This window comes from Neovison vison, chromosome 9, assembly GCF_020171115.1.
Source record: "Neovison vison isolate M4711 chromosome 9, ASM_NN_V1, whole genome shotgun sequence".
NCBI lineage: Eukaryota > Metazoa > Chordata > Mammalia > Carnivora > Mustelidae > Neogale > Neogale vison.
In genome coordinates, this window is record NC_058099.1 from 101,259,393 (window position 1) to 101,543,865 (window position 284,473).

The 284,473-nt window shown below is 56.8% G+C and overlaps 2 protein-coding genes and 1 non-coding gene across 4 annotated transcripts; 1 reads left to right on the plus strand and 2 right to left on the minus strand.

Moving 5' to 3' along the window:
- Positions 1 to 25,880: 25,880 nt before the first annotated feature.
- On the minus strand, positions 25,881 to 178,629 carry ROR2 (receptor tyrosine kinase like orphan receptor 2). 2 transcript variants are annotated; one of them, XM_044266106.1, is made up of 9 exons: positions 178,368 to 178,629; positions 62,818 to 62,895; positions 50,795 to 51,082; positions 49,992 to 50,022; positions 36,952 to 37,079; positions 33,514 to 33,828; positions 32,339 to 32,584; positions 29,491 to 29,693; positions 25,881 to 28,217 (listed from the first exon to the last, which is right to left on the minus strand). In XM_044266106.1, the coding sequence occupies exons 1-9, from the start codon at positions 178,453 to 178,455 to the stop codon at positions 26,730 to 26,732; spliced, it is 2,865 nt and encodes a 954-aa protein (XP_044122041.1). In that variant the 5' UTR covers positions 178,456 to 178,629; the 3' UTR covers positions 25,881 to 26,729. The 2 variants fall into 2 exon arrangements, with proteins under 2 accessions (XP_044122041.1, XP_044122043.1); XM_044266108.1 differs by lacking the exon at positions 25,881 to 28,217 and having other exon boundaries at positions 32,373 to 32,584; positions 178,368 to 178,470.
- Positions 178,630 to 211,934: 33,305 nt separating this feature from the next.
- Positions 211,935 to 212,038, plus strand: LOC122917899. Its single transcript, XR_006386516.1, has one exon. It is a non-coding gene; the product is annotated as a U6 spliceosomal RNA (small nuclear RNA).
- A 5,446-nt stretch (positions 212,039 to 217,484) lies between these two features.
- Positions 217,485 to 262,510, minus strand: SPTLC1 (serine palmitoyltransferase long chain base subunit 1). The gene is made up of 15 exons (XM_044266109.1): positions 262,420 to 262,510; positions 259,679 to 259,786; positions 257,932 to 258,026; positions 248,919 to 249,012; positions 248,314 to 248,386; positions 241,632 to 241,764; positions 237,891 to 238,020; positions 236,313 to 236,402; positions 230,889 to 230,996; positions 229,116 to 229,211; positions 228,661 to 228,757; positions 227,538 to 227,592; positions 222,940 to 223,057; positions 219,838 to 219,911; positions 217,485 to 218,829 (listed from the first exon to the last, which is right to left on the minus strand). Exons 1-15 carry the CDS (start codon positions 262,474 to 262,476, stop codon positions 218,736 to 218,738), a joined length of 1,422 nt encoding a protein of 473 aa, XP_044122044.1. The 5' UTR covers positions 262,477 to 262,510; the 3' UTR covers positions 217,485 to 218,735.
- Positions 262,511 to 284,473: the final 21,963 nt, after the last annotated feature.

The following is a 284,473-nucleotide window of genomic DNA, read 5'->3' on the forward strand; positions in this document are numbered from 1 at the left end:
CCACTCACTGGGACGGCGGGACGCGCACAGACGGGCTGTCCGAGCCCAGAGCCTAGAACTGAGAACTCGGGAGGCACCAGGGCCCGTGTCAGCTGCGCCAGGCCGTGCTGTTGGCATGAACGTGCCCGTCTCGATATCAGCTTCCCCTTCGCATCCCCATTTCCCCCTTCGAACATCAACGTCCACTTTCCCAAGATCGATTTTCTCGTCGTCCTTCCCTGTCCTGATTCTATGCAAGAGAAAAACTCTTCCCCATGTTCACGCTGTGCAGAGAGCAGGTCCCATCCTCAACGCACACCTGTGGTCCGGCAGACGGGGAAGCTGCGTCACTCTTCGCACGTGGGGTCACTCCAGCCCTGACCCAGTGAGCCCTTGTCAAGGTCCCCACTCAGATGCCCTCGTGATTTCCACGTCCCACCTAAAGCCACGGGCCTGAGAATGCCCCAAGGAGGCAGAATCCCAGGTACTTCTCAGCCTCCGTCACCAGACTGTCCCCCGAACGAGGTTTTCTCCCTCTCCTGGGACGCTCCAGGGTCCAGCTGGTCTTGCCTCGCGTGCGCTGTGTCGTCCCAGTGGGTGTGGGTGTCCTGGACAGGCCTGCTTCACAGCAGACCCACCCAAGTTCAAACCTTTGTCTCAGCACGCACTTTGCACCTTTGGGAGAACCTCTTACCCTCTGCTCCCAAAGGTCAGTCGGGCACGGCCTCCTCCCTGTGTTGCTTTGGGGACCAGATGGTTAGCGTAGAGCCCGGACTGCGGGAGCCCAGCTCCTCCTCCCAGGCTCGAACACAGACCCCTCGAGAGCTAACGAGCGCTCGCCCAGGAGGGCGGTTCATGCGGGAGGTCAGGGACGGGCGGTGTCTGTTTCCCCCCGTGGCTCACCAGGTTCAAGTTCACCTTCTGGAACCGCTCAGAAGACCGTGTGCTAGGGTAACCCTAGGCTGTCGAGACCGCAGCGCCCTTGCCAGTGGGCGGCAGGTTGTCGGTTAATAGCTAGGATGCGGGCATGAAGCAGGATGGTCTGGGTGAACCCGCAGAGTCCGCGCCGGCTTGCAGGAGCGGTCGGAACAAAGGCCGGCTGTGAACCCCAGCCTCCCTCCCATCTTGGGAAAGCTCCGCCGGGTTCCAGCGACCGGCGGCCAGAGCTAACTTCTCTGCACGCGAGAAGCTCCCATCTGCGCACCTGGGACTGTCGCACCTGCGGGAGAAGAGCCCTTTCCAGTCCTCCGAGTCAGTAAACAAACAGCCCCCACGGGGTGTGAAAACAAAGTGGCCAACGGGTCGGCCCCCTCAGGAGTCCACGTAGCTGCCGTCCTGGGCCACCTCCAGGCAGGGCCCCCCTTACATCACAGGGATGAGCATAATGAGCGTTGGGGAGTCATTAGCGGATGACACACCGCCCCCGAGGGAGGACGGGGCAACAGCAGAACAACAAAGCCCCGGAGGATTTCGAAACGTGGCTTTGTAAGCTTCACGGGGCGACAAGCCGAGCCAGAAGCGCTCCGAGGCGGGCGCCGGACCCGAGCCAGCTCTCTGATGCCGGGGCCAGCGGGCGCACGGCGTGGGGAGTGCACACAGCAGCTCTTCTCTCAGCGGGAGCCGCTGCTGCCCCTGGGGAGCAGAACTAATTAGAGCGGAGAGGAAAGTCCGCAGGGAATTCGAGAGTCCTCCTCCCCTGGCTGTCGCGGCACGACCCTCCCCCAGCGACGCAGCGCCCTCCCCGTCCACGCCAGGCTACCCGTGGCACTTCCTTCTGTGGCCTCAGATAGCCCCGCGGAGCCCCTGCTGCCTGTTTCCAGAGTGTGTCCTGTGGTATCCGTGCCCAGGGGGGCCGTGGGAGGAGCCGCTGTTCCCACAGACTCACAGGGAGCACCAGCAGGGACCACCGTCTAAGGGACACGGGGCAGAAGGGACACAGCTCTTCCTGCAGGGGCTTCTGCCAAGAACAGCGGAGGACCCAGAGCCGTCCCTCCGGGGAAAAGCCTTCTAGCACCCCCCGTGGTCATGGCGAATGGCCCAGGCCACCGGAGCCACCGCGGCCTGCCCCCACCCTGCGAATGAAGGCCGTAAAAGGAGCAGGGCTGTAGGGGTGGGGGGAGGCAGGGGAGGTAAGTAGGTGAGGGGGCCACAAGGAAACGCCGCCAAGGTCTCCAGCGTGGGCATCTCGCTGCCCCGCGTCCCAAGGGGACTCGCACATGGCCCATGGGGCCTCCCCAAGGCTCGCGGAAGCCGGCGGTCGGTCATGGCTTCGCAGAGGCCCGCCGAGACGCTCATTGTCTTATCCAGACAAAAGGCTCTCGCGGGAGCTGCACGCAGACAAGAGTGGCCGCCGTAGCCGCGACGTCCCTCGAGGTGTAAGGGACGCCTCGTGACCCGAAGCCGCGCGTTCCGCGACGGTCACACGGATCAGGTGAGACCTGGGCTCCCGCGGGACCACGCGCTGTCTCTCCGTCGGCAGACTGGGTGCGCACCTGCCCAGCCGGCGACGGTCGGGTCACGGGCGGAGGGCGTCTCGGCGCTGTCCCAGCCCACACCGCGGGAGGACACACCTGCCGCGGCCGTCAGAGGGCCCGCCCCAAACCCAAGGACCTGGCCTCTTGGGCCACCTGTGGGATGAGGCCCGCACGGTGTCAGCCTTACCCTGCTCTTGCGGCGGAGACGGCCACGGAGCAGAACACACAGAACAGGGTGAGTCCGAGAAACGCCCACAAAGGAAAGATCTGCCTCCGTCTGTTCAACACGTTTAGATCTTCATACCCGCCAGAATCCGCTTGTAAATGCTCTGGACCCCGGGGCTGTTTCCCCATCTGGGCCACGGGATTCAAGCCACTGACCTCGTGCCAATGTGTGCGTTCCGTGAAGGGCTCGGAGAAGCAATCACTCGGCCCCAATTTGAACCATTGTCCTTGATGCCAACCAGACTCCGAAGTCACTCCATGTGTTAACAATTTACTCAGAAAACAGAGAAACATCAACCGAAGTCGTGTTTGCTGATTGCTGGACCGATCACTAGTTCTGTAGGACGGGCTCTGTGCTCTCGAACCAGCCCCAGGAGACTATTTCTGGGTTTCCCCAACACGACACATACTTTAAGTTAGAGGGAGGCTTGAATTGTACAAACCATCAAGTACCTTATCCCCGACTTTGGACAAACGGAAGGACTGTCGGTGAATTGTGACCACACAGGCTGCCATGGGGAGCCCGTTAGGCTTCCAGACAGCCCATGGGGGATGGTCCGTATGAACGCGTCATGGTCTACGTTGCACGTGATACTCCACGTTACTGGACTGAGCAGACTTCGTCACGGGGGAAGCAGAGTCACCGTTCTAGGCTTGCGGACCGGTTTCACCGCTTCACCTCTGCCGTGGTAACAGAAGCAGCCACAGCAGTCTGCAAAGACGCCGACGTGGTCGGACCGGATAAAAACCGTGCTGCTTCACGAAAGAAGTGGCGAACCCAGGGCCGGAGTTTGCCCATCCCTGACGTATGTCGCGTCAGACCTCATACTCCCCGCACCCCGCACACCGCGTGCCAAGACGTTCCCTGTATGTGGGCCGAACGGCCAGAAACGGTACGTAGATTCACTCCCTGAACAGCAGGTGTTTCTAGGAGGCGTTTGAGACCGTGAGTAACACGGGAAAAATACACCAGTGGAATTCTCAAAACACCGCACTGAGTGTCAATAATTGAAAAGTGAATGTGGAGAGGCTCCTCGAACCTGCCGCGCTCTCCTGTCCCAGCCTGCAGGACTCTGTCCCGAGCCTCCAGCGAGCCCCGTTTCCTCCCGGGATCCTCTGTGGCTGGAGCCGCCGTCCCGGTCCCACGTCCTAAGCGTGCTGCAGGGGAATCTGGGCAGACCCCGCCTCGCTGCTTGGATTTCTCGGCAACTCAGAGCACAGATGCTCTGCTGAGTCTTGGGTACAGCTTTCCCGCCACTTTGTGGGAACATAACCGCTTCCACCCCGTACCCTGATGGACTATCTTGCAGCAGCCTCCTCGGTGTGGGGCTGCGTTTTCAGGTGATGGAGTCCCCCGTGCTTTCCCCTTCCTCAGAGGTATCTCGGGGGTCCGCATCTTGAAGGTCTGAGTCCGGGTGGGTGTCCGGTGAGCGCCACCGTCCTCTGTGGAAGCTCTATTTCCTGGTGATAGTTCAGGGCTAGTCGTCCGTGGTTCTCCCTCCACACCGACTCTTAAAGCCCCCAGTGAAGAGGCTGTGTGACCGTGTATGTGCCCGCAGAGAAGAGAAGTAAAATGTCCCCAGAGCCATGGTCATGACTGTGTGCGCAAGCAGGAAGAAATACGAAAAGATCTCAAAAATTAAAAATGACAGAGGACCGTCGGGCAGCTTTTAAAGTGGACCTAAGCTTCACGAGTGATCGGAAGCTCTAAAGAAATGTGAGCTCGGACGAGGACAGGATAATGCCTTCAGCTGCAGGGCAAGGAGGAGACATTGCCAAGAAGAGAGGAACTGGGGTCCCAGAAATCAAGAGCACAACACAACCTGATGTGTCAGCTGAGTGGGAGGCGGGCGTAGTTGATTGTAAATGTGAGCCCTTCAATGAAAGTACTGTGGCCGTGAATTACATTTTATATATGCTACATGTAATTATGTAATTGTATTAATAAGGTGACCATATGTAAAGACGGCCACAGTCCCTCCGTGTGTGTGGAGGGTTCCAGGAATCCAAGGAGACAGTGGGGATGCCCGTGCCGCCCTAGCGAGCCGAGGGGAGAGAAGCCAATCATAAGAGAGCAAGTGTGGGGCCCGGTGGTCCCCCAACCAGGGCACAAACGAACAGGGGAGCATTGGTGGTTGAACAAAACTCAAGGAGAACAGGGAGGTGCAGGTGGGGCGACTGTCCCCGCCCAGGGTAGCTGCTGTGCGCATCGTGTCTCTGTCTGCTGGGCTGGGGCTACCACGTCCCAGGACAAACACTCATTCAACTCCGAAGGTGCAGACCACTGCCGAGCACCGGAGCCGTTATCAGGAGGCCTTTCACAAAGGGTTCCCAGGGGCATGTCTCGGGCAAAGCAGCGTGACTGTGGGGGTCTAAAACCAGGTCATGGGGGCACCTGGGTGGCTCAGTGGGTTAAGTCTCTGCCTTCAGCAGGTCATGATCTCAGGGTCCGGGGATCGAGGCCCGCATCGGGCTCTCTGCTCAGCGAGGAACCTGCTTCCTCCTCTCTCTCTCTCTGCCTGCCTCTCTGCCTACTTGTGATCTCTGTCTGTCAAATAAATAAATAAAATCTTTAAAAAAAAGAACAAAGACGGGTCATGAGCGGCACGTGAAACCTGGGGGTGAAGCCTGGAAGGGACGAGTACAGACGGGGATGTGTGGGGCATGTGGGGACAGTCTTTAAATTTGTGACAAGCTGTCCTCTGGAACGGGGATTTAATCCCGTTTCGTGAGCCACCAGCAGGACTTCTACTTCAATAAAGAGCTGACAGTGGAGGAGACCTGAGTGAAGACAGTTCCCGCCGGAGGAGCTGACACAGCGTGTTACGCCGTGTGGAACCGAGCGCTCCCCTCTCCGGGGGTTTCGGTGGAGGAAGTCATTGGAGCTCCTGCCCTAGCCCTTCTCTAAACACCGTAAGACCTTGGGCAAGTCATTTATATCCTGCTGCTGTGATGTGTGTCCAGGTCATTGCAAATAATACATGGAAAGTGTTTCCCCAACGTAGAGACGCAACCGTGTAGGGCGTTTTGTGGAATTAAGAGTCGTTGCATCGATTTGCTCCAGTTAAAGGTCCCTTTCAATCTCCAGATTCTACGACTTCCACGGCAGGCGAAGCTCAGCCGCCGTCCCTCCCAGGTGGAATGGTCACATCTTCCAGGACATGGAGCCCAAGTAGCCCCCGTGTTTCTGCTTCCCATCTGCGAGTCACGCACAGACACGGAACCTCAGCAGTGTGGCCACCTCTGGCATGAAGAGGGACTTAGGACATTCAGTCATCCCTCGAAGATTCACTCCCAAAAAGATAGGTAAGGGGACTTCAGGAGTCCGCTGGCCTCCCCACTTACTCCACTCCGCATTCCTCAAAGGTTTCCAGAGGTCCCAGAGTCTTGAGAGCTCCACCTGCCTCGGACTCCAGAATTGGTATGTTCTGGAAAGCCCTGATGAGGTTGTACAACCAACCGATGCCTTGATTTCTTCTTCTCTAAGGGAAGGTGGCTACCTCTGCCCTTCCCACCTCCTTGCGCTGTTATGGGGGATCAAGTGATTCAATAATAAAAATATTCTTTAATTTAGTCATCACTGAAGAGCTTCCAAAATCCCCCATGCTCCTGTAATAAAGCACTTCCTGAACATTAACTTCTAATTCTCAAATATCTCTGTTATGTTTAATTTGATGTATTAACTTGACTGGAACACAGGGTGTCCAGCCATTTGGTCAAAGATTGCTGTTTGTGTTTGTGTGAGAGCATTGTGAACTGGTTTAGCATTTAAATCGGTAGACTGAGTAAAGTAGATCCCCCGCCCCAGTGTGGGTGGGCCTCGTCTGAGCAGTCGAAGGCGTGACTGAAACAAAAATGCTGACCCACTCCCAAGGAAGAAGGAGCGCCTCCTGCCTGCTGCCTTTAAACTGAAGCGTCAGCTCGTTCTTGCTTTCACACCTGAACTGAGACACCAGCTCTTCCCGAGTCTTAGGCCGGCACACTCTGCACTAGAACTAACCCTTCGGCTCTTCTGGGTCTCCCGCTACTAACTCATCCCGGAGTCTTGGGACCCATCAGCCTCCATCATTATGTGGTCCAATTCCTTCTAACCAACCCCGTTACGTGAGTGTGTTCACACACGTGCCCTCCTGAATATATTTATTTAACCAATTGAGTTAAAGTCATGACTCTGACCGAAGTCACGGTTCTGACTTCGGACAGTTCCACATACAGCGGCACGTCCCTCCCTTCGTGTATGTGGACATTTCCCACCTGAGTAATTCCAGGAGGTACATTTCTATAGCTTAAGCGGTCCTAATACTTCCATTTCGACACAAATAGGGACCCAGTCCACGATCGGTGTATGCAAGTGTCCACTTCCTCACGCCCTGCGGACGTAGGACACCATCGCTCACTCCCATCAATCAATCGTTTGATCTCATTATTAGTTACTGGGAAGCTGGGGCTTCTTTTCCGATACTGCTCGGCATCTTGGTTTTCTTCTCTGTTCATTTCCTTGGTCTATTTTGGAACTACCTGCGGCCTGTCTCATTCATTGGAGTATTTTATTTATTGTTCCAATATGTTCTCCAAACTCGTCAGAGGTCTGGCATTCGTCACAGAGTCGCTTACTAATTAACAGTGTATCGTTCACAAAATCCAGTCCCTGACCCTTGCCCTCACGCTTACAACTCTGCACCGTGCTCAGAAAGACTCTTTCCACAGGAGTACTATGAAAAGTATCTACACTTTCTGCTGCTCATCATTACATTTTAGTGCTTGAATCTTTCTGAAATTTATTTACAACTTGGCAGAGAGATCTAACTTGTTTCGTTTGGATTGCCAGTTTTCTCAAATGTCCGTATTTTCCACATTCAATTGAAATACGACTGTTATCATCCACCAGATTTCTACATTTACTTTTTTTTGAATTTTTGGAATCTATTCTATTGATCCTTTGGTCTCTACCCCACTGTCCTGATTAGTATTAACTTTGGATTTTGACATTTGGGGAACTTTAAAAACTCTAATTCTCTATCAAGGATAGTAAAGGAGGGACTGTGCACCCTTCCCATTTCTCCCAGGGTGACTCTTACATAATTACGGTGCAAGAGTGGAACGAGGAGGTCCTCATCGTCCAGCGTGTGTCCCTCCAAGCCGTGCTATCACAGATCACAAATCTGCGTGACGACAACCACAGTCAGGATACAACAATATCCCGTTATCAGAAAGGTCTTGCCTGTGTGACCCTTTGTAGTCACCCCACCCTTCCCCCAGCATCCCTAACCCTTGGCAACCGCTAATCTGTCTTCCACCTCTGTAATTTTGTTTTCCAAGAACGGTGTGTAAGTGGACCATACAGTCTGTGGCCTTTGGTGTTGGCTTTTCTGCTCCACGTCATGACCTTAAGACCCACCGAAGCTGCTGTGTGCACCCCAGTCCGCTCCACGTGCGGCGTGTCAGTGTCGACCGGACCATTCCTCCGTTCAGGGGCACTGGGGCTGTTCCGCTCTGGGGCTATTACGAACGGAGCTGCCAGGACAATTGTTTACAGGTTTTTCTGTGGATGTGAGTTTTCACTGATCTGAGATAAACCTTCAAGAGTACCGCTGCTGGGGTGTGTAGCGAGTGTATGATTTAGCTTTTTAAGAGACTGCGGTTCTTTGCCAGAGTAGCTGTACCATTTTACAACCCACCAGCAATGGAGCGAGCCAGTTTCTCTGCTTCCTCACCGATTTTGGGATTTTCACTATGTTTTCTTAATTTTACTTCTTCTAAAAAATGTTTAATGATACTGAATCGAGGTCTTAATTTGTATTTCCTTAATGCAAACTAAGCTTGTGATATTGAATTTTTTTTAAGTGGTTTTTGGCCATTTACATATTCTCTTCATGCTTTTTGCTCATTTTATAATCAGATTTTTTTTTTTTACTTTGATTTCTGAGAACTATTTTAGATAGGAGCCCTTTGTCAGATATGTGGTTTACAAAATTTTTCCCCCTTTCCTTTCCATGTTCTTAGCAAGGTATGTTGTAGAACAAAAGTTCTAATCGCTGATGAAGTCCCCTTCACGATTTTTTAAAAATATGGAACATGCTTTAGATATCATAACTAAAAACTGTTCACCAAGCCCTAGGTCCCGATTTTTTCCTCTATTTCTTTTCTAAAAACATTATGTTTTCTTTTTAAATCTGTGCTCAATTTTGCATGAGTTTTTGCATGATGTGTGAAATACAAGTGGGCGTTCTTTCTGGGTATTTTTGCCTGTGGCATCCAATTCAACACTCTCTGTTGAAAAAATGATCTTTCACTACTTGGTCAAAAATTAGTGGCCATCGTCACAGAGGTACTTAGGAGCTCACGGTTTTGTCCACTGATCTCCGTGCTACCCTTCTTCCTCCTCTGGCACAGCCTAACTTCCTGCGGCTACGTAGTCAGTCTTGAATTGGGTAGAACGGTGGCTCCCGCTTCTTTTTCACAGTTGCTTGATCTCTCCGTTTCCTTTGCCTTTCTGTACAGATTTTAGAACCTTGTTGTCTATGTCTACCGAAACCCTTCAGAGATTTTACAGGAACAGTGTTAAATCTGTCTGTCAGTCTGGGGAGAATGAAACCCTTCCTATGCTGTGTCTCCCGGTCTCTGAATGCAGACCGTCTCTCTGCTTACTGAGGTATTCAAGGAGAACTTCACCAACACTCGAGTCCCGTCCCTGTTTTCTTAGACCGACGCCCACCTGTTTCATTATTCATGGAGACGGCACATTGCATGGTTCTTAAAACTTCAGTTCCCTCAGGTCCGTTGCTAATAGACAGAAGTGAAGCTGATCTTTTGTACGCTGACCTTCGACCCTGCAACCTTGAGTTCTGAGAGTTTGGGGACTTCGGATTTTTTCTTGTTTACTGTGTTTTCCTTGGTACTTCTTACACAGACCGTCATGTCATCTGCCCGCAGGAGCAGTTGTAGACCCTTCTTTCTGGCCTAGATGACTGTTGTTTCCCTCCTCACATGGTAACATTGCCCTGAATTTCCAGTACGATGCTCAGGAACCGCGGGGAGACTGGACCTCTTTGCCTTGTTTCCAATCGTGGTGGGGAAATTCCTCTGTTATGGGTGATTTTAGCTGTGGGGTTTTGCACGTATTCTTTACCAAGGTAAGGAAGTTTCCCTGCACTCCTAGTTTTCTGAGAGCTTTCTCTGCATAAGGGAGTGCTGAGTTTTTCAAACGCTCTTTTTCTTCAGTTGCTATAATCGTGTGACCTTTCTTCTTTAGCATGGGACTCTAGTGGATTACCTTGAGGGGCTCTTATACACAAGCGTTCTAGTGTACTTTGGACACTGGTTCTTTCTGCATGATGGTGAATTCTATTTGTCAATATTAAGAATCTTTTATCTTTGTGAAGATAATGCTCCAGGTTTCCCTCCTTTTTTGTACTATGTTGGTCTTATCTTGCTACTCCAGTAATATGTGCTTTGCAGAATGAGGTGAAACTGTTTCCTTCTCTTTTATCTGCTAGAAGGTATTCTGTAGAATGTGTGATAATTCTTCTTTAAATACCTGGTAAAATTCTCCAGTGAAACCATCTGGGTCTGGAGATTTCTTTTTCAGGAGCTTTTTAAATTACAATTTAATTGTCTTAATTGTTAAATGGCTTCAAATGATCTATTTCATGTGAGGTGAACTGTGGTCGTTGATCTTCTAAGGAACTGGTCCGTCTCGTGCGAAGTATCCAATCTGTGGGTCGGCCAACGTTCATGTGCTCCCTTCTTTTCCATCCGGTGTTGTAGGGTCTGCCATGTTGTCTTCTGTTTCATCCCCGATATCAATAGTTTGTGTCACCCCTTTTTCCTTAGTCTGTGAGGCCAGACACTTGTCAATCTCATTGACCTCTGCAAGGCACCAGTGTCCTGTTTCTCTGATGTTCTGTATTGTTCTATTCACAATTTCATCGATTTCTGCTCTTCTCTGTATAATTTCCTTCTTTTTTCCAGCGTTCGGTTTGTTCTGCTCTGTATTTTCTGGTCTCTTACAACGGGAGCCTCTATCACCCATCGGAGAATTTATTCTTTCTTGCTGCAGACTTTTGGTGCCGTGATTTTCCCTCCTGCTCTGCTCCTGTCCTCCACGTGTTGGTAAGATTGTTTTCACTCTCATCTAGTTCCGTGTTTTTGTTTTTGTTTTTCTTGTTCCTCTGAGACTCCTGCTTTGACCCTCAGGTTACTCGGAAGAGGGTTGTTGAGGTTCCAGCAGTTTCTCTCAACACGCGGAGAAAACGATCTCCAGAGGATTGTTTTCCACTTATGTTTCTGTGAGTTCCTTCGTCTTACCGTGCTCAGAGGACACACACTGCAGAACCCCAGTTCTTTTAGATCTGCTGGGTGTACGTCATGGTCTAGGCTGCTGTCCACCTTGGTGCCTGCTCCGTGGGCTCTTGAAAAGAGACAGCTCCACCGCGGCTGGGGCTGTCCCCTGTGCGCTGGTGAGGTCCTGGCTGTGCGTGATGTTCCGAGTTCCGTACATTTCCTGTTTTCCTATCTCGTTGGTCTTCAGCTGGAGAGAACAGTGTACATACAAGTCCCCAGTGTGAACTGTCTTTCTCCTTCCCGTTTTATCCACGTCTGATGAACGTACTTGCTAGCCCTTTGGTTCATTCATCCTTGGAACAGCTGTTTCCTTGTGGATAGACTCTGTCACCATATGTAATGTTTCTTCCCGGCACTGGCAATAACCTTTGCTCCAAAGTTGACTTTATCTGATATTAATAGGGGCACTCTAGCTCTCTACTGATCGATATGTGTACGGTGTATCTTCTCCATCTTTTTGTTTTCCACTGATGAGTATCATTATAGCCGAGTGAGTTTTTGTCGGCAATACGTAGTTGAGTCATGTTTTTTTAAAATCCATTCTGTCGATCTATGCCTTTTGATTGGTACTTTTAGAACATTTATCTTAATTTAACCATTGATACATTAAGGCTTGTCTGCCATTTTATTTATTTTTATTTTTAAAGATTTTATTTATTTATTTGTCAGAGAGAGAGAACACAAGCAGGCAGAGAGGCAGGCAGAGGGAGAGGGAAGCAGGCTCCCTGCTGAGCAGAGAGCCCGACATGGGTCTCGATCCCAGGACCTCGAGATCGTGATCCAAACCGAAGGCAAATGCTTAACCCACTGAGCCACCCAGGCGTCCCTGCCATTTTATTTTTCAAGTTTGTCTTCCCTTTTTGAATTTCTGTTTCCTTTTTCCTGCCTTTGTTGGGTTTCCTCATCTTTCCTAGAATTCATCTCTAGTTACAGGAATTTTGGCTTTATCTCTTTAGGTTGCTTTTGTAGTGATTGCTCTAGACATGGTATTTTATATTCAAAATGTGTAAAGTCTATTGGTGTTGACATTTTACCTGTTCAAACAAGGTTAGGATAAACTGCCTCCCTTTATTCCCCCTTACCCTCCATGGTTAATAACATAGTTGATCAAAATATTTCCCCTAATACACTAGGAAACATATAATTTTGTTCTGGCCACCAAACAAAATTTAGAAAACCCAAGAACAGGAGGAAAGTCTACTCTATTTATCCATATTTTTGCTCTACTGTGTTTCCCCTTCCTTTCCTATGTTTGGAGATTCTTTCTCTTATTATTTTTTTCTAGTTAGAGTACTTCCTCCAGCTGATATGTTCAGGCAGGAATGTGGGCATCAATTTCTCTCAGTGTTCACATAAGACTGCCTTTATTTCATTGTGATCTGATCACTGAAGGGTATTCTTGCTGGATATAGATTTCTTGGGATTAGACATTTTTTTCGGCACATCAAACAACACGTCATTTCCTTCTGGTCTGTGTTTTCAGATGAGAAATCCACCATCGTTAAGATGTGCCTCCCCAGTAAGGGATGCATCGTTTCTCCCCGGCTGCCTTCAAGAGCTGTGGTTGTCTTTAATTTAGGGACATAAAACCATTACTGGGTCCGTGCGCGGGCTGCTTTGAGTTCTCAGGCTTGGGGTCCACCTAGCTTGGTTAACCTGGAGGTGTCTCCTGACGTCACTCTAAGGGGCAGAGGCAGGCAGCCCTTGTGGGGGGTGGAAGTCCAACTCCCCGTCTGATGCACTGATGACACAGGGCACAGGAGAAGGACTTGAGGCCGCGCAGCGTGAGGGAGCGTCCCGGCTGCTCACTCTGCTTCTCCAACACCATCCTGGTGCAAAGTTGGAGCAGGTGTTGGCACATCAGAAGGGGACGTCTAGGCTCCCCACATGGGTGTCTCTGCATTGCCAGCTTCCCCGGTATCCAGTCTGGGGCATATGAGGCCAGAGAGGGAACCCAGAGCACTCTGCACGCTGTCATTCGGGGGTTCCAAGGTCCCCAGCCAGTGTGCGGCTCCTCTCTGCCCATCAGAGCAGAACCTGTATTTGTTTTGTGGATAAGTTCTAAGGTTTTTAGTGGCATTTATTGGGAGGCACAGGGGCTGTCCATCGGCTCCATCTCCCCAGCAGTGGAAGTCGCTAGAGCCTTCTCTGCTCCTGGTGAAGAGTAGTGACCCCCACTCAGGTTTACTCTTCAGAACGGCTCCGGCCAGTATGATCTGCTCTTTTGAGACCATCTGGGATAAACTTGCTGAGTTCTCTCCTAAAGTTCCCACCGGGATTGAATTCAACATGACATGGTCCCGCGACCTGGCTCAGCAGGATGTGTTTAGGAACGTGGTGCGGACAACGCAGGGTCTCAGAGCAGAACAGCTGAACGTCACAGGTTCAGTCGACTCTGCAAAGACCCCAGGATCACAGCCCGCCGCTCTCTACGTACCGGGGTGACTATCAAGTTCCGCCTCAACAGGCCTTTCCTCATCACTGACTTTTCCCCCGGGACACCAGGCTGCTCGATCATAAAAATTCAGCTTCTCTCGATTTTCCACCCAAGCAGTCGGCTCTGAACTCCGGAGGGCGTGTGCCACTCCGGCCGGGGTATTACCCTCCCCAGCCTTTCTCTCTCGCAGCTTTGAAAGGAGAGGTCTTTCAGCCGGTCGTGGCACGGCGGCACAGTATGTCCCCGACCGTAAAGAATCTGTAAACTCTGGCATTAGCTGCGTCTCCTTCTTGAGAAAGCAGACCGAGATTCTTTAAAATAGAGCAAACAGGAGTTTCTGATTGTAGTACACGTCTGTGTTTGTTTTCTACTGGTTACATAAATAGAGCAAATCTCTCGACAGAGAATTACTTTGCATCTCCTGGGCTCCCAGGAGGGAGTGTTTTCTGTTCACTTGCCATTTCCGCAAGAATGTGACAGCAGGAAGGAGGAGGTGGTGGTATTAAAACAAGGAGTCATGACTGCAAGTTGCAGAAGGAACAGTTTTGGACAGATGTCGGAATGAAGAATTTCTGGTCTGGAGAGTAATTTTTATGTAAGAGCGTATGATGTAAATCACAGTGAAATTGGAAAAAGGAGAAGTACTTAAGACAAAGTGGGACTTTTAAATTCAATAACCAGCACTAAAGGCTTCTTGAGTAACAGCATCCTTCCCAGATATCATCACGGCTCCCCCTCCACACACACCCCTGCCGCCCCTTCTCCTGGCTCGACACACGCCCCGTGTCAGGGACAGTGGGGACACCGTGGAGAAGGTCTCCATTTCCCACGGACGCGTAACAAGGCTTGGCTGTACCATGCCTGACTCCATGTCCTTTTGTTGGAAGATGAGATGCCCAGAAGACCCTCTTCTTTCTCCCTCACTGGAACGGGATAAAAGGACGTTGGGGGGGGGGCAGGAGGAAGAGGAAGTCAGTCCTTTGTGACCGAATCACGAAGACGAGGTGACGGTGGGGTTTCGGCTAGAGGAGTACATTGCGCAGAGACACTGACTTACTGGCAGATGAGCTGGTCGAGCTCCCAGCGTCCCAAGAGAAAATGCTTCAACCGTCCTCGTGCAGGAACATCTGGGAAAAAGCGTTTCCTTGAGCGGCGTCGTGCGGGTTGAAGGGCCCCGGCCTCTCCAATTCCCGTGTTGCGGCCCTGACCCCTAGCGCCCTGGAACGGGACTGTGTCTGGAGACCGGATCCTTCCGGAGTGCGGTTAAGTTACGGCGAGGCCTGTGGGTGGATCTTTTACGAGGGGAGATGAGGACACGAGGAGACACGGAGGAGGGACCCGTGGGGACGAGGGAGACGCGGCCGGTCCGCGAGCCCAGGAGGAGTAACGGGTCCACACTGACCTCAGAGTCCGGGCTCCGTCGCGCCGGGATAGAAGGCCTGGGCGGCGGCCGCAGCCACGGTGCCCGCAGCCCCCGCAGACTCACACCTGGTGTCACACCCCTTGGCAAGGAAGCCGCCCAAACCCCTTTTTCTATGAATTTGAATCAGAGACAAGCAGCAAAATGGGAGGCGACTCCTTTGTCAGCCCTGGAGGAGGCGACCCGGAGCCCTCCCGGGGGCTGTCCTGGAGCCCGGATTCGTGGCCGACGTCCCAGCACCTCCGGACGGCAGGTGTCCGCGCCAGCCGCGCTACGACGTGGGACCCTCCCGGGGCTGTGAGGGACGCGCGGCTCCCGCCCCGGCCCTGCAGGCCTCCCGAGGCCCCGCGCCCCTCCTCCAGACCTACCCTCTGGCCGGGGTCTCTTCTGTCGGGTGACCCCCCCGTTGCCTTCCCCCCTCCGGCCTGGGAACCTGCCCGGGGCCCCCCACGCCACGCCGGCCTTGCCCACCCACCCGGGAAGTCCCCGTCCTCGGAGGCCGGTCCCGCGACCCCCAGCCTGCGCCCCCCTCACTGGCTTTCCTCCTGTCTGTGCTCCTGGGCCGACGGCCTGCCCTGGGGTCGGTAGCTTCCAGAAAACACGGTCTCTGGGTTTGGGGCTGCGTTCTCGCCTCCCGCACGGCTGCCCGCTCGGTACTGAATGTTCGCTCGCAGGCCACTGGCTAAGTAATGAAAACAAAGTGTCTGTCAGTCTCCGTCTACTTCCCAGAAAGCCACAGGATGAAGGGTTCACAGATTCTACCGGGTTCGGACGGTCCCCGCCCACGAGTTTCAGGGATCCTTGGTTCTCGTGCCCAGTAAGCGTCTAGGAGGAGGCCTGGAGGCCACGGAAGGAGACGGGTCTGTTCGCCCTTGGGCTGCACTGGCAGACCCACCCCGAGCTCTAACGCATGCACCCCAGTGAGGACTCTCGGATACGGACCACCGGACGCCGGCGCCACAGGCCTTCCCTTCCGTCCGCCCGGTAAAGGGGGGGCCTGTCACGTGTCACTGACACGGAGACTTCGGGAAAGGCTCTGTGAGCAGGGAGCGCCGGGCCCCCGTCGTGGGAAGCCAGCGCAGGGTTTGAGGTCACTCAGCAGGGCCACTTGGACCCTTCGGTCTCTCACAGGAGAAGGCTGGGACCCGCACTCGTCCGCCCGAGACGCGGGTGAAGGCTTCCCGGCCAGGCCTCGGCCCCAGGCTGGCGAGTCGCGCTCACGTCCCTGCTGCCTCCACGCGGACTCCTTCGTGCAAAGCGCAACCTGCGGCTTTACGACGGCCGAGGTGCGGGGACCCAGCTGTGTCCGTCTCGTCAGTACCGCACGGCCTGCGGCAATGCCAGCGAGCACGGGGGCTTCGGGGCAGGACTGCATCTCCCGGCAGGCGTGTCGGTGGGCGCCCGAGGTCGGGGGCTCTGGGATGCCCCAAGGGGGAGGGGCTGGTGTCGCCTTCTCAGCCGCCCCGACCTCCCGACGCGGGTGACTTAGGAAAGGCGCTCTCTCCGCCCGGAGCTTTGCGGGAGGGTCTGTCTCTGGCTTTCTCTGGTTTTCTCCCTACGAACCAGCCCCTCTCCCTCCGGAAGCCAGAGCTCAGGTCTCTGTCCGCCAGCCCCGCAGGAGGCAGAGCAACTGATGTTTCAGTCCCGCGGCTTAGCTCGTTTAGCTGGGGCCCACTCCCTCTGGGGTGCCCGAGGGCTGATTCCCTCAATGGCACAGAAGTTACCGGAACAGCAGGGACCTCCGTGACAGCCCAGACCTCCCTCTTTTCCCCAAGCCCACCTAATGCCTCTCGTGGCCCCCGAGTCACTGGCACCCGCCTCTGGGCTGCCCCGGGGCTCCCACCTTCCTCCCACAACAGGGGGAGATGGGACCACCGGGTGTGGACGTCAGTGCCATGGGGACCCCGGGTCACACTGTTGCTGAGATCGGCCTGTCCCAGAGGAGGCTCGAGCTCACCGCTGTGGCTGCGTGGCTCGCGGTTGTTGACAAGAAGCAGGAAACCTGCAGAAATCAGGGGGTTCTCCGGGGGGGCTCTTTGCCTCCGTCTAGCCTTCGAGAGCTGGATGTGGGGGTCGCAGGTCTGGGACCAAGCGCTACCCCGGCCCTTCCCTTCCTTGCGGGTAATTTCCGGCTCTGGATCTGCGGCTTTGTGAGCGGAATAATAATAGCACATCACATCCCTCCCCAGGCCCTGATGGGGTTAATGAGGCGAGGTACGTCCTGTGGAGTCCCCAGTAAACGCCGCAAATGCAAATTGCGCTTGCTCTGCGGGTACCTTGTTCCTGCGGAGGAAGAAGATGGGCCAGGAGCCTCTCAGCCTCGCCCCTTCCCTCCCCGCGCCTAACGCCGCCGCAATCACCATCAGAAATTAAGCCTGTGCAGGCGCTTCTCCTCACACTAGATAATTCACAGACGAAGAATCGGCCATAATGGGACCGCCCGTCTGCATTCATTGTGGGAAAATTAGCTCTCCGAGGGCCGAGAACGCCAGAAATGTCCTTGGACATTTCCAAGGGCCCCGCAGAGGCGGCCGTGGCAGGGCTGGAGCGTCACCTGCGTCACCACGGCGGCGGCCACGGGCCCGGACCACCTCTGCTCCCGTCAGGCCCCCCAACCCGGTTCCCTTTGCAGGGAGGGACGTGTTCGCAGAGATGAGAGAGAAGGTTCATCCTTTTAGTAAAACTTTGTACGCGAGCAGGTGTGTGTGTGCGCACGCGCGTGTAAATGTTTTCAGTCCAGGAAGCCTGGCCCGAGCTCGGCCCCTCCATCCCTGGGTCCCCGGGCGATGGCACCGCAGCTTGCCCACCACGTGCCTAAGGGGCCGCGGGGATGGGTCCGCAGGTGCCGCAGGGAGCGCGCTCACCCTGAGCCGGAGGCAGAGCACAGAGGGGACAGCCGGCTTCCGGCAACTCTTTCTGCAACAACCACCTACGGAGGCTGCTGGGTGCCGGGCCCTGCTACATGGGGGTTCCCGGGAGCTGGCGGCCGGCCCCCCTCCCCAAGCCGTGGCCCCAGCTCCGCAGCTCACAGAGCTCAGGGGCACATGGGACGGAGGCAGGGCAAGGAGGGACCACTGTGCGACTGGGAGCCCGGTTTGCGCGGGGACAGTCGTAACATCAACATTCTCCCGCCGCTCATCTGATGCGTCCGAGCCCCGTGCACCCGCTGGCACATCCCTCCCACACGCACGCACTGGCCGGAGAGCGACTTCCACAAATTATCCGTGCGTTACTCTGTGAGCGCCTAGGGCTACACACCAGCCCGCACACGTGACGGGACGTACAGAACACGGGCTGGCATCTCGCACTTCCTCCGGCCCGGAGTGCAGGCGCTCTGAGCCGGGTCACGCCTGCGGTCGCATGGGCTCTGGCGAGGACGCTGACCCTGCTTGGGCCCCTGTCGGAGGCTTGACGGGAGGGGCCCTGGGTGGCTGTTAGTTGGCTGGCGGCCGGAAGAGTCACGGCAGCTTCTTCAAAGCCGGCAGTGGAGAGAGAGGGCAAGGCCACCGCCGCAGGATCCCACTCAGCCGTGCCCCCGAGCCCAGATCAACATGCCGCTGCCGTGCCCCCGAGCCCAGAGCAACATGCCGCTGCCTTGGCCGCCCGCCTGGGTGTAAGGAAGCGGCAGGTCCTGTCCACGCCCAGAAAGAGGGGAAGGTGTGAGTGCAGCGGGTGCCCCAAGGGTCTGTCCACATCTCATTCCCAAAAAGTACGAAACAGGAAAAGGAGAAACAGCCGTTTTCCTCAAGGACACCTTATCTCAGGAAATAAAACGGACCGAGATGCGTCGTCCACCTCACCGTGGTGAGTCCAACGTGCATTCTGAAGAGGGGCCACGGCTCGACCGTCCAAAACCTCACAGGCTTCCTTTTCAGGACTCAGGAACCGCTAGGGAGTCCGGAAAGGAAAATAAATGGATAAGCGACAGGTCAGCGGACAGAACTCCGTAACACCCGCATCGCCGTGCCTTACGTTTTGAGGAAAAAAATCTCATTTTTGCAGATAAAAGTAAACTGCTTATCAATCAGGTATTTGCTGACGGGTTCCCTAGGAGGGCGGCCCCAGGCATCGGAACGCCTTCTGAGATCACGGTCAGCCGAGGGCAAATAGCGGGGTTGTGGGGTCCACAGGCCCCTCTACCGCTCACGAGGCTGCCCCCGCCCTGGGGAAGACACTGGCCCACGAGGGCTGACTGCCGTGCAGGAATGTCACTTCCCGCACCTGCCGTGTGTTCGCACACAGGCTCCACAGAACATGCAAAACGGAAGCTTAAGAACAGAGTGTGGCGGGCTTCCAAGAAGCATTTGTTCTGAAAACGCGACCTCACCAATCTGCAGGGGACAAACCATCCGGAATCAGACTCCGTGTGTCGTCCGGAAGTGGTGTTGCAGGAGCGGAGGACAGTCAGCTCCGTAACGGGCTGTCCCGCAGGAACAGGGCACCGTCCTCATCCAGCCTCACAGCACACGCACACTATGGATGGGAGACCTAAATGTGAAAACCAAACGGAAAGTTTTGGAAGGAATTATGGGACTCTTGGGTCCGGAGAGTGCTTAGCTCCTCCTGCCACGAGGTAGGGAGGCCTTGCCCCCCTCCCAGCTCACCAGAGGGGCACGTGGGGGGCATCTGGGGACGACTGTCGGGCACGCGGAGCAGGAAACCAGACCAGCTTAGGTGTGGTTTGGCGTGAAACTGGCTGGGCTGTTTGCCCTCGTCCTGGGGCGATGGGGGTTCACGAGGAGCCTTGAGCAGGAAAGGGACCCGACCCACTGCACACTCTGGGAAGTGGGGTGCGGCCACTAGAACGAGTGAGAAAACCCTGCCGGGGTGGGGCTGGGGGCCAGGGCTGCGGGGCTGAGCCTCACGAGGGGCGAGGAGAAGGCAGGAGCCTAGAGGACAGGCCCGAGCAGACAGACGTTACGGCGAGAAAGAAGCGCGGAGAAGCTCAGCCAACGGAGAACTCGCGGGTCTAAGTAAGGAACCGGCAAACCGGCCGATCAGTGTCTCTTGAGAGACGCACGCTTGGTGGTACCGATCGCGTGTGTCCTGCCCGGGTTCACGGGTTACAGACTCAGCTCCCACAGCCCCAGGATGCGGCCTTGCTCGGAAACGGGGCTGGGCGGAACGCAACAGAAGACGAGGCCATCGCAGAACGGGGAGGAGACACGGACGGTTGTAAGTCACACACGAGAGCCCGCGCGGCGTGGACCCTGCGTGCCAGGTCAGGGCACGTCCCCGTCCCCGGGGTCGCCCTCGCAGGCTGCTCCTCCCTCTGCTCCCGTCGGCTCTCGCCTCCCGGCTCCAGAGTGTCCTGTGCAGACGCGGCGGGACGGCCGCCGACCTCGGCCGCAAGCGATCAGCACCGTTGCCCCGTGGCCTCCGCCGGCCGCCCTGGACGCCCGGGAGGCTCCCCCTGCACCGCCCCAGCCCCTCCCCCCCACCCCCCGGTTCCAGACAAGCCCAGGGAGGCTGCCGGTCCCGACAGACGGCGATTTCCTGTCCCAGGACGTCGCACAGAGCCCGACCGTACGCACCGTTTCCGTGTGGTCTCCTCTGCTCTGCGTGTTCTGGAGGCCCGTGCGCGCGTGTGTGAGCGTGTGAGATTTCCCTGCGGGCACAATTCCCTGCATGGGGGCTGCCGCTGGTTTACCTTCCTGCTGGCAGCACTGGGAGGTCCCCCTGTTGGGACGCGAGAGCGATCCTGGCTCGTCTCTCGGGCAGACGCCGCGGGCAGGACTTCGGGGCCGTGCAGCGGGTGTTAAACTTGATACAGAACCATCGGGCGCCTGGGGGACTCCGTCGGTGAAGCGTCTGCCTTCGCTCACATCGTGACCCCACGGTCCCAGGACCGGGTCCCGTGTCTGGCTCCGTGCGCGGCGGGGACCCTCCTTCTCCCTCTCCCTCTGCTGCTCCCCCTGCTTGGGCTCCCTCTCTGTCACATAAATACATAAAGTCTTCAATAAAAAAGCTGCCAAATAGTTTTCCACAGCGATTGGGTCACAAGAGAGTGGGACGGTCTGCCCAGAACCCGCCAGGGGACCTCACGGCCCAGGCTCTGTCTCCGTTCTCTCTGGTGGACGGAGGTGGTGCCGGCTCGCCGAGCCCAGGGGCAGGAGCGCGTCCGGCCCCCAGCCGGGTCCAGCTGCGGAGAGCCCTCAGGGAGCCGCCCGCCCTCCCGTGCTTCCTCCCGCGGGGCGCTGGACGCCCGACAGGCAGCCCCAGGGCCCCTCGCCCCCCCTCCTCGCTGGAAATGGAACCGACAGATACTGAGAGGCTCTTCGACCAGGCTCCTGCCAGTTTCAAAATTGGGGAAGTTAAACTCTGAAAACTGGATTTAAACAGGAGTATTTAAAAAAAAAATTTAATGGGGAGAAGATAGGTATCAACGTACCTAGGTTTTGGTTTTTTGTTTTTTTTTTTTTATCTGGGAGCGTTTTATCTGAGATTTCCAGCAAGCTTCTAGTGGGCCGTTGAGGTCTTTCTCATGGGTTTCCCCCGCGCCACACTGGGCTTTGCTAGCTCTGTCTTCAGGGATCAACCTCCTAGAAGCCCAGTCTCTGCCACTGCGGGACGCTCCGCTCTACTGCGTGGAGCGGAAGAGTGTAAAATCACAAAGAACGGTCATAAAACCAGTCGCGTGCGATACACATCACGCTAACACCGTAAGCTCTCGGCTTCACGTTTAAAAAGTAGAAAATACGCTTCTGCACTTTGTGACAAAATGACAAAATTCCATCTTGGGCGGCGTACGGGTTTTGAGCTCAACTAACATTAAGGAATTGAGGGAGAGAAAATAAATGGACCAGATTCTCCATGGCCGGGGACCTCGGGAAGGCTCCTTCTCTGGGAACCGCCCTGTGCAGACCCCGCCTCTCGGGTCACAGTGATCTGTCCCTGAGCCCCCAGGAGGTCCCTTCAGCCCTGAGCCCCCTCCGACCCGTGCGTGGACCCGTCCTGTGGGAGCCACCGTCCCGCACCGTGTACAGTGGCCCTGGGGCAGATCGGATCGGGGCTAGTCATCCCCCGGGACCCACCAGGGACCTCCCCAGGAGGACAGACCACACCCCCCGTCTCCACGCCCCGCTTCCAGAAGGAGTGACCCCTCAAGTCCTCAGGATCTACCCAGGAGGAGTTCCCCAGCTGCACACACCATGCATGGGGCTTCGAGGCCCTGTCCCGGCCTCCCCACGGCCACCATCCCGGGCCACGGCTGCACCTCCTGGCGGGAAGGGCCCATGGCCGGTGCAGGCACTGGAGTTTTCCCAGGTGGGAACCCTGGCCTGGCCGCGGAGTCCTCCTGCTCCCGTCGCCACGCACAGACCATCCCCTGGGCCTCCGTGTCCCCTGCTGCGAGCTGGGGATCCGCTGAGAATGCAGTTAGAGAAGGTGACCGCGGCAGCCTCTCTGCGGGGCTCAAGCCGTGTTGCCGTCTGTCCGCGTCCCACCCCGTGCCGCTGGCCTCCTAGTAAACACGGCGAGGAACGGAATCTTTGGGCCGACTCGAGCCGAGCGGGGAAAGGAAAGAGAAGAAACCACGGATCGTCAGAAAGGAAGGTCTGGCTTCACCCAGCCGCGACGAAGCTCCTCCAGGACAGTGCAGTGCAGGACACGGTGCCCCTGCGCGGTTTCGTCCAAGTGGCTCTGCGCCGGGCGCCTCATAAAGTGTCCAACACGAAAACGATGCCAGGAAATCTGTTACCGAGAGGGAGAGAGGGAGGGCGAGGACACTTCTTGACGGCGGGGTGAGAGGAACCGGTCTCCTTGATCCACGCCTGACCCCCGAGTCACCCCTCCTTGGGATCTCGGTGTTTGTGCAAGGGAACAGGCAGCTCCCAGGCCCCCCATGTCCTTGGACTCGGACCCGTCGCCAGGTGGGTCACCCTTCCACCGATTTCCGGGTCTTTCCCGCGGGAAGGTGGAGAGGAGCTTCCCTTCCTCTCAAGCGTCCCCGGAACATGGGCTGTGTCACAGGGAAGCAAGAGGACAGCAGTGCCACCACTGCTGTGTCCAGTAACAGGGTCTCGGGGCACCTGGGTGGCTCAGTGGGTTAAGCCTCTGCCTTCGGCTCAGGTCATGATCTCAGGGTCCTGGGATCGAGCCCCGCATCGGGCTCTCTGCTCGGCGGGGAGCCTGCTTCTCCTCTCTCTCTGCCTCTCTGCCGGCCTGTGATCTCTGTCTGCCAAGTAAATGAATAAAATCTTTAAAAAAAAAAAGTTCCCTGGGGCCCACAGTTACAAACTTCTTTGGACGTGAGGGAGAAAGGAGCCCCGAGCTCCCTGGGCATACGGGGGTTTCGAAACTTCATTCCTTCTTCGCTGGGGACACGGTGGAACCGGTGGGGGAGGCCTCTCGTGGCCTCCGTGCTCTCCGTGCGCAGCGGGACGGATCTCCCGGGGGCGAGAAGCGAAGGCAGCCACTTCTCCGTCATCCCCACCCACAGGACGAGGGCCGTCCTCTGTCTCCCGGATTACGGTCAGAGGCGAGGGCCGGTGACGTCTCTACCTCCGGCTTTTATTCCGGTTGACTTTGTTGTCGAGGACATGACCGATGACGCGGAAATGTCCCTGAGAGACGTGCCCACGGGGAGCGGAATTCTCGTGCCCTGGCTCAGCCCGGGGACCGCGCTCCTCGACCGCTCCCGCGTTGCTCACGTCTCCGACGTCTCCGACTCGCTCTCTCGGGTTCCAGAAGATGCCGGCACAGCCCGCTAAGGGAGCTGCTGCTGGTGCATTTACCTGCCCTGCCTGGTGTGTGAACAGCGGTGGCCTCTCTGGCTTCTCCGGGAGCCCCGCATCATCTCCGAGTACTGCTGACTTTAGGTCCCACCATGTTTAGTACCCACAGCAACCTCTTCTGTTTTTCTATGTTTTTAACCCATGTTTTTGACCAGAGGCAACTCGCTTCACCTTCCCCGGGGAGGGCTGGGTGTGCGGAGGACAGACCCTTCTGGCCGTGTCCGGGCAGGGGGGACCCCAGTCCTTCGGCGACACGAGTCACTGCAGGTCAGCGTCTGACGGAAGCCCGGCACACGCCGTGAGCCCTTCATCCCGCACAATACTGGCGTCTACTTCTGCATCAGGACGGGGCTCGGACGGACACGCTTCTTTGGCCTGGAGAGGCCGTCTTGAAAATCTCAATACTTTCATTTCATGGCATTTATCCCGGGCTGATTTTCAAACAGGCTCGTGCACCGGAATTCAGACAGACCTGACCAAGATGTGTGGCCACGGAGCCTTGTGTGATGGCGGCTTCCGAGCCGGGTCAAGGACAGAGGGAGGAGTTTCCGGTGAGATGGGTAACTCTGCCCCCCCGCGTCCATGTGGGCACAGACACTTCGAGGAGACAACTGATGGGTAGAAGGACGCACGAGGGCATCAGGACAGACAGGTCTGTCGTGTCAAAAAAAGAACACGAGGGAGGGGGGAGGGGCGTGGGGGGGGCACGGGCAGCCCCGTCTCTGCTCCAGGCATGGCGAAGGTCATGTTTCGGGCACAGGATGTTCACGGTAACGCACTTGCGATAACTTAGTACTGAAAGAAGAGAAAAAAATCTAGAAGCGGGAATTTCACTTATCAGAACTTTGCCGTGAGGGTTGTTAGGAAGCGAAGCAGTGAATGAGCAAAAAACTCCTTAGTGTGTGTGAGAGAGACAGAGAGTGAGCCAGCGAGCTCTGTTTTGGGGTGGGGGGCGTGGGGGGAGCAGCAGCTACTTTGAGTTCGAGAACCGGGGACAGGGGTTCTAGGAAGATTCTTGATATTTTCCTGAACCTGCGCGGTCCTTTCTGCTGACTCGCTCGGTTTGCTGGAACAGCGCCTTACGTGACTTCCGAGCAAAGGGGCGGTGTGACATCCATTCCGGTCCTCGCCGCCGTCTGTCCTGACGCGACTGAAGAGGTCGTCAAATCCGTTAGGGAGGGTCACGGTGCGCGTCTCAGGGGAAACGGCCCCCCTTCGCTCTGCTGTCTGCAGCGTGCCCCGGTGGCTCCAGAAGTAAGAGGCTGCCCAGCAGAGCCCAGGAAGTCGCCGCGACCCTGGGGTGGCCGCCGGGAGAGGGAGAAAACCCCCGCCCCGGGGACCCCCCCTCTCATAACCCATCCCTGCAGGACAGAGCCGGTCCGGGCTTGGAGAAGCGCCTCCACTGACTGGTATTTCTGCGTATGGCCCCCACACCTAAATGGGCGCACGGTGCCCTGCCCTTTGACCCTGGGAGCAAACTACAATTATTTGCAGGCAGATGAAGAGACAAGATCCGGGAATAATTAGCTTGTTTTTTAGTGGCCTCTAGTGGCCTTCGTCAGAATTGCAGCCTGGTCCGTGGCTTGGAGACCCCAGGACCCTGGAGAGAGGCCGGACACATGCCCAGCTCCACTGCCCTCCCCCGAAGGACCCCGCGCCCCTGCACAGCTAACCTTGGGTGAGACTATCTTCTGGCTCCCATCAGAATCAAAGCTGCGCACCTGTCTTCCTGCTGCCCCCGTGAGGCTGAGACCCCAAACGTGTGAGAGGAAATTCACGGTTTGCAGGGAGGGAGGCACGTGGTCAGTCCAGCAAATGCCTCAGTTTTCTGTGTCCCCAGTTACTGCGTCCTGCGCGAGCAGGTGAGCTGGCCCCACGCCTGCCTGGTTGTTTCCAGCGAACGTGAGGGGAAAACCATCACCGCCCACAGGGAAAGGAACGTTGAAGACAAACCTTTTGCGGTTATTTTGGAGAAGCACATCTGGGGAGTGAAGACCAGACATGGGGCAGCCCTGAGCGTGAGGTTCTGCACGACCTGAGGTCCTCCAAGGTGAGGATTGTCCGTTCTGGGCTCGGGGGGCTCGCCCAGGACTGTGGACACGGCACCCTGCATCCCCCACCTGCCCGGGAGCAGAGCGGACGGGGTCCCGCTGCCCACGCACCCGATGCCAATTCCCGGCGAGCTCACCCCAGGGCCAGCCCTCAGCCCTCGCCGTCCCCCGCCATCTCGAGGAACTCCGGTGCCGGACGCCCTCAGCCCCGCAGAGTCGGCTGCTCGTGCTTCACTTTATTGGACACACCAAGTGTGGGGGTTACAAGAGGGGCGTACGGTGTGTGGCCTGGGAGCCTTCTCTCCCGCCTGAAGCGCACGGACCTCGCCTGCCTCGGGGACGAACACAGGCAGACAAAATGCAGTCGGGAGGCGTCCCAGAGTGGGTCAGGTCGGCACGTAGATCACTGAGCTCACAGTACGTCAGCGAAAACGGCGGACGCAGCCATATAAATCACACTTCAGGTCTGTACACGAGTCTGCAGAACAGAATCCCCGTGGACAACGGTGCCCCTAACACTCCAAACCCAAGCATGCCTCCCCCCGACTCCAGAGAAGGGGCCAGATACACATGCAGGATAATCACAATCGTTTCCCCAAAATACAAAACTGCACTGGCTTTTTTCTTTTTAAGGCACATTTTCATAGAGGCACAGAGAGCCCCCGCCCCGGAACCCCGTACTCTTGGGACCCTGGCGGGCGGCAGCTGCCCATTCCCACCAGTCCTGGGCGGCGACGGTGGTGGGAGACAGTCCCCGGCGGGGGCGGCAGGAGGAACAGGCCAGCCGCCCGGAAGCCCACAGGGGCACCACCTCCAGTGCACACGCACGGGGGAGGGACGACGGCGGCTACTTCCCGCATGCTGGCCTCAGGGGCTGCCGGCCGCGAACGTGTCACCGTGTGTCCCGCCGGGCCACCACCCCGCTCCGTCAGGCGTGCCCAGCTCAAAGACCCTCTGGCCGCCGGGGGCGGGAGCAGCCGCTCTGCGCACAGGAGGACACGGGCGGGGGAGCAGAGGTCGCGCCGGGAGATGGCAAACCGGCGCCCCCGACCCCGCGCCTGGGCCTCAAGCCTCCCCCGGGGTGCCCGGTGGCCCCGTGCCCCTCAGGCTGCCCGGGGGGACCTCGGCCTCGTCCACCTGCAGAGTGTCATTGTCCCCCAGCAGCTCGGTCTCGGGGACGGAGGGGTCCTCCTCCTCCTCCTCCGCTTCCTGCCCGGGGGTCTGGGCCGCATCTCCGGGGACATTCGGCGTGTCCTCCGCGGCCTCCGTGAGCAGGGCCGCCCTGTCCGCCATGGAGGTGTTGGAGGGCGCCGTGGTCACGTAGCCCGTGCTGGTGGAGCCGCTGCCGCTGTGGTGGGAGCCGGGCTTCGGGGCCACCGGGGCGGGCACATGCGGCGGCGCCATGGGCACGGGGATCTGGACGGGGTAGAAGTTGGGCAGGTAGGCCCCGTAGGCCGGCACCGGCTGGTACCCGTTGACGGGGATGTAGAGCTGGGGAGGGGGCACCATGGGCCTGATCTGGCCTTTCATGGGCATGAAGGGCGGCTGCGGGAAGGCCTGGGCCTTCTGCTTGGGGCCCCCGTAGCGGGCGTTGCTGACGTTGCTGACGGGGCTGGTGCTCAGGGAGCTGGTCTGCGTGGCGTTGCTGGCCCCCGAGGTCTGTGCCGAGCTGCTGTAGGCGGACAGGCTGCCCCAGGCGCGGAGCCTGCTGTGGATGTCCTTGAAGCGGGGCCGCCGGCCGGGCGTCTCGTCCCAGCACTCGACCATCAGGGCGTACACCCAGGCCGGGCAGTCGTCGGGGCGGGGCAGCACCTGCCGGCCGCGCACCATGTCCACCACGTCCTGGTTGGAGCGGCCGCAGTAGGGCTGCAGGCCGTAGCTGAAGACCTCCCACAGCAGCACGCCGTAGGACCAGATGTCCGAGTCCACGGAGAACTTGCCGTGCGCGAGGGCCTCGGGGGACATCCAGCGCACGGGCAGCAGCGCGCCCCCGGCCAGCCGGCAGTAGTCGGCCGAGTACACCTCGCGGAACAGCCCCAGGTCCGAGACCTTCACGCTCAGCTTGTCGTACACGAGGACGTTGCGGGTGGCCAGGTCCTTGTGCACCACGTGGTGGCTGGACAGGTACTCCATGCCCGAGGCCACCTGCGCCACGACGTGCACGAAGTCGGGGGGCTCCAGGGCGGACCTCACCGTGCGGTCGTCGTCCGTGCTGCCCAGGTCCGAGTGCGGCGAGCGCATGACCAGGAACTCGTGCAGGTCCCCGTGCGGGCAGTAGCTGAACACCATGCTGAGGGGCTGGTCCTTGGTCACCACCCCCAGCAGGCAGACGATGTTGGCGTGCTGGAGCCGCGCCCGCAGCAGGGTCTCGTGCCGGAACTCCGCCCGCAGCGGGCCGTCCGCCTTGTCCTTCAGCGTCTTGATGGCCACGGCCTGGCTCTGCTCCCCCGGGGCCGGGCCGAACAGGTGGCCCTTGTAGACCTTCCCGAACCGGTCCTCCCCGAGCTCCTCCATGAACCTCACCGACGACAAGCTGATCTCCTTGAGCTTGGCCTGCCAACAAGAAAAGCCCCCGTGAACCACTTCTGATCCCACAACCGGAAGCACAGGCCGGGCAGCTGGGGCAGGGGGAGCCCCGCAGAGGACCCCGGTCCCGCCCGCCCCAGGCCCCGCCTGACCACACCCACTCTGCTCTTCAGCGCGCGGCTCCGGGAGGAAACACGTCAACGGGCCCCAGCCAGGACGCGAAGTCTGCCCTCCCCAACGTCCAGAGACGCCCGTGCGGGGCGTGTGCACACCTGTCACACCTGTCACAGCGCACGCACATGCACACGCACGCACACTGACACAGCCAAGTGGGCGCCACCGTCCCAGAGGCACCAAGGGACTCTCCCAGCTGCGTCCCCCCCGGCCCCCCCCCGGCTCCCTGATCTGTGGCCGCCGCGGCCCAGGCCCCACTGCTCGTCACGCGACCCCCGGCCTGTCTCCCCGGGACCCTGCTGTGCACGTCCCACGATTTCTGTCACTCTTGGAGTCCAGGCTGTTTCCAGCCGTCCCTCCGTGGGCCCCTCTCCCTGCTTCTTCTTGGTTAGATTCATTCATATGACAGAAGCCCCACAGGCAGGGTGGGGGGTGCTGACCTGCTCCGCCCCCCACCCCTCCAGCCCCAGCACACACACGGCGACTGCTGGCTTCTGAGCTGAGTGCACGCTCCCCCGACCGCCTTGACGATCCCCTTCAGAGACCGGACGGGAGTGACGTCCCCCAAATCGTACAAAGAACGTGGAGGCCCAGGCAGGCCGGGTCAGACTCCCCTGTGCTGTATCTCGGGGGGGGTCTCGCTGTCCGAAGGGCTCTCAGGGCGGGGGAATGGGGGTGTCCTACCTCCACTCCAAAGGTGCACTTTGATCCTTCCCCGGAAATCAAAGCAAAACAAAACCGACCCAACTCCAAACGGACCAGAAAACAGGCCCCCGTCCCTTGTCAGAGCCAGCCGGACCCCCATGCGGTGGACCGGTCAGAGCCCTTTCCCCTTGGTTCTCCAGTGGGGACAGCGGCATCCCTGCAGATAGGTGCTGGACGGTGCCTTCTGGCTACTGCACCCGTCTGAGCGGAGGGAGAAGCCTAGACTCCGGGGTGGCAGGATTCCAACACGCCCACCACTTCCTTCCTAAGGACACAAATGTCCTGACACGTCTTAGAGGACATGTGGGGAAATACAGGGCAATTCAGGATGGTGGTAGGTTGTGTATCGAGTAAGCCAAGAACCCGAACGTGGGGGGCAAGCCATCTCCAGGCAGAGGCTGGGCCAGGAGGCGGAGGAGACCTGCTTGTGCTGGGTGATGAGAGGCATCTCCACGTCCTGGCTGGGCGAGGCCATCAGCTGCCGCCGCTGCGGTGTAGACGCAGAAGCCTTCTGCTTATTCCGGCACACGCAGACCAGGAAGAAGAGGCACGCGATGACCAAGGGAATGGCGATGCTCGGGACCAGGATGTACAGAATCCCCATCCTGCTGCCGTCCTGGGGACCTGCGGACAGCCGGGGCCACGGGTTCTTAGAAACCATCCCCCACCCAGCTCCGAGTTCCCGCCAGCCCACTCCCGCCCCCCGCTGCAAGACTCAAGCACAAGGGGACGGTGCCATGAGCTGCACGGAGGGGAAGGGGCGTGCCGAGCCCTAGAGTGGGTAACGCACCCCTGCACGCTCGGGCGACGCTATCCAAAGCTGCCCCAAGGACTCAAGCGGGAGTACACGGCTCAGAAGAGCCGCGAATGCCAGGGCTCTTGCAGTAGTAACTGTGCAAGGTCCTGGGATGAGAAATGAGCCCGCCTGCAGCACTTTAGGGTTTTCCACATTTTGTGTCTAATGAACACATATCGTTGAAGATACTAACTAAAGTGCATTTGATCTGAAAGAGCACCGCTGGCCAGTGGGCCTGACCCAAGGCAGGACGCCGCAGGGCCCCAAGCGTTCTGGGAAACGCGGAGGTCAAAAGTCCAGCGAGGCTTCCGGTTAGCTCCATGGTTTTCAGAGCCAGACACGACGCTCTGCCTCCCTCTACGGGATTCCAGACAGGCACAGGGGGCGCGCTGGGCTGCAGCACCGTCCCCAACCCGGAGTCTGTCTGTCCGTCCCATCAGCCCCACGCCACCCCCCACCCCGCACGCTGCTGCAGCGAGAACCAAATGAAACCCAAGAACTCCCCCGGCCCCACCCTCGGGGCAGATGTTCCAGAAACCCCCGGTGGAGGCTCTGGGTCGTCTGTCTGGGGAGATTCCATGACCCGCCACCCCCGTGCCAGGTCAGAGACGGGAGCATCGTCCAGCATCTGTGCGACCATTTACTTTATCCTTATCTTTTCAAAATCAGCAACAGGCACCACGCTTGTTAACCACAGTACCACAGGACAGGCTGCGTCCTCACAGCCCACCGGTCGAAGACTGTGCCCACGTTAACAGGGCGTTTGCCCGATTTCCTGCGTCCCGTTGAAGGGAGCAGGAGCACACGGCGTTCGGCTGTTCCGACACACAGAAGCAGCACCGTTCCAGAGTTAAGATAGAATTTTAAGTCGAGTTCTTTTTAAAGGCAGCCGTATCCTCCCTACTCGCCGGCCGCTGGTTTTGTGGCAGAAACTGCATCTGAGACACGATTCCATGAGGACCAGACAGCTCCAGGCATCGGCCGGGGCCGCACAGCATTCCCCGTACCGGGGCTCCTCGGGCATCACCCGAACCCCGCTGGGAGGCAATTAGCCTGCTTCTCACTTAGCTGCTGAAAGCCATCCTACAGTACCTGTGCTTCGCATTTCTGCCCTCGGAATGCAAGTTTTTTGCAATATCCAATGTACCTAGATCGGCCAGATCGAACAACATACATATCTTTAATGTTTTGATTAAATTTAATTACAAAAGTAAGACCGGCTCATTGTGAAAACGTATTCTGTTTTAACACTTCTTCAGACCATGGGGAATCTCTGCGAAAAGTTTGGCGTGTATCGCTCCGGAACTTCACGCGTAACAAGGGGGTGCCCGTGTGTGCTGACACACACAGACACACACGTGCACACGCGCACGTTCCTTCACAGAGAGAGACAGAAGGGGGTCGGGGGAGAAAAAGCAAGCGGGAGAAACTAGCTATCATCCTACAGCTTCTTTCTTTCCCCAGGAGGTCATCATGGACACCCTTCCTTGCAGGACATTTTTTTTAGAAACCGTAGCAATGCACGAAAGAGCTTTATGATATCGTCAACATTCTCATTCTTAAAAGTTAGTCCTGCAGTGGACGCAGGTTCTCGAAGATCCGTGGCAGGATCTGTGCTGAGTTAAGAGCAGTGGCAAATTTGGAGCTGGCCCATTCTACTCCCAGGAGGGAAGCGATGCCACGGCCAGCATCTGTAGGGGGAGGCGCGCCGGGCCGGGGTGCCAGGAGGAGGCTGGCGAGGGGACGGCGAGCCCCGCTTTGCCTCACGCTTCCTCTCTCCTCATCCGTCACTTCTCGGCCCCGTCGCAGCAACCCACTGCCTCCCGGAACCAGAATGTACGACTCAGAGGCGGCCAACCTTCTCTGGGGGACCCAGGCCGGTGGGAGCCGGCGAAGCGTAAATGGCCTCGAGACAGAAATGGGGAGGCCTGTGAAGTGTGCGACCCTCCACGGCTCTCTTGTCCCCTTCGTACTTTAACGAGGACGTGGCAGGGGGACCGGTCACGAGACCGAAGTTCTGCTGTTCCTCGCTCTGCCTGCTCCGCCGGTGGGAGCCGGGGCAGCGGGAGGTGCCGTGTCCCCAGGGCCAGGTGCCAGGCCGAGGGCTGTGGCCGCAGCAGGACACCCGTCCACCAACACTGGGACACAGCATGTGACGACATCAGTGGAGAAACCCGGCACCAAACTGACCGTCCCAGGGCCACCCGCAAGGAGAAGGCTGGCGAGGGGCCCCCAGACCTCATCGGCCGTCTCCCCAGCGTGGTGGAATCTGGGCTGAGGGGCACACAGCTCCAGAACTTTCTCTAATTTAAAATGTCCCATAACGACCAGGTACTACGTCCAGAACCGGCAACGGCTTTATTTAAAGCCGGTCATCAGGGGCGCGTGGGGGAGGCGCCCGGGACCCCAAGCCATTCCCAGGTGCCCTCCACAGTTAACGCTTTAAAAAAAAAGAGAGAGAGAGAATACATACTACAAGAGGGAACGTCACACAGTTCCATGCGTACGTTTTTATTCTGCGTGAAGCACCAGGGGCCCTCCATCTGCCCTCCGGGGTTGCGGCAGTAGGCGTGCCCCCCTCCGAGCTCGGGGAAGTCTGCGCTGCTCAGCTCGTGGCTGTGGGGGAGCTGCAGGGCCCAGGGCTGGCACCGGTGGCCCGACTTGGTGGTGCTGGCCGTGCCTCTGTAGTCCGTGCCCGAGCCGTTGTAGCACTGATGGTCTGCGGGAGAGAGACGTGGGAGGACACCGGCTGGCGAGCGGCAGCTGCCTCCCCAGCCCTTCCGGAAAGGACCACCGCCCCCAGTTTGCCTGCACGTACCCGAACTGGAACTTCCGGAAGACCGAACGATCCGACTTCCAAAAACAGCAGCATTAAAGCCGCAGGCCCACCAGGTAAGTCGGGGGATGGGGGTGTCCGGGGACACGAGTGGAGAAGGAAGCCCATCCGAAGTCACCCCATGAGTGTGGAAGCCCCCGGGGGCCCACCAGGCAGCCCCAATGCAGGAGGACGTCAACCCCAGCCTCACGCACAATTTGCCACCCGGGGAGGACACCCGGCACCCCCGTGTCCAGGGCGGAGACCCAGAGCCCTCGAGGAGCCATTCCGCTGCCTCCGTTGGGTCGCGGTTCCTGCCCCTCCTGAAGACGGACGCACTAACCTAGGCTCCACCTTCTGCGGCTACGATCACGCGCAGAGTAAGGAGCGAGCCCTGAGCCTGGATCCGGACGCCCCCGGGGCCCAGAGATCGGGCTCTGACTGCCCCCAAGGAACTCTGTGGGGCTCTGAAAACCCCCAGCCTCACCGAAGAAGTGGCCAGAGTCCAGGGCCTGGGACGAGGGTGGGCTCATCCCCGCTCTGTCCCCTGCAAGGGGCAGCAACCCTGACCCAGTCGGAGAGGAGAGCCGCTCTAGGGTTGCCGGGCGCTCTGGGGCCGGCCATGCCTCTGCTCAGGCTGCTAACGGGCGCGGAGATGACGCCCCCAACCCCCAGAAGCGGAGTCTGAAGCCCAGTGACGTAGTGACTCTCGCCAGTGCCGAGACGGCAGGGGGACCCCAGAGCCCTCGCGGGAAGCCCCACGGCATGCGGGGGGGGTGGTCCCGGGGCTGGAGCGGCCGCGGCCGCGGCCAGGGCGGACGCACGGGACTCACAGCGGCCCAGCCTCTCCGCGGGGATGCCGATGCGCATGCAGTTCTCGGCGTCCGGGCTGTCGGGCAGGGGCAGCGCCTCGCACTTGGGCAGCTGCAGCCGCATGAGGATGAGCGGGTTGGAGCGCGCGATGCGGAACTCCTGGCGGCACAGGTCGCTCTCCAGCACCTCGCACTCGTCCCGGCACAGCTGGCGCGGCTTGGGCGCCCCGGAGCGCGCGTCGCACAGCGGGAACACGAAGTGGCAGAAGGACGGGATGGCGAACTGCGAGCACCGGTCGGACAGCTGCGTGGACGTGCCGATCATGGTGAAGGCCGCTGCGGGCGCGGGACAGCCGTTAGCCTGGGCGGCCCCTGCTCCCGGCCCCGAACGCCGCCGAGCCTCCCCGCCCTCACGCCCCCACCACACCGGCTGCGCCCGGCCCCCTCTCCCTCTCGTGTCCCCCTTCCCCTCCCAGAAGGGCCCCCAACCCTCTGCCCTGTCCTCTGCACACCCAGAAAGGCTGTCACCAAGGCAGCCCCCGAGAGCAGGAGCCGCCCGGCTGTGCTGGGAAGTCCCAGGCCCAGGCCTTCGCTTACAAACGCAGAGCAGGAGAAGGGGAAACCGGGCCCAGGACCTCACCCGGCCGGATGCTTCTTCCAGCACAGGAAGATTCGGGGGTCAGACCCACAGCCACGTCCCAAGGCCCTGCTAGGAACTGGGCTCTGCTAGAGCAATGGGCCTGGGTGACGTCTAGAAGCAGAGACCGGACAGGGCACAGGGACGGAGCCCGGCGTCCTGCGGGACTGTGGCCGACCTGGCGGCCTGGGGAGGCTGTGGCGGGCAGGGGTGGAAGGGCGCCCCTGAGCAGGGCGGACACGCGGGGGACCAGAGCTGCAACCAGGCAGCAGCAGGAGAGGCCGGGGAGAGAGGGAGGCCCCCAGACGGCCGGAGGGTGCTGGGAGCGGCAGAGGGAGGTGCTTTGGGATAAAGGGAGCAGAGAAGCACGTGTAGGCAGGGTCTGAGCCGCGGCCGGCTGGCGGTCCTCCTGGCCGTCCCCCGAGGCAGGACACGGGATGGAGCAGAGAGGAACAAACGTGGCGTGGGACCCGGAGAGAGCACGCAGTGGCGCTGCGGGCCGAGCGGGGACACGTGCGGGGGCAGGAGGGCAGGAGGCAGGAGCCCCGTCAGGGCTCAGAGGGAGGCCGTGGCCGGCGTCCTTGCTGCCTAGAGGCCCAGCCACCGTGGCCGGCGAAGGCTCTGCTCCTGAGATGTGACCCGGCGGCTGAAGAGAGGCCCCTGCCCCACACCCTGCTCCGCGGGCGAGAAAACAGGCGGCCGGGCTCATCCCCGGGACACAGGCCACTGACCCGTGCTGCGGCACCCCGTGTGGCCAGCAGGCGGCGCTCCGGGCAGCCTCTCTCCGCCGACCGGCCAGGCCCAGGGCAGATGAGCCGGCAGGAGCCCAGCTCCGGCACCGCCCGTTACCCACCACGGACGGCGGGTCTCTCGTCCCGTCTGGTCCTGTGCGGTGACCTGTCGAGGCCACACCTGGGGGACGGAAGCCCACACACAGCGTCTGAGGGAGCTCGGGAGAGGAACACACGGTCCCTGCTCCTTCCGGTCCCTTCCGGCCAACACTGACGCTGAGGGAGCGGCGGGAGGTCCCTGGGCAGGGTCTCTCGGAGACGGCTCGGGAGCCCGGAGCTGGGGGCCATCAGGAGGGCATGCTGCGGGGACCCCAGGCACGGAAGGACGGCCGAAGCCAGACAGACCTGGTGCTGCTCTCCGGGCAGTCACCAGCAGAACGTGCCCCTGTGAGGGTCTCTGCTCCGCCCTTGCCCCCTCAGACGAGTCCCGCAAGGGCTCACTTCTCAACGTCTGGCTCTAGAAGGTCCAGCAGCTCATGTCCCCGCCTCCGTCCACTCCCCACGGCACCTTGAAGGTGTCTCCCCGGAAGCTCCCAGAGTCCTGGGACGAGTTCTGACAAGCCCCAGACGGGACACCGCAGAGCCAACGGCCTCGGAACCACAAGCCCGTCAGCTCAGGTCAACTTCGGCTTCCTCTCACGTCCTCACACCTAGAGATGCTCGTCTAGACTTTTGTCTAAACGCTGCCGTGCGGTCCGCCTGTTCGGACAACAGACGTGCTCAGCGTTTCCAGCCGTCCCGGAGACGTGACTCGGGGACAGTCTCGTGCCTGGGAGCCGGGTTCGTCAGTGAGTGGGACGCCCGGTCTGAGGTCCGCAGCTAGCGCTTCCCAGGTCGGTTAGGATGGAGGATGTCTGAGTGCGTGGCTCCTACTAAGGCCATGATGGACTCCTCCCTTAATGAAAGAGAAGCGACGAGAAAAATCCAAGAGCCCTGCTTCTGTCGAGGGTGATTTCTGTTCCCTGGAGCCTGTGTCACGTCTCTGAGGCACGGGTATGGCCACACAAAACTCTAACATAAACCACTGAATGTCGTGGCCCAAAAGGTTTGAGCAGTTCTGCTCTAGAGAGCATGAAAAGCTTTTCCAAAAATAGCCAAGTTCTCAAACGGGCTCCTCTTGGACGACCACTGTCCTCCTACTTCTCTGTGGACACCTGGCCCTGTCCTCAGGGGGCTCGGGAACCACGGGCCAGGCGGACCCTTGCTCGGCCATCGCCCTAGACCCTCCAGCTGAGGTGAAAGCGAAGGGAGGGGTGACCCGGATTTGGAAGGACAAGTCGATGCCATCTGGAGGCTGGAGAAGATACGTGTGTGTTTGTGGGGAGAGTGGAGAGGGGCTTGGGTTGGATTCATTTTCTTACTTCTCAAAGCATTTCTCCCAAGATAACCTTCACATCACCACGGAAAAGCCAGTGCGTGCAGGACGACCGGCCGACCAGAAACGGGAACCTTGCAGAGACAGAGAGCAGGCCACTGCCTGCCGAGGGGGCCGCCCCCTTCCCCTCGCTGTGAAGCAGGTCCCTGAACACTGACTGTCCACGGGACCTGAATGCTGGCCGCCGGCGGCCCGGCAGCATCCCCGGACGCCGCTGCAGACTGCAAACCTCTCTCCCCAAAGCCAAAGTCAGACCCGTGAAGCTCTTCACCGAGCTCAGATCTATGGGGGGCAGGACTCAGGGAACACAGAACAAAGAAGTGCGGTGATTAAGGGCGGTGGGCGCCGGCCTCCCTGCGGTGTGGCCAGCCCGGAGGCAGGAGGCCCTGGCGACGCAGTGAGCACGGGATGTGTCAGGACTCTGGAGCCACGCGGTGGGCCTGAGTAAGTGTGCTTGCTCGTGGGAACGCACACACGGGAACGTTGGAGGGCAAACCCTGGGGCCAGTCCCCGCTACTTCTAACAGGGCTGTCTGACCCTGTCACACAACACGCGGAACAGGGACTCCGTGTCCGAGATCGGAAATAAATGCACGAGAGGGGAGGAGACGGGCAGCGGGCGCTCGCGGTCCGAAAACAGCGGCGCGGGGCTCCTACCTGTGATGCGGTTTTCAATCTCCCCCTGCATCTGGAGGGAGTCCACGTAGATGGTCCGGTTCCCGATGAAGCGTGCGCACGCAATGCCCCGGTATGGCTGGCAGAAGCCGTCCTCGTGGTAGTCGTCTCTGGGGAAGACACAGCCGTGAGCCCTGGCTTGTTTGGGTTTCTCTTCAAATCCAGCACCTTATTTATTTATTTATTTAAGATCTTTAAATTTCACTGGGTTGAGTTTTTGTTACACATCAAGTGATGCATCCAACTAGATCTTTTTTAAAAAATGATCATTGTTTTTCATCATGCGACGTCAGTCACCACACGGAACATCCTTATGATCTCGCCATCTCGCTCCTTGGTATCGACGCAAATGAGCCGGAAACTTCGGACCACCCGAAAACCTGCCCAACGTGGAAGCAACCAAGCTGTCCTCCAGCAGGTGAGGGATAAAGACACTGTGGCCCGTCCGGATGGAAGAGCTTTTAGCACCAAACACAAAGGAGCCATGAAAAGACACGGAGAAAGCTCACACGCGCGGGACTAAGTGAAACACCGATCCGGAGAGGCCGCGTGCTGTAGGAGTCCAGCAGCCGGACCTTCCGGAAAAGCCTGAACTAGGGAGACGGGGGAAGGTCAGTGGTGGCCAGGGGCTGGGGGAGGGGGTGGTGCACGGGGCCACCAGGCAAAGCACGGGGACTTCGGGGCCGGGAACGACTCTGTACGATACTGTGATGGCGGGTGCTTGTCTTCCCAGATCTGACACTGAGCAGCACAGGGCGGAACCTCGTGAGTCCTCTGACAGGCAACGTGTTTTCAGTGAACACCACAGAGCACGGTACATGTACTCTGTGTCCCTTATGGTTTTCTTAAGAGCATTTTCTTTTCTGTAGCTGACTTTATTGCAAGAATTCAGTCCATAACGCATACAACACACAAAATGCACGTTAATTGACTAAGTGATCAGTAAAGTGCTAGGGGGTAAGTTCTGGGGGAGCCAAATGTTGCACACAGATTTCCAGCCACACGGGGGGTTGGCGTCCCACTCCCCCTGTTGGCTAAGAGTCGGCTGCCCAAAGTCCCAGCAGGGACGGCAGCTCGTCCTAAGTGCTGGCACTGGCTCGTCTGTTCTAACCAACGCGCCACACTCGGGGAAACCGCAGGTGTGGATGCTGGGGGGTAGTCGGGGAGACTCTCCAGACCTCCTGTTCAATTTTTCTAGAAATCCCAAATGGCTCTAAAATGTAAAATCTATTAACGTAAAAAAATCCAGCATCATTAAGGGGCGTGGCGCCACGGAGCGCGACGGACGATCGTACCCGTGAAGCGTACGCACGGGTGGGCACACGTCCATGTCTGTGAGCAAGAGCATGCAGAACGCTGGCCACAGACGTCTCATCCACCCGTGAGCCACACAGAAGCGCCACGCACGTCGGTTGTCTGCCAGACTCGCGACAGTGATGTCAGTCCGGAAACCGCGTTCCTGTGTCACACGAGAGAAGCCTTTGACGTGGAGGGAAATAACGGGGATCCCCGAACGTCTGGCCTTCAAATAAGTTGTACAAGGAGATGAAGATGGCAGAGGCCACACTTCAAGACACAGGGGCTGGGTGGGGAGCCTCACCAAAGCAAGGCCCTCCCACCGGACCCCCCAGTTCAACCCCCTCCCCAGGGCCTTAGCACGGCACGCACAGGGCCTGCTGGAGTCTGTGCCACACGCTACTGTGTGAACCTGTTAGTCGTGCCTTCAGCTGACGAGATCAGGCGTTCTGAGCACCAGATGCTTTTCAGAGCCCTCAGGACGCTCCAAGGAGACAGGGTCGGGGCCGCGGCAGATTTATGAGAGCCGGCAGGGCCGGAGGTACGGAGAGGAGCTTGGGGCCCCTGGGGCAGGTTACTGACAAGTGCACTAGGACTGTAATTAAGTCACTTGTTTTCTAGCAAATCTGTAACCAGCCCCTAAGCCTGACGGCACCCGTCAGCCCGCGCTCCAGGGGTCGGCACCGGCCCCCAGGAACACCTGTGTCGCGTCCAGCTCCACCAAACGGACGTGATAACCTGGTTTTCAGCTCCCTCACAAACATAAGATCCGGACGCTCGTCACGGCAGAGACAAAGGATCTGGCAGATCACCCCTCCAGCCGCTCGGCTCTCTCCCTCCTGGCCCCTGCAGGAGCTCTCTCTCTCTCAAAGAAAGGAACCTGGAGCCATAAGTAACCGAAGCAAAGAGATGTGGCGTCAACAAGAGCTGGACGCCCTTTCTCGCAAGCTCGCTTCGCCATGATTTCCTTGGGTCAAGGATTCCGTAAACGTAGTTTAACTAGACAAGCACACGCCAACAGTACAGTCCGATGCCCTGCCCTCTCACTCTCTGTGAGCTGGAGTCAGCTGCTGAGTCCACGAAAACCAGTGCCTACCAACCCACCAAAAGCACACGTTGGCTCTGCCCCAGGCGTGGGCCACACGCCACCGTCTGCGGGCGGCTCAGGGCGCTTGCCCAGGGCGCCTGGAAAATCAGAGACACCCACACTCTGTGCACCGTCCCCAGCGCACGGGAGAGGAGCTGTGATGCAGTCAGCCCTGTAGGGTGAAGAGAATAGTTGGGAAAATAATGTCAAATTAAGCCTGAAATAACTAGAAAATAATAATGATGAGAACAGAAATCAATACAAAAGAAACAGAAAAATCAATAAAGCCAAAAGTTAGTTCTTCAAAAAAAAAAAAAAGAACAAAATTGCTTATACCTAGAAAACCTGAAAAAGAAAAAGAGAAGAGAGAAAGAGAAAACACACATCAGCAACATCACGAATGCAAAGGGGACCTCGCCAAAAACTCTACGGATGTTCAAAAATATCTGAACACAGATCCAATAACTTAGAAAAATAGGGCAAATTCCTTGAAAAACACAATACACTAAAATTAGTGGAAACAGAAATAAAAACTCAGAATAGCCTTAAATGTCTTAAGAAATTTGAAGTTGTAATAAAAAACCTTCCCATGATTAAAACCCCAGCCCCAGATAATAGAAACTGGTGAATTCTGTCAAACATTTAAGGAAGAAACCGTCATTTTACATACATATAAAGGAATGAGAGATACCACCGGATCATCCAGTCACGCGCGTGAATCACGAGCACGTCCAAGGACACCGCGGACAAACGCGCCGGACCGAACGGGCACCGCGCTTCACAAACACGAGCACACCGACTGGCCCCAACAAAACAGAAAGAGAAATGGGCAGCGAGCCCCCCGGACGGACCGAGAGCACAAGGTGCTTCAACATTTATAAACCGGTCACTGAAAGCAGAGACGAGGAGGGAAACCGTGCAATCATCTCAGTTGAGAAGGAAAAAGGATCGACACACGTCAACAGTCATTCATGACCCAACTCTCCACAAACAGAAAATCTCTCCTCCTCTACTAAAAGGGCATCGGTCAGACGCCTACAGTGAACACGTTACTTGACGGTGGAACAAGGGAGACTTCGCACAGACATTCGGGAAGATGAGCCCCTGCTCTTACGTTCCAGCCGACCTTGGGGCTCAGCCCGTACGATCAGGAGACGGCGTGATCCACGGGTCGCGACCCGCAGATGGACGGCACGGACGGGACCGGGAAGGAAGGAAGACCCGATGCTATAATTTACATAGAAAATCCCAAGGAATGTATTTTTAACCTGCTAAAAGTACTGCAGCTCCAGTACGGCCCCAGGAGAAGGTCAATCCAACCGACTGTATTTCTGTACGTAACTATCAAAAATATCATTTCCAGGGATGCTCCAGTGATGCTGGTGGTTGAACATCTGGCTCCTGTTTCTGGTCGCCGCGGCGTCACGGGATCCAGCCCCATGCGGGGCTCCAAGCGTCTGGGAGTCGGCTGGAGACTCCCTCCCTCTCCGCCCTTCGCACTCTCTCTAATCAATAAATGCATTTTAAAAGAAAGTCATTCACAGTAACGTTGAAAGCAGCAAACTCATAGAGACAAAGTAGAATCATGGTTGCTGAGGGTCGGGGTGGAGGGGAAATGGGCAGCCACAGTCTAACAGACACGGGGCTTCAGGCTGGAAACACGGGAAGTTCTGGACGGCATGTGGTGATGACTGCACGGCAAGGGGAAGGTACTTCATACCCCTGAGTTTCTCAATTAAAAATGGCTGAAATACTTTGGACAAAACCTAGTAAAAATGTACAAGACCTCCCCACTTAGAACTTCCAAACATGTAGAAAGAAAGAAAAGGGAAGCTACGGCAGCAGAAATACGTAGCCTATTCATCGGACGGATCATTCGGTGGATTTAAGGAGTCGATCCTCCCAAAGCACAACATCACTTGTCAAACCCGAGCACGATTTCCGCACAAATTACTTTAAATCATGGGGGGGGGGGGACAAAACCAAGCCAAAGAACAAAAAAACTATATAATGAGAAAATGACTAAGTGAGCAAAATCTACGGCAGCGGCAAGGGGCAGACCGACATCACGTGCCTCCAGACGTACAACCCGGAGGAGGACACTTCGCTATGACACCGTCAAGTATAAAGTTCACAGGCTCTCACCGTGAGCATCGTAACCATCAGCCAAACTCCACGTCAGAGACACGCCGAACCACAACTGCCTACGGCGACCGTTCCCGCGCCACGAGGGGCTGAGGGCCTGCTCTGGGTTCAAGACGCTAAAGCAACGGAGAGGATCCGTCCCCGGAGAGGGGCCCACACAGCGCTCCGGGGACAAGTGGAGAGACTGGAAAGTGACTGACACGTGTCCCAGGGCCCCCCGAATTTGAAGCTGGGGTTCGGCGAGGAACCAGGTTGACCTTGTGGACTAACACGAAGTATGAAGGGAGAAGGGTGTAGGGAACACAGCCAGTTCTCGGTGTCTCAGGAAGGGGGAAAATTACAAGTACGTACGGGAAAGTGGCCCATCAAATAGGGCACGATCACAGCTGGCAAGCTGCGCAGAGAGAGAAGACAACACTCCTCACTGCCCTTCCCGTCCCTTTTCTGTACATTCGGAGTTATTTCAGAACGGAAAGTGAAAAACGCCCCAGTACGTGCTTGGGTAGAAACTGACGAACTCACTCTAGAATTTACACATAAACGCAAGCCCGAGCCGCCGGGACCGTCGTGAGCGAGGAGGAACGAGGGCGAACGGGCACCGCCCGATCCCGAGACTTACCACGTTTCGCCCAAGAAATGGTGGAGAAGCTTAAAACCAACCCTAACCCACGGGCGAGTAGACACCGGCATCTGAGCGACGATAGTTTCAAAAACGGTGCTGGAAGGACTGGATATTCGGAGGCTTTTTGGCTTTGTTTTGTTTTGTTTTAGGATTTTATTTACTGACTTGAGAGAGTGCGCACAGAGGGAGAAGCAGACCCCCCAATGAGCAGGGAGCCCGATGAGGGGCTCGATCCCAGGACCCCGAGACCATGACCCAAGCCGAAGACAGACACTTAACTGACTGAGCCCCCCAGGTGCCCTGGAACTGGATATTCATACAGAAAAAATAAACTCAAACCCATGTGTCCTACCGTACACAAAAACCGATTTAGAGATGGACCACAGACCTAACCATAAAAGCTAAAATTATGGCACTTCGGAAAGAAAACACTGGAAAATGTTCTTATTCTTCTGAGATAAGCAAAGGCAAAGATTTCTCAAACACAGTGCATAAGACAAAACAAAAGATAAACTAACTTACTAAATTAAATCTTCCTGGGGCGTCTGAGGGGCGCAAAGTTTAAGCAGCTCTTGGTCTCAGCGCGGGTCCGATCTCAGGGTCCTGGGATCGAGCCCCATGTCGGGCTCTGTGCTTGTCGGGGAGTCGACTTCCCCTCCCTCTGCCCCTCCTGCTCCGGTTCCCTCCTTCTCTCTCAAATAAATAAATGGATCTTTAAATAAATTTAAATTCTGCTGCTCACCAAAAGACAGCGTTACAAAACTAAAAAGGCAAACCACAGTCACCTTTTCTTTGGCAAATACCTAAGAAGTCCTATGACCCCGCAGGAAGACACACCCCGCAGGAAAACTGGGCGAAGGCCTGAGACACTTCCCCAAAGTGCAGCCTGAAAAGACGGTCCCCGTCTCGGTGAGGAAAGCTATAAATCAAGCCGCCACAGATCATCCCAGCACAAGCGCAGGAAGGCCGGTCGGACGACCCCGCACGCTTGGGCGGACGTGGGGCGGCCGGACTCTCACACCGCGGGCGGCAGCAGCAAACGGAAACACCGTGCCGGGGAGGAGCTGGGCATTTCTGCGGCGTGGGCACGCACCGACCGCCGGACCCCCTAGCCCCGCGGCCCGGCGCGGCCCAGAGCCATGAAAATCCGCTCACAGAAATACTCGGACACAGACGGCCCATCTGTAACCGCCCAAACTGGAAGCCCGAGCCGGTCAGCCCGCGAAGGCGCACGCAGTCGCAGCCTCCTGAAACAGCGGTCGCTGAGCGGGGAAGCGCCGGGAAGAATCTTCAGGCATTACATCGCGTGAAAGAATCCACGAGGACGTAGCACCCACGCGGGACCCCCGTTTCTGTCTCGTGCCCTGTGGCCCACAGCCGACCCTCAACACACATCTGTTAAGTGAGCGAACGCTTTCTTCAACCATGAGACACGCTTCACGTTCCTAATTCAAGATAAAATGCTCCCAGCATCCGGTGACCGGACGTCCCGTGGGACGTGACAAAAAGTGCCAACCGGGTCCGCGGGAGCACGCCCGACGCCAGCATTCACGACCCCAAAACCCAAGTCAGCAGAACCTCTCAGAAGCCGTCTCCGAGGCCAGGATCGCACGCGGCGGCCGGAGGCAGAGAAAGGATGGTTCGGGTTCACAGTTCACCGGAGGGAAGCGTGGCTCTCCTCTGGGGCGCAGGGGGCTCGTCCCTCCCGGGCAAACCTTGGAAGGTGCGTATTTCTTTGGGTGACTTTGGCGGTCGGGGTGTGGAAAGCTCTCATCCCTAAATGCTAGGGCGTGACGGCGGGTGCGTGGGCTCAGGCGAACACAAAAGGACCAAGCGGAGGCATCGGATGCGTCAGCACACGTCCCGCGCGGACACCGTCACCCCTGCTAACGCGCAGACACGTCCGCTGTCGCTGTGCAGTGAGCGGGAGGCTGTGGGTGTCCCCGCGCTCCCCAGAGGGTCTCTGCCACCTCCTGCCTGCGTCACGTAATCTTAAAACGAACAGTTCCTCTCTCTTATTCAAGTTCAGCACTACGGGATTTCAGGAGTTACGTTTTCCAAGAAAGAGAACCTACCACAGCGAGAAGTCACAGAGGGAGAACCCCCGGGCTGGCTCCTCCCTCTCTCCAGCTCAGCGAGACCAGGGCGGGCGTCCGTGGCTTAAACCTCAAATGCTCCGTGCCAGCCTCTGCCCGGGACATTCCCTCTCCTACGGCGAGGCAGCCGGTTTCTCCTGAAGTCATTTTTAATCACTGGCTTGTTGGCAGTTTGAGTGTGTTTTTTTTAATAGTGCTGTTTTCCTGTAATTAGGATAAAGCTTGAACTCGGTTATGACCGTCCCTCAAAAACAGCAGTGGGAGGAGCTGGAGGGAGCAGATTGCCGAGCCCTGTTTGGACTCGCCGGCTGTGGGGCGCCTCTGAGTCACCCGCCCGGGGGTGCCCTGAGGCCGCGGAGTCCCAGCCTGGAGACGGGGAGAGAGTCAGACCGGGAAACGGGGCTTCCAGGGCTGGGAGCGCCCGGCGGGTGAGCGGCCAGAGCCCTGGAGTCACTCGCACCTTGTGACGTCAGAAAAGGGCTGGGGACGCGGCCCCGTTTGTCGATTTCCCGGAAGCCCATCACGAGCCTAATTCACAACCGCCCCCAAGAGCCACGCACGTCCCTGCAAGCAGCCCCTGCGGAAGCACCGGGGTGCTCACACGGGGGGACCGCGGCGCTGACCCAGCACAGCCGTGCAGGAACCAGGGTGGGTTCCGGGGGCCACCCCGCCTGCCCTGCCCTGCCGCATGCCCAAGCCACCCGGCTACGCCACTGTGGACGCACGGGTCTGTCACCGTGAAGTCGAACCACGTTTTAAAGGGCAGATGAAAATGGAGCCCATACACCAAACACGGGACGCGCAGCCTCCTGTTAACCCCTCGCGTTACCCAAGCGGCGCCCGAGTAAGAGGCACGGCTGCTCTTGGAGCCCCTGTTCCCCTCGTACACCCTCCTCACCCTCCCTTCAAAAGCATGAAAGGAAAAGCCGTGTTTTAACGCAGTAAATCCCTTCACCTCGCTCACGCCCACGTCCTGGCGTCCAACGCTCTGCCCGTGGGCGCAGGTGTGGCCGTGTGAGGGCAGCCGCAGCGGTTCCCGCTCACAGCGCGGACCCGTGACCTTGTTCCGTGTGTGTTTCTGTTTGAAGACACCTTCTGTAACGTGTGTCGATGATTCACTAACGTCCAGCGGAGGGCAACAGCACCGTAACTCCCGCCCGAAGGAAGCTTATCTAGCACACGTGTTTTCTCCGTGGGGCCCGTCAGCCATCTGGAGCTCGGGAACTCTCGGGAGCACCTCAGCGCGGAGCTCAGAGCCGCCCTGCACAGCGAATCACCCACAAGCAGCCCCAAATGAGAACAGACTGAGAACACCGTGTTCACCGAGGGGCGGCTGAAGGAAGACCGCAGACCTCGGGTGGGACGTGCGCCCAGGCAACACACATTTCCCTGCCCTGCCCACGTCCGTGACTGACAACGAAACCGCCTGAGTACTGGCTTCGGAGTTACGATGGGATTTTAGCGAGTAAGAAAATGTGCAGCCAGGGAATCTGCAAGTAAAGAGGACAGACTGCACCGAGGGGCAATTCAGCGGTCACTAAACAAACTAAATATGTTCAACTCACTCTGTCTCTGGCCTCCCCCTTCTCGTGCCTTCTCTCTCTACCAAATAAATAGTAAGTAAAATCTTTAACTAAATGAATGAATAAATGAATGAATAAAATAAAAAGGAGGTAGGAGCAGCCATATTATTGTCGGGCAGCACTGAATTCAAAGCAAAAAGCACTAAAAGGGACTAAAAACAAAATAAAAGCTGTACAGCCTCAAACCTATAGGCATTTAGGAAAAGAAAGGACGGAAGGAAATTGACAGAAACTGACAAACCCAGAACAGGTACCGATGACTTTCACCTATTTCCGGAGATCTATAAACTGTGCAGACGAAAACACAAAGACACCTTCAGTTACACACTCAACCCGTGTGACCGAGTAGATGAAGCAACCTACGTGTGACCACCGCCGGAACATGCGGCAGGAAAGACTCACAAGAACCGACTGCATCGAACTGGCCCCAGAAAAAATCACAGCAAATCACTGAAGTAAAATACGTCCCCAGACCACTGATGACAACGCAACAAGAATCAGAAAATCACAAGAAAAGCCTGTGTGCCTGGCGGGAAGGGGAGAAATGCAGCCAAAGCATTATTCAGAGGACATGTTATAGTCTTAAATGCATTTGTTTGAACAGTTAAAGTGCTTAACGAAAATGGCTTTTTCAAGAAATTAAATGGACGTAAAGATCGGTGGAACTACTACACACACACCAGAATGGCTCAACTTAATTAAAAACACCAGCCAGACCAAACGCTAGTGGATTCACGCAGCGGCCGGATCTCTCCTCGCCGCCGGTGGCGCAGCCACCTTAGGGAAGTCTGGCATTTGCTGGCGTTTTTGACAAAACTCGACACGCACCCTGTGAGCCAACGATACCACTCCTAGTATTTGCTGAACAGAAATGAAAATATATGCCCGCCAAAATGTGTTTGAGAATATCCACAGCACCTTATTCCTAAGAGCCAAAGGGGCGAATCACCTGGGCGTCCATCATCAACAGGATGGACCCACGGGTGTAGACGTACAGTGGGGCAACCTCCAGCGACAAGGCAGTGACCTAACACAGGCGCCTCAGACACTTCACATGAAGTGAGAAAAGCCAGTCTTGCGTGGCTACGTGTGTCGAATTTCATTTCCAGAAAGTTCTAAAATACATAAAAGGAGTCCACGGCAGAAAGAAATGAGAACCGTGGCTGCCCGAGGAGGAGGAGCCGCCTGAGAAGCTGCACGGTGGAACTTTCTAGGAGGACAGGGATGTTCTGTGCCTGGGCAGGGTTGCACGGCAGAGGCTGTTGCACTTGCTGGACCTTATTAAGGTGATACGGCAGATCGTGCTCTTCGCCGTGCGGTGTTTAACTCCAAAGCAGCAGCAAGCCTAGTACACAGACACCGAACTCCTGTCCACGCCGCAGCATTAAGTTCAGGGGCACAAATACTTGTAACTTGTTGTGGAAAACACCACAGATGGACTGAGGGCTGGAGAGAAGCCATAAGGCCAGCAGCGGGAACCGGAGTGGCAGGGGCATCCGGATTGGATATTCGCTGTCATTCTCTCTACTTTTCCACATGCTTGTAATTTTTCATGATACAATGTTACGAGGGGCGCCTGGGTGGCTCAGTTGGTGAAGCATCTGCCTTTGGCTCCAGTCATGATCTTGGGGTCCTGGGATCGAAACCCGCATCGGGCTCCCTGCTCAGAGGGACCCTGCTTCTCCCTCTCCCCTCTCTCTTGCTCACAGGTATGTTGTCTCTCTCTCAAATAAATAAATTGAAAAATACTATATATATTTTTATATATCTATATCCAATATATATTTTGGAGGAAAAAGGCGTACCTTCAAGTTTGAAGAAAGTGGTCTTTGATAGGACAATTCAATTTAGATGTTAATTTTCACCAACCTTACCTTAGAATTCATTATCATTCCGGTCGAAATACCACCAGAATTCCTCAAGGAAATGAGGGTGTTCTTTAATAAGACACAGCAACGAACACCATAAAATTATCAGTGACTACTGATAAGCGACCGAAAAATTTTAACTTCTGTATAATCAAGACAGAGATAAATAATTACTAAAACTCAGGAGGGAACAGTGTTAGGGCGGTGGGCGAAGTCTGCGAAGAGACAGTTGACCAAGAGGAACCACAAGTGTCAAGGAACGTCTGTTGCAAACGCGCAAACCAGCCGACGTGGCCACTACCAGTTTTCCTCCTTCAGAGCAGCAGACACGAACAGACTTGGTGGTCTGCAAGTTTGCAAGTTTAGGACAACGAGTCCTCGTATGGTGCGGAAGCAACCCGTGCACCCCTCCGGGGCGGAATCGCTAGTAACAAGGAGCATCTCTGGGCGCCTGGGGGGCTCAGTGGTTAAGCCTCTGCCTTCAGCTCAGGTCATGGTCCCAGGATCCTGGGATCGAGCCCCGCATCGGGCTCTCTTCTCAGCCGGGAGCCTGCTTCCCTTCCTCTCTCTGCCTACTTGTGATCTCTCTGTCAAATAATTAAATTAAGAAAAAAAGGAGCATGTGGAGAGCGCCCCCTAGAGACACGAACACCCGTCTCGGGACACACAGAGCGACCACACCGCATGTAGGATGGAAGGTTCTCGTCACCGTGGGAACATCGCACGCTCTGCCAGGGACAGAGATGGGGAGAAAGTCAGGGAACCTTAAAATAGGCTGACAGCCTGCTCATCACTTCAGTATGGCTTTTAGGTAAGAAAGTCAACGGCAGGCGGATGGGGTATCCCTGCAGGTAGAGGTAAACCCCGAGAGAGGTCCCCCCCCAGCACCTCCAGGAGACCGTGGAGGCGATCCTGGGGCCCAGGCTGGGGGGACCAGCTGCGGAGACGTTCCCGTGACCGGAACGGCCCGAAGAATGGATGGCAACGTGCTGTTTAATCCTTCATTAAAAACCATAAGAAAATAAATGCAAAAATATTGCTGGGTGTTGGGGCGCCTGGGTGGCTCAGTGGGTTAAGCCGCTGCCTTCAGCTCGGGTCATGATCTCAGGGTCCTGGAATCGAGCCCCGCGTCAGGCTCTCTGCTCAGCCAGGAGCCTGCTTCCTCTCCCCTCCCCCGCCCGCCTCTCTGCCTACTTGTGATCTCTGTCTGTCAAATAAATAAATAAATAATCTTAAAAAAAATTGCTGGGTTTTTATATGAAATTCAAATATGCAAATAGAATTGATACTTGCCTATCTAATAAACTACACTGTCCTCGTACATCTATGTTATGTAATATTTATATACACAAGATGACCAAGTATGGAAAAGTAAGGCAGGGCCACTTCTGAAGTCACGGACGCTTCTCCGAAGCCGCCCAGCCGTGGCTCTGACGTCCCTTCTCCCTGCCTCACTCTCCGCACAACGGACTCTTGACGCCCCCGCTCAGCACAGGATGGCCTCCAAAATCTACCTTCTGCAGGTGGCATCCGCTGTTCGGTACCAGGAGCCCCGCACCCACCCCAGGGGCCAGTGTTGCCGAGAAGCCGGGGGACCACGGAGGAGCCACGTTAACCCACATGTAGCATCCGTGTCACTGTTTGCAACATTTGGGGGTGAAGCAATGGCTCTCTGATCTGTCAGGACAAGAAAGGGGGAGCCCAGGAGCCCCTGCTAACCTCGAACACAACCCCAAAGAGAGTGTTTCTTGTGTCCAGGGTGACAGAACGTGGAGGGTCCGGAAGAGAACGTCCCCAAATAGACGGGTACATGGAGAGATGAGACACAGGGCAAGACGCCTGGGTTCCCAGCACCCAGCCACGGCTCGGGGAAGACGCACGAGCCAGAGCTCTGAGCCTCAATGTCCTCACCTCGGACGGGGGGCTGACACCCGCCTGCGCCGGGGGACACCCTGAGGCACGTGGCCACACCTGCCATCGACCCGCGGCTGGCGGTGCGGTCGTGAGCGGGGCCGGGATTTCCGTGAGAAGCGCCCCTGTCTCCAGGACCCGGGTGACCCCAGCCGTCTGGCCCGTACGCCCACACCCCGTCCAGCTGCCTCGCGAGGTCCCTATCCCGCAGCCCCTGGCCTCACGACGTTTCTCCGATGCGAGGCCGTGGAAACTCCAACAGGGTCCCGGCCCCGAGCCACAGTCTTGTGTGAAGTCCAGCCGACGTCCAGCCAACTCGGCCAAGAGAGGTCATTGCCACATTTCCACCCCGGATCCTTACATAACGGGAGCCCTCGGGGAATGAGAAAATGGTTGAGGGAAATGGATACTTACTGGAAGTGGTGATTTGGGCTGTGTGTTGGACCTGAAAAGGAAAAAAAAAAAAAAGGCAGGTTATTAATCCTTCATGATGTGGAATCAAACCTTTTTCCAGCCCCGCCAACAGGGAAGCAGCCACAGCCCAGCGGGCCCGTCTGCGGTGAGCCGACCTGGGTCTGGACTCCGCTGCGGCCCGAGACCCCACACCCGGCACGCAGGAAACCGTGGGTGTGGACGGGCCGCTCTCTGTCATGCAAGAGCGTTTGGAGAGGTTTGTGGAGTTTTTGCTCTTCTCAGTCTCTCCTCATCCAACCTTGACTCACCAGGTCAGATTCCCAGCCGGGGCCCGAGCTGTCTGCAGCCCGTGTGCCGGGGCTGGGGCAGTGCGGGACCCCCGCCCCACGGAGGTCAGAGAGGACGCATCCCGCCCCACCGGCCCCTGTGAGGAGCGCGCAAGTGGGGGACCGTCACCCCGCTCTGCTGCTGGCCCGACTTCTGTGGACAGCAGCCGCCTGTCCCCCCAGCGTGGCCGGCCTGGCCGTGGGTCCCCCTGCACCTCGAAGCTCCCATTTGCATCTGGGGTGATTTTCTGCTCGCCGGGTTTCCGGACCCCTGCGCCGGTGCCTACTTTCTGTTACGACTAGTCAACGGGGACCAGGTCAAGCCCGGACCTCGTGCACCGCGAGGGGGGCCTCGGGGAACGGTCTGATTTCCTTTCTGCCGCCCCGCGCGTGGTCCGTGTCCCACGGCAGGTTCGCGTCCTGGGGCGGGGCCGGGCGCGGGGCTCCCTGCGCCGCCGTCCCGCGGCCCTGACTCACCCAGCCGCACGAACAGCACGCCTGTGGCGGTGACGGTCTTCACGCCGTTGCTGGCCACGCACTGGTAGTAGCCCGTGTCCGTCGTGTCCAGGTCCTGGATCCGCAGCCGGGAGCCGTACTCCGTCTTGCGGACGATGACGCGCCGGGGCTCCTGCACCACGGGCGCGTCGTTCTTCAGCCACCGCACCGTGGGGGTGGGGTTCCCGGCCACCTTGCAGTGCAGAATGGCCGTCTGGCCTTGGACGATGGTGATGTTGTTCACCGGCTCCAGGAAGTTCAGAAAGTAGCCTGCGGAGGACGGCAGTCACAGGGCTGTCAGGGCCGAGGACGGCGCCGCCCCGTGACCTGTCACCTAGACGCACGCCGTCCCCGCCCCCGGCGGCCCTCATGTTCTAGAAGGTTCTAAGAACGCTGAATGAGCCAACCGCGGCTCCCGGGGAGATGCGGACAGGGTTGTCGTCCGTCATGGCACAACCTCATTGTGCCCGTGTTTCTGTCCGAAGACGCCTCGTTAACACGTACTGCTGACCCCGACGCGGGGTCCCCGCCAGCCCTGCGGCCTGAAGGACACTTATCTGTCGCGCATCTTCTCCGTAAGACACGTCCGCGTTCTGGCGCTCAGAGCGCGAGACAGCACTTCGCACCATTGCTGCAGGGGTTTAAAACAGCGAGATCACCAACAAAAAGCCAAAAAATGCCAAAAGCCTGAGACCACATGGAGACCACAGAAAGGGCACCTGTTTCCGGTCCGAGCGGGGGGTCACCGGCGGGAGTCGCCTAGTTGGGCCTCCGTGAGCGACGTGCGCATCAGACGCACTCACGGCTCCGGGCAGGTGCACGCGTGACCACACGAGGGCACCGGGAGGCCTGACTTGGGGGCTACGGGAACACCCTGGACGGCAGGAACCTGGAGCCCCGAAGACAGGATCAGCTGGGCTGCTCTGGGCCAGCTCCGGCCTCACCGGGTCTCACGGACGCACACGCAGCTCCCGCTCAGAAGAGCCGTCCTCCGTCCAGCCGCACCACCACGTCAAGCCTCAGGAAGAACAATTTGTCACCGGACACCTCCTCAAAAATGAGCTCCTCCTTGGCCTGCACAGAACAAGGACGTCAAGGCTGAGCGCTGCTGAAGGCTGCACGTGGGGCAGGAGCCGGAAGAAGCTGCGCGGGGCTCCCCGCGGGGCTGGGATGTGGCTCAACCCGACCAGGGCTGGGGACTCTCCGCCGGTGACACAGGCCACGGAGGACAAGAGGAAGTGAAACCGATGGCGGAGGAGAGGCGTGTGTCTGTGTGTGTGTGTGCAGGTACCGTGTGTGTGTGTGTGTGTGTGTGTGTGTGTGTGTGTGCAGGCACGTATGTGGTAGGTGGCGTACGCGTGTGATGTGGTGCTGTATTGTGTGCGTGTTGAGTGTATGTGTTTGTGTGGTGTGTGTGGTACAGGGGTGTGTAGCTGTGTGCGTGGCGTGACATGGGTGTGACGTGGCATGTGTATTTGTGGTGGGGGGTGTGCCTCTGTCGTGTGTGTGATGCCGTGTAAGTGTGCGCACGTGTGTGTCGGGGGCGGGGAGGTTACGCTGTCAAGATGAACACGCACGCTAACCCTCCACAGCACACACCCTGCGGCTGGAGAAGACAACCAGCCACGAGGAGATGAACTCACCGCAGACAAAACTAAGACACCAGAGCAGTCTGGAAATGGCCATCAGATATAGCCACGCTCTGAATCTTCTGGCTTGATTTCTGGCAGGTTCCTATCCTTTTTTAAAGAAATGAAGTGGACGGGCGCCTGGGTGGCTCAGTGGGTTAAGCCTCTGCCTTCGGCTCAGGTCATGATCTCAGGGTCCTGGGATCGAGTCCCGTATCGGGCTCTCTGCTCAGCGGGGAGCCTGCTTCCTCCTCTCTCTCTGCCTGCCTCTCTGCCTACTTGTGATCTGTCTGTCAAATAAATAAATAAAATCTTAAAAAAAGAAAAAGAAAGAAACGAAGTGTAAAGATAGCACATACCTGTTAGGAACCCGTCAGCCTTCACTGGATGGGAAACTACAGCGTTTCCAGGGGACCCTTGAGGTACGTTTCACAGGCTGGGGGATGGGCCCTGATGTTGGGTGACAGGAAGTGGCAGAGGGGATGGGAAGCTGCGGGTTTTATGAGGCAAGGATGGTTCTCCTTGACAAGGGAGAGTGGACAGACAGCTGCCTGAGAAGTTTCCCTAATTAGCACTAATCTTTACTACCCACACCATTAGATCCGACCCTGATTCTCTCCTGGCCAACCTTTTCTCAGTGCACTGGATTCGCTTGTGGACCAGAGCTCTTGCGGAGGACACAAAGCTGTCATGTGAGGGACACGATGACATCCCCCTGGAAGCAAGCAGGTGACGTGCTGCCTGTACACTCTTCATGAACTCAGCTGCTCACTGGACTGGGGGAGACCTGGTTCCTGCAGCTCCAAACCTAGACCCCGAGACCCTGGACACACACCCAGTCTGATGTGACCGTGTGAAGGGGTTCCTCTGATATAATCCCCGTCACAGATGAGGGGACACTCATCCGTTCACTGTGTTCTGGCCAGAGCCCAGCTGAATCAGAGGGTTTCACAGGAAGCACTTTCAAGTTGTTTAATATTCAAATGCTTCATCTAGGTTTGCAGAGTAGGGCTTATAAAATACTCATCACATTGTAATGTAAAATAGCAAACGACACATTAAAATAACAATGATCTCTTCTTGGCCCAAGAGGAATTCTACTTCTCCTCTCACACTAATGACAGTTCCTCCAAAGACCGGGGACAAGACTCCCCTCCGTCTCCATCACCAGGTCTCCAGCCAGTGACTCTGCCTCTTCTGCCTCCCTCTTGTAGGACCTCTGTGGCGACACTGGGCCCACCTGGATCATCCAAGATCATTTCCCTCTCAAAATCCTTAACTTACTCCCATCTGCAAAGTCCCTGCACCACGCAAGGGGACATGTTCCCAGGATCCCGTGACATCTTCGGAATGGCAATATTCTGTCCGCCACGTATAATATCCTTTAATCCTGGCACTTTACTGAACTATCTTCACGAGCTATAACAGCTTCTAAGATGACTGTCTTGGATTTTCTATGCAGGTATCTTCTTCAAATAGCCAACAGTGTGACCGTTGGCTATTTGCTTTAAAAGTTCATACTGCTCGAATCTCCTTTTACCTAATGATTTTGCTCAGTGTTAGTTCCTCCCAACTTAATTTTAAATACTGAAATGGTACAAACACACAACAAATGCGAATAGAAATATAATAGATACCAGTGCACACAACACCGATATTTTATGCTAACATTTACCATAATTGACTTAGAACACTTTTTAAAAAAATTAAACATTCTAGGATTCAACGAAAATCCACACTTACCTATCTCTTCCTCCCTCTCCTGAGAACAGGTATGCACCATTCTGATGCGCATTTTTATTGTTCTATATTTTTAGAAATTTTCCCTGAAAGATCTTCTTTGCTAGTTTTTTTCTTTTTTTCACTCAAAGTCAGCTTGGGATTTATCTTCATGACTGCATGTTTCACAGTACAAACCAACCATGATTTCTTTACCTTTTCCCCAGGTGAGGGGCGGTCAGCCGTACCCACCTTTTTGCTTGTGTTCCATGACCCCCTGTACACATGCGTCATCTCGCAACATACAAAAATATCTGGAAAGGATCCACCCGCATGCAGAAGTGATGTCACGGGGCCAGTGACATTTTATTGGTAAGAATGTGTTTTCTTGGGCCGCCTGGGTGGCTCAGTCGGTTGAGCATCTGCCTTTGGCACTGGTCCTGATCTCTGGGTCATGGGATCGAGCCCCACTTCGGGCTCCCTGCTCGGGGGGGGGGGGGTCTGCTTCTCCCTCTCTCTCTGCCTCTCAGAGCTAGTGCTCTCTCACTCTCTCCGATGACAAAATAAATATAAATCTTTAAAAAAATGTATTTCTCGAACTGCTCAGGGCAGGGATATACATATGCCCATTAGATTAAGCTTGTCAAATTTTTCAAATTTTTAAAGTTTCTCTCTTTCAACGGCACCTGTGTTCACTGATGGTGTGTTTGTCAGATGACTATTAGCAATTTTGTCAAGTTGTGTCTATATATTGGAAACTATGTTGCGGGGTGTCTAAACTTCCCTCTTTAGACCACTGTGCAAGGCTTCCGTCTAAAAGAGAACTTGTCTGACATTAAGGTAGCTACCTCAGGGTACTTTGATCTTACAGTATTTTTAACTTTTACAATCATTTTTATGATTAGATTTTAGATATGAATCTTCTAAACAACATATAATAATTTAACATGTTATTTGATGTGTCTGTATATGTGAACTATGGGATTTTTAACTGGCAAGTTTTATTTTTAATGTTTTCATTATGCATTTTATTCTTCATTTCATTTTAATCCTCCTTTCCCATTTTCTATCGATTTCCTTATTCTCCACTTTTCCCTTACTGATTTATCGGCCTGTAAACGTTTCTCTTAGGGAAGAGCAGGTTACTTGGATGTTTTCTCATCCTGATTCATATTTGCTCTTTAGGTAAAAGATTGAGGCTGTAAACACCCTCAGTCCTGGTCCGAGGGTGACCTCGGACTTCCCGACTTGCGGGACAGTTTAGCTGGGTATGGAATTCTAGACTGGAGATTACACCGCCGTCTCCAGGCTTCTGTGTTGACTGCTGCAAGTCAGGCTAGTTCTTATTCCTTTGTGAGTTATCCGACCTTTCCCCTCGTAGACTACTTTTCCATAGTTCCCCTCTGTGTTTGCCATCCCCTTGTATCCCTAGCTGTGGATTTATCTGCATGTAGCATTAATGGGTCTTAGTACCATTCCCAATTCCATCAATTCTGTAAAATTCCCCATCGGTCCCTCATTGTTTCTACAGCCCCTTTATCTCTCCTCGGAAATCTGCCAGTCAGATGCCGAACTTCCTCCTGTCTGTGGTTCCTCAGTGCACTTCACTGCTTTTAATTCCCTCTTTTAATCTCCAGCTGTGCACCCTCCGCTCCTTGACCTGCCCATCAATTTTCTCAGTTCTCTGACTACAATTTTTTATTTCTAGAAGGTCTGTTTGGTTTTCAAACCCACCACGGCCTTTTCTTCCTTTATTTTTAATCCTTCTGGCTTCCTTGTTTACTCGCTCACCACTCATCCCAAGCCTCTCCAACTGTGCTTTGTAATTTTCCACTGTAGGGCTGGTTTTCCTGCGGGAACCCCTTCAGGACTGGGTTCCTGCAACAGGCAGTGCCAAATTTTCACGTTTCATGTTTTCTAGGGCCTGGGATTCCCCGAGAACTTTCCTGAGTTTCCTGAGGTGTGGGTCCGAGTGTGATTCCTCATGGTAGTGGCTTCTGCGCTTGCCCCTTTGAGCCAAGGTTCAGGCGAGGGCTGTAGTCTGTGGGTCTCCTAGCTTGTTGCCAAAGGCTCACCTACCACACTCAGCTCTCTGCACCTCCTGGATTCCCTCCAGTTTGACCCTGAAATCCAAGACTCCTGCTGCAGCTGAGCCTTCCAGAACAGCCTCTGTAGCAGAATGATCATTCAGAGGCCTTATTGAGGGAGTATGAAGAGGAAATTCTTTCATTTTCCTAAAGGCAAATTTGATTTTTGTTGTGATTCCTATTTCTTCTGATTGAAGGAAACGTAATACCTCTGATTCCACGTGAAATCGTAACATGCAGGGATTTGTTTATTCATGTGATCTCAGCTAGCATTTTCCCCCTCCTGGGTATTCTTTCTAATGAGCATTTACACTCAGGGCCGGGGGAACAGGTGGGGGGTCTTCCAGCATCTGGAGAATCTGATGCACCCGCAGAACCCCATTGCCCACCCCCACTTTTGTCAAGGTGCCCAGACTTCCTGGTGCTCCTCCTCCTCTGGAGTCCAGGGATCCACCCAGAGCCCCATGGGGACGCTGTCTTTCGTGGCCGGGGAGCCCATGCCGTGAGCAGTGACACCTGCAGGAGACAATTCTTTGTCTCCGATGAACGAAACCACGGGACGTTTTCCCAGGCTGCAGACAGAGCGGAACCACCTCCAGCTGATCCTGCCCAAGGCTGTCACAACTCTGCCTCCTGTCTCTTCCTGGCCCCTGGGCATTCCTCCTCCTTGCTCTCTCTCTGCAAGCTCATCTAAGCAGTGACCTCTTTTACTCATTCTTATGGAGCATTTGTATGTAATTTAAGTGGGACGGTGGCCACGTTAGTTTGGTCCACCGCTGTAGCCACCGTTAATTCTCTGGGGCCATAATGAAAGCCAGAAAGAAAGTTCTTTCAAGGTGAAGTACAGTGCTGCCTCGGCCCTCGGCTTTATTCACAGGCACCCATTTAAACTCCCGGCTTCGTTTCTCATTTGTGCAAAATATGCGGTTTGTACTAACTTTTGCTAACCTCTCTTCTAGCTCACAAGGCTCCCTCTGGGTGCGCCCCCAAACTTCTCCGGACACAACTGAACAGCCCAAGTGGGCAAACCCAGACAACCGAGGACCTGGCAGACAGGCCAGCCGGTGCCCCACAGCGGGAGAGGGAGGACAGAAGTCTTCCCGGTCATCGCCAAGAGCGTTTCTCCTGCTGCACAGCACAGTGACTTCTAACAACCATGCCTGCCTCGCAGACAGATCAGCGATTACCGTGTGTGTGTTTTTTTTTTTTAAAGTCCCTGCTGACCGCCCACATGTCCGCGGACTTGGTCAGATTATCGAGGTGTCTGAGGAGTCCCTTGTTCCCCAGGCCATGCTGACTGGTCTGGGAAGGAGACAAGGAAAGCTGTGCGCTCGAGGGGTCACAGGCCGCAGGGCTTTGACTGGGGGGAGATAAAACAGACAACCTGCCTGGCCGGGCAGGTGAGGAGGGGACCCAGAGAGCCCCGCCAGAGCACATAAAGGGCTCTTTTCTAGGGAAAGCATTTATGGGCCAATAAATCAGCCGGGGGCCGGGGCAGTGGGTCACTCCGGCTCAGACGTCCCCGCTGAGCTGTCTAGTGGTCTGCGCAGAACCGCGCGGATGGGGGCAGCCGCGTGGGTGGACGAGCGGAGGAGCCGCGGGGCAGGAGCGAGAGCAGGAATGACGGGCACGAGAGAACGTGGGGAAACAGGAGCAAAGGAAGCGTGAGGTCCCGAGAGAAGTGCGTGCAAACGTCTGCACGTTCGGGGGAGGGGTCCGTCCTGTCACGCGGTGAACTGTGTCCCCAGTGATGTGTTGGGGCCTAATTCCCGGAACCTGAGAATGTGCCCTTATTTGGAAGCAGCGTCGCGGCAGATGTAATCACATTAAGACGAGGTCATGTGGTGGGTCCTCGTCCAAGCGCTCACGTCCCTATCAGAAGAGGGACCTGGGGGCTTAGACACACAGAGGAGACTGTGGGACAACAGGGGCAGAGATGTGAGAGACGCAGCCACGAGCCCGGGAAGCCCACGCCTGGTGGACATCTGGCCTCCAGAGCTGGGAGACCGATTTCTGTGGCTCGAAACACGCTGTCTGTGGTTGCTGGGTACGAGAGCCCTGGGAAGCTCCAGCAGAGGGTAGGGACAGAGGAAGAAGGAGCCGGGGCGACAGGCCAACACCTCCCCAAGGTTCTCTCCCAACACTGTGCAGTCTGGCCACGTCCTGGACGGTCCACCCAGCTCTGTGGCTCCTGGTGACGGGAAGGAGCGAGGCAGATCCGTCAGTGCCCCCCACCACCCCGGGGAGCGGCGATGGACTCCGAGCCCTTGACCCTGTGTCTGCAACAGGGCTGAGCTCCCAACGTCGCCCGTCCGCTCGGCGCCCCCACGCCTGCGGCAAACTCCGGGGACCGTCACATGCTCACATCGGCAGTCCCAGAAACGCACCCAGCACACACGTCAGCAATCCCTGCGTCCTCCAGGAGTCGGGAACCCGAGGCTCGGGCGGCAGAGCCAGGGGCCTCATCCACGCCAACACGGAGCTCGGCTGACGGCGCCTCACGCCGCGCATGGCAGGGGCGGCCCGGTGGGTAAGGGTGGACGCTGCCCCGTGACTCCGGAGCCCCTGGGGACAGAGCCCGTGGCTGTGCTGGGAGAGGCCCGGCCGCACCGCCCTTGGGGTCTCAGACGCGATCCACTTCCCACAAACCTTCCAAAGCACTGATTTTACCAGACCCGAGACGTGTCACAGATGCTTAAAATACAGCCTTGGACGCAAGAGCGAACGGCCGCCGGCCGGAGGCACCTTTGCCGAGTGACAGACGGCCCTCCGTGTCCCCCGTGTGTCTGCGCAGCTGGAAGACGGGCTCCTGGCGAACACCACCCGGCGCTGAGGCAGCACTTTTCCTGGAGCCGCGGGCCGGCTGCAGGCCTGTGGGGACGGGCCTGGCACGCGGGGATTTCAGGCCGACTCGTCAGCTGTAAGTCACCGTGTCTGTCGTGTTTATTTCCTACGCAGGCTTTCTGCTCAGCGATCTGTCTCAGGACCGGCCCCCGACCCTACATACGCGACGCGCTCTCTGGGGTGCAGGGGACCCGAGCACAGACGCCGTCTACGCTCGGACCTCGTGCCCAGATCCGAGTCTGCTCGGAGGACGCACTGCGGTTCTCCCTCCGAGGCCCGGCCCAGCGGCCGTCTTTATCCGCCGGAGGGTCTAGAGAGGGGGGAGGGGTGGGGCCCGCACAAACGCCGACCGGAGTAAGGAAGTGGCTCCTACGGGCCGTCCAGCTGTTCTGAACTTTCTGTACGGTTTCAGCCGAAAGGGCCAAGCAAGGACGCTCCCCGGAGTGGCACAGAAAAGCACGGGGATTAGTGAGCCTGGCACAGCCAGGCCGACTCCTGTCACTGAGCGAAGCAGGAGGCCGGGGGAGCAGAGAGAAGGGCAGAGTGAGTGTCTCTTTGTGCAGCAGCCACAACCCGAGAAGAAATAACGTCACAGGAAGGAGCCAGAGAACAGGGCCATAAGGGAATGACTGGGGTCCCTGAGGCTCCCCATGGCCGTTCTCGGGGATCCCGTCCCCAAGGGGTTGCTGAGGTCCAGTCACCGGGAACCCGGGTTGATGCTGACAGTCACACCTGCCACCCAGCACACGCGTCCTGCCTCTGCTGCCTGGTGGGCACCGCACACTGAGACCCCGTCCCTCCGACGACTGCGGGCACTGGGCACGCTGTCCCGTCACAGTGTGCGCACACACACACACACACAGACACACGTGTACACACAGAGGCACGCAAACATTCAAGCACACAGACGCACGCACACGTGCAAGAATACATACTGAGCACACGCGCGGGCACAGACACACAGAGACACACGCGCACACACGCGTGCAAGAACACCTGAGACACACGCACACACACACACACACACACGCGCGCCCACACACCTCCACATGCTCCTGCTTCACCAGGGAGCCCGCGCAGACGGTGCTCCTGTGCTCTGGAGAAGGGAACGCAAGCTTCCAGATGCCTCCGAGCCGGAGACGGGAAGCAGCCCGGTTTTCCCACAAAACAGACCGGAGGCCATCGAATCCCAACTCAGCAGACGGCGTGACAAAGTATGCAGCTGTGGGCTTGAGAAATTGCTCGAATACCAAAAAGGAGGACCAAGAAAACCACCCAAGGCACAGACCCGACTTCTCCGTGTTTGGAGCCGGTGGCCCGGAGGGAGTAAGTCCTGTGAGCACCTCCCACGGGCACTTCCACGCCTCGGCCAGCAAGGGAGGGAGGGTGTGGTCCCTCCAGGGGACCTGCGGGACCTCCCACCCCGCGGCCGCCTCTGCCCCCCACGCTGCTGGCAGCACAGCTGGGTCTGGGCGGTGCCCCCCCCCCAGTCCCTCTGTCCCTGCGGACCCAGGCCGGGCCCCTGGAGGCCTGCACTCTGCACCTGGCGGGGGGCGGGGGCCGCTGCAAACGCGGCTCCCCGAGGAGCACTGCTGTCTGCGGCTGAGTCACGCAGGACGGACGGGCTCGCAGGGGTGTGTCCAGCCTCCTCAGCCGGTGCCACCTCCCTCCTATCTTCCCCTTCACTCTCTCCTGCTGCCCCTTCCACGGTCCCGCCATCACTCTCCAGGCCACCAGGGCGATCGTCTCAGAGCGGGATCTGGCGACACCGTGCCCCAGGCCAGAATCTTGCACGGTGGAGAACGGCGCTCCCCAGAATAAAACAGAACATTCTTCTGCCACCTGGAGAGCTGTGTGTCCTCCCCTGGGCTGCCCAACACAACTTTCTGTGGTGAGGGAATGTTCTAGATCTGTGCCATGACTGCGTGAGCCACATGTGGCCACTGACCACTTGAAATGCAGCTCAGAGGACTGAGGAGCTGGAATCTTAATTCTGTTTTAATTGATTTAAATTTAAAGACCCGCACGTGCCTGATGGCCTTGGTACTGGGCCATGTAGGTTTAGCCCCTGCTCACCCTGGTGACCTACGCTAGCTACCCCAAGACAATGAGTTGTCTTGACCTCAGGGCCTTTGCACGGGCGCTGCCAAGGCCCAGGAACCCCCCTCCTTGCCCGTCAGCTCTTCAGCTCTCAGAGTAACATCCTGTCCTTTGCCAGGACGCCCCCCCTTCCTTCCAGCTGACCGCATCCCCGTCTATTCCTCTGAGCCGCTCTGTCAAGGACTCAGGATGCTGACTCCCCAGCATGGAAACCTCAGGAGGCAGCGACCACACACAATGCTGCTGGACTTCTGGGGTCCCCAGCATGTGCCTGGGCCTCACACAGCAGCTGGTACGGAGGGCCCGACACGGAATATGTGTGGGCCATCTGGACCGTGGGCTAAGTCAGCCTTTTGAGAAATGATTTTAGAATCAAAACCACCAAAACGCTCTTCCTTCTTAAGAAATGTTGCCCGAGACCCAGCATCCAGAGCACAGGCCGTGCTCCCCAGGGACGTGTCCCTGTCCTGATGGAGGCCTGCCCTACGAGGACCCTGGGTCCCTGTGAGGTCACAGCGAGGTCTACGCACCATCGCCATCAACGGAGCAGGGAGCCCGGTGCCCTCGATTCAGCCAAGTGACCCCTCAGCTCACCACATGCGCTGGTGAGCGTTCCGGAGCCAGGAGGGAGGTGAGCGCCCCTGTGACCCCGGAAGCCCCTCGGGACTTGCAGGGATGCGTCAGCCCCTAGACTAAAGCCAGCAGACATGAGTCCCAGCTGCTCGACGCTCAGAGGACCCCACCGTGGACACGTGGAGGAAAACACCTTCCTTCAGGGTCATGGGAGCCTCGAATGTGCAGGCCCTAAGAAATTACGATGGTTTTCTGGTCTTCGAATAATTGGAGGGTTAGCAGAACTAAACCGAATGTTTCAATAGACAGGCGTCAGGCTTTGAACCGACTCTCCCCAAACCGCGTATCTCAGGGCCTAGAGCCCCCTGGGGGGTGGCCTTTGACGGTGGACGTTTGGGGGCGTTAGGTCACGGAGCACCCACAAGGGGGATCGGCACCCCGACAGGGAGAGCAGCCCTCTGTCCGCCGCGTGGACGGCAGGAACGCGCCCATCACAGGCCCCGCAGACAGGCCTCCCCAGACCCGACCCTGCTGGACCCCCGCTGCCAGGACTCTGGGGAGCGAGTTCCCGTTGAGGCGCCCGCCCAGGTGCGGGGTCTCGTCACGGCGGCTGGGCTGAGATGGTGACCTCAGACGACTCAGGGACGGAGGGTGCAGCAGGAGGGGGGCCGCCCACCGGCCGCCCGCCCCGTCGGGGTGACGAGTGACCCCAGGAAGCCCACCCGTCAGCAGGGGACAGCGGCCAGGCCACGTGTCCAGCCCCTCAGGCTCTGCTCGGGCCCACGGAGCTCCCCACGAGGCCCCTGCCTCCCTCCAGCGGCCACCCGCCCCCTCTGTGCCCTGTCCCCGGCCACCGTCACCTTCCAGCCGGCTCTAACGGCAGCGCAGCGGCAGGCGGGCCACCACCCCTGCTGATAGGCCGGCGCCGGCTCCCGGGTGCCCCGGCCCGGGTCCGCAGCCGCCCCTCCGGGACAGGTGCCCGCCGCGGGGGTCTTTCTCGTGGGATCCCGAGGACGCTCTCGGACACCTGCCCCCCGAGCTCCTCACAGTTTACCTTTCAGAGTTGGGAGGGGGCCGTCCGGTCCGTCCAGTTGTCCCAAAGCGTCGCTCGGGTCGGGAGCCTCCGGGTCCCCTGGGCAGAAGAGCACAGCAGGACGTCAGTGAGAGCTCAGGGCAAGGCCTTTCCTCGGCTTCCGAGCAGACGCAACCGTGTCCCAGCCCAGCTGCCCACGGTCTCCAGAGCACCTGCAGGCACGGGCCCTGCGCCAACTCCCGGAAGGCTCCTGCAGCGTGGGGTGTGGGACGGAAGCACCAGGGAGCCCCGGGCGGCAGAGCGCGGACACTTGGCTGCCCGTGCCGATGAAGTGTGGGAGCCGACGCCGCGCCCCATGCAGGGCGGGGACAGGCTGGAGCCCCGGTGGGCGAGACAAAGCCCCGCTGCAGCCCGTCTGCAGGCCGCCCCCCGGACATCGGCCCCGCAGCTCCGAATCCACCCCGAACCGCAGAGCCTCCCAGCCCGCTCCTTCCGCTCCCGGCTCCCGGGTCTGCTCGCGGAGGATGGAGCCACGGCGGTGAGGACTGAAGTGTCTCATCCTGCAGCGCCAGCGGCCCACCCCGTAGGGACGGGGTCCCAGGAGCGACGCCCCCAAACTCACCCACACCCCGCGCAGGTGCGGGTCTGGTCTGCTGAACTGGCAGCACCGCACGAGGAGGTGGGCGCCCATCCCCGGTCCTGGGGGAAAGCAGGGTGGGCACGACGCAGGCCGGCCCCACGTCCCTGTGTGGCTCCTGTCCCTCCGCTTTCCGACTGTCACCTGGAAGCCGGGCCTCGACCCGGTCCCTCCAGTCGGGGGCAGGGCAGGGTGGGGGAGAGCCGGTGACGTCAGGGGTGGCTGTGACAACCCAGCCCGACGGACCCGGGTTGGTGGCGTCAAAGCCGACCAGTGAGGGAACGTCCACGCCGAGCATCGCCTGGTTTAGAAAACAGGAGATCCTGCCCAGGGACACACGGACGAAGCTGATGGAAACAGCCGGACGCGGAAGGACTGACCCACGGCTGACAAGGTCCCCAGCGTCGTCAAGCTCACAGGCAGATGGGGCGCCCCAGGGCCGGGGGTGGGCGGGAGCCAGCGTTCAGTGGGGGCGGGTTCATCCGGGGGAGACCCACGGAGCAGCTCTCGGAGTGGACAGCGGCGGTCACAGCAGTGGCTGGGATGGGAAGCCCTGGGTCGTGTGCGTCTACCACCGTGGGTTTAAAAACGTCCACAGGAGACGGTTTATGATTCGATGGGGCCGCCTCACTGTGTGTCTCAAATAGAAACGAGAGCGGACAAAGCAGCAGACCCTCCAGGCCGCTCTCAAGGTGAAGCCTTGCTCTAGGCAGCTGAGCTTGGAAATACGAGCCAAATACGAGCTTGGGGACAGGTGACAGGTGGCAGCACAGGCCCCCATTTCCAGATTCCAAAGGGTCTCTCCTGCCCCCCAGAAGGCTTGCAAACACCCCAAACACAAGCCAAAACCAACTAAATGGCCACAAAAACTCTCCCCCAAACCCATCAAAATGTCACTATTATGTATCTGGCAAAGCCACAGGAGCACGGAAACCATCGCTGGTGTCAGGTCGGCGTGATTATTAGCCCCTTATTATTATTAATATTTTTTAACGTTTAGAGAAAGGAGAACACCTAATATGAGTCCAATTTCAACGAGGCTGGTTTAATACAAGGATACGTGACATGCCTAGTTTGGTTCCTGTCAAAATTACCCTTTAATGCCTGGAAGCAGAGACCCGATGCAGAGGCCAAGCACACAGGAACTGCACGGATCGGGGGTGAGAACGATGACCTGGCCCAGGCCTGTGACGGACGGACCACACCCGTGATGGAAGGCTTAACACAAGGGGAGACGGGGATGCACCACATGGGACCTCGTGACCCCCCATGGCTCCCTACTACCCTCCGTGGAGAGCACAGGGGAAACGAGTCCACGTCCCGTCCCACGGTCCCTGCCCACCACCAACACTCTCCGGTGAAGAAGGGCGGGGAGAGCCGACCTCCAGCGCCCTCACATTGCTGACGCCTGACTCGGCCCGAAGACAGGCAGGAGTGCGGGAGGCTCAGGACCGCGGGGCCGGAGACCCGCTAGGTTGCATCTAAGCCGCGCAAAGACGCAGCGGCAGCCAGACAGCTCGGACAGAAGTCACTTGGGAGAAGCTGGGTTTTGAGCTGGATCCGGCCTTCATCGCCAGGCATGGGGTTACCGGCTCTGAACCGGGAACTCGGGGCGTCCCCTTGGCCGGGCTGAACCAGCCGCCGTCTGCAGGGTGACCCAACACCGAGATTCACCAACGGTGTCTGGTGATGCTTGGTAAGTCGTCGGGGTTTTGGGGCGGAGGGTGGAGCCCAGCCTGCCCTGAGGCGGGGAAATGCGTGGAAACCACAAACCAGCCCCGGTCCCACGGAATACCCCTGGGCCGGCTCGCAGCATGGGCCTCGGATGGGGCACCGGGACTCGCCCTGTCGGAGGAGGAATCTGTCTCCGCAGAGCGGGGACACGGCGTGTTCCGTTCGCAGGTTCCTCTCCACGGAGACGCGGGCGCGCTCATTAGTGGCGGAGACACCATTAGGCAAAATTTACTAATGAAGCTCGACCCACGCTCTGGGACTGGGGTCCAGGCCGCCTTCCTGTTTGGGTCCACGTCGCTCAGAACGTTCTGTTACTCACACTCCCCACCCACTCATCTCTACCTGTGATCGGAATCAGGAACGCTTGCTGTGATTTAATTGATGGACTCCCGGCATATCTAGACAACTTCAAAGCAGGGCTGCTGTTTAATTAGTGGGGGCAGTTTATTCACCAAAGCCTGACGCTCTTGGATGTGGCATCCTCGTGAAAAGGTGTAATTTCCAGGATCTGAGAAAAACCGCAGTCAGGCCCAGAAAACCCCCAGCCTGGAGGGCTGACTGTGCAGCAGGCCAGGGGCCTCCGCAAGGGCAGACACATCTCCCAGAGACAACTCAGACGGCCCGTCCGCTCGCAACGGGAAACACCGACCACGCGTTCCAGAACCATCCCTCGGCTCAGCCGACACGTGCAGCGAGAAGCCGCGTGATACCGGAGATGCCAGGGCCACAGGAAAGAAACTAACTACTGGGAAGGAGCTGAGGGGAGGAAGCCCCCAGAGGGGCGTCCATCCGTCTGCGCACCCGGCCAGACAAGGCCAGTCACTAGGAAAGAGACCCCGCAATGTCGGCGCTGGGGAGGACGGCGGTGAAAACGTCGCGCCGTGCGTCTTCACGGAGCGAGAACACCACCGGGCGGTGAGGCGAGCCAGGGCCTCGGCGCTGGGGGTCCTAACGGTCTCTACTGTCTGACTTTCACCCAGGCTAACGCCGGGTGGAGTAAGTGCCGGCCCGTGCCTCCCTCAAGGGCTGGCCCAGCCCTGCTTTGTGGACTCGATCAACTCCAGCCACCTGACACAGCCAGCACGGACCGTCCCCAACTTAACTCTGCTTTGATTGCGCTTGGACAGCAAACATGTCAAAGCCCCCAGTGAGCCAAGTGTAGACGCGGCTCCCCCTTCCCGGGCACTGCCTGAAGCGAGAGCTTTCTCCCCTCAGGGTCTCGGATGGCCCCCAGGGCCGCCAACAAAGGCCGCACGGTCAGGCCTGGTGAGCCTGTGGCTGAGTCGGGTTGTTCATCCACCTTCTCTCCTCCCGACACCTAGAGCCTCTGGCCGCGGCAGGGGTGGTGAGACCAGCTGCTGCCCCGTCCACTGTGAGGCCACGCCCGGGCCCCGCTTCCCCGCGGGGCCGCCCGTCACTGGCCCAACACGGCCGAGAAAGGGCAAACAGAAACGCGGGGTGTGCACTGCTCGTGAGTTCTCGGTCTCCACTTTGTTCCGTGGAAACTCTTGAATTACTACTGTTCCTACACCAAGGTTTTTGGCTCAAATCCCTAGATTTATTTAAAGGTAAAGGAGAAAGAGATACTTTTTTTTTTTTTTTTAAAGAAGGACCCTTATCGGGAAGAGAACGGAGTCGGGCGCGATCCCACGTCAGCAGGAGAGGCTACCCTCTCGGTGCCCAAGGGTGGGGTTGACAGGCCCGGCCCTCCCCACACTGCAGCTGGGACCCAGGGCTGCGAGACCCCTGGGCTGACGGGCACGGGTGGCCGTCAGCAGGCTCCGTCCAGCGTCTCTGTGTCCCCGTGGCCTCGTCCTGCTGCCCTTTTGCAAGTAGGTCATTCGTCAGCAGGGATGGCCTCAAGCTCGTGGAAACAAACAGCAAACGGGGGTGGATGTTTGCTCTAATCAAGGTGGTGACATGGACTTTTTTTTAAGTCGCTTCTGGATGAGTTTGCTGGTGGGGACGCGCTGCAGCCTGGTGGCTTAAGGCCGGGGACTCCAGTGTGAGCAGGGCTGGTTTCTCCGGCGGGTCGCCCCCCACCCCGGCCCCGGTGCAGCCAGCCATGCCCCCTCAGCGGCCCTCCCTGCCGCTGCCCTCCCTGTGCACACCGGTGTCCTGATCTCTTCGTATAAGGACCCAGGCACACTGGATCAGGGCCCAGCACAAGGACCTCGTCTACACTTGATGACTCCCACAGAGACTCCGTCCAAACAAGGTCACACTCGGAGATGCTTCGGGGAGCCGGTTCAGCCCGCAGCAGGGGTGTTGTTTGTCGGCAGGGCTGCCTTAGAAGGAATGCCGACTTGAAAGCTGCGTTTGCAAGTGCGCGGTGCAGACAGACAGACCTCCGCCAGACAGACGAAGCCGGGGTTTGGACCCACACAGAGTTGCGGCCGAGGGAACCACGCACAGCCCACGAGGGATTTGAGCACCCTGACTCTGTCCTTTGGACGTCCTCTTTGTCGTAGAGAAGATGTCCTATGGCTGCATCTAATGGACATCCATCGGGACGGAGCTGTCCTCCGAGCTCTGTGTCCTGAGGTTTCCAGCGGCGGCCGGGACACCTTCGGAGCCTGACCACCCAGGTCCCCGCTCTCACGCTGCTTACTTCCGTCAGCACCACTGTCCCCGCAGAGCAGCAGGCAGGGCTGCAGGGAGCATGCGCGGGCAGCCGCAGCCCAGCACGGGCCTGCTGCCCCAGTTTCCACACGTCCGTCCTCACGGCCCCTTCCTGGGAGCGCTGCGTCCGGACCCTCGCCTGTATCGGTCTCCCGTGCCGCTGTGTCCTCCGACCTGGTCCCCGCACGCTACAGCCTCGGATCCTGCAAACCTGCTCTCTTCTTGTCACCTCGGTCCCTTTCAGGGCCCAGCGAGTCCCCAAAATGTACCTTTGTAGCTCAGACCACCCTCGGACAGTCAGCGCCAGAGGCCCGAGGACCCCCTCACCGCGGATGCACGCATCACGAGGCTTGTCCGGACACGAGCCCAGCTTCCGTCCACAGACCGCTCCCCTGCGGCCGCCCCTCCCAGACTCGGACGCTGTCCCTCCACCGGCGAGCGCCGCGGCCTGGCTCTCCGGCTTCCTGCCCCAGCACCTTCTGCCTCCGACCCGTCACGGAAGGTCACTCGCTCTGTCTCCAGCAGGCACTGGGATCTGATGCCCCCAGCGCCTCAGGGCTCATGCCCAGTCCTGGTGGCCCTCGGCACTGCGGGGTCAGGCGACAGCCCCGGGACAGGCTCCGCGGGACCCTCCCCCCACAGCGGTCACACGGGCCTCTAGTAGGAGCGTCCCACACCGTCCTCTGGGGCAGGGGAGGTGGAGTCGAGAGCGTGAGGCCGAGCGGAAGAAGCCGGACATGGGGAGCCTGGCTTGTCGGATCCCCCCCGCCAAGTTCAGCATGAGACAGAGGCACCTGTGCTGACGGGGGGTCAGCATGACCTTTGGGGGTGACAGCCAGCGGGAGCAGGACACAGGTTTCTGAGGTCGCCAGTGTGGCCAGTGGGACTTTTATCCACGGGTCACCTACAGAGCTCACCGTGGTTCTTCCGGCAGCATCTCTCCTGTGACGCTCCCACCTTGAGCGGGGACCACGCTGACCTCCTCTCACGCGGCCGACACACTTCTGCACACGACACACACAACCCTGCCGCCCAGCCTGCTTCCCGTCGTCCTTCCGAGAAACCACATACTCCTCTGTCTGCCCCTTCTCCCTCTGTCTGTCTGCTCTAGCCCAGCAGCCGTTCATCTGGCAAATGAGTGAGGTTCCTGTGCTCGACACCTTCCAGCGCCTCCCCTCCTGGGCGGAGCAGCCCACGCCCTTCGTCCGGCCCCTCCACGCGCACGCACACGCACACGCACACGCACACGCACACGCAGACTCCTGAACTCGCCTCGGCAACAGATCCGGCCCCTTCTCCGTCTGGGGTCTGCGTCTGTTCCGCCCCCTGCCCGTCCCTCACCCCTTCCTCCTTCCGCCCCAGCAACGACCCCCCCGCACACCTCACTGAAAACACGTGAGCCTCATGCCGCCTGCCCGGCCCCGGCCGCATCTCTCTCCGGAGCAGCATGTCCGACCCACGTCAGCAAAGCGGGTCCCCAACGGCAGGCTCGGGGTGACACCTGCATGCGGGACCTCGAACCCAGGGTTAGAGGCCATGTGAGGAGAACCCAGACGCCGGCCGTGCCGCGGGCCCGTCGTGCTCGTGGTCTGGTGTCCCCGAGTTTCGGCCCCAGCATGGAGGCTGGTCACACCTGCTCCAGCTGCGCTCGGGACTCCACGCCGGCGCAAGCTCCTGGCCGCATGTCCTCCTCTCAGGCAGGTAATGGGGTCATAGTCCAGGCCTGGCCCCTGCTCCTCCACACTGCGTGTGAGCACGTCCCTGCGCAGCTGTCCTCAGACCAGACAGTCCTCCACGTGCCCCCAGGAGCTCGGAGGGGTCCACGATCCTCTCTCCCCCACACGCCCTTCTGAGCGTGCATGCGCGCCTTTACATGGCCACGTGCCGCTCCACCACAAGCCGCCGGCTGCCGGCACCACCCCCTGCGGCAGGTGCACCCTAGCGCACTCTAAGTGAGGGACTCCAGGCCCCCCGGCAACACGCGGTAGATCCGGCTTGCAGAACAGCGGCCTGAGGATCTACATGAACTCACTCTGCCTCCAACACAACCAACACCAAGCAGCTCAGGGCTCAGAGACGTCACCCAAGCCACAGAACGAACTGAAAGTTCATCCATCCAAGAGAAAGGACCGAGCCTCAGAGAGACAGTGGGCTGCGCCCGTTTGCCGTGCGCTTTGATGGTTGGGAGAGCCGATGCTCTAAAGCAACGTGGAGGCCATTGGACAGCAATGGCGGTTTGGACTTGAGGCACCCAGGAGAGGCTCTAGGTCTGCCTCTGCTGGGCTGGGGCAGGGTCCTAGGGAGGCAGCAGGGCATGGCGCCACTGCGATAGGACCGGACACCAGCAAACTGCCTCTTGCTGACTCCAATGGAAGCAAACACGAACACGGCCCTGAATATACGAGGAAATTCAGACCCAGAGGACCACAGGGAACGTGAACAGGTCTGATGTATTTCTAGGGTCAACAGTGCTACACACACATGGAAGGCCAGGCGCTTGCCCCAGGAAGACCAGGAAGGAGAAGACGCTGGCCCCTCGCCGCTGGTGCCATCAAGAACAGTGAAGGCTGAGGTTGGACCGATGTCCATTCACAAGACCCCCTTGTGCAAGGTTCAAGACGCACAGCGAGGTACGCGAGGAAACCTGACAAGTGCCTGGCTAACTGCACAGTGGTCCCGACCGACACATGAATCTGAGGAACCCAGGCTTGAAAATTAAGTGACCTTAGTTTGTGTTCTTATCACACCAACAAAAACAATAACAGTAATAAGAACAGTAAGTGGAGACTTCTGGAGGTGATGAGTATGTGTACGGCACAGGCAGTGGTGATGGTTTCATGAGCATATACTTACCTCCAAGCTTATCACGTGGTGTACATTATATCTGCATTATACCAAATGCCAACCATACCTCAATAAAGTGGTTTAGAAAGAAAAGAAGAACTCAAAAAGAATGACGGACAACTTAGCGGACACCCATCACAGGAAACAGAGAACCCATAGAATTAGTAAAGCAAAGCCACTAAGCAAACAAACAGCAATAAGAAATACACCATCAAAAACCAAAACCAAAAACAAAAATAAAACCACAGCAGCAAAAAGAAATCCCAATGGGTAGAGGGGTCTGCTACTAGAGTTGCTAAAATATTATCTAAAATGTCCAGTTTTTAACAAAGAATCACAAAGACATGCAACAAATAAAATCAGAAAGTGTGTGACGTGCACAGGAAGAAACACCCCACCGAGAACATCCCTGAGGGGACCAAAATGTTATAAATACGTTCAAAAACTAAAGAAAACTACATCTAAAGAATCAAAGGGTATTACAACAAAATTTTCTCACCAAATAGGGAGTATCAATTAAATAATAAATGAAAAGAATCCAATCCTAAATCCTACAGTGGAAAGAACAACTGAAGGTCACCAGGTAGGCTCCGCAGCAGATCTGGGCTGCAGAGGAAGGAATGCATGAACTAGAAGACAGTTCACTACCTGTACTGGAAGAGAGATGACCTACCCAGAAGAGGAGAAAATGGAAAGAATAAAGAAAAATAACAGAATCTAAGAGAGAAGGAAAAGGCAGAAAACATATTTGAAGAAATGATGACCAAACACTTGGCAAACTTGATAAAAAGTATGGATTGATGCACTGAAGAAAATCATGGAACTCTATGTGGGACAACCTCTGAGACATCAACTAGACACACCACAGACAACCGTGAAAAGCAAACACAGAGTCTTAAAAGCAGCAGCAGAAGTGACTCGTCATGTATGACATGTGGGACGACATATTAACAGTGTTGAGGGAAGAAAGAGACCGTCAGCCAAGAATTCTGTATCCGCTAACCTCTTCTTCAAAAATGCATAATTTAGTGGGTGCCTGGGTGGCTCAGTGGATTAAGCTGCTGCCTTCGGTTCAGGTCATGATCTCAGGGTCCTGGGATCGAGTCCCGCATCGGGCTCTCTGCTCAGCAGGGAGCCTGCTTCCCTCTCTCTCTCTCTGCCTGCGTCTCCGTCTACTTGTGATTTCTCTCTGTCAAATAAATAAATAAAATCTTTAAAAAAATGCATAATTTAGGACACGACCAACTGAGCAAAATATGGGGAAATTTGTCATTAGCGGAATGCTCTATAAGAAATGGAAAGGGGGGTATTTGAGATGAAATGAAAGGACACTGGAAGGAATCCTAATTCACACAGAAAAACAAAGCAGTACCAGTAAGGGAGCTACACAGGGGCTATGAAAGTTAGTATAAACGTATTTTCTCAGTAACACTTTACTTCTGCCATTCATTTTACAAGGCTACTGCATAAAACTGTAATTATCAAATTGTGTTGATAGACTTGAAACATATGAAGATATAATTTGTGCAGCACTAAGAGTTAAGAGAGAAGAAGAAGGAACAGCAACATATTGGAGCAAAGTATTTGTTACCAGTATTAAGTTAGCATTAATCTGAGTTAGGTTTCTTTAAAGTGAGGTAATAATAATAAACTTCACGCAACCACTGGGAAAATAATTTTTTAATTACATTTATGAAAAATAAAATAAAGAAATTTTGAAATCACACTAGGAACTATCTATTTAACACAAAAAAGGGCAGGAATCAAGGAATAGAGGAACAGGAAAGAGTGACACATAGAAAACAAATAGCAAAATGACATCAGTAAAACCTGTCTTATCATTAACTAATTAAAGCCAAGTGGGTTAAAAGGACAAATCAAAAACAACAGAGACTGGCAGAAAGGATTTAAAAATTATCCATCTTTATGTTGTCTATAAAAGACACTTCGTATTCAAGAACACAAACAGCTGAAAAGAAATATGAAACACTCAGCAATCCTAAGAAAGCTGTAAAGGCTTATGTACGTCTCAAGCAAAATAAACTTAAGACATGAATCATTACTAGAAACAAAGGACATTTTACAGTGACAAGAAGGTGAAGCTGATCTATTTTAAATGTATATGCACCTAACAACACAGCCCCAAAAACACAAAGCAGAAACTTACAGCAATGGAAAAAAAAAAAAGTAGCTAAGTCAGTAATACTAACTGGAGATTTCAATAACCCACTTTCGGTAATGGATGTAAGAACTGGGCAGGCCAGCAGGGGAACAGAAAACTTAAATGGCGCCGTCCGCCGACCGTAACTAGCACATTAGAACATTCCACCCCTCCAGCAAGAGACACATTCTTCTCGGGCTTACAGACAATGTGTTCCCGGACAACCATGTTCTAGGTAGTAAAATAAGATTTAATAAACTTAAAGGGAATCAAGCCATGCAAACTATGTTCTCTAACAACAGAATATAATTAGAAATCAGTAACAGAAGGAAATTTGAGAATTCACAAATATGCAGAAATTAAACAAAACATTTCTAAGTAACTAATGAGTCAGAGAATATACCACAGGGAGGTTATAAAATACTTTGACAGGCATGAAGGGATGCACATTTAACAGAACTTAAGTTGTACAATTAAGGTAGGGCTTAGAGGGAAAGTTCTAGTGTTGTATTTAAAAAGATCTCGGGTGCCTAGACAGCTCGGTTGGTCAGGTCAGGTCATGATCTCCAGGTCCTGGAATCGAACCCCGTGCCGGGTGCCCTGCTCAGCAGGAGTCTACTTCTCCCTCTCCCCTAACCCCTGCTTATGTTCGCTCTCCCTCAAATGAATAAATAAAATCTTTTTTAAAAAAAATCTCAAATCTATAACATAACCTTACACCTTAAGGACTTAAAAAAAGAAAGGCAAACTTTTATAAACTTAAAAAAAGAGCAAACTTATAAAAAGAAGAGCAAACCGAAGCTAGCAAAAGAGAAGAAAGAATAAAGATAGGGCAGAGACAAATAAAACAAAGAAATGACAGAGAAAATCAATGAAACAAAAAGCTGGTTCTTTGAAAAGATCCCCCAAACTGAGAAAGCTGTGGCTCGGGTGACCAAGAGAAAAGGAGACTCAAATCATTGGGGGTCAGAAGTGAAAGAGGGGCCATTACCACCGAATGAAAAGAAACAGAAAGGACTGTAACAGTGTGAATCATCGTGGGCCAACGCGTTAGTAACGCAGACGGGATGGACGCAGTCCTACAGGAACACAGCTACCGAGGCCGACTCCCGAAGAAACGGGAAGGTCCTAACGGGTCTGCAGCACGTGAAGGCACCGAGCCAGCGGCCAGAAGACTTCCCAGGAAGCAAAGCCCAGCACCAGATGACCTCTCTGGTGAATTCTACCAAATGTTTGGACAAGAATTAACACCAATAACTTCACAGACCCTTCAGAAATATATAAATAAGAGAGAGGACACGTTCCAACACGTTGTAGGAGGCCAGTACACCCGGACACCAACACACTCCCCGGGGCTTGCGGCACAGAGCAAAGGTGCACACGAGGCAGACGGGCACAAAGACAGACCCCAGAGCGAGCAGCACACGGGCAGAGCCCACGGCGCCCCGTGGCCTCCCAGGCCACGGCCGGGCACGCAGAGGCGCGGCGACCTAGAGGGGGGGGAGCTCGGTGGGAAACGCACCCGCGTGCAGACTCGGAGGAAACGGCGTGTTTGAATCATGTAGCGGACTCAGACACGTTCTTTTAAATTAAAAAAACCAAAAACAAAAAACATAAAAACTAGCCAAGTTTTTTAGGCAGAACAAAATAATTCACCTCGGAAATCTATAATTACTGAAATTCTCTAGTTTTTAAAGAATGTTAACATTTCGGGGCTTCTCGGGGGCTCAGGCGGTTAAATGTCCACCTTCGGCTCAGGTTGTGATCCCAGGGTCCTGGGATCCGGTCCCGCGTCGGGCTCCCTGCTCAGCGGGGAGCCCACTTCTCCCTCTCCCCCTGCTTGTGCTTTCTCTCTCTCTCTCTGTCTCTCTGTCAAATAGATACATAAAATCTTAAAAAAAAAAAAAAAGAGCTGAACGACTTCGTGAAACTATGTAACTCAAAGTGCCCCCCGCCCAGCAACATGTAGCCCGTGGTCCGAGCTCCCTGCTGCTCCGCCTCCTGCGTTGTAAACAGCCGGAAACAGTCCCCACATTTACTTCCCAAACACCGTGCACCACCGTCTTTCCACAGCGAGTGCCACGGCAGAGGGTCTCATTCGTTCCATGGAAAGGGCAGGGGCTGGCGACAGCGACGCAAACGTGTGCATTTCACAGGCACGACCCTGCACGGTTCGCACCGTCACTGAGTCACCGTACGCCCGATGTGGTGCCGACCGTAATAATGCACGGAGTTCCCAGTTATCTTGTTTTCTGTGAGTTCATGTCTCTGTCTTGTCTGCGCTTCTCCTTTTAAATCATTTGCCGAAGGAATTAAGCTGGCAATCCTATTACCGCACACTGCCTCCTCCACGCTGGAGTAAAAAAGGACATTTTTCAGGTCATTGTTTTTACCTAAGTGGGACTCTTAAACTCATAAATCACGGTTGTTTCAAAGTTTTCTTTGAGGCTTTTTTATTTTCACAGCCAGAAGCCCTAAACGAATCCATCACGGAGCAATGTCACGGGTAATTACCGCGGGGCTGACTCGCCTGCTCCGTCCCTCCGGGCGGCAGGTGTGCTCTCCGCCTCGTGTCCGAAAGCACCTCTGCCGCAGCAGCCCCAGGGCTCCGGGCACCCTCCCCGTCATCACCACGGAAACGCGCCACCGTGCGATGCGGGACACCCAGCCAGCGTGCATGCGTGTCTGCGCCTGGGACTCAGATGGTCCCTGAGGCTTCGTCCTCAGGATTTGAGGCTTTTGGCACTCACAAGCAGTTAGATTTGGAATAAAAAGGAACCAGATGAAAAGAACAAAAGGGCTAGCGTCCCTGGACACACGAGAGTTGGCATCTCTGGACACACGGGGGCTGACATCCCTGGAGACACGGGGGCTGGCATCTCGGGACACAAGGGGCGCTGTCTCTGTCCCCGGTCCCATTCCCCTTCCGGCCTCCCAGGGGGACCCTTCCTTGCCCCACTGTCTCAATGGGCAGGGGGGATTCTGCACCCCACCCCGACGTCCAGCAGTGCCGGAGACATCTGTGACAGGGAGACCAGGTGGGGCACGGTGGGACCCGTCACGCACGTTCAATATGCAGGAAAACCCCCATCAAGGGTAATTACTGGGCCCCATAAGTCAACACCGTGAGGCCGAGAAACGGCTCCAGTCCACCGTGTGTTTCCCTGCCTGCTCTTAGTCCCGAACAGCAAGTCTGAGCGCTGAACAAAGCTTAGACACCATCTCACGCATCATCTGCACTCCTGCCTCATCCTTCTCCAACTTCAGAAGTGCCCTCTCCGCCTCTCCGACTCCTTAAACGCCAAGTGGGAGCGAGGGGCCCTTCCTCCCCGGGTCTCCTTGACTCTTGAACCTCCTGTGCTTTGCTTTACATTCTCTCCACGGGTTTGAACCGTTTGAAGAAACACGCACCCTACATGATCGCGAGAAGGACTCGTGCTTTCGTAGGCCGGTGGCTTCTCGTCCTAATGCAAGTGCAACCAGGAAAGGGAAGGGAGACAGCACCAGGGCTGGCTCGGGGAGGAGCGAGGGAACGGGGTTGGGGCTCCCAGCACCCACGCGGCCAGGCAGACACACAGCTCCAGACCTGCACGCCCTTCCCCACTCGCTCCCACGTCTAGTCCACTAAGCCACAGTAAAGTTCACCGCCGTGTTTCCAAAGAGACCCGCTATTTATGCAAACAAGCGGTGTTCCACGTGTGCCGGCTTCCAGACAGCAAGGAGCTCACAGTGGGCCCCGGCCGTGCTTTCAGGATTTACCAAAACAGATGCCGAGTCTCACACCACAGGAAAGTCGAGGGACGGAAGGCCTGGAGGACCCCGGCCCTGGAGGGTAGAGTTTTGCATCAACGGGGATGTCAGACCGAGTCACTCTGGCAGTGGGAAGCGCCTATGAAGGCAGCGGGATGGGCCCCACACCACCTGGCTTTCCTTCGCACCCTCATCCTTACAGCGTGGACTTTACAAGCAGAGACGCCAACGAGCCCGTGACGGGGGCTGAGCCGTCCTTTCTGCACAAGAACTGGCCAAGACCTACGATTTGCAGGGCACAGGGCGTGACGATTCTCCTCCGGGGTTCTGTTTGGACCTAACTCACCCCAGGCCTTGTGCTAAAAACACAGTCAAAAGGGAAGAACCCAACACCACCTGGACGGCAGTCCTCAAGGGGGACCCGCGCGAGGACCCGTGGGGCGTGAGTTCTCAGCGGGAACAGAAGCGGGAGTGCTGGCCAGCGCGGCGAGAAGAGGCAGCCTCCGCTCAGGAAAGTCGCCCGGAGGGGCAAAGAGCCCGCACCTGTGCAGTCTGTCAGCAGTGACGGTCCCTGAGGGCCCACGGCAGCAGCCGTGCATGGAAAGTGGGCGTGAGGGCCGCTGCCGTCTGTCCAGCATCCCTGGGGCCATCTCACCTGCCTCTGCCACCCAGCCCTGAACGACGAGCACACACGCGCACACACACACACGGACAGAACAAAACCGCCCGGGACGCCTCGGTGGCTCAGTTGGTTAAGCAGCTGCCTTCGGCTCAGGTCATGATCCCGGCGTCCTGGGATCGAGTCCCACATCGGGCTCCTTGCTCGGCAGGGAGCCTGCTTCTCTCTCTGCCTCTGCCTGCCTCTCTGTCTGCCTGTGCTCGCTCTCTCTCCCTCTCTCTCTCTGATAAATAAATAAAATCTTTAAAAAAAAAAAAAAAAACTGCCCCTGGCAGGCTGCCAGAGGCTCTTTCCGTTTAACAGGGGAAGCAGGTGAATCTCTCCATGGAAAACCATTCCATGCAGGAGGCTCCAGTGACGTGGCTCTGACCCGTGAGCCACCACGGACCAAAATTCACCTGACATTTCAAAACTGTGATGCGTTCCCTCACATCAGCTGGCAAAGGTCCCAGGCCAGGCCGAGGACGGTGCGGGCACGGCAACATCCGCGCGACAGCCGCCTCCATCCACGCCCACGCCCGTCCCCCATGTTCCGCCACCAGGAGACGCATCCGGCAACACACACTCACGTGTGTGAAACGGAACGTACACCACCCGTCACCGACGCACTGGGCTTCTGTTTTCGTTTGCGTTTTCTCTCTCGGTGTACAGGCTTACAAATTTGAACACAGGAATAAATTCACGTGTCCACGGCCTCAGCCGACAGGGAGAACAGTGTAAGAGCCAAAACAGCCTTCCCGTCCGCTCCCCCCACATACACATACACACGTGCACACGCTTTTTCTCCATCACTATCGTCTCGACGTCCGTGAGAAAAGCAGAATCACACAGGATACGGTGGTAGGGATCCCACTGGGATGCTCCCAAACAGCCCACTTTGGCCTGAGGATTATCTCGAGCTGAAGACAAGGGAGAGAGCAGAGACAGGAGGAGCCCTCTGCCCTCCGCGTGTCTTAAAGCAGGACAGAAACGTCCCTTGGGAGGGCGTCCCCTCTTCCGTAGCACGAAGAAAGACGGCGATTTGCTGTGGGCGGAGGCAGCGCCAGGATGAGTCTGACGACGTGAATCCCAACGAATAACCCTTACCGACCATTAGCCCCCCGCACACACTTCCCGTCGCTCGGTCGTGACCTACCACCCCTGGAAGCCCAAACGCTTGCCCTGTGCTTAATCTCCACAATTTAGTGCCCTTTGTTTACAGTCACTAACCATCCAAACCTAACCAGTTCTTCCGGCTTTCACATTTTTTCTGTGACGTCTTCATGCACTTAACGTAACACCAGGGAAACCTGCGTGCCTTTGCTACCGTGAAGCTGTCCTTGTCCGTTCACTTCCCAAGCCTCCGTCACAGAACCTAGAGGAGCAGAGGAAGTTTTCCTCCTCCCGTGCATAAACTTCGAACCACAGCGCCTGTACAGCGTCATCTAATTTGGTGTCTGTAGAAATAACTCACTCCTCTTTTCTGCAAGAGTATTTCCCGGTGCCGACGGCCCAAGAATGCTGAGTCTCCGCACGCTGGGCTGATCCCTCTGGACAAGCCTTAGACTTCAACAGGCACACAGGCTGCCCAAGAGCTCGTTACGCGTGGATTCCGACTCTGCGGGGTGGCGCCTGGGATCCTGCATTCCCGACAGCTCCCGAGCTGTGCCCTGATGTTGCTCTGTGGGCCACTGTGAGCGGGGAGATCTTGGCTTCCAGGCAGACAGGCCATGCCCTAGTGCACCCTTTCAAGTTTGGGTGAATGGGGCTAAGACTGGCAGCCACCGGGTCCTTTGGTTAGTACAGCTCCCCACGAACAAAGCTTTCCCTAAATCGGAGGTTTTATGTGAAGCCTGCTTGGTGTCTGTGTTCACCCACCGGAGCCCTGCAGGCATTTGGGTCAGACCCTGCAGAGTCTCGTTCCCAGAGCACTGCTGCTCCAGACCCGGGATAAGGGCAGCGCATCGTCCGCACAGTGCAGTGTGTCTGAAGCCGCTTGAACAGGGGCGAGTCCACCTGTGGGGCTCAGCAAAGACAGAAAGAGAAGGAGCCATGGTGGCCGGGAGGGATGCTCTCAGAACACCCATTAAAGACCTCTGGAACACGTCCCCGTTCGCCCACGGGAAGTGGACCGAATCTAGCCCAAACAGCCACGTGTGCCAGGAGAACCAAGGTAGGAAGACTGTGAGGTTCTCCTGGTTCCCCGACCACTGGGGAGGTACAGGAACCACCACACCATTACTCCCGGGAGACGGTGCAGGGCCTCGGAGGGCCATGCCAGGAGGAGGGCTTGTGAAGCCCCCAAAATGGGCAAAGGACCAACGCAGACATTCCTCCGAAAAGGACACACAAATACCCAGCAAGCTTGCGGGAAGATCACCGGTCACTGCGGAGATTATGAGAACGTCACCCGTCATCTGCAGAACAAACGAGACGCCGCACGTCCATTCACAGAAGAGCAGGTGTCGGGGAGGACGCGGCGGGACTGGAGCCCTTCGGCGCCGCGGGTGGGACGTAAACCGGCACAGCTGCTGGGAAACCGGACGGCAGCTCCCCCAGCTAAGAATGGGATCACCACATGACCCAGCAATTCCACTTCCGAGCGCACACCCAGAAGGACTGAAAGCAGGGCCCTGGCGATCGTCCACACACCCACACTCGTGGCAGCTCAAACACGGAAGCGTCGCAAGCGTCCGCCGCGGATGGAAGGAGAGGCCAAGTGTGGTGTGGCACACCAGGAAACCGCGTTGGGTCTAACCAGAGAAATTCTGGGCCACCTGGCTGGCTCGGTCAGTTGGGGATCTGACTCTTGGTCTGGGTTCAGGTCATGGTCTCAGGGTCTTGGGACCGAGTCTGCGCGTGGTTCTCTCTCTCCCTCTCCTCCTGCCTCTTCCTGCTGCGCACACACTCTCCCTCTCTCTCAAATAAATACATCTTTAAAAAGAAAAAAAAAGTAATTCTAATACGTGCCACGACATGGATGAGGCCGGGCACATGATGCAAGTGAAATAAGCCAGTCACAAAAGACAAGAATTCTGCGATTCCTGTGAAGGATCTCGAGGAGTCGACTCCTGGAAGCAGAAGGAAGACGGGGAGTTGCCAGAGGCAGGGCAGGGCGGCCCCAAACAGGAGCTGCTTAATGGGGATACGTTTTCAGGTTTGCAAAATGAAAAAAGTTCTGGCAATTGCAAACCATCGTGAGCAGACTTAATGGCGTTGAACTGCACACTCAGAAATGGTGAAGATGCTAAATTGTGTGTGTGTGTGTGTGTGTGTGACCACGACGGCAAAACAAACCCGTGCGTGCCGGCTGGAGACACGGCTGCAGTCGGGACACCCGTGGAGGGCCCTCCAGGCAGAGAAGCGCCAGAGGTCCCACGCGGAGCGACTGTCACACCCCGGGGGACCAGAGCCGCAGAAGCTCACCGAGTCAGGATGTGGGCGTCAAGACCCCCAGCACGTGGGATCCGGTCTTCTCCTCTTTGGATGAAAACATTTTACCTTTTATTTTAAAGTACTCTGACCCCAAGGAGGCCATCACCACCGGAAACACACTCACTTCCAAACGTCTGACATCACCTCGCAGCTCTGTGTCCCCACCTGGACGTGGACACAACACAGCCGTGCCCACCCGCAGGAGCCAGCCGCGGCGAGTGTCCGCAAACGCAGAGCTCACGGTGGTGCGTTCGGCACCGTCTCGTCTCTGCCCGCCCTCTCCAGTAGCCCCGATCTCAACCCCTGACCCAACGTACACATCACCAGAGCCTGCGCCTGTCCCCACAGCTGCAAAGTCACCTGCCTGCCCCCGGAGGAGCCTCGCCTTGGCAGCCTCTTACCCTGAAGTCCTGCCCAGCTGGGGGCTCACCAGGGCGGGAGGCTCACTCCCGGCAGCCCCGGCCGGCGGAGGCTCCTCCCAGCCTGGGCCTGGAGGAGGAGGAATCCTGGTGCCCACGCCTCGGGGTCGGGATTCGCCGGTTGGTAAGAGTCGACTCCGGGCGCACACAATCCCGGCATCCTTCTGTGCGTGGCTGCTCTGCACCGTGGCCGGGTCCTGCCCAGCGCTGATTCCTGGAGACGCCAGCGACGTTCCCAGGAAGCCACCAGGAGCCGATCCTTAGGGATGGAACTAGAGCGGGGTCCTGAGCTCCGCAGACAGAAGTACGGGCGAAGACTGCTGTGACATTCCTTCTGCACACGACTTCTGGGTCGTTTCCCTCTGTTTCCATTAACTGGATCGTTCGAAGCTTCGTGTATGTCACCAGCCGTCTCCTTTCGTATCTTCCCCACAAGAAAATTCCTTTTCCCTTTTTGCGTGTGCGGTTTAATGGCTTAAAGCAAGATGCTGTGCGGGAATAAGGTACGTGCCTTTAACCCCCGACGTCCCTAAAGCACCTCACAGTGGACGTGGTCCATGACGGCAGCAGTATTCGCTTTTGGCCTTCGGGGCCCCATGACTGTCCTCAGGGCTCCAATCTCCTGGGCATCCCCCTCTGTGTGCCTCAGTATCCTCTGCACACAGACACACAGAGCACAAAGAGGGCCAACACGGGCCCCTGGACACCCACGCTTGGCCAACAACGGTCACGGGATCACTTCCCGGGCACTGAATTCAGGGACTGACTGCAAACCCGAGAGCCCCTCCTGGGCCCAGTCACAGGACACGGACCCCAAGCCGGCAGGGAGTGGTCAGCGGCAGAACCAGAGCCGCCCCAGCGTCCTGCCCTCTCCGACCCGTCCCTCCCCTCCGTCAAGTGCGGCTCCCCTCCCACTCCCTCCCTCCGTCCGGACGGACGGACGCCGCACTCCTGCCGCAGGAAGACGCCCAGAGACGCTGCACCCGCCGGCTGACCCGTCCCACGCTCCTGGCGGAGAACCGGGAGCCAAAACGCAGAACTTGCGAGCACGGGGAGCAGCAGAGGAAGAAACACCGGCGTGCAACGGGTGTGTGCTGGGGAAGCTGCCCTTACAGATGCGTGTGTGTCCACGCACACGCAGACGCACGCACACTCACCTGCGCACACACGCAGAGGTGGTCCACACGGGCACACGCACACGCACACACGCACAGGTGGTCGCACACGTGGACGCTCGCACGCTCACACGCACACACGCACCGGCTGCCACGCACACACGCACGCAGGACCAGCTGTGTCATAGCACCTCGTCCGGAAGCACCCGTGAGACCCCCGGGGGCCGAATGAAGACAGGCCCGGGGCGGCGGGAGCCCATTCTAGGTCTCCAGTGCCTCGCAGCCCCTCATCATCGCTGCCCCCAAAAGGACACAGCCTAACCCTAACCCCACAGCCGTGGACTGAAGCCCGTGGAAGCGCGGCTGTAGCCGGGTGTGGGGCGTCCGCCGGCGTCCGAGGTGCGTTTCCGCGCGAGACCAGCAGTCTGGGCCTGCCGGGTGAGTCACCGCAGGGAACGTGCACACGGTGCTTTGGGGCGGGGAAGAGCCCGCCCGTGGGGCCCGTCTGGGGAGGCCGATGAGCGAACCGCAGACTTTCCGGGAACGCGACGGAGCATCGCCGGACCAGCCGGCTGCTCCCCTGGCACGGATGCAGGCCTCCTTGACCCCGGGACCACGGGATCACGACCTGAGCTGCCGGCAGACGCTGCACCGAGGGAGCCCCCCGGGTGCCCCTTCCTGTGCACTTTAAAGACGTGCGACCTGACCTGGAGATGCCCAAAGGTGCGTAGGAAGAGCGGCTGAGACCTTTACTGCTTCCCGTGCCCCGGGGATGGTCCCCGTCACCCCCATTCTGCAGGGGAGGAGCCAAGCAGCCAGGAAGCGGTGCTCGCAGGGCCGTGCAGGGGTGCGGCCCGCTCGTCCTGCCCCGGGGCCCTGCCAAGCAGCGCGTCTGCATCAGAACGTCACGATTACGGAAGCTTCCGTGGAAACAGAACTGCCAGCGCAGAGGGCGCCCGAGGACACACTGAGCACAGCGAGGGTCCCACGCCACGCTCTTCCACTCCCCGGACGGCGCCCTCGGGCCCGACCCGTGAACCTGGGCCACAGGAGTCCTCGCTGGAGGGGTCCTCCGCCCGGGCAATGGGCTCGCGGCCAGGCGCACCCCAAGCATGCAAACCTCTCCCCTAAAGGAGAGGGGACACACGGACGGGGCGGGCCCAGCCTCGGAGCAGCGCTCAGGTCACGGCTGCGGCCCCGGGGGGCACAGGGGGACGCTCTCCATGGGGCTGGAAGACACGGTCCGCCATGAGACGGCTCACGTTTCCTCCCCGCAGAGACACGCCGGGGGTTGTGAACAGCTTCTCACGGCCCCGGGGCCCAGCCGAGGAGGCAGGCCTCGGACTCCCCTTCCCCACCTGCCAGGGAGAAGGCTGAGCTCAGGGAGGGGCGGCAAAACCACCCCCGGGGCAGCGTCACACTTCGCTGTAAGCATCTTCCCTGGCGGCAGTTCGAGGCCCCATGACTGGAAGAAGTGGCTTTCGGCCCCGGGCACCCGGCAGAACCACGGGGGACGGGTCAAGCCCATGTGCGGGCTGCACCCCAAACCTGCCGACTCCCCAGATGATGCCCGGGGCACGCAGGGACGCGGCGGTCCATCCCCACTCGGCCCTGCAGGCTGTCCCCGGACAGGGAGGCACCTTCTCCGCCCAGTGGGTCATAACCCCAAGCCGGTCTGGGAAGCCTCTGGGGGTCTGCGGGAAAGCGCTGGGGTCAGCACACGTGTGCCGCCCAGCAGGTCTGGGATGTGGCCCAGGAACCTGCATGTCCAGCAGGCGGCGGTGCCGGTGCCGCCGGCCCGGAGCTGTATCGCGATGGAGGCTGGTCTGGACGGTCGGCCACAGCCCGAGTCATGCGCGCGTCACCAGACAGGATGGGAGACGGACGCTGACCGGCCAGCAGCAACACAGGCCAGCCTGCCTCTGCTTCCCAGATTTCGGCTTCTCTGCAAATAACCACAAGCCTCTTCGTCACTCGTCTGGCAGAAGCTTCGCCGCTCTCTGCGCCTGCCGACTCCTGCCCCCACACATACCTGAGAGACAGCGGCGAGAGGGAGACAGATAGGAAGACAGTAGAGGGAGGGAGGGGGGAAGAGGGGGGAGGGGGAGGGAAGGGAGAGGGGGAGGAGGGGCTGGGGAGGGAAAGGAGAAGGGCGGGAGGGGGAGCAAGGGGGCCGGAGGGGGTGGGCAGCCGGGAGCAGGGGAGCAGGGGAGGAGGGAGGAGCAGGACACAGAGGAGGGAGAAAGAGGGGTAGGAATGGGGGGGGAGAGGGGAGGGTCAAAGGAAGGGCAGGAGAGGGAGAGGGGGGAGCCCAGGAGGAGGCGCAGACCTCGCAGCGTCCCCGCGGCCCCCCTGCAGCAGCTGCCCCCACAGCTGCCCCCGCGGCCGTCCCCAGCTCCCGCTAACAGGGAAGGTCCGGGCCAGAACCAGGCCGGTCGGCCGCCTGCCACACCCCAGCGTGGTTCACGCAGAGCGACTCCCCGATGTGCGGCAACGCCGTGGGTTTCCAGGGACGGGTGGCGGCAAGGGAGGGCAAAGGCCGTGGACGTCCCCGACGCCGCAGGTGTCCCAAAGCACACGTGCGCCCAGACCAGGCCCGGGGCTTGCGTGAGCTTCCGCGAACCCAGAGGGAGCCGGAAGGACCCGTGCTGGCCTTGAAGAGACGAGCGTGACCCTCGGGGGACGGCTTTAACGCGTTCTGAACCAGGAGCCGTCCCTAAGGACACAGGGTTTGTGACGCCTCAGCACCCTGACGACAGGCACGCGGAGGAAAACCGCGGGGCGTGCTGGGCTGCTCAGCCCCGGCGACAGCCAGCCACGAGGGCAGCAGGTTCCGCCCACCAAAAAGACTGCGCAGGAGCCGGTGGCACGGAGCGACCTCCCCCCACGGCCCCGAGGGCGCCGGCGCCCACACGCCAGACTGGGACCCGTCCCACCGTGCCTGGGGCTGCCGCAGCCCCGGAGTCTGGAGCGGGTCACCATGATTTCCCCATGTTCAGGGGCATCTGGGCAGCTGTCCCTGCTCTCTGGGGGAGCCCTGACGGCCATCCTAGGTCACGGGGAACACAGAGCTCGCCCTGCGCGTCCCAGAGCAGGGTGAGACCCCAGACAGGCAGCGGGCGAGTGCTTTCCCGACGGCCAGACTGACGGGTGTGGTTTTGCGGGACGTGTAAGCAGATGTTTTCACAGGAATTACCGACCTGTGATTCACGCTCCCAGGGGTCTACAGGAGGAGACAGAAGGCGGCAGCCCCACAGGGGCCCTCCTCCCGGCCTCCGTGCCGCTGGCTGCTTGCGAGCCGGGGCAGGTCCCGGTCCCCACGGCTGGTTCTGCGTTGTTAGCTGTGCAGGGACTGGGGGGGGGGGGCGTGCGGCGTGCCAGGAGGAGGACTCCTGACCTGTCACCAGCAGCGCCCGTGCATCTGACCCCGGGGTCCACGGGCCTCCTCCGGGTACCGCACGGGCAGGAGCCCAGGGCTGGGGAAGAAAGGCCGGCTGGTGGCGGACTGTCTGCCCAACACGCTGACGTGGTGGGACATGACACGGGGCACAGCAGGGCAGGGGATGTCCCAGAAGGCGGGGAGCCAGCTGACCGGGCATGGCTGGCCTTTCGGGTCCCAGACAGAATGCGGCCCCTGGGGGACAGGCCCTGGTGGGGACCCTGGGCTCCTCCAAGGACCAGGCCTGCCATGGGGGAGAACGTGGTGTCCAAGGTGCACTGGGACCAGGCAGAGCTACTCCGGCCCACAGGGCCTGGCCATGTTGCACGGGGAGGAGGGGGCCCCCATGCGGCCCGGAGCCCTCCCCAGGGTGCAACGGAGGTGAGGCTGTCCAAGCCCAATGTGGGTTTATAAAGAGCTTCCCCCGCCCGCTTCCTCAGGCCGGCCCCTGTGAGGGGCTGGAGAAGCGCCTGCAGTCCGTGTGGGGTCCCCACCCAGCACCTCCGCACGGCCCCGTCTTCGGAGGCGAAACATTTAAGGCGGCGATCGAAGTAACAGGAGGTTGCCGGGGCGGGTCCTGATCCTGCTGGAGCCCTTGGGAGAAGAGGAGACGCGGCCACACAGGCCCGAGGTGGGCTGTGCGAGCCGCCCGGGCCGTGTCCCGTCGTGACTGCCGCCCAGCCAGCGAGCACAGACAGCGTCGGGAGGGGCCGCTCGGTGGTAAGAGGGTAGAGGTGCGGGCAGAGGCCACCGACACTGCGGGGGCAGGAGGGGGGGCGCGTGTCTCTCCGGGAACCAAGAGCCGCCGGCCTCCTCCTCCCCAGGGCTCTCGCACCTGCGACCACGCGTCCTCGGCTTCTGGTCATCCCTCCAGACACAGAGGGGGCTTCCAGCAGAGGAAGATCGCCAGTGCGGCCCCCATCCACCAGCCGCAGGACATCGGAGCTGGACCTCCACACACCTGCTGGCGGGCTGTGGTCACCTGCGCAGACACAGCGGCCCCCACGCGTGGGACGGAAACTCCCACAAGCCTCCCAGGACAGGCGGCAAGCGGTCACGCAAGCCCCCCTGCAGGGGGCCAGGATTGAGGTTCATGGGGCCCGAGGACGCCCACCAGGACCGCAGGGGCAGCAAGACGAGGCGGGAGCCGGGACGGCGAGGTGGCCGGCTGTGGGTGGGCAGGAGGCCGGCAGGGAGGCCGGGGTCACCCCTCATGGACGGGGCAAGAGTGCACAGTGGAGACCGAGGGCGGACGAGTGGGTGCCGGCTCCCGGCCCCAGCAGCCACCGCGAGGGACGCACGCGGAGTCAACACGCCCAGCTTCTAGCGCCTGCTCCTCCACGGCATGACGGGGAGCCGGGGAGTGAACCGCGAGGCCCACCGGGGAGTACATTTAGGAGGTCGTTAGAATCCGAGCATAACCTTGGAAGAACAGGTAAGAGCGGAAATCAAGGGTCTTTAACAACAACGGATTCCAAAGTGCGTGTGTGCGGCGGGACCCGAATCCCGAAGCGCGTCTCCACGCGGGACCTCACCCTCGGGTCTGAGTGGCCGGGAGATGCAGCGGCGGGAGCCCTCGGAGCCCGCGGCAGGAGCAGGCCCCCGGGGGGTGCCCTGGGCCCATCTGCGAACCGCGCCGGGTGCCACGCTCGGAAACATGGGGCCGTCGCGCCTCGAGGTCGAGAGAAAAGAACAAGCGCGCGCAGGGGACGTGTTTTTGCAGAACCGTGTGGTGTCGAAGGTCACGTGCTGCCAGCGCCCCGGGAACTAAGCAGGAAGGAGCCGCTGCGATCACGGGACGGGCCGGACCGTCTCTCTGCGGCTCAGGTGGAGCCACGCGCCCCGAGCCAAGGGTGACGCCGGCATCCTGTGGCTCTGACTCTCCCCCGGGCCTTTCCTCAGTAGGATTTAGCTTTCTCTCTCCCTCCCTCTCTCTCTTTATTTGTAAAGATTTTACTTATTTATTTGACAGAGATCACAAGCAGGACAGCAGCAGAGAGAGGGAGAGGGAGACGCAGGCTCCCCGCCGAGCAGGGCGCCCGATGCGGGACGTGATCCAGGACCCTGTGATCACGACCCGAGGCGAAGGCAGACGCCCAAACCGACGAGCCCCCAGGCGTGCAGCTTCTTCACGTAGACACCACACGCTTGTAAAGAAAGCGAACGGAGGCCAGTGGGGTAACGCATCCTGTGAGCCATCACAGGAAGCCGAGATCCAACGCACGAACACAAAATCCAAATATGGTGAATCCCCACAACACACATACGCGTGGTGCATTTTACAGTCTAAGGGAAATCCCTGGGGAGTCTGAGACTACGTCCCTCTGCACACATCTCCTTGCCTGGTCCCTGCCCCACATTCCCGTCCCGAAGAACCCGTGAGCGTCCCTCCACACCTGTCCCCGAAGGACGTGCCGATGCCGCTGGGCCTGTGCCCCCAGCCGGGTCCTACAGGCTGCGGGACAGCACGCAGACGCTCCAGGTGCCGTTCAGCTCTGCCCCTGGACCACACACTGACGTCCAGCAACTCCCCACACGCCTCACGCACCTGTCTCCCTCACTCCGGGCCCGGCTCGCCTGCCCTGGGGCTCGGCTCACCTGACGCTTCCTCTGCGCTAGACGGCAGCCGCTCCCTTCAGCTCCGTGTGCGTGAGCACACGCGTGTGCACGTGTGACACCAGGACTTCGCATCTCCCGGACGCAGACACACGGAAGAAAACAAGCAGAAACCCGTGACGACTGATCCATACACTTTTCCAGTAAATGACTTTAAAGTAAAAACGTCCTCAAACCCCCGCGCTGGGCTGGGCGTCTGGGGACGGGGGGCGTCAGGGAAACCGCAGAGGCCGAGCCACGAGCCTGGAGTGACTGTGAAAATCGACCCACACGTTACGCACGCGTAAGGCAGGATCAGCGGCTCGAGGGTCAGGCACGCGCTCTGTGTGGCCGCCGGCCCCCGGGGAGCCTCGCAAGCAGGCCTTGGACCGGAGCCGGGTACCGTGAACTCTGCCGTCGTTGGGGGAGACCAGCCATCCCTCCCCCGCTCCCCCTCCACCCCCGGGGACTCCCTGCCTCCCCGTGTCTCCTTGTAAAGAAAACTACTTAACTTTATAGGACTTGAAGTAGTTGCCACCTTGGCCAAAGAATAAAAGACGCAGCCTTCCGTCTCCCCTCTGGCGGAGGGCGACCCGCCAAGACCGCCGGCCGAGGAGCCCCCACGCCCCGGGCTGGGAAGGCAGGGAGGCGCCCGGGGCGAGGCGGTTCCCGTCTGCTCGGTGTTGAGTTCACCGTCACCACGGGCTTTGTGGGCCGCCGGCCCTTGGCTGCCAGGACCAGGACGAGAGCAGGTGAGAGGCGGCCGTCACGGCCAAGCCAGCCTCGCTGAGCCCTGGTGAACACGGCCGCCTCGACCGTTGGGACGTTGGGCCCCACAAGTAAGTAAATAAATAATTATGGCAGGTGCCGTCCCTCGTGATGAACTCCCCACGAGGAATCAGAACAGCGCGGGGTGCGTGGAGGCGCACGGCGGGCTTTCCCCGCTTCCGTCCCACGCACTGCTCAGCCGCGCGGCGACGGACCACAGCCGGGGGCCCTTCGCATCACCCGGCCCGCAAGCGTGTTTATGCGCCGGGTCACGGGGCTCGTGACCAGACGGGCTGAGGCGTCCGGGGCCGGGCGGGTCTGCCGTCTGGGGACGGCCCCCGAGCCCACAGGCCGAAAGGAGCCAAGGAAGCGGGCGGCACGGAGATGAGGACACGGGGCCTGTCGGGTGGGGACGGGCAGACGCTCCCAGGCCGGCCTTCCGGACCCTCGATGAACCACAGAGCGAAAAACACGCAAGCGTAGGAAGCCGGCCGCGGCGCCTCTCCCGGAGCCAGCGCAGCCTTCTAGAACATTCCATCGTGCCCTGTGCCCTTGGCTGCACGTGTGACTCCGCGTGAAGTCAGGACCCGCTCTAGGGGGTTCCCTGAATAGGCCTTTCCGACTCTCCCTTCGCAGACGTCCCGTCACAGATGTTCATCAAGTCAACGGACGGCCCCGGGCACTGGAAATGAGCCCAGTCCGCGGGGAAAACGCGAAGATGGCGGCACAAGAGAGCCGAGGCCCGCGGGGCACCAGGGCCGTCACGGGAGTCCGAATCGTACCACATTTTCTCTCTCAGAGAAGAAGAAATGGCCAAGGAAGGTCTTCTCTCAAGAAGGGGGCAGAAACCGAAGGAGGGGAGAGCCTTGGAAGCATCGCCATCTCCGGAGGGCAAGGGCGCGGCTTCGTCAGCGACCCCGGGCGCAGAAGACCATGCCCGGCAGGCGACACGGTCTGTGCCAATCCTCCGCTTGCCTCGGTCACGGGGCGAAGGTGGGAAATGACCGGTTCCCACCAAGGGCCGGGTCAAGCGTCTGCCGTCCCGCAAAGCACCTGCTCCCAGCCGGGGCGCGGAACACGGTGAACGGTTCGACGCCAGGACCCCCAAACGCAAGCGGCGTAACTCTTCCGCTGAACAGGGAACGTAAGGAGACAAAGTTCGTGGCCACAGATTACGTTTCGAGAAGGGAACCCAATCACGTGAAGCTCCCCTTCCGTAACAAACCATGTGCGTGACGTTCCGGGTCCCAGCGCTCCGGGTCCCAGCGCGCCTACGGGGGTGGCACGTCCGCGGCGACTCTGCTCCGACGAGGACTCGGACGGACCAGACCGCTCCGCTCAGGAGCCAGGAAGCCACCGGCATTTTCATACGTAACAAAAGTCATCCCACGGCTTGAACAAGAACCCGTAGGGCAGTTAGAGTTCGCGGGTCGGAAACGGCGCTTCACGGAGAACGTGACGGATTTGGAGGTCACGGACGGCGCGCTGCGGGCTCCTCACGCTTCCGACAGGCTCCCGGAGGATTACAGGGTTGTCACTAATCCTCAGATCAACCGTGTAAACACGGCTCCTAGCCGGGAAGTCGCCCGCTGGCTATCGAGGGGGGTTCTTGACGGAAAACGTGACGGCATCGTGACTGTCAGCCTTCGAGAAACGGACGGGCTTCCTGTGAACTCCCTGCGCCCCACAACTAGTTGATGGGGTGCCGAGAAAGCAAAGAGGACCACGTCGCAGGGGCCGGCAGCCCTGCGGGACCCTTTAAACCACGAGGAGAAAATCAGCACATCCCTGGGCCACACCCAGATGCCTGGAGGACGCGGTGCCTCCAACACCCAGTGAGGAAGAACACAAACCAACGACCCCTGACGGCCCTTGAGTCTGCTTTCCAGGGCTGCTCTCCAGGTACGCTCGGGGTCACAGGCAACCGGGAACAGCCCTGCAGGATTCCCAGAGCCCGTGACTTCCCTCTCAGAACCCTCTTCCTAGTGGTTAACATGGGGCGCCTGGGGGGCTCCGGGGGTTAAACCTCTGCCTTCAGCTCAGGTCGTGATCTCAGGGTCCTGGGATCGAGCCCCGCATCGGGCTCTCTGCTCAGCGGGGAGCCTGCTTCCTCCTCTCTCTCTGCCTGCCTCTCTGCCTACCTGTGATCTCTCTCTGTCAAATAAATAAATAAAATCTTTTAAAAAAAATAAAAAGTAAACAATGAACCGCTAACAGCCCCGCCTATGGCCCAGGTGCTCAAGGCAGACGCCATCTTTCTCCGCCCTCCCCAGCCCTCGACAGCTGCCCCAGGACGGCTCCCAGAGCAAGGTCCTTCTCTCGGTCTCCCCCTGCCCCCACCCAAACACCAGCCACAGGCATCCTCGTCCTGGTCCACCCGTGCCCTTCACCCAGGCTCCCTCCTTCCACACACGCGCGTCATAACCCACGTGTCTGCACAGGCCCTATCACAAGCCCCCGTCCTTGCCTCCAGCTCCCCAAGGAGCAGCCCACCCCGCTTCCACATAGCAACCCGCCTCCCCAGCAGTCTCCGTCCAACCCAGCTCTCCCCTGCGGCCGGACCTGGACCTTGGGTTTCACGGGCCCGGCTGCCATGCGGAGCTGCTTCCCAGGCCCCCCGCCCCCTCCTGGACGGCCGCCCACGCCCTGTCACCGCACCGTGTGCCCCAATCCCTCTCACGGTCTCGCTGCCGTTGCTCGAGCTGCAAGCCCTTCGCTGACCTCCTCCTCGCTTACGTGTCTGCTCGCTCCAGACCTGGGGCTCGGTGCGCTCCACGGGAAGGTACTATACCCACAGAGGCCTCAAGCATGAGATAAAGAATCCAGGGCTCAGGCCCGCAGGGGAAACCTTCCTGTACCACTTGTTTCTGGTTTTGAGCCCAACTTCAAAGAGAAAGGCCACTACCAGCGTGATCTGAGAGACACACAACCAGGCACTGAGAGGCCGTGCGTCATCTTAACTGTCCTCAAAACGTGACCCAGTGTGTGTGCACCAACTGACCCCTGCTTCAAACACTTGGACCCGCACGCTCTTGAAGCTCGGTGTTGGGGAGGCTGCGGCCGCCGTCTTGGCGTCCACATCTGCGGCAGAGCGTGCGGCAGGCTTGGACCCAGCTGTGGGACAGACCGGGTGGCCGTGTCCCCATCCCCCAAGCTCACGGCAGGACAGTGAACCGCCTCCAACAGGCGGGAGGCCTTCCGAGGCGTCCAGAGATCCCAGTGGCCACCCGGACCCAGAGGCCACCTGATGGGATCCCACGGTCCCCATAAATGAGCGAGGCCGTGACAGGAGCCGCGGCGGCCTGGAGCCACGTTTGCATCCCGGGACAGAATGTCTACCCCCAGGAGCCAGGAAGAGGCTCTGTGTCCTGAAGGCTGTCACCTCGTCTTCCCATCCCTGGCAGGCCCCAGCCTGGCCCCAAGTGGGGACTCTCATGGTGCCCACGAGTCCAGGAGCCGATGCCCAGGAACACAGCTCCGTGGCCCCTGTGGACCCGGCAGGCCTCTGCCCCCATCTCACCGCGCCGAGGCCCCCTCCGGCGTCCTTGGGAACAGAAGTCAGGGCTGGGTTCAACGACTATGATGGGGATTTACCGAGGGAGTAAAAGCAGGAGGAAACCCAAGCCTGGCGTGCTGTTAACGGGAGGGGGAGAAGGCCGGCGGAGGGCGGGCTGGGGGAAGGGCCAGCCAGGCCTCGCTGTGTCTCCCCGAGTTCGTCGCTGGCTCCTCCAGACGGTCGGAACACGATCAGGTCGGGCAGCGCGAGCCTCGGCACGCGGGTGCACGGGGCAGTTCAGGAAGCATTTGCTCTTCTCTGGGGCCGGCGCGGGGTCACACGAGCCTTGCCTTTCTAAACTCCGTGTTTGTTTTTGTAGTTTCTGCCAAACGAAACCCATCCAGCTGGCGGCAACCTTGAAAGAGGCACGACTCGCTCGTGCCGTCTCCACGTTGGACTCCCTGCCAGGGCTGCCGACCAGCGTCTGTAACAGGCCGCACATGCCCGGGGATCAAACCCTCTAATTACTCAAACCTGTGTCACGGAACTCTACATTAGCGACTTCTGCGATGACAGATTTCCACCCTTTGATATGCGCGGCTAAACGTCTTTCTTTCACTCAGTTCGGGCAGAAGCGCTCTCCTGTCCCCACAGCACCCGCCTGGCGGGCACGGGTGTCCCTTGCGCTACTTCGGACGGGAACACAAGGCCCCACGTCCCCACGCGTCCCGTCTGGGCCCCCACGAGGCCACACCGGTCCTCCTGCGGAGCCACCTTGCAGCGTGGACACGGGGCCTCTGGAACCTGAACTGTCCCTGACGGAGCCTCTGGGGAGAGAGAGGGTGAATCTGTCACAAAGGGAACCCCCACGGCTCTCTCTGCCAGACGGAAATCTAACCCTTTTAACGCAGGAGAAAACAGAAGGTTGAGCTCAGGAGCACGTGGCCTTCTGGACGCTTGAAATCCACGGCAGAGACCCGCCCCGATACGCTGCGCTGGTGGGGCCTTTGGGGGCGAGCAGGTCGTGGGGACGGGGCCCTCACGATGGGATGAGTGCTCCCGAGCCCCCCGAGGACACAGGGAGGAGCCGGCGCCCGCCGCCATGAAGAGGCCCCCAGACGTGCCAGCACCGGCTCCCACACTTCCAGCCCCCAGAACTGTGAGGAACCTCAGCTGTTTCCGTAAGCCGAGTCTGTGGGGATCCTGGGGGCAGCCTGGACGGACTCAGCCGGCCTGGAAACAGAGCACCAGCCAGAGTTGGGGGGCTGCGGCACCTGCAGCCCAGGGGTAGGGACAGGGGTGACCCCGGGGTCTTCTGACACGTGACCAGCAGAGCGTCAGTCCTTCCAGAGGCAGGACCGCGCGGCTCAGGCCTGCAGAGCTCCCTCCCCGCCCCTCCTTTCTGCTCCTGTTCCCCGAGTCCACATCACTCACCCCTGCACCCCTCCTTCTGCTCCATGAAGAGAACAGACGCCCTGCGGCTCTTCCTGGGCAGACCGGGGGGGCATCTTCCCTGCTCCACCCCATCGAGGCGCCCGGTGGTCCAGCTTCGGTGAAAAGACCGCCGCTGGGCAGTCCGTCAGGCCAGGGTGCGCCTCGCTGCCCGGCCGGCTCCCGCTGTGGCCCGTGGAGGGTGGGCGAGGGGCCAGGAGCGGAGCCCCGCGTGGGGAGCTGGTTCCTGGGGGAGGCTTACGGGGCTCCAGGGGCGAGAATTTGTAAAGCTGGGGATGTTCCCACTGCCCGTCTGCTTCCCTCTCGTCTCTAAGCTCTGGTTCCTTCAGCCACTGGACATCTGCAGAATCGCCACCACAGAGAGAACACCCTCAGTTCCCGGGTCCTGTGCACGAGGCCGGGAGGCACCTGTGACGTCCGAAGGCAGCAGGCACAGCTCGTCCCGGGGCTGTGTCCCCTGGTGGGGGGCGTGGGGGGCTGTAGTTCTCGGGGGACCTGACACACTCTGAGCTCATCAGGAGTAACAAGGAACAATGGAACAAATTCCAGCTGAGAACCCCTAATGGGGGGGGTTTTCCCTCTCCCCGAAATGGACGCTTCTGTGAGCAGCCACGAGTAGACGCTGGGTGGAAACCGAATGCAGGTGGTCCCCTAGGGCCCATGATGGACCCAGGATCCCGGTCTGTCAAGGCTCTCCGTTTCTTGGGCAGGTCTGATAAAACGGGTCCTGACGGTCCACCTGGTAAAGCGTGACCATGAGCAGAGACAAGATGGAAGGAAGACGCTCTACAAACTCACGAGGGACAAAAGCAAGGAAGGACCCTTCAAGGAACGGCAAACAAAGCGTGCATCAAAGCTCGGACTTGGGGAATTTAGGAAAGTGATAAAAATGTAGAGGAGTATATTCTTTTTTTTTTTTAAAAAGATGTTATTTTTTATTTATTTGGCAGAGATCACAGTAGACAGAGAGGCAGGCAGGGAGAGAGGAGGAAGCAGGCTCCCTGCCGAGCAGAGAGCCCGATGTGGGGCTCGATCCCAGGACCCTGAGATCATGACCTGAGCCGAAGGCAGCGGCTTAATCCACTGAGCCTCCCAGGCGCCCCTTCTGACTATATTCTTTCTCTCTTTCTCTCTTTCTTTCTTTCTTTTGGTGTGTTGCGGGGGGGGGAGCTCGAGCACCAAGGGTGGGGGCAGGGAGGAGAGGGAGAATGTCAAGCAGGCTCCACACTCGGCTCGGAGCCTGACATGGGGCTCAATCTCATGACCCTGAGATCATGACCTGAGCCAAATCCAAGAGTCAGACGCTTCACCTCACCGGCTGCACCCCTCGCGGCCCCTGCAGAAGAGCTTACACTCTAATACTAACCTGAATTAGAACGATCTGGACGAAAGTCCTGCTTTTTAAAAAACTTACTCTCCGTGCTGGGGCCGCAGAAACGGTCTGGGGGAAGGAGAGCCCGGTATCCAGCAACACATCAGCACCCACAGCCGGGGATCCGCACCAGGAGCGAGGACCTGGGCTCCCTCGGAAAACAGCTTCTTGTCGGGCTGGGACAAGGGACGCTACAGGACAAGAGTCAAACTCCAAGAGGGTCACGTTGGAAGGACAGAGGCACCGGCCTAAAGCAATCCAGGGGCAAAGTGTGAGCATTGGGAAGCGTTAAAAACAATGTTATTTATAACACACTGAGGTTTTAAAAAAAAAAAAATCCTTGGTCCTCATGATTCCAAACATCGGGGTGGGGGTACTTGTCGGTATTAGTGACCCCAGGAGAAAGACCGTGATCGTTTTGCCACCGGCCGTGCACTAACTGGTTCGGACAAGGCCCATCGCGGGAGGCAATCGCCGCACGGAAGGCTGCTTGGGGAACAGGATCCAGGCAACAGTCCACGCGCCGCTGCTGCACAGAAACAGGACAATGACGGCCCCCGACCAAGCAAGGAGCAGGTCCCCAACACGTGCTCACATGTGCACCCCCGCTGGCGGGAACCCCCGGAGGCCAGCAGGTGCCCGGCTCACCAACCCAGGCTTGGGCCACAGGCGCTCAGCCCTGCTTCCGGGAGCACGTGCGGGGGACGGGGCGCTGGTCTGTCGCCACCCCGCGAGGAAGGAGTCTGACATTCGGGCCTGCGACATCGCAAGCTCAGCAGCCCGTGGCCTCACTTCGCCTACATCACAGAGATAAAAAAAGGGGAAATTTTCTAGATTAAAGAGACCAAACTCCGCTGACGTGGGAACCCTGACTCGATCCTGACTCAGGGAGAAGCTGCTGAGAGACCCGCGGGAAAGCGGGCGCCTGGGCGAGCCTGGGGGGCTCCGTGGGTTACGCATCCGACTCCTGATTTTGGCTCAGGTCGTGGGATCAAGCCCCAAGTCCGGCTCCGAGCTCAGAGGGGCGTCTGCTTGAGAGTTTCCCTCTCACCCTCCCCCTGCCCGTCCCCTGCTCCTGCGCTCGCTCTCTGTCCCCGGAAAAGAGAGAGGGAGAGAGGATCCAGCCGACAACGGACACCCCGCGCCGGCTCCCCTTCCTCTGTGTAAGTCCGCTTTGCTACAGCGCACCAGAGAGCCGTCACTAGGCGCTCCCCGCTCCGGGTCGGGGAAATGTCACAATTCAACAGCTGATTTTCAAACTGTCGAGCACACAACTTTTATGAAACGTGTCTGCAGGAACAGCCGAACCCTCGTGGCTGCCGGGCCGGGCCGACAGGCTACGCACGTCTGCCGGACCGTCTCCCTGCGCTTCCAGCCGCTGCAAAAGCTGCACTGGGGGCGCCCGGGAGCCCCACTGGGAGGGGAGCAGTGGCTCACGGGGTCTTGCTTAGTTCGGGCGGTTCCCAGGAGAGCCTCGGACTGCACGCCCCGAAGTCCCCAACGCACGTGGGTTCTCCTCTCCCACATGCCTCTGACGCCCACGGTCCCGCTGGATTCGAGGAACCCGTCCAAGATGCTGAGCTGGTAGACGCCCTCCCCCCACCCTTGGGATCACGAGCCCAGACACGCACGCAGTCCCTCGGGAGAAAACAAGAATGAAGGCGGCCAGACCCCCTTCCTGCGTCCCCGGTGCTCCTCACGACCGCCCTGCAGGGCAGAGATGCCTGGGGCCCCTTCCCCATCAACAGTGGGCTTCACGACGGTCAGCAGGCGCTCAGGGACACGGCGACGCGGGCAGGCTGCCACGGCCCGTGGCCCCCGCCCCTGCGGCGCACACAGGCCCAGCCCACGCGCGGTGAGGCCTCTCGGGCAGCAGCGGCGTCCCCGCCGGGGCACACGGGGCCGTCCAGAGATCTGCTTGTAACAGCAGCACCTTCACAGAAAGAGAAAGGAGAGGCAGGAAGACTTCCAGTCAACGACCAAACCGCAGAAGGTGGGAAAAAAGGCCACCGGTCCCGGGGTTCACCAGCGCGCCCCAGGCTGCTTACGGCACATGCACTTGGGAGCGGAGCTGAAGCAGCTGTCCTCCGTCCGTCCCTGGCAAGGGACGGTCCCCTGTCCTTGGGGAGAAACAGGGTGAGACACACACGGCTCTCAGCGGGCACGACATGCTCGGGAACCAGCCCACGTGTTTGCAGTCAGGAGGCAGCCTGGCCAGAGGGGAGGGCCCAGCAAGGCCTCTCGCCAGCCGCCAGCCGCCAAAACAAGGCCCCCTTCGCCCAGCCGACAGCACCACCCCTGCGGCACCCAGTCCTCTGGCCGCCGGGAAATGAAGGGAAGGGAGCTCTGGGCTTGGGACATGCGCCCAAGTCAGACGGGCCACATGGCCGAGTCCCAGTTCTGTGCAGTATTCCATGTGTCTCGCAGACTTAGGGGACAATCAGAAAACACACACATCTGTTTCCACCACTGGAACGGGGCTGTGATGCACAGAAGTCCCTAGAACAAAGGCCCCGCCCGGACGTGGAAGCAAGCCTTCGGTCATCCCGGAGAGCGCTGGCCTGCAGCAACATAAAACGTGGGCTGCAGACCGTGGCCCCACGCGAGCCGGGACAGGGAGGTACAAGACGGCAGGCTGGGAAGCGGCCCGGGGCCCACGCCCACCCTGCAGATCCGGCACGGACGGTCGGGTACTCTCCAAACTCGCTGGCGACCCCGTAGGTCCTGCTCGCGCTAAGTTCATCCCTAATCACGCTCAGGTGAAAACCACCTGAGAACCCGTCCTGGGATCCTGCCCTTGCCGGACCTTGGAGAGCTGCCACGGTCCCGATGACTTACAAAGATCCGGCCGGACGCCCGGGAGGGGAGAAGACGGCTTTCCGGATCCATCCTGACGGCCACCTTCCAGGATGCCCCAAAGAGACCGGGGCGCCCCGAGGGACAAGATGCCGGTCACGTGTCCCATCTTGATAAACCACAGCACTTCTGAGTCAGCTGGGACTTGGGCCGGGAAAGGAAAAGCACCAACTGAGCAAAGCCACAGAGAGAAGCCTCAGATTTTCTCCACGGCCACAAACTGCTGACTTGGGCAAACTCTGATTTTCAGCAGGAGAAGACAAAGGCAAAGGCACCAGCGAAAGGCCCCAGGGCTCATCAGGTCAGCTGTGATCTGTGAGGGACACGGCCTTCCAGGCCCACCCCCACTGGCTTCTGTGAACATCTACTGGGTGGGAAAACTGGAAGGCGGCCCTGGGGGCTCTGGCAGCCCCCGGGGAGCAACTGGCTTTCCCGGGAAACGCTGACAGCAGTGCCAGAGTCGTCCTATGGTTTTGCTCCCCGGGTTCAAGGCTCAGCTCAGCCGAGTACTAGCCACGCCAAGGACACTCCCAAGGAAGATTCTGTCCCTGCTCACGGGAGGAAAAGCACACAAGTGTGCACGGAGCGTGATGGGCTTCCCCAATAGATCATTTCCAAAAATATTAATGATTTTACTAAAAGTTTTTAATGTGCTTACTTAGGTCTCTGAAGTACACCGTGTCTGAAAACTGTAACTGTGTCTTGTACCATCGGTTCAACCTCCCTTACAGGACATTGCCACGTGGGGCTTCTGTAATTGGCCTGATATTAAGAAGACTATCTAGGTTACACCACTAATGTTTGTTTTTACTTCGGCGTAGATAATAATTAACGTTGCAAAACATTTTCCTTCTATCTCTAGTTTCTTGTGGTTTTTTAAAATGAGAAATGTGCGATTAATTTTCTCAAAAGCCTTTTGGGTATCTCACCGTCTCCCTGTTAATGACGTCTAAAGGGTTACAGATACCAGGAAGAGCACGCACGCTGAGAACGAGGGAGAATTCCATTTTCGAGTGACACTGGCTCATTCTGCAGCCAGAGGAAGAGTAAGACAGGGCCACGCGGCCGATCCTTGACGTGAACAATGTTTATATTACAGTACGGAGAGAAAGACGTTAACAGCCACACTTCTTACCAAAACCATGTTTCATTGCTGCTTTTGTATGGATAGAGAAAAAGGCTGGAAAGACAGACAGGAGACTTCACCAGGACTACACCCGGCCTCTGAGGAACGGACACGACACACAGTTCACGATCGGAGGTACTCGTGAGATCTGCCTTCCTCCTTCTGTAACATAAGTTTGTGGCGTTCAAGAATAAGGACACATGCCGGAAGTCACACTTTGGGGACAGACGAAGCAGGTGACTTTCTGGAAGGGACCAGTAGAGTCTGGATTTCGCTGCCGATTCTCAGAGGCAGCCGTGTGCAGAACCTCATTCCCCTTACGAAAAGCAGAGTGCGAGAGGCTGGCCGTCTCCCAGCTCCGTAAGAGGCTCCGTGTGAGGCCCAGGCTGGCGGAGCATGTCCCAGAGTCCAGAAAGGCAATCCCAAGCAGGACTCCTCACCCAAACACGCTGCACGTTGGGCTGGACCCCGGGCTCCTCCTGTCCTGTTGGCCTCGCGGGCGGACCCCATGGTGGTCCTGCAGGGTCCCCGCTAGCCGACCTTGCAGAAGGGCTTGGAGGGACGGGGACAGCCCACAGAGCACTCACGGTGCCCTGAACACAGGGGGCGGTCGGCCCACGTCATTCTGGGATGGGGGCATTTCTCTACTTCAAAACTTGAACATGGAATTGGTTACTGAAGAAAGCACTGACTCTATTTTTTAAACACCCGTGAGAAGTTAAATGAAGCACGACTTCAGTTATAAATCAGACACTTCAGGTACGATTGCCGTGTGCACGTGGCCAGCCTCGGTCTGGCCGCTCGGTCAAGGACAAAGGTGTGTGGCTAATGTGCTTCACCGGCTGCCTTCCCGAACGGGTCATCCTGAAGGCCGCGGTGGGCCTGAGTGCTCAGCGGACCAGCCCCGGAGCAAGGCAGAGTCTTCTCCAAGGAAGGAGCCCCTCCCCTCGCCGGCGGCCCCGCAAGCCAGTCGAAGCCTGCACACAGATCTCTGCACACACATCTCCTCCTGTTTTTGCTGGACCCTGACTGATAAAGCCCCAAATCACCCAAAACAACAGAGAAACAGAAACGCAAACCCCATCTCGGAGGAATCCAGGAGCCGCCGCCTGCGGACCCAAAGCTCAGCGACCGGGCTCGGGAGGCCAGGTAAGGAGAGGTCCCCAGGGGAGGCCGCAGTCCCAGCACCTCAGGACTCCACGAACGCAAGCAGGTGTGCGGGGTCAGGAGGGCTCTCCCCAGATGCCAACACGGCCCAAAAGGGCAAGGGAGGGGGCACTGCCCGGAGGCTCCCAGCCCCCCACTTCCCACCCTCAGGTGCCCGGCATCCCTGGTCTCCCATAGCCCACACAGACCCCAGCTCTGCACGCTTCCCCTGGGGCCTTCCCCTCCCTGGAAGAGCCCACGTGCCACCTCAGGCTGTAGACTTCATGTGACCTGACCACCACCCGGACACCCTTCGTGACTCAGGTCCTGCCCGCTTTCTCCTGGCCCACCTGCTGGACCCCACGTTCCCTCCTCCCCACAGAGACGGATCAGGGAGCCCCTTGGGCCCCGAGGCAAGCATCAGCTTGAATGCGCGGGTCAGAACCACCTTCTCCCAGACCAACTTTTGGGAAAACCGAAGGCGTTTGTGAGCAACACGATCGCTTTCAAAGGTCTCGTCCCTGGCCACCAGCATTGCCGGCTGGGGTCAGGGATGGGGCCAGAGGCCAGGAGAGGGGGCTGCAAAGCCCATCCAAGTTCCCTTCCAGCTGGAGGCTGTAAAGTACAAAGTGTGGCTCAGGTTGCAAATTGATTTCCATGACAAGGAGCAGGGGCCTGGGGGCCTGGTGGGGTATCTCCCTGGCCTCCCCCTGTTGTCCCTGGGGGTGGCGTCTGGCCTCCCCAGTGGACCAGCTCCTCAGAAACCACCAGGACCAGCTTCCTCTGTCCAAACTACGACTCCCGCGACTGCCAGCTCTTCCCGCCCTCCCTGTTGAAGGGCACGATGGGGCTTTGGTTTTCAATCCAGCTGTTGAGCAAACACAAACTCTGGACCTGGCCTGGTGTCTGTTAGCTGAATTTTCGTTACTTCTAACTCCAGCGGAGGCAGGGGACTGGCCGCCAAGCCTCCTGTCGGGGTAACGGGGAGAGACGGCCTCCCCTGCACCGTCAGCCCGGCGGCCCCTCCGAGCCTCGCAGAGCCGACGTCAGCAGGATTTCTGATGTTCCAGCCCAAACAAACCTGTGTCTCCAGATGACGGGCCCATCTAGCCAAACACTTAAAATTCCAAAATGAAAAACGCTGAAGTGGAATCAAATTTTTAAAGCCTTCTCGAGAGGTTTGGGCCCCAAGTAGAAGCTCTTGGGATTTCAAAGCTGAGAAAAACTTTAGTGAAATCCTCAACCTAAGGAAGGTGTGGCCCATCAGATGCCGCGGGAGGGTTGGGGCTTCACCTGAAAGCTCCCTGGAGGACGGCGAGGGCGCCCCGGGGCTCAAGGCAAACACGGCCCTAATGAAACCCCAGAGCGCAGGCTCCGCTCAAGGGAGGCCGCTTTACAACGGGGCCCAGCCCTCTGCCAGGGAATGATTGCTTTTCCAGCCCAGCGCAGGAATGCGCTCTGCCTTATGTCTCCGAGCACAGACGTCATGCGAACGGGTGGGCCGGGGCAGGGGCCAGAGGCCGCCCGGGTCTGAGAACCACGATGCTCGCTCGCAAGCCCGACAAGGACCCTCCGGGAACACGGCCCCATGGGTCTGGGGTCTGGAAGCAGCAGCAGCAATGGAAGGGGGCCAGGAACCACCTCCCTCTTCACCAATCCAGCCACTGGTAACGAAAGCTTCATTTACCGACTGTGTCCGAAGAGAGCCTGCCTCTCCCTCTGACAGTGTTCCAGTCCCGTGCGTCTTCTGCAAGTCATGGGATTGTGGCGTTGGTCTGAGGTCTCTCTCCCCACACCCGCGGCCCTGCCCCATGCATTCCCCGTCCCAAAACAGCAGCAGCAGCAACACGGGCAGACCTGGAACCTGGGCTGTGTCGGCACGCTTTGGTTCAACGCCCGTGGCGACGGGTCTCTGCAGGGTCCGGCCGCCTCATCACCTACGAGGAAAGACGAGTGCTCCTCCCCGCCCCCCGCCCCCCGGCTGCGGGCATGAGCCCAGGAGCCTGTCGCACAGGTGTGGGCATCCTTTCCAGGAGACTCCTGAGCTAATGGTGCCGGCGTGCCTGCGGGAGGGCCAGGAGAGGTGTGCAGACACGCGTGCCTGTGCCCGCCGGCCAGGGGACAGGGCTTGCTGCGGAGATGAGTGGGGGCCACGGAGGCAAAGCCACACCCCCCGGCTGTGAAGGCCACCTTGTGAGGGCTTTCTTGGAGAGACACTAGAAACACTCTCCAGAGACATCTCCGTGCCTCCTTCCCACTCACGGTCCTGTTCCCTGAAGCTGTGCCAAGCCCGGGACGAGGACGGCGCGTCTGGGGTCACCACCTCCCTGCTCCTCCCGGCTCCTCCCCACACCTGGGCACCAGTGGCAGCTGCGTGTTGCCAGCAGCACCCGTGCTGGGATGCTGCGCCCGGGCCGGCCGTGGTCTCTCCTCCGGCTGGACACCGGGTCGGCGGGACGCGCAGGCGTGGTGAGTGCTGGGACTTCTCGGGGCCACGCTCGCCCAGCCCGACTCACGGTCCCAGCCCGGGCCAAGGCACGTGTGCGTGGGTCTGTGGCGCGCTCAGTCCGCTGTGTGCGGCCCCACGGGGGCTCCTGCGGAAGCCAGGCTGCGAGGGTCCCCAGACCAATGTCCCTCGGCAGCCCCCGCCGCACACAGACGTCCCGGGTCCGAAGACCGTCTCCGCAGCATTTGTACCCGCGCCAGCAGCTGTCTGCCCCGGCAACCCCCACCGAAGGGTTCACCGAGGCCCTACTATGTGCTCACACGCCAAGCACCCACTTCTGCTCGACCCCAAGAGCAGCTGCTAAGCTTGGCTGCACCGCGGAAGGACGTGAGGGTACGTCGTGCACGTTCCCGGGCCACGGGCCGCGGAGCCAGTCTCTGCGACGGTCGGAAGGACGAAGGCTGCGTCCAGGTGGGGCCGAGGGCGGGCGGCAGACAGTGCCCAGCCGCGCTCTGTCCCCGCCGCCCCCTGAATCTGAGCGGGCTTCAAGGCCGCCCGGACCCCAGGGACAAGGCAGAAGAGACGCAAACCCGTTCCTGGCCCCAGCCGGCCGCAGCAGGTAACGCGGGGCCGACCCTCTGGCGCCTCCGGTTCGTGGCACAGCTCATGGGTCCGGAGAAAACAAGATCCAGTGAGTCCAGATCACGGATCAGAACCAGGAGAGAAAATCCACGAACACGTGTTTTCTCTAAGGAACGTGTATCCAAAGAAACTACCTCAAAAGTTCATTCCAGACGTTCAAACAATTATATATACGTACATGTTTATTCAATCTTCCCTTGAGAATTTCTGTTCTGGGGCGCCTGGGCGGCTCAGTGGGTTAAAGCCTCTGCCTTCGGCTCAGGTCATGGTCCCAGGGTCCTGGGATCGAGCCCCACATCGGGCTCTCTGCTCAGCAGGGAGCCTGCTTCCCCCTCTCTCTCTCTGCCTGCCTCTCTGCCTACTTGTGATCTCTCTCTCTCTCTGTCTCTAATAAATAAAATATATTTTAAAAAAAAAAAAAGAGAATTTTTGTTCTGAGGTGTTTCCTGGGTTTAAAATAGGAAAAGCATGGTATGAGGTCCCACCTAGTGCTGCAAAACCCGAAACTGACACTAAACACAAAGTCCCCAAGAGTACGAGCTGTTGGAGGGGAGAGGTGACCCGGGGCTACGGGAACCCCCACCGCACACCTTCACAAACACCATCCAAGAGTGGGAGATCCTCAGGGGCTTGGGGAGGGGGCGGATCCATCATGGGGAGGGGGCAGCTGTCACTCTCAAAAGCTTCTCACAAGTTTCCCATTTCCAGACCGTCTTGTTTCCAGGATGCTTCATGTGCTTCCAAAAGAGGGAAAAGACATCCAGGTGTGCACCAGAGAACGTCTCAGGGCCCGGGGCTCGTAGGTCATCCGTGCACATTTGGCAAGCGGGAAAAAGCACGTTTGAGGCTGTGGGGGCCTCCGCTTACCTTCCCCCGCCTTGATTTGAGGCGACACAGCAGAAGTGAAAAAGTAAGAGACGGGGTGAACGCGCCAGTCCCCCGCAAACGCTAACGGAACACGGGAAAGAAGAACCAATGTCCGAGGCTCGATCTCACCGTCAAACGCTGCAGGACATGCTGACTTCAGGGACAAGAGAAATCCCACACACGCTCGTTGCCCTCACGAGACCGGTTTTGTGTCTGCCCGTTGGCTGGGGCCTCTTTTCTGCCTCGTCCAGAGTTTTATTTTGGGATTCACAGTTTACTGGGCAGTTAACATCTGCCCGGTATTCCTTAAACTGGGCGCAGCTGACACGAAGCATGTTCCCTTTGGATCCTGAAAGATGCCGCGCAGACCAGGAAAACAGTGTCCCTTTGAGAAGGCGAGCATCGCTGGTCAGCTCGTAAAGGCCCATGGAAGCGGGCGGTGCCAGCCGCTGGGGACAGAGCAGGCCAGCAGGACCACAAGTCTGAGACCGCGTCACCCTGAAGGCCCGGAGGGAAGGCACCGGGGGCCCAGCCGGCCCACAGCCCCGCGCCGCCCACTCTGCACGCCAGGCCTGCTCCCACCGGCGGGGGGCCCAGACCCCGGCTGCAACGACCCCCCTTGCCAGCTCTCCTCGAAAGGCACCTCTGTCCCCAAGCAAGCCTACTTGTCCTCCTTCAACATGAATCACCTCTTTATAAACAAGACACAGAAGCACTCAGACGTCAAAACCCAAGGGTTCCCCGCACCCCCCTGCGATGGAGGACCTCAGATTCAAAATGCCCCATTTCTGGGCGGGGCTGCGGCTGCCCAGGCTCCGTTCCCCCTAACGGGGAAGGCAGGGGACGCCCCCCATTCCGGGCGCCGCTGTCCTATCCAGAGGGGAGGGGGCTGGGCTCCGGTGGGCACAAACCCCGAGCAGTCCGAACATGGGATCCCCGGACCGGGCGCTCTCAGGAGCCCGTTGTTCACACACTCAACCCCTGCAGAGGCTAGAAGCTGTGAGGAACCCGGCCTTCATCAAAGCAAACGCTCTGCCGCGGGGGTTTGAATAAACGGGCACAAAGAACAAGAAAATCGTTTTTTGGTGCACAGTGGAACTTTGCTTGGGCAGAAACTGCAGAGAAGGTTTCTTTGTGAACTGGGAGGCAGAAGTGGATAAATTCCCCTCTGGTGGAGGAGACCCTAATAACCGACCCCGGGCAAAGCGTCAAAAGGACATGGAAACACAGACACTTAGAGCTCGGTCCCCACAAGGCACGGGCCTGCCGGGCGGAGGGGAAGGGAGCCGCCGTTCAGCCGAGGGGCTCACCGAGCGCAGGGCAGGGGCCTACTTTGTCTTTAGCAAAACCCCTCGCCCAGTCGCCCAGGCGGACTCCCGGCGCGGCTGGCCCGCAGAGGACTTGTGTGTGCGTGTGTGTGTGCGTGTGTCACTGTGTGTGTCTGTGAGTGTGCGTGTCTGCGTGTGTTGCCAGGTGTCCCTGTGTCTCTGTGTCTTTTTGTAAGTGTTCGTGTGTGTCATTGGGTGTCTGTGTCTCTGTGTCTGTCGCTCTGCGTGCTGGTATCTGGGGTGGGGGTCAGCAAGGGCAGCATCGGGACCCCACAGCCCCTCAGCTGTGTCACCTGCTGCTCGGAGGCCCAGATGCTGGGGCAAGACCCCTGTCCCCCCCCAACCCCGTCTACACATCAGCCGTGACCCTGACCCGTACCCTTGTCTGTACCCAGCGTCTGCTTCGGCGGCTCCTCCGCACGGCCGGGCTCGATCCTCCTGGGGGACCAGCACCTGCGTCGGCCCTGGAATATTCCAGAGCCCCACCAAGACGTGTGCACGCCCCACAGGCAGCCCGGCGCGCGTCCAGATGTCCGGTGGGGGCGGGAGGCAGGGGCAGGCTTGGGGAGTGGCCGACACAAAGGTACCCGTCCACGCGGCTGACGGAAATCAGAGGGGACGGGACGGATCAGAGCAGAAACGGCAGCTGTGCCGCGTCCCCGATCGGAGCTCATGTCCCTGAGCGGCCCTGCGTCCCGCGCAGATCCCCTGTGCGCGACCTTCCCGGGGCGCCGACACGGCTCTGGGGCTGCCAGGGCGGATCACGCAGGAGCCACGCTCACCGGCACCGGGAGGGCTCCCCTGCGCCCGCCCCCCAGGAACGGCCCGAGTCCCCCCACACGTCCGTGACCCCCCCGGGAACGGACGCTCCCGTGCAGGCACATGACCAGAGGACACGTCCCGAGGGCCGGCCGCCGGCCCATGTCCGCCCGCTGCGTCCAGGGGACCTCACTGTCCTCCTGAGCAGCGGAGTCCACGGGCCCTGCAAGCGCTGGCCTCGACCTCCCTCTTCACGGTGAGGACACGGCCGCCCGCCCTTCCTGTCACCACAGCCTCCCTGAGTCCCAGACGGGGAGCAGGAGCCACCTGAGGGTCAGACCCGGAGGTGCAGCGTTTCCCTGTGCCGGGCCCACGAGGACAGAGCTGGGAGAGGGCCGGCCCAGGCCTCGGCAGAACACCCAGGAGATGCCCGGATCTGCCGGGTCCGCAGAACTCTGAGCCACTCTACCCGGGCCAGCGCCGAGGGCCCGGAACGCAGGGATCATGGGGACGCCCGCCCTCGGGGTGCGCTCCTTCCCCGCCCTCAGCCCCAGGGTCCACACCCACCACCGGTGGAGGACACACGCCCACAAGACACCTCTGGACTTGCTTTTCATCGTGAGTGTTGCTGGGGAACGAGGAACCCACGAGAGAACCCGCAGTGACAGGGACAGGAGACGCTCAGCCCATCCTGAGTCCGTCTGCGTGGCCCGAGCCCGCTGGGCCGGCGGGAGCGCCCACGGTTCCCCGGGGAGCGTCGCACGTCTGGGGGCCACGGAAGGGCCCCGGCACGCTCCTGACCGGCCACACAGAGAGGCAGCCGGCTCCTGCCAGGGGGGCCTCCAGCGGCCCCCGGTACAGCACAGGAACAGAGCCGGCCGGCAGCCCTCATGGCCCCACCCAGGCCACGCTGACCCGACCCCACCGCCTCCTCCAGACACAGTTCACGCCCCACGCTACGCGCTGACAGGCCACGGGCCCCGAAGGAGGCGCGATTCTAGACCGTGGTGGCGGCTTCCCTGCGGAAGAGCCTCCGTCCACGTCATGACCAGCTGCCCGCAAACCCCACGTGGCCATGTCCGTCCACGCGTCCATCCGCGTCTATACGTCGCAAACCCGGGGGCAGACCGGAGTCGGGAGCACCTGTCCCCGTCCTCCTTCCCAGCCCCTGCTCCTCTTTCTGGGAACCCCAGCTTCCCCGGCACTGGGAAGAGGTCGCTTGTCCCGGGAGGTCAGCCCGCCCCCTGGCTAAGCTGTCTGAGGAAAGGGCCAGACCTGCTCCTGGCCAAGCACCCACTCCCCAGTTGGAGGGGGTGGGACAGAGCCAAAGCGGACAGGCGACCGGGATCCCAGGAAACGAAGGGAAAGGCGGCAGACACGGAGGGAGCAGCACATGCAAAGGCACCAGGACACAAAACCAAAGGCCGACAGCCCAGACCCCGCAGGAGGGGAGGGGGCAGAAGGCCCTCCACGGGGCCAAGGATGCTGCAGGAGGCCAGGGAGGCTGCCGGGCTCACGCCGCGCACACCTCCCCGCCCAGGACCTCGGCCCCGGGGCCCCAAATCCACACCCGCCTAACGGTGGACTTTCAGACAGCCCGGTCACTCGCGGCAGACGCTGCACAATCCCGACACAAACACGCCGCCCTCCCGGGACGGCCTCCAGGAGCCCCAACTTCGAAGGCTCCTCGGTGAGGGGCGGAGTGCCCCATTCCGCAAACCTCAGCTCAGCACAGATGGGCTTGGCGTGCGCGTCCCTGTCTGCAGGCCCGGCTCAGGCCGGCTCAGGCCGCCTCCCCGCAGAGCCCCTTCCTTTCAACAGCCACTCGCTGCACCCAAGGCCCCGGAGCTCCCCTTCTGAAGTGTTTTTTCATCCCTGGAGCGGGGGAGGAGACTCCCAGCAGCGCCTGAGCCAGCGGCATAAATCAGAAGGTGCTTTAGCATTTGGGGCAGAGGAAATGGCTCTCCAGCTAAGCTCCCTACTGTTCCTTCAAGTGATTATTTTGATTTAAACGCTGCCTGGTGACTGGACTTGCAGGCTCCCAGCCGAGGCCCGGAGTCCCGGGAGCCAGGAGCACAAAGGAACACTGTTGGCAAGGTCTGGGGCCTCCCGCAGGAAGGTGCGGCAGGCTCGCCCCGGCTGCTTCCACAGACCGGCACTTGTTCCAGCCCGAGGACAGGGCCGCCACCGGCCCCGCTGCCCGCCACCACCAGCCACACGCTGCAGAGCGTTGGGCCAGCCATGCACCACCCGGCCGCTTCCCGCCGGTCGGCACCAGAACCTACACGGCTGGGTGGCCGATGGGAGAACCAGACCCGGGTGCGCTCACTGGGCCGGAAACAAAGGCTGCATTTCATGCTTCTGGCCCATAGCCCCAGCCGTCACCCATGGGTCGGGGCCGGACAGAAATGTGGGGAGGAAGGAGCCCTGCATTTTGCACACGTGCGTCCTGATTCAAAGCAACCATGTTACGCTTTGCAAACTACTCCCAGGCAAAGCAAAATGCATTCAAGACAAGGTTCAGAATTACGGATCCGATCAAGAACGCGGGGTGGGGGCGGGCTACAGTGTCCTCTCTGCCGGCCGGGTGGCAGCCCCCAACCCCAGCATGCTCAAGGCAGGACCCAGCGGTCCTCCCAGCATCCCTAACCCTGCCGTCCGGCCTGGGCAGCTCGGAGTCAGCGTTCATCCCAGACGATCCCGTGCCGGGCTCCCTCAGGAAACCTCTGCAGAAGGGGAAGTGTCCAGAGAGGACCCCGCGAGGGGGAGGCCTCACCAGAGCACCCTGCTGGCGCCCTACCGGTGGACTCGGGGCCCCAAAGCTGAGGGGTGTCCGCAGTGTAAGCCGCCGGCCCCTGGTGCTCCTTAAGGTGCTGAGACAGAGCGCACCCTGCCGTCCCCAGCAGCCCCTCTCTGCTCCCTGCCGATTTCCAGTCCTGCTATCTCCTCAGGGACCAACTCCCCCCCATCCAGAGCTCGGGAGCCCCCACCACCCTGCAAGGCTGTCGGGCTGGAGATTTCATTCTGTTGATCGTACCTTGCTTTCTGCGGAAAACGAGATGCATTTCCCCGGAAATCCCCAAAAAGCAATGACTTCTGGAGAACCGTGTCTCCAGAAACTATGCGTCCAAATGCAGAGGGACACTCTTGAGAAGTGCCCATCAGATGTGGGGTGAAGCAGAGCACACGTGGGGGCGGGGGGCGGGGCACAGAGTGGAAGCCGGCAGGGGACTGGGTTTCCCAGGAAATAAGGAGCAAGACCACACAGGCTGAGGGAACAGCACGTGCAAAGGCACTGGGGCACGGAGCGGCAAAGGGTGGGGTGGGGTGTGGAGCGACCGGGCACGCGTCCAGGGAGAGGCAGCAGCCGGTCAAGGGAGTCGGAGCTGGAAGTGGGCATGACCCCACCCTTCCCAAGAGGGCACGGGGGCTGCTGTGGTCAGGAGGGGCAGCCACGCACAGGAGCCCTGGGCAGGACACTGTCCTCAGCGGACGAATGAGCGGAGACCCCACGTGCCAGCATCCTGAACCCTCCCCGCGAATGGGGCCACGGCAGGAGCTGGAGGGAGCACTGGCCCAGCCAGACCAGCCCGTGAGCCGGGGCACTGGCGGTCGGGGCCACGTGCCCTCCCCCACGGGGCCCGTCCGGTCACGGCCTGCGTGAACGACAGCAGGCAGCGCACTGTCCTCTGCACACCAGTGCTGCCGAGTGCCCACCGGTGCTGTGCCCCAAACTGGAAGGCTGTGCTCACGGACCACACAGAAGCCCCAGCACACCCCCGGACGGGCCACCGAACCTCGCCCTGTGTTGGTCAGCTCGGCGGCCACAACACCGCAGCCGGCAGCACAAGGCCTGACGCTGCGGGTCGGCCCCGAGAAGGGCTCCCTGCCTGCCCGCATGCGGCTGCTTCTGGCCGACCTCACAGAACCGGGAGAGCGCTGCGCGGGCACCTGCTCGTCTCACCAGGGCACGACCCCGCCACAGGCCCCAACGCGTGGTCTCCTCCAGCCCTTCCTGCCCTGGAGGCCCAACGGCAAATACCCTCCCAGGGACGTGGGGGGCAGAGACCACAGCACCCCCGGCACACGCACGCACACACACACACGCGCGTGCACATGCACAGACACGCAGAGACACATGTGCGTGCACATGTACACAGACACACGCACAGAGAGACGCACACACAGGCACACACACACGTGCACATGCAGACACACACGCGTACACATGCAGACACGCACACAGAGACACACACGCATGCACACCTGCACACAGACACGGGCGCACACACACACGTGCACGCACACACAGGCACACTCACACACACGCAAACGCACACGCACACACATGCGTGCACACACACACACACACACACACACACACACACACAGGCTCCCAGAGCACCAAAGCAGACAAGGCCACAAACAAAACGATCCCGGCCTTGGACAACAAGTCTGACCCAACATCACCCGCCTCCCAGGCTCCCGCGGTCCCTGACTCCCTGCGGGGGCTGCCGGGCTGGGGGGCTGGGGGACATCCATGAGATTGACCCCCGGCCCCCCGCGCCCCTGCTCCTGCCTTCCTGCCCCCCAGCAGGAAGGCCCCCTCGTGTCTCGCTGCCATGGCCGCTGCGCTCCCCAGAGCCCCGGCTGTGCTCAGCTGGACGCACGTCTGTCTTTGATCTCCGGGGCTGCGGCCTCCTTCCCCGGGATGGGAAGGGACGGGAAGCACGCGGGACCAGCCTCCGCGAACTCCCAGCCCAGCATTTTCCGCCACGCGGGGTCGAAACCGCCTGGAAATGGAAAACAGATGAGCCTCGTAAAGGAAAAAGTTACTTATATTGCAGACTCCTCCGGAGCGAGCAGAAACTGGAAGAGGCTTATGACCTACAGCACCGAACAAATGACACTCGAGTCCTCCTGCACCGAGGGGCGGAGGTGTTTTAGGGAAACATGAGACAAGGAAATGTGTTGACTTGTCTCTCTTTCTCGATTTCTCTTTCCAGTAACGCACGCTGTCTCGTCAATCACGGAAAATGCCGTTCGGGGAGAACATCCTTTCCTGAGACTCCCCTGAAGGCCAGAGGAAGAGGCAGGTTTTAAGGCGCTTAGACCAGGGCAGGGAGCTGGTACCCCAACTCCGCCGGTTTCTCAGGAAGGGGAGGACATTAGGGGTCCAGAGACGGGATGAGACGCGTGCTTGGGGGCAGCGGCCCCTGCGGGGTCTCCCACGTTCTTCGCCCCGCTGAAACCCTGTCACTTCTACAACAGCTGGACGTGAGGCTTCGTCCGTAACATCACGCTGGTCTCACGCTGGCCTCCGGGTGGGGCCACTCTTACAAGAACCTCCAGGCCCTACGTTACAGGATACTTCACGTTCAAAGACTTTCAAAGCAATTACAACCCTCAGAAACTCAGGATTGTTAACACTCGACCCCAGAGAACGGAGAGGTCAAGTCTACGGCCACTGCTGTCCACAAGCCCATCCACGTGTCCACTTCCACACGGGGTCGCTCTGGAGGCATCCACAGGCTGTGCACTGTGCAAGGTCACCTTGGCCAACGTGACCGTGGGACCAAACCCTTCTTGTGCCTTCGCGCGTTAAGGAGCCCTGCAGGGAAGGTACCCAAACTCTGCTCACAGCCCAACCACAGTCACACGCATTCTTGGGCCTCTCTTGATCTCAACGCAGAATCCCAGGAGGGAAAAGAGAAAAAGACCAGAGGAAGGGACGCAGGAGGTGGCAATAAAACGCAACGTGAGATGCATCTCGACAGACGACCAGATGGTCTTGGAGGTGAGAAAACGCAGACCCTGAGCAGCACCGTGAGCTTCCGGAAGGCTCTTCGGCTCTTCGGGTGGGACTGACCCCTGCAAGGAAGCCACAAACCCCAGTACCAGCCCGAGAACGGGCCTGGCCGCATGGTCAGCTCACGCGGAGCCCGGAGCCCAGGGACCAAGTGCACGGCCCATGAGCCCACGTTCCCGGGGCCACTGCGGGGCACGCGACTTCTATTCAAGTTCGCGGACTCTGCTTTTCAGACTCCCTGGCGTACTGTGCAGCTGCCTGAGCCCTGCCACAGACGGAACGGAAGCTCGCTCGGGCTGACCTCTACCTCCCCACGCATTACCCGTCCGGCCTTCGCCGCAGAGGCTTCCTCTAAAGAGCACGACCGTGCGTGGACCAAAGTACAAATGACTTCTTTAAATAACCGTTTTTTTTAAGGATCCGGATATATTTATTTATAGCCCTCCCTGGGGGGGTGAGGCTGGGCCTCTAACCATGACGTGGCCTTTCTGGTGACCAGCCGATCTGAAAACAGGAGACGGAGACGCTCCTATTGCCCGGGAAATCCAGGGATTTAGGAGCTCTGGGTGAGAAAGGGAGCAGAGACCAAATCTTGAGTTCTGTTGTCCCACCTGGTGGTGCGGAAGGAAGACGGACGGGACAGAAGCCCAGCCAGGCGGCTTCATGAGCAGGTCACGGGGCTCAACGGCCCTGGGCCCCCCGGGGACGCCGAGCAGAACACCCACTCAAGGGACAGCATGGGGATTTCTTCTCCGCTGGTCGGAGGCCTCAGGGTGCCCTCCCCATGGAGCCCCCCGCACCCCCGCACCCCGGGAAGCTTGCAGGACGCGGCAGGAAGCAGCAGAGGGTCGCGGTGGGTCGCCATGGCGGCCGCGCTCTCTCCTGCGTGACGACCAGGACGAGGTCCTCCCCTGGCGCACGTGCTCGGCCGCTGCTGGGCCCAGGGCAGACTCGACCCACCCGCCGGGTCGTCGGGGCCCAGGGGCAGAGCAAGAACTCGCTTCCGCCCTGATCACCTCTCAGTAACGGTGACGTGCCTTCCACATCCTTCCCAATGACTTGAGTCAAGGAACTCAGATCCCGGATCCTCTCTGAAGGACCTCGAGGCCAGGGGCAGCCGTGGGACCCTCCTAATCTCGGGGCGCAGGACCTGCCGAGGCCTCCAAGAGCGTGGCTCCGTGGCAGACGCTTGGGGAGCCGAGGGTCGTATCCGAAACGTGATCAGGCAAAAGCACTGTGAGAAGGAGCCCTTCCAGCACCACGTGACGTGAGGTCTGGCCTGCGGAGAATCGCGGAGGCCGACTTCGGCTTAAAGAAGCCCCAGAGAACACAAAGGCCTTGCTTTAAAGACCGTGATTAGTAGAGACGGCTCAGTCATGCTGCAGAAGGCAAGTGAAGACAGCTATCACGGGCTTGAAACCACACTGACCGTCTTCTTTCTTTAAAGTTTATTTATCTTTTCAGTAATCTCTGCCCGCAATGTGGGGCTCAAACTCACAACCCCAAGATCAAGAGTCCAGGCTCCTCCGCCTGAGCCAGCCAGGCGAGGCCCCCACGGAGAGTTCTAGAACGCTTAAAACGTTTTCAAGAAAATGAATCAGCCCCACGTCAAGTTACTGTTCCACGCGCGGGAACATAAACTCTAGCTCAGCGCCTCTCAGCAGCACCCCGGCCTGGGCTCAATTCCCAGCCACACCCCATCTCCAAGAGGAAGGCCGGCCCTTCCCGCCGGCGGGCTGCAGCGGGGTCCTCCGTTCTCGCATCCTGGCCCGTGTTCCATGGGCCCAGGAAGCACCTACCCGGTCGTCGAACATCTGTCTTCAAGTCAGCCCTGCTCCCAGACGAGGCAGCAAACCAGCATGTTCTCAGAAGCCAGGGCCTTTTGCCACAGAGAGCCTGGACGGGCCATGGCAAGGCCGGACAGGACTGGGCCCTGACACGCCCTCGGCCCCGGGGCTGGGAAGGGGAGAAGCTTCCACACCCACCTGCTGGCTGGGGTGCGTGGCCACAGCGATGACCCCATGAGCTCAGCACACCCTGAGCCGCCCGCTCGCAGGAGGCAGGTAAGGGTCTAAAGGGCAGCCAGGCCCCAGGGCAAAGCCCATGGCAAGCCGTGTGCCCGGTGCCGGCGCACGCGGAGCTCAGTGACAGTCGGCGGGTCCCGTCTGCACCTGAAACAGGCGACCCGACAACCACGGTCATTCCGACCTTTGACGGGTGTCCACGGCTCTCAACGCCGGAAGGGCACAACCGCAGCCCATCAGGGCAAAGATGCCACGGGGCAGGGCTGGGCCGTGGGGGACAGGGTCCCGCCACCCCGGGGCAGGCACGTGCTCCGGCTGCCCGCGGGCCCTTGGGCTCCCCAAAGGCCAGGAACTCCAGATGCCCTCGCTTCCCTGCAGGTTCAACAATCTGGTTTTCAGCGCATGCAGCTTGGAGCTCTCCCACCACATTTTTCTTTAATTATGATAAAAGAGAGTAAGTTAATCAAGCATACATCCTGTTAAAATGAACATGAGAAAATAAAGGGGTGAACGTGGAGAAGGGGGTAGAAACCACACCCAGGGGTTCTCTGGACTTAGGAGGACGCCTGCGTGCAGCCACCAGGCCCAGTAAATAAAAACACCGCCTGGTCCCCCTCAGGATCGGGCTTCGGTCCTGCTACGGGAAGACGGAAAACGGGCAGCTTGGTCTTCAGCACAGAGACAAGGACAGCGTCCACCGAGCCGGCCCCACGAGGCCAGCCTCTGTCCTGCAGCCCCCGACCTCAGCAATGGAAAATGCACACACGCACGTACACACAGGCACACACATGCACACACTCACCTGCTAACGCACGCACACCCACAGGCAGACGCGCACACACACTCACACGCGCACACACGTACGCATGTGTCCACTGGCTGCAAACACGGCACACTCGCAGGTACACGCGCACACGTGCAGCACAGGTGAACACGCATTGACACACACACGTGTGCGCACCAGCACACGAATGTGCACAGATGTGCAGGTGCACACGTGCGTGAACACGTGTGCTAACGTGTGTGCTGCACACGTATACACACACACCACAGGGCAGTCGTTCCCGAAATCGCAGCCCAGGAGTCCTCAGAAAGGCCGGGTCCCAGCCTCCACCACAGACCTGCTGTGGCCGGTCCTCGGGGCCTGGGCCACGGAGTGTGCAGCCGCACTCTGGGCTAGAGGAGAACCCAGACACCTTGCGCGGTCTTGTTCGCACAGAGGCAAAGTGCTGGCTCCTAAAACAAGACGGCAAACCAGAGGAGGGAGCAGCACTGAAGGGAAGGAGTCCTCAAGCCCTTGAGACATGGGAAGACGCCGGAACCTTCCACGCCTGTCACGAAGTGCCAGAAGCCACGGGGAAGAGGTGACGCACTATGATCCCAGCTCTAAGATGCTCTGGAAACGCAGAACTAGGGAGACAGGAAAGGGACCGGGGAGCCGTGCGTGCTGAGCAAGCTGAGCCCTGCCGTGGTGGGGTCGTGGCATCCCACACGCGTCTAGACCCACAGAGGGCACGCCGAGAGCCCCAGGTAAACGCCGGGCTCCAGGGGATCACGACGAGTCAATGCAGGGCCCTGGACTGTGACGAATCCAGCAGGTGGCAGAAATGTTGACCGTGGGGAGGCGTTTGTGGGGTCTGGAAGCACAGTTATCTGTGAATCTACAGCTGCTCTAAAAAGAAGGTCTATTTCAAAAGAAACTTGGAGAAGGATTTTATGACTGCACTTAACACTTTCTGTGCCCATAGGCGGTCAAAACGAGAGCTTTGAGCATTGCCTCGGGGACTCCGAAGCCCCACACCCGCTCACGGACCTCAGAGTGACCCCTTGAGGCTCGTGCTGCCTCCTCCGCCCTACAGCTGAGGGACAGGAGCACAGAAAAGTTGAGTAACAGGCCCGAGATCACACAGTGAGGGACACGTCAGGTCCCAGTGTCCCTCCCCAGACACACAGCCACGGTGGGCATCACACAAGGCACCAGCCCACTTCCAGAGCTCCTGAGGAGAGATGAAGGACAGACAATGGACAGACTGGAGGACAGGGGCCTCTGAAGCCTGCAGGTCTGAGCCCAGCCACACACGAGGCCCGGCACTGGCAGGTGGGTCCACGAAAATGCTGGGGACCTGTCAGGAGACACCAGGCCTGGCCTGGCCCCAGGTGAAGGCCCTCACCAGGCAGAGCATTCGAAAGTCTTGCTCCTGGACACCCGAGAAAATCTCTGTTGAAGGCAAGGGTCGTTGCTCGAACCCTCCAGACGCGACCCATGTGACATCTCCAGCCATGGGAGCACTGTGAAGGGGGTCGCCCCGAGAAGACCCGCCAGCCCAGCCCCACCCCCTCCAAGAGACGCGGGTGAGCGCAGTCCCGTAGCACGGGGTGTTGGGGAGATCCCAACAGGGACGGATTGGGGGTTGCGGGGGAAACGTACCCGCGGGAAGTGCTGGGTACAGGCGCCCCCGGCAGGGACTTCTGGAAGAGTGAACCCCTGGCCTGGATTCGGAGACGTTCAGCCTCGGAGGGAAAGGCTAGAGTCAAACCCACTCTCCTCTCTGTGACAGGGAGGCAGTGGGGTCCCGCGGGGGCCCGACACTTCCGGGCCCTCCCGGACGGTGAAAACAAGCTGAAGCCCACCGGGGCGGTCCCCTGCTCTCCGGGCAGATGGAGGGGCCTTATCAGGAGTCGGGAAGGAGGGGGGGGGGCGTCGTGATGCTCAACACACAGAACAGAGACCCACAGGCCGACCGGACTCCCAGGCACCGTGGCGAGGAAGCTGAAAGCGACGTTAAGACAAAAATTCCCCATTTGCGAAAGTCCCAGAGACAGCAAGTCCTCAGGAGTACAGGTCGTCCCCCAAGAGGGCAAGACCTCACGTCTGGGAGCTACGAAACGCGGCTGACGGACGTAGGAAGAGCCAGAACAATCCTGAAACAGGACAATGCCGGAGGCCTCACACTGCCCAGCAACGAGACGGCTCAGTTACGGTCCGGGAGGGACATGCAGGTCAGGGCGGGAGAGCCCCCAGTCCAGACACGAGCCGTCACTCTTACGGGCAATGGGGTTTTGCCGAGGCTGCCAAGACAGCCCACGGGTGCTGGGACTACCAGACGTCCACGGGCAAATGATGGAGCTGAAGCCCTTCCTCAGATACAGAAACAATGAGCTCAAAATCGACCCCGGAAAATCGACCTCGATGCAAGAACTGAAACTATAAAACGCTTAGAAGAAAACACAGGTGTAGATCTTCATGACTCCGTTAGACTATGGTCTCTAAGAGGTGACGCGTGAGTTGAGTTTCATCAATACGGAAAACGTCTGAGCTTCAACAGACGTCATGAAGAAAGTGAAGCAGCACCCACAAAACGGGAGAAGAGATTCGCACGTGGTGTATTTGATGACGGGCTTGTGTCCAGAGCATATAAAGAACACTGTTATGGACCAAATGATTACGTCCCCCAAATTAATTCTTGCAGCCCATATGTCTGGGTATTTAAGATGGGACTTCTGGGAGGTAATGGGGTCTTGAAGGGGGGCCTGTGATGCGATAATGACCTTATCAGAAGAGGAAGGCATCAGAGCTCACGCTGCCTGTCCCCCACGCGAGGACACAGCGAGATGGTGGCCAGGAAAGCAGCCCTGGCCAGGAACCAACCAGGAGCCACCTAACGCGGGGCCGCCCAGCCTTCGGAGCAAGAGAAGCAGTTCCGTTGTCGCAGCCACCCGGCCTGTGGTAAGTCATCGTGGCAGCCCAAGGGGCTGATAGGAACACAACTGAATAACCCTTAGACTAACATGGTCAAAATGTGATCCAGAGATGGTCGAGATTCCGAACGGGCCGTCCTCCAGCGACGACACACGGACGGCCCAGCAGCACGGGCAGAGACGCTCGACGCCATGCGCCCCCTGGGACGCGGCAACCCACATCACAGACGGTTCCGCCTCACCCCTAACTGGCAAGCCAAGAAGACGCGTCGTGTCAAGGACCGGCAGGGGACGGAGAAGCAGAAACCCCCACACGGTGCTGGCGGGACCCCAACACGGCGCTGCTGCTGTGGGGAACAGCTCGCAGTCCCTCGAAGTACTGAACACAGTCACCAGTGGTCCAGCAAGTGCATCCCGAGGTCCCCAAGAGAAACTAGAACACGTCCCCAGAAAACCCTGCGCAGGAACGTTCACCACAGCCTCGTGCGTAACGGGCAAAGAGCAAAAGCAGCCGGCGTGTCCCCACGCTGATAACGGATAAATAAAGAGAAAGCCCCTTCTGTGCCCGCCGCAACGGGCATGAACCGTGACACAGGACGCGAAGGGAGGACACCCCCTCGCGAAGACGCCTGCGGCCCGACTCCGTCGCTATGAAATGTCCCAGACAGACATGTTCCTGGAGACGGACGTGCATCCGCGGATGACAGGGCCGGGGCTGGGGGTGCGGGGGAGGCGGGGGTGACGGCTGAAGGGGACCAGGCCCTTTCTGGGGTGATGGTAACGTCCTAAACATCCACTGATGACGGAGATGTGAACGCGTTCCGGGTCCCCGAAGTTTAGACCTTACACGGTGAGCTGCGTTTGTCTGGGAACGGCCTCTCCACGGAAGTGTGTCCCTGAGAATGACGAATGTGGAGCTGCCGGAAAGAACACGGGGACACGCGGAGGCGACGTCGAATCTAGCACGAAAGCAGGGAAGCAGGAGACAAGGTGGTTTCAGGACACGGAGGCGGTGGCCCCGCTCGGGCTCACTCCCGTCTGCGAGGTGCCCCTCTTCACGCTCGTGTGCAGACCAGCGTCCTTTGCCACCACACAGCTCTGGGAGCCCCGGATTTAGACTCAACCCACAAAGCCCGGGCACGAGCGGGGGACAACCAGACACTCGCCGGGAACGCGGGCTTCCTGCTGCGGACGCTGGTCAGCAGCTCGGGCCAGACGAGACCCGGTTCTTGCAACGGAGAAAAACCTACATTTCAGTTTGAGTCACCAAATCCAGCCTGGACCCCTGCCACGCTGGGACTGAGCTCACAGGCCACGGGCATCGGGAGGACAAGCGGCAAGGGAACGAGGAAGCCGCCGCACTGTCTCAGTGACAGCTCCGAGAGGCGAGGACGCGGGTGCCGGGTCTGCAGGATAACGTCGCCCTCGAGCAAAGCGCGGGGAAGGCCCTGGCCTGGGCTGCAGAGTCAAGAGGGCCCCTTCGCAGAGCGGCCACCCGCACAGGGTCTCCTCCCAAACAGAAGCCCGAGGACCCACGGCATCCGGCGGTGATGAGGACGCGCCAAGGGAGCGGCGGGAGCCATGACATTTTCCAGAACGAGCTCACGTTCGGCGACTTGTCTAAACGGCAGATCATTTTCACCTTAACGCAGCACAGAAAAAGTAGCAGATAAATCAGATCTCGGCAAATTCAGATGCGCCGTATGTTGTCTCCGCGGGTCCCGCAAACCCGTCCCACCCTCCTCCGGTGCTGCTCCGAAGGCGAGGGCCGGGGCTCACGAGAAATCTCGTCTGCGTCCTTGTGGCCAACGGACAGCCTTCCTCACACGAGCAATTCAAATGACCCCAGCATTTCCCACACCAGGCATTTTTTGGCTTTGCAGAACACTCCCCCCACCCCGCGAGCGAGGTCTTCGACCACTGTCCGACCGACCAATCCCCGAGGGACACGCGGAGGCTGAAGTCGTTTTCAAATACAGTCATTCTATCCGGCAATAAAAGGCTTACAGGCTCTCCCCCAGCCCTTCGAGGGACAACAAAGGGAAAACCACATGAAGGGACTCGGCCTTCAAGCCCGTCGCTCGGCGCGAACGAGCCGTCTGCACGCGCCCCACCAGCGGCCTCCTTCCACCTCCCGAGCCACCTCTCTGTGCAAGTGACTCCTCGGCTTAGGACAGTCACCAGACGACAGACCCACAGAATCCAATGACTCCACTGTGAAGCCAGGTTTTGTTTTGTTTTGTTTGTTTAGTGTAACTGAAAACGACGTGACTTTAACCACATCACCTTTACGTCTCTTCACAAACAAGGGTCAACGGGCCGGCTTCCCAGGGACGGCAGACGAGGCATTTCGTTTCCAGCAGCACACGAAGTAACCGGAGCGATCGGGTCTCTATCTCATTCTAAGCAGGGGGGAAATACCCATTCGCTGGGGCGTCCTTCATCGTTCCTTTAAACACCAGACAAGGGCACGATCACATCTCCTTTCCCAAATCTGGGCCAATGACCCGAGTCGGATTCCAACGCACACGTATGAGCCCGTGGACTAAGTGAGTTCACTTCGGAGCACAGCTCGGAACCTGGGTCAGGGGGCACGGCGACAGAAACACTGGCTTCCGTGGGGGCCGGGTCAGCCTGCCCCAGGCGATCCCTAAAAGAAGGGGAGCGGCTTCCTCGGCGTTACCGGACGCGCTCAACAGCCAACCCCCCCTCCCCAGTGAAATACGGACGACATTTCCTTCAAGCTTTTCCAGAGCTTACGCCCTGTAACGTGGGCCACTCTCCAAATTTAGCAACACATGTTGAAAAAACAGCCACTTCCTGAATTACCTAAATCAAAACACGCCAGCTAGGTGTTGTGTTACAACAGGGGCGTCCGTTTCAGACACAGAAAATGCTTTCATGTGAGCTGGCGGAGGAAGAAACAGAGATGTCTCTCCCTTGACCCAAATCCAAGCTCGCACGTTTCCCAGCGGCACCGTAGCTCGGGGCTCTCCCACGGATGGGGTTGCTGGTTTAAAATCCACTTACGTGGTCCCACTAGCCACATTTCCAGCGGAGCAGCCACGTGAGGCTCTTGGCTACCATACACCGCCCCGGAATGTCGCCACCCATCCCCGAATGTCTGTGGGTCAGAAGGGAGGAGGCGGTGCTTTACTTTAAGCAGGCGCCACGCTGGGCTCAACATGGGGCTCGAACTCACAACCTGAGCTCCAGACCTGAGCTGAGACGGAGAGCTGCATACTCGGCCGACTGAGCCACCCAGGCGCCCCGTGAGGAAGGAGTGCAGCAAACCACTGCATGGGGACACTTCTGCCTGGGGGGAAAGAGTGGGCTCTAGAGACAACCGAACATCCACCAGCCCTTCCCACCACGGGGTTGGTGCTCTTGCCTTTTACGGCAACATAGAAAATGAGACTCACAGATGGTGTACAATGACCAAAACACCTCGGGGGCTGTGGCTCCGGACGAGATGGGGGAAGCACAGTCTGCCGGAGCATCCCAGGGAGCGGAGCCGGGCGCCCAGACCCGAACTGAGCACAGCCCGACACGCGCATGGGCTCCGGCACAGGAGAGCGAGCGCCAGGAACAAATGCTCTAGCCCTGCTCGAGGGCGGAGGGATAGGCACAGAGCAACGTAGGGAGCACTCCCAATTAGTTTTCAGTTTCTTCCTTTCCTTGGTTCGCTTGCACACCAGCTCCGTGAGATGTTGTGGCCGCAGGGCTGGGACGGCACGAGATGCCTGCGGGAACCTGAACTTCTGAGGAGAACCCACCTCTGTGATCGGAGGGGCTGACCTCCCGGGAGGAGTCAAACCTGTTGTCTTTGTCTTCTTCTGTCCTCCGACTGCTTGGCCCGAGACACTGGTAGAAAAGGCAGTTGAAGCCCAAGGTTTCGTACCAGGAAACTGGATGTGGGAACCCCTGGGGTCCAGACGGTGTAGAGGAGATAGGTCACGGGAAGGAAGAAATTCAGGGAAGTGTTCTCTTCAAGTTGTTTATGAACTCCCCGGGTCACCCAGGAGCTGGGTGTGTGGAAACAGATACAGAGAATAACTAGGGAACAGAATACCCCCCAGGTCCCCGACTGGCCACAGCGAGGTGCATGCGTGTGGGGGACAGACCCGGACAGCGCTACAAAGGCTTTGAAAGCAGAACGGACACTGGAGCCACAAACACAGGAGGTTGCTGGGAACCCTCAGCTGGACTCAGACGGACCAGCCGTGCTCAGCCAGCACCGTCCCCACGCGGACTCTCCCCGCCGAATGCAACACCTCACGCCTCCGGGATACCGTCCAAGGATGTGCAACAAACAGAAAACCAGGGGAATCTCAAACCATCAACAGACATTAAGAACAAGAGGATGTAGTCGTTGGAGTGAGCTGACAAAAAGTTGAATATAACACATACAAAACACGCCAACAAGTAAAGATAAGCACTTTGGAAAGCAACAGAACTAGGAAATGTGTTGGCAAAGAAAATGAAGATATAAAAAGGAAAAAATTGGAAATCTTAGAATGAAAACACAATAAATGTTAGCAAAACCTCATTGCATGGGATTAAAACTAGTACAGGGATGACAGGTGTTAATAAAAGTTAAAGAATCTGTACAAAAAGACGGGAAAGAAGTGAGCACAGCCTCACAGACCTGTGGGACAAGATTACACAATCGGACACTCGCATCCTCAGAGCCCAAGAAGGAGAGGGAGCAAAGGTAAAGAGATAAGACCTAAGGGGCTCCTGGCTGGCTCATGAGTTCAAGCCCCACACGGGGCAGAGCTGGAAGGCAGAGAGAAAGAGAAAAAAGAAATAATAGCTTAGACCTTCCTAAATAAGGCAAAAAATATAAAGCCACAAAATAAAGACTCAATGAATCCCTAAAGAGATAAATTCAATGAAATCTATCCCCAGCTATACTAATCAAACTGCTAAAGAAGCTAACGACCAGGACAAAGTGAGAAGATCTTTAAAGCAGTCAGACAAAAACTATTTATGAAGGAGAAACTATTTTTATGGCTGCATATTTCTCATCAAAAATAACAGAGGTCAGAAGGGTGAAAAACAAAATATTTAAGTTCTCAAAGAAACAAACTATCAAGGTCGAAATCTATACCCAGCCAGTGAAAGCATCCCTACCAGATGAAGAAGTTTCCTTTTCTTTTCTTTTCTTCTTGAGAGAAAGCCGGCGAGAGCGTGAGTGCGGAAGGAGGGAGGGGCCAGGGCGGAGGGAGAAGCAGACTCTCCACGGAGCCGGGAGCCTGAGCTGGGACTTGATCCCAGGACCCTGGAATCATGACCTGAACTGAAGGCCAGGGAGTCACCGACTGAGCCGCTCGGGGCGCCCCAGGATTTTCATTTTCAAAGGGAAACTAATAGAACTCACTGTCCGCAGACTTGCTCTGCTAAAGGGAGCACATCATACAGAAGGAAATTCGTTTCCCAGAACCTGGAAGATCAGGCATGAAGGAAAAGGAACAAAAATGGAACAAACTATTGATAGCTGGAACCACATGCGTGAATCACAAAGGTTTACGCTGACTCAGAAGGTTAAACCCTTTATGACTGCATGACATGCCGTTCTTGGAAAACAAAATACAGGACAGAGAACAGATCAGTGGTTGCCACGACTTCTGGGTGACGAGAAATGCATCTATACTTGTGATGTTGAAAGCAACTCAAGATCACAAGTGATCTTTTTTTTTTTTAGTGGTGAATAAAATACTGAATGCTCAAAGTGCAGATGTCAAAAGAAAAAAAAAAAGCCTTCATATTTCAACAAATCTGGACCGCATTATTTCATGCAGCCTGCAAATGGCCCTAAGGCACAGATATGGAACTGATTTTAAGGAGAGTCTGAGCAAGTGTGTATAACATTTTTATAAACCTGGGGAAAATACTGATGATTCTAAGGACCATCACAGGAGAAAGGGAAGTCTAGACACAAGCATCCTCCAGTTCCCAGAACGCCAGCAGAGCTCATACTAAGTAAAAACACTGCAGAGAACTCAATGCCAACATTAGAAACAGTACAGTTCTACAGCTCAATCAGCTTCCTCTTTCCGGTACACCTTCCAGAAAGAGCACAGTCCAGGGCTGGGGACTCTGCCCACCAGAGCAGCCCCTGGTCCTTCCTGCAGCCCACAGCCTCACCGTGCACCATGTTCTCCAAACGAGAAGGCACAGCCAGAGTGCTGCCTCATCAGCGCCCACATGCCATTCTCCCCCCGTCCACGACTCTCCCTTGCTCTGCTTGCACACTGAGCTCCCCCACCCCGGCCCTGTGCAGAGCGGCTGTCCAATACACATACCACTGGGACTCTGTCTCTGTCTGAAACATTGTCTGTGTCTTTTACTCTCTCTTTCCATCATTCTTCCATCTTGCCATTTATTGGCCATGATACATCCAACAGCACCCACTAGATAAATGTTTGTTGAATGAACAAACGACAACCCTCAGATTGAAAGAACATGTTCATGGGCTGTAATATACAAATGTGTACTTGCCTATTATAAAGGGATTTCATATCCCGTTTAGAATTTCAAATCTTCAACAAGCTACAATTTCCAAAGACGGCTGCAACAGTATCTTCTATTTTAGATGTTCTTCTGCAAGGTGACCTTGACACTCCCCAAGAGTTGGGATCTATTTTCCTACCCTTCAGAATCAGGGTGGGCCCTAGGTGCCTTTGACCCACAGAATATACATGAAGTGACCCCGTCCCCGTTCTGAATGAAGCCCGTACCAGGCCAGATTCCACTTCCTGGCCCTAGGACACTTACTCTCCAGAGTCCCTCTGGAACCCAGCCACCACGCTGAGAAGGTTGAGCCACACAGGAAGGCCGCAGATTAGTTCTCAGTCAGGACGCCCCGAGATCCAAGCCAACGATCAGCATCAGCACACGCCGCGTCACTGCACCGTCTTGGGCGAACAGCCCAGATGAGCCGTCAGAACAGGGCCCTAGCTAGCATCTTACAACAGCATCTCAAGAGGCCCGAGAAGGAACCACGCCAACGCAGAGAAGGTCGGCAATAATGATGACAAATGATCATTCGAGCCTCAAAGTGGTGGTGGGTTTTCTTACACAGCCACAGAGAAGCAAACAGATCTGAAGAACAGTCTCGTTCTCTCCGCAAAGTCCAAATACGGAAGGTCACATGACTTATTCAACCTCAGTGTTCTTGCTTTTTTCTTTTTTTCTTTTCTTTCTGGGCAAAAGCCAACATAAAAAAGACCCCCCCCCCATCTTTGCTGGGTGAGGCTGAGTCCGTGGCTCATGGAAAGTTCTCTGACCAGGTCCCTTATTATAAATGCATGTGCAGTGACGGACTCAAGGGGGGCGGTTTACCCCCCGATCCATCTTGTCCTTTTAATTAGGAATAACTACGTCACCCAAGGGAAGCTGCTGTTCTTCCTCCCGAGGGGTGAGCAACCCCCAAGGCTTCCCACATGTGCTACGACTCTTCCAGACTCTTCCACAAGCCCGCGCTCGGCACGGATTTTTTAGGTTACAACTCCTCCCGCGTCGGTATTTCCCAAACCCTACTTCTGGCTGGCGTGCCGAGCCAGCGCATTCAGTGTGGCCCCCACGCTGCTCGCCGCACGGGGCAGCACCACCTGCTGCCAACACACAGGGCACACATTCCACCAGGAACCCAGGAGGCCGGGCTGGAGAAATAAAGACGGGCAGAACGAGAGCTCCTTCAGCAGCTCCTCCGTATAAATGAGGGGGGCACGGCTCACAGCCAACGTGCTGTGAGGACACGTGCTGGGGACAGAGAGGGACCTTACACACTGTGGTCCTGTTCACACTGAGAAGAACAAGAGGCACCGGCTGTGCTTTGCATAAAATTAAAGAACCAGACCCACAGGAGGCACCGGCCTAGTGTCCCCTCGATGTGGTGTGACTCAAGGTCATGACCCCAAGGAGAACCTCTGGGATTCTTTCTTCAGGTTCGTGGAAATTCAACACCTTCGTATGACTGTCGTCATCATACTTTCTTCTGATTCTGACAGTGAGGACCTGGGCTTGTCCCCGTGGGGAGGGCTTTCTGGACTTGTGGGCTGGGTTTACCTCCCCCCACTTCCCGCTCGGTCATCTTTCAGTCAGGAGACCTCGCGTGGACTCACGCCCTATTGCTTGCACGTCCCTCGTCCCTACGTCCCTTGTCCATCATCCTGCCCCCCGGCCAGAGCTCGAAGACGCCTCCCGTGGGAACGCAGGGCACAGCACGGAGCCTCTGTTGTGGTCTGAGAGGCCTGGAACCAGGGCACACACCGGGACCCCCTGCAAAGTAATATGGTATGTCCATCGCGGGGACAAATGTGGCCGCACTGACGGTACCGTGATGTACCCAGTGCCAAGCGGCTGAATCCCAGAGTCTCCTTCTATACCCAGATTCTTCCCCAAGAATTTACCTCCCCTGAGAATTCAGGCTGTAAATTACCTCTGACGAATGAACCGTCACTTCTCCTCGGAGATAAATTCTAAAAGGAGAGCATCTGAGAGTCCGTTAACGGCTTTTCACATCTGGTGGTCTGAAGAACTGGCTGGGGGACTTGGGCTTCTGCTTTGACAAAGACCTAGACCAGTAACTCAGTGTCTGTCTGCAGAAAATCCAATCAGGACGTGGAGAAGTGAGGACAGCCGCCTGGAAGGGGAATGACAAAGCTGGGCTCCCAGAAAAGGACCTCCAGGAGCCATCAAGTCTGGCCTCACCCTGGGGGGCAGAGACCGTCCTTCACGTCCATTCCAGCGGTGGGAAACCGCATCTGCTGAGAGCAAGACGCTTCCAGCAAGATTCACTCTACGACTTCGACTCGGGCAACTGTTCTGGTTATGGGAGGTCCTCGCGGCCCTTGAAAAATGCCCCGAGCCGTCCCAGAGGCCCACCCTCCCCACCTGTGCTCCGTGAAGTGACGCACAGTCAGTCACCAGGGGACCAACGGCCTCGTCCCAGACCTGTTCACACCTGTCGTACCCGTCAGACCACCGAACTGCATAATTAAATGTTGTGAGTCCGTAACCGTTCTGCACAAACACGTGGGCAAAAGGAATTCTTTACGGGAAAACTAAGTCAGCTTTGGAAAATGCACTGAAACAGGGTGTAGGAGACGAAGCATCAAGGAAAAAGACCTTATACCCTGTGGACCTCGACCTGCGTCGCAAGTTCCTTTCGTGTTTCATTTCGTTTCTAAAGAAAACTCTGGCCGTAGTTTAAGCAAAAAAAGGCATCTGGGGACTCGCATCAGGTGCCCCTCCCTGGGAGACGCTGGCCAACACCCAAAGACCAGCGAGGTCAAGCTGAACGCAGCGTTTAACAGCAGGATGCGCGGTTTGACTATCTTTCGCTGACGTCAGAAGACGTGTTCCCGTTAGCCCACCCCTCACAGACCCTGCAGCGGGGCGGACCGCTCCAGCTTCAGCGTGCAGGGCTGCCGGGGGTGCCTCGGGATGGGCTCCGCACGCTTTCATACTTGCGCTGACGGCCGTTTTCTAAAACGGACCAGAAGCTGCAAGAGGCCTATCAGAAGCAAGAGGCCTCTGGCAACGAGAAGCCTACGCAGAAATCCCAGCAGGGCTCTTAATCCACGCGGCAAAGACGCAGAAATGTCGATGCTTTCAGAAGCATTACCACGTGCCCTTAGGAAAGGAACTGGTTAATTTTCATATTTTAAGAACCAGCCTAAAGTAAGAAAGGCCTGTTGTGGTGCTTCTCACATTATCCTACACAGCAGAGAAAAAAATGCTGCACTGACCACATGCTTTTCTGTTCCCCTCTCTAAATGCCTCACAAAATAATGGGAATGAAATAAAATAAGGTATGACCCCACAGTCATGGAGAGAACAAGACAATGGGGAAAGGAGAAGGGAACGTGCACGAATTTACAGAAGAAAGCAGGCATCAGGTATGTGGTACAAAAGGCAGGAGAACCCACAGCCTTGGGGATCTACGGAGGGCGCCCAGAAGGACAGACAGCCTGAGGAAGCCAAGTGGCCAGCACAGGTGAAGAATGAATCAGAATTCAGAGATGGCAGGTTCCCCAGACAGCTGGTGGGGCCAACAACCGCCTACCGCAAACAGAGAAACCCGCACCACCAACCCCCATCCCTGCCGGGCTACACCTCCCCAACCCGAGCTCGGAGCAGGCCGGGCACTCAGGTCTCCACGTCTTGCCCTCCTGACCGCTGTACGGGGCATAAATAGAGGGTCCCTGTTAATCAGAAGTAAAATGAAATGCACCACTCCGGAAAGAGACTCATACACCCTGCACAGTGCCCAGCCCCAGCACTGAACCCAAAGTGAGTCCCTTGGAACTCAGTGGTTATAGGCTCTCTTTTCTACTTTGAATCGACCAAGGACCGCCAGACATTGAAGAAAACCCCCATTCTCAAGCCAAAGGACTCAAGCATCCAGAGTAAAAAAGCTAACTAGTGCTCAGAAGAATGAACCCGAAGACATGCCCCTCTCCCCCAGCATCATGAAACTTCAGAACACCAAGGAGAAGGAAAAATCCTCAAATCTCTCTAAGCAGAAACAAGTCACCGTAAGAGAAAGGAAGCTCCCAAAGCAGCGGATCTCTAAGAACGCAGCACAAGGTGTGAGGCGACTGTGGGGGACGCTCAGGGCGCTTAGCCTCGGCTGAGAACTGTGTCCAGCCAAACTATCAGCTGTGCGTGTGCGTGTGCGTGTGCGTGGAGGACTCACAAGGACCCAAACGTCCCCGCGGTGCCACATTTCTTACGAAGCTCCTGATTCTGCTTCCCCGGCCCCCTCCACTCTCTTTCTGACCTCGGTCACCACCACACCCTCGAGTTGGAACCACACTTCCCAAGAGGAGATCGGGAAGTCCCAGGGCTTGTGCCCGCCCCGGAGGCATGTGCCCAGCCCTGACTGATGGCAGGCAGAGAGACCCCCCCAAGTGGGCTCCCAGAGGACGGAGGGGTCCTAAGACCAGACCAGGATCAAGAGGGTCCGACAAAGACTGACATTCAGGGAAGGGAGAGGGATACTGTAAAGGGAAAATCATCATCCAGACGTATCTGAATAGCGGGACGTCCAGGGACGTACTCCGTGCGGCCAGAGGGCATCATGCCGTTCCCTCCCACGAGGCAGCCGTGCAGCCTCCAGTGACCCTGGAGAACCATCGCGCAGGACGCCGTGACACGGCTTTTCGGCTGGCGTTCGCCCTCTCCTGCTGCGTGTGCGGACAGAGCAACCGAACTCGGGCAAGTCGCTGCTCCTCCCGCATTTACATTTCAAGCTCCAACTCTCGGGGAAGGGGCCACGGAGGTGATAACACTCGACTCCCCCCTCGGTGGGAGGCTGTCGCGCTGCCATCCGCCGGCCTGTGCAGAAGCTCCCCAGGAAGAAGGGCTATTAATAGCTCAGGGTATGATTGTCCCCAAAGATAATCAATTGTTTTCTCATCAAAAGCAGGTTGAAAAAGAAAGACTTTAAGGATGAGAACCCTTTCATTTGTCTAAGCCGCCGGGATTAACAAGATTTCAGAGCGTTTAGAACTTCCCAGGCCCCAGCTCCAGCCACGGCTTCCTCTGCCAGACGGAATCGTTGCAATACCTGAGAAATCCCTTTACTGCTAGAAAAATACGAGAGCAGCTCCTTGTGCCTGTTCATCAATGCACTTACTCCACAGAGCACAGACGCTGGAGGCAGCGGAGGCGGGGGCTCTGACCTCCGCAGACGGCAGACCTTCCCCGGGTCCCCGGGTGAACGGGCTGCAGCCCACTGAGCAGCCGCGCCACGGCCGTCCTGCAGACACGGCAGCTCCCTGCGCAAGTGCCGAGACTGAAAAGGCCGAGCAAGACCACGCTGAGCCACGTTCTAGACGGAAGGAGCCTGGAGAGGCCCGGGGCCCACGCAGCCTGCGACCCTGGATGGCATCCTCTGGCGCAGACGGACAGACGGACCTCCCCAGGACTGCCCAGGACACCTTCGTGGGTGGGGTCACACGGCAGTCACACGTCAACGCCTGCTTCCCAATTTTGACGGTGGAGGCGTACCGGGATCACAGATGAGAATGTCCTCATCTGTAGAAAGCACACACGGATGTCTCTGGGGTGCTGAGGCGCCCGTCAACAGCTTCCTTTAAAAAGGGCCAGAGGCGGGATGCCTGGGTGGCTCAGTTGGTTAAGCAGCTGCCTTCGGCTCAGGTCATGATCTCAGCATCCTGGGATCGAGTCCCACATCGGGCTCCTTGCTCCGCGGGGAACCTGCTCCTCCCTCTGACTCTTCCTGCCATTCTGTCTGCCTGTGCTTGCTCTCTCCCCCTCTTTCTCTCTGATAAATAAATAAAATCTTTAAAAAAAAAAAAAAAAGGGCCAGAGGCAGAAAGTCCCGTGTTCTGTTCTTGCGGCTCTCCGCTACGTTCCGGACTGCACGAGCAGAATTCGGAAAAACTGGAAAATGCTACAGGTCTCAAAGCAGCAGGGGTTTGGTCTGTGTCGGGCCACCACGCTGGGCCGGACCGGGGCAGCCGTGAAAAACGCTGGGGACAACAGGAGCGAGCGTTTCCCGAAACGCAGCCCGTGGTGTGGCCACAAGGATGTGACCGTGGACGTGAACACTCCGAGTTTTATACACGGTCAGGACATCTGCAGCTGCAAATTCCAAAGAATTTTTTCTCTCCTTAATCCGGTTTTTCTCCCAAATATTGATACACATGAACCCACTCTATAATCAGGTGAAAACGCGCAGGGGAGGGGGGCTTCTCTGAGCCGGGGGGGCTGTTGGCGTTTTCAGGGAAGTCCGCGAGCCAAGAGCACAAGCAGGGCCACGGGGAAGCGTGGAGAGAAACGGCTTGTCGGAAGGTCCCGGAGGCGCGGAGAGAAGGTGCCAGGGGACGAGACGGGAGGGCGGTCACGGGCCAAAATTCGACGTGCAGCCTGGGATGCACATCCTGCACATCCTGCTCAGAGGCCCGGAGGCCACCCGCATGCTGGGCATCCACGTGTGCCCACATCTGACTGGGCAGAGGGAGCCCGCGGAGGCCGCTCTCCAGTAGGCAGAAGCCTACTAAGCCAGCAGCAAGCCAGGTCTGACTCCAGCCCTTAAATCCCGAAGGAACGAACCCCTCAGCCCACAGATCCAGCCCGTCACCCAGGCAAGCAACCCCAACTGAGCCGCCAGACGGTCCCCCGGCGACGGCGCAGACCAGAGGCGACGCCGAGGAAGGAGGCCACTGCAGAAGCCCCCGCACGTCTGCACAGACGACACCAAGGCCCGCACGGGGACCCGCAGCCGTCTGGGGCCGGTCATGGCTCCGTGGGCGCCGGCACCCTCGTCCCCAGCTTCTCAGAAGGAACTGCCTTCGGACACAGGGTCTTCCAAGAAATCGTCATCAGGGTGGGCCCCAACCCACGTGACTGTGTCCTTGGAGGAGAACAGGACACGGAAAGCTGTGGGGGGATGACCAAGGGAGGCCCAGGCGAAGGCAGGGACCGCACGTTGGGAGAGACCTCAGGGGTACAGACCCGCGGACACTGGAGTGCACTTCCCGCCGGCGGGCCGAGAGGAAAGGCTCTGCCCTCGCTCCAGCCCAGCCCAGGGCTTCGTACGCGGGGACACGGTCCGCGAGCAGCTGGTGAGGCCCCCGGGGTGAGCTGGAGGGTCGCTGACATGAGACGCGGCAGCGACTATGGTGAACGAAGAGGGGACGCGGAGGCTTCCGAGGAGAGACGGAAGCGCAGTTCCCCGGAGCGGGGGGAGGTCGCAGCCACCCACCTTCTCGTCCCTACACGTGGGCCACGCACGGCGTTCAGTGGGGAGCAGCAGCCGCCCCTCCCGACTGCGTCCTCCGAGATAACAGCCCGAGCGCACAAGTCCCAGTCGCTTACACCCACGGAACGGAGTAAGAAATCCAGTCCCAGCTCACACCCAACAGCCACACCGGGCTGGTGGCTGCCGACAGGGACACTGCAGATGGGGAACACTCCCATTCCAGCGGAAAATCCCTACTGGACGGTGCCGCTCCCGTGACGTCACGGAGGCCCCAGAACGGCACCCAAGGCCCAGCGCTGTCTCCGCAGACGGGAAACCGCCACCTCTGCTCTGTGCTCGGGCAGCCGCAGGCCCCGGCACGCGGTGGCCTCGCCACTGGTAACGCTGCACGCGGGGCCCCCTTTCCCTAGGGTCCCTCACGGCAGCGGAGAGCCTCTCCAAGGGGACCGTCCCCGTCCCCCGTCCCAGCCGCTTCCAGCAGGAGCTCCAGGGGGGACCGAAGTCTCGGAGGCGGGGGCTTCACGCCCGCCGTGTCTTGCCGCGGCACACGCGTGTCCTGAGAAGCACGTGTTGTGGTCACTGCCAAAGCCACAAAGGGAAAGCCGGCAAGGGAACACGCTCACCGCCCTGCCTGTTGGCGAGAACCACCAGGCCACCCGGGGATCTCCAGGAGGAAGCCCAGGCATTTGACCACTACCCTTCCTTCCTGCTTCCCCGCAACCTCTGTCCGGCTGTCGGTCCGTCAGCTCCATCGCGGGCCGTGACACAGGCAACAATCGGGGCGCATGGCGCTGGCCTCATGGGCTCAAGCTGCTCTGTACACGGGAGCCCCCAGGACACGGCCACCCCGTCCCGTGATCGTGGCCTAGCATCCGGGCGACGGAGGCCGAGCTGACCTCCAGAGAGATTTCCCTAGTCCTCGCTGACCCGTGACTGTGTTTTCTCTTCCGGCAGGCCTTCGACCTCAGAGCCGCAGTCTGCCTGCAGTCGTCCGTGCTGGTGCTGCAGGCCCGTCTGGGCGACCGGGGCGCCTGATCCCAGGGCGTCTGACACTCTCCTGCCTCTCCGGGGTGTGGCTTGAACGGGCCGGAGCAACCCTCAGGCCACCAAGTGCGTCCCACGCTGCCCCCCACTGAACACGCTTCCATGTCCAGTTTGACAAAACCTCTGATTCTTTTTTTCCCCTTAATGAATGTCAGGATGTAGCCAGCAGGGACCTAAACATGTCCAGAATCAAGTCCAAGCAGCTTCTGGATCAAGGTTTTTAAACCATATTTTCTAAATTAAATCATCGGTTTCCTGCGCTGAGAAGGTCATTACCCAGTGGGGGAGCCTAAGGAGGGAATTGCCCTAACGCAGCGTTTTCTGTTCCCAGGCAAAGCTCACTAAGGCGTCTCCCTACAAAGCTAAGGCGCCACCGAGCTCAGGGGCCGCGGACCAGGCAGCCCCAGGGCCCAGGTAAGAAAGCCTGCGCTGCCCTCTCTCCGCACCCCCACCTCCCCCACATGCGCGTGGAACGTTGGGAGGCTCTGGACCCCGTCTCTGACCCCCCCACAGCGCACCAGGCCCAGGGGAACAGCAGCATGGTTCCCGAGGGCATGTGGCCCACAGCTGGGCCGAAAACAAAGGCAGGGGGACAGGGCAAAGCAGAAAAGTTAAAAAAAACAAAAAGCCTTTGCTGATGGAGGTGAAGGAGGGGAGGGGGATGGGGTGCCTGCGGAGGCCTCCTGGGCCTCGTCAACAGGGACAAGCCAAACTCCAAGAAGGGGGCTCTGCTGAAGCTGGACCCCCAGCCCGGGGCCCTGAGACAGCTGCTTGTCTCCTGGCCCTCCGGGTCCCTTCCCCTTCGGGGATGGGGGAGGGGCGGTAGGGGGAGGGGCCTTGGGGGCCAGAACCAGATGTGGGGGGGGCCACCGCCTGTGCGCTGCATCCGGATGAGTTTGCTCGCGGGTCATTAATGGACCAAGAGCCTGGGACACGGAAGGATCTGGAACTCAGGGCCTGGAATCCCGCAGGAGACCGACCCGAGCCCCTCCCCAGGGTGCGGTTTTCTTCAGGCCAGGATTGAGGACATTTACCCTAACTTGACGTGTCTTGAGTCCATCAGCCAGCGGCGGTGTCCGGCCTTGTGTCCGTCCTGGCTGCACAGTTAAAAGTAAAATAAACAGTAAACGGTGGACACTTGGCATTTTATATTATGAAAGTACTGTTCCCTGTTTGGGGTGTCATGAGGGCCGTGTGGCTCCTTTGTAAAGGGGCCCTTCTCTTTCAGCGACACGGAGTAGTGTTTCACGCATGCAGGGATGAGTCTGGGGCTGGAGGGAGGGGCCGTCTCCACTGGGGCCAGCGGGGCCACGTTCAAGCCCCTCTCGCTTCTGGGGGACGGGTCGTTTCCCCAGGAAACCTCCTGTCCACCCGTCCCTTCCCATTTCAAGGGCGCACAACCTGGGCCGCTCGGGCCGGCCGACAACATCCATCCCCAGGGGCTCTGTGGACCCTGTAGCCTGTCTACACGGCAGGGTCTGGGCCCCGCAGGAGCAGCTGCCTTCTGGCTCTGAGACAGAGGCCTTCCTCCTCCTCCTCCTCCTCCTCCTCCTCCTCCTCCTCCTCCTCCTCCTCCAGGGCAGGATCCCACTCCCGGGGCAGTCCTGGAACGGGAGGAGGGACCCCGGGTCACCCCATGCTTCTCTGGAAACACAAACAGAGTTCCGTTCCCCGGATGAGGTTTCTTTGCTTTTCCCCTTAAGAAAATCAGGTTTTCCAGCTTGGGGTGGGGAGGGTATAATTGCAGGGTTCTGGCAACAGCAGACCCAGGGCTCCGGGGGGTCTGGCCCACAGCAGGGTGATTAGCAGATGAAAGACAAAGGTAGTATTACCTGCTAGGGGTCACCTTTCTTCTCACCGAGGGTCAGGAAGCCCTTACTTACCATTTAAAAGCCCCGCAGGAGAGGATCCCATGAATGTACAAATACAGACCCAGGAGGGGCTCCCTTGACAGATGGGGCAGATGGCCTGCCTTTCTTTTTATCCAGAACCGCAGGGAAACTCAACCTCTTCAAGCAAGAATCCGCAGCCAGACAACTTCTAGCGTCTCTGGCTCCCAGAGCAGACCCCAAGGAGGCAAGGCTGGACGGGACCCGGGGGTTTGGCTCCAGGAGAGCAGCTCCCACCCTGGGCCCTCGACAATGAGGCAGAAGAATAAAGTCTTCTAGTTCCATTTCTAACATCCAGTTATTCCAAGGTTTCAGGGTCCGTCTGCTTTTCAGGTTTGGAAATCACTGACGTATTTCAGATGTACTCCCCCAGAGTACTGACTAACACTAGAGCCGCCTCAAAGCCCTACTATCCCTTTCCCAGTCCCCCCTCCAAAGCTCCCCCTCTACTCTGGCCATATATTAATTTAGGGTGCCCATACACAGCTTCACGTTTCCCCGTACGCCTCCATCCCAAAGCAACACGCAGACGAGGCCTTGGCAGAGATGGAACCTTCCCATAAGCAGGACCAGGCCATCCGGATGCTGCCGCCCCAGCGGTGGTGCCCGCCACTGGTCCTAGGAGTCAGGCACACCCGGCTCTCCTCCAGACGAGGCTAAGCTGCCCCGAGCTGCCCATCGGCACGGCCTCTGTCCCCCTCGTCTCTCTGCAGTGTGTTTCCGTGCACCCCTGCAACTGTCAGACTTCCAGACTGCTGTGAGCCTGGTGGGGCCAAGCTGGGCCTCCTTGGGACGGGAGCTTGCGGGTCCCAGGTGAGCGGCCCGTGACCCCGAGTTCCACTGATCTAGTGGAGGGCAATGCGGGTGTTCACACGGCTGCGAAGGCACAACGTGTGGACCAGAAAGCGCGCAGACTGTGGGAGAAGCAGGACCACGTCCGGGGAGCCGCAGGCAGGAAAAGCCCCGGCGGTAACCAGCGCCTCCTTCTCCCCCCGCTGACACCCCCGAGCCGGTCGGCTTGTTCGTACTCGTTCCCCAGCTCACGGCGGCCGCGCTAAGGGCCCCTCTTGGCTCACCCCGTGAACGCACGCACGAGTGAGGCAGGCTTGCACGCGGTGAGGCAGAAGAGAACGCCTCTCCCCGCCGGGCCCAGGCGTCCCCGACCACTCCATGCTCAGACAGACCACGGCTGGGGCCGCCTTCAGGACGGACAGGATGAAGCGTGTGTCCGCGCTCGGAGCCGGAGACGTGGATACCCGGACTCGGTTAATACAGAGAAACCGGCGGCCTCGGTCCGGCGGCTGCACCAGGCACGTGGGGGGCAGGAGCCCCCAAGCCTCCACTGCCCCAGGGCTGGGGGAGAGCTGGCACTCCCCCGCAGGCTGCGTCCCAAGGGGCCTCGTGGGCTTCTCTTCCCACTCGCGAACGTTTACAGTTGCCCATTTTTCTCGGCTTTCTAACTGGGTCTAGACAACTCCTCATTAAAGCAAACGATCACAGAACAAGCCTGTTTGAAAGAGAAGCCACGTAATAAACAAGAGGTCGGGTGCTCGGATCCCCCAGCCCCAGCCGACACAGTCCTGAGCCGTGACTCCTCTCCAGTGTCACTCGGGGAGACCCGTGGGTCCCGGCACTGACGGAGCGTGCCAGCCCGGGGTGCCGAGCAAGCAGCCCCCGCCTGTAGAGCTGGGCCTGCCAAGTGCGCAGCTAAGGGCCCCCCCGCTGCACGACCGCTGGGCCGCAGCACCCGTCGGGCCCAGAGCTGGACATGGCAAAGGCCCAGCGTCAGACCCCATCACGAAAGTCACCCACAGGAAACAATGAACGTGTGGACATGTAGCCGAGGGCTGGGGGTCCCCAGGTCAGGAGTCCTGGGCCTGCACCTGCTATCCCTCCATTTGAGGATCCGGCGCCCAGGTCCCGCCTCCCCCACCCCCACGCTGACCAGCGCAAGTGGACCAGAAGGCATCCGCCGTCTCTTCCCTGAAAGCAATCGGTCATGGACGTTCTCAACATGACACAACGACCCCCTAAAACTGAGCACAGAGATACCCAGCTGCAGAAACGCCGACTTGGAAATTCCTCGAGCTCTAAAAACTTTAAAATCTGCATGTGTGCACCTCGGCCCTCCAAGGCGCCTGCAGAGTGAACGAGGTGTGTTCTGTGGCCAATTCCCCCAGGAAATTCCCTCCTAGCAGACAGAGTAATTCTGGCGTGAGCCCCTGAGCGCGGGATGTGAGCTGGGCTTGGGCGGTCACTGTCCCTAAGGCCAAGGCTCCAGGCCGGCCACCTTGGCAAAGCACGCCAGAGAGGCTGGCAGCTCTGTGGCCTACGCGCGGCAGGTCCCCACGACTGCAGCCCAGTGGGGGCCAGAAGTGTTCTCTTTCCAGACTGTTCTTTACTTAAAAACGCAAACAACCTCTTGTCCCCAGTTTCCTGGAAGAAAAGCCTGAAGGAAGCATCAGAGGCTGGAGAGCAGTTCAAAGGCCGCCTCTGGGGACACGGACGGCCGGACAGGGACACCCCGGGAGCAGTGACTTGCCCTCTGGGAAGCCGTGCTCAGCTTCCAGCAGGAAGATGTGAACCCCAGCTTCTGGAAACCTCTGGGGGACCCGGGCACCCTGTCCTGCAGGACGATGGTGTTTCCTCGCCTCCGGCAGCGTGCACAGCCTTCAGACCTCCTGCCCTCACCAGCCTCCCAGGCCCCCCCCATGGATGCCCCAGCCTCCCGAGGTCTGCAGTCCGCGAGGGCCCCTGTGAGCGCATGCGGAGACCGTGCCCCTCCCCAGAGCCAGATCTCTGGGACAGGCCTCAGAAGTACAACTCGCCGAACACAGCTGGGCTGCAAAGGGCTGAGATGTCGTTTAAAGACCCAGGTTCTCGCACTCCAAGTCCACTGAAATACGATGCCGCCTCCTCCCGCAGGAAGAAGAGGCCCTGCTCGTCCCGCAGGATAACCCCCTCCATCCAAAGACTCGTCCTCCGTGCACGTTCTGGGGTCACATGTCGATTCCATGCCCGAGAGTCGGGGCTTAATACGGGGCTTTGCGAGGCAGCGCGGACACTGGCTGCCCCGGGACAGAGCAGGGTCGGGCCCGGATTTCAGTGTTTCCCCAGCAAGGCCCCGCACCCCATCCTGTCTGCGCTGGGGTCACTCTTGTCCCCTCTGCCCCCGGCCGCCCTCCTCCAGGACAAGGAAACCCTGAGTCGGGTATCAGAGGGGAAGACTTCTCAGGGAAATGAGGAGAAAGGCCCCTTCCGGATGGTGTCACGGAGCAGCAACGCTTCCCACCAGCAAGGCCAGCATCCGCACCCACGAAGAGTTTTTCCGGGTCCTGGAGGCTGGACGCCCACGATCAAGGCATGAGCAGGGCTGCTCTCCTGAGTGTGCACACGGCTGGCCGTCCCCTCGCCGTGGCCTCACCGGGGCGTCCCCCGTGGAGGTGTGTGTCCTGACGCCCTCGCAGCGGGCCGGCCTCACTGGATGAGGACCCACCGTCAGGGCCCACGCTAACTTCCTTCTTGGAAGCCCCCGTCTCCCCATGCGGTCCCACTCCGAGGACTGGGGGCCGGGGCGCTGACCCGCGCGTCCGGGGGGCGGCTGTCTGTTCCCACGGCGGCACGGCACCATCTCCACCAGCGGAGCCGGGACGACACTGGACTCCCTAGAATGATCGCCTCCCCACTTTGCTCATGTTCAAAGTGGCCTGGTCGCGCGGAGGCCGTGCACGCCCACGAGAATTTTAGGGTCACTCGCTGAGTTTGATGAAGAAGCCGTTGGGGACTTTTCCGAGGGATTCGGTGAATTTACGGACTAGTTGTCCGGTGCTCACAGGCCCTGGTTTTGTTCCAACAGGGTCATCCGACGCAGCCGGAAACTGGGGAGCTTGCTGTGTCAACTCCAAACCGTCACCTTGCCAAACACTCTCATTTCAACACTTGTCAGGTGATGCTCTTCAGTTTTCCCGACTAACGTTTCTGTCGCCCACAGATGCGGACAGAATTCCTTTCTCGTGGTTCCACTGGCTGGACCTCCACCACGGCGCCCACAGGCACGGCGACGGACAGCAGACCCCCTCCGTGGCCACTGCCTTCCCCGTGTTTGGCCTGAACTGCAATGGTCCCTGCAGGTTTCCAGAAGATTCTTTTTATTGATGTAGCCAAGCCTGTTTTGCTAAGTTTTTCACCAGGCAAGAACTCTGAAACTCAGCACAAGCACACAGCGTCCGCCGAGATTTTCCCCACCAACCTGTTGGTGTGAGTTTTCAGGCGGAATCGGGCTAGAACTTCCTGGTGAACCTTCTCTACCACGCCGCCCGGCGTCCCTGTCTGAGCCACGCGGGAACTCTGCGTCCGTGTTTCCGAGGGCTCCGTCGACTTCCACGGCCGCACAGTCCCCTCCATCTTCAACGTGGACCTCCAGACCCAGGCGCAGGCCAGGAGACAGAGCCAGGAGGGCTGCATAACCTCCCTCTCCTGACACAACCCGATAAGGAGTGGAGGCCCACCCTAATCGCAGGCGGGGGCCGGGAGCTCAGGGCTCCCGAACTCCGCCGGCCACCTCCGGGAGGCAGACCTGTAGCCCACCGGCTCCGTCTTCAGCCGCTCCTGGCCCTGCTCTTGGGCAGCGAGTTTTTTTATTTTTTTTTAAGATTTTATTTATTTGACAGGCAGAGATCACCAGCAGGCAGAGAGGCAGGCAGAGAGAGAGAGAGGAGGAAGCAGGCTTCCCGCTGAGCAGAGAGCCCGATGCGGGGCTCGATCCCAGGACCCTGAGATCATGACCTGAGCTGAAGGCAGAGGCTCAACCCACTGAGCCACCCAGGCGCCCGGGGCAGCGTGCTTTTCTAACGTAAAACCAGATCACAACATTCTTCTGCCCAAAGCTTTCCAGAAGCTTCCCAGTGCACGCAGAATACAACTCTACACCCCTCCTGGGGCTTGCAAGGCCCTCTGAGCCCAGCCCTGCTCCCACCACCCCGCCAGGCGCACAGTCCCTGGGCTGTTCCAGGAACACTCGACCCTTGTTTCGGCCTCGGACCTCGGCACTGGCCCATCTGCCTACAGGGAAAGCCCTTCCTTGCAGCTTCTGTGTTTCTGCCCTGCATCTCCCCCTGCATTTGTTTGACACGCTTCAGGCTCCCCTGGTCCCCAATGACATCATAGTACAGGACCCCTGTTCCCCGAAAGTAGAGTGCCCCCATGGAAGCTCTCATAAGCCAAAACGACACAGAGCAAAGAAGGAATTACTATCCATTCCAATGGGCGATTTTTTGAGTGTTCTTAGACCCAAAAAATCACTTGTCCTAAGGTCTCTGAAGAGCTTATCTCGCTAATGGATGCACAAAATAAATTGAGATAAAGCACAGATGCTCCAAGACACAGTTCAAAGCCCTGGCAGTGGGATGCGGGGTGTTCTGAGTGTCGTTCCCAGGGGAGGAGCTAGGTAGCGCCACTCGCTGCCTGTGCGTGGCCTCTCCCAGGGCTTCCTCCAAAAGCAACCCTAAACGTGCTTCGCACTTCTCGCCTTTGTTTGTAAAAGTGAGAATCCGCATCAGATTTCTTCTGACTAGTGAAAACAGGTACTACTCTGGGTCCTGCATAAAAACAAAGTGGTGTAAGGCCAAGCTGTAAGAAGCAGGGGACCCCAGGTGTGTGCTTGCTAACAGAGCAGCCCCCATCTCAGGTTAGGGTCCACTTGAGAGACACAAACACGAAAGTTCTCAGAACGTGCAGGTGCCCCCAAAGATGCCCTCCCTGGAAACAATGCCCTCCCTGGAAACAATGACTGCCCCTTGGCATTTCCACGGTTACTCCTGGGGTGTAAGAGAATCCCGTCCTGTCTGGTCGCCTTGAGGATGCTCAATTATTCCTTCCTGAAAACCCTCCTCTCCAGAACACGGACGACATCAAATGCTGGCAGGGACCTGGAGCATCTGGAGCTCTCCTTTATTGCTGGTGGGAATCAACACTGGTGTGGCCACACTGGAAAACAACTGGCAGGTTCCCAAGAAACTAAACGTGCTCTTACCACTCAATCCTGCAAGCTCTCCTTGGCATCTAACCGGAGCAAATGAAAATCTACGTTCACGCAAAACCTTATATGTGGATGTTTACAGAAGCTTTATTCATCATTACCAAAGTTTGAAAGCAACCAGAATGTCCTCCAGGGGGTGGGTGGGTAAATAGACCGTCAGACAACCACACAGTGGAATATTTCTCGGCGCTAAAACGGAATGAGCTAGGAGACCCTGAAAAGACATGGAAGAAACCCAAGTGCACGTTACTAAGTTTTAAAAAAAAGAAAAAAGCCAATCTGAAAAGGCTAATTCTGTAGGATTCTGACTCTATGACACTTGGGAAAAGGCAAAACTATGGAGACAGTAAAGAGACCAGTGGCAGGGGGTCAGGGCAGGGATAAGCAGGCAGAGAAAGGGGATTTTTCGGCACCAAAACTACTCTGATACTCTAAGGGTGGACACGTGTCCCCAAACTACGGAATATACAACAACAACCGTGTTGTATACATTGTTGACGACATAAAATACAGACTTTGGGTGATTACGATGTGTCAGCGTGGATTCATGATCGTAAATCTGGAGAGGGATGTTGATAATGGGGGAGGCTGTGCATATGCGGGGGCAGGAAGTATACGGGAATTCTCTGTACATCCTGCTCAGTTTTGCTGTGAACTTAAAAGTACTCTAAAAAATAGTCAGTTAAAAAAACAAAACCTGTCCTTCATTTGATGATTCGAGCATCAGGTGATGGAGGGAAGTCAGGGGCTCCTGCAGAAACCCTGAGGCCACCAGACCACTGGTACGGCATGAACCCATGTCAAACCCCTAAGAGATTCAAGGTTTCCACAAATGCTGGAAGGTTAGTGCTGTAAGCAGTAATAGCGTCCAGAGAGTCCAAGAGAAACCAGGACCCGTGACTGGAAAAGTTTCCCCAGATCTGTCTACCTTCTTCCAAACAGGAAATTCAAGAGTCTGTACCTGCGGTCTATGAGAAAAAGCAGCAGCAGCTGCCCCATCAGGCCGGGTCCCACCAGTGCTGCTCCAATGGGCATATTCATAGCCTCAGACTCTCTCTCCGACCGAATCTTCTAGATGCAACCTTAGACCCCTGCTTCCCCACAATTCTGTCGCTGTTAAGTGTATCTTCAGAAACACTACAGACACACCTCAGAGATGTTGCAGGTTTGGTTCCAGACCCTGCGATAAAGCACGTAATACCTCACTCAAGTAAGTCCGATGAAGCTTTCGGTTTTCCGGTGCACAGAGAAGTTATGTGTACACTATGCCGTAGTAACACCGTAAACTAAAAAGAACAACGTAGGCACCGCAATTTATTACTTTGTTACTTCAAAACGAGCTTTTGCTCGGTTGAAAGCACGGATCACACAGGTCACCACAACGAATGCAATGACGACGAAAAAGCTTGCAATGCTGCAAGAACCACAAACCGTGACACGGGGCACAACGTGAACAGACGCTGCTGGAAAAACAGCGAGGTCAGACTTGTGCAAGCAGGGCTGCTGCAAACCTCGAGACGGTGAAAACAACAACAACGACGAAACACTGTATCGACAGAGCGCAACGAAGCAGAGAGCGGTAAGAGGAGCGACGACGCTTTAAATCCGGGAGAATTGGTTCTCCCTCAGGCCCTCCTCTCTCCTAACAAGGAGATCCAGCCCCAGGCTTCTCTCCTGGGCTACTGGAAAGGTCTGGCCCCATCCGGATCTTGTGCGGCCCACAGAACCGTGAGTCACCAGGTGACATTTCCTGCCCACGCGTCCATCTCGCACTCACCTCTGCCTCTGGCCTCGTTACAGAAACGGCCCCGTCCACGTGAGCCGTGAGCCCAGAACCAGGAACAGAGACCTGACTGGCCCCTTTCCCCGAAAGCTTAAACCCGTAAAGTAGATGGAAAAATGTTCACGTGTATGTTGTAATCCCTTTTAAAATGACTTCTAAGGGTCCTTCTTTTTTTCCTTTTGGACTTAGAACTGATTAAACAAAACAATGTTCTGTCCAAACCTGCGTTTTTCTTATTACTTCCTAATCATTTTACCACCGACATAAAGGCCTGTTCTTTTCCAACACTGGGCTCTTTAATCATTCCTGACAGGCCTGCTTTCCGCTTGGCCAGGCCCCAGCAAACACCGCTGGGCTGCGCCGCCCTCCGAAGCTCTCCTCAGACCCTCTCCTAGGGGTAACGGCTCACTTGGAGAGAGTGAGGAGGCAGGCAGGGAGAGGAAGCCGCTTCTGTCCCAGAAAGCTCCTCTTCCTTGTCTGTTAGAGTCAGTTCCAGGAGCCGGGCACACTCTGGATGGGGCTGGAGGAACACCCCACTGAGCCCCCAGAGGGGCTGGGATCAGAATCAATGCTCCTGAATTAAGTGGGAGACTGGTTGTCTGCAAGTCCCATTAAACTTGAGAATCAAGCCCATTATTAACGTTAGCAATTAAAACGATACTACTTAGTTTTCAAAATGCATCCCAATGCGGTCTCCCACGTGAGGTCAAAATAATGGCATAAGCTCACGGCACGTGTTCCCACCCACCCGCACCAGCTGTCCTGGTACACCTCTCCTTCAAGGGGCCGCCAGATGTCAGGGGCGAGAAGTGGTACAAAAGTCCCGTGTGCTATGGAAGAGTAGCACAGATCTGCATCCCCTCAGGGCCCTTTCATCAGATAAAAGCACGCAAGCATGGCAAGTGGTGCTCAGAGCAGGGAGCAGGGCTCTGAAGGCAGAACGAGGGGCGCAATCTAGTGGGAGGGGAGTGGCCGGCCCAGGTGTCGGGGCTAGGATGTGGGGTGAGGCTGAGGAGCCCGCAGTGTAGACAACAGTCTTCCCGGAGGTGGGCATAAGGCTGAGTAGTCGTTGGGGTCCCCAAGGAGGGACCTGGGGCCTGGGGGAAGCTCCCTCTGAACCCTGAAGCTTATTCAATGTGAGAGCCCTTGAGGCCTGGTGACATCCACTCCAAATCTCCAGGGAGGAGGCCAGGCCGGTGTCCCGAGGGTGGACCCGGGCCAGGACACCCAGTCCTTCCCTGGGGATGGTCCTCCCCAGAGCGTCCTGAGCTCCATCACCAAGTGCACGCTCGTGTTTATGGTCACACACGGAGCGTCCTTCAGGCCTGGGAGCCACCAGGGGCCACAGTGGAGGTGCCCGAGGATGGAGTGAGTGAGAGAGTCGGGCCGCATGGACACGCCACAGGTTCGGAGCAGAGCTCACCACAGCTGGGCCCTCAGACTCCCGGGACCGCTCCGTGACGGTCACCACCAGCGGAAAGGGAGTCCCGAAAGGCTACACATAGTAAGTGAGGCCTCCAGGACGCACGCCACCAGGAGCCACCTGAGCTGCCCCGAGAGGCCTCGTCTTCTTCCACTCGCTGGTGGAGCCATGGCCGAGTCCGAGAACCCAGATGACAAAGGCCCCTGTGGCAGAGCAGGTGATGGTAGGAAGGAGGGCGGCTTGGGAACTCCCTGCAGACTCCGAGGCAGAGAAGCCTCCACGAGGGGATGACAGCAAAGACAGCAGGGAAGTGGGGATGGGGGCAGGAGGGTCTGGGGGCCTGCAGCGGAGAACAGGGCCCTGGGACGAAGCGGGCCCTGGCCCTTCCCGCAAGGACGACTCCAGGCAGAGCCTCTGCCCTCGACACGCAGGGAGCGAACGCCCTCCCGGCCCCATGGTCCGGTGCAGGCGTGGACGGGGTGACGTACGCCTGGACCGAAGGTGTGCTTAGAAGCAGAGAAGCCAGGAGAGCCAGGACAGGCATCTACCTGAGAACAGGCCCCCACAGTGTCCCCCGAACTCCAGCCGCATCCCTGACCTCGACCCCAGCACATTCACACACCAGGAAATATGCACGAAACACACCACGTGGATACACCCAAGCCACACGCGTGTGCCACACACACAGACATACTGGGAACCTACACACAGGCATGTAAACACACGGGGAAGAGCGGGAAACCACACGTATACCAGGAAACCACACACAGAAACACGTGTGTGCACACACGACACACGCAGTCACCAGGAAACCAGAGAGAAGGGCAGTAAGAGGTGACTGTCTGCATGGCCCCGCCTGCAGCCCGGCCCGCGGAGCCAAACATTCGTCTGCACGCGCCTGGCGCCCCACGGCATCCCAGCCTCGAGCCCAGAGCCCCGCTCCGGGTGGAGATCAGCGTCGCCTGTAACGTGTGGCTGCTGGGCCATGGGCAGTCGGAGTGGGGAGGGGACTGGCCCCAGCACACACCACGGGCCTGGGCCTCAGGGCAGGCACAGAGGACACCCAGAGCTTGCAGCGGGCAGAGAGGGCACTGGGGTCCCACCATGCACGGTGCGCACCTGGAGCCCTGGCACTGCACAGATGTGACAAAGACACGAAACCGAGTGGACGCGGGCAGGTCTCCCAGGCACAACAGTGGCCCCTAGAAGACGGTAAGCTGGGGGGCTGGTCGCAGAACCCACGGGTTCCCAGCAGTGCAGCTGGGAGACCACACCCTGCACCCACGCCCCCAGGGGTCTCCCCACTCAGGGCAGATTGGGGCGGCCCCGGCAGGGAAGGCTCTGCAGGCCCCAAAATCTGCAATCTAGGGCCCATTTTGCCCTGAGGCTGGGGGGGGGCTAGGGGTGTATCCTCAGTGGAGGGCGGTGGAGGTTGGGGTACAGGGAGTGGAGAGAGGGGCAGGGATGCCAACACCGTTATCCGGAGGGCACGGTCAGGGCCTGAGGAGGAGGCAAAATGTGCAAGAGCCCTATAGGAGAGCTGGCGGTGGGCACTTCACAAGGCCTCGGTCCCGGGGGGAGAAGCAGTGAGGAAGTTTCCACAGCCTCACGGGCTGGCTTGCTAGAGAAAACCTTTCAAAAGCAGCCACAGGGGTTTGAGAAAGGCCGACAGGAGAGGGAAGGGGGCTTCCTAGGGTCCCGCTGGGCCGTCCCGGGCAGTGGGAAGGGCGGCCCAGGGGATGGTCCCTCCTCTGTGTCCTGAAACTTCAGCCTCAAACGTCCCCAAATTGTCTCTACAACCACACCACTTTGCTTCTTGATGCCACAAGACGGAGGAACAAAAGTCCCCTCCCAGAGGCCAAAAAGCTGGAAGTCAAGAACACCCACCTGCTTCTCAGAAGGGAATCATAACCGAGAAGCCGAACTCCTGGGATTAAGCATTAGCACCATGTAATCAGGTGCCAGACTGTTAAATCCCTTTGCTGGGGAGATTCTTTGAAACCGAAAGCCGGAGGGTCTTCGTGAGAAGGGTCAGGAAGCTGCCCAGCAAGGGCCCGGGTCGGCCGAGGACGGTGCGCGCTCCACGGCCACCCGACATCTCCCCGCTCCGTCTCCGTCATGCACGGACAGAACCAGACTGTCTGGTCCAGCGGCTGACTCCGCCCTCGCTGCCCTACAGGGCGCCCGCGGCACTAAGAATAGGGATCCTGTGAGCTCCAGCGCTGGAACACATGGAGTCCGGGTAAACACACAATGAGTTACACTGTATCCAGCTCCGCAGCAAATACAAAATTGCTAAGAGCTTCAGCCGCCTGCGGGAAGTCATTAAACCCGTTACAGCCTGGAGACAGAAGGTTCACAAGTTGCTTCTGAGGTAACAGAGTCAACGATGTCACAGTTTATCTACTTATCTATGCCCACCCATATAAAAATAAGCTCTAAGATTCCCCCACAGGACAGAAAGCTCTGGGTAATTGCTCATGCAGGCTTAGAGACCCTTACTCGTCGGCCCGGGGCGAGAAAGAAAAGCACTGGGACATTTCTCAACCTGAGACACAGGAAGAGTTTCATTTCTTCGTCACAGCTGCTGTGCAAATGAGACCATTGGGACCTGAGCCAGGTGCTGGCCAGCGTCTGGGACCAGAGCACCAGGCCAAGGGACCTTGAAGGAGGTCCTCCAAGAAGCTTTCCCTCAACTGACCCAACAGTGCTGTCCTCGACACAATGGGGTTGTCCCTCCCATTTCGCAGATGGAGAAACAAAGGCTCATGGAGGCGAAATGGCCCATAAGGGCTCCAGCCGGCTCAAGGTCCCAGCTCTGGGACATGCTGGAGCTTTCTCCCCCGTGGTCTGAACAGGCCGGGGTCTCCCCTCCAGAAACATGAGCCTCCTGGGCCACATCTCCTAGTGGCTGACTGGTGTTTCACGAGCTCTGCAAAGAACTAAGAGGTTGGGGCTCCCACAAAAACACAGAGGAAGGGGCGAGAAGCAGCCATTTTCAAAGTTTTCCTCATGTTTTCTTTTTTTTTTTTTTTTAAAGATTTTATTTATTTATTTGACAGAGATCACAAGCAGGCAGAGAGAGAGGAGGAAGCAGGCTCCCTGCTGAGCAGAGAGCCCGATGCGGGACTCCATCCCAGGACCCTGAGATCATGACCTGAGCCGAAGGCTTAACCCACTGAGCCACCCAGGCGCCCCTCCTCATGTTTTCTTTATCGGAGTCTTTCTTCCATGAGAGAAAGCTCTCATTTCTAAGGCAAAGCAGAAGGCTCCACCTTCTATCCTTACCACAAAATGGAGCAAACCTGCCCCTCCCTCTCAGGCCCTTCCCTCTGACCCCCGGCATCGGTGGTCCGGGCCGCTTCTTCGCCACTTCCCCAACCTCAGCCCCATGGGCCTGCGGCTGCTCCTACAGAAACCAGATCCCCCCACTAGCAAGTCCCTGATGGGGAGCGGAGGCCGACATTCATGCACCAGGGCCTCCAAGCTGCTGGATGTCCGGGGCATCCCCCAGCAGCTCCAGACCCACGGCGGGGCCGGCCCTTGCAGACACACCAGCCCTCGGGCCCCACAAACACCGCTGGCCTCTGTTCATGTGAACCGGGTTCACCAGCCTGGAGTCAACTTAGGAACACCTCGTCCGCACCAACTGGACCACAGACCGTGTGAAAACCAGGTTTTCGAGCAAGAAAGCTAGTCACGTGGTACAGCCTGGTGGAACCCTGAAGAGGCGACACCAGACCGATGTTCCACTCCCCGGAGGAGCCCAGAGTCACCAAACCCAGAGACCAAAAGTACGGGGTGTTTGCCTGGGGCTGGGGAGGGGAGGAGGGGCTCCCCTGTGACGGGGCCAGGGCTAAATGGTTAACATGGTCGCTTTATGTGTATCTATTTTACCAAAAGAAAAAAGAAAAAGAAAAAGAAAAAACCTGACCATTTAAAAATAACAAAATATGAAAAATAAAAATTCTCCCCTCGAGTGTGAGTTCAAGGAAAGGCAAAGCAGCCACCCGAAGATGGTGACGGGGCTTTTCTGTGTGCCATTCCGGAAGGGCGGCGGACAGGCCTGACTCCAGCCCGCTGGGACAGAGCTGCGCGGACCCTGCTGGGTTCGGGGGGAGGTTTCGGGCCCTCGCCCGCACACTTGCTGTGGAAGCTTCCCCAGAAATGGGTTCCCTCCCCACACCCCGCATTCTCCATGTTCCAGAAAGAAGGCAGCACCCTGCCCAACCCCCCTCAGGCAGCCCGGTCACCCCGGGCACGAGAACGCCGGCGGTTCTGCAGACAAAGGAGCTCACAGCATACCCCGGCGGTCTCTACAGCAGGCTCACTAGGCGCTCATAAAAACCCTTGAGTCTTAGGTCTGCTAAAAAGTAGACGGCAATAAAATGCCCAGGCTCGTTTTATGTGTACGAAAGCACAGTGCGGCAGTCTCCAAACAAAACCCATTTGATTTCCACAAACACAATCTGTTGAGCGCTGAGTTACTCGTGAAGGAGAGCCGCTTTACAGACTCAGAGGAACAGAATCAAGGGGGACCATGGTCAGGCCGGGCACGGCTGCCCCACCGGGTCAGAGTGGGAGGCTCGTGCAAACCCGGGTCCGAGGGAGCCCCGGCTAACAGCTGCGTATCCGAACCTGAGAACCTCTCCCAGCTGCGTCCCGTGGGCCCAGGTCCACCCAGGAGCAGCCGAGGTCCAAGAATCCTCCTTCAGGTGGGCTCAGCTAGCGGGGAGGAGAGGGCACTGTCTTCCTCCAGGCCGCCCTGCAGGAGTGGGGGGCGGGCCCTGGGCCAAAGCCGGACATGCCCTCACCCTGGAGAAAAGTCTCGGCCCTTCTGCCTCCCAGTGGGAGGACTAGGCAGGGGCTGCAGGAGTCCCGCCAGCCACCTAGGGCTACTCCTAAGACAGCGGGTGTGGCCTCCTCCTGCGCCCTCGGGGAGCCACCAGCCCTGCAGAAAGGCACGGGGATGGACAATGACCAGAGCCACTCGAGTGCCCTTCCAGGCCCGCGCTCTCCAGTCTCCAAAATCAGACCCTCGGGCCCATCACCGTCCCCCAGGGGTCCAGCACCACGGTCGTCTCTAATGCCTCCGATGGCTCCAGGGCCCCGTGGGTCTTGCAGAGGAAAAGTCGAACTGTGCGTCACGGACACCCTCTGCCTGGTCTGCACCTAGCCCGTGGCCGCACACGTGTATGTGAGGGCACACGCACACTTGAGTGCACGTGTGCAAATCACTCGTCACGCCGTGCGCACACGCGTACACATGCGTACACGCACGCACACGAAACAGAAGGGGAGCCCACCAGCATGTGGGTTTTGGTTTGCTTCTTCTTCATTTTGTGGAGCCTTTCCTGGAAAATTCTAGATCCCAGCACAAGATGGTATATTAAAGGAAATGCAGAAAATTATAGACTACATTTATAGGCTACTCTGAATTGCTGGTTTTCAAAGAAACAATTATTAATGAAAAGGGGAAAACGCTGCTCATTTGAAGAGAATGCCCGAAAAAAACCCAAAAACCCAGTAATAACTGCTGAGCAGGGGTAATACAAGAAAACTCAGGCGGAGGCTTTTAAACCAAACCCGGAGGCGCGGCGTTGGTCACTGTCCCAGCAGTGACCTCAGCTCTGGCCGCAGGAGGTGCTGGCAGACTGGAGAGCAGCCTCCCCCAGGGAGCCCTCCAGTGTGGCCTGTGGGGCTGGGGTCGGCGAGGCCTGTGCTCTCCAGGCCGTAGGCGGAGCTCCCCAGGGAGGCAAGACTGACTTTCCAGTAGCTCGTCCCAGTGCCGGCCTGGGATGTCGACAGCGACAAGCTCCCCGGTTAGAAGCAAGGTTCCTCCCTGACCCACAGGACCAGACCTGCGCCCAGCACGCTCCGAGGAGAAGTCCACACGTCTGGGGGAAGAGAAGCCGCGGAAGACGGATCGGCAGTCAGCCCGGCTCCCCAACCCTGACCGACCACGGAGCGTGGGGCCACGAAAATCACCCCACTGGACCCCTCCCAGGCCAGCCCCTCCAACACGCCACCAAGTGAAAATCCCTTCGGCTTTATTTTATTGGGTTTTAGCGTTAAATCCTGGTCATGTGGTCTCCGCATTAGTAAACGGACTTTGTCCACTAGTCCCGGGTTTACTGGGTCACAGCAGAGGTGGAGCGTCAGACCGCTGCGGGCACGCACGCGTCACCCGCGCTTGCTGGACTCCGACGCGGCCCGCTTCTCGGGCTTCCCATCCCTGGGACTCGCTGAGGTCGTACCTGTCCGCCTGTACTTCGCGACCCCCTTTATCTCTCTTGCTCAGCCCCCCATGCTCCCCCCGGCGACCCCCGGTCGGCTCTCTGTATTTGAGTCTGTATTTGAGTCTGTTTCTGTTTTGTTCTCTGGATTCCACAAATAAGTGAAAGCACATGGTCTCTGTCTTTCTCTGGTCACTTCCCTCGCATGGTCCCGTCTAGGGCTCCCCGTGTCGTCACGAACGGCGGTTCCCAACCTTGTGAGACGTGGGGTGCTGCCTGTATTCATCTACGACACCTTTCACCGGGACTCAGAAAAGTCCTTGTGTGCGGTGACTGGGGGCAAAGTGACTCGTCCTTTCCCTGACAGTCTGGGAGCACACAGCGCCGCTGACGGAACATCCAGGCTCCAGGGACGGGAGCTCAGTCGGGGAAACGTCTGCTTGGCTTGGGTTATGACCCCGGGGTCCTGGGATCGAGTCCCGCCTCCGGCTCCCTGCTCAGGGGGAGCCTGCTTCTCCCTCTGCCTGCTGCACAGCTCTCTCTCTCACAAATAAATAAATAAAATCTTAAAAGAAAAAAAAAAAAAAAACACACAAAAAACGTCCAGGCCGCAGACGTCTCCCCCAGCCTGACATCTCTGGTTTTCTGGGCTTTTTTAACCGTGGAGACACGTCCAGCAAAATGGGCCTTCTTCAGCCCTCCTGGGGCACCGTCGGGTGGGACGAGCTCCATGCCCGCGGCCATGCGGCCACCCCATGCTGCCCCACACGGCCCTCTTCATCGTGTGAAACGGGCCCCGTGACGCTCGTCACCTTTCAGGTGGAGGGAACGGAGTGGCGGGGGCCGACTCACCACAGCCAATGCGACCCCCGTCCGTGCGGAACCTGCTTGATCACCGGCAGACCCTCCCCAGGAAGCGACGGGGGACAAGTGTCCCACACTGTCAGGGGCCAGCACGCCTTCCTCCCGGCCGGGTGGCAACGAGGCGGGATCCGGCAGAATGGAAACCCAAAACGGCTGGGGCCGGGAACGGCCATGGGAAGGGATCAGAATTGAACGAATCCGGCCACTTTCCAAGGACAGCACCCTTGGAGCGGCTCCCCCGGGACCTGCACTCACCTCCGTGTCTGAAGGACGCCAGCGCGACCCGAGCTCCCTCTCGGCACCTGTCCCGGGGGCTCTTCTCTTGCACACGCACCCATGAACGGAGGGGATGCGAGCAGAGCCTCCCGGGACACCGAGCTGCACCACGGCTCGGCGTGCCGCCCCAGCCCCGCGCTCGGAGCAGGGGTCTGGTCCTCGGAAGCAGGTGGGAGCGGGTGATGGAATGAACATGTACGGGAGAGTCACCTGGAGAAAACACACACCGTCATGCAAAACCTCCACGAGGAAAAATTAGAAACAGGAAGGCCCCGCGACGCCATGTTCTGCTTGGGGATCCGCGCCGCCCACGTGCACAGCAGACTGGTGGCCACGGGCAGAAGGGGGCGGCGACCCTGCTGTGCGTGGGCGGAGGAAGGAGAGAACAAAGTGTGCACTACACACGCGGAGCACCGTCAGTCTCAAGAAGGAAGGACATGCCGGCACCTGCTCCAACGCAGGGGGCTCTGAGGACGCTGTGCCAAGAGCAGTACGCACGGCCCGAAAGGGCAAAGCCTGGCTGGACGGGCAAGTCCAGAGACACAACGTGGCACGGCTGCCGAGGACCGGGGACCGGGAGGGAAGTCAGCGTCCAACGGCTCCCGGAGGAAGACGGAAGAGCTCCATGGACGGAGGGCACAGCCACACGAGCGGATCCAATACCTGGCGACCGTTTACCACCACTGCCGAGCGGCTGGAAGCGGAGGGTTTAAAGGATGGATTTTATGTCATGTATCATCTGCCACGATTAAAAACTTTTAAGTTTGTTTTGTTTTGTTTTTAAACCAGGACAAGTCATGCAGGATCTTCTGTGTGCCCAGGCATGTGGGATCCAACGGGGAACGGAGTACGAGGTTCTGGAAACAGGGAGCTCACACCCCCTTCCGGGTTCCTGGACCAGGAACAGAGCAGGTTCATGAGCAGAGACGTGCGCCGAGTTTCGGACCTAAGACCAGGGAGCCTTGATTTGCAGAGATGCTTCCAGATGGCATCAGTCGAAAGCTTTGTCTTCTTGTCCGAACTTGGCCTCTTGTGAGGAAGGACGATCTCGGGGCCTCCATCAACACATGAACAGAGGAGACTAAGGGCGTCCGGGATGAGGAGGGGGGTCCGCAGTCTGCAGGAAGCAGACGTGAGCTCAGACGAGTGTCCATCCCGAACCGAAGCCAGCCACCCTCCTAAAAGCCCCAGTGCACTGCGCTTAGCTTGGGGTGTCCCGCGGGGAGGCATACAAGGTCGACTCCCAGGACCGCCTATGAGAGAAGGTGCTGGCCAAAGAGGCGGCCACTCTCGGGCCTGAGGATGCTTCTAGAAGCCACTTCTGAGTTCCTGCAGCAGCCCGGGTGCCACTTCCAGGCCCTCGTGAAAGGCACCCCCCAAAGTGCCAGTGGAAGAACGGCCTCGTCCATGTCGGCACAGCCGGGTGAGGCCGGGGACAGGTTCGGGAAGAGGGACAAGATAGCCGTGAGTCTAAAATTAGCCTGGGGCAGAAGCAGACATCGCCCTGTTATCAGTTGTGGGGCTGGGGGGTGAGGCGGGCGGGCGGTCGGGAGCAGTCCCTGGCTTTCGTCCTGGTCACCCGAGCAGTGGAGGGGACCCTCGCTGTGCCTTGAAGGACAGGCTGGAGACAAGCCTTTCAGAGATGCAGCCCAGGAGGCCAAGGTCCGACACAGCACTGCTCTCCCGGAAACTTCTACCAAAACAGCTCCCGCCCGTGGGAGCACAGAGTGTTTTATAAATAGAATATTTAGCTAGGGAAAATTCAAGTTTTTAATTTTTAATTTGAGTGACTTTTTCACAAGGAGCAACCGACACACTTTATAGAAGTTATTTCAGCAAACACCAATCTAGCCCTTTCTGCAAGCCAAGCGCAGCCCTAAGGGCTTTGTGACTATTAACCCCTTCACCCCCAAGTCAAGCAGCCCGTGAGGTCTGCAGGTGCCGGGAAAGGCAGTTTACCTGGGAGCCCAGAGCACACGGCTACCACGGGGGAAACAACCACACCCGCCCCCGAGTGCAAGCTTCAAAGACACTGGCACCTCTGCTCCTGGTGCCTTCGGAACCGATTGTTAATTCACAGGCGTGACAAACAAAGTTAATCTCGTATTTAAAACGTTATCCAAAATGAGTTCCACTGAGATTTTTAAAGCACTCAATGGAGCCAAAAGAAACAGCACTAAGATTTCAAGTGGAAGGTGCCAATTAAGAAAGTGACTCAAATCCTTGGAAACGCAAACCCTTATAATTTCATTATGAGATCCTATAAAGCTGACACCTTGGACAGTTGGACTCTGCTAACCAGGAGGGAAAGTTTCCCTTCCGCCAGCCCAGAGTAGCAAATCACGACGGACGGGGCTGCCGCGGGCCTCCAGCCAACACGAGGAATTTAAGAAGAAACCACAATGCTCCCCAAACCTCTTTAATTTACAGAGCACAGGGGTCCACAGGGCCTAACGCAACATGCCGCTCTGCCAAAAACAACCTATAGAATTTCTTTCGGATGAGAAAACGAAAATGCCTTCTAATTGCTTTTCCTCTCCAGGCGACCTGTCTCGGAATCTGAGGGCCTGGGTACACTTCTCCCACCGCGGTGGGACGAGGAATCCAGCGACACTTCCCTGACCTGTTTGGTTATTTTTGTTTTTGTTTTTTTTGTTGGTTTTTTTAAGTGTTATGATTCTCGTTATTTTTGACCCATTGATTCAGCAGAAAAGGAAATGAAGGCAGTGGTGCCCGGGGCTGGGAGGAGCCGGAGACACCGCGGACGGGAGGGCGGCAGGCTCTGTCTAACCACCAGCCCGTCCCCGTGCACGTCACTATTACTGCCATTGGCTGCAGCCCGAGGACAGGTCACGGACCTCCTGACCTCCCCAACACGAATCTACACCCAAGAAACACTCCACGTCGGGGGACGCGCACTGGGTGTTCTATGTCACCAATGAGCCGTTGAACACGACATCAAAAACCAATGACGTACTACACGCTGGCTAACCGAACATAAATAAAATAAAATGAAAACACAAGAAAAAAGAAATAGCTTCAAACACAGAGAGACGGTCTTATCCATAGAAAATCTGGCTTTAGGGCACCTGGGGGGCTCAGTGGGTTAAGCCTCTGCCTTCAGCTCAGGTCATGATCTCGGGGTTCTGGGATCGAGTCCCGTGTGGGCTCCACACTCAGCGGGACGTCTGCTGGAGATTCCTTCCCCTTTCCTTCCCCTCCAACTCTTCCCCCTGCTCTCACGCTTTCTGTCTAAAACAAATAAATAAATAAAATCTTTAAAAAAACACTACTCTGTATTCCCAATAAATAATATTTCTGTACGAATAGTTGGGACCAAGCCAAGGGTCCCACCACTGTGGCCGCGTCAACACCGTCCCCTGCTCCTTCTAAGAGCAGACAGAACTTGGCATTCCAGTCACAGGCTCGCCTTGACAGTAGGGGTTCCAGTTGCTGGAGGTAGAGGGAAATGGAAAGGGAACAGAAAGCCAATGCAATCAAAAGCCCCAGTAATTATTACGGTTGCTAAAAACCAACAAAGAAAAAAAACATGAAGAGACACAGGGTGTTCACTTAGGCTTGAAGTAGCTCCCCAAAAGATATAAACCGATCGAGAAGCAACAGAAACGCTACAGCAGAGAAAGCAGCAGACAGCAGATGCCTCCCTCGCTGAGGGACCCGGCTAAGCCACAGCACACGGCCCCACGGACATCACACGCCTCCTGATGAGACACCACCAAAGCGCATCGACGGACTCTGAACCCACACGTAAGACAAGCCCGAACGAGGAACGTTCCACACCAGTGCTGTTCCCAAGCGTCGGGGTCGAGGAAACCAGGAGATCCTGAATCACGGTCCTGATCGGAAAAGAAGGAGGAAATGTGTGAATTCAGTGGAATGTGGGGATCCTGGATGGGATCCCAGACGGACAACAGACATTAGTGCAAAAACCAGCAAGATTCAAACACGGTCTACAATTCAATGCACGGATGGCACGGCAACTGTGTCCGTTTCCTCGTTCTGATAACGCGGTCTTGATGGGCAGTGTTAACGCTGAAGGACGCCGGGAAAGGGTGTATGGTACTGTTTTTCCAACGTTTATCCATCTAGAACAATTTCCAAGTAGAAAAAGGCTGTATGTGAGCATGTGTATACATCTGTGTGTTTTCTACCAATGAGATGCTGTTCTTCTAAGTCAATGCACAAGGTTCTGTATCGGAAAAAAGGCAAAGGATAGATATTTCAGAGAAAAAACATTAAATCCCCCAAACAGGCAACAGGGGAAAATTGAGGATCTTCCTGGTTTATCAGTTATAGCTGCATTCTTTACGAAATTATTAAATGTCATTTTTTTAAATATTCTATTTCCCACATTGTGTTCGAGTTAATAGAGTCACAAGACCTTTCGTTAACATTATCTTGAGATCAGGAAAAATAGAAATACGTATCACCCAACAGGCCCACAAAGAGTATCACGTGGTGAAGCCTTTTAAAGAAAAAACTGACAATATTTATTAAAATGTAAAATGAAGACAAAAACCTATGGGGTTTTTGTCTTCATTTTAGCCTATGGGGATTTCTGAGCAAGGGCACTGGGAGCAAGGACCCCGGCTGATGCCTGCTGAGCGACTTCTACTCTTTGGAACGAGTCACACAGGAAAGACACCGTCTCCCTTCTCTCTAGGGAAGCTGTGGCTCTGGCAGCCCGGAAGCGGACGGTGCCCCGGCTGGGAGAATTCAGAGCATCCCGGCCGCCTTCCAGAGACCCAACAGACAAGACCGACCAACGAGAAGACAGAATTAGCAACAGGGGCCCAGGACCCACCACCAAGGAAAAACAAGACGTCAGCCTAGTCTACCGATGCTCGTCGGCAACGGGAAGGGGAAAGTGAACATCGGCCACAAACGGTTCTGAGTCCCAGAGAGAGGCTGGGGCTCCCCACGGAAGGACGAGCTCGGCAAAGGCGGGACTCCCTTTCCTGCTCCGTGGAAAGCTCCCCCCAAGGCCCGAAGCTCTGCTCCCCATGATCTCCTTAAAACCCCAGACAGAGCTCCTTTGCGGGCCAACCCCCCACACCAGCTCTGCTGCGGCCAGTGGAGAAGTCGTAGAAATCAGACGTCCACACGGCTTTCACGGACGCGACCCCCAGTGTCAGAAGAAAGTGGGCGAGTGAGAGGCGGCGGCCGGGGCGCGGAGGGGCGTGTGACGGACACAAATGTCCCGCTTGCCGGGTGTGAAGAGATCCGGAGGAGGAGGTGAAGGCGGCCCACGGCGTGGACGCACTGAATTCCACTGAACAGTGCCCTTAAAAATAGCTAAACCAGGGCGCCCGGGCTCGGTCGGTACCGCGTGGGCCCCGGGCTCGGAGTCTTGAGTTCAAGCCCATGCGGGGCCTGGAGCCTACGCAGGAAAAAAAGGGTTAAAATGGTGGATTAGCATATATGTAACCACAAATTTTTTTAGTACTTTAAAAAAAAAAGCTTTCACAGAACAGCCTGCAGCCTGACACACGTTCTCTCCGCAGTGTCCCCACAGAGAGTTCGAGGCCGCACGAAGGTTTCGGTCCCGTCACGGGACACGGTTCTCCTTGGCGGCAGGAGGCGGGCTGTTGGGGCTCCACGGAGGACAGAGAAATCCGAACTGCGAGGTCCTCACCGGGCAGAGGTCTGCAGGGTCCCAAGACCCACCTGTCCATCCTATCACGCTTAGCAAGACCTTTCACCGCCCACTGGTCACCTCACGGTCTCAGACTGAGCTGCATTAGAAGCCGCACGACGGGAGGGGCAGTGGCCGAAGGCTTCTCCGGCCCCCCTTCCCGCGCAGCGCATGGGTCGGAAGCCTGGACTGGCCCCACCACTCACGCACCAGGAGAGTGCGGCCGCCGCACAGGTCTTAGCCAATCCCGACGGGCACTCAGGGGCGGAGCTCAGAGCCTCACGGGCACCCGGACACACCTGGACACGGTCGCCCCCGCCCTCCACACCACCCCGGAGGAGACGGACGGAGCGGGCCTCAGGGCAGGGGGACAGAGCTCACAGGGGGCTGAATCCTTCTGTGTCCTGGATAACCAAGGGGGTTCCATCCTCCGTGTCACACTCTCCGTCCCCCCGTCCGACACCAGGGCTGCCTCTAAGCCCCGGGCTGGCCACTCAGACAAAGGGACACATGCTAAGAACATGGGCGGCGACCCCCAGGCTTTCTGGGAGCTGAAACCTCAACACCAAGCCCAGCGTCGATGCGGCGGGGATGGGGGCAGAGGGACGCGAGGCACCACGGCCTCCACCTCCCGCAGGAGACGGAGGGGACGGAGGGGACGGAGGAGGAGTGTGACCCCGCAGATGATGCGCACCTGCCCTCCGTGGCCCCTGGGATCCCTCCCCTGCTCTGGCATCCATGGGGTTAAAGTCAATACACTTCTATTTCCCAATGGAAGAAGGGAGGAGGGTGCCGAGGGCTGGCTGGCGGAGGTTCTAGAGTGGGCGCTGGGCGACCGGTCCTGAACACCTGTCCACCACGGCTTCACAGCGTCCGTTCGCAGAGCTCAGAGACCCCAGCCTCTCCGAGGACCCAGGCCACCCAGCAGCTTCTGGCAGGTGTGTCTCACGACTCGGCTCCGACGGCCCCACTCAGGAGCACGCCCAGCAGGAAGAAGGAAGGAGCCGGCGCTCGCTTGATCAAATCGTGGGGATTTGTTTCCCGGGCCACTAATCATTCTGGCGCCTGGAATTCTCCCACGGTCTTGCCAGAAGCCACTGACTCCGGACGGAAGTTAGACACTCGCCGTACGGGAGAAGCTCCTGCAGATTTCAAGTCCACGGGGCTTCCCTGTGCGGAGGAAGCGGCCACGGCCGTCCTGCCGGTGAGCCGCTCACGGCGCCGAGCACCTCCCACGCCGCGCCCTCGCCACGAACGCTAGGGTGGCAACCAGCACCCGACCCCACGCCTGCCCCCCAAAGCCTCCCCTGGGCACAGCCCCTGCAGAGAAACCCCGAGGGACCCTGGCCTCCCCCGGCCCCTCCCTTCCACCTTTGTCCTGACGACCCTCTGCTCCCCGCGCCGACGTCTGCCGGACTTCAGTCCTAAACTGCTCCTTTGAACGGCCCGAAAACTCTCAAGGGAAGGACGGTCCCCGAGAGACGGCCGACCCCACCTGCGACCCTGACGGTCACTCCGACCTCCTGCGGAAGGCCCGAAGGGAGGACAGGGACCGTGACCAGGCCCGCCGGGTCCCCGCACCAGGTCCCTCATGCGCGTCCGTCTGTGTAATTAGCACCAGAACCGCAGCGGCGCCGTCTTAGGACGTGAGACCTTCTTAACCGACACCGAGACGGCCTGTCCCACGCACAGGCCAGGGGGAAGGAAGCTGTGCCGGCGCCACCGTGGGGGAAGACCCCTGAGAGGCTCGGTCCGTGGAGCCCTCCACTCTCGAACGCGGGGTCGTGAGTTCAAGCCCCATGTTGGGTATAGAAATTGTTTAAAAAATTAAACTGATTTTGTTTTTTAAAGATCCTCACGGGGCACCTGGGCAGTGTGGGAGCGTGAGGCACCTCGGTTAAGGGCCCAATGGTTGATCTCAGCTCAAGCCTGGATCTCAGGGTCACGCGTTCAAGCCCCGCACTGGGCTCACGCTGGCGTGGAACCTACCTAGAAAAATATAATGAATGAATGAATGAATGAATGAATATTTAGAAATAAGACTTTTAACATGAACAGGATTCCCCAGCACCCAAGGTCTTTTCCTCTGTGGGTGGAAAGCATTCGGGGCCTCCGAGTCTACGGGACACAGGAAACCACGGGACACTGCGCCTCCCGTGACTCAGCTCTCCCCTCTCCCCGCGGCTCCAGAGCTAATTCCCGTGTTCGTTTAAGTGGGTTGTTATCTGCTTCATCACCAGCCGCCGGGAGACCGTGGTCCACCTCCTCCCGCTCCCTGGCACGCCGAAGGGCCCCGTGTGTGCTCAGCGTTCCCAGGCTGGCATGGGACTCCGGACTCGGGACTTGAACACACTCTGCTTGGAGAAGAACTCACCGGCCGCCTCTCAGGCTGCCCTTCCCTGCCCCCCCACATACACGAGTCTCCAGGTCTCTCAAGCCCGAACTGCGGCCACTACTATCTGAAAATCAAACCAGATTTTTAGAAAAGAATCTAAACCCCAGGAGGTAGGGAAACAAGAGATCTAGAGAGAAGCTGCCAGGAGAGAGACTTCCTGGAGTTTACTCCAGGTTCACTGACGGCGGCCGAAAAACGCACGGAGGCCGCCCAGATGAGATGATCGCGCGCCCTCGCGGCCCACGGCGCCTGTGGCCGCCCCTCCTGCCCCTGCAGAGTGCTCTGTGCCAAGAGAAGGAGGACGGCAGAGCCAGAACACCGAGAAAGCCGCCCAGGACAGCTGGGCCACCGGCTTCCCAGGCTGCACAGTGTCCGCTCACCGCTGCTTCCCAGCTACAAGACAGACAAGAGCGCATGTGACACCCAGAAAATGCCTGGGGGGCACTTCAGAAGGTCAGTCCTGGGTGTCTTCAGAGGAGAATCTGCTGAAAAGACAGGCAAGGAGCAAGTGTGGGGGGCAGCGTGGACAGGGACGGCTTCACCCACGGCTGGTGGGTGTGAAGGACGGTGCACACACCGTGGAAAAGTCCGGAGGGTTCTCGAAATGCTGGCCGTGGAATGGTCAGAGGACCCCACGGCTCCTAGGAAGGACCTGGGGTCTTCCTCCATGGAAGCCACAGCCGCCGCGTAACCGTGAGAAAGACCCAGATGAGCCCCGTGGGGCGACATCCTACAAACCACCCGACCGGACGCCTGAAAACCAGCTCCGGCGCCACACGCCGTGGGCCACGGTCAGAGCCGAGAGGGACCCTGAGAACGCGGGGCCGCATGGAAGAAGCCGGGCACAGGAAAGGCCACCTCCTGAGGGTCCCATTTATAGGGAAGGCCTGGGACAGGTAAACCCACGGAGACGTGAGCCGCGGCTCGTGGCCAGAGCCGGAGGGACAGGCCTGCTTTCGGGCAACGCAAACGGCCCAGCACAGACTGTGGGGGCTGCGCAGTTCCGGGAACATGCCTGACACCCGCGACCTGTGAACTTCCACACGGCGACTTCCCAGTACGTGGGCCACGTCCAGCTGTGACTATCGGGAAGGGCCTGGGGGCACACACCTGGGAGCCGTCGGAGCTAGAGGGTGTTTCAGAGCAGCTCAGGGTAGAGAAACAGAGCGCTCCCACGTGTGTGCCCCCAGGCACCCCCAGCCCGCCCAGCACGGCCCCCGCGGGCTCCTGGTGTGACCGAGCCCCGGAGGGTTACTCGCTCAAGCTCAGGGACCCTCAGGGCTGGCTCCGGTGTGAAGCCCTGGGGGTTTTAAGCAAAGCTCGCTCTGCACCTGCCGTTACGTCCTCACGTACCCTGTGCCCCCATGCGTCCGTCTCCCCGCCCTGGTCCCGCGGAGCGCTCAGACCGGCTCCTTTAACCCGTTTAGTTCCATCACTTCTTACCTACGACGTCCTCCACTCATTCGGCCTGACGGAATTCTCCGCCTTCCACGACACAGCGTCTGTGGCTGTGCGCACGCGCCTGCGCATGAAGCGGGTCCCACCGCGCCTCCCAGCACACACAGCCCAGGGGTCTGTGCCCGGCGGGCTGGGGCTGCAGCCGTGGGAGGGGGCCGCGGTCCAGTCTTCGGGAAGCTTCTGCCGCAGCAGGGGAGCTGGGGCCCCTGGACGGCCTGGGGTCGCTCCACCCCGACCTCTGGGACCCCACGTGAGGGCAGACACACGTTTTGTGAGAACAGGGCTGGCCAGGGAAGCACGGACTTCTCCGCACAGAGGGTCCCGCGGGGTAAGGGACAAAGGTCGGCATGCGGAGCCGGGCGAGACCGGGTGCTCATCAGAGCCCCTGCGCAGGTGAGCGGAAGCCAGAGGCCAGCAGGGGCCGCTCCCACTGACACCCCAGATCGGTGATGGCCCGGTCACTGGTTAGGCCACTTTGTACCTAGAAAGTTCCGGCCGCATCAACCCAAACCCTGTCCCGCTCGGCTTCACCCACTGAGGTTAGCATCCTGTACTACTGCGGCCCCCGACGCCACGCAGGGCCACGGGGCGAGCTCTCCCGTAAGACTTCAAGGATCTGAGCACGGCCTAGAAGTCCCCTTTAATTCTGTCCACACAGGCGGCTCCTGGCTTCGAACCCTTTGGGGATAGTTCACAGTAAGATGGAGGGAAAAGCTCATGCTGGTCTTTCAAGGCAAATGTGTGGAAGCGGGACCCCATGGGAGGGCCACTTCTGTAGGCTGAAAATGGCCAGGGGCCGGCCGTGTCCTCCGGCGAGCCCTTGTCTCTCATCCAAACAGGCCCTGGTGACGGCATGCCCCGCATGATGCTGTGAACATCCTAAAACGATGAGTTCTAGGGAGAGTTTTATGGTTTCTGTATTTCTATGGCAGTAATTCTGGTGTTAAAATAAAAAGGGCAGGAAGCACGTGCAAATGGCCTGGGCCACAGTCACTGGTGGTACCGAGCGCTTGCTTCTGTGTAGCAAACACAACCGCCTTCCAGATGACTGGACTGAGAAAACAAACGAGGCAGAATCAGCCCTCAGCCCCCTCTGGCCCTGGTCAGGCCCGTGACTGACCCTGGCCGCCAGCCCCGGAGCCCCCCGAGCCGCCCAGCCCACCACAATGTCTCTACAGTGTCGCCCGCCCCTGCTGACCTTACCCCCCGGGCCATGTCTGGGCACAGCCGCACGGCCCAAGCTCGCACGCGCGTTTAAACAAACGGAAGCTTCCCGCGTGCTCCGGAAAATGCCTGAGGACGGACGCGTGTCGTGCTCGAACGTCTCTGCTCTTCACGGGCTCCGGCAACGGCGCGCGGTCCCCGCCGACGACTGGGGTTTGACACAAGGTCTCCTGCTTCGTCTGCAGCCGTCCGCTCGGGCAACCAGATCTCCTCGGCCCGGCCTGTCCCACCGCGTGCTGCGGATCCCAACACGCGCCTACGTAGTTCTGACTCTGCTCTTCAGAGACCGACTTCCTGCCGTATGGACTCGTGTTAAAGCCAAGTCCGGCTCGCAGACGTGACGATCGACAGAGCCTCCCTGTCTCCGAGGGAGAACCTTCCAAACGTTCCTCCTCCGCCTCCGGCTCACGTCCACGACTCACGCTTTCAAAAATCTCAGAGGATCACTTCGTGTGTTAACGGCCTTGTTGCGTTTTTTTCCTTCTTACCAGACGTGTCTCTGGGTTCCCACCCGACCAAGGGAGCCCAGCCTCCGGGACGGCGCACTCCCGGCCACCGGCAGGCTCCGTTCTCCCCCTCGCGGCTGCCACCGTCGCACTGAGCTCTTCAAGTCCGCCGGGGGCCGGAGGGCTGAGCCCAGGCCGGCGCTCCCGGACGCCGCTGCTGGGCCCTTACTGGGAAGGTTCCTCTGCGCCCTCAGAGCAGGTGTCCACCGTGCACCGACGGGCGAAAGTCAGGGGAGCCGGGAACCGACGGCACCAACAGTTACCGGGCCTGCGTTTTCTGCAGTATTTCTGCACAGGCTGGACGGGACCGCTCCGAGCAGCCCCTGTCCCCAACCCACACCCACGCCTCTGAGGCCCCCTGACCCCTGAGGGTCTGCAAGTAACAGAAGGACTCCAGGCCCCAGACACGCACATCGGCCCCCGAGGTCAGGAGGCCAGTGTGTGAACTGGAAGTCTGGAGAGCCACTTCCCTCCTGAGCAGCGGGTAAGAAACCGGAGAAGAACCTAGCGGGCCCTCGGGGGGCTCCCCAGGAGACCCGACAGTATGCGCGTGCACACCGCCGACGGGAAACCCCGCAGCTGGGCCGCCCGGGTCTACTTCACCACAGACCTTCTTCTGGGGAAGAACGACCGCCGCGCGTGGCACTCCCGGCAAGGGGGGCGGCGGGACCAGGCCAGCTCTCCGCTGTGCTCGATTCCAGCAAACCGCACACCCGAGACGAAGACGGCAAATTTTATGTGTATTTTACACAACTTGGAAAGCACAAAACAATACATTTTTCGGAGTGGAGGGTCCTTGAGTGGGTCGGACGGTTCTCTTCAGCCAGACGCAGCGACAGAGCGGAGCCGTCTTTTTCAGACCGACACCATCTCAGCCCCACTAGACGGTGGCCCAGAGCAGGTCGGAGGTCCAGCCCCCACCAGAGTAGCCTCCTGGAGCCCCGAGTGGAGGGAAGAGGGCGCCCCGAGCCCCTCGGGTCTCAAAGCCACTTGGTGCCCACCGCATCTGGACGCTCGCCGCACGGCACGCTACGCACACTGAACTGCGACCGGCAGGCTGCCCACGGAGAAACCCTCACCGACCCACCCAGCCACAGGCAGGAGCCAGGTGCCCCCTCCGCCTGCCCCACCCCCATCCCCCCGCCCCCCGCGCCCGCCGCCCGCCAGCCCTCGCCGTGCCGTCTGACCTTCCGTCCGGCAGCCGACTGTACGAACTAGATTCCCTTCTTCTCCTGCATCCTCGAAGCTCTGGCATCTATGGCCTCACACACCGGGGAGACGAAGGCCCTCCCGGGGCCAGTCAGCTCTCAGAGACGGGCAGAGGGCTCCCGGGCAGGCCTTTCTCGTGCAAACCCACCCGTGCGCAGCCACACCCAGACACCGCCTACCTGAGCCACACGCAGCGAGCCAGTATCCCCTGCCCCAGATCACCCCAGGGCCAGGAGCCAGACAAGGGGGAGCCTCCAGGCCCCAGAGCTGGCCAGAGCTCTCCCCGCTGGCCAGCTCCCCACTGTTGGCGGTGCATGGTCTCCCCTTCCCAGCAAAACCCCCATAACGGCTCTGGCCTCACTCCTCCTCCCCCCCCACTTCTGCCTCCTCACCTGAGGCTCCCCTCTGGAGCCCTGCAGGCCCTGGCGTGACCCATGTGGGGACGCGGAATAGATCCTTCTCTCGATGTCAGCTCTCGGGAGCCCCACTCATGACGCACCCACAGCCCAGCACAGTGCGGGGCAGAAGGAAGGGAGGCGGCCCCACGCCAGCGTCCGCACCTGCGGGGAGAGGTCGGTGGGCTCCGGCGGGAACAAGAGCCCCGGTGAGGCTCCTGCTGAGGGACAACGGTGGCTCCCCGTGGCCTGTCCGGACGGCCCACACGGCCAAGCACGGCCACCATGGTCAGCACCCTGTCCCGTCAGTACGTCCCGAGCCGCCCTCCGCGGTCAACGGTCCTACTTGCTCTGTCCTAAGGTCTTAGACCAGGACAAGAACCGACAGCACAGGCTCGGCCGCCCCGGGCCACATGTGGGGCCGGGCTGTGCGGGCGGAGCGTCACCGTGCCCTCTGCCTCGTCCAGACGCCCGGCAGACCTGCCCACCCGGACCCCACCCCACGCCCCGTGCCGCGTCACAACAGCTCCCGGAGCAAACACGTTTGGGAAACAAAGTGCACGTGTCCAGGTGCTCGTCCCCGAGCCCTCTTCCGCGACAGAACCCAGGGACGGAGAAGGATGGCCCAGGGAACCCGCTCTGGGAAACAGAGGTCATAGCCGCCGCGGACGAGACTCGGAATTACCCCGCGAAGCCAAACCCGACGGGCGTCCCTGACCTCACTCGCCGTCTAGGGACCCGAGCGGCCCCCGCGGAAGGAGTCAGAGACGTTGGAGCGGCTCAGCACGTGCCTCCGGTCCCTCGGAAGCTCGTCTCGGCTCCGCCTCCCGTCCGAGCCCCGTCCGGAGGAAAGACAGCGAAGCCAGCAGCTGCTCTGCCCCCGGCCTGGGCCTGACGGTTCCCAAGAAAGCCCGGCCCAGCCTCAACCCACCCAGGGGAAGCCGGACACGAAGCTCACACGTCCGCAAACCCAGGAGGAGACGGCGCGCCCGCGCTTCCTGCGGCCTCGCCACCCAGCCCGACCGTCACCGGCCTGGGGGTCACCGTGTAGGCCCAGCAAGCACAGGGCACCAGCCCCACACGTGGCTTCCCCAGCACGGAAACGAGGGAGCGAAGGTGAAGGAAAAGCCAGGCACGTTTCCGTCTCCAACTCCCAGACCCGGTCGTCCTGCGGCAGCCGCTCGCTTCCGCCGAAGCTTCCAGAGCAGAGCCTGGCTGCGCTCACAGGCCCCAGAGACACCACGAGGGGCACGAGCAGGGGGAGCGGGAGAGGGAGAAGCAGGCCTCCCGCCGAGCAGGGAGCCTGAGTGGGGGCTCGACCCCAGCACCCTGGCCGTGACCTGAGGCTCCCGGGCACCCCTCTGAGAACCCGTGTTCCTGCAGACAGCGGCTCTCGGCTTGCGGCTCATCGGTCGGTGACGCCGTAGCACCGGGAAGCTCGGAAACGTCTCGCCCGGTGGGAGGAGCCAGATACAAAGGCCACACCGTGTGGGGCTTTATTTACATGAAATTTCCAGAATAGGCAAATCCCAGGAGACAGAAAGTCCGTGAGTGTCGCGGGAGGCGGGAGAGGGGAGGGTGGGGCGTGGCCGGGGCGATGGGAAAGTTCCAGAAGCAGGAGGGGTGGTCGCACAACAGCCGGAATGTCCTGAAAGCCCCAGGACTGCGCGAATCCTGCGTTCGGGGAGTTTGACCAGTGTTAGAAAATGAAGGAGATGCACAGACGGGGGCAGGTGCCCAGGAAACACCTCGGAGGGAGCCCCAGGCCCGCAAGGCGGACGCGGCGGCGTTTTCTGGGGCGGAGGGAGGTGCGGGAGGAGCGGCTTCTTGGCTTACACCTTCACAGGCTCCGCCCACACCATCAGCACCTGCTCCTGGGCTTTTCGCGTGTGTTTGCTTTTTCCTGACTTCTGCCTCATCGGGCAATGGACGCGTTCCGCGGAGATGACAGTCAAACCCTGGAGAGGGAGCGAAGCGAACCGCCGCACCCACGGGAGGCCGCGGGGACGGAGCCGTCGGCACCGAGACAGACGCAGAGGACGGTTTCGTGGGGTTTCACAGGACGACCTTTCAATAAACACTTGCCCCTGGGAGTTCATAATGGGGCCGAGACCAAGCTCTGTCAGCACGGCAGGACCCCTCCACCCGCCGCACACCCCAGAACACGGGCACAGAAACAGCGTCCTCCCGAGCGGACCCACGACACCCACACGGGACTTCGTCCGGCCGGCCGGCTCTGGTGCGCGTCGCGTCAGCCTGGCGTCTCGACCCCACGATGCACAGTGAGTTGGTCGAGTAGAGGAAACAGGACTATCTTGTTGTTGTTGTTGTTGTTTAATTATTACTTAGAAAGAAGAAAAGAAATGGGCTCCAAGTTCAGAGCAGCGAAACAGGCCACGACAAAGCGAATGTGGGCGCGCTCTGGAAACACGCCGCTCGTCCACGGTAGCCCTGAGCCCTCCCTGCCTGAGCTCCGCCTTGAGCCACGGCGGGCCGGGCTCCCGCTTCCAAAACTGCACCGGCAGCGACGTGTTGAATCCGGCGAACAGTGAAGGCAAACCAGGATAGGTCAAGAAAGGCCACCAGAATCCCAGCAGAGCATCACCTCGTGCCTGACGCAGCCAGGCCGTACGCGGGTCCCACCTCTCACGCGGCCTCCGCTCCCTCCCACGCCCCCTGCAGTCCGGGGAGGTGCGCGTCGACACCCCTGCGGGGAGCTCTTCTCCCCGTGTGGCCCTGGGCCTCCCCCTCCGGGGACCCATGAGCTGACAGCAGGTGCCCCCTGGTGAGCTGCCGGCCGTGTGACCCTGCGCCCTGTCAGGGCCCCCCGAAGGCAAACTGCGAGCCAGCTCACAGCCGCTCCCCGTCCACCGGGAACGCCCGGCAGCCGCCAGAGCCGCCTGCGCTTCGGAACAGGACAAAAGGGAAGAAGGGAGACCTGTCCCTCCGAGAGCTCCTTCCCTCACCTGCCCTCCCGGGAGCCGCGAGCCCAGGGACCCCACAAGCCAGCCGGGGCCACCTGCCCCTTCCTCTCCATTTGGCGCTGGTCTCGCTTCCCCACAACGGCCAGACTTCAAGGAGTCCCAGCCTCCTGCTCCAAAGCTCCCGGTGGATACATCACACGTCCGACCGCGGCAGCCCCAGCGCCCGGGGCGTTTGCTCTCAGCGTCCTGTTGTCGCTGTTCCCGCGCTTACCCCGAGGGAAACGGGATGGCACCAGGCACCTTGAGGCCTCGACCCGGAAGGAGCATGGGCAGACCCCTCTCCCTGCTCTGACCTGCTCTGACCCCCGGGAGCCAGGCAAGCCGCGGTAGGAACGGGGGACAGATGGACAGGCCCCACAGCCCCCCGAGAGCCGCCTGGCCACCGTGCTGTCTAGGGGAGCAGCAGGGGACAGCACGCGCCCCGGGAGGACGCACTTGCCCTCTGTGCCAAGCCACTCAACCCCACTGGGCCGTGACGGTCCCTCCATGGCTGTGACCCAACCCCTGACCCTGACCAGCCACGGGGCTCCCGGGGTTCCCGGTAGAAGGGGCGTCCTGACAGTGTTGGGGTCAGCACGGGCCGTGCTAGCGAGCAGGAGCGGCAGGACGGCTGGAGCGAAGGATGCCCGTCACCTCACGGACTGTCACCTCACGGCCCGTCACCTCACGGACCGTCACCTCACGGCCCGTCACCTCACGGCCCGTCACCTCACGGCCCGTCACCTCACAGACTACCTCACGGCCCGTCACCTCACGGACCGTCACCTCACGGACTACCTCACGGACCATCACTTCACGGCCCGTCACCTCACGGCCCGTCACCTCAAGGACTACTTCACGGACCGTCACCTCACAGCCCGTCACCTCACGGACTACCTCACGGCCCGTCACCTCACGGCCGTCACCTCACGGACTACCTCACGGCCCGTCACCTCACGGCCCATCATCTCACAGACTACCTCACGGACCGTCACCTCACGGACTACCTCACGGCCTGTCACCTCACAGCCTGTCACCTCACGGACCGTCACCTCACGGACCGTCACCTCACGGACTACCTCACGGACCGTCACCTCACAGACCGTCACCTCACGGCCCGTCACCTCACGGACTACCTCACGGCCCGTCACCTCACGGACTACCTCACGGCCTGTCACCTCACAGACCGTCACCTCACGGACCGTCACCTCACGGACTACCTCACGGCCCGTCACCTCACAGACCGTCACCTCACGGACCGTCACCTCACGGACTACCTCACGGACCGTCACCTCACGGACCGTCACCTCATGGCCTGTCACCTCACGGACTACCTCACGGCCCGTCACCTCACGGCCCATCATCTCACGGACTACCTCACGGCCCGTCACCTCACGGACCGTCACCTCACGGCCCGTCACCTCACGGACTACCTCACGGACCATAACCTCATGGCCCGTCACCTCACGGACTACCTCACGGCCCGTCACCTCATGGCCCATCATCTCACAGACTACCTCACGGCCCATCACCTCACGGACTACCTCAAGGCCTGCCACCTCACGGACCGTCACCTCACGGACCGTCACCTCACAGACTACCTCACAGCCTGTCACCTCACGGACCGTCACCTCACAGACTACCTCACGGACCGTCACCTCACGGACTACCTCACGGACCGTCACCTCACGGCCCGTCACCTCACAGACTACCTCACGGCCTGCCACCTCACGGACCGTCACCTCACGGACTACCTCACGGACCGTCACCTCACGGCCCATCACCTCACAGACTACCTCACGGACCGTCACCTCACGGCCCGTCATCTCATGGACTCGGCGGTGGGCGCTCGGCCGGCTGCGGCGCCTGCTCCCCGCGGCTCCGCGTGCCCTTCACGCGACTACGCGTCCGTCTCTGGGCCCAAGTTTCCCCCTTCTGTAAGGACCCCAGTCACAGGGCATCACGACCTTTGTCACTGGATCCCTCGGAGCCACACCACATCCTGAGGTCGGGGGCCTCCCGTGGACTGCGCTGTGGGGAGACGTAACTCCCCCCGGAACCGCGTGGCCTTCTCCTTGTGAAACGCCACTCGGTGACCGCAGTGGCCCCGCAGCCGAACAGCCAGGAACACCGAAGACGGCTCATCCTGGAAGACGGCTCCGGTTCCAACCTAACCTGCTTTCGGACTCCCCTGGTTTTCGCTTTAGCTTCAAAAGATCCAGAAAACTCTGGTTCTTGTGGCCATTTACACGAGGTCTACAAACGGCGACGGCCCTGGAGGTCCCAGGAGTAACGGGCCGGCTGCCCCGCCCAGGGCCGCAAGCCCACATGGAGGGTTTGGGGACAGCTTCACAAATGACGAGCCCGTTAAGAACGGGGTGTGGATCGAGCACCAAGGGGTCCACCAAGAGACGACCCCGCTCCGCGGCGAGCGTGAAGACCCAGGGAACTAGCAGGCCTGGGGCGCGGGCACCTCAGGCTTCTGGGCCTTTACCTGTCCGTGAGCGCCCTCCAGTACCCGACGGGCTGGGAACTTCCAGGGTCTCCTCTGCCCTGTTCCGGCCAGAGCAAGACAGAGCAGGGAGGAAGAGGACGGAACCTTGTCTAATGCTGGACACGGCTCCTTCCCTGGGGGCTTAAAGAAAGGACCCAGTGAGGTGTCCCCGGTGGGGGAGACCCAGCGGCCACAGAGACCCTGAGACTCCTCTGTCCTCCCCCGGGGGCGCCGCTGCTGTGGGTGTAGGCCCCTGATCCCCGAGGCCTGCGTCTCCACACACCCGGGGACGGAGGTGGGATTGTGCAGACCAGCCCCACGTGACGCGAACCCTTCCGCGGCCTGACACTCGCCCCAGCCAGAATCGCGTGCAGAGTCACCCCCCTGTGGCACCCACGGGTCCTTGTTTCCGTTTCAGCCACTATGGGAACGCCGTGCTGGCAACCTGGGTCCCGTTAAAGGACACGTCACTACCGCCGACTTGTTTCTGTTAGAAATGGGGCGGCAGGGACAGCCTCCAGTGCACGTTCGTCCTGCAGCAGCCCCAGAACCTGCGCGTTCGGAATGTCGGCAGTCGCCGCGAACCGCCCTCCAAGTGGCCACGGACACCCCAGTCCCTGCGCCGGGGCCCCCACATCACCCCCTGCACAGCCCTCCTTGCCTGCTCCGACCCAGCCAAACGCTGGAGCAGGCCGAGGGGCCCCGGGGCCGTTGTCTCATCGCCTGCGCCGTGCTCAGGCCAAGCAGGTCCGGACGTGCTCCCTGAGGCTCCGGCCTCTGCAAACTGCCTGCTGTATACGCCGTGCAGACTGCCTGCTGTATACACCGTGGGACGCTCCTCCTCTCATGCACCTTGCGAGTACGTTATCTGGATACAAACCTCCTCTGCCCTACTGGGTGTGAACGGGTTCCCTCCACCCGCGGGCTGGATCTTAGGGTGGTCGTCAGACCCTCGACGCCAGGACGCAGGAAACACGGTGTCTGGAAACGCGGCTGCTGGGAAAACGGGAGGGGCTGTGGGGACCCCAAGGCCCCAGGGCCCACCTCCGCCCGCCTTGGCTTCCCAACCTTAGCAGCCTCGGGCTGACGAGGCCAGGACCCTGAGGACAGTAACGGACGGTCCGCTCCAGGCAGGGCTCCGCGAAGCACCTCTCCTGGAGGGGCCAAGGGGCACCCACCAACAGGGGCCACGAATGAAGGACCAGCCCAATCAATGGGGTCTTCCCAGGGTCCCCACACGCCTCTGCACCAGGACGCGCTGGGGTCCTTCCCCACGGGATGCCCACGGCCCCTGCACCTGCCGGAACACAGCGGCCAGCCCCAGCGGGACCCCCAGGTCTGGCCGGAGGCCGCTCTGCTGGTGAAGCAAAGGGAGCAGACGCAGCTCGCCTGCATCCTGCCAGCATCAGAGCCAAGGCCAGTCTGCACTGGGCCGGAGGACAGGGCGGGGCCCGGGAAATGAGCCACTTTCACAGAACCTGTCACCACGGAGGCTGCAGGGCAGGCATAGCGGGGGTCACCGTGCGGTCTCGCTGCGTGGACGTCTGAAGTTTTCTATAATTGAAAAGCTGAGGGGAAACATGTTGGACGTCCTGGCGGTGCAGGAACGGACGCCCGGCCATGCTCAGTCCCGTCGCAGAAACTGGGCAAACCCACGGGAGTCCTCCCTCCCCAGTCCTGTGTGAGGCCTGACACCGTTTCCAATAAATACGCCCGTTCGCCCGTTCGCGTCTTTCTTCTCAGAGACGCTGCCCCGGTCGCGCGGGTGTACCCCGTCCCGTCCTCGACTTGTAAATCCTTCCCACTTTACAGAGAAGCTGCGGGACCCTCCCCTAACCAGACCCGCTCTGCTCCTCACGCTCCGCCCACACGTCCCTCCCCCATCTGCACACTCACACGCGCTCTCGCTCCGAGGCCGCGGGGGCAGAGAGCGGACACTGCGCCCCTGAGCCATGAACACACAGCATGACCTTCCCCAGAGCTGGACGCGCTCCTCCATGACCTCCCCACAACCCTCGCACTCGGGAACCTTAACCCTGACCGCACCTCTGAAGAACTGACCCCCACGCTCCAGCTTCATAACCATCTCACCGAAGCCCACGTCGGCGCGTTTCCGCGGTAGCCCGGACCCGTGTGAGGTCACCCTCCGCGTGGGCCCCTCCCGCAGTCTCCTTCAGGCTGGCCCCGTTCCCTGGCCGTCTCTGCCCTTCTCGACCTGGACGTTGTCTACTGAAAGCCAACTGTTTCATCAAGGGCGCCTCCCGGCACTGGGCTTGCTGGCTCGAGTCCCGTTTTGGATTCCCGTTAGAACAGCACCCAAGGGACACACACCTTCTCAGGAGAGCGACGTCCACCCGCCCACCAGGCGGCATGAGCCCCGATCAGCCCATTCGCGTGATGTTCTCGGTCTCTATCTTGTCCCTAACTGTCCCCCTGCGCAGGAGGGCTCTACGGGAGACGCCCCCATGCGCGGCCCCTCCCGTGAGACCGGGCATTCGCGGACGGCACGAGCCCGGGTCAGTTTCTGCGATCACCGCCGCTCCTGCGATCTCTCCCACTGGCTGCACATTTCCCAGCTGGCGTTTCACTGCAGGGGGGCGGCCTCACCCCGCACCCATTCATTTGGGGAACGTAGTGGGTTACACGGTGTCCCCCGAATTCAAATCCAACCTAGAACTTCAAGGTGTCCTCACGCAGAAGCAGTCTTTGCAGACGCAACAAGGGAAGGCCCCGGAACGAAATCGCCCCGGATTCAGAGTGGGCCTAAGCCCCGTGGCGGGGGTCCTGACGCCAAGACAGACAGACCCGCCCGGGCACAGGGCAGAGGCGGCCGCGTGAGGCGCACGAGGCAGCGCACGGATGCCGCACGGCACGGGACGCCGGAAGACACAAGAGGCTTCTCTGGAGACGCCCGGCGGGGTACGGACCGCCGACACCCTGACTTTCCACACGGCCCCTGTACGTTCTGTGCTTTAAAAGTCACCGGGTCTGTGGGGCTCTGGCCGGCAGCCCGGGGAGACGAACAAGGGCATCCGGTTCCTCGCGGGCCGGTGACCGGTGTGAGCCGCGGCTGCTCCAGTGCCCCACGCGGGACCCTGGGCCGCCCTCGGCTGGGTGCTGAACGTGCCCCCGATCCGACGCCCAGAGCTCTGGCAAGTGGGTGACCTGCATGCGTGTGAAGTTCCCGCTACTCCTCATCACTTCCCTTCCGGCCCGAGAAGACGCCCTGGGCTCACCTAGGACTCGTCCGCGCCGTCCCCACGGTCAGTCCTGCCTCCGGAGTCCTCCCCGCCCCGAGTGCGCCCAGGACCCTGCAACCAAGACCTGGGCAGGGAGAGTGCTCATGGCTAGTGCGGGGCCAGGACATGACCGTTACCTACGGGAAAACAGGTAGTTCACAGTTTACGACGTCCAGATTTGAACATCCGTGGGCGCGTGCCCGTGTGCGTCTGCGCGTGCGGGAATTGTGAGTTACACCAACGTCTGCAACTGCACCCCGAGCCCTGCATCCCCGCATCCCAGATCCGTGCTCCGACCTCCTGCCTCAGGAATGGGGCCTCAACACCGGCCGCGCCCACACGGCGCCCCACACGGCATCCGAAGCATTACGCCTCCTCACAGCCAAAGACAAACCTAGGGATGCAAGATTTGTTTTCACGTTTTGTCTTTTTTTTTTTTATTTAATTATCCATGAGACAGACAGAGCGAGTCTCGCGTCCCCCCCGCCCCCCCCCGCCTCCCCGCCAAGGGTGCCAGGGGCAGAGGGAGCAGGACGGGTCCAAACAGACCTCGTGCTGAGCGGGGAGCCTGCCAAGGAGCTAGACCGCGCCACCAGGAGATCAGGCCCCAGGCCAAAACCCAGAGTCCGACACTCCACAGACCGAGCCACCCAGCGGCCCCAGGTTTTGTCTTTTTTTAGAAGATAGCGCAGGTCGGGGTCCTGGGATGGAGCCCCACATCGGGCTCCCTGCTCAGCGGGAATCTGCTTCTCCCTCTGCCCTTCTCACCTGCTTGTGCAATCTCTTTTTCTGTCAAATAAATAAAACTTTTAAAATAATAAATAAAATAAATAAAAGATCTGAGATAATCCACATCACTTTCTGATTTCTCCTTTCCTTATCTGTGTTTTGAGAACTAAGCAGAAGGCACTCCTGGGCGGCTCAGTCCACTAAGTGGGTTTCCCCGGGGGCCCTGCTTCTGCACCCCCAGGGTTGGGGAAGGAGGTGCCCAACATGTCAGCGGGAAGGTGTCCTGGCCCTTGCCCTCCTCACACACGTGCTGCGCGCCCCCGGGACAGGGCCCTCTGGTTCTCCACCTTGGTTAGCGTCCATCCAACTGGGTTCTGCCTTCCCAACTCCCAGGAGCAACAAAGGAAGCTGTAGCAAAGCAGGTAGAGCCCCTTCTCGCCAGGACGAAAGGGAGCAGCAGCCGCTGGGGGTTGGGGTGTGGCAGAGAGTTCCACTCGTCCTCTGTGTGCCTGCACCTGAGGAAGGCAGCCAGGGCAGCGAACGAAGTGAATCTTGCGCTTGAGTTTGATTAATTTTAACCTGAAGAGCTTCATGTGCTGCTGGTGACTGTCCTTCAGGGCTCAGGTCTGCAAAGATTTCTTTCACTTCGGTGCACACTGGGTTAAACAGCAGCCCCCAGGGCTGGGGGCACCGGGCTGGGGAAATCCTGGGGCTGGGAGCGTGGGGGATGGGCAAACCTTCCCCGACTTGCGGAGGACCTGAAGAAGCAGCCACATTCCCCCAGATAACATCTTCCAAGTGACAGCCTCCTGGAGCTCCTTCCAGCGACAGTTAAATACACACACACACCGCTTCTCCCGGAACAGGAGACTTTCTCGAGGACAAGCCACTTAGTCTAATTAGGCTAAATTTTTCTGTAATTACTTCCTTCCCTTGGGCTTTTGATTTTGGGGAGGGGGGCGGGGGAGTTCTTTCTGAGATAGAACTTTAAAAACAACAACAACAAACAACAACAACAAAAAATCCAGAACAGAAACCCCCCCAAAGGGTACAAACCACACGAATGCAGTCCCCCATTTTTTAAGAGCTTTCAGAAAACTTCCAGCACTGTCCGGCCATCCCTGGGCCACTGTTAGCACGAGTTCCACCAGCTCACACCCCCAGACCCGTTCTCAGGCGATGGCACAAGCGAGCCGAGCCGTCCTGCCCTTCCTTGCAACTCGGCCAGCTCCTCGACAACCCCAGAAGGACCTACCGGGAGAGGCGGGTACTGAGCCCCGCCGGCTGCCGGTGTCGTCACGGCCCGGAGCTCCTCTTGTGGCTCCTCTTGTGGCTCCGCAACTCAGGAAGCCCTCACTACTCGGCGGACCCCCAAGTCTGTTCTGGTGCCGCACTGATCTTTTAAGCCCGCCTGTCCTCCGACGAGGCCGCTGCTGGCCACGCCAGCCCCAGCCCTTGCCCCAAGGCTTCCTCTGCAAAGCCAACCCCCCTCCGCTCTGAAAGCGTTCCTGGAGGTCACCTCGCAGTCACCACAGAGTCCCCAAAGGATCTTTGCGACAACCTTCTCTAGCAGGATGGGGTCAGAGCCCTTCAGGAGCCCCCCCTTGCCCCCCACCACGGGCCCAGCAGAGCAAACTCAGTGCTTCCCCACCCTGCCCTGCTCTCCTTGGTGACCCCAGGATGCTGCAGCTGGGGAGGCAGACGGGCCAGTCCACAGGGAATGGACAAACAAACACCAAAAGGCCTGTGGTATCAACGAACGTTTCAGAAGAGGGTCATAAACCTTGGGTGGGGATAACACTAAGAGCCACTGTCTCTCCCTTGAGTTACATAATTAGAGCTCTCCAGGGGAGCGCGGCCACAGAGCACACAAACTCCCTGTGCTTCGCCAGGCTGGCCGGTTCCGCAGGCCGGGGAGGCCAAACCCTTCACACCCAGGCCGCATTGCAATGGTAATAAGTTTCCACATCCTGGCCTCCCCCGTGGGGAAGGCATTGTAAAGGAGAGCCCTTTCTGGGCGGAAACCTGCCATCAGAAATCCCCCTTTAAAGGATTCCTCCTCCCTCTCTGTCAGAGGAGCTGCAGCCCCAGACATCTCCAGCCCATGGATCTGGGGGAAAGATTCCAGAGGAAAGAGCCGTGTTAAACCCAGGCTTTGCCAGGCTTAAATGTCTCAGAGGTTAAACCAAGGCTGACTGACTATTCACGGCAAACAAATACTCCACCGCAAAGAGGGACACAGAAACACCAAACGAGGCCGTACTTGGTCCCAACAACAGGAAACCGGTTTCACAATAAAAACAGAAACATCGTTCTCATTGCCTCGCGTCCATCCACAGATCCTGCTCCCAAAACGACCCCAGGTAGCGTGTTCCGAAACTCATGTTGATTTTTGGCACACGAGCCGTTACGCAAAATTCTGGTCGTATTTCCAACTGTGACTTGCTGGTAAGTCCAAGTTCGGCCTCAGGGCCTAGAGCCCCGTGGGCACCCACGCGGCTTTTGCGGACACTCACTGCGGGTGTCCACGGGGCAGCCGTGTCCGGGTCTCGGGACGGCCTTCCCCACTGAGCACGTGCCACCGTGCTCGCGATGTTAAACATTAAAATATTTCCAGCCTGTGCTGCTCTGCACACCGCTGTCATAAGGAAAACATGCTGTCTTACTATATACAGGAAAACTCGCCTCCTTCCAAAGTCTTCTTCAAGATGTTGTCGTTTGCTTGCTTCCAAATGGCCCGCGAGCATTATTTAATACGACCGTCAGTCTAAGGATCTGGGCCAGAAGTCAAGGCTGTAGGACTGTCAAATGGGGAAAGGGAGAACCCCAAAAGCACCAGTCCCAGCCTGTTCCACGTGGGCGAGGCGCACAGCTCTCAGGAATCTGTCTCCTTAGGGAAGAGCCATCTATGAAAGCGTAGAATAAGGACTTACAAATCCTTCTACAACCACCTTTCCGAGTTTTTACATAGTAACGTTTTTCGGGTCTAAAACAGGCTCGGTTACAAGGATTTCTCATCACAGCACAAAAGATGCCAAGTACCCACGTCTCCTGCCCTCGTGAAGTTGTATTCGTATTTTGAACATGAACAAATGTGGACTCTCAGCAACCCAGCACTCCAGAAGGAAGAGGCGGTGAACATGCTTCCCACTCCCTCCCCACACTCAGACAGAGTGGTTCCCGGGAAAACGAAGTAACCTCCCCTCGGGGCTCAGGAGTCAAGGAGGACGACCCAGGCTTGCTTTGTCCCTGAGAGATTTCTGAAATTCGACTGGAAAGGGCGGCAATGTGCGAACTACCGACCCGAGGGGAACCATCCTGTGCTTGCGCCAACCCAGATCTGAGCGAGAGGGGGGTCGCCTCTGTCGCAGCGCCCCCCGCCCCAGCCCTGCGGGCCGCACAGCTCCCACCCTGCGCGCCCCACGGAAAGCGCCGCCACAGCGCAAACCCGCCGGTCGCAGGGGCGAAGACCACCCAGCCCCAAGCGGCCACGTCCCGGCGCCGACCTGAGCCCCTGCCGCCCCCTCCCGCAGTGAACCGATCCTCCGCCCTAAAGGGGAGAGGGATTCCGGCGGGGAGGGGGGTGCAGAGCCCCGCAGGGATGTGGCGAGACTCCCCAGGCAGACTTCGGATAGGCTACCTGGCACCGCACCCAGGACCCCGGGCGCTTTATGCTTTCAGGGCCAGTGACACACTGGCGCGCCCCCTTCCCAAATCAAGTAGCCCGCACTGTCTGACGTAATCGGCATCTGCGCAAACCCAGACGACTCCCCAAAAGGGCTGCGCAGCATTCCCGACCGTGTAGACGGGTCCCGGGAGCGCGCCCCGCTAGCAGCCAGACGCGGGAACAGTGAGCCCCTCCCGCGACGGCCCCCAACGTTCACCCGCCTGCAGGAATAGGAGGGACGGGGGGCGGCACGATGTGGGGGGCGGGCGTTCCTGAATCGCCCGTAAGTGTAACATTCCTGGCCCTGGAGACCAGCCCCCTCAGCCTCCCCGCGCCCCGGCCCACAGGCAGCGCCGCCCCCAGCCCGGCAGGGTGCCCGGAATGCGGCCCCGCGCGCGGCCGGAGGTGCTCGGGGTCCGGACGGCGTGGGCGCGCGCCGCCCCCTCCGGCTCCCCAGGCGGGTCCCCCCGGCGGTTCCCGCAAGCACCGCGCCCACGCAGACAAGCCCGCGCGGGGCCCCCGGGGGCGACGTGCGCCCCTCCAGGAAATGCCACCAGGAACGCGGGCCCGACCCTCCGGCGGCCTGACTCGTCCGGGGTCCCGGGGGGCCGCCTCAGCCGCCAAAAGGCCGCCCCGCGACCCTCCGACCCCAGGCAGGAAACGCCACTCGACCACCTCCCGGGAGTGGAGGAGGGGGTGGACGGGCCAACAAAAGGGAAGCCAAAGTCCCTTTCGATCCGGCGGGGGTGGGGGGGGAGAAGTCCCCGGGCCCCGCCCGACTGCGACGCCGCGCGCCCTGGGTGGGGGGCTCCGGCTCCCAGCGGGGCGCGGGGGCCGTGGGCCCTGCGGGAACCTGGGAGGGCAAGGATCCACTCGAGGTCCTAAGAAGTAAAGTCACATCGGCGGGCCGGGGCTGCCTCCACACCACGACCCTCGCCGACCCCCGGCCGGGGCTTCCCCGGCGCCGCCCGCGCGGCCTCTGGAAAGGCTGAGCCGACCCCAGAGCGCGCCTCAGTGGAAGCGGCGCGGGGCGGCGGGCGCGGGATCGCGGCGGCCCCATCCGGGGAGAGGCCGGGGGCACAGCCGCGGGGGCGCAGACCCAACGCGCGAGTCCCCGCCCCTGCCCCGAGGCGACGGGTCCTACCTGCGGTCCGGGGCGCGCAGAACAGGAGCGCGGCGGCCACCCAGACGGCCGGGGCGCACAGCGGCGCCAGCGCCGAGCCCGGGGCCATGCCGCGGGCCGTGGGGGCCGGGGCGCGGGGGCCGGCGGGGCGCGGGGGACCGCGCGCGCTGTCCTTCCTCCCGGGCTCCGCGCGAGTGGGCGCCTCTCGGAGAACCGCTGCTCTTCGTCCGGTCCCGGCCCGGGGGCGGCGCGCGCTGCTGCGAGGATCCGGGGCGCGGGCTGCGCGTCCCGCCGGCCGCCGGGAGGAGCGCGGGGGGCGGACCGCGGGCGCGCAGGAGGCAGGGTCCGGGGCCCGCCCGCCCCGCGGGCACAGCTTGGCCGGCGCCGGCGCCCCCTGCCGGACACAGGCGCCTGCGGCGGGCGGGGCGCGCGGGAAGCCGGGCGCTGGGACCTGGGGCCGCGGCTGCGCCCCGGGACGGGCCTCCCGCGCGAGCCCTCCGGACGCCTGGACGCCGAGGGGCGCCTTGGCACGGGACGAGGGGGCGTCGGGCCGGACCTCGCCGGGGCTGCCCGCGCCGCAGGGGCGCCCGGGGCAGTGGGCATCCAGTTGTTGGCGGGGGGGGGTCGGCCCGGGGGCCTGGTCACAGGTCGGTAACTCGGGCCCACCGCGCCCCGTCCGACGCTGCTCCGTCCCGGAACTGGCTGCGCGGGAGGAAGGGAAGCGAGGGCGGGCAGGAGCGAGACCGTCCAGGGGAGCGGCCGGGCCGCGTACCCGCCGGCGCCCTCCCGGGCCCTCCTAGCCACGCTGCGCGGTGGGGACGCCCACGTCCCTCCGAAATGCCCAGAAACCGCGGGCGCTAGGGCTGCGTGGAGGGAGCGCGATGCTATCTGCAGCCACCGTGGCTTTTCGTTTACTGTTAAAAGCAAATTGTGTAATTTTACCCATTAAGGCAGAACAGTATTTGTTCTCTGCAGAGCCCCAGAACATGCAAAAGTAATTTGCTTCACTTGTAAAAGACGTTTTGAATGCAATTCAAATAGCATATTTTCTTGCTTATTCTTGGTTTTGCTTAACACATGCCAAGGTCTGGAACTGGAAAGCCTGACCCTCCTGTTTGTAACGTAGGAATTTTCTTTGTTTTTGCTCTTGGAGAAAGGATCTGGAACCATCAGCGTCTCCGCTGTTTGGGGAGATTTATCTTTTAACTGATTATCAAGCACTTTGTTTGGCGTTTTTTGCTCAAGCCCCATTTCCTGCTAGTTGGGGTGAATTAGGGAGAGCCCTGGTCTTGGGTGCCAGACCCGGAGGCGGCTGGGCCGGCCCCCCTCCACCACCCCACCCCCGATGGCCCAGCCGCTGCCGCACACATGGCAGGAAATAAAAGTTCTCTAGCTGTGGTCTGCTGCCAACATGGCCGAGCCAGCCCCGGCGCATTACCCTGTTAAAATGATTCAGGCCCCGTCTCTGCGAGCCTGTCGGCAGCAGCATCCCACACACTTCTCTTTCCTAACGCGCACTGCAAGCCCCGAGCCAGTGACTGGCCAAGGGGCCTCGGGAAATCCAGGGAGAAAGGGAGAAGGTGGTAAAATAGTCACGGGGAGGGGGGCCACTGAGCAGAGACAGTCGTCCCAACCAAACAGCCCTTGAGGCTGCCACATCTTTATCGCTGGGGTTTTCCTCACTTTTCTTCCCCTGGGGGCCCTCAAGGATGCTTGAAGAGGAAAGAAGCCTTTTCGAGAGTTGGTCTTGAGGCCTGTGGATCCGGACTCCTCCATTCTGGATGAATGGTGACCGCTGGACAGCAGAGAGGGAAGGCAAAGGAGGGTCCCGCGGCTGGATCCATGCTCCCTCTCGCTTTCTGCTCCAGAGGCTTGACCCTGCTGTTCTAGAACTTGGGTCAGAGCGCCGATACTTACGTTTGGTGGGAACTTTGGGGAATGACCTAACCGTGCTTCAACCCTCACCTGTGTGCAGTTTTCACACGACTGGGTTCCTCGCAAGCCTGACCTGAGAGCTCAAACAGCAACCTGTATATTTTGCCAGCAGTTCCCTGGGTGCGGTCAGAAATGTGGATTGTATCACTTGTGATTCCTTAACGGTTTATAAAAATCATCTTTTCTGCATTTCTTTCTCCACAGTTCCCCTGCCTCGAACTCTGGCCGCTCCCAACTATCTCCCCCTCCCCTCCCTCCTTCTTTTCCTTTCTCAGGTTCAGAACCTACAGGAACAAGTGCAGTACATCCCCCTCATAGATGGGGACAGTCTAAAGAATGTACTTTCTAAGTGACAGAATGTGGCTTTGATCCTGGGTCAGACGAAGGCAGCTTGTTCCCTCCAGCTTGACCACACGTAACGACTGTTCAGGACGCTTCACCCCCCAAACCTAACCGCGTAAGCCAGCAAACATTTAGTATTCCACTACTCTCTGTGGGTCAACAATTCAGGAGAGGCTCAGCTCGGTCTGGGTCAGAGTCAGCCGTGTGCTGTCTCACCCTCGGGCTGACGGAGGCCAGAGGGGTCTTCACAAGGGAGCCGGCGCTCCTGCCCCACAAGGGAGTGCTGGGGTGGGGGGCTCCCTTCCTCCCGCACGGATCTCTCCTAGGGCTCCCTGAGTGCCCTCCCTACATGGCCACGGACCGACCCCACCGTCAGAGCCAGGGGCAGCTTCAGTGTCTTTTGTAACTGAGTGTGGAGGTCACGCACGGAGATTTCCACAGCAGCTGCTGCTTTCATGGGCCTCTTGGTGGCAGGAGGAGCTGCGTGCGGTGTGTACCCCAGGAGGCCGGTGGCCGCCCCACCTGGAGGGACCACAGCCACACTGTCCACGACTGGCAGCAGGCAAGAGGGAAAGGAGCCCAGCGTCGTGGGCCTCCTGGGAGATGGTGAGGGGAGCCAAGGCGGTGTCTGAGGAAACCATTCAGGTGTCCTGACGGGCCGGTGTGAAGGTGGAGGGGGTCTGAGCACAGCCCATCGGCCATCTGTGTACCCTGTTGTGTGGAACGTCTGTTTAAATCATCTGCTCCTCTGCTAACTGCGTTATATATCTTCTTACTTTCGAGTTTCATGAGTTCTTTGTATGTTCTCAGCAGCGGCCCATTTCAGGCAGATAAAGAACGTGTTCTCTTAGCAGACAGGCTTTCGGGTTTTGATTTTTTTTTTAACAGTCTTTCCCTAAGAAGCAGGTTCTCATTTTAATGACATTTTTTCTTTTGTGAGTAAAGCTTTTTGAGCATCAGTAATGCCGGGTCAGGCCAGAAACATGAGGAGGGATCTGGGGTATCAGCGCAGCAAACCCCGCACCGCCGGGACAGCTGGGCGGCCGCCGCTCACGCACAAGCGCTGCGGAAGCCCACGCGCGAACAAGACGGCCCACGTGTGGCTTCTTCGGCTCCCTGCTGCCCTGCTCTGACAGCCCAGCCCTTGAGGTCTTTCATGTCCTCAAAACCCCAGAGAGCACCGAACGCCCTCCCGCCTGGGCCTGTGCCGGGCTGCTCTCCCTGCCCAGAGCGTGCTGTCGCCGGTCTTCCTTCGCCCCGGTGGCTCTCACTGACCCTCAGGGGCACCTCCTTGATCCCCGTCACCTACGACGGGTCAAGGCTGCGTGTAGACAGCGGCCTGGACCCCGCCTGGAGGCACACGTCCCGGGGATCATCGTGCCGCGGCCGTGCTGGATGAGGTCCGTTCTCCCAGCCGTGAGAGCTGGTGGGAGCCCACCGGCCCCCGAGACGCGGTCGTGGCGCATGTGGAAGGGCCGGGGGGGAGCAGACCGCGGCGCGCTCCAGTCTGGTCCAGGACAGACCAGGGCCCCCTCACTCCCAGCCCGCTGCCCTGCTTCCCTGGCGTGGAGCGACCCCTGCAGTGACCCCGGCAGGTTCTCCGTCTCACGCTTACACAACTGAGGGAATTCTTTATAGGCTCGTCCTAAACTACACATCCGCCCAAAATACAGGGCTTTTGTGAGACGTATTGTATCTCTACCGCACATGTCTGCGTACAGTGTAAACCCGCCTCCTCGTTCCCCCGAGGTCAGATGCTGGAGCTGTGAAGCCCGACGCCCGTCTTCACCGAGAACCGCGCGCTTCCGGAGGCCGCGCCGCTGCGGCGACCACGACGACCGCGCAGTCTTCCCCTGCGTTCCAGTCCCGCGTCAGCAAGTGGGGGCGGCAGGACGACCCTGACGGGAAATAGCCCTCTCGGTGGGTCAGTCTCGCACGAAGACGCCCCCAGCTGGCGTGGGCACCCCGAGGGGTCCTCCCGGGCGGAGGTTCTCGTCCCCTGGAGGTTTCTGTTGTCCTCTGCTGAGAGCAAGGCCACGGTGGCTTTTCTGTCTCGAAGACATCCAAGGAGCGACCGCGGGTCCCTCCACGCCGCTCGATTCCGACCCTGAGCGACAGCGCGGCCCCCACGGGTCACGGCTCAGTCCCGCCACACGGCCTCACGTCGGACGCCTGCCCCAGGTCCTGGTGCCCCGCGTGCCCCAGCCGGGTCCCACTTGGCTCCTCGGGGCTGGTAACTCGCTCCGACGGCTCTCAGCACTCGGGAAACTGCTTTACTGACGACTTCTGGTCCGTTATCAAGGATGCGACTAGGGACAGCCCCGGGAGAGGCGCAGGGCAACGTGGGGGCAGCGTCCCCTGGTCCTCCATTTGCTGCCCAACTTGGACGCTCTCTGGAGCCCTTCACTTGCGGGTCTCCACGGAGTCTTCATTATGCAGGAGCAGGTGACTGCCTCTTCGGCCACTGGTGATGGAAGCCCACGTCTGGCCCCTCTCCCGTCCCCTCTGCCCATGGCTTGGTCCTTCTGGGCACCAGCCCCTTCGGAGGCTGGTCAGGGTGCCTTGCGCAGTCACCTCATTAGCATGAACTGAGGTGTGGTAGGGAGGAAACTCCGTCAGAAAAACGAGAGATTCCAAGGGGACTAGGAGCTCTGTGCCAGGAACCTGGGACAAAGAGCAAATGGAAATGTCCCATTAGACACACGTACGGCCAGAACTCTCTCCCCGACAGGGCAGAGAACGAACGGTCCCTGCTCTCCCGGACAGGACAGTCAGTAAAACCCGCAGGTACTTCTATGACCACGGTTACGACCATAGGATGATGGGGTGAAAGTACTAATGTTACAGGGTTTCACGTCTAGAATACCTTCCAAAACCCTCTTTAAAATTAACTTATTTCTCAGTCTTGAAAGCAAATGTGGACTCTCTGTCCTGCGGGTCACGAGCCAGGCCCAACCTGGCTGGAGTCACAGACCGGCTCCCGCTGGCTTCGCCGTCTCTCCCAGAGGTGGAGGGCTTGGTCTCCCGGTCGCCAGCGTCTGGGAGCCCGAGAGCCGCAGCGAGCCGGTGCGGAGGGTCACCGGGGTCTTCGCAGACAACGTACAGAAAGACGGGGTCATCATCTCGGCACGCCCACGCGAGGAGGGCACATGGAGCCGGGCTCTGAAGGGGGAGGGGACCCCAGTCCTCGGAGCGGCGTCGGGGCGTCCGGAGAGGGACTCGGCGGGGCTGGCCAGGATGCGAGCTGTGCGCCCCCGACGCGGCCTCCCGTGGTCTGCGCAAGAGACGGGTCAGGTCGCCCGGCCGACCGCGGGGCCGCGCTCCCTGCTGCAGCCTGCCGGCCCATCCAGCAGCGACGCCACTAACCCCTCGGGCTCCCAGGCTGACGGGGCTCAGCTGGGGATTTCTTCCCAGGCTTCGCGACCGGAGGCCAGACTCGGTGAAAACGCCCAACGTGCCTCTTCAGCCAGACGGCCCGCCCCTCGGGCTCCTCCCCACCGCCTCTGTGTCCGGGGCGGGGGATCCTCCTGGGCCTCGGCCGCAGCCTCTGCCCCCACGTGGGAAACCCGGCGGTCAGCTCTGAAGGCACAGAGGCCGAGTCCTGGCACGGGTGATAACACCGGCGTCCCCACCCCAGGGTACTGTAGGTTCCAGACTGTGAGCCCAGACCCAGAGTGGGAGGGGACGGTGAGGATGCGGAGCGGAGCTCGGCTCCGTGGGGAACCGCCCGGCCGCACTTGCCATTAGTTTCCACGGCACAAAATCAGAAATCACCTCGGCGTCCTCAAGAGCGACACGTCCAAGTGGACACACAGCTGTGGGGCACAGGGACGTCCTACGGGAAAGCGCGTGCACGTGAACTCGGAGAACGTGTGCGCGGCCCACGGCACGGCTCAAGACACTGCCAGGCGGGTGGGCCGGTGAGGGGGGTCCCGCACTCTCGCAGGCGCGCCTGGGAGACACCGGCAGCTGGGAGAGGACGTCGCAGAGCAGTGAAGGCGAGCTCGGGGCTTCCCCACGCCCTGGGCCAGCCCCTTCTCCAGCCTTTCCTTCCAAGCTCTCTCATCGGCTGCCCCGTCCTTTGCCACAGCTCAGTGCACTCATGAAGAGGGACAGTGACCATGACACATGCTCAACCCACCTGTCTTCTTGCTGGAGCGGCCCCAGGTCAGGCCATGCAAAGACGGCCTCGCACACGGTTCTCCCAGCGGACCCACACTCATCAGAGAGTGACGCGTCTCTGGGCAGGTGGAGTCCGGAGAATTTCCACCTCCACGGGCCCTCCCTGGTGGCTGTGACCGGGGCTTGAGACTTGGCAATGGGGGGCAGGAGCGGAGAATAGGGACCGACAAGGGTCCCACAACCCCCAGTTCTGCTGCGGTGTCTCTGCTCTGACGGAGACCTGGCCGCCTGTCTTGCAGCAGAGCCTCCCACGGTGAGGACCGCCACCTGCCTCCGGTGGGGCCCCGTGTTCTTAGAAAGCCAGCGGAGGTTCTGCCACTTTTCTCATTGCCTTTTCAGGCAGAGAATTTTTGATGTCCTCGTTCTGCCGTTTCCTCCGGCCTGGAAGCCACTTGGAGCAGGATTTCACTGCGACCTCTCCGCAAATGCCCCCCGTGAAGGGTCGTCCATGGCTTCCATGGTCCTGACTTCAAGGGTCACTCGTAAGTGCTCATCATCTTAATCGACAGCCTTTAAGCTGCACATTTCGGGAAACTTTCTCAGTTGGCTTCCCTAGCGGACCTGGTTTCCTTCTGACCCTGCTGGCCACTCTGTTTCCACCTCCTTTTCGGTTTCCCCCCCTCCCTCACTTCCACATGTCCAGGCGCTTCATTCCCTGGGGGTGGCGGCCGGTCTCAGGTCGGCACACGCCGCGGCGGACGGAGCATCGCAGCTGGGCCTCCCCCAAACGCCGCTGTCACAGGCCCGACGACGCCCTCCGCGTCCCCACGTGTGTTTGTGAGGGGCTGCCCCACACGCAGCCGCTGATGTTCCCTGCCTCCTCCCCTGCCCCGGCCTACTCCTTCCCGTGTTTGCCGGTTCTGGAAGCATCACTCGGGCCACAGACTTCTAGGTCATTCTTGACTCCTCATTTTCTCCCATGTGGAACCCATCAGAAGACACATTGGCTCTGACTTCAGGCTACAGCCACCAAAACGTCCATTTTTATGACCTCTACCATGGTCCAGGGCCCCGTCAACTCCAAGCTGAGTTAGCGCGACCCGTTGGGAGCCGGGAGCCAGGACGACGCACTTAGGATCCCGCTCATGTCCCTTCTTCCTCTCGCACCAGCCTCCTGGGCAGCAGACACCTCTCAGGGCTTCACAGACTCCGCGTGACCTGCTCTCCAGGTACCCTCTGCTCCCAAACCTCCCCCCCTCCCTCCCTCCCACTGGCCTCCTTAGTCCGCAGCAGCCTGGGCCCGTGTCCCTGCCTTCTGGAACACTAACGGAGAGGGCACACGGCCTGCTTCTCCACCTCCTCCAGGTTCTCCTCAAACGTCGCCCTTTCTGCAGCGCCTTCCCCGAAATCCTGTCCTCAGAGCTGACCCCTGCCGCCTGCTCTGACTTTTCTCCTTAGCACGCATTGCTATTTATAATGCTACACGTTTTACTTAGTTTTAGTAAGTGTTCACTCAGTATTCGACACCCCACCGGAGCTAGCCCGAACGTTCCTGGTTTTGCCATCGCGTGCAGCCGTGATCTCTGCCCTTCCTAAGACGCTGGGGCAGGGCTGCGTCCGGCCTGTGAGGGGAGGGACCGTTGTCCTCGGGTCCACGCGGCCCGCGGGTGGGGCGGCCGGATGGCCCCATGCCCTGGTCTCACCTGGCCTTTGCCCCCGCCTCCCCTGAGACCCGGTGCCCCCAGAGGTGGGACTTACACCCCCATGGGTCTTCAGCTCCGGAACCGGGGCCCTGGCAGTCCATGGATGCGCTCACAGCCCCTTCGCTGGAGCCCACGGGACCTCCTCCCACCCCGCTGAACCAGAAGGCGTGATTATTCCTCTCCCGGGGGTGGACGTGACACAGCCAGGGGAGCGTGACGCGAGGTCTGGCCCTGCTCCCGTCAGTGTGTGTTTGGGAGTCTGAGGCCGAACCGTAAAGATGATGTGAACGGTGACAACTAAAATTCATTGAAACAATAAGATCGATAACTTGTTGAAATAATAAAACACAAAGCGTTTTTCTTTGCAAGGAGGGAAAGGAATTTAGTATTCACATGGGATGGAAACTGAACCTTTTTTGGTAAATCCTGATCTGACCCACGGAGCGACGTAATGCAGCAGGACGCGTGTCGTCCTCAAGATGGATTGCGGCTCGCGCTGGCGCGTTCTGAATGGCCATATATAGCCGTCCGCGCGGCCCTGCCACAGAAGGATGGCCGGACCGTGCGGGGAGCGTAAACACAGCAACACGCGAGCCGCACTCAGAAGGCTGCCCGGCCCCGGCAGCGCCGCGTGTGGTTCTCTGCAGACCACCAGGCCGTGGGCTACGTTAGGCATTTTTACTGTCTCCGTGAAAAAAACAGCTTATAGTAACATTATATCAATTTTGTCCGAAAATCTATCAATTTTGTCCCAGCAGCTCTTTGAGAACTTTCTGAGGCTTAAATGAGCATCCGTTGCTGAAACCGTGAAGAAGCTGTACTTGCATACGGTTGACTTTCCTGACTCGGCTGCATTGTAGGCGGACGTTTCACACTTAACCAGCTTAAACTTTACTTCCCTTTAAACACAAAAAAGATTTGTTTACTTACTTGATAGAGAGAGCGAAGAGCGCAGGCAGAGAGAGCAGCGGAGAGGGGGAAGCAGGCTCGCCGCTGAGCAGGGGGCCCGACGCGGGTCCATCCAGGACCCTGAGACCATGACCCGGGCCGGAGGCAGACGCTGAACCCACGGAGCCCCCAGGTGCCCCAGCATAACCTTTCCTACCTGAAGCTTGTCAAAGGTAATCTGAGCAGAGAATTTTTGTTTGTTTTCTTGTTGTTTTTTTAGAAGATTGCATTTATTTAGAGACCATGTACAAAGGACGAGAGCGTCTCGGCCGACCCCGTGCTGAGCACAGAGCCTGGCGGAGGCTCCATCTCCCCGTCCCGAGACCCTGACCCGACCGAACCGAGTCGGACACTGAACGACGGCACCACCCAGGCCCCGTCTCCTTATTTTCTGGTTCGCTCGTAGATGAAGAGAAGGGACTTCGCGTCAGACAATCTGGGCTCTAAGACTACGTGACAGAAGAACTTGTGGAGGTTAAAACTCACGTAGAAGGAAAATATCCGACCACAGCGGAGCAGGCAGGGACCGAAGTGTGGTGTGACACGGCTCCTGCTGTGCCCGAAGCGCCGCGTCACCGTAAGGTCGCAAACTCCAGACCCGAGAGCCACCACTAACACGACGAGACAAAGAGCTGGAAACATTAGCCACGGAAAGAGATCACGTGGGATCACAGAGAACGTTCAACTACTCCTAAAGAAGCCGAGGAACAGAAAGGGGGTCCGTGGCCTCTGGGCCCAGGAGAAAACGAACAGCGAGTCGGGGGCGGTCACCGCTCCTGCCGCTCAACGCCCCGAGCAACACCAGACACCGGCAGAGCGCGCGACGCACAAACCCGCCGACGCTCGTTCTGGAGGAAATAAGCACCGGATGACCCTGTATTTATTAAAGAAATTGAAATTGTTGTCGAAACCCTCCTCCCAAAGAACATGCCAGAGCCAGATGACATAGTTGGTGAATTACACAAAACGTCTGAAATTATACACGTTGTCCTCACAAAATCGAAAAGGAGGACATAGTCTCAGCTCAACGAAGCGGGCACCACCAGGTCACTCAAACAACATGAAGACATTACGAGAAAAACCCTATAGACCCGTATCTCTTACGAGGAGAAATAAATACTCTAAGTAATATTTCAGCAACTCAGATCCTGTAGACACAAAAACGCCAACATGGCAGGACCGCATGGAGCTGATCCCAGGGGTGCGGGTTTCGCCACGGGAGCCACGGACTCTTCCCGTGGACCATCCCAACCCCCCCCCAGTGCCGTCCTTTCCTGACATCAGTTACTTTCTCCGCTTACTTATTGCTACGAAACAAACCACCCCAAAACTGAGAGGCTCTGAGATCATGACCTGAGCTGAAGGCAGAGGTTTAACCCACGGAGCCACCCAGGCGCCCCTAAATAAAATCTTTAAAAAAAATAAAATAAAGTATATGACTCAGTGTGTTTTAGTATTTAGTCACAAAATTTTGGCTGTATCATCCTCGCAATGGAATTGTCAAACACTGGTGTCCCCTAAAAGAAACTCTCCCAAGCCGGTTTCCTCCCAAAACCCCCAGCCCTAGGCAACTGCTAATGTCCTTTCTGCCTGTGGGGACTCGCCTGAGATCCTACAGCACATGGTCGCCTACAACCGGTGTCCTTCACTCAGCAAGACGTGTGCGCGGGACGCGCGTCTGTGTGTTCCTGGCCTCCTTTCCCTCCGGCGGACGGACCGCATTCTGTCCGTCCACCCCCAGCCGACGGGCCTGGGTACTCGCTGAAGTGTTGAAATGAATTCTAAGCTCATTTTTAAATATATTGACCAGCAAGCTCTCTATGTTCTCAATGATTTTTTAAAAATCTTTAAGAGGCTCTGAGTTCCACAGAAGTACACGGGCCTGGGAGAAACGGAATCACTGCGGAGCGCAGCCGGAAGACACTGAAGGCGGCCCCTTGTCCCCTTGTCCCCCACGCCCCTCTCCTTCCCAGAAGTGACCCCTATGTGTAGCGTTCTTGTCTCAAGCTTTTCCCTCTGCATGTGCAAACACACACGTACCCATCGTCCTCACTACTCCTGCGGTCCGTGTGTGCAGAGCTTGCTAGGAGCTACAATTTACCTGGGACCCCGACATCCATACCTGTGACCCTTACAGCACTCTGGACGTCGGTACAGCTGCGGTCAAACAGGTGGCACTCTGCCTTCTTGTCCTGGCTCATACTGGACGCAAATGTCCTCTACGCGGTCAGCTTACTGCCATGTTTTTCTCATTCTCGGGCATTTGCTGGTGATTTCTCTGCTGAAAGTCGTCCAGACACGGTGCTGACGTGTTGTCTTGAGCCCCTAAGCCCGGGAAGGCTACGACGGGTCCCGTGGAGAAGACACGTGTGTTGGACAAGCTTCCTGCGGCTGTGAGGGGCGGTCCTGCTGGCCGTGCATGCAACCTGCATGAGTCAACGACGTAGGTAACTACGGGGCCTCTAAACGGAAACACACATACAAGAGTCTATATCGAGTAGCTGCGACCAGACGCTCGCAGGAACCTAAAGCTATTTCTCTTAGGAGCGCTGGTTGCGTATTTCATAATTCATCCTTCACGGTGACTTCGTAGAACGGGACAATCGTGAGTAATCAGAGTCGACTTCATGTGCATGTAATTGCGCATATAATGTTTCAAAATTGCATTGTATAATACATTGCTTTCCAGCTTAATTTTTTTAAAGATTTTATTTATTTATTTGACAGAGATCACAAGTAGGCAGAGAGGTAGACAGAGAGAGAGAGGAAGGAGGAAGCAGGCTCTCTGCCGGGCAGACAGCCCAATGCGGGGCTCGATCCCAGGACCCCGAGATCATGACCTGAGCCGAAGGCAGAGGCTTTAACCCACTGAGCCACCCAGGCGCCTCTCCAGCTTTATTTTTGTAAACTAATGCAGCGCAGAGAGATTTTCAGATCACTACATGAAGATCAAATGCAACCCTTAACACAACGGGCGGACACGCGGTAAAATCCCGTCTGTCTCCTCTCCTTTTCTTTGTGACCTCTACACCCAACGTGGGGCTGCAGCTTGCGACCTCGAGCCAGGTGCTCCTGGACATGCTCTTTAATTTCAGTACTGCCCATGACTACTTCCACAGTCAAATGTCAGAGTTGAGACGTTGCACAAGAGATTTTGTCAGCATGGTACCCTAAATCTACAATATTTACTATTTGGCCCTTTACCAAAAAACTCCCAAAATGCAAAAAAAGTAACTCACGCAACTCTGCCTCCGAGGGTTACAGAAGAATCCGTGGTTCGGAAGCTCAGCGTCGCACTGGGTTGTTCCTCTGCGGGCAGGCAGGTCCCTTCCACTGGTTGCTATTTTAAGCCGTACTGCACGGCTCGTTGTCCATATTTATCCGTGTGAACGGCAGCTATTTCTGCAGGAGGGAACTGCTAGTTAAACGTGTCCGCGTGTTGGAATGTTTGAGGGGTCTCATACCGTCTCCCAAACAGTCCGTACGTCTCTGCTTCCACGAGAGCCTATTTCCCTTTGCCTTTACCAACACTGGCTTGTCAAACCATCGCCGGCTGAAACGCTGGGGCAGAAGTGGTTCCCTGTGGTTTCGCTCCGCTTCTCCCTGATCGCTAGTGGGGAGGAACCTGTGACCACAATGGCTTCGGCAAAGTCAGACGCCTCATAACTTGGGAGTCAACACACGTATGTTTACTCTTACCTTTCCAGACAGACTTACCGTGTTTCTGTCGCCTTCGCCTTGGAACTGCCTTCACTCCTCTTTTTACCTCTTTCTCCTATATTTCACCGAAATAATTCAAACTTGCAGTTCCCGGTTTGCTTTGACTTAAAAAACCAACCGTGCACGCGTCTACTTTTTGGGAGTCCTCAGTCACAGCTGGCGTCGCCGTGATCGCCGTAGGACCGCAGACGGGCCTCTGATGCCATCCTGTGTCTCGGCTCACACTCCCCGACGTGCGTGTCCTCCTTTTCCCGACTGCTTTCCCACGGTTTTGAGTATGTCCTCCAGCAGTTTCTTCAGAGGGGCTGAGGGAGCGCGTGCGGGACAGTGTTCTTCGGCATCCGGTCTCCACGCTCCCTTCCTTCTCCCCGGGAAACCTGTTTTGTCGGGGTGCTCCCCCCTTCCGCTTAGAGCGCACGACTCGGGGTAAGCAACCCCGTCCCCCACGGTGGAGCACTCCACGACAGCCGGCACCTGCCCCGCCGCGCAGGGCTCACACGGACGGCGTCGGTCCGGCGACACTGCAGGGAAGGACGGACACCCTGCTGCCCCCTTTCTCTTCTGATGCACGTGAGTGAGGAAACCTGACACCCTCCTGGGGGCAAGTCTAAGAAGGACGCCGGTGCTGACGACGGCAGGGTGGACAGACGGACAGACAGGCTCTCGATGCGTCACCGGCCCATGTGACACGGACCCTCTCTCTGGGGCTTCTGTTACTTGCAGTCAAAAACCCAACTTTATTTTCCCTCATCCTTTGTTGATGTTTTGGGTGGGCACAGGAGTCCAAAATAAGTTCCCCTGAGAAGGAAAGGACCGTCTCCTCTTCCTCAGTGTCCGCGGCAGCAGCAGAGAGCGCCCACGGTCTGATTCCTACCGTTGACGAAACAAACTGTCCTCCCACTTGGAAGGTCTGGGGGCTTCTTCTTTATCCTTGACCTTAGCCGCTTCTCCCACTTGTACCTACACGAGTATCTTTGAATCATTTCTGCTTGGCACTGGGTGGATTCTTGAGATCTCAAAACTTGCGTTTACATCATTTCTAGGAAATAGTCTGACATTTTTTTTCATTGTTTCCAATTCGCATATTGACTTTATTTTTCGGAGAATCCAATAGACATTTGTCTTCTTTATGTATTTTTAGATAGTTTTCTTACGTTTTCTCTAATTTGTGAAATCCCGGGTTTTACCTTAGAAACCATAAATAATTCCCTTTGCCTATGTTAAATCAACAATTGGAAACTTCACATGCAATTTCCAGTTATACTAAGCACTCACAGACATAACTTTAGATACACAAAAGTTTTGAAAATCAAGCGTTTCTTTGAATCTTCCTTTTCCACAGCTGCCCGTTCTGGTCTTACCGATGCAGTATGCCCTGGGATCTAAGGATGGTAGCTCCTTTCTTTTTAAAGATTTATTTATTCGAGGGGCAGAGAGAGAGAGTGCACTGCTGGAGGAGGGGCAGAGGGAGCCGACCCGATGCGGGACCGGATTCCAGGACGCTGGGATCGTGACCTGAGACAAAGCCAGACCTCAGCCGGCTGAGCCCCCAGGCACCGCTGACTCCAATGGTGACTGCAATCACACCGGCCTGTGTCAGCTGCCACTTTTTTGTTTGTGATTAGGGACAATATTTCAATTTTCCAATAAGACTTTGGCTGTTTTGAATCAAGTCCATGATCTGTTCTTGGAGAGTAAGTCTACTCCCATGACAGGGGGTTTTGTAAAGGGAGAAATACCGGGCTCGGGGCTCAGTCTTCGACAGGGGGACGTCCTGGCCATCTTGTGGCACTTCCAAGTCCTCCCCGTGCTCGGCAGCCAGAGCTTGAGAGGGAAACGTGAGTTTGGGCAAAGGTCACTTGGTAAACGACTGAACTTTCATTTTAATCTTCTCAGGAAAAATAAGAAAAGATTCTTGTTTATATTTGTTTTTTTTGTCTTATCTAGAGAACATCTGGAAAACGTTGTCACTAACTCACTCCATTTGTATTGTTTTTCCAAGCAGGAAAAATATAAAGGGAAATTCCAAATAAGTGTTTTCTTTTGCAGAGCCAAGTATTATTATACGTCTCTCCTGACTACAAACGCCTTGGCTCTGTATACAGCCGGGTACGGATGCGGCTCCCAGCGTCCGGGAAGCCAGGACGGTAGCAGGTCACCCTTGGAAGCTGCAGAACACGACGATCACAGCCTCCGTCGGTGGCAAGTGTTGGGCGAGCACGTGGGGCGCGCAACATGGTGCCTCGGGAGGCAAAGAACGTCTGGTCCTGTTGGTGGCGATGATAGTGACGGTCCTGCCGTAGTCTGAGGTAGTGAAGCCTGTGGTGGTGACAGTACGGGATCGGCAGGGACTCAGAGCCTTAGGTATCAAAGGTGCTGCGGTTCTTAGGTTGGTCCTTGGGAGCGGAGCAGGCCTCGCTTCACCTGTGCTGCGTTCTGCTGGTCAGAAGCGAGTCCCCAGTCCCACCCACACACAAGGGCCACGTCTACTGTCCCTGCTACTGGAGACTCTGCCTGCAGGAGAGAGATGACCTCTGGACAGAGCACCGTACAAGCGGAGGCGTAGGACCATGAGGAGACTTGGTAGACCAGGACAGGGACAGCACGCAGCTCTGGACGGGGAGAAGAGACACAAGACCAAAGGCCGGGAAGCTTGCCTCAGTGTGGGAGGCGGCCCATGGCTTCGTGCGATGAGAAGTCAGGAGAAATAGCCATGGGGCTCTCCTACTGTGTCCTCGCCCCAAATATATTAACTCAAATCCCATCAGACCTTCGGACACGACTCCAGTGACAGGAAATACGGGGACAGGGAGCCACGGAATGCCACCAGTAGGAAACACTCTGGGAAAATCTGCAAAGTGAGACCCTTTCCATGACAACTGGCCTGGCTTCTCCAACGGGACAATATCACACAGAAATAAGGGACAGGCATAAAAACACAACGCAACGCTTGGACCGTGGTTCTAAAAGAGCAAGTACGGGAGACATTGGGGTGGACGATGGGGAATCTGGGTACAGACCGGCATCAGATTGTATTTGGGAATTATTAAACATGACCACGCTGTAATGGTCACAGAGGAGAAAATCCCTATTTCCTGGAAGTGTGGGACGGTGTAGCCCACAGCAAACGGCATGAGAACCGTAACCTATTTGATAATGGGTCAGAAAAACCTGGAAGGTCATAGCAGAAAAAACAAAATGTGCTAAGACCTGGGAGTGGGACTATACGCTCCGACAGCGTCTCCGATACGTCCCGACAGCCCCTTCCTCGTCGCCATCTCGGCCGCGGGCTGCGCACGTCCCGCAGACGACCCCGGGCTGCGCACGTCCCGCAGACGACCCCGGGCTGCGCACGTCCCGCAGACGACCGCGGCACTCAGCTCCATGACCTCTCGCTTCAGGGACGTCACCCAAAAGACACTGGGGCACCTTTGGGCTAAAAATGACTTCAATAACCAAGGGCTTAATTTTCTTGCAGAACAAGAAGTCTGGGGGCAGCAGCGGTCAGCATGGGCTCAGCGGGCCCACGACGCCCTGCAGGAGCCGAGATTTTCTGTGTCCCTGCTCCTCCGCACTGGGGCAGTGGGTGTCAGATTCACACCTGCCTCCCGTCCGCACCTGGCTCAGGAGCCGTCAGTGGGAGAAGGAGGGGACAGGCTGGCATTGGTCACCGTCCCTCCCACGGGTCTTTATCCATCATTTCCACTTTGGCCGTAACTGGCCCGTGGACCACTGAGCCGGACGGGACGACCCCTAGGGGCAAGCAAGAGAGCAGGTGTTTCGACTTGGGGCCGGGAGTCCTAACGTCCAGGCTTTAAGTCCCGGCATCTCCTACTACCTGTAAGTGCATCAGACAAGTGGATTTCTTCAGCGGGTGTTCACAGACAATGAAAGGGAAACAAAACGTTTTTTAAAATTTGAATTGAAAAAGGATTGAATTTGGGGCGGACAGACCATTCCCTCCTCCCACTAGCATTTAACAAGCCCCCAGCTACACAGCAAGCCTTGGGCTGAACCCGAGAGCCCAGGATGAAGGAGGGATGCTTCCAGCCCCAGAGAGGGGGCACCACAGCAGGGACAAGCAGAAAGTGGACACGAGGAGGGAGGAGCCTGTCAAAGAAACACAAGGAGGCACAGATACACCAGCCGGGGGGACCCACTGGAGAAAACTTGGCACACAGGACGGCCCGGTGACGAGGCCAGCTGGCTGCCGGCGGTGCTGGACTCCTCTCCTGATGGTTCACGCACGTTCTTCAAAGAGTCTCCACACTCAGCCGCAGGGAAGGTGTGCGGGACGTGGAGTCCGGAGTCTGCTCTGGCTCTGCTGCTGATGAGCTGTGTGGGATCTAGTCTGACGCTGAGCTCGGGGAGCCCCGCACGAACCACGAGTGTCGCGGAACACGTCCCGCCCGTGGGGACACGCGCTTCCAGCACTGCGGTCCTGCGGCATCGCCGACCTGGGGCTTGGGCGAGCGACGGTCGGCTGGCGCTCGGTATGTCGTTCTGCAGAATGAACCAGACGTGACCCACGAGGGCAAATCCGTGCCTGGAGATCATGGGGGAGCGAGAGCTGAGCGCTCTGTGGCCTTGCAGCAGGACGGCCCGGGCCACGGAGCAAACCTGCCTCCCCCGGCCGGCATTTCCCGGGGCCTCGCAGGGACAAGTGGCCCCCAAGCAGACGGCTCCCCGTGGGACGGGACCTGAAGTCAGGAAGGAGTCGAGGAACTTTGCATCTGCCAGACGGAGACTACAGGCTGTCATCGCCGCTCTGACGGAAACATTTTTCCTCACAGAAAGTCTTCACCTCTCCTTTTTTGGTCACTTAAGCTCTCTTGCTGGTGGTTTTAAAATGTCCTTTATTCCATGACATTATAGGAAAAGCACTTTTGGAGCCATAGTTTAGTTATAAACGAGTCCTGCACAACTGTTTTTTATTTCCATTTTGTTTCACTGACTGAGAATGTAAATTGAACTTCGTGCTATTGTGCTTTGTTCTCCTCTCCCTTGGAAATGTGTTCTGAATTAAAGCCCACGAATAAACCAGAGAGGCCTAACTATTGCCCTTCAGCTTTGGAGTAGCCTGTGAGCCAAGAACAGATAGAGAATGTGGTTTTATGAGCCCCAGATGGCGCAGTGGGGGTCACGGATGTCTGTATGTGAGAGGTCAGGGGTTCAGTCTCCATCTGGAGCCCCCCCAGAGCCGCATCTCAGGGGGTCAGCATGGATCCCGGGCCAGGACCCGGTGCCTTGTCCACTTTGGCACTGGGCCTCCGTCAGGCCGGGTCAGCGGCCTCGCTCTGGACGCGTGCCTGTCGCGGAAGCCCGCGCCCCTCAGCGGGGGACCTCAGGGCACCCTCTCGCCTGTTCGTGGAGCAGGGGGGCGGCTCCCAGGGCGCTTTCTGTTCAGCAGGGCAGCAGTCCTTGCAGAGGCAGTACTAGAAGCTTCAGGGACCGCTCTGCTTCTCTGCAGAGCGGACATGAATCCAGACGTCGTCAAGGCCTTTTGTTTCTCTTGAAGAACGCTGACCCGGAGAGTCCTGAGGGACGGGTGGGCGCGTAGTTACAGTTCACTTCCTGACTTCCAGTTTAAACCAGCATTCCGCCGCACTGGGAGCACCGTCCTGGTCCGAGGCGCGTTCTCGCTGCGGTCACAGCATCCGGCCGAGGCAGCCGTCACCTGCAACACCCAAACTCGTCCCCATGCCCTCTGCCTCCAGCCCTTGGCAGCCTTCGCTCCTGGACTCTGGCCGGTCCCACGGGTTCCCCTCCCCGCCGCCTCCCGAGCCGGTGCACCAGCAAGAACCGTGTCCCATGGGGGCAGCCGGCGCCGGGGTCGGGCCTCCTCCGGCAGGTGGGGGGCAAGCAGAGAGGGCTGCTAGTGGCTTCCGGGGGTTTCCACCGGGTCACCGGGCTCCCCAGCCGTCTCTGAGGCTGCGGCAGCGCCCGTCTGCCCGCGAGTGGGCCTGGACCGAGGGTACGAAGAGAGAGCCGAGGGAAAGAGCTGTGGGCCACGGGGACTGGCATTTTGATCTCCGACGGTCTTGTTCGACATCCGGCTCGGAGCTCCGGAGGAGACGCGGTGCTCCTTGTGCGGCCCCCGCCCCACACCCAACAGGGGCTGAGACCACGGTGCACACTGCTCATCTTGGAGCCCTTGCCCGCGCATCTCTGCGGAGTCCCCCGCTAGCCACTTGGCCCGCGGCTCCTGCCTGTCCTGGGAGCCAGAGCCGGCCCCTCGGCCGGGCGCCAGACCAGCCGCGCCCCCACAATCCCCCTGGGCCTGCTCCCACCGCCCCGGAGACGCGGCCGCCGCGATCTTGCTGCTTTTCCCACAACCTGCTCCTTCTGCACGGCTCCTGGCGAGCTCATCGGGCTTCCCCGTCCTCCGAGGCCTTGACGGGCTTCCGCGGAGCGCGGGTCCTTGCTTTCCTGCGCGGGTCTTCTGACCCGGCTGGTCTCGCTCGTCACCGTCACACTGAGGTGGCACATTTGCCGCAGGACACTGTGAGCCTGGCCTGCCTGCAGCGGTGCCCTGCGCCTCTCGGGGTCAGAACGGCTCTGCAGCCAGAGACAGCCTTTGTTTGACTCCGATGGGCATCCCCGGCAGACGTCACTGGACGTTTTCGGCATCTCAACAGAGTAACCGACTCATTTGTCTTGATTTGACAATTACAATTATTCAGCAGGTAAGTACGGTCTATGTGCACGGGAGGCTTTGCTGGTCTTTGAGGGACTCAAACTCGTGCCCCACAGACTGTGAGGGCTCACGGAACACCAACCACCGTGTTACTGCTGTTCATGTCACTCAAGTGCCATACGGTTAGAAATGGGACAATTTATAAAGATGCAGAAATTAAGAAAATCACTAACTATATAAAATTATTATTACTAATACCTTGTTTTTAAGAGTGAAGTGCACCATCTCCAAATATTTCTTCTTTAAAGACGGCTCCTTCGGGCACCCGGCTGGCTGGCTCAGGAGGGGGAGCAGGTGACTTGATCTCAGGGTCATGAGTTCAAGCCCCACAGCAGGCACAGAGCTTAAAAATAAATAAATAAACTAAAATAAATGAATAATAAAAACAGACTGCTCCTCTACTCCCTGAACGGTTCCTACTTTCAAATCTTAATAACTGGTCCGTTATTTCCGTGCAGCTGGGTCAGGGATGATTTTTGTACCTGATACTTTCCTGTACTTTAAAGCTTTTGGACAATGAACAGTGTCTTTCTTCTATTATAATAAAATGTTACTTAAAACACCTCAGAATGTTACCCTTACACCCTGGTCCAAAGGGCGCGGAAATCTCACTTGGCTGCACAGACAGCCGCTTCTCCCTGCGCGGCTGGGCCCCGCGGGCACACACACGTTTGCTTACATGTGAGGGTGGCGTCGGGGACGTTGTTTTGTTTGCTTGTAAAATACACACGTTTTCATTCATCGTTCTCCTTTTGAAAATAGTAGCACCAGGAAGACGTGATCTGTTAAAATTTCCCCACATCAGGGAAGAATTTTAATTGCTTATGCTTTGGCTTTGGGAGAGCAGGACGGCTTAAGCAAACTCCCTCCGGACCTCGGCGCGCTGTGGCCAGGCCCTGGACTAAATTAAACGAGTTCAGTTTCCCCACCGACACGTAACTGTGGAGGGGATGAGCACTGTGCTAAAACAGCATTTGTTCACTGTGCTCTGTTAGAACCTTGAATGGATGTTTAACCCAAGTGGGTCTAATTCAGAAAGGTCTTTCTACAGAGGTAAACTTGGAAATCTCTGCTATCCAGGAAAACATTCAGAACAGGCTGCGCAGCCCGAATTCCAACGGAGAAGGAAGGAGCCTGGTGGCTGTGACAGTCGTCCCTGGTGGGCCAGGTAAAGCCCACTGGTGGGGCTGACACTGTGGTGGCCTCCTCCAGGGGCCTCACACGTTCAGTCCTGCAGCAAAGCTCATCAAAGTCCCCAGAGCACTCCAGTGCAGAAGTCTCCAGCTCCTTACTGGCTGGATGGAAGGTAATGGCCCTGCCTGGGGAGAAGGACCGGGTGCTGGAAGGAACATGGGCCCCTCCCCACTGAAGGGATCGGGGCGTGTCCCCTAAATCACGCCACAGCGGCATACTGATTATCCCGAGCTAAAGGAACTTGAGAAACAGCAGATGCAGAAAGGGCTCTCTGACCTCCTTTCCACCTAAAAGCAGGTCATACAACGTCTGTGATGAAGTGTCCGGCTTGTACCCAGAAGAGAACACGGCCATCGGCTAAGACCGAGGCAACACAGACGCGGATCCGCGCCAGCAGGCCCTTACCGAGACAGCCCTGTCTCCCCATGTGTTGATCTCTCACGGTCGACCACGTTCCTGGAAGCACAAGCCCCTTCCCCTCCCTTTTTAAAGCCCCTTTCCCTTTGTCTTGACTCCACGATTGGTCGCTCTTTGTTGGAAATGGGCACGTTCCTGGAAGCACAAGCCCCTTCCCCTCCCTTTTTAAAGCCCCTTTCCCTTTGTCTTGACTCCACGATTGGTCGCTCTTTGTTGGAAATGGTATATAAGCTTCTCAGACCTAACCTTTCCTTTGGGGTTTTCATTTCATCTCTGTTAAGGCCTCTCATATGAAGTAAACTTTTGCTCCCATGAATTTTGTTTTGTTTCGTTTGAGGGGTATTTGTGGGCAGTTCGAAATGCAGAGCCCCCGACACTGAACCTAAGAGGGTACAGAACCCCGTCCCCCAACTCTCTTTTATTCACACAAGTAAAACTCCCTCAAGGAGTCCCAGAAACTAGGGAGGCCGACACCCTCCTTAGTGTGGAAGTTAAAAGGAAAAAAAAAAGTCACGCCTGTCCGTTGTGGGGGAGCTTACGCTTCGGACCGGCAGTGCGTGCGGTAAACGAACCTTCTCTGCGAGGGTGAGCCCCTCCGAGAATGTGGTGGAAGCCGCAGCAGAAAGCGGGCAGGTGGCCAGTGTGTGAGGGGGGGTGGGTGGTCCCTCCCGTCAGCCTCCAGAGGTGTCCCTGCTAACCTGGGGGAGAGCGTCGGGGAACGCGGCCCGGGGCGCTGTGGGCTGGGCACGACCGTGGCCAACACCCCCCGTCTGGGTCTGTGGCTTCTCTCCCCTCGCTGAGGGCCCAACCAGCCGTTCTTCAGAAGCTCGAGATGTCCTTGCAGTGGGGGGGGGGGGCCTTGTCAGGTCTCCCAAGAGCCCGCTAATCCTCCTCTAAACAACATTCCTCTTTTTAAAAACAAACAAACAAACCAACCAACCGAGGAGCTGGGCTCCTCCGGGCAGAGGCGGGAGCGGAAACAGCAGCTCTGCCTTGTTTACTTTCCGAGATGTCTTGGGCGAGTGTCCTAGGTTCTTTGTTTCTCGGTTTCCTCATATGTAATACTGGGGCAACCACAGTAGCTTTCGCATACAGTTGTTGTGAAGAGTCGATGAGCTAAAAAGTGTCAAATCGGAAACTGTCCCAGGCCCAGGAGCGATAGATCATGAATTCAGGATCAGCGGACGCAGGATCTCTAAGCTTCCCTTCCCCGGCTCCGAGGATCCGTGAGTCGTGATGACAGGAGTGTGATCTCCATATATCAATCGGCCGCCCTGCTGACACGTTTTTATGTTATTTAATGTCCTGAACAATCCTGTGACTCAGGCTAAGTCACCCCATTAGACAGAGGGGAGGCCGGACTCGGCAGCTGGCCTCAGACCGCACAGCAGTGGGTTCAGTCTTGACCCCACAGCCAGACCCTCTCCTCCCGGATTCACAGAGCCAGCGGGAGAGGTTACTTGCAACACAGAGATCAAGGGAATAGTATCAGGACACAAAAGAAAGCTGCACACCAGAAAGGGAAGAGGCAACAAAGTATTTAACAAAAACGAACAGTTCCTGCAAGAAACGCACATGGCCAGTACGCCGGGATGAGCGCTCAGCTCAGTGGGTATCAACAAGGGCAGACTAAAACCACAGCGAGCTACCAGGGACTACCCCCCAGGAGTGCTGGTGAGCGTGAGAAGCGGAGAGTCCCTCTGCTACAGCGACGGATGGGCTTTCTGAGCTCCAAAGCTACCCTCTTACTCCCTCCTGACCTCCCAGACCGCCGCTGAGAAGTCCTATGCTACTATTGCTTCTGATTCTTTTCCTGTGTGTTTGACGATGCTTTGGGTAGCAAAGGGCTGTGGGGCAGAAACAACTTTCCATCCACCCTCTTATGTTCTTGGACTCTGGTTTACAAATTCTATCAGCGAAGAGATTCACAGGACAAAAGGCACACAAACTTTATCTGATGTTAATCTTAATTTTTACATGTACATGAAGGTCTTCATAGAAAAGAAGTAAACACCCAAGGAGGTGGATAGACCTGGAGGCTTACAGATGATGATTATATATGTGATTTCTATGGGATAAACTGTACAGACACAGCTGGACAGAGGAAACAGGTTTGGTCTTCCAGGGGCAGTAAATGATGGGAAGGTACCCATATGGGGAAATGCACTGGAAGACAAGGGTTATTTAGTAAGCTCTGTTTACACAGACTCAGGTTGGGGCCACCCCACCTCTGGTCATAAACATTGCTCCTCCCTTGCTGATCCGGTAGAGGGGACACACCTTCACAAAGAGAAAATCATGCCCTATTTTTAGGATGATAGGGGAGGACAGAGAGGTTTTCCTACATCTGCAGCTTCTCAATTGCCTTCAGCTCAAAAATAATCCTTGTGCTGAGGTGGCGCATTTCCCATCCTCACAACAAAACATCTGTCCAAAAATGACATGAGTACCTTGACTGTTCCCTCAGCGGGAGGTCTGGAAGGAAATGATCCTGAGGCTGGTCTGGCACGTCTCCACGTTCATCAAGGGCCCAGGCCCCTTCCGGCAATCGACTCCTTCACCTCCAGTGTGTCAGCCACGGCACTCTCTGCAGGGATGAGAGGGTTGCATGAGCTCCGAACCTCGCGTCCTGAGTCACAGGGAGAGGGGCAGTAAGATGAAGCCATCCTCAGCAGAGATGACCCTGAATTCCCTTGCTAGGGGCCTGGCCACACCACATCCCTTCCAGCACCTGGCCACGGGGTCCTAGATCACCATGTGGGCCCCGTCGTGACTCCTTCCACAGGATGGGCCATACTGCAGGCCTCCGATCTGGGTTCTACTGTTTCCCCAGAAAAGGAAAAGGGTTACTTGGCAGACATTTACAGTATCTGCCACAATAGGGGAGCCGTGTTATTCTCCTCTGTGAAATTCCGGATTATCGGTTCTCTCCGACGTTTGGGGTGGAAGTAGAGAACTCTGAGTCCCACATTCTTTAATCCAGCCTTGGCTAGAACATTCAGCGGAAGCAGAAGTATTTAATGAGAAACTCCAAGAAAATGGGAATCTGCTGAAACAGGCACTTTTTGAAAAGAACCCTGAGCTGGACAGTAGGTAGTTTTTAGGTAGGGAAGGCGGTATTCCACCAGAAAAGCCTGTGAAATCTATACATACTGTAGATCTCATTAGCATAAAGTTGACTCTGGCTAAGTCTTTGTGGTCGGAGCTCGAAGCGGCTTTCTTGGAACACCGATAGTGTTAATAGTTCCACGCACTCTTCTCGGAACCTTGGGACCCGAGTATGTTTGCCACAAGACAGGCCAAGTTTTCAGGCTACTTGGTATAGACAACTGTGTTTGTTCCCTTCAAGTTCAAAACTACATTTCTTACTGGAGGCTGATTTTACTCACAACTGCGGTGATTCAGTCCAATTAACTCTGCCTCTCAAAGTTAGAATACACTTTTATGAATCCTTATTTATAAACTGAACAGCTTAACTTTGAAACACAATTCAGAAACTTGGCTTGTTGCAATCTGTGAAGCTTCATAATGACGTGCTTCGCCACTGGTCTTTGACACTCATGTTCTGGGGCGTTCAGTGGGCTTCTTCGATACGGAAGCTCATGTCTCTGGTTTGGGGAAATTTCTGTGTATTAATTTTTGAGGAGTGTAGATGCTAAGCAGCGAGCCGGCAGTGTGAGGGGAGCACAGGCCGCTGGCCCACTGCAGTGTGCTGGGCAGGGAGCCCGGCCTTTCACTCCACATGTCAGCCCCTGGAGCCTCTCCTGAACAGAAGGGTCCCGGGAGGGGTGGCACCGGGCCGGGAGAGCCTGCCTGCTGGGATTCTAGAAGCGAGAGAGGGCGAATGTGCTGGACAGACACATCATCCAGTTACTCCTTCCAGGAAGAGCCGCCCCAGCTGTCGGCTCCTCCAGGGTCTGCCTCGGGGGCAGGCAGCCCCTTCCCGGCAGGCCCGTCCAGTGCCCGAGGGAGGCGAGCACCTGCTGGTGACTCCAGCACAGCCCGGTCTGCTCACTGCATCACCGGAAGTACACGGTAAATGCCGAGGCGTCTTCTGCAAAACGTAAGGGTCGTCGTAGCAGACGCTGTGGATGCTACATTTCCTTGGAGCTCACGTTCGCAGACCCACGACCTCTACGGCAAGTGCTGTGGCCGCGAGAGCTTATGTTGGGTGGACGAGGATGTGCTGGAGCAGCCCCGGGCCCAGAGTGGCAGCCAACCACCCCAGACCGGCTAAGCAGTCCTATGGGAGGACCCCAGCAGGCCCGAGCCCCGGCTGCCTGCACCGGGACGCTCTCATGGATGCGGCCCCTGGAGCGATGTCAGCACCTTGGCCTCCGCTGCAGGAGCCTCCTGGGATGGCCTCCCAGAGACACTCCTGTCCCTGCGGTCTTCATTTTAGGGCCTGCCTTAGCGGGAGCCCCGACGCAGACACGGCCGGTCAGCACCAAGCTAGACACCGACATGCGAGCTCTCGATCAGAGCGGAGCGTGAGGGCGAGCTGCGGGCGTCCCTCCGCCTGGCCGTCCTTCAGTGGGGTCGGCGCCCTGTCACCTCTGCCCCGTGGGGGCCCCACCCAGCGCCGAGAAGCAGGTGCTTCCCCCTTGTTTCACAGGGGGGAAACTGAGGCTCACAATACTGCCTCAGGCCACAAGGCTAAGAAACCGAGGGGCTGTTATGGGGATTCCCTCTTCCTGATGCCAAGGTCCTGTGTCCTCAACATGGGAGAGTCTGCTTGGCCTGCAGAGAAACCGGGAGGTCAGTCAGTCAGCAACAAGGCCCCAGGAGTCTCAGTGATGTTCCCCAGACTATAAACACCTATTCTGTAAAAAATGAGTTTTCCTCACATTGTGGTCTATAGGAGCCATGTTTGATACACAGGAGGGGAAAAACCAATGCCATGATTCGAAGGGGGGAATGATCCCAAATTTAGAAGCAGAATCTGTGAGTGGACACAAAGCAAGCCGCTGAGTGGAACAAAGGAAAGTCACCTTAGGTTAGAAGTCAAGGCAGATTCAAGGGCCCTTTGAGAAATTACTGGTTTCCTGAGATTTTATCTCTCAGGGCAATGTTTGGCCCATCCTGGACTAGTTGTGTGACAGAGAAAGGGGCAGCGAGGGCCGGTCCCGGGTGTCAAGAGTGAGTCTGGACGACACCCTGGCTGTGTCTCCGTCTCCGTCTTCTCCTCTGTGGGGAGATCTTGGGGGTTGACAGGAGACGCGGCCTTGAGACCCGACAGTGCAGCTGCTAAGACTCTCCTCCCCAGGGCGACTTTCAGCTAAGCCTGGGGGAGAGGCATGCAGGGGACCCAGTCAGGTCACCGGGGTGTGCCTGTGCGCAAACGAGCGTCTGCATTCAGACCGTCCTGGTGCAGAATCTCTTCCCAAAATATCTGTTACAAAGCTCTTTCCGAATATCCAAACGAGCCATTCATATTGGAGGCAAGGAATTTGCTTTTGGTGAGATTACCCAGGAAGAAGCGGCGCGAGGGTTTCTGGACCAACGCGGAGGAGAGAAGGCAGACGGCCGGCGAGCTCGTCACACACGGAGCGGACGTTTTCTTTGTCTTTTAGCCAGACTCTGATCCTGAAAAATAAACTTTCAGATAAAAACATTCCCCTTATCAGCAAACTGGACTTGTTAGCTGCTGAAAAGTGGGTGAAAGCCCAATTCCACCCACTCGTGTGATCGGAGATGGGTGGAGGGCCAGGGGCCGTCTGGTTCCGAACCCCTGGCCACCGGGGCTCCAGGGCAGCAGAGCCCGTGAGACGAAGCGGCTGGGAGCCACGCGGCTGCCCACACGGCGGCCCGCAGCACGCTGTCTCATGGCTCGCGGAGGGTTATTTTGGACTTACCGTTTTTTGTCCACTTAATAAACACTCATCGAAGAATCCAGGTAATGTCACTACACTTCTGAGGAAGACATTCCATGCAAAGAAAATGTCCCCTCGGCATGAAAGTCGTCATCGCGGTTGAAGCATCAAGGGCGGTGTCCTCAACTCAGTTGGCAAACGCGGCCCTGGAAGGACAGAGCCGAGAACCGCAGGACAGGTGCGCCTCCGGGTTCCTGGGACGCGTGCGGATTCCCGCATCATCTTGGGATCCAGCTCTGGCTGCGGTGGCAGCTCCGTCGAGGGGGGACGCCGGTGCCCCACAACCTCATGTAAAATAACCCAGTCCAGACGCCGGTGCCAAAAAGGAGGTCTGCATCCTTCGCCACCGTGACCTAGATCGTATTTCAAAAGTGTCAGATCACAGCTGTCCCACAAAAGCCTGATTCCTTAACGAGTTCCTCATGTGTTCATCTCGTGGATACAGAAAGTGGGGTATCCACTGGGGAGGAAAAGATCTACAACAACCGAACCCGCGGGTGCGACGCTTCGTGGAACACGCCTGTGCAATGGCCTTCTCGCCGTGGAACTATTTACTGCTTCGTTAAGATGCTTTCATGTAAAAAGCCACATCTGAGATGCGTCGTCCTATTTACAGAGACGACAGAGCATGCGCAGAAGGAAAGCTTACTGAAATCTCAACGTGGAGAGGCTTTAAAAAATGCTGATGTTCTGTTGTATTCATTCAGGGCTGTTAAGGGCCAACTTTAAAAAATTTTGTCATTGCTGTGTTAAATGTTGGCCTCTTTCTTGAAGAAAGATTCTGGCAAGGGGCTGTCTTTGAGTCCTGACTTACTATGCTAAGTAATTCCGGATACTGAATAAAGCAAGTTTTTTCTTTTTGAAAAGAGAAAAGAGGTGTGATACTCAAGGTGATTAGAGAAATACTTACCCACAGACAGAGACGGATGGACGGACAGGCAGACAAATACAGATGGGGGCATGGAGCAGTGTCCCGGGCCTTTGCTGACGAGCACCCCTCTCCCTCCAGACTAGTGCCTCAACGTGCTTTTGCTGGGTAAGGGGCAGCTACAAACCCCAAGAAGCATTCTTGAGTGTTCTTGTCCAAGAACTCAGGGCAACGGGGCTCTGTCTTACAAAAGCCTTCAGGATACTGAAGTTAGACCATGAAAGCTCCACTCGCTCCTTTAGCCCTCCAGCGGTGGCCGGGCTGCCCGCTCCGCGCCTGCCCCACAGTGGCTCTTAGATTCCATCTCCCATTCGTAAGTTCTCCAATGCGAGTGGCTCGTTCCATCTCCCATTCATAAGTTCTCCAGTGGGACTTCCAGCTCCAGAACAAGAAAGCATAAATGCACCTGTCCACCTCTTCTCTCTTAAATATAATTAAAGAGCCTGGAAATAATCTGACAGAAAATGGCAAAGGGACTCTGAGAGCAGGAAAGAAGAAGGGGGACAGGTGTGGTGATGTGCTGAGGTCTGTGATCTCCCATATGCCCCACATCGGTGCCGAAGAGGCCTGAAGCCTACATCTGCCCACGGACAGAGAAAAACAAAATGAGAAAGGCCCGGCAGAAGGACCGGGAAAGGAGGGGCCCAACAGAGCCCAAATGGGGGCTGCTAACCAACCACTCAGCAGGGAGCCCAATTTGCCTTCAAAGCCCCCAGGACTGACTCAACCCCCACTCCACCTAGTGGGCTGACCCTCCAAGGGGGCAGGCTTAGTACATACAGCCCAGCAGCTCTGTGCTCTGCACCCAGTGGCAGGAGAAAACCCAGGCTCAGTGGTGTAAGCCCCTCCCGCTTCCCACGTAGAACAAGGCCTAGCAACACAGGTGGCCCAGGGAGGCAACTCCTATCCTCCAGGCAGGAAGAGGGAGGACTGGGCGAGGGCCCCAGAAGCACCGGAAGAATGAGCCCAGCCATAGCACCGTAAGGGCTCTAAAAATCACCCTCTCCCACAAAAGTAGGTCAGAACCTAGACAGTAAATGCAAAAGGGGACACCTGCCTGCTAAAATCGAAGACTTAAGTAGCTTCAAGGGTCCCCAAAATGAGAACGAAAATTTTGTGCGGGATACAACAAAAATTCACTCATGATACTAACAATCAGGAAAACTACATTTTGAGAAAGAAAAATCACCAGATGCCAATACTGAAGTAAAAAGATGTTGAAATTATTTGACAAGAATTTTAAAACTGTAATTAAGAATGTTTCAATAAGGACACCGGGTGGCTCAGTGGGTTAAGCGTCTGCCTTTGGCTCATGTCATAATCCCAGGGTCCTGGGATTGAGCTCCACATGGGACTCCCTGTTCCTTGGGGAGCCTGCTTCTCCCCCTGCCCCAATGTGGTATTCCCCTTGCTTATGCTTTCTCCCTCTCGCTGTCTGCCAAGTAAATAAGTTTTTTTCTTTTTTAAAGAATGTTTCAATAAACAACTACAAATTCTCTTGAGAAAAATGAAAAAATAAAAAAATCTCTGCAAAGAAATAGAAGTTATAAAAACTTACTGATGAACTCAATAGTAGAATGGAAAGAATCCATGAACCTGAAGACAGATCAGTGGAATTTATTCAGTCTGAACAAAACAGAGAAAGCAGACTAAACGGAAATGAATGGAGCTCAGGGGTCTGTGAACAGACGTGTAACTAAGTATCCAATTTTAGTATATGTGCTGTGGAAGCGAGCACTAACTAAGTATCCAAAACACGCAACGTTTATCATTCCAGTCCCAGAAAAAGAGAAAGAGGGTGTGGCTGAAAAAACAAGTCAAAGAAACAATAGTTGACCACTTCCCAAATTTGGCAAGAGACATAAAACTACACATTCAAGAACCTGCAGGAAATCTAAGTAGGATAAACCCAAAGAAATCCAAGCAAAGACGCGTCATTCTTAAACTTCTGAAAAACTAAGGACAAAAAAACCAAACCAAAACAAAAAACCCCTCAAGAACCAGGGAGAGAGAATGCTTACCTGTACTGGAAGACCGAATTAGCAACACCAGATTTCTCTTCTGAAACCATGAAGGCCTGAAGTCAGTGATACATTTTTCTAGAAATAAAAGAAAAGACCTGTCAGCCATGAATCCTGTATCTGGCAAAAGTGTCTTTCACAAGTGAAGAAGTAGACTTCACAGACGAAGGAAAATTAAAAGAATTTGGTGGCAGATCTACCTTAAAGATCGGTAAAGGAAACCTCCAAATGTTAAAAAAATACTATGGATTGGACTGTGCCTGCTCCGCTATTCCTACCTTGGAGCCCAGCCCTCGCTGTGACTCTATTTGAAGACCGTTAAGGAGGTAACTAAGGTTAAGCAAGGTTTGACGGGTGGGGGTCCCAATCTGATAGAATCAGTGGTGTTTACAAGAAGAGGAAGAGACCCCGGGGCCATGTGCCCACAGAGGCCCTGTGAGGACACAGGAGGAGGCAGCCTACAAGCCAAGGAGAGAGGCCTCCCGAGAAACAACGCCAGCCAGCACGGCACCTTGGACTTGCAGCCTCCAGAACTGTGAGGGCCGCCCTTGGGCTGTTTGAGCCCCCAGGCGGAACGGTGTGTCCTGGCGGCCGGAGCAGACTGAAGCAGAAAAGGACGACAGGCAGATGGTTGTCAACAGGGACCTTCAGAGAGAAAGACAAGGGCAGTGGAAGAAGAAGATACAGAGGCAAACCCAACAGACTGTTCTTCCCTCGCGTTTAACGATACCTTACATTTGAGGTCAGAATTACAGCACCGTTTGATGTGCTGCTCAGTGCTTGCAGGGGAAACACTTCAGACAATTCCATTTAAGAAGCGGGGAGGCTCGGGGCGCCTGGGTGGCTCGGTGGGTGAAGCGTCGGCCTCCAGCGCAGGTCATGGTCTTGGGGTCCTGGGATCAAGCCCCACGCTGGGCTCTCTGCTCCTCCTTCTCCCTCTGCCTGCCCCTGCCCCAGCTTGTGCGAGCGCGTGCTCTCACTCTCTATTTCTCTGTCAAACAAACAAATCAAATCTTAAAAAAACAAAAGAAGCAGTGGGGCGGATCAAAGATGTCAACGGAGGTGAGGCTTCACCCCGCGGCTGGCGGGCTCACGAGGCACGCGGCACAGCCAGGGCAACCGGCAGGAAGGGTATGCCAAGTGGCTTGTAAAAATATACATAAGGAAGAATCTGACGCTAAATGATGTTCACGTAACTCTCAAGAAAGCAAGCAACCTCCAAACCCCCAAAACCAAACCAAAACAAACAAAACAAAATAACCAGAGGAATAAAGAACGGGGACAGAGAGAAAACAAACCACCAAACGGCAGCCTGGAGCTCTAACATACGAATGACCGCGTTAAGTGTTACGGGTATGAATATGCCAATTAAAGACCGAGATCTCTTATTCTTCAGGAAAGAGAAAAAATTAAGAACGGAGAAAGTAGAGATACAGTGGGCAACACGTGACGCAGTCACTTGCGGTCTACGAGGAAATGCCTTCAGAGCAGAGTCGGACACGCGTGGGGAAGGGGCGACGGGGAAGCTGCGTCACGCGAGTATGAGTCACAAGAAAAGCAACAGTGACGATAATAACAAAAAGCGCCTCACAAAATGGTAAAGGCTCCACCAACCCACCAAGATCTGGGAATGCCCCGGTTTGTGTGTAGCCCACAGCAAGGTTTCAAACCGCGTGCAGCAAAAACCCGGAGGAGAAGAGCAGAGAAACGGCAAGTTCACAGCCGTAGCCGGGACTTCAACGGCCCGCGCTCGTTTCCTGTTGCAGACAAAGCCCAGCGGCTGCGGAGGACGGAGCTCCGGCACGGTCCCGGGATTTGCCCGACATTCCCGAGGATGCCCCCAACAAGAGCAGGACACTGACCGTGAGGAGAGGCCATAGCCGTGGTCATTCAACAAACCTGAACCAACCTGAAAGACTTTCAAGCGTACGGAGTGTGCACTCCAACCACAACAGGATCAAACTAGAAGTCAGGACGTGAAAGACAACGGAGCAATCTCCTAGTTCTTGGAAATTCAACAATACACTTCTAAATAATCCGTGGGCAGAGCTGAAGGCCCAAAGGAAACTTAAAAATAAAAATAAATGAGGGTTGAAGGAAAATTGAAATGAAACTGAAAATACAACATATCAAAGTTTGTGGGGTTCAGCTAATACGGTGTTTCCATTAGACAATAAATGTTTACATTAGAAAAGTGAAAACGCGTCAGTCAGGGACCTAACTTCCAGCTCAAGAGGCTGGAGAAAGAAGCAGCACGGACAAGGATGGCAACAAAACTGCAGAAAGGAGGAAATTGTAAAAAGGCAGAAGTCGCTGAAAATAAAAACATAGAAATGAGAGAATTAGTGATATAAAAACCGTGTTTGTCAAGAAAATCCATAAAACTGACAAGCCCTTCGCTCAGCGGACAGGATCAAAGGAGATGGGACACTTCACCACTGACAAAATGAAAGGGGCTGGACAAAGGTTGTCACGGGTGTCAGAAATCTGACAACTTAGAAGAAATGGGCTAATTCCTGGAAAACCACAAACTGCTAAACCCCAGCAAGATAAAACAGTACATGAATCTTCCTAGGAGCTTTAAAAAATAGGATCTGTAATTTTAAAAGTTCCTGGAAAAAGAAACTTCCAGGGTCCAGATGTTTTCAAATAGAGAATTTCTCCAGCATTTAAAGAATTAACACCAATTTCACAAGAAGTCTGCCAGTGCTGAGAAGGGGAGGGAGAACTTCCCCACTCACTTTATGAGGTCACGATTACCTTGTACCACGGTACAGCAAAGAGGACGTACAAGTGAAGCTAGACGTCAACATCTCTCATGAATTTAGGTATATACGTTCTCAACAAAACAGTAGCAAAATGAACCCAGTGATGTATTAAAACAACTGTACATCATGACCACGGCGGGGACGGGGCGGGGGGCTGTCCTGGGGCTGTGAGGCTGGTTCGACATTCAAAACCAACCAACGTCACCCTTCAGACCGGCAGGCGAGACGGGCCAAGTCACCTGCGCGCCTGTTTCCACCCTGCTGTCTGCTTCTCAGAGAATCCAAGTTTCCTTCCCTTGCTAAGGTTACGTACCAACAATCCCACAGCATTAACTTAAGTTGAGAAATGTCACAGAGAGATTTTAGATGGACGTTCTCTGTGATTCATTACAAGGTAACGGTGCCTAGGGCCGGTGCCACCATTTAACATTGCTCCGGAGATCCGGGCAGTGCCGTGACAAAAGGAAAGGAAATAAGAAAAATAATGACCATCTACCTAGAGAAAGAAAACAGAAGAACCACCAAACCACAGTTGGGCCTTAGACAGCATGAGGGTTAGGGGCACTGACACGTACGCAGTAGAAAACCCCCATGAAACGCTGGACCCTGTCCCCCACCGCCAAACTCAACCATTAATAGCCCACTGTTGACCAGAAGCCTTACCAGGAGCACAGCCGATTAACACATGCTTTGTGTGTTAGGTACTGAACTTCGACAATAATGTAGGCTATAGGAAAGAAAATGATATTAAAAAATCGTAAGAAAAATACTTTTAGAGTACAGGGTTGTATTTACTGGAAAAAACTACATATAAGGGGACCCACGCAACTCAAACCCATGCTGTTCAAATGTTAACTGTATTAGAAAATGTGCAGGAGTTTGGCAAGTTTTCCAGATCAGTTTTCCAAATTAATGGTCTTGTGCCCCCTGGGGCAGCACATACGTTAAAATCGGAACAATACAGGGGTAAGCATGGCCCCCACGCAAGGATGACCCTCCGGCTGGTGAACTGTTCCAAGTCTCTGTTAGGGAGGGTGCTTGTGGCCGGCACCGTGTGTTCTCCGTTAAGTGCTGAACCGCCGGGTTCTCCACCTGAAGCCGGCACCACACGGCATGTTCACTAACGGGAATTTAAACGCACAACAAACGGATACTCTTTCTCTATGCCAGCAATAAGTCTACTAAATATAATAAAAGATACAAATGACGATGGCCAAAAATATTAAATCTCTAGAAATTATAAAGGAATCCAAAATCCGTCTGTGCGGAAACAAAACTCCGACACAGGAGACTGCAGATCCGAAGGGCCACGAGGACGCCGCGCTTACGGCGTGTTCACGTCTGACGCTGTAGGACGGGACGCCTCCTCGTGTCGTCCGTGCATGACACGCAGGGTCAGCCGAAATTCCAGCTGGGTTTTTTCAAAGGAACTCAACAAAATTATTTAAAAATACATATAAAGACATAAAAATCTATGAATATTAAAGTTTAGAGAAAACAAAGGGTGGGTGTGTCCTGCCAGATGTTAAAGGACCGTATTTTATTTTAATTTTTTATTTTTTAAAGATTTTCTTTATTTAACTGAGAAAGAGAATGAGAGAGAGGCGGGGAGGCCCGACCCCCGCTGAGCAGGGAGCCCAATGCTGGCTCGATCCCAAGACCCGGAGATCACGACCCGCTCTGAAGTCAGACTCTTAACCGACCGAGCCACCCAGCGGCCCACGGGCCACATTTTAATGAAGACATATCGAGGCTGATGCAGGAACAGAGGAACAGGCTGAGAGAAAATGACCGTTGGAAGACGTTTGTACGAGATGTGCTATAAGATGAACTGTAAAAATAAATTAATGGGGAAACAACAGACTGTTTAGAGAACGACTTGGGATTATGGAATACAGAAGAAAAATAAAATTGGGCCCCTACCTAATCCGGGACCCAGGAGCAGACTCTAGATAAAGCCCTGAACATGAAAGACAGAGACTAGAAATCAAGAGACAGCAAACAATGCTAGAAAGTCCTCAAACAAAAGCATAAACTGTACGGAAAAGAGGTCAATGGCTCTCATTACCTCAAAATTCCCGTTTCTGCCCAGTGAGAGCGAAGACACAGATGGCAGGTCTGTTGGCATCACAGCTGCGCGGAACTCTGCAGGGTCACGGCCGGGCGTCCACTGGGAGCTCCTAGGAAAATAAACCAGGGAAGGGGTAATTCAAGTAGGAGCATGGGGAAAGGATATGTACAAAGCATTTTCCAAACGGGAGATCCTAATTATGACTTCAGGCTGATGAATGAGGACACGCGGGCACCAACTTACTTAGGGCAGGGTTTTATTCTCCGGAAGGAACAAAGGGGAAATGCTTGAAGGGGTTCCTCCTGAGAGTGCGGCTGAGCGTGGGCGCTGTTGGGGTGGAAATCCTTCAAGACGATTTGATTTTTTAACCCTGTGCTTGTGTTACTTTGCTGACATTTTAAAATTCAATTTTTTTTTTTTTTTTGAGAGAGAGAGAGAGAGCGCGCGCACTCCAGCGCAGGGAGGGCAGAGCAAGAGGGAGAGGAAGAGAGAGAAGGCTAAGTAGGCCGCATGCGCAGCGTGGGGTTCCATCTCCAGAACCTGAGATCACAACCCGAGCAAAATCAGGCGCCAGACGCTCAGCTGACTGAGCCACTCAGGGACCCCGCAAGGGTCGACTTTACATCAAGGGGTCATAAAAGCAAAAACCCACCTGATCTCTGGGGGAACCCGTTCCTTGCCGCTTGCACTTCTGGGGTTGCTGGTGTCCCTCTGCCTGTCTTCATACAACCTCCCCCCTGCCCCGGGGTGAACTTGCGTGCCTGAGGGGCACCTCCTTTTGCTTCTATCTTAGAAGGACACGTGTGGGGGCGTCGAGGGCGCTCCGTTGTAATCCATGGCCATCTCATCTCAAAATCCTTAACTGCCTCACAGATACACAGACCCCCTTTTCCAGAGAAGGTAAATCTACACGTTCCAGGGATCAGGACTTGACTCTCTGGGTGGCCATCGTCTGATCTCCTACAAGGCGCAGATCTCAGCAACATTCGTGGAGAAGACTGCCCTTTTCCTCGTGAATCGGGATTGCGCACCGCTGAAACCAACTGACCAGAAATGTAAGGGCCGATTCCTGAACGCTCAACTCTGCTCCACAGGTACCCCTCGTACCAGTGCCATAGCGTCTCGCTGACTGCAGGAAGGACCATGCTAACTCTTTAAATTAGGTAGTGTAAACCCTTCAACTTTGCTCTTCTCCTTAAATACTGTTTTGGCTACTATAGGTCTCTATTTTCATATACATTTTAGGATCAGCTTGTTGATTTCTGCATAAAATCTGCAGGAATTTTGGTAAGGACGGCACTGAATCTGTACATCAATGTGGGAAATCTTCCAGTCCAGGAACACGGAATGTCTCTCCATTTATTTAAATCTTTAATTTCTCGTAGCAATATTCTCTACTTTGTATACTTTCCAGTGTACAGGTCTTACAGCTATTGTTAAATTTACCTACTTATTTTAATGCTATTATTTATGGAATTGTTTCCTTCATTTCGTTTCCCATTGTTGCTAATGCACAGAAATACGATCCGTCCTCATGTACCGTCCAGTCTCGTTAAACACACTAATCACTACAGCTCTTCAATCGACGCTTAAGAGTCTCTGCATATAGAGTCCCTCAGATGAATTTACCCTTTTCTGGCCCAATTCCTTCCCCGCTCCTCGCTGCACAGGCCAGGTTCTCCAGACAAACTGTGACTGGCGTTAGGACTTCCATACCCATGTTCAGGAGGGAAAACATTAGTTTTATTTTCTTGTAGTTTGTCTGGCTTTGGTATCACAGGTATCAAATAGGATGAACAGAGACGTTCCCATCTCCTCCATTTTCTCTGAAATAAACCTGTGAATGATTGGTATTGCTTGTTTTTTAAACGTTAGATAGAATTTACTAGTAAAGCCATTTGGATTTGGACAATTTGGGGAGAAGATGTGAAATTACTAATTCAACGTATTTGTTACACTTTTACTCAGACTTTTCTTATAGAATTTGTAAGTCTGTGTCTTCCTCATTCACGTTGTCGTATTTGCTGGCATCAACTTGTAATCTTCTACAATCGTTTTGGTTTCTCTGGGACTGGGGGCTCTGTCGTCCCTCCAGGCCCTCACTTGCTAACTTGTGTCTTCTCGGCCAGTCCTGCAGGGTTTGTCAACAGTTTCACTGATTTCCTCTATTTTTCTGTTTTCTATTTTATTTCCTCTATTCTTTATTTTCTCCCTTCAGGCCTCATCTGCTCTTCTTTTTCCAGGAAAGAGGGGAACGTCTTCCACACGTCGGTTCAGCAGGTTTAAGAAGCTTCCTTTGCGGCTCCCCTTTGATCGTGGACTGCACTGCTGCAGCCTTTCTGGTTGTCTTTTGAGAATCTCCGACTGAATTGTGTTGCGGGCAGAGAACATGTATTTTTCTATGGTTTCAATCTTTAAATTTATTGAGACTTGGTCCCAGCCCAGCACGCGGCTTACCCCAGAGGCGCCGTGTGCAGCGGGAGACCGTGTCCCGCAGGCTCCCGGCGGACGGCAGGGACGCAGGCCGGTTTCCGCGAGCTGGATCCCGCCGCCCAGGCCTTCCTCGCGTCCTTTCCTTGCTGGCTGTTCCGTCAGTTGCGGACGACGGGTTTGCTCAAGTCTCCAACTACTACTGTTACGTGATCTGTTCCTTCAGCGACGCTAGTTCTGCTTCAGGATGTTAGGTCGCTGCTTTTAGGAGCATATACACCTCTAACTGTTCGGACACTTTTTATCATTCCAAAACACCGCTATTTGTCCTAGTATTTCTTGTCTTAAGAGCCTTTCTGACACGGATACTGGTCACTCGGGCTTACGGTTCTCGGTCGCGTGGTACTTCGCTCATCTCCGGACTTTCCACTTCTTCGTGTCTCTGAATGTGGTGTGTCTCGGCATAGTCTGTTGTTGTGTAGTTGACCAACCTCAGCCTTTGGATGAAATGTTTTGTCCATTTACGTTCTAACGCGATCACCTCTATGGTTGGTTGGGCTTCTGCTCCCCGTTTCATGCTGATTTTGTAGCCCTGTTCTTCCTTGTATTGCTTTCTTTTGTGTTAAATACTTTTCAACTTTCTATTTTAATTCTGGTTTCCCATTATTTCCTGATCCAATGGAGCAGTCCCCCAGCAGACTCTTCAGGAAGGGCTTGTGAACAGTACTCAGCTCCAACCTAAAATTGTTTTCTACCAACCCCTTACCTGAAAGAAAGTCTGGAGACCTCACATTTCTTTTCCCCTCAGATCTCTGGACAGTGTTGTTTTCTACGTTGCTCTGCAGAGACGACGCTTCACTGCACATGTGCTCCGCCATCATTAACCCCCCAGCCCCTCCTCCTCTTCACGAGGCACTGGGTAAGATGACGAAGGCTAGGTCTTCTCTACGACAAAACCCATACTGTACATGTGTTAGGGGGGATTTATTTGATGTCCTCATAAGGACAGTGTTTTGGGAAGACAGAGATAACTGAGATGGACTTGGCCATAATCGTCCTCACACGTTCTGTCGTCTGGGATACTACGGTTTTGCGTCCTCAAGGAAAGATGGCGTCAGGCCTGCACATCTGATTCTTGTCTTCTTTCATGGATTTAAAAACGCACATTATACTATTTCTGTTATTGAAATACAGCCTACAGTGGGCGCGGCGCATTTCAGTGGTACCTAAACAAATGCGTGTGGCCCCGTGTGCGGAGTTCCAGCTTTGAATCACTGCTCTCTTCTGTCCCAGCTTGTCCGGAGCCCCACGTTTCCCGAGTTGGAGCCTGGCTGTAGACAACAGCCGGGGAGCAGTCACCTGGCTCTTCCCACCCCGCGGGCACCTGCGCCAAGTGAAAACAGTCCCCCAGTGGCTTCCGTGCTGCCTGCCCCAGCCCGTCACAGACAGAGCCCTCCAGCACCTTGAGTCTCCGAGACACGTGTGCCCTGCTTCAGATTTGAGAGCAGTTTTCTCTCAGCATCCTGCCTCACGTTTATACAGCGCTGTTGTTCCTAGCATGTATGTTTTGTGGCGTCTATAACTGGATGTTGGTCACTGTGTCGTTTTAAAAGACTTTAGTTTTGCTTTTTTCTTCAAAATGCTGACTTTCCCAAGGGCTGAAGTTAACCACCGTGTGTTGTTTCCACCTTCTTTCCAGGAGCTTCTGTCATTTTTAAAACATAGCAATGAGTATCTAGATGGTGAAATGGTGACTCAGAAAAGTTGCCATCACCACCTGCCCACGCCAGGCACAGCTCAGGGCGGCCCAGGCGCGACCAGCAGGAGCCGGCAGGATACTGGACGCTGAAGAAAGGCACCACGACATCTGAGTAATCATTTCTAAACAGACACCAAGACTACCACCCAATGTACGCAAAAAAGTCAAGAGACTATTCTGTTGAATATAGTACACGTGCAAATAGACTAGTTATTAGGAATGTAGGTTTATTTCATTAAAAAATAAAGCAAAAGTTTCATCCCCCAAAGAGAGTCCCGTATCCTTTAGAGCGGCAGCAAGCACAAGGCACGTATGTACGAAATACCTCCAGCAAAACAGAAGCCAAACATTAAGAAATAGGTTATTCAAACAGACGCTGAAGACCATTTGTTAATATGAACACACGCTATAAAAATGGCATTCTTATACACTTTTTTAAACAATTTTATTCCTTTACCTTTACTAAGGCAAGAAACAATGCTGTAGTATTTACGCACTACCCCGTGGCACCTGGCACAAACGTTGACCAAACCTGGTTTGCTAAAGAAGAAACAGATCGCTAAAGAACAGCTTAAAAATGTTATGTTTAGTGCGTTCACATTTTCAGCTATTTGAATTCTGTAACCTAACAGGAAAAGTAAATTTCCTTCACTTTCAGAAAGGCTGTAGTTTACAGGTCCTCAGGCAAACCCACTCCACAAAAAAGGACTACATTCAGGATATCCTAAAATATCAAGGACACGATTTCTATTCTGGGAACATCACAGTGACCCTCTTCCTAAAACAGATTAGAAATCAACACACAATAAATGTGAAGGTCAATTTTATTAAAATAAAGCAGTCCTCGACTTAAATTACTGATCACTTAAGAAATACAGTGACTACTCCCTCCCTGGTTAGGGTAAGATTAGCTATTAGAAATGGTGTAACATCAAAATTTAGTGTATGTAAAAATTCTGGGATTCAAATATATTACAACAGAGAGTCTGTCATAGTCACACGGAAGTGTTTCCTCATACATCGGCCGCCGCTGAGCTGTGCAGGACGAGGGCTGAGTCAGATGTGGCCGAGGCAGACCCTCGAGAAGGGGGCTGTACCCCAGCCGGAGTGCGGCAGAGACGTAATTCCAGGAAACACTAAGGAGTGCGCGCCTGCTACTGGAGGAGGCTCCACCCTTGAGCAACAAGGAAGAACAGAAGATGCCAGTACAGTAGAACACCTGGTCATCTGCGGCCATCACTTCTCTTCTTAAAACAAACCAGCTCCTGGGCTTTAAATGTGTTTCCTTTCTAAAGCCAGCCAGCATCCTCTCCGGTTGGTGGCAAGTCCGCACCCACGCAGCCGGCGGCCACCCCCACAGGTCCCCACAGGCCCCCGCAGGCCCCGCCCAGGTCACAAGGCAGGACGTGGAGGCCCGTGCGTGTGCATGAGGCGGCCACCCAGCGGGCCCGAGGCCCCGGCCTAGAGCAGCACGGCCTGGGCCGCCTCCTTGATGATGCGCGCGGCTCTCTCCAGCTCCTCGTCCGTCTGCTCCACCGTGACCACAACCCTAATGCTGAGAAAGAACGACACAGGACATGGTCAGAGTCGTCTCGGGCACCTGCTTCGGCCCGTCAAGTCCTACTGGGAGGTGGCGCGGCCAGCCGCGGGCCTGCCGCCTACAGCCCCCTCCTCACCGCGCAGCACATGCAGCAGGGACCAGACGGCAGGGCCTTCTAGAAGGTCTTCCAGAAGCCCAGCCTGGACCTGCACGTCTGCACATGCTCGGGACTCCTGTCGCCCCGGACCCCCGTTCTCCAGGGCCCTCCGGCGCGTCCCTCTCAAGCTCGTGCTCTGGCCCCGCAAGCGTCCGAGGGTCTGGACACCACTGCCCGCCCTGTGAGAAGGGGCACCCGCGAGTCTGACACACTTGACCACACGTGAGGCCTGAGCACCGCCTGCTCTCGGCAGCCCGAGTCCCTTCCAAGCGGGAACGGCCCGCGCCCTCCACCTCCGGCCTCGCCAACCCCGCGCTGTGGCCCTGAGCACTCCCTTGTCTCCATCTTCAGCTCACGGAAGTGCTGAGGAGCGAGCACTGATCCTAAATCAGGAGTCCCAGCGCTCCCCTCCCGCGGACGGCTTCTCGGACCTCTCCAGATCTTCCCCACTGCTGCCCTGTTTTCCCTTGGGTGGTTTATACTGTTTGCCAGCTCAAGTGCCACACGGCGCTCCGGCCAGCTGTGGGGTCGAGACCACGGTCCGGACACGCCCCTCCCAGGACGGCCCGTGGCAGACAGCGCGTGCAGCTTAGGGGCGTGGCAGACCTCTGCGGACCGGAGCCCAGTCCTGGGGCCTCACAGGTCTGGGTTCACTAGGGAGGACAGTGCATCCGAGGGGGCTTCACGATGAAAAGTTTCTAAATGGCTGGTTTAGGAACAGAAGCCCGGCGGCGTACTGTGTAGTACAGCACACACTCTTCCGTGTCCTGTCACAGCCTTCCCAGCATCTCCAGAACAGAACACGTCTTATACCGAGTCCCGAGAGGAGGAAACCCGGGTCCAGTCACCCTGTCACGTCCACCAACCTTGGCGGGGGGAGGCACTTCTCTTCCTTCTCCAGGTAGCGCGCCTGGGTTAGCGCGATGCCTCTGTTCATGCACTGCGGGAAGAGGGAAGAGGAGGGACAGGTTGGCACCCGGGCTGCGGACACGGCCTTCACTACGACAGGAGCGGACTCTGAGATGCGGTCCCCCACCGCAGTGCTCACTCCCTTCTCCAGTCACAACTGTGAGAAGGCAGAACTGTGAGAAGGACCCCAACCCGAGCAGCCCCAAGCGGCATGACTGACCTACGGCGGCCTCCACTCCACGCCGCCCAGGGCACCGCGCCAGCCGTGTGGCTGTCTGGCACCGCGAGACAGGGCCTGTGCCACCGAGACCCCACGTTCAATCTTACTCCCTTCAAACAGCCACAGGTAGCCAGGGCTTTCCATTTTAAGCAAAGCAGAAGGAGGACACGGGGAAACAGTGCCAGCAAAGTCCTGGACACCACCCCGAGGTCGGACTGCACAGTGACACCGGGACGGTCGCAGGCACAGACCACTCCCACCCCAAACACCGGCAGTTCCTCGCATTCCGCACCTACCTTCGAGCAGGTCCTACCAGGCTACAAGAGTCTGGTGTCCCCCACTATTTGCGCCGCTTTTCCATACCATAACCGTCTGTCAACATTTTTTTAAAAATTTAAACATTCTCTCTCCAAATAAAAAAAGTATAAAAGTCAGACTGAAGTCACGGTTTATCAGGGTTTCTTTTCGGGAGATGAAAATGTTCTGGAAGGGGGCGCCTGGGTGGCTCAGTGGGTTAATCCTCTGCCTTCAGCTCAGGTCATGATCTCAGGGTCCTGGGATCGAGCCCCACATCTGGGCTCTCTGCTCAGCAGGGAGCCTGCTTCCCCCTCTCTCTGCCTGCCTGTGATCTGTCAAATAAATAAATAAAATCTTTAAAAAAAAAAAAGAAAATGTTCTGGAGGGAGGGGGGTGTACAGCCTTGTGGGCGTGCTCACAAACACTCGCATTTTTTGGTCTGTGAATTATAAAAAAGCATCAGTCAGAGCCAGGGGACCGATAAAGGAAGGAACAAGCATTCCCAGGGCTGGGCAGTGAGGGTGTCGGCCCGAAGAGGGACCACGCCGTCCGCGGCCGGGCTGCCCTCCCGAGGCCACACACCCCACTGGAAACCCCCAGCGGCCACACAGGAGACGCTTACTGACGCAACAGCTGGACTGTGCTGGAGGAGCTAACTCCTGAAAACATCTGGACTGGCTCCGCTCCTAGCCCTGGACAGCTAAGAAACACAAACCATCACTCAGTTTACAAAAACAGGGTCTTGTCCAGCCACTCAACAAGCCCTTGGCGAGAGCTCTGTGCTCTGCAGAGCTCATGCGAGAGTCTCCTCAGGCCCCGACCAGTAGGGAGGCAGAGCCTGGGGCTAGGACGCAAGGACAGAGCGCTCCTTTTTGTGCAAATGCAGTTTCCAGACTGTTTTGTCCCTCCCCAGAGGCCTTGCTCCCGGATTCAGCTCTCATGAGGATTTCCTGGAGACAGTCGGTCCCGGGCTGGGGCCTCCGACGGAGTCTGGTCTCCGTGAGCTGCGCAGACTCAAGCCTTCTCTTCCGTTCTCAGGACGAGCAATGCAAGCACGGCCTGCGTGTCCGATGCTCTTCTCGCTCACCCTCTGCAGCGTCTCTGGCACCAGTGGAAGGAACCCCACTGCGGGGTCTCTCACGTGGAACGAGCGCCCCGGCAGCGGGGGCGGCCCAGGGCCCGCAGCGTGGAACCCGGGCCGACGGCCGTGCGGAGGGGGCCGGGTGAAGGAGCCTGGAGTGACGGGGCTTGTGGCTCCCAGAGGCTGCTCTGCAGAAGTCCGCATCCGGCCCCACACTGGACAGTCTCAGCACGAGCTCGCCTGTCACAGAAGCCGCCGTGACGGCGCTGCCTTGTACGCCGTGTCCATTAAGCTTGCACTTACTTTATACACAATGCTGGTGCCGCACGTGAGCACAGGGAGGCTGCACTTTCTCTCAGGTCTGTATGTACTTGAGTGACGTCGCGGTCCAAGTGCCGAGGTGGTAGAAGGTGCCTCTGGGATGTTTCATCCCGTGCGAGGGCGTCTGTCTTTCCTCACGCTTGCAGAGCTGAGCCCAAGGGAACTCCTGTGGCATCTCTGCGCTCGGAAGGGGAGAGTCCCGCAGCCTGACAGCTCACCATCTCCCACACCTCCTCAGCGGGAATCTCAGATTCTGCGTCTGCTTTGGTTTTACAAGACGACCGACTCCAGAGGGCCTGCATGGAGCCCTCCATGGTGCGTCTTTCTAAGTGACATAGTTGGGACACACATAGTGACACACAGTGTCACACAGAGTGACACACTGTGGGACGCAGGACAGCTGACGCAAGCTGGGAAGCAGAGGCTGACGTCACCTGCGTCTCCACACTGAGCAGCCACGCGACCAGGGACAAAGGCGTGACCACGTGGCCACAGCCAGGCAAAGGAACACCACAAAGGACAGCCCTCGCCCTGACGTCCGGTGGCATGGGCTCAGAGCAGGAGCCCCTGGAAGGAGCCGTCAGGACGAGCAGGACAGGGAGGCAGAAGCAGCTGCTTTCATTCTCGGATGCACGCCAGCTGGACCGAAGAATCAGGTACAGGCGGGGCCCCCCAGCACCCTCTGCTTGCCCGCGGTGCTGCCTGGCCACTTCCGACCCTCCGTGAGGGAGGGCAGCGGGCAGCTGCGCGGAGCAAGTGAGCGGGGCCGGCTCTGGAGACGCGGCTCTGCTGAGCACGGACGGGCACGCGGTCTTCCCCAGAGAGGCTTTCAGTTAATGACGAAGTTACAATTAGTGGTAAAATCACCTTCGGAAGATATTTAAATCGACCTCCAAACTAGGCCTGGGAAAGGAGCGCGTGGCCTGTCCTCCTTTCTGGTCACAAGACTACTCTGACCTGTCTCTGGGCTACGCCGGGGGTTCAGCCCAGACAGCTGGCCCCCGCTCTGTGGGAGCGTCGTGACTCATGACGTACGCCGGCGCCTGTGCAAGCCTGGCTCTGGACATGCTAAGCGCGTGGAAGGCTCCAGTTAGACGGGAGACACGGCGTGGGTTCAGGGTCGAAGAACTACATACTTACATGATTTACAATCTCCTGAAGCAGTGTGACGTCTTTCTCTCGAGCCCCGGTGCTGTCTGTTAGCTGTAGGTGAAACGCCGGAGAAAGGGACTCCCCCACCACTTTCAACCCAGAAATGCTGAAAGGAAACACACACACAAGCATTAAGTCCCTTCTGGGCACAAGGATGTCCCACATCTAAGTAACCGACCGACGCCTGCGTTCATGAATGGAACTGCCAGCAGCTGGTGGCTTTTCCAGGAAGCCTCACGGGGCGGCTCCAGCCCCGAGAGGGACAGCTGAAATCCACGCTCCTGCTCGGGCCGCCGGTCTAGACCCTCCTGCAGGGCCGCTCTGGGAGTGTGGCTGGGAAGGCGATCGCTGCCCCGCAGACGCCTCTGGCTCACTCCTGCAGGCGGCTCCCTGCGCCCTAGCCTGCCAACCCCTCCTCCTCGGCCCTCTCCCTATGCTCTGCAGCCGGTCAGGAAGCCAGGTCCCAGCTGAGGTCCGCTCCAGGGGCCTCCCTTCCAAATCCCTCCTCTAGGGAAGCGCCTACACCCTGGTCTCCTATCACGCTTTCCTTCATGACTCCCTAGGATTGATAATGTGCCTCAGTTCACTACCTCCGTCTTTACTTGTATCATCCTTCCCAAATTACAGGGATGACTTCTGACATTAAAAACACTGTATTTTGACCACCCGAAATATGTTTAGATTATACAGTTCCCTTCTTGTTTGCATGTTTTCTGTTAAGTTGTACCTGAATTATGACTACTTTCATCTTTCTTAGGACTTAACAGCACTGACATCTGTAGCTTCTCAGGTGGGGAGAGAGCTCTCCTTGGGAATGAAATCCTGCGTTTTCAAATGTTTATTATAGACGGCAAGAGAACCGCAGCACAGGTTCATTCAAAGTTCATTTTTATCTGATACCAGTAATAGTTTGATTTTTGACTCATCTCCTAGGCTACAAATGGTGACATACAACTATTTGAAATTGAGCTAAACATTTTTAAAATTTCTAAAAAAAAAGGCACTTTTATTTACTTATTTGAGAGAGCACCCCTGCACGAGCAGGGGGAGCAGAGGCAGAAGGAGCAGCACACTCCCCGCTGAGCAAGGAGCCCGATGTGGGACTCGATCTCAGGACCCTGGGATCATGGTCTGAACTGCCCAGAGATGCTTAACTGACTGAGCCACCCGGGGGCCCTGAACTAACATTTTCGATTGCCTCTGATTAGCCAGCTTCACTTAGAAAGCTCTGCTTCTCCCTCAGAAGGACATTAGCACAAAAGGTACTTCGTAGCACATTTGACTCCTTCAGCACATTTAGGACTCACCAAGCTTTACCGAATGACTACTGTGCATCAAGCATCATGTGAGATGCCAGGAGCCAACTTCAACTGCCTTTAAAACCACCAATGAGCACTGCAATTGTGTCTCCTTTCCTTAAATGTAATCAATCCTACTAGGACCTTTCAATAAACCAGGCTGCAGAACAGTGCCCCAAAATACACCGTAATCAAATAGGGATTCACTCCAGAAGCAAGCATGGTTTAACACCAGAAAAATCCTAATAATGTAATTCAGCAAAAATCTATGATTTTTAAAAAAGCGTTGAAATCTAGGAATAATTTGAGAAGTACCATGTACAGAAAACTTTCAGTAGGACATTTCATACTTACTGAAGAAATGCTTTTGTACTGGGAATGACGGGGGCACCACTACTATGACAGAAGACGTCAATAGTGTGTTAGCGACCTACACCGACGCAGTAAGAGAAGAAAAAGAACTAAGACGTCTAAGAAGCTGGCAGGAAGACAGAACCACAGGACTCATATACATCACCATGAACAGAATGAAACAAACCACCAGGACTGGACAGACTGCTGGACAGCAGATCGTGAGGACAAACTCCAGAGAAGACTGGCTACAAGGAGAAGCGGCAATGGGCAGCTCGAGGAGAAGGTGGGGTCTTCGAGGGAAAGAGGCAGTTAGGAGACAAGACGGCGGAGTGTACCCAGTGCTAATCAAATGACTCCGGAAAGGGTGACAAAAAAGAGGGGACAGCCAAAGGTGCTGGCCCTTCATGCGGAAGAGCTAGGACGGCAGGAGACAACTTGTCCAGCTGTAACTCGACGGAAGGCTGGTTCGGATGCCCCCGCGCGTACGGACTTGTGAGAAGAGGAGGGAGTCTGAGGGAAAGCAGTGGAGCCAGGCTGTGCGCAGACGGCGCGGTGCGTGGAGTGGGGGCAGGGCCTGAAGACCTGGGGGGAGGCAAAGGCAGGAAGAGCTGGGACGGGGCGGCGCTGGCCTTACAAGGTGCACACACTGACAGCACTACACAGAATGAAGGGCCCCGAGTGTTCCTGAATTTACAGTGACTCGAACATGCCGTACTGTGCTCGCATATTAATATTTTATAAACCGAGTAACTGGAACCAACACGAATAATACCTCTAGCCATAAATCATGCAAGAAGTTTTTTACTACCGTGTAGACACACCCAGAACTTTAATTACTTCTGCCCTTACTTTATCTGGAACAGCTGTGATCTGCTCATTTACTCACTGTCCTTGCCCTTTAGAAAAGCTTCCAGCTTCCACATCTGTCAACAGGTAGGACTTTCATGATTGAAAAGACATGTCTGCACCGTAGGAAAGGCAAAGGAAATACCTCGGGCAATGTGAGATCATCTTCTGTGAGACCAGGAATCTGCATGAAGGTGTCACCCACCGGAATTTTTTTCTCCGTTCCAGAGAAATCTTAAAGAGTTTCTCTTGTGTAGTTAAGACAAACACAAGTAAAAACTCCTAAGGTTCATTTCAATTTCACCTGTTTTTCTTGTTTTAATTTAAAATAAAACTTAGTAACTATTTTCCAAGAACTATGGCCAGTACGAACCCACTGTCAACTAATTCTATTGCGTATAATGGATCATTTTATCTGTGCAGATGTGAGATAATGACATCATTTTATCTGTACAGATGTGAGATAATGACATCATTTTATCTGCACAGATGTGACATAATGGTATCATTTTATCTGTACAGATGTGATATATCATTTTATCTCTTCAGATGTGACATAATGACATCATTTTATCTATACAGATGTGACATAATGATATTTTATCTGCGCAGATGTGATATAATGACATTTTATCTGTGTACATGTGATATAATGGATCATTTTATCTGTGCAGATGTGAGATAATGACATCATTTTATCTGTGCAGATGTGATATAAGGACATCATTTTATCTGTGCAGATGTGAGATAATGACATCATTTTATCTGCACAGATATGACATAATATCATTTTATCTGTGCAGATGTGAGATAATGACATCATTTTATCTGTGCAGATGTGACATGATATCATTTTATCTGTGCAGATGTGACATAATGACATCATTTTATCTGCACAGATGTGACATAATGGTATCATTTTATCTGTACAGATGTGATATATCATTTTATCTGTACAGATGTGACATAATGACATCATTTTATCTATACAGATGTGACATAATGATATCATTTAATCTGCGCAGATGTGATATAATGACATAATTTTATCTGTGTACATGTGATATAATGGATCATTTTATCTGTGCAGATGTGAGATAATGACATCATTTTATCTGTGCAGATGTGACATAACGGTATCATTTTATCTGCACAGATGTTATATAATGGTATCATTTTATCTGTACAGATGTGACATAATGATATTTTATCTGTAGCGATGTGACATAATGATATCATTTTATCTGTGCAGATGTGAGATAATGACCATTTTATCTGTGCAGATGTGAGATAATGACATCATTTTATTTGTACAGATGTGACATAACGACATCATTTTATCCGTGCAGATGTGACATAATGGTATCATTTTATCTGTACAGATGTTATATAATGGTATCATTTTATCTGTACAGATGTGATATAATATTTTATGTGTACAGATGTTATATAATGGTATCATTTTATGTGTACAGATGTGACATATCATTTTATCTGTGCAGATGTGAGATAATGACATCATTTTATCTGTGCAGATGTGAGATAATAACATTTTATTTGTACAGATGTGACATAACGACATTTTATCTGTACAGATGTGACATAATGACATCATTTTATCCGTGCAGATGTGACATAATGGTATCATTTTATCTGTACAGATATTATATAATGGTATTTTATCTGTACAGATATGATATATCATTTTATCCGTACAGATGTGACATAATGACATCATTTTATCTGTACAGATGTGTAGCGATTCTCCCACGTTCACCCAAGCGTGGTAGCATGTTTGGTGGTTATTTTCGCCCTGTACTGTATGTATCACTATACTGCCAGTGAGCTTGTCCCCTTTTTAGAAAAACAAAGTCATGGTTCTTCAACCAGAAATGGATGTTCTGGCTTCAAGCCCACAGACAAATCTGACTGAGTGGAGTTTCTCCTTTTTCAGTTGTAATTCAGTTGAACTGATCTAAGCCTATTAAATATACTCAAAACCAAGAAGGTGACATTCAAAAATTTTCACTAGTTGTTTAAATATGGTACAGACAGACTTTAAGTTGGTTGAAAATATAGAAAACTTACCCTTGTAAAGCTTTATGAATTCGTTCGCACTTTTCCTTCAAAACTAAAAAAATACCTGCATGAAAAAAAAATGCACTTGATAATGTATCTAGAAGATCTGGTATTACTAATGTAAAAACATTTTTCAAGATTTTTAAAGTTCATCAGTAGAAATGCTGCCAACCCTCCTGCAGACCACTAGCACACAGACAGGAACACTGCTGGGGCCCGAGCCCTGGTCACCGGCACACGTGTCCTGGCGGCTCCTTACCCAGTATCAGCAGAATCTGGGAGGAGGTTTTTCACAACAAAACAGTGGCTCTTGTTCTCATCAGATGCTACAAACAGAATCTGGCTAATAAAAGGATACAAATATATAACTTTCTGGACCCTTAACAATTTGGTAGAAGATAAACACTGTAGTAATGTTTTCTATCTTTTCCTTGATATCTACATATTTTATCCATGGAAAATCAAAAAAAACCCTAAAATATCTAGCACGAGGCAGGAGCGCCAAGCCTTCTGAGAAGCAAGCTTATGAATGTGCACCCAGAAACATTCGTATTTCCTGATTCTCTGAACTAAAACTGTTAAGAACTTAGGAACTTTAAAAATTCTAAATTTAGAAACACCAGGTCAGGCTCTTCATTTCTGTGTTAGGCTTTGTGAGGAGTGCTACCGGAGCCTAAAGGCACATCTGAAATTTAGTCAAACTGGCCCAGTAAGGAACCTTTAACCGTTGGTAACCGGGTTTGGCCGTGGTACCAACTCGTGAGTCAAAGGCTGAAGGGAAGAAACCAGACAAGCTAGAAATCATACTCCGAGATCCAGCAGCGCACTTCAGCTAACTTCTCCAGTGATGACTAGCCCAGAGCCGCCCCTCCTCCTGGCACTGCTGCCCATCCTGGGAGCCAGCCCTGCTCCGGCTCTGGCTCGCTTCCTGGGCGGGGAGCAGCTCTACACGGATTCCTGAGGCTGCATGACGTCTGCACCGCCACTCTCCCTGGGAATGCCGGGCAGCGCCACGCGGAGGCACAGCTCTGGGAGAGAAACACTTTCCCTCTAGCGAATTCCTCTGAGAGCACGTCAGCAGCCTGGCTGACGTCACTGCGGTGCCTGGTGTCCTGGGTTCGGACGACCATACCTGGATTCTCCTCCATGATATTGAGAGCCTCGATCGCAGCGGCAGCCAACAGCGGCGGGAGTGAGGCTGAAAAGCAGTACCCCTGGCCAGAAAGTCGCTGAGAAGAAACGCACAAGTTAGAGACACAGATAATGCTGCTCTTTCTTTTTGGCTAAAAATCTTAACGGCCCCAGATCTGCACCATCTCCGACGGGTGTGTACAAAGACTAAAGTGCTAGGACCCGCACATGCACACAAGTTACACTAGTGACACAAGTAAGACTTTCTTAAAAAGGGAGGTAATTTTGAAAGTAAATACTGAGCGACTCTACTAACAAATCAACTTTTAAATAAAAACTGTGGGGAAGGAAGTCAGAATGAAATTCTGTGACTGGAAATCACATGCTGACAACTTCTCACCGTGACCGGTGTGACCAGTAGTTTTAGTCTCTGCTCGTTTTCCAAAACGAACCCACCTGGTGGTCGATCACGAACGACCTGCCGCAGCAGAAACCTCCGACAGACGCGAGGGAATTCTCCATGTTGGCGCTGATGAGGTCGATATCATCGATCTGCCAAGAAAGTGGAACCGCAGTAGTCATTCCTCAATTTAAAGAAAAGTTAAAGACGGACGTCCAGCCCGCAGACAAAGGTTCGCATTGATCACGTTGACATCTCGGTGAAACAAAGCACCCACCTGCAAACAAAGGATAAACCACACAAAATTCATCGTTACGAGCAGAGATGTTTCGAAGTGCACCTCTGGAAAGGGCCCACTTTACCGTTTTTGGCCATTTCATCATGCGCGCACGATTCATTCACAGTGGCAGGAGAGAGAAATTAAAAGAAGATGAAATCCCAAACTGCTTCATACACGAAATATTCAGAGGAATAAAATAAAGTGGCCCAGCTGGCCTCCCCCCAGAAGGTGCCTGAGGTAACACAAACTAATCGATCAGAGTTTTGAGCATTTTATCCCTACATTCAATTTACTTTCAACTTTTCAAAAATGAAACCAATTACTCTGTGCCCTGTGGGCTTCTGAGTCCCCAGCATCTTCTCAGGTCGGCGCCCTGCTGACTCTCACGTTCTGCAGCAGCGTCAAGGACCACCCCGGACACACGGCAGCCATTCAAAGTCACTCACTGATGGCCGCGATGACAGGTGGTCTGAGTGCATCTGGGGGTTCCTAAATGGTCCACACACCAAGGAAATCTGTGCATTCTTCCTAAAAACCTCTTATTATGAAATATCAGTCACATGGTAAGTACAGCGGATAGAGAAACCGTCTCGGCACCAGATTCAGGAATTACCGGCTCGGGGACCGCCGTGTGCCGTGCGCTGCTAGCTCCGTGCTGCCCCATCGTTTCCCTGCAGCACACCCCAGACCTCACACAGTCCCACTGTAAGCGTCTCCGTGTGCACTTCTAGAGGACACGGACCTTTCCAAAACCACAGTCACAAAGCTACTCTCACACCTAAAAAGTGAAAAATTTCTTAGTATCGTCACATACTCTGTGTTCAAACACCGGTCTCACAAAGTTTGTTTTCTGCAGGATTTGCTGGAATCAGGACCCAAATAAGGTCCATATTATGCACTTTTCCTCACGGCATTTATCGCCAAATGTCAGTCTGTCTTTGACAAGAATGTGTCAATCTCATTCTGTGTGATATCCGTCCGGCTCTCCACTTTTCTCTGGACCGTACTGCTGGTGGGATACAGGTGATCTCTGATGATTTTTCATGTTCTTCAGCTCAACTTCTTAACACAGGTTGCAAAACTTTTATGCACAGGATCTGCAGGAAAGTCCCCTTCATCCCCACCGGTCACACAGTGGTGGGTAGAAAACAGGTCCTGCGGACAGGCTGACGTTGCTTCCCCGGGGTTCCAGGGGCACCAACCATTAAGGTGGGGCAGTTGGGGCTCCTTTCCCACCAGCAAGAGAACACATGCCCAACTCCAGCCGTCTGGAACCTCGAGCCTGTGCATCGTCTGTGCCAGCACTGCTTCGGACTCTCTAAAGAAGGCATGATTATCTAACACCCATAAAGGGAACTAACAGGATTCAGAATTATAACTACCAGAAAGTATATCCTTCCACTGTCATCATGGTATTTTCTAAAGGACGACTTTAGGGAATTCTCATTGATTTTAAGAAAAACATGTTCAAATGCTGCCGAGTCAACAGACCACAATGCTGTGAGCAGCCACCGTGAGCTCACGGGTCCCGCCCCAGACGAGAACTTACACTGATCCCGAAATGCTCGGTGACACCTCGGCCGTGCTCCCCCAGGACTCCGAACGAAAGGCTTTCCTCCAGAAAGATTCTTGCTTTGTACTTGTATTTTAGTTTAACCTAAGTGGTAAACAGAGCACAGCTTTAAACTACTGACGATCTGCGCACTAGACAATATCCTGGGAAGACAGACCTAACCCTAAAGCTAAAGTAGAGAGGAAATAAAAGCAGGACAGGTGTTCGTCACAGACCTCACAGGTCTGTACCTGTGCATCAGCCACTTGCTAAAGTTTCTTCGTAGTCAACACCCAAGGCCTAGGGCAGAGCGGCAAGGCCCCTGCACGCCCAGCTGAGTCTGCCCCCACCGCTTCAGCCCGCGCTGTTAACAAATCCTTCGTCAGGGGCTTCTTCACTGCCACGGTTCGCATTTTGTGCTCTGGCTGGTGATTCTGTTTCGGACGGCCCGAGCACAGCGCACAGCGCTGAAGCGCGGTCTCGCGTCTCAGGAGAGAACAGTTTGTTAGACCAGCTGCAGGTCAGGCACGAGTCGCAGTGCCGATGGCCCTGAGCTCCGTGTGAAGGAACCAACAATACATATAAAACTGGGGCGCCTGGGGGGCTCAGTCGGTTCAGCGTCTGCTCAGCTCAGGTCAGGATCCCAGGGTCCTGGGATGGAGCCCCGCCTCTGGCTTCCTGCTCGGCAGAGAACCTGTCTCTCCCTCTCCCCTTGCCCCTCCCCCTGCTAAATAAAATCTTAAAAAGAAAAATAATGAAAAAACAAAAGACCCTCCCATACATGTTAAATAAAGTGTCTTCAAAGAAAAAAGACATAAAATGAGGTTAAATACTGAGCGACTGACAGAAATGCTGTGACCAAAGGCATAGAATGAACAGCATTAGGCCCAGGAGCCGCAGTTCAGCATCTGCAGCCCATGTGCATGACATAACCACACACGTGCGCTTTCTAGAACCCAACTACCAGTGGCCCTTGAACAACACAGGCTTGAACTGCACAGGGCTGCTGAGATGTGGATGTTTTTCAATAAATACAGTCGAGCACTGTAAATGTATTTTCTCTTCCGTATGACTTTCTTTTTTGTTTTTAGATTTTTTTCTTTTAAGATTTTATTTGACAGAGATCACAAGGAGGCAGAGAGGCAGGCAGAGAGAGAGGAGGAAGCCGACTCCCGGCTGAGTAGAGAGCCCGATGCGGGGCTCGATCCCAGGACCCTGGGATCATGACCTGACCCGAAGGCAGGAGCCACCCAGGGGCCCCACCATATGATTTTCTTAACATCTTCTTTTCACTAGCTTATTTTAAGGACGGAATGTCTAATCAAATGACTTACAAAATATGTGTTGATCAGCTGTTGATGTCACAGGTAGGGCTTCCAGTCACGGGAGACTATGAGTAGTAAAGTTTTTAGGCATCACGAGTTATGTGGACTTTCGGCTGTGTGGGGGTGGTGCCCCAACCCCTGTATTGTTCAAGGGTCAACAGTACCACGATGACCAAAACAGGCTGAACTTCAGATGCTCTAAATTTAACTCAAGAATGCAGACAGCACAATGCCCGTTTTTGAAGACGGAGACATTAAGATATTATGAATGAAGACATGTAATCTACCTGTTAATCACTGGTTTGATTATATGTAAAATTCCTGAGGAAATGTGTATCATTCTTCCCTCAGTGGCACTGTGTTTTAATTTGAATTCATGGCACTTTTTTAAATTCAGAAAAAGGTTTCGTTAATATGCCTTTCCAGCTATCTTCCTCTTTGCTTTTGGTCTTATAAGAAAGTCTTTTCCCAACAGAGGCTTAGATGTGTATTTACCTGTAGGCTCTTCTGTGACTCTTTTGTTAGCACAGCGGGACGCTGACACACACGCCCGCATCCAGCTTTCTCCCCAACCAGGGTTCACCTGATTTACCCCGAACACTACGAACGTGATCAGTTTCACGAGTGAATTAAAGTATAGTAATTATCAACCACTAAAATTTCAGTGGATTTTTATTAACAATGGATAAGCTAATCTGGGAAGAATTCTATCTTTTCAATTCTGTTTCCATTCATTAATAGTTTTATGAGTGAGAAATTTTCTAAAAATCATGTTTTAGAATATTTCTAATAGTATGACAATCCTGGTGCACAAACACACAGACCAGTGAAACAAAACCGAAACCCCAAAGTCCAACCCTAATCTGTGTCCTGTCATCTCTACATACTCAATGCTAATGTGTATCCGACCTGTCCCCTCCACTGTGTATTTCCTTTCACGGCTTGGGGGCCTCCGTCCGTCGCTACGGCCCTCCACTGATGCCATGCTAACCACGCGATGCTGCTGTCTTTTGGCCACCATCACCCCGATATGCTTCTATCAGCCTTTGGCATGAAAATAAGAGGAAAACGGATACATCTCTTCCATGGTATTTAAAAATGTATTTAGATTTCTTCAAGAAACAGTGAAAAACTAAAAATAAGACATGAAACCCTTATTCTGAATCCCCACTCAACTGACGGACTCAGGTTCCAGCTTGCAGGCTGCGTGCAAAGGCGGTTCACCGCAGGATAACCTCGACTCTGTTAAAAGGATGAAGGGAAACCACACGACCAACTCACCAACGGATGCAGAAAAAGCACCGGACAGAATCCGAACCCGTCGTGGTATAAACACACAACGCACCAGGACGACGGGCAACTTCCTCAACCCGATAACGGGCATTTATGGAAAACACGCCGCTGATATCAGTCAGTGGCCGCAGCCTGAAAAGCTTCCCCCCTCGCCACTCCTAGTCAACACCGTGTGGGAGGTGCTAGCCAGAACAGCGAGGCAAGGAAACGAAAGTAAAAGACACCCGAAAGGGAAAGAAGAGGTAACACTATCTGTACGCACAGATTACAGGAGCTCACCTACAGAACATGCCATGATACAAGGTCAAAACACAAAATCAGCGGTGCCTGGCTGGCTCAGCTGGCAGGACCCAACTGCTGGGAGTTCGAGCCCCGTGCTGGGCATGGAGAATACAGTAAAAATGAAGTCCTAAAAAAATAGTAACAATGAAATAAAAAACCCTGTAAAATCAGTTGTATTTCTATAAACTGGCAGTTAATCCCCAAAACAAGTCCATTTATAACAGCAGCAAAAAGAATAAAATACTTATGAATAAATTTAACCAAAGAGATGTCTGACCTGATAGTGAAAAAACCAAACCATTGCTGAAAGAAACTAAAGAAGATCTGAGTAAATGGAAATGTTACTGTGTTCATGGACTCAAGGACTTAGTATTAAGATGGAAATACTTCCTAAAGCAATCTACAGATTCAATACAATCCTGATTCAGTACGATCCCTATCCAAATTTCCAATGGCATTTTTTTTTACAGAAATGGAAAAGCTGATCCTAAACTTCAAAAGGAATCTCCAGGAACTGCAAATAACCAAAACAACCTCAAAGTTGGAGAACTCACATGCCTTGATTTCAAAATTCACTATAAAGCAAAGGAATTGAGACACGGTGACACTGGCATGAGGCCAGACATACAGATGACGGAGCGGACAGGAGAGTCCTGAAAGCCAGAGAGCCCGTCTCTCTACGGCCACCAGACCAGGACCACCCAGTGCAAGACAACAGTGCCTTCAGCCGACCATCCAGGGACAACTAGAAACCACATGCAGAAGAACGAAACTGGACACACACAAAAATTAAGTCCAAAGGGACTAGATGGGGCGCCTGTGGGGCTCAGTCGGTTACACGTCTGCCTTCGGCTCAGGTCATGATCCCAGGGTCCTGGGATCAAGCTCCGTGCTGGGCTCCCTCTTGTGGGAAGGTCCGTTTCTGCCTCTCTGTCTCCCTCTGGGCCCTCTTTCTCTTTCTCTCAAATCAATAAATAAAATCTGTAAGAACAAAAACAAAACACCAAGACGGATCAGGACCCTACAACAAAGCTAGAACTACGAAACTCTCCGAAGAAAACACAGCGGTGTATCTTCCCGACTCTGGATTTGACAACAGATTTCTCAGCCAGGACACCAGAAGCAGCAGCTACGGAAGACTAGGCAGACTGGCCTTCATCAAATCACAGGCTTCAGCGCATCAAAGGACACGGACCAAAGAAATGACAAGACGACCTCCAGAACTGTGGGGAAACACTTGCAAGTCGCGTATCCGGTAAAGGGCTCGTGTCCAGGGCATGGGAAGACTCGTGACGTCAAGAAAAACAGCAAACAGTGCAGTTTGAAAATGGGCGAAAGACTTCTGAAGTCTCTTCCCCAAAGACACACTAAGAGCCGCAGACACAAGAAAAGAGGCTCGACATTGTCGGTCTTCCGGGAAGGGCAGTCACAACCACGTGCTTCACACCTACAGGTGCGGCAAAAACCGGGAACAACCACCGACTGTCCGTGAGGCTGTGGGGAAACGGGCGGGGCAGGGGTGTAAAATGGTGCAGCCGCTGCAGAAAACCGTGCGGCAGGTGCTCAGTAAGCGAAGCACAGACTCAGCCTTTGATCCAGCAACTGTGCGGCCAAGAACACCCACGAAAGACCGAAAACACGGATTCAAACAAGTGCTTGTACGCGAGCTCACAGCAGCCCTCCGGCAGCCCGAGCGCGGCGGCCATCCAGCCCCTCAGCCCAGGAGCCACGCAGTGCGACCCCACAGCGGACTCGCGCTCCGAGGAACGCAGGACTGGTGCGCGCTGCACCCCGGAGGAACGGTGAAAACACAGGAAGTGGAGGAAGCCAGACACAAAAGGTCACGGACGGGGTGATCCCATTTATCATAAATCTCCAGAACGGGTGAATCCAGAGGCAGAAAGCGGACTGGTGGTTGCTGGGGGGTACGAGCAGGGGGAAATGGGGAGGGGCTGCGGAGCGGCAGGGCTACTGGGAGAAAACCAGACGGCTGACGGCCGCGTAACACAGAGCCTGTGCCGCACGCGGAAGCGCACTCTCTCAAACGCTCATTTTACCTCGTGTGAGCTTCACCTCCGTGAAGGAGAAATTGCGCAGTCGTGCTTTCTAAACCCAGTAGATCGCTTTTCCTGTTAAAGGAGCTGTTTTGGGCTGCCTGGGTGGCTTGGTGGGTTAAGCATCTGCCTTCAGCTGAGGTCACAATCTCAGGGTCCTGGGACTGAGCCCCACGTTGGGCTCCCCGCTTCTCCCTCCTCCTCTGCCCCTCCCACGGCCTGTGCTTTCTTTTGTTCTCAAATAAAGTCAATAAAAGTCTTTAAACAAGAAACTGTACCCTTGTAACTCAATTACACCTCAACACAGTAGGTTTAAAAGCTGAGTCCTGACGATTGCTGGAAGACCGGGGCGGGCAGGCGGCGCGCAGCTGCTTCCCGGTACGCGAGCGCCCGCTGTCCGAGCCGCGCAGGCGGCCGCCAGGAGACGCATCAGCCCGTCCGCGCGCTGCGACCCCGGTGAGCCTTACCAGCTCCGGGAGAGGACAGACAGTCCCGGTGTTCATGTACAGCCCTTCCACCACGATGAAACGCCGGGTCACCCGAGCCTTGCGAGGATTCTTTAAAAGGAAAAAACAAAACAAAACACATTTCAAATCTCAGTAAGTGCAGACGCGGACTCTGTCCCGTGCTCCCGGCGCCGCAGAACCTACTCATCTGAGCCCGCAGACGCCGGGGGAGCCTCAAGTTCAAGGGTTCAGACCGTGTGGCTTTGAGACAACAGCGCTTTCTTTTCTCAGGGTTCCCGGTTCAGCCGTCCGTGAGGTCACCGCACCCACGCGCACACACACGCGCACGCACACACGCGCACATACACACGCACGCACACACACACGCACGCGTACGTGCACACGCACACACACAGGAGATGCACACACGCGCACACACGTTATTTAGGTGCGCTGCGAACGCCGAAGCACCAACAAAGCCCACTCCCGAAGGACGGAGACAGCCGCAGGGAACCTTCTAGGTCAGCTCGAGGCCAGGGTACCCGGATTATCCACTGGTCCAAGTGGACGGCCCGGACGCGCTCCCTCCGGCACCGACCACGTTTGCGGAAACAGAGCTGCAGCAGGACGGCCGCCCCGCAGCTGGGCGGACCGTGGCACAAGGAGGGCACGAGGCTCCTCGGACTGCCGTATGCCCTTGAACACACCCGCGATGCTGCATGAGAACACGCAGACCGCGCAGACCCCGTCCTCCTCCACCCGCCCAAGAGCCGGCCACGTCCTTCCTGACCCTCGCGTCCAGTCCACTCATCCAGACGGTGAGGCGCGGCGGCGGCTACTGCGGAAGACGCAGCGGCGGACGGCAGGTCGCCCGTCATCGACGGCCCCGCTTCAGGCGAGCGAGGACGAACACGGAGACCGGGAGAGCCGCCCCCTTCCTGAGCCAAGGCCGCTGCGCTCCGCGTCTAACGAGGGACCCGCAGGACCACTGCTGTGGCGCGCCGGACCGCGGGCCCCGAGCGGGCTCGACCACTCACTGCGCTCCTGACCCAGAGCCGCGGTGTGCCGGGGTCACGGGCAGGACGTGGCGCGAGGCCCCCACGTTTCCAAACCGAGGGGTTCATGACGGAGAAGGTCCCCGTGGAGGGCGCCGGGACGTGGGCGCCGAACCTTCACCAGACCCCGGGGCAGCGGCTCCCACCAGGGCTTCCGGCCGGAGGGTCGGAGTCCGCGCCCCACAGTGGCTCCCGTCGCGGCCGCAGACACTACGCGGTGGGGACACGCCCCGGAGGGACCACGGCGCCCGCGCGGGGGGCAGGCGTGTCCCTTCTCTGGCTTTTCCGCGTCACACGGTGACCACGCGGGCCGCCCCCGCGGGCCGCGGCCGGACGCAGGGGGAGCCTGTCGCGGTGCCGCGGCGCCGCCACTGCCCGGGGAGGACCCCGCTGCCCCCGGAGCTGCCCCCGGAGCTGCCCCCGGAGCGGCCGAGCGTCCGCGGGGCGCGGGGGCGCGACTCCAGGCCGGCCGGGCTCTCCGGCGCGGAGCAGGGGCGTCCCCCGCACAGCCGCGAGCGGCCCGCGTCCGCCGGGGGCGCCGTACCTTGAGGTCTTCGGCCTCCTGCTCCCGCAGCAGGCGCTCCAGGTCGGCCACGTCGTTGTGCCGAAACCACTTGATGTCGCTCCGCGAGGCCTGCAGGCCCTTCTGAATGGCAAAGCCGGCCGCTCTGTCTCTGCGGGGAGGGAGACCGGGACGCGGGTTGGCCGGGCTCGTCCACGCTCTCGCGAGAGCAGCGCCGCGCTCCGGAGCCGCGGCCCCGCCCCCCCTAACGCCCCGCGCGCGTCCCCCTCACGGAGCGGCCCCCCCGGCCCCCGTTCCGCCCTCTCAGAGGCGGCGTCTCTGCACCACAGCCACGTCTCCGTCCTGACAGGACGCCGGGACCTCGCGCTCGCTGGCCCGGCCGTGCTCCGCCGGGACTCGGCTGTGGCGGCTGAACCTCCAGGAGGCGCTGGAGCCCGTCAGGGACGGACGGACGGACGGACGGCGTCGGCCGTTCCGCCGCGTTACTTTCAAGTGCGCGCAGCGCATCGCCGCGAACGGGGAACAGGCCGACCCCCCGCGCGCCTGAGAAGCAGCGCAAGCCCCGGACGCCACGCAGACAACAGACACGAGGACTCTGACAAGGGACAGGCCGGCTGGCGGCCCACGACCCGCCGTCCTCTGGGCGTCCCCGGCGTGGCGCTGACGACGCCGACGCACTCCAGCGCCCGGGGCACGGCCGCAAGCGCTCACGGAACCTGGGCTCGGTGGCCCGGGGACAGGAAAGGACCGCACCGCAGCCGCGCCACAGAAGACCGGGCCCCTCCCCCACACCGGCGAGGGCGGACGGCCCACATTCGGACGGAGGCCAGGCCAGGCGGCCGACAGCCGGGGGCCCCGGGGGCCTCCGAGAAGGGAGCCGGGACGGGACCCCGCGAGCCAGTAACACGGGCCTCCGGGCGACGACCGTGAAGACCGCGTGGAGAGCCGCTGCCACCGCCCCCCGCAGGGAGGGCCCGCCTCGTCTTCCCGGCTTGGGCTGTGCGAGAGGCGGCTCAGGGGACAGCGGGACCCTCACTAACCCCGAGGGAAGCGGAAACACCCACCCGGGAGTCCGTGGAGGTGGAAGGGGGACCCTGGCCTGTACCTCCGCCTGGCAGTGCCCCCGAATGGAGAGTGACAGAGAAAGCCCACTAAAACCCAAGGGTTAAATAAAGCATCGACTGGGAGAGCAGAACACGAAAATGTCCTGGTTTCGAGGACCACTTGTCATACCAAGAATGAAAGAAAATAATCAACAAATACCAATGCTGGGTTGACGGATGTCGGGATTATCTGAGAGTCGCTTTAGAGCAGTGATGATAAAACTACCTTAGTGGGCACTTACAAACACGCTTGGAACAAGGGAAAAACAAAGCCCCAGGAAAGAAACAGGAGACAAAGAATCCCATGGGGAAGCCAGAATCGAAAAACACCATGGCCAGAAGAAAAAAAAAAGAGAGAAAAAGGAAAAGTACAGTGGACAGGCTCAGCAGCAGGCCAGGTGGGACAGAGACTGGGAGAAGCCGCGGACAGAACAGAGGTTAGGCAACGGAAAACAGAGAAAAAACACAGGACAATGAAACAAGAGAGTCTCAGGGACCTGCGGAACTACCACGCAGCGGAGGGCTGGAGGACGGAGAGATAGCGGGGCTGAAAAGTACTCAAAGAAATAAGGATGGAAGGTGCCTCCAATTTGGGAAGAAGCTGAGCGAAATTCATACAGGTAAACCCAAACAAATAAACCCCAAAATTATAGTAAAGCTTCTGAAAACTAATGATGATGAAGAAATCTTGAAAGCAGCCCTAAAACGACACCTTACACAGAAGAGAAAAAGAATTTAAGAGACCAATCAGAAACCAGGGAGGTCAGGAAAAAGTTTGGAAGAAGAGAACTCGCAAACAAGAATTCTGTAACAAGCAGAAAGATCCTTTAGGGAACAGAGGAAACGAAGGCAAATGAAGGAAAACCAAGAGAAGATGACCCCAGCAGACCAGGGGAAAAGGAATGGCTAAAGGAAGCTCTCCACATAGAAAAAAATAAGTAAAAAAAAAAGAAAAGATCTTAGATTATCAGAGAGGAAAAAAGAACACAGTAAGTAAAATTATGAACAAACACACTAGGCTCTTCTTACCTTCCCAAGTTTTCTAAATTATTTTGGATGATTTAAGTAAAAGTTACAACATTGTCTGACGCGGTTTTCACTGTATGTGCAGGAAGTACTGAAAACATTACAAACAAGGAGAGCAGAGAAGTGGAAGGAAGGTGAAGATTTCTCTACCTGAAATGGCAAAATGACGAGAGCAGCAGAAGGTGATCACTTACGTGCACACATAATGTCATACTGAAAGCAAAGACTAAAAAACACTCAAATACACTATGGATAAGTTAAAAGAGAATCCCAAAACATGTTCACTTAACTCCCAGAAAGACAGGAAATAGAAAACAGAAAAACAAAAAGGAGATAATAAATACGGAAAAGAAATAAAGTGCCCTCACATGTCCAGTAATTACTGTAAATGTAAATGGCCAAAACACACAATTTAAAGACAAAGACTGGCAGAATGGATCAAACGTGTCCCAACAATATCCTGCCATCTTAACTCATCAAGATGGCGCTGACCATCTGACCAGCCTTTTCAGTACTAAGAAAATTGAATTCGGAATTAAAATTCTACCAAAAAATAAATTTCCAGGCCTCGTTGGCTTTACGGGAGAAATCGACCAAGTATTTAAGGAGTTGACATTAATTCTGAACTATTTCTCCAGAAAACACAAGAAGGAATCCCAGGGGATTTTATGGACTGGTCTCCTAATGACTAGACCAAAGTCCAAAAAATGCAAACATCATGAGCCATCAGGGAAATATAAGTTAAAATCACAATAAAATCTCTCTATACACTTATCAGAATGGCTAAAATTAAAAAAAAAAATGACAATACCAAACGCTTCTGAGTATGTCAAGAAACTGTATCACGTAAAACTATTTATGGGGATGCAAAATGGCTGAGCTGCACCGCGATAGGCAGCGTGCGCACCCGTGCGATCAGCGGTTCCCAAGGACACCAAAGCCCTCCGGCTGTGACACTCTCCCGCATGTGGCAGGGTCTCGGCTTGGCCCGCGAGGTGAGGGAGGGCCCTGCAAAGGCACCACTGTGTGGGGTGAGTGGCACGAGCCAGCTTCGAGGAGGAGGGGGAGATGACTCTAGGCACAGGGACTGGTGTCCTCAAAGGCCCCAAAGCGAGAGGAAACTAGCGTATAGGGCCATGAGGCTACAGCACGAGCACCTGAAGGAAAAGGACAGAAAGAGTCTCAAACGCAGATGACTGTGGTAAGGACTTGGATCTTTGTTTCAGGAACAAGGGGAGCGCTTAAGCATGACAGCATCAGATGAGCACTTTTAACAGATTATTCTGGCTATGCTGTTAAAAAGGAAAAGAGGAAACAAAAGTAAATCTGAGACCTAAAATTCAAAGCCCTTAACGATCCACGCAAAGGGCAGCAGAGGCTTGGCTTTCCCGATATCAATAAATATCAACAAATAAAACCAATCAATTAAAAAAAAATGCTTTCGGCATCCTTCTAGTGATGGTGTCATCAGTGCCGCACAATTACTTCGCGGAAATCCCTCTTTAAACAGAAAGTCGGTGTTACCTAAGGCAGAGAGCCTCTAACAAAGGCATTCCCCAGGAAGATCACCGTCCCCTCCAGAGGACCTCTGACCAGAGGACCTCTGACAGGCAACACAGGTCAAGCTACTCACACAAACACGATGTCGCCTCTCTTGGAGTAAGCAGGGATTGCACTGGCTATGGTGGCAAACCCGTAGGAGTAGATGATGGCTTCTTCTGTCTTCATGAACTTTGCCAGGCGGTCCTCCAAGTCCAAGTGCACATCTACAATAAGATGTTCAGGGGTTGAAACCTCTCATTCTTTTTCTTTAAGTACAGAATAAAGTAAATGACGTAAGCAGTTTAGTCGGTAATACTGTCACTTTACGGGCAAATGAAACCGTCTCTGAGTTGTAAATTATATGGGATCTGCTGAGATGACTCTCGGCCAAACGATTCCCCAAGCCTGTGAACGGCATCAGCTACTCCTCCGCCCCTCCTTCGCCCCCAAGTGGGGCCGCGCAGACCCTGGCTCTCGCTTCTCCGCCGCGCCAGCTCGGCCACACAAGGCCCAGCCACTTCACCTGCTTTAACGCCCTCAACCAACCACATGGAGGCTTTACTAACGTGTGACGCAGAATTAAAGCCTTTTCCCATTTAGCAGAACGTACCACAGCAGACACTGAGACAACTGGAAACCCACTTTTAAAGGAAAAGACAAGACGAGCGGAAGAGCCTGCGCACCCGGCAGACCACGGCGCTCCCTCCTGGGAGAGCGGCGCCCGCACGCGGCGCACACCTGCTCCGGCTCCGCAGACTCGCTCTCTGTGCGACTCTCCGCTGAGTGTGCGGGGACTTGGGATGCGCGGCACAAAGGGAAACGCCGTTGTTTACAAGAGCTGCTTGAGAAGAACGCGGGTGTAACGGCGGGAACGGACTGCGCCTGCTAACCGGGACCCCCATCGCGGTGGCTCCCGTCGCGGTGGCTCCCGGCCGCTCACCTCCCCAGGCCCCGGCGCCGGGCCACACGCCCCAGCAGGCGGGCCACACGCCCCGGCGGTGGCTAGAATAAACGGTGCACGGACCGGCTCTGAACCTGAAAACTTCGAAGTGGTCCTAAACGAGGCGCTCCCCAGAGAGAAGAGGACTTTTACAGCTTCCTCTAGCTCCTTCCAGCACAGCAGGACCCACCACGGCCCACAGGCAGAGTCCTGCCGCACTCCCCGTCTAGGGTCGGGGAAGCGGACGCCCGAGGCGAGCTCTCGCGTCCTTGCTGGGTGCGGCGGCTCAGCTTTCACGCTCCGCACTGCAGGTCTCCTGCCACGGAGCTGGGTTCAGCTCAGGGCGCCTGCCTGCTGCCGTCAGCCGCTGGGCGGCGAGTTCCCACCTGCGCCCCCCGTGGGCGAGCAAGCGCGCTCCTCTCCGGTCAGGAGCCACGGGGCGGGTCTGAGAGCGGAGGGCCCGCGCTGCTTCAGGCGGGCGGGCCGCAGGGGGGCCCCGGCCGCTCGTCTCTTCCTACGGGCTCGGAGTCCTGGAGTTTTCCTGCGCCAGCTGCTCCCTGCCTCTCAGCCGTGCCCCGTCAGGGGGTACGAACCCAGTCCCCCCCCCCCCCCCCCCCGCCGACCCTGTGCTCACCAGACTTTACCTTACTTCACCGGCTTTACCTGACAGCCCCTGCACGTCTGACTAACAAACGAACGGAGAACATTACTGGACTCCCTCCTCTAAACACTTCTTAAAACATATTTTTAAAAGTCCATTCTTTTATCACGACCTGACTGGAATGGGATAAGCAGTTCATTTTCACAATTCCGCCAAGACGCGTGCACGTGAAAGACCAAATGCGCCTCTTCCTGTCGGCCGTTAACATGGACACCAACACAGCCTGTTACGAAAAGCACGTGAAGTGCCGTTTGACGTCCATTCCCGAGACGTCACGGTCACTGCACAGACAACATCAACATCAGCGAAGTGTGGGACTTTACGGTAACGAAGTTGATGACTGTGTCCCGTGTGATCCTCAGAGCATCACACGGGGGCTTAGGTCCTGAGTATCAGACCTGGGACATCACCAACACGGAGGACATGACCCTGACCCTGACGGCCGGCCCTCTGACACATGCTGCCAGTGAAAGGTTTCGGGGAAGATCGGACAAGAACGAGGGAAGCGGCCACACGCTAGAGCACGGGGCCTCCCGCACCGAGCGAGGAGCTGCTCCTCCTCCTCAGCGCACTCTCTGCAGCGTGCCCGCAGGCCGCCCCCGGAACCCCCCCCCATCAGAATGAGGCAAGTCCCCCTCTGCACGTGACAATGGGGCCTCTAAATCAGGACTATCTACCCCAAATCTCCATGATTCAGTTAGCGGACGAGCCCCAGAAGTGCCCTCATCCAGTACCTCCATTTCAAGAAAACACCTGCTATGGACAAGAACTATTTTTGCTAAATGCAAACTTTAAGTCATTCCTTAGACTCCGCTTCACACGACTCCTTTTTACACTGACGAGCGATGGGAAAGTCAAACCATCTTGGCTTCATTTCAGGGCTTCAGCAATAGCTACGCAGTGGATGAAAACCGCATGTCGGAAACGTGCCCACCGTCGCGCCTACTCATAACTGCTCTTACATCACTGCCAAAAAGTGGTTAAGGAGCCTCTACAGTAAGTCAGTGACTTACCAATTCTTGCCTTTCCCAAAAGTCTAACAGAGACGGCCTCTCCCTCCTCGTAGCGGGAGGCACCGTGCTTTCGCTGAGGGCAGCCTCGTAGAGCAGGTTTTGGGACGGGCGGGTGCCCAGCGCTGCCTGACTTCCGACGTGTGACGGCTACTCTGAGCAATGACTAAACTCTCAGCCAAGGGAGGGGAGGCAGCCAGCAGGGAAAGCGCCAGGCCGCGCTCTCCCGCTCCTGATGTCGGTCTTCCGTGCAGACGAATCGTTCCGCCGGCGGCTCCACGGACCTCACCGAGAGCAGGCAGAGCACCGCACCCTCGGAGTCACCGCCGAGTGCAGGCTGCAGGGCAGAGGCCACGGACGGGGGTGCCCAGAAAGCCCTGTGTCCCTCCCAGCGCTCGCGGCCCTTTCTTGCACCTGCTCCCTAACCAGAACCTAACAGAAGGGATTCGAGGCCGGGAACCCACGGCAGGGCCTGGCCACGGCAGTCATCACAGGGGGTTCCAGATCCGGCCCCCCGCCTCACCAGGTGTGGACCAGGGCAGGCCTGACACTGCTGCGTGCCTCTCACTCAGGTCCTTCCTCTGTCAAAGAGCGAACAGTCAGACCCGCCTCAAAGGACTGTTACCAGAACCACGAGTCAATGCCCGCCAAACACTCACAGTAACACCTGGCACAGAAAAACCAATACACCGTTTAATCAATACTTGTAGGATAAAAGGCTGTCTTTTAAAAGGAAAAAAGCAGTTACACCATTTTCTAATTAAGTTGTCCAAACCCCACGTATTTAAGAACCTCATATTACAGTAATTTTTCCATTCGCCTTCCCTTTTATGTATCTCCTCTTTTATTCCACTAAGAGGTATTCTGGCTTTCTTGGTTGTCCTCCAAAGGAAAGTCTACAAAACAGTCAAACTTCAGAACAGTTTAGAAACCACCAACTACATTTTTTCTTAAGACGTCTGTATTTTGTGTTACATACATACTGTTTTCTTTTTAATCCCTGGAGACAAGGACAACTTTTCTTAAAAGTACAAATAATACACTTAAGCACTCATTAATTAGGACATAAACATAGGGCTGTTTTCCAAAACGTTTTTACATGCAGCATCTTACGTGATTCTTGCCAAAACATTCTAAGCTGTGCAAACCAGGACCGTCCCCTCCCACCCTGCCACAGCAGTCCCGTGGCGGTCGGCAGGAAGTGGCAGGGCTAGGAATGTTATGACCAAATGTTCCTCCTGATAAAACACGCAGGCATGACTCAGTTGACTGCTCTGAATTAAAGAAAGAATATATTCTGAAAAATAAACTGAACGATTTACTTGTTCACTAACGGCTCCTGAACGCAATTAAATGCCACCATCCTACACCACAAAATCCTGCCACTAACTGTACTGGGACTTAGTTTAAGAACAAAGAGTCAAGCAGGCCCCGTGTATGCAAAGCAGATACTGGGAAACCGGTGATAAGCTCCAGCAAAAGAGATCTGAACGCATTCAAGGAAAACCGAGAAGCTGGACAAGACGAAGTGTCCAAGCGTGCAGCCCGAGCCCTAGAGGAAAGTCCTCTCTGCGACCTGAGAGATCCTCGTGCCGTTCCCAAACACACACTCTGACAATAAAATAAGAAGCTGGAAAAGTCCTAATCACATGGTCCTGACGAGATGACCAGACACCTTGAGGAGTGCTACTTGCCAAAGGCAGAACATTCAGCCTAAGAAACTAGATGAATTTTAACTCAACCGTCGTTTGACTTTTTTTTGGGTCAAACATCGAATGTCATCTAATACGTTACTATGAAATAATAAAAAGGAGAACGTTTTACTGAAGAAATTTATTTTTACTAGTGATTCACATTCATTTCTGAAAAGCTGAGAAAAGAGCTAAACAAGGAAGTCTCTTCATTTTTTTAAGTAGATGCCTGAATGTATTACTCCCGGGGAAAACAAGAGGACAGTAAAAAATCACCTTTCGTGGGGGCCCTGGTGCTCAGCTGAACGCCCGACTTCTCATTTCGGCTCGGCTGAGCGTCAGGCTCTGCGCTCAGCAAGGAGTCTGCTCAGGACCCCTAAAAACCCAAACCAATTTAAGTTTCAAACTCAGTCCAACAGCAAGGTACAGAACACATGCAGGCTATGCTGCCACTTTTGTAAAAATAGCAGGAAAATGTATGTACGGAAGTCATTTGCATTCGCTGAAAAACGTCCCCGGAGGAATCAGTAAGGAACGACTCACAGTAGTAGCTCCTTAGTAGCTGCCTCTTGCGGGGGCCGCGGGGGGGTGGGGGTGGCTGCAATAATGGTGGGGGAGGAGACAACTTTCACTCTGTGAACCTTCTGAAGCTTGTATCATGGGCTGAATTATTCAGTCAAAAATACTAACTAAGGGGGCACCTGGGGGGCCCAGTAGTTAAAGCCTCTGCCTTCGGCTCAGGTCATGATCTCAGGGTCCTGGGATGGAGTCCCGCATCGGGCTCTCTGCTCAGCAGGGAGCCTGCTTCTCCCTCTCCCACTTCCCCTGCTTGTGCTCCCTCTCTCGCTGTCTCTCACTGTCAAAGGAATAAATAAAAATATTAACAAAAGAGAAAGAAACCGTGAACCAAAGATCCCGCGTGTGGAAGCCCACGACCACCGCTACTGCACATTCCAGTCCGCGGGAGCCACACACCGAGCTCACTGGGCTATTTTACCGGCTCTGGGAAAACTGGTTTCGAAGAGTTGAAACCCTTCTTTTTCGTGACTTGATTCAGCAATAAATCTGCTATTTTCTCAAATTAACTCCCAAGCAGAAGCCAAGGCCACACCTGCAAATAAAATTCCCTCGAAAGAAATGCTTTTATGAAAGTAATTTTTTAGCCCCAGCAAGCAAATCGTAGAAATTCTTGTTGGTGAGATGACAACAAACCACCCATGAAAAGCGTCTTGCCTTGCTCTCCAACACTACTCATCCAGGAAACAATTCCTTACCAGTCAAGAGACGCAGACAACCACGTCTGCACTAGACTAACGGGGGGACTGACCGGCGCGCTCCAAGTCTGGTCCTGCCACAGGGCTGGCATCAGAGTACTTGGCTCCTCCTTATACGGCTGAAACTCACGAGCTGTGTGACTGTGAGGAAGTCACGTAACCTCTCTGAACCTTCCACGCCGCTCTGAAGGACGGGGATGCCGCAACACAAGATATGTCAGACCCGTTCCAGCTTAAAATACTGGGACACCTTCTCTGCTGTCTGTTTCCGATACCAAGGATCTAACACTAAGCCAGCTACGGAGTACAGAAAGGTCTCCCTCCAGTAAAAACACCTTCACCGTTTCAGACAGACACACGCACGCACAGGCTTGGACGGGGAAACTCGGACAGAGACGGAAGCCATCTCCCAGGCTCTAGTTTCCCCACAAGCTGCCGTGTGGAAGCCAGAATGTTCCGTCCAGTACTACACTCACGTGAACGATCATTTAACAACGTTCTCCCTGGGGACTCGGAGTTGGGGACTTCGTCGTGTTTGGAACCACACTCATCCTCAGACCCAGCTGGTCGCCAAGGACCCTCTTCCTTCCAGAAAGAGCCCCATCACCGATCCTTCGCCACCTCCCACCCCACCTGTCCCGTCTCCCTTCCCGCAGGAGGCGGCTGTCCAGCTGGAGCCATCCCCCGGCCCCCTCACAGCAAGGCTCGAGCCAGGGTCTGGGCTCCCAGCGGAAGGTGGGCAGAGCCATGTGCAACACCCCGTGCCTGCCTCGAGGGCTACTGCAGCCACGCGGCCCGCTCCTCCACGCCGGCCCCCGGCTGCACCCTCGCGGACAAGCACAAGGACGGTGGGCTTGGAGGAAGGGCACGGGGAAGAAGTCGGTTCCTGCACGACTGTGAAGAGAAGCGCCATCTGCGGCAGGACCCGTCCCCTTCAACAGGCAAGCGCGACGGAAACAAACCGGGTCTCCTCGTGCCACGGTCCTCGGGGCGCCTACGAGAGCAGCTCGGGCTCCACCGGGCTGAGGAGCTGGCCCCGGGCAGCAGGTCCTTTCCTCCACGAGGACCAGGGCCCCTCCCACGCACGGACTCACCCACTCAACGCCAGTTCCTCACGAATCTCTTTCCCGAGCTCTGAAACTAAGCTGAGCCACGTTCGGCGCGCGTGCGTGGTGTGCAGGAGACAGCGGTACCTACCAAACGTGCCGTAGAACCCTCTAGGTCCGCAAGTCCCCACGCCGTACTTCTTCAGAGACGCCAAAGCTGCCGCCTTTGTGGGAGAAAAGTCTGGTCTTAATGCTTTACCTGCAGGGCTCCCAACCGACGCTCCCCACTCGTTACCCCCTCCCGCCGCCAACTATGCTCTGTGCTCTCTCAGAAGTGCGGCGATTCTGACAGGACACGAAGGGCAGATACGTGCGAAGATGGAGGGACAGACCTTAAAATGGGGAAAAGCGGCGTTAGTCTCATCGCCCAAACACGGCGGACTCAAGGCCGTTATGACTTTGGCGTTCGTGGGCAGAACTCTTTCCTCCGGACGGCTCACCGTCCTCCGGGACACAGAGCCGTTCCCGAGGCCTCCGACTGTGACTGGGGGCTGGCTCACAGGGCTCCCCGGATGTTGCGGCCGCCAAGCCACAGCACACACCCTGACTGTCCGCCTCTGTCAACCCCCGTCACAGCTCTGCCAAGAAAGAGCGACGGCCAGTGGCCAGCAGCGGGAGCCCCTGCCATGGCTACTTGGTCCCTTCTCTCCTGCCCAACGCTGCCGGTACCCGGCGGGTCCGCACGGACATACTCACCTTGACCCGAGCATTATCCAACAATCCCAGGAAATTAAAGGAGGCGAAGTTGACGCATTTCTTTCCATTCACCACAATGTTGTGGCTTGGGGGGCTGGGGAGAGAGGACAGAGGTAGATTTGAGCAGACACTCACATTCCAGGGCTCGTGCTGTCCCAGCCCCCTGGGGCCACACGACACAGAACTGATCTCACTGTCCCCGGCCACACACCGGTCTCCTGGTTCTCTGCTCAACCTAACCGAGGAACCATTTGAGATTTCTTTCTTTCCAGAGACAGTGTGAGTACACGCGTGGGAACGGGGGAGAGGCAGAGGGAGAGAGAGAATCCCCAGCAGACTCGGAGCTGAGCGCGGAGCCTCAGGCAGAGCTTGACCTCATGACCCTAAAACCATGACCGGAGCCTTAATCGAGAGGCAGCCGCTTCGCCGACGTGGTATTGATGAATCAGCCACTAGTTTTCTTATCGGGCTAACTTGTAGTGCTTAGAGAAGAACAACAACAAACAAGTGAGCTGTAAGTCCAACACAGATAAATGGACAATCGTTGATTTTAAAACTCATTAAGAAAGAAGTAGCTGAATGAAATGAAGGACCTTGGGAAAAAATGTGGAGTAAGACAAAGATGAAGGAAATATAAAAACATCAAAATCAAAGCAAGAATGGACAGAAAAGGTCTGGCTTCACAGTTAAATAGCTTGAAAATACACGTTCACTACAGAAAGACCCGACAGCAGTCAGTGGGCAGTCAGTGGTCTAGGTTTCCCAGTCCTACAGTCAGCGCTGGAATGCTGCGTAAGGAGGATCCCGCCCCAGCCCCGGGGAGGAATAAAGCAACAGGGTGGCCACTGGCCCAGGAGCCCAGGTCTCAGCTAGGCTGGGACCGGAGACGGGCTCTTGAGACGACCACAAGTGCTCTGCTAACGCCACATCCACAGGAAGACCAGGAAACCCTGCTCTGGGGCCAGGTTCCAAGCACTGGTTTTCCAGGAGAGAAACAGACGAGTCAGGCAACCTGGGAACGAAGAGAATGACCGCCGGGAGCAGGTGGACCCGTACAGCACGCGGGAGGCCTCCGGGAAGAGAGCATGGGGCGCGCCTGCATTCCGGCTCCTCCTGGCTTCTGGAGCTCGGGGAAGCTCCCTAGAGCCGTGAGTCTCTGCTCCTTCATCCACAAAGTCGGGAGAGAACCCGCCTCTCCGGAGAACGGCTCTAAAAGGGCCTGGTCCGTAAGGGGTGCTCTCTAAATATTCCTTCCTTCTTCCCTACGGCCTCCAGGGCTGCTCCCTCCAACCACCTGCCCTGACTCTGAACCCACCGTGTCATTCAGTGGCCTTCTCAGGGTTCCCGCTCCTGCCAGCACGGGGGCGCTGACGCTCAGAAAGACAAAAGACGGAGCCCTTGTGGGGACGAGTCCGTAGTCAAGGCTGATGCTGGGAAAGTCAAGGCCGTTCTACGAAAACTAATAAGCAAAACCAAAACAAAATGAAACAAAAACACTAACAGAGAAATCAAACCATCCAGAAAAAGTACACCCCAAACCGCTGAGCACAGCTGAGAAGCTGTCAGGGGCGGCATGACGCAGGAGCCCCGGACCGCGTTCCTGTCGGCACCTGGAGCAGGGCAGGCGCAGCTGCGGCAGAAGCGGAGGGTTCCCACCGTGCTCCGCGCAGCTCTGCAGGGATGTCACACCGGCCCTCACCATGAACAGCAGAGGCCGGACCCTTGAGGCTCTCGCCGGTGCAAACACAGCCAAGCTAGAAAGACAGCTCCACGATGAAGGAAGGCATCAGAGGACAGAAGGTGGGAAATAAAGCCCTTCCCACCCAAAAGCCACAGCCTCGCTACTCGCGAGAGTCAGTGATTAGAAAGTGAACTCAGAGACACGGAGGACAGTGTTTTAACAGAAGGAGACCGGGATCACAGGACCGCACGGACGACGGGCTGGTGGCAGCGTGGGAGCAGCTCCGTAGAGCAACGAGAGACTCCGAGCCCACGAGAGCCGCATGTGTGCGAGCACCTGGCGAATGACGGCAGATGCCCCGCAATCACACCCACTTCATTTTCTATGGAGCAAAACAGAGTTGTATAAACACACACAAAGGTGAATTCTAGCACATTAAAAACCTAGAAGATACTGTGGAAGAGGTAACAAAAGAAAATGTGGAAGAATGTCCTTGCGACGCCGTGGAGTACGGACAAGTCCTCCCACACACACAGAGCGAGACCAAAATGGATGAATCGGAGTCAAAATTAGGAATTTAGTTGGGGAGCCGGGGGGGGCTCAGTCAGTCACGCGTCCAACCTGTGGTCTCAGCTCAGGTCTTGGTCTCAGAGTCGTGAGCTCAGGCCCGGTGCTGGGCTCTGCACCGTGTGTGGCGCCTACTTAAAAAGGGAGCGACGGAGACCCTGGTTCGGTGACGACACCGCAGACAAAGCTCACAGATGGGCAACACCTACCGCACGTCACCGAACCGAAGGTGCCATCGCCGTTTTTAAAGGACGGAGAGCTGTGCTGATGAAAACGGGGGACATTTTCTCGTGGTCTCACAATTTCTGGGCTCACACCGAACGAGCGGTTCTATTCGGCATCTCACACACACATTCTGTCGCAACGAAGCGGAAGACGTAACAGAAATCCGTCAACACGTCCCTAATCTCTCCGCCCGAGCCCCGCTGTTCGCTCCGCGCCATGGGTCACGGACCCACGGGCGCGCCGACAGGACTCGTCTCTGCGGCCAGGAGCCCCGTGTCGTGCAGGGCGCTCCCGCGTCACGGCCGTGCTCACCCGACAGCTTAGTGTCTCCCACACTTCAAACTCTGATGCCGACTCTCTCCCTGGACTGGACACAGAGCACCGCGCTGAGAGCGGGCCGCGGAGGAAAGTCTGCGAGGCACAGGGAGTCGGGCTCATCAAGACGCGCCGGAGTGGGGTTCCTGGGTGGCTCAGTGGGTTAAAGCATCTGCCTTCAGCTCAGGTCATGATCCCAGGGTCCTGCGATCGAGCCCCACGTCAGGCTCTCTGCTCAGCAGGGAGCCTGCTTCCTCCTCTTTCTCTGCCCGTCTCTCTGCCTACTTGTGATCTCTGTCTGTCCAATAAATAAATAAAATTAAGACGCGCCGGAGGGCTGCAGGAGCAGGTGACGACACGCAGAGGCATCCACAGGCATCCACAGGACAGGAAAACCCTGGCAGCTCTGAAGCAGATGACATGATACTCAAAGGCTCAAATACTCAGAAAAATACAAAATAAAACAATGTTGCCCAGCAGGGCTGTGGGGAACTGGGTCCCCATATCCCCAGTCAGGGGAGCGTATTCGGGTGCACCACCAGGCAGGGAAGCCCCGACAACGGAGGCCGACACAGCAGGCGGGAGGAGGGAGCGAGAAGCACATCCCTCCCTCCCCATCCTGCCTGCGCTGCGCGAGATCTGTTACCCCTTAATGCCAGCTAACGTCTGTCTCACTGCTGGTTCGTCTGCCCCAGAGGAGCTGCGATTCTGATCCACTGCGTGTGCTCACCACACTCCTGGGACACGACGGGCACCCAAAGAGGTGTTCAAAACAGTGAGTGTGAATAAGTAAGAACCAGAAGGAAGTCTGGAGCACAAAATTAAGAACATACATTCACAAAACGCTAAGATGCATTTCCAAAGGTAGCGTGACAGTTAACACTGGGAAACCGCACGGAAGCAGACTTGGGGTGCTGGGGGGAGGCCGGGGGGGAGGCTGGAGGGGCGGCTAGGGGAGCGGCGGGAGGGGCGGCTGCGGGGAAGAGCAGCGCGGCTCTATGCCCGTCACAAGAAGAACTGGGGATTCCAGGCCCCTCCCAGAGGAAGGCATCTTCGACGGCAGCCCCTAACCGGGAGAGAGGGGCACAGCGTCTCCTACAAGAGACCCACCAGCCCTGCGGCTCAGCCAGGGAGAAGCCGTCACCGCCCCGGACTCTGGCTGGCCCCCAAGAAACCTTCACTGAACAGCCCCTGCCAACAGCCTCCTCCCTCAGAAAACGGCATTCCGCTCCCTTGTTGGACTTGCCTATGTTTTGCCCTAACTTGCTGGTCCCAAATTGTCATTTTCATTCCCAAATCAACCCATTTTTATTGGTAGAAGTAACTACTTTTAAGGTTAACAATACATGCATAATAGAAACAGAAAGAATCACTTCAGGAATCCAGACCTACAGGACATCAAGCGATGGCCGAAGCTCAGTGGAAGGGTCTCAGCAGGCAGCCGAGTGGGGGGTTCGCGGGAGGACGAAAGGGGACCAGGCGTAAAACACCGACCAGAGTGGGACGGAGGACAGGGTCAGCACCTGCGCCCGCAAGGCCCCACGTGGAGAAACGAAGACGGAGCCCCCGCCGCGTCAGAAGACGAGCCTCGGGCAGAGCTGAGGGAGAAGCGGGGCCGAGCAAGCACCGCCTGCGGGGAAGCACGAGCCCACACGTGCGCGTCACACACGTCTGTCCCTAAAGGCGTGCGGTCAGCGCGACCCGAGAGGCTGCTCAGGCCAGGTCCCCGGGACCAGTGAGAAGGACGACTGCTGACGGACGATCACCACCACTCACTCAGTCTGAAGAACTCACTGGAGACACCGAGTTTGGGACTAAAAACCCAGGCTCAAGACAACTAACAGCGCGACCCGCGCAGACCCGTTCGCGGGCAGCGGAGGGTCAGTCACACGTCCTCCGGGCTGCGCAGTCCCTGCTCGACTGAAACCTGAAGGTGGCCCCCTTCGTGTGACGGGGCTGCAGGGTGACTTACAGACGGGGAGCCGGGGCGGGCGGGGCAGGGCGCAGCTGCTCTGTGCCCCGTCCAGGCGAGCCCCGTCCTGGCTCTTCGGGAGCACAGGGCACGGGGACACGGTCACGGGGCGGTCATCTAAACTGGCGCCTTCTGCGGGCCAGTGATCCTGACCAGTTAGCTACGGTGTCTTCTTCAGGGAAGACCGGAACGAGCCTCCCTCTTTCTGGTCAGGGCATACGTTAACCTCCACGGGGCCCAGACCACGGAGCCCTGGTGAGGCCACGGCACAGGCACGAAACCGGAGGGCCAGAGACGGAGCCAGTGCTGTCGGTGTGCCTACCACACGATGACGAAGAGCAGGGCAAGGCCGGTTAGATCGGATACCTGAACCGGACCAGCAGCAGGACTCACACTTCCACAAGCAGGTCAAGAATCCCAAACATGAGCAAAACAAACCAGCAATGTTTAAGAACCTATCAAACAGCCTTATTCCAGGAATTTTAGAATTACTTATGAATAGGAAAACCTACCAGTGGCCTCTGGTAAACAGAACAGAGTGAACAAAACCCGTCAGCCTGCGGTTCCTTCTAATAGGACAGAAGACGCCTCCAAGGTCTAACAATCTGACGCTGCCGAGCCCAGGACAAAGGGAGGGACGACTCCTGGCAAACGGACAGGTTGTCTGTGAGAAGTCACAGACCAGAGAGCGAGCTGCACGTGAGCCGGCGGTGAGCGGCTCAGCCGCTGCTCCTGGAAAACGACCCCCCGCCCCCGGGGAACAGGGCAGCTGGAAATCTGGGAAGCAGCAGCCACTCGCTCAGATCCCCTCCCACTCTGCAGAAAGACAGACTTCCTCCCTGGAAAAGCCCGAGTGTAACTGAGACCCACGGACAGCCACGGCACGGCGCCGAGCCGAAAACAGGAATCGAGTACAAATCCGCAAGATGAAAAATGGGACGCCGAGCCCTCCTCCTGGAAACCAGGAGGAAACCTGCAAAATCTCGGATCAGGGAAGGATTGCAAAACCAACACGGAAGCACAAGCAACAGAAGAACAAAACAGACACTGGACTTCATCACAATTCGGAACATCTGTGCTTCCAAGCGCACTGCAGAGAAGCGACAAACCCACAGAACGGGGAAACATCTGCATGTCGTATTTTTGATAAGGGACTGGTATCCAAAATATACAAAGTGCTCTTGTAACTCAATGATAAAAGACAAATAACCCAATTAGAAAATGGGCAAATGACGTCAGTAGGTCATTCTCCAGAACAGACACGTAAACGGCCAATCAGCGCATGAAAAGGTGCTCAGCGTCCCTGGTCATCGGGAAATGCAAACCCCTGCCACGGAGGGTGCCACCCCCCACCCAGCAGGATGGTCACAAGAAAGACAGTGTTGGCCAAGACAGGGAGAAATCACGACTCCCATGTGCTGCTGGTGGGAGTGGAAAGGGGCTCAGCCACTCTGGAAGACAGACGGGTGGTTCCTCAAAGTAGGTTCCCACACACCTCAACAATTTCATTCTCAGGTGTGTATCCAGGAGAAACAAAGTCGTGTGTCCGCAGAACAAATGTGTACACGGAGCCACCAGGGTGGCTCCGTCAGTTAAGTGTCTGCCTTTGGCTCAGGTCTTGACCCCGCGGTCCTGGGACTAAGTCCCTGGAGTCGGGTTTCCTGCTCAGTGTGGAGTCGCTTCTCTGCCTCCCTCTGCCCCTCCCCTACTCATGCGTGCTCTCTCTCGCTAATAAAATCTTTAAAAAAGGTGAGATTAAATAAAAAAAGTACACAAATATTCATGAGAGTTTATGCACTCATGTAATTTTTCTCCTTTCATATACTACCGTGGAAACAACCCTAACGACCACCAACTGATGAATGTGCAGTAGGATACGTTCAGAGTGAAATACTGTATTATTCAGACACAAAACTGACACAAGCTACTACGACATGACAAACCTTGGAAATGTGATGCTAAATGAAAGAAATCAGATACAAAGGGCCACATACTGCACGGTTCCTTTAAAGTCCAAACCAGGCAAACACACGGAGAAAGTAGGGTAGTAGGTGTCGGGGTGAAGTAGATGGGGAAAGGGGCGTGGGGGTGAGTGAGCATGGGTGTGCAATTTCTTTCTGGGCTGATAAAAATCTTCTGGGGGCGCCTGGGTGGCTCCGTGGGTTAAGCCTCTGCCTTCGGCTAAGGTCATGATCTCAGGGTCCTGGGATCAAGCCCCGCATCGGGCTCTCTGCTCAGCGGGGAGCCTGCTTCCTCCTCTCTCTCTCTGCCTCTCTGCCTAATTGTGATCTCTGCCTGTCAAATAAATAAATAAAATCTTAAAAAAAAAATACTCTGAAATGAGACGGTGGCAATGGTTGCACAACTCTGTGAACATACTAAAACCCACTCAATTGTGCTGAATTAAAAGACTTAATTTCATGATCTGTGGATTAGGTCAATACGGCTATTACTGAAAGGAAAAACCTCTCCAAGTTAAGTAAATTCACTTACTCTTGTGTTAACTCAATACTGAATGAATAACACTAGTGCGTTCACTGAAAAGTAGCTACATTTTTTTCTAAAGATTTTATTTATTTATTCACCTAAATAGCACAGCTTAAGAACAGGCCTTGACTAGAGCGAGCCCTTTACCTCCTTGTCCTTCCGAACTGCGTGGCTATTTGCAGTTCTGTTCCTCGGTGTGAGCTTGTTTAACTGATCACGTCTGACCGACAAAGGAGGTCGGGTTGTGACCAGTAGGGCGCTGATGTGGCTTTGTGGGAAAACCACCGTGTGCCTGGTGTGTCACTCTGGTCTTTCATGTCCTACAGTAAAGCCGTGTAATTTTCTTCGTAAAGACTGCTTGTCTTGGGGTGCCTGGGTGGCGCACAGACACACCGGCAGAGGAGAAACAAAGCCAGAAACAGACCTGTTGAAGGGCATGCACTATACAGAGAAAGGGAAATCTCTACTCAGTAGGTAAACGATGGACAAGTCAATGCATGCCGGGACAGCTGACCACCGTACTGACACAGGCACATTCGACCTCGGGGGGCAGGGAAGGACTTCTTAACCACGGCACGGCTGATGAGTAAGTCCGAGTGCAGAACGCCTACAAATTCCGCATGACCACAGCAATGCACAGAGGGAAGAAGGCAAACCTCCTTTCCATCAGCCCAGGAGCGGAAGGACACAGAGAAACATGCTGCATCACATTTTTAGACAAAATACTCAGTCGTTTCATGGTGTCAAGGATGCGTGTTAAAAGTGTAAGTAGAGGACACCTGGGTGGCTCAGCTGGTCAGGTGTCCGACTCTTGATGTTGGCTCCTGATCACCGGGTCTTGAGTTCAAGTCCCGCACCAGGCTGTGTGCTCAGCATGGAACCTGTTGGGGGTTCTCTGTCTCTCTCTGTCCCTCTCTGTTCTTGGGCATGCTCTCTCTCTTTCCCTCTCTAAAATAAAGAAATGAATCTTTTCTGTAAAAGGTTTAAATGTAAGTGAAAGACATCTGCCAACTTCATGAAAATGGTCGTCCTTTGTGGGTGTAAGAATAAGTGGTAGATGGGAAGGCATTTCTTAGCTACAACTGGAACGTTTTATTTCCTTCTTAAGGTAGATTTGAAATAAAGATAGCAAAACGTGAATGCCTGTTTATCCTGGATGGTGGGTATACATGGGTCGGGTATTTCCTATAAACTTAAAATACTTCTTAATTTAAGAAAGCAGACGTGGTAAAGCAAAGACAAGCAACAGAAGAACCGAACACAAAGACAGATCAGACCTTGGAGCAAGTGGGGAGAGAGGAAGCCCAAGGAAGGTCAGTTTCAGAACTCGAACTGACAGAGTCAAGTGCTGCCGTCTGTGCCGCCTGGCTAAGCAGAGCGTGAGCGCACGACTCACATCTGGCTACGAGGGTAACCCACAACCCATCTAAAATCAGAAACAATGAAGCTGAGGAAAAGCAGGAGCACTGCTTTTCATTTCGAGTCTCACTATTTGAAGTATTACCAGGAGCACATATAATTTCGCAAAACAAGATTTTTGTTTTTTTAATGGAAGAAAGGGACAAACTGCAATGCTCAACCTAGAGACCGTAAAACTGTCCGTACGTCCTTAGCAGAGTCCTACGGCAGGCACTAAAACAGTTTCTGAGCTTCCAAGATTTCTCTGTTGTATTTTTGCTAGAAACACTACATAAACCTCTGTATGTTTTGGCGAGTTAACCCACAGGAGAGCAAGTACACATCCTTCAAGAAGCAAAGCACTTTACCCTGAAACGATGTTGTAGTTGAGAGCAGGATGGTCTTTCGAGACAGGAGGAACGAGAGGTTCCGGCTGCCACTCTTCAATCAATTCTTCCTTTTCCTGGGGGAGAAGGAAACAAAAGACAGCAGGTGCTGGTCACCAGACAGTGACTGTTTTGTTCCCACACTTCCGTTAAAAGCAACCAGTAAGTTCCTTATCTGTTCCTGAACAGCAGCCCATGAGGCCACGTCACGCACACCGTCCACCTGTGACCCGGGGCCAGATGTCAGAAGCCTCTCAGGACCCCGCTGTATTCAAGAGACTGCAGATCCGTAAAACCAAAGGACACTGCATCTATGTTGCCAGAAGTCAAGCTTTAAAAACAGTTTTTTTTCCTTCCACAGCTTTTAGGGTAAGAGGTCCGTGATTACTAAATCTTGCTAAGTTCAGCTTTCAGAGGACGACTCTAAAGTCACGTCCAGTCATTCTCTAAGAAATGTAGGTATGTGTGGACTGCCAGCTTTATCAACAAAAGCTCCAAATACCAGGAATGACCAACTGCTTACAAAGCTGAGCTAGAAACCAGCCACCTGATCCTTTACAAGTTCAGAAATGCCAAGGGAAAAAGCGGAGACAGGACCTCTGCCCCGGATGGCCCAATCCTACGGCAATGCTATCCAGAGTGCTCCACGGCATGCTAATCCCACAAGGCAGTCGGAACAGAACGGTGGGGGAGGGACGGATCTGTGGTCAAGGTGAGGGCATCTCTCCAGACACGTTCAACTATCCACTAGCCTGAAGGCTATGTGAAATCCTGTGATAAGACATGCCCTATTCTGCTTCAGCCAGGTTTCCCAAATATACTTGCCCTAAGAACCGTAGGCTTCATGTCCTTCGGGGGACACTGCCTGACTGTCCTACAATGAACATGAACGAGCAGGACGGCGGCAGCCCATCAGCGCAGCGTGGGAAGAGACCACCACACCGCTGCCTTAATTCCGCCCCATCTCCATGCTGCACCCAGTGCTATCTTGTGAACCAAAGTTGCAGAGATTTTCATGGAAAAACCGTTCTCTCAGTCGCGGGTCTCTCTGAGCATCCTGGCCCAACGCTACAGGGGCCGGACAAGGGAAAGGCCCGAGGGACGGAAACCGTGGTGCGATCAGAGCTGCTCTTTCCTCCTGCGCTGGGGTGACTTTCCGAGGTGCTCCCACTGAAGGGAGGACGAGCTTCTTTTCCACAAGCCTCTCATCCTTCCAGTGAACGGGACGCCGCATGGGCAGTGCCGCAGTCCCCTAGACACTTCTGCTTCCTAAGGTTGCCTGGCTTGGGCTCGGGCTGGGTCCCTCACCACAGAGAAATTCAGTTTGAGGTGGGGAGGTGGGAGGATTATTTCCTACTCCGAACTTCCTTCGTGAAGAACCCAGGGAAAACTGTCTGGGTTTCAGAACCAGTGGTGTTCTCCTGAGCAGCTCACATCACCATGGGCGTAGATCATCGAAATCCTGTCGCTGCCCAGGCTTCCCTCCTACCATCTGCCCTAACGCTGCTGCTTCCCTAACGCAGTGCAGCGTTCTGGGGCGGGGTGCCCTTCTGGGTGGCTACTTTACCCCTGGCTTCTCCACGTTCTACTTCCCTGATATTTCCTTTCCCTTGATTGTTTGCACGATAGAAAGTATTTTAACATATATAGGTGAGCCACCACCAGTACTTTTTGGAAAGATGTACCAACTGTAATCACACAGTGAATAATGAAAGATTTAATTTCTTACCTTGACTGTAAGATCAGATCGTTCTTGTAATTTGTACGTTTTAGAGAACAGAAGTCTGATTATCCAGAGAATTAGAATGCCTTCCAAAATAAGGTGGTAAGCAGGAGCCTAAGAATAAGTCAAAAACCAAAAAAGAAATAAACACAAAATCTGCACATAAATTGTGATGCACTCATGTATCGCTTCCCATGACCTTAAACCTATTGCTTCTTAACATTTATTTTCAGGGCGTCTGGGTGGCTCAGTGGGCTAAGCCTCTGCCTTCAGCTCAGGTCATGATCCTGGGGTCCTGGGATCGAGCCCCACATCGGGCTCCCTGCTCAGCGGGGAGCCTGCTTCCCCCTCTCTCTCTGCCTGCCTCTCTGCCTACTTGTGATCTATCTCTGTCAAATAAATAAATAAAATCTTTTTAAAAAAGGAAGATTTATTTTCAAAACTCCTTTCATTTCTACTCATTCCTCTCACCATAATAGCAATTTCTTCTTCACACGAAAAATTTCTGATAGCACAGCTTTAAAACCACCATAGGAAAGAAATCTAATTCTTAAAATAAAACCGGATGTCGGAGCCCAGCGCGTGGAACGGTATCAACAACCAGATCGGTCGGATACTGCACGTTTCCACTGGTGGGAAAGGACAGCAACCGACCCGTCACAGCTCTGCGAGCCTTCTTGCAGCCCAGTGAACCACGGATGAGTCAGGAGAGTTCTCCGACAGTTTCCACAGCTCTCGGCGTTTTGCACATCTTCCTCTATTTTCTGTATCTCTGATAAGGCTCTTTAACTCCTTCTTGGAACATGACTGAGAGAAAAAGACTTAATAAATGCCTAAAGGAATGGCAGGATTTTCCCCTACAGCAGTTCCCCACAGTACGCAGCGTGTTCCACGTCAGCCGGCACAAAGACACCTCATGGAAATGGTCCACGCCAGGTCCTCCTTCCGCTGTACGTTTCCAGGATGAAGGCTGAGCGGGCTTCTGTGTTTTGTACAACCAGACACACTAAGTGCGTGCGGAAGATTCCAGACAGTGACTAAACCCCAGCCAGCTGCAGCGTGACCGACCCCAGTAAGCTGTCCCTGAAAGCCGTTTAGAAGAGGAATTTAGAACAGTAAATGCAAGTTCTGTGCGAACGTCAGACAAGAAGAAAGTGAAGACTATTCACCGAACCCTGAACGGGGAGACGGGAAAACTGCAGACACCTGGTCTGGTCGGTTAAGTCCTAAGTGGATACACAGTTGTGTTTCCAACCACACACGTAGGTTGCATGCACACACTCGTGCTTCCCTCTGGGTGTAGGACTCCTCCAGTTCTGTCCACCAGCTGCAACAAAACGGAGCAGGAACGGAAATCTCTCGCTGAGAAGATTTCTAAATACACGGGTTCCCCTTGAAACCACTCACTTAAGAATAAGGACTCCAGTGTAAACATTCTTTTGGTTTTCTTGGGACATCCGGGTGGCTCAGTCACTCCGGCGTCTTCCTTTGGGTCGGGGTCATGATCCCAGGGTCCCGGGACCTGGACCTGTGTGTGTGTGTGTGTGTGGGGGGTGTCCTTGCTCAGCGGGGAGCCTGCTTCTCCCTCGGATGCTGCCCCGCTCGGGCTTGCTCTCTCTCTGACAAGTAAATAAAATCTTTAAGAAAATAACATTCTTTTGGTTTTCTCGACACTTGTACTCCAGTAGGCAACTCGCTCTACAAAGAAATCGTCGTAAGAAAAACCGGAATACTAATACTAGTGCACTAACCAAAACCACACACCTGGTTTTTTTCCCTGGAAATGCCCCGTCCAAGACCCGCTGTCGGTGCTCAAGGGAAGCAGAGCACAGAACACGAAATTGTTCATTTAACTTTTTTTTAAAACGCCCACGTCGGGCGCTTTTCTCTCCGTGACTGGAACGCGGACCGCCCTGGCCACCGCGCGCCTCACATCGGTTCCGTGAGCCGGTTTTCCGGGTTCCGAGAGGTCCCGCGGGGAGCAGCTGCGTCGAGGAGACCCAGGATGCGCGGCCCCGGCCCGGGAGCCCCGCCGCCCGTTCCCGGCGCCTCCCCCGCGCCGCCGCCGTCCCCCGCACAGCCACCGGGCGCAGAGGCTGGTAACGCCGTCCCGAGTTCCGGGCCCTGCCCCGCTCCGGCCCCGAGGCTGGCGGGCGGCCGCCGCACCCACCCCGCGGGAACAGCGAGAAACGCTCCCGGCCCGGGCGGCGGAGCTCGGCGGACGCCGGTGGGGCGAGCGCTCGCTCCCAGCCGCGGTTCCGCTGCCCCCGACGCAGCTGCAGCCGCCGGCCCTTCGGGAAGGCGAGCGCGCCGCGGCCCGGAGCCCGCGGGGAGGCCGCGTTCACGGGGCAGCAGCGGACGCGCGAGGAGCGGCGACGACCCCGCATCCCGTCCCGCGGCCGCCGGGCCCGCTCGCGCCCACCGCAGCAAACGCTCCGGCACTCGGCCCCGTCCCCCGTCAGCTCCCCGCGGCCGCCGGACCGAGCTCGCCCACGCAGCTTCGCCGCCCCGACCCGCCGCCCGTCCCCGCTCGGGAGCGCCGAGAGCAGCCTCGGCCCCGCGCCCGCCGCCCGTTTCCTTCCCGGCGCCGAGGGCGACCCTCGGCTCCCGCGCCCGCCCAAGTCTCCCCGCGAGCCCGTCCAGCCGGAGACGCCGGGGTCGGCGCGGGACGCAGCGGGCCTCGCCCGGGACCCGTCGCCCCCCCAGGACCCGGCGCGGTCGCGAGTCGCTCGGGCGCTCGGGCTCACCTCGTAGAGCGCCTGGACCATCTCCACCAGAACCCACTGCTCCGCCGCCGTCGCCATGGTCAGCCACCGGCGCTTCCTTCCGGAAGGCGGGTCTCAGTGACGTCACGCGGCGCGCGGCGCAGCCCGGTGACGTAAGGCCTGGGGGTGGGGCTGGCGAGCGGTGGGGCGGTGGGAGCGGACCGCCTCCCGGCGCCTGCGCGCTGGAGGAAGCGGGCGGCTTGGGCCGCGGAGGCGGTGGGAGTCGAGCTTGGGGTCTCCCCGGCGGCCGGGACGGGCGGGGGCCGGCGTCGTGCGGCCGTGCTGGGGCGGGACGCGGGCCGGGCTCCCGGGAGGGCGGCTGACCGTAACGCCTGCCCTGCGCTTGTCCCTTCTCCGGGACAGGCGCAGCCCACGAAGGCTCTTCCGGAAAGTCACGGAAACGCCCGAACCCGAGAGCCGCGCGGTGGCACGTGCGCTCGGCCCCGACGCCGGCTCCGGTCTGCGGCTCCGGGTCTGCGGCTCCGGGTCTGCGGCTCCGGGGCTGCGGCTCCGAGTCTGTGGCTCCGGGTCTGCGCGGGCGCGTCGCGGTCGCCCCCCGGACCTTCCTGCGCGGCCTGACCCCGGCCGGCCCTGCCTCGGAGCGCCGCGTCCCACGCGCGTCCCGTGCCGGTGCCCGGACGCCCCGCAGCGACCGCTGTGTCCCCGCGGCCCCCGGTCCGCCAGCCGGGCTCGGCCGTCCCTCTGACCGCGCTCCCGGCCAGTGCGGCCCCGGGGGTGCGGCCCTCCCCGCCGCGGGAGCGCAGCCGGACCCCGGCTCCCGAGCGGTGCGCCCCGTCCTTCTCCGACTTCTCGGCGGCGGTCGGAGACGCCCGCGGCCTTCTCGTCTGGACGCGTCCGGTGGTCCGCGAGGCTCGGCCACTGCTCCGCGCGCCCGGGAACCGCCCGTGTCCCTCGTGTGCGCGTTTCTGGCCGGCGGCTGTCGTGGCCCCGCGGACCCAGGGCGCTTTCCGCCGCCGCGGGTCTCCTGGGGCTCCCGCCTCACCGGGGACGCTGCCGCCCACTTTCTTTCTGGCTGTCCACGCGGGGTCTGTCGCGCCTTCGGGACTTCATGTCGCGCGTCCCAGCGTCCCCGACGGCCCCTGCGACGCGCGTCTCCGCGGGACCCGGGGTCCTCCGAGCCGGGTCCGCCGCGGCCGCGCACACGGGCCTCTCCGGGCCCACGTCCTGTCCCGCCCCGCCGCGGTCCGGCGCCGCTCGGGCCTTGGGCGGATGGTCCGGCCGCACCCCGGCCTCCGTCAGCAGCGCGAGTCCCTTGCCTTGTGGATGGTCCAGGATTGTCCCGAGCCGGGAGGCTGAGTGTTCGTGCCCCACCGCGCCCGCTCCGACGTCCCCCTTTCTTCGCGCATTTCGCGAGGATCCGCGGGACCCACCGCACCTTCCACGCGTTGCTGGGAAAGCTCAGCTCATTCCTCGAGAGCGTCTCCGGCTGCTGCTTCTTCGGACGGCAGGACGCAGAGTTCGCCGCCGGCCCAGCGCCATCATCGCCTGCCGGCCAGTCCCCAGCGACACGTCCTCGTCCCCTCCCGAGCCCTGCGCACACGTCTGTCACAGCCACACCGAAGGCCGTGCGCTCTGAGAGGACAGCCTCCTCTCCCGCGCTCTTCATGTCCTTCGGTGCCCCCACCAGGCTGCCTTGAAAGCCCATATTTTACTAATAGTCTCTTCGGGAAGTCCAGGCTTTATCTCCCGCCAAGCTCAAAATTCTCCCAACTTCCACCCAATCACCCAATTCCAAAGCCACTTCCACAGTGCGAGGCATTTGGTACCGCAGCACTCGGCTTCCCAGAAACAAAATCTGCGGGCGGAAGTTTCCTGGGGTGGCCACAACAAATTGTTGTTCACTGGGGGACTGAAAACAAGAAATTTATTCTCTCGGAGTTCTTCAAGTCGGAAGTTCAAGATCCAGAGGTCAGCGGGGATGCCTTCCCTCTGAAGACTCCAGGAGAGAGACTTCCCCTGCTCCCCCTTCTAATTCTGGTGGCTCCCTGGGTCCCTTGCCTTGTGGCTCCATCGCTCCTGTCTCTGCCTCCACCTTCACAGGGTCTTCTCCTCTTTCTCTATGTGTCTCTCCTCCGTGTTTCCTATAAGGACACTTGTCATCAGATTAGGGCCCTAATAGTCCCTAATAGATAGTCCAGGATGATCTAATCTTGGGATCCTCAATTACACGACAACCTCCCTCTCTTCCTGATTTGACCATTCAACTAATGCATAATATTACAGAGTTACTGTATAATACTATATAGAATATTTTATGATATATCACATAGCCACCATTATATACCTATGTATGCAATCTAGGATGTACATACTGCAGTATGAGTGCCTAATACGCAGCCTCGGATTGTGGAAGCATCCGTTTCAAAAGTCATACATCCTGAGTAATCATACCTCCAGCTGCATCACACAGTGACCAGCCACACAAGCAGGAATTAGGCTGTCCCCAGGGGTTAGGGTTAGGGCTTCTCAGAAAGCCCTGGAGACACCTGACTACATGGGTGACCCCACTTCTCCCTCTCCACACCATAATTCCCTAATATTTACAAACTGTGTATCTGATGAAAGCTTAATATCCAGAATACATGAAGAAGTGCAACACAGTAACAAAAACCGAAACAGCCCAAGTAAATAATGGGCAAAGGACTCGAACAGACATTTTTCAAAGCAAATATGCAAATTGTCACTAAGCACGTCAAAGGGTGATTCATGTCCCTGAATCGTACACTTAAAAGTGGTTAAAGAAGTAAATTTTGTCAGGTAAGTGTTTTACCACAGTAAAAAGCAAAAACAAAACCCCTACTATTTCTTTATATATTTATCTTTTATGTTAATTACCTTTTTTTTCAAAATTTCCAACTTTCATCCTTTTGTGCTTCATTGTGGTAAAACTTCTATAGTCAGCATTCCAGCCCACTAATTCTCTCTTGTATCCATGCAGCCTGTCGGATCAGTGGTTTCAACTTGAGTTTCAGTGGTCGTTTCTAGGAATGTTAAGTAGGAGTCACATCACGCATTCAACAACAGGTACTTCCGGAGCACTCCCTTCAGCACTGGAGTCACAGGACCCCAGACAGGTGTTGTCCCGACCTCCTGGGTCATGGGAAGACAGACCCTAAACGTATACAACTAAAGATGTGGCTTAAGGTTATGAAATGCTACGTGGGAAAGGACAGTATGGACAGAGATAGGGAATTACAGAGAGTGGACAGGACAGGCCCCTCCGAAGACATACCAGCAGCACGCTAAAGCGAGGGAAGGAGTCCCATGAGTGTTTGGTGAGGGAGTGATGCAGGCAGAGAGAAATAATGGGGAGATGCTCAGAAGGTTCCCGAAGCCCCAGAGTGTGGCTGGTGTGGGATGAGCGTGGCTCCTGCTTGGGCCCCGGCAGCAGGGTGAGTGACGTGGGAGGGTCTCGTGCCGGACACGGTTTGGAGGTGGAGCCGATGGGATTTACCGCTGTGAGGTGGGAGAGAAGGGATCAGGATGCCCTGAGATCTCCTGCCTGAATGACACTGTGCGACTGGTGTCCCTGCTTCTAAGATGGGGAAGACGGGAGGACAGCAGCCTCGGGACGTGGGAACTGGACCCCCGTGTGGATGCATGCCAGGGGCAGGTGGGTGTTTGGGTCTGCGGCCGGAGGAGAGGCCGGGAATCGAACGGTGTGGCTGACGGTGTAGTGGCTGGAAGAGATTCTGAAGCTCCGGGGAATGAGTGCAACACGGGGGAGAAGAGGCGAGGGCCTCTGCCTTGGGGCACCCTGATCTTCTGAGGCAGGCTTTCTCAAGACGCTGCTGCGTGAGATGCAGCTCCCAAATGAGAGCGGACAAGCGGGAAGTGGGTGTGGGACAGCTCGCTCAGAAAAGAAGGGGAGGAGATCGCCCACGGCGCCGGGCAGGCCTCCCCACCACGTGGCCACGTCAGGCTGGATGGAGGGGAATGGACTTGGGTGGGCACGCCCCCCCGCAGATTGAAGGGGAAAAGGCAATTATGCTTGCCCAGAAGAAAAACGTTACAGAAATCAATCACTGGTTTAGCAGTGAACCCCATTTAAAGTCGTGTAGTCATGGAAACACGCAGAATGACCTTTAGAAAATGGGTCCAAACAACACCGAGGAGATGGTAGCTGGTGCAGCGTGTGCACGGGGTGAGGCCAGACCCCGGGACCCTCGCCGTCCGTGGGGAGGGGGGTGGCAGGCAACAGCGAACTGAAAGCGTCACGGGTGGCGGGCGGCGTGCCGCTGAGACGCCGAGGTCTGCGCCAGAAGTAACAGGAAGAAACGGTTGGTTTTTGGACTGGGAATCTGGGCTGGGCAAGGGGGGCCGGGATTGATGGTTTTTGTTATAAAACTTGTGCTTAGTTGAGTTCTTCAGCTAAAATGTCTGTACATTATAGAGAAAATAAAAATTAAACCAGAGTGTATTTTTTGTTGTACTTTATAATTCCTCACCCGACCTGGTTCATGCTGTGTGTCGGTCACTGTCACTAGTGATTTATGTGTAGGAACCAGTGTAGTACCACGGAGAGATTTCAATTTAGATCTACAATCAAAGAGACTTGTTGGCATAATAAAATTAACTGAAAATCCCTTAATCCTCCCATAACCGAACAGCATGTCAGACGTGGACTTTTGTATACAGTTTTTTTTTAAGCTTTTATTTATTTACTTGAGAGAGAGCAAAATGAGAGAGATCAGAGGCAGAGGGAGGCACAGACACACTGCTGGGCAGGGGGCCTGATGCAGGACTCCACCCCAGGACCCTGGGATCATGACCCGAGCCCAAGGCAGACCCCCAGCTGAGCCCCCCAAACGGCCCTGCACACACACTCCGGACTCCACTCCTGCAACTCTTCTTTAGAGAGTTTCTCAAGGGCTTTCGGCTCATTACTGCCGTATCGCGGCTCTAAGTTGAGTCACGCAGACCACTAGGTTACAGACCACGTGTAGTCCGTGCCTCTGTTCATCTCCCCCTCCCTGCCCCAGGCCCCACTTCCACTCCCATCCCTTGACCTTCTGGATACCTGCTCTCGCGTCTAAGTAGACTTGTAGCCTTGCAGAATTTATGCAGTGACGCGCTCCATTCAAATCATTTGTGAACAATTTTTAAAGTGCAGTTCAGGTTCTCCCCAGAGAGCTCCGGTTCTGCGGATCAACAAAGCCACCGGAGATCGGTTCTTCCGAGAGCTCCGCTCCATGGCCCACCGATTCCCTTCTCTTGAAGACCAAAGCAAGATCATTTGAAGACCGCTACTCGACTCCTCCCTGGCTATAAGACCTCAGTCAATGTAGTCAATTCTGAATGATCCCGTGTTCATGTCTGGGTGAAGAGAAATGGGTTTCCTGGTATTTTTTCTTAACAGCAAGGAACCAGATTTCTCGGGATCCGGAGAGCTCTGCCCAAGTCTCCCTGGCCCACAGCGGCTTAGGTCTGCCCAGTCCTGACTCAGTGTAGAGCAGAGAAGGGAGACTCGCGGCTACACACAGAGGGACGGAATGGACATTGGGAGCTAATCACGACCCTCTAAATCCAGCTTGCTCGCCCCTCCATCTTATCTTTATTTGGTTTTTCCTCCAACGCAGTCAACACAGCCATCATGAGACCAGAGCACCCGTCACTTCAAATGCGCTGGTCTTCAGAGATGGCCACGGCACGGAGTTACACCTCCTGCAGGTGTCACCTTGAGTCGGGCTTTTCTCTGTCGTTTGCTTTTGACCAACGATGCTGTGGGACTTCTGAAAGTGCCTCATGAAAACTTTGCTGTTTGTGCCTGCGCCTCTAGGAATACTCTTTTTCGGAGTACTCGCTCCAGGAAACCGGCCACCATACGGTGAGACACCGACGACACTTAGGAGGCCATGTGTGGGCACGCCGGCTCAGATGCCCGCCAGCAGCCTGCCAGTGAGCCGCTGTAGGCATCCAGCCCAGGGGAGCCTTCAGGACGCCACAGCCCCAGCTTCCTGTGACTGCAACATCCTGCAAGGTGGGCAGTCAACGCACCGAGCCGTGAGGGAGAACAAGACGCAGGTGTCCACGTCATTAAGCTCCAGGGTGGGCTGTGACTTAAGCGTGCATCCCCGAGATGAATGGCTCCCACGTAAATCGGTTTAAGCTGCATTCAGGGGTGAGGAAGAGGGTACCGGCTGTCAATGACTCCCACAAAGGCGTGTGATGACCTCACAATACAGGGAGCCTGGGGGAGGCAGTTTCAGAATCTGATCAGTGACCCCGACTCTTTCCCATTGAGCCATCTGCAGCAAGGTGGCCAAGTCCAGATGGCCTCGGTGCCACGCAGCCACAAGCAATCAGGACCAGAGAGGGAGGGCAAAAGTCCTCTTCTCCCGAGCACTGAGGTTTCATCTGGAAACCGGATTTTCCCAGGAGTTCTCTAGCATTCTTCGCTTTATACTTTATTGGGGTTACAACTAGCTAACCGATCATGAGTCATCTTCTGGGTCTATGGTCTGTCCTCACTGAGATCAAGGGGTCTCTGCCCACTGCCTGAATCAGCTGTGGTTCTGTTTTGCGGAAAGGGGGTAGGGACGGGATGTGCCACAGTGTCTACCACCCCATTCGACCAAGCCCAATCCTTAGCCAGGCCTGTGTTCTGAGCCCCATTCCCCCTGGCTGTTCCCTTCCTCCCCTCTGTGCGTCTTGGCCCGTGCCCCTGGGAGGTTCGCTCTGGCCCTGGAATGCTCCTTCTTCCGGCTGACGTCGGGGATTTGCACGCTTCCGGTGGCGGCTCAGACACCACTTTCTCAGGGAGATGCCTGCGGGGTGCCATGCTGTCTTCGAACTCTGCGTTCCTCGGTTTCATGTAGTAAAACCGATTACGGGGGCGTGCGTGGCCGGATGAATGTCTGCCTTCCCGTCTCCAAAGACGTGAGCTGTGGCCGTTCCTCTCGCCGTGCTCACGAGTAACCACAACTCAGTGAGTAGCGAGTAAACGTCTGAACAATGAGGATTCCTCCTCACCTTCTCCCACACCTTTACGCTGCTGCTGTGTCAGTACTGAAGGCGTTTTTAAGAAGTTATTTTGGATCCTAAATCCTGAAAAACTTCAACAGGGTACTCTGAAACTGTCCACATGGTGAGTTCCATTTTGCTCACACAGGAGTTTACTTTATGCTTGGTGCACTTTGTCTCAGGTCGGGATACCACAATAATGTGTAAGGATAGGACAGAATCCTATCCATCTTTCCAGTTTTAGATAACTCCTTATGGATGTCCCCCTCCTACATGGACTGGCTGTGTGACCTTGGGTGAGTTGCTCAACATCTCTGTGCCCCGGTTTCCTCAATGGTTAAAGGGGACTGTGCTGTCGTGAGAATCAGGCCAGGCAGGGGGCACCGGCTGAGTGCTGACAAGAGCGGCCGGGGCCCGGCAGGTGCTGTCCCACCGTGGCTGGTGCTCCAGCGTTCAGCACTGCCGTCGGCTCTTGGCACAGGTCGCCTGGAGCATGGGGTTCAAGGCTGGAGCCACAGTCCGCTTCCCCGGCTCTAGGCCCTGCCTCTACACCTCTGTACTCTCATCTGCGTAATGGGGGCATTAATATCTCCCTCGGGTACTGGGCTTAAATGAGGTCGCGGGTGGCTCTAAGCACTTAGTACAGGGGACTGTCCCCGCCTAGCCCCCGGGCCACTGGCAGGCCGGCGCACCCCAGACGGCGGGGCACAAAGGGCCTTCAGGTTCAAGTTCAGTCATTTTTCCGATGAAACTCCTCAGCACCGGAAGGAGGGACAGAGGGACTGTAGCACGCCTCCCAGCTCTCAGGAGAACAGGATAACCAGCTGGTGAAAGAGGAAGCTGGGTTGTAGGAGGACACGCTTTGTATTGTTGTGTTTATCCTGTGCTCTGATGCAATACCTTTTCTATTAGCCGGTCTTTCCCGAGGTCCTGCTGTGACCCAGCGAGGCAAGGAGAAGCAGGGAGAAGCGGGTCCCACGAGCCAGGACCCCTAACCTATCACTGGCCTCTGGGTGGCCGGTCATGGACCATGAGTCTTCTCTGGTCCTCTGCGGAGGAGAGCTCTGTGCGATGCACAGGCCGGCGCTGGGGGCCTGGGGCAGAGGCCACCCCAGTCTGAGGCCCTGTGCGGCCCCAGGGCCAGAGGTCCTAGATCCTCAACAAATCACTCTGTTCCCTGCACCAGGCAGAGTGTAAAGGCTCAGTCAAATGACTGCACTGGTTTTAGCTGAGAGTCTTTATCAGTGACCTTTAACGTCGCTACTGTGCGCCTAGGGTGAGTTACTTACAAAGGACCCCAGGGCCGGACATCTGAGGACCCCAGGACATCTGAGAAGCATCTGGAATGTGGAAAATGCTCCGAGGGCCTAACGTCTCCTGAAGGTTCACCGAGCCACGCGAGGTTCCCAAGAAACCCTGAGTGGCCCAGGAATGTGTCGCTGGGGGCACGGGGCACAGCGCTGGGCCGACGGGGGCCTCACCGAGTGGCAGTCCTGGGATTTTCCTCCTCCGCATGAAGTGCTGCCCGGTGCGGGCGGCTCCTGAATCGGACCAGACACGGGCCTGGCTCCCGCCCCGACCTCCCTCTGCCTCCGGAGAACTGTACCTGCTTCTCCAGGTGGACCCTCTCCGTTCTTCCAAAGGGAACAAAACGTAATTGAGATAGAATTTCCAAAACAAAACAATACGGGAAAAAAACAATATGGAATCTGATTTCCTAAAAAGTTAAAAATGAGAAGAGAGGCACTGGGGTCAGAGGAGTCAAATGGAACAGTGATTCGGAGCACGGGAGAGGACGTGTGTGGGGCGGGCCAGGGGTCTGTCCTTGCGCTGGGCTGTTGGCGGGAGCCCGGGGAGCGCTTTGGGGACACAGACGGTATGGTGAGCTGGAAATCACCACTGGCCCTGGGCCTAGAGCAGAGACAGTGATGTTTAACTGGGGACCCTCCTTGCCCTCCAAGATGTGGGCGTCATGTCAGGGACAGCAGGGGCGTGCAGTGGCTGACGGGGACGGGGTCCAGCCCCAGGGCCCCCGTGCTGCTGTGTGAACTCGGGCTAGTTGCAAAGCCCTGTGCCTGCTTTCCTCATCCGTCGGGCAGTCGCCTTCCGGTGTGACCGTGTCTGGAAAAGCCTGGTGTGTGAAATGAAAAATTTCTACCCCAAACCTTACATTTCCTTTTATCTGGCTTCATGTTCTCTGTTATTTTCAAAACCCAGTCTGACTGCTCCTCCTTTCTGAGCACCCAGCCTGCTTCCGACTCGGCGCCGGGAGCTTTCTGAGCCACGCAGAGGGTCCGCGCCGGGGCCTGCAGGGTTTCAGACGAGGGACGTGGGACTGAGCTCGTGCCGCTGGGAGTCCGTCCTGCAGGAGGCGTGAGCTGGACCGCCGGCGGGGCAGAGGCGGCGGCGGAAGCAAGGGAGGCGACACGGGGTGGGGAGGACAGAGCGTGGGCCGAGGGATGGGTGCTGTCCTGGCACACGCAGTCACCGTCCCCGGTGACAGGGAAGAGGAGAAGGCGGGGCTGCTCGGATCCTGCCGGGGGGTTGTTGGGTGCCAGGCCCACGCGGCGGCCGCGGTGGGGACTGGCAGGCGACTTCAGGAAGCAGCTCCGTAACGGAGCACGCCGTCTGTCCAAAACGACTCGCAGCCCAGCATGTGCCTGTCGTGGGCCGTGGAAGTGCTGAGTCACTAGATCGAACCCCTGAAACTACCGTCACCTCGTGTTAGCGGGAATGCGGACTGGCCCGATCTGTCGGTGCCGGGGAGGAGCCCCGAGAAGTGGTGGTGGAACCAGGGAAACGCTGCGGACGGCCCGAGGGGGGCTCTGAGCTCCTGGCAGCCCTATCCGTTCCCCTCCCCGTGCCCACATTTTCTCCCCTTGGAAGCTCCTTCTCCACCGGATACAAACTGCCTTACGCAGGCGAGGCCCAGACCCTCCCAGCGACCCTTGAAGTCGTTCCTTCGTCGCAAATCCGGACCGAGCTGGGTTCCATTAATGCGGAACTCTGCTGGGTTTTCTGCAACCTGAAGCTGTCAAACAGACTGTCACAGACCGAAGGAAGGTAAGAACCACTCTTTCTTCATTCCAAACGTGTGTGCCAGGCGTGTGGCAACGCCATCGCGAGCCCAGAGTGCATCTCATTTGGGTGGGAAAGGGCGAGGAGCCGGGGAGGTGGGAGTGCCCGCACCTTCCTGGGTATCTCGATGAGAATTAAGTGCCGGGTTTCTGGAGTCCAACATTCCGGATCTGCAAGGAGCAGGACAAGTTTGACAACCTCACGTCCTCTGCCGGACGCCTCTGGGCTGGCTTTCTCAACAGCGGGTTTGCACAACAGCACTGACGAGGCCTGCACAGCTGCCTGCTGGAACACCTGGTTCCCTGTCACTCCTCTGATTACATGTGGATCTGAACCCTGGAACTGCATTTCTAGGGGCGGTAAGAGGTTTTCCCAGCCCAAACCGGGCCTGTTGACACAAAGTTCTCACACCTTTTAGACTCCCCGAGGAAGCTGGAAGGCGGTCAGGAATGTACTGAGTAACCCTCACCCTGAAACACGTGCTCCTCACTCCTGATGGGGAAACAGCGGTGACATCGCCCCAAGATGACTGCTCTTGTGTGTGTTCCCTGTGCTTCTGTTTTCTTTAAATTAATGAACTATTTTTGGGAGCCGTTTTAGGTTCATGGCGAATACCGAGGAGTATGTACAGGTACTTCCCAGATGCCCCGTGCTGCTCCACCACAAACATCCCCACCAGTGTGGTACGGTCATCACATTCGGGGAACCTACAGTGACACGTCATAGTCACCCCACATCCACAGTCCTCCTACGGCTTCGGACCAGTGTTCGGTGACAGGTTCTTCCCCTGCAGTAGCCGGGCCGCGCAGAACCGTTTCACTGCCCTAAAAAGTCTGGGCTCTGCCTATCGTGCCCCGTCCCCTCCTGGCAGCCACTGATCTGTTTACTGTCCCCACAGGTCTCCCTGTTCCAGAATGTCATAGGGTTGGATCATACAGTACGTCCCCCTTTCAGCCTGGCTTCCGTCCCGTGCTGATACGCGTGTAAGTTTCCTGTTGGTCCTTTCGTAGCTTGACGTTGCGTTTCGTCTTGCGCGGAGTAACGCTGTGTTGTCGGGATGCAACGGACCTTCTCTATCCGCTCACCTACCTGGTCGGTTCCAAGGCTCGGTAATTATGAAGAAAGCTGCTGTGAACATCCATATGTAGGGTTTGGGGTCACAAATTTTTAAGTAATTTGAGTAAATACCAACGAGCATGATTCTTGGGCTGTATGGTGAGAGTGTGTCTACTCTCTGCCCCTCCATAAACATCCGTAAATACAGAGTCAAATACAGAGTGGCTGTTATGATTTTGAACAACATGCTCGCTGTTACATGGATTGAGAATCAGAAGAGCAGGGCATCTGATGGCTCTGTCGTTAAGCGCCTGCCTTCGGCTCCGGTCCTGATCCGGGCCCTGGGACTGAGACCCGTGCCTGGCTCTCTGCTGGGCGGGAAGTCTGCTTCTCCCTCTGCCCGCTGCTTCCTCTGCTTGTGCTCTCTCTCCCTCTCTGTCAAATAAATAAAATCCTTAAAAAAAGAATAAGAAAAATAGTAGTTTTCTTTTACCTTCTCTTATTCCTTCTTTGATGCTCTTCCTTTCTTCATGCAGATCTGAGGTTCTGACCTATTTCGTTTTCCTGCTCCCTGAAACACCTCCTTAACGTTTCCCATGACGCAGGGCGGCGTGCAACACGCTCCCTCAGTTCCCGTTGGTTTGAGAAAGTCTTTCTCTCCTCCCCGTCCTCACACGGGTAAATGTCGTGGCTCTGGACATTTGTCTACTTGTTTCTCAGCTTCCTGATCTGCGCTTCGGAGCCTGGTGGCAATGTGGGGACTGTTTCCATCACAACGGCCTCAGATTTTGCTGCTTCCCCTTGTCTCTTCCTCCTCCTGATGTCCCCATGACACGTGTGTCACAGCCCCGTGGCTGTCCCACGGTCCTTTCATGTTCTTCTGTATTTTTTCCTGGTCTTTTCTACCTTTGATTTTCAGTCTGGGAGTCTCTACGGTCACATTCCCAACTCAGAGACAGAGTCTCTCCTCGGCATGTCCAACGAGCCCATCAAAAGCAAGCCCCAGTTCTGTCAAAATGTTTTTGATCTCTAGCTTTTCTTTTTAACCTTTCTTAGAATTTCCACCTCTCTGCTGACACTGCCCATATATGTCCTTGCATGCTGTCCACTTTTTCTATCAAAGTCCTTAGTATATTACCAGAGTTGTTTTAAATTCCCCCGTCGGATCATTCCAACAGCCCTGCCATACGCGAGTCCGGTTCTGAGGCCTCCCTGTCTCTTCAAACTGTGTGTTCTGCCTTTTCGTAAGGCTTGTGATTTTTTTCTAGATACCCAGGCGTGATGCGCTGGACAGGAGGAGCTCCCAGAAACAGGCTTTAGTATGTGGTCATGAGGTGAGGCGGGAGGGGAGGTGTTCTCTAGCCCCATGATTAGGTCCCAGGCTTTCAGGGAGCCTGTGTCCCGGGACAATGAACTTCACCAGCTTTTATAATTGCCCATACACTGCCTTTACTGAAATCTTTATTTCTCTATGTGGCTTTGAGTTACTGGTTGACCCTTCACTGCACCTTGCAGGACTCTGCTGACCTTTTTTTTTTTTTTTTTTTTTTTTTTTTGGTGGGGAAGGTCTAGTCACAGCCCCCCGCTGCTGTTTCTTTCAGAATTTTTTTTCTAAAGATTTTATTTATTTATTTGACAGACAGAGATCACAAGTAGGCAGAGAGAGAGAGAGAGAGAGAGAGGAGGAAGCAGGCTTCCTGCCGAGCAGAGAGCCCGATGCGGGGCTCGATTTCAGGACCCTGGGATCATGACCTGAGCCAAAGGCAGAGGCTTAACCAACTGAGCCACCCAGGCGCCCCTTCTTTCAGAATGTCTTGATCTCTCCCTGACTTACAAAGAACACTTGAACCAGATACGGGGTTTCTTGATGACGGTTTTCCTGTTCTCACGTTGAGTATCAGCCCGTGGTCTTCCGGCCTTCCAGGTTTCTGATGAGAAATCTGCTTGCAGCCTTACCGGGGACGCCTTGCCCTGTGTTGACTTTTTGTTGGCAGCTCTTGAAAGTTTGATTATAATGTGTCTCGTTTGGGGTCTCTCTCAGTTTGTCTTACTAGGAAGTTCACTGAGTTTCTTTGATGTTTGTGTGCACGTCTCTCTTCAAATTCTTCAAATTCAGCCATGATTTCTTCAAGTGTTCTCTCTGCCCTTTTCTCTTCGCTCTCCTGTTTCTGAGATTTCCAAGACATGTGTGTCAGTCCTTCTGAAGGTGCCAAATTCCTTCTGGGTTCTGCGTGCTTTTCTTCGATCTTTTCTCCTCTGTTTCTCAGCCTTCCTACTGTCGAGTGTCATCTTCAAGTTCACAGACTCTTTTCCTGCCGGTCTGACACTGTCTCCCAATGCTTCTCCTGCGTTTTCCATCTCAGTTACTGTACTTTGTCTCTTTTTGGTTTCTCTGTGCGTTTTCTGTCTCTGCCTTGATGCTTCCATTTCATCCACAGGTAGCTTCCTTGACTTCATGCAAGTCTTCCTTTAGCTTCTTGAGCAAGCCTAAGAGCCGTAAGAGCATGATTCTGAAGTCCTTGTCTAATAGGTACTACTTTTCAGGAACAGACTCTGTTGACTTACTTTTTCCCTTGGAATGGAGCATACTTTCCTGGGTTTTGTACGTCTGCTATGTTTTATTGTTGTTGAGCACCAGACATTTGAATTTAACAATGTGGTAAGTCTGGAAATTAGAATTTCCTCTTCCCCAGCGTTTGCTATTTTTAAATAAAAAAAAATTTTTTTTAAATTGTAGCCTCTCTGTGCCAAGGATCGGCTTACAGCAGAAACGTCACATCTTCTTGGGTGTTCTCTGAGCCTCTCCTCAGCAGACACAGTCGTGTTCTACTTTCCCCTGCATGTGCATTTCTTGTGGAATGTCCTAGTCTAGTGCGTTCCTACCAGCAGTGTATGAGTGTCCCAATTTCTCCCTGTCCTTGCCAACTCTTTTTTGGACTGTATTTAATAAAATGCAGTAAAAGCTGTGCCCTCCATGTTCTGGCATCAGATGCTCAGAAGACATACAGAAACATCTACATTTTAGATGTTTCTAATAATAACGCCCATCATAAGCACATTAATATCTCATTTCATGCTTTCGGTTCGGAGATGTTTTGTACCACGTCTAGGCTCTAAGTCCTTAGAGCGAGACCCAGCGGGTGCTCAGGGCCATGCCGCCTGAGGCCTTACGATTTTGCTGCTGTATTTCTTCCCTGCACAGATCCTGTTCTGTGTCTGCATCGTCTCAACTCTTCCAGTTGTGATTTGTTCAAGGGCACTTATTTCCTTTTACTTCCCATAAGAATTTGGTCACCTGTTGTGCCCAGTTTGTTTCTCTGATTATTAACACACAGGAGAGAAATGTTTTTTCTCCTCAACGGCTTTCACATCACGTGTCCCATGTGAGAATACTTGAGATGCAGCCGGTCCCCACACGTCCCAGGACGGTTCCACGTCATATAAGGGCTTCGTAGCTGGGCCCAGCTCAGTGTCTACAGATGAGATCTGAAGAAACAAACTCTCCAGGCGCATCAAGCTCAGTGACGGGAGCAGCTGTGACAGTTCCTCTCCGGTAAGGATCCGAGATGCTCCTGCTCTCATTAGCAAGAAATATATTCTCCGTTGTTCGGCTGGTTTCTGTAGGGCACATCTTCTTCCAGGGCCTTGAGGGAAGGCGCCTCTGTTCCGGTGGGCGCCGGCTGGGATCCAGCAGCAGCAGCGATGCCTGGGGACTGTGGCGTCTGGAAACCACGGGGCGGTGCGGATTCTGAGAGGGCTGTGCTCCGCCTGTGTTGGCTCAAGGGCGCTGACGCGTCCGCTCCAGTCCCAGCGCTGCACTGCCTGGGGTGTCGGAGGCAGATAATTCCTCATGGACAGTCCTGTAGACTCAACAGGAAGTGACTGGCTGGGCCACTCTTCTTGGGTCCTTTGTTTCCTACTTCCCTGGAGTCAGAGTTTGCTTTGCACCAGAGAGCGGCCTGGGGGAGTTTCAGAACAGTCTGTGCGTGGTAAATCCCTGTGTGTACAAATGCTTTTCGTTTCTTTGACACCCGGACTGGCCTGTGCCAGCCTCAGCTGCCGCGGGACGGGCCTGTCCAGCGACGGGCGATCCTTCTGGAACAGAGGCCTAACGCTGTGGCGACACTGAGCGGTGTGCACTGTACACACCGCTGGGCGGGCAGCTGCTCCACGGAGGGGCCGACTAGAATTTCAGAGCCCGTGCCAGTATCTAAGTTAATATCTAAGAGTAAAATGTTCGGAAACTGCCCTTTCTCAATCAGGTCCGTCAGTCTGACTCCCCCTTGGGAGAAGGAATGGTTTCTCCAACCAGACACGCACTCTGAGTCCGGGAAGTGGGCTGCTCCCGCCCAGTGTGTGTGAAGTTGAGACGGCCGCCACACTTCCTAGGAGCTTTGTCAGGATCTAGGGCTCTGTGTTTGCGCTGGTAGCGTCTCGAGGCGTTTACTCTTCTTTGCTGGGAGTAAAACGAGTTCTCTCGGCCTCCTTCAGCATCTCATGTTGTGACCTACTGTCACGTATCTTGGCTTCTGCCCTTATTTACGCTGATTTACTTTTTCCACGTTAGCATTTCATATCTTTTACTTCCTACATTCTAGCGTCAGGGACGAAAGGGATACTCAGGGCTTGACCTTAGAAATAACCAAAGGAGTGGAGTCTTCCAGAGTTCCCGCTCCGCTCCAGGACCAAGGGTGGGCGTCACTCACAGTCCAGCAAGGCGCACAGGGCGGAAAAGACAGACGCTGGAGACCACGATGATGAAGTTGCTGAACGATGTCATTATATACGGGTCTCAACCCACAAAGAGCCTCTTCCTAAGAAGTCGGCCCTGTGCTTTGCCGGGGCGGCAGCGGCGGGGGGCGGGGGACAGCTATCATGTCGGTACATACGCAAATGAGGCTGTTCTTAGGAATCTTTAATACTGTGCCCAGCGTAGCAAAGAGTAACTTTCCTATTTACCATTCAAGACAAGTAACAGTCCCGAGCACCTCCTAAGTTTTTCTGGGTGGGATTTAAACATCCTAAAGAGAAGACAGAGGAAAGCGTACTGAACTGATTTTGTAGAAGACGCTGGGGCGATGGCGCGGTTTGAGACGCGGGGCGAGTCGGCCCCACTCCAGCCGGGGTCGGCTCTGCACGGAGACCGAGCTTCCGGCAGGTGCCCCCGAGGCTGCTCCCTGCCCTGCAGACGGGTGAGCCCCACCGCGCCACGCTCAGAAGGACGTGAAGTCTGGTCGCAAAGTCCTCGCCGTGCGCTGCCTCGTTCAGTCTCCTCCTGTGACCTAGAGTTCAGTTAAAAAAAAAAAAAAAAAGAGGTTTCTTCTCTGAAACGGAAAGTTAAGAAAAAGTTGACAGCAGTTAGGTACTTTCGACAGGCTCTCGTTGACTGGGGCATCTCCACGAAATGCTGTCAATGCTTCCGGAAACTCATACATCTGTGATGGAGGTTTCTGCTGTTTTTTCCTTCTTATTTGTACAAGTTCCTGATTCACAAGCACCGAGATCATCTTGTACGCAACACCCTGTCTGTGCAGAAAAACACCCGTTAGTGAGGATAGAATGAGGGAAGCTAAAAATTCTTGCCCATTTCCCACAGATCCTTAACTTCTGAAGGGTCCACTGGTGCTGGTTTCCACCTGTTTTTAACTGTAGCTTATAGTTTGGCTTGTGTACTCCAGTATGTGTGTGTTTTAAAAGGTGCCTCTCCCCATTCTGGCTAGTGGAGAATTCTGTTCCCTTCTTAACACAAACAGAGGGTGAATTAACCCCCAGCAAGGTGATGGCAGTCGTAACAATCTTACAGAGACAAGAGTCGTAGCTCACGATGCGTCAGCGTAGGTGAGACGGTGGAGCAGGGCAGCGTAAGACGGGAAAACACCCAAATTCAAGCCGGTGTAAAAATACACATATGACCTCTGTTTCCTACATAAACGTGCTCTGACAGAGTCCCTGGGGGAGGAGAAGGAGAGACACGCCTCCGAGGGCTGCCCTGGGCCTAAAGCCTTCTGCACGTGACTGTGCACGTCACGTCTGGGTCAGGTTCAGGGCGAGGAGGCGAGTTACGGAGAGCTAAAAGCTTCACACGCTACAGACCAGTATCCTTTACGTAAAGGTGAAAGGGAGAAGGCAGGTCTCAGTCTGAGAAGGAGACGGCTCAGAACTCTCAATACCATCTGTCACTGCTATTTATTTGTTTCAGAATAAGCGCGGTATTTCAGCTCACGCCCAGGGCATCTCAATTCATACCTCTGCTCAAAAGCAGGCATGGGAGTCAGATGGGAAGTGGTGTAGACAGATACATGTGCATGCATGTGTATGTGTGACGGAAACTGTGTACATATACATGTACATACACGTGTATGTGTGTGATGGGAAGCAGTGTGTACAGTATATAAAGTACTGTAGACAGATATACATACATATATGTGTATATGTGTGCGTGTGTGTGTGTGTGTGTTCATTACTCATTATTTGCTCCATTGTTTTGGTTTCCTATTAAACAACCCTGATGCAATTGTCAAATCTCTTTTATCTGAAATGTTTCAAGCACAAAATTGGGCTTGACTGAGGACCCTAACTGAGTTAGCCCCACCCCCACCCCCAGTTCCATAGGATCCAATTGTAAGTCGTCCCCAGCACTCAGCGCTTAAAGACCGCTTTCCTTCTTTCTGCCTCTTTTAGTAAAATGAAAGCCAAAGAGCAGTACTGATCCGATGCGTGTTTAGAAACTGAACACCTGACTAAGGGTGAGGAGCTCAGATCTCAAAGGGACAGGGCTAGGTGTAGCCTAGGTCAGGACCTGCTAGGCCCACGCCCGTGGGTCCGTGTGGCCACGTGAGAGCCAGCTTCCTGCTCAGGTGGGAGCAGCCTGAAATCCCAGGTCAGTGTGTCTGTGTGTGTACTCTTGAAAATGTTGAAAGAGCCATTTTCTTTGGTCTAATTTAATACAGTTTGGAGATTTTTCTATCACTGTAAAAGCTTTAAGTGGAACGATCTTTTTTCAGAACCATGAAATCGTTCAGAAGAATGTTTCTGTTATCAGTACAACTTTCTTACGCTGCTCCAGCCACTGCCTGATTCTGGAACGCTGCCGTCTGTCGCAGGCTGAGGCGAGAGGCTCGGGCGCTCTGGCCGTCTTGAGTCGGCTGCGGGTCAGGCTGGGTAGGGCTGGGGCATCACAGGTCTGCATGCTCCGAGCGGTCTGAGAGGGTGTGGGGAGACAGTGCACAGCTGGGGGGACACCAGGGAGACACCCAGACTCGCCCTGGGATGCTAGTGACTGTCCTCCACTTCTGGTTTTTGGAGCACCTGCTTTCGGCCATTTCCAACAACTTATTAGCTCCTTTCCCCTGCCTCTCATTAAGATTTCCTGGACAATTTCCCATGAATCAGGAAGCTAAGAATCGTCACACTCTTTAATATATGAATTCCTTAAATATTCTTCTACTATGACAATATTAGTGATCTGAGAATTTAATAAAAATAAGCAGTGAATGTTACCTCTAAATGAGGGGACAGGCTGTGTTCCTAACCGAGGCCATCTCTCGTACAAGTCAGTTAGAGGACCCTCTGTGTCCGAGCTCTCCTTTCCGTTCACTGCACGGTTCTGTGGCTCACACTGGACGGGGTCATGGCAGGGCTTGCTCCAGCAGACGAACATTCTGGAGGGCAGGGAGCAGGCTCTTAAGGAACTCGAGACAGGCAAACTCTGGAAAGCAGAGTGGCTGTTGAAGAAATACATGTGGACTGACTTTTTTGTGCACAGTAGATGAAACAGTTAAAGAGAACGTGAGTGCCCTTGTGAAGGTGACGACCAGGATGGGTTCTAATTCAAGAGACGTGGGGAGGCACTGAATGTGGGAGAAGAGACGCAGAGCCTTCGGGCGGGGGCTGGCCCGGCGCGGCTGCTCCTAAGTCAAGGCCGCGGTCCTGCCGGCTGCAGAACACCGCTGGATCCGTATGTCGGTGCCAAAATACTGATTGGAGGGAGCCCTGATGGGCTTGACACTGTGAAGAAGGAACCTAAAAAAAGAAAGGCCGTGTATATCACCACGCTTTATGAAGTTAACATTTTAACTTCGAGTTTTATTTTACCATTATTTTGTCTCTGAATGCTGCAGAGTAATAAAGTCCTTGTTCAGTGTCCTGTGACATTTCTGAACACACTTCCTATCTGACTATTAAGCGACCGTGTCAAGGGTTTAGAGCAGAAAAACCCACTGCTCGCTCTGCCACCTGCTGAACGCCTGCCTGTTAGGCTCCGTCTGTGCTTTTCCATCCCCGATGTTTAAGTGGAATTATAATCATACTTCAAGACTTCATTTTGAATACAGTGTATTTCAAATTGGTACAATTGGTAGATGATAAAGTATGGAATTTCTTTAAAATTCCTTTTCAGAGGGGCGCCTGGCCGGCTCAGTCGGTAGACCACGTGACTCTTGATCTCGGGGCTATGAGTTCAAGCCCCGCGCTGGGGGTAGAGCCTGCTTTAAACAAAAACAAAACCAAAAAAACTTTGAGGAAAAAACCTCATTGTTGGATACTGTATTCTGTCTACAGAAATAATATCTGGATACCGTGATAGAAGTTTTAAGTATAACGAATTGTCCTGCACCTGCGTATGTTCTCACGATGCATAGATAATGCAGGTGAAGAAGCGCACACTGTTGGGTGGGGTGCGGCGCGGCATCGGTTCCCGGAGAGGGACAGGCTGACACAGGAAAAGCAGCCATCATTTGCATGACCATGTTTTTGAAATCCCCTTGGGTCTTTCAAAAATGTATTACATTTTATTTAAATGTAATACTTTCGGGAAAAAGAAAGCAAAGGTATGACACATGAGAATTAAATTCATGAAAACTTATATAATTTATTTTTGTACTTTCCTCATAATTTGCTAAAAATGTTTCATTTGAGATGCAGAACTCTAAGACATAGTCAATGTGTTCAATTCAGATGAATGAATAGAAACATTCTGACTTAAATATGAATACATGAGAAATCAGACCGTCTCTGAAAAATAGAGGCTGAGAAGAATTTTAAATAGATTAAGACCAAAAAAGGCACGAAGGTTAGTTTTAGTTTGCTGCGTAAAGCACGTCTGCCGCGGTCTTCCAGGGAGTCTGTGAGAGGACGCGGGGTCCCCGTCCGTGGCCCTCGGTGCCTCGCCCACCGACGCTGCCCCCGGAGCCGGCTCCGTGGCCTTCTAGAAGTTCCTGAGGTTCTCCGAATCGGCCTGCGCCGCCCTGAAACCGCGGCCCCACCTGCCCAGCGAGAGGCCCAAGGGCTTCTGCAAGCGCGGGAGAGACCCGGGTGTGGTGGAGACAAGGCTGCAAGCTCATGGCGGGATGAAAGTCGTTTTCGTCGTTCAAGCAAAACAGCCGACAGAGCATTTGTACGTGGTGCACTGTGCCGCGCGCACAGAGAAGGGCACCGCACAGCTGTGTGGCCCGCGCCCGGTGCACGTGCAGGCCTGGCTGACCCGGGGACGCAGGCTGCGGGGTGGCAAGCCCTCCGTCCCCGCGGGGCGTCCTGCTGCTCGGGGAACCGACTTCCTCGCCTCCTGCTGCGCGGTCGCAGCCCGCGTAGGCTCCTCCTTCAGAACGCGGGCGGTGGGGCCTTGCCGTGGGCCACAGAGCTGGTTTGTGAGCGTCACCTCCACGGAGCACAGTGTGTCCTGCTGTCTTTCCGCTCAGGGGTCCATTATACAAATACGGGGGAGCTCGCGTCCCCGTTCCATGGTGCAGAGAACTCGGGGCATGTGTCTGGCTCCAGTCAGGAAACCAGGAGCTGTATCCGTTGTTTTATTTTATTTTAAGGGTTTATTAAAGAAAGAGAAAGAGCGTGTGCACGTGTGCACAGGCGGCGGGGAGGGCAGAGGCAGAGGGAGACAGAGAACTGTAGCAGACTCCATGCCCCGTGTGGAGCCCCACGCTGGCCTCAATGTCACCACCCTGAGATCATGACCTGAGCCTAAATCAAGAGCTGGACATGAAACCAACTGAGCCAGCGGGACACACCATGTATCAGTAATTTGACAGACACTTTGTTTTATTAATTGATCTTAAACAGCCTGATTTAGGTGTAATTGATTGATATAGAGCCGATGCACATATTTAATGTATATGATCTGACACACACGACTGGGAAGCCACACCAACCTAACAGACGTACCCGTCACCTCCAGAAGCTTCCTGATGCCTCTTTTTCATTGTTGTGGTAAAAACAGGAACATGAGAAGCCCCCTTCACAAGTTTTAGGTGCACAATACGGTATCATTAACTACAGGCACGGTGCTGTGCGGCAAATCTCTAGGACGTACTCATCTTGCAAAACTGAAGCTTTACGCCATCGACGACATCTCCCATTCCTCCCCCTCACCGAGCTCCAGCGACCACATCCCACTGTGTGCTTCTGCGAGTGTGACCGTCGCTGATTCCTCATCCCAGTGGAATCGTGTGGTATCTGTTCTCTGTGATGGGCTTATTCTACTCCGCATGTGCTCCGGGTTCATCCATGCAGTAAAGCCATTTGACAACAGAGACCTGATTAAACAGGCCTCAGAGGACTAAGGCAAAAAGCAAACAGCGAGGCAACACCGAGGTAGGGAACTGCAAGGAGAAGTTACCACCTCTGGGGCTTGCGAGACAAATGGACAGGGTTGGGGTTCAGAACCCAGAAGCCGGAAGCCAGGCTGCTTCACAGTCACCGAGTGTGGAAGGGAGCTGCAGACTGGGCCAGTGACCCTGGGAGGCAGAGCTCTGCGGGCGATTCTAGAATCATTGCATGCCAGGCAGAGCAAACATCCGAAGTCAGAGATCATCGATGCTCATGTCTTGGACCACGCTGGTCCCCCCGCCGTGGCAGTCAGCTCAGAGCTGGAGCACACCGTGGGCAAATGACAGCCTGGGACTATCTC

Bases quoted from the DNA above. Each gene is read 5' to 3' on its own strand.
- ROR2 (XM_044266106.1), bottom strand. From the start codon at position 178,455: ATGGCCCCGGGCTCGGCGCTGGCGCCGCTGTGCGCCCCGGCCGTCTGG. The intron at 33,829-36,951 runs GTAGGAGCCCCG...CCGCGCCCGCAG, and splicing joins GATTGAAAACCGCATCACAG to CGGCCTTCACCATGATCGGC. The intron at 28,218-29,490 runs GTCTCCTCCGCC...TCTTGTTGGCAG, and splicing joins TCATCACCCAGCACAAGCAG to GCCAAGCTCAAGGAGATCAG.
- SPTLC1 (XM_044266109.1), bottom strand. From the start codon at position 262,476: ATGGCGACGGCGGCGGAGCAGTGGGTTCTGGTGGAGATGGTCCAGGCG. The intron at 258,027-259,678 runs GTAAGAAATTAA...CTTCTCCCCCAG, and splicing joins GATCTGATCTTACAGTCAAG to GAAAAGGAAGAATTGATTGA. The intron at 249,013-257,931 runs GTAAAGTGCTTT...CTCTCTCCCCAG, and splicing joins AACTACAACATCGTTTCAGG to CCCCCCAAGCCACAACATTG.